Source organism: Heloderma suspectum, chromosome 13 (genome assembly GCF_057233095.1).
Source record: "Heloderma suspectum isolate Gila_16-S chromosome 13, 16-S_ref, whole genome shotgun sequence".
NCBI lineage: Eukaryota > Metazoa > Chordata > Lepidosauria > Squamata > Helodermatidae > Heloderma > Heloderma suspectum.
Genome location: NC_139470.1, coordinates 3,873,943 through 4,155,062, shown reverse-complemented (window position 1 = coordinate 4,155,062; position 281,120 = coordinate 3,873,943). Strand labels below are relative to the sequence as shown.

Genomic DNA, 281,120 nt, shown 5'->3' with positions numbered 1-281,120 from the left:
ACAGGTGCCTTTCCTTCCAAGGAGGCTGTGGCAGCAGCTAGTGATTTCTCCTGGATTTCCTCATCAGACATTTCAGTGGCTAAGCAGAAACAGGAATTTATATCATTATAGCAACTACCCACAAGCCAGAGCAAAACAAATGAAGCCAAACAAGACCTGAAACCTGAACAATGACATCGATTAAAGAGGCACCAGGCTATTAATTCATGAAGATTCTTAATGTTTTCCTTCCTCCACTTCACTCCACATGTTCATCATTTGAGCTACAACACACCTATGACCTAGTTTAGCTGTTGTCACAAGCAATTAAAAAATCAGATACAAATCAAGACAGGAAACATAGTATTACACACACACACCCCATAGCCAGCATAACACAAGTGTCTGGCTTTTCCTGTTAGAATAGAATAGATTTTTTTTAAATAAATCCATCCCTCACCTCGATCATCCGAAGTCAGTAGTTTCTCTTCCATTACAATTAGGGTGCGATCCTATCCATGTTTAGACAGAAAAACATCCTACAACTTTCAGCATTTTCCAGCCAGCATGGCTGGCTAAGGAATGCTGGAAGTTGTAAGACTTTTCCTGTGTAACATGTGTAAGACTGAACCTTAAGCTGCGTATTATGGAAGAGCATTATTTGATGGGGCCTCTCTATGACACTTCCCCCTCATTCTCTGTTTCTGGTGCTTCCCCCACCCCATTTGTCATTACAAAGTTATTAACGCTTGGTCACGCACATCAGTGCACACACAGTGTATGGAAGTCAGGAGTCCGCTTTGTCCCTCCCTTTCTCATATTCTTCTACATGTCACAGATGAAAATAGTGACAACCTCTGTATTTCTAAGCACCTGCTCTAGAGAGAATCATTGACCTAAGTGCACCTCTACACCTTCAAAGTACTATTGCACATTCTGGAAGGGCTCTGCCTTATGTGGTATTCATGTGCTATACAATACCCCTCCTTACACCATCTTCTGAAGGAAGGCTTGTTAGTAAGCCAACTGTAACACCTTCCTTTGCTATAAAGAGGATCTAAGAACACTTGCTTGGGCGCAGAGACCTGTTTACTTTAGACTATGCAACTCTAATGCACTACGTACACCGAGAGCACTGCAATAGTAACTGCAATATCAATGTTTAATCTCACGACGGGTACATTTCTATTTATTATGGAATAGCTACAGCACCTCAAGAACATTCAGCAACGTTTAGTACCAAAATAGGAAGTAAAAAGGGATGAGTACAGAAAGGAAATAGAAAAAAAGCTAGCAACTCAAAAAGCAAAACAGGAATGTACAAAGTAGACATTAACTCTCAGACTGCTACTCCACCTATATGTACCATCTCTCCATGACCTCAAACAGAGGGACATCTTCCTCACCTGCTACACAAGGTCTCGTAACTAACCAATATTATTTGGGTGTACTGTTTGCCTTTAAAAAAAAGTATATTGCTTTGAGCTTTTTCTTTATTATAGAACACCCCAGGAGACTTACGGCTGAAAGGTTTTAAATTATTTATTACACACATTGTTACTAAGCGTGTTTCCAGGAAAGGGTTTTTATGACGCTATCACCCTATCTCACTCAAGGAATTTTACAGGGGGTCCAGATGACGGTCTCTCACTCATAACCCTCCCGTGTTTTCCAAGGCTTCTTCCAACTCTTCTCTTACTGATAAGAACCCATTAATGAGAAAAAGCTGGAATAACTGCACAGTGCCTTCTAACGTGTAGCACTAGAAGCTCTCAGTCTGAAAGCGCCCTAAGAGCACAGTCTAAACATGCATAGGATTGCACCCTAAGCCTCCTGAAAACATACTTGTTCACCCAGCTTTTTCTGGCTTGTAATTAATTGCAATTAATCACATGCAGCTCCACCTTACTGCTCCTTCTATTGCTTTGTATTGCTCTTGTAGCCGAAATTGCTTTTAATAGTGTATTTAAATACAATGTTAAATATTTATATGTAAACCACTTAGAGATTTTGTTATATTAGGCCGTATATAAATATAAATAAATAATAATAAATAAATGCACATAACCAAAATAGCCACACGTTCTCCCTAAACAGGGCAGCATACGGTTAAAGGAAAAGCACAAAGCAGTCAGGCAGCCTCCCCCAACCTGGTGCCTTCCAGATATTTTGTACTACAACTTCCAGCAATCCTGACCATTTGCCCTGCTGGCTAGTGCTGGTTGAAGTCCAAAACATCTGGAGGGCACCAGATTGGGTCGGTCTGCAGTAAGGCGTAAGCCTCACAACACAGGAGCCCACCCGGCCACGTCACATGCACAGACCTTCTTGAACGTTTAATCAGCTTTCCCCACAAGTTCGTGCCCTCCAGATGCGTTGGAATGCGGCTCCCATCATCCACAGCCAGGACCGGCCGGTGGCCATACCTGGCTGGGGATAATGGGAGCTGTAGTCCAGCATACTATCGGCAGTAAGGAAATGAACCGTGAGTCATGAGCGAGGGGCGGGAGCCAGAAAGCAGGGGCAAGAGGAGGCGCCAGCCCCCTCCTCGCTTTCCCCCCACCGCCCCCTCCCCAATTCCCAGCCGCCCCCTCCCCAATTCCCAGCCGCCCCCCAATCCTCCCTCCCCTCGTTCCTCCCTCACCGGCCGCGCTGTACGGGAAGCCGCCGGGCACGGGCGAAGTCTCGGCCAGCTCCAAGCGAAGGACCACCAGCGACACACTCATAGGGCCCGCCCTGATGGGGCTCCCGGGCCTGCGGGGCCCTAGCTGGGGTGGGGGAAACGGGGGGAGGACAAACGGAGTCGCGAACGCGCCGAGCCCGGCGCCGCAGCTCAGCTCGACGCCGACGCCGTTGCCTCGGTATTATGAGCCACTTCCGCCTCCTCGCCCTCTGACCGTTGACCTCTGGCGACGCGCGCGGGCGGCGGCGGCGGCGGCGGCGGGAGGGTCACGCGCAGGCGCCGTGCGTGCGGCGCGAGAGAGGGGCGTGGGAATTGCCCGGTCACGTGGCGGAGGGGGCGGGCGCTCCGCTCCAGTTTCTCTCCGCGCCGTGTTCTCGCGAGAGTTGTCGCGCGGGCGAGAGAGAAACGGGCAGAGGACAGAGACGGAGGTGTTCGACGCAGCCGCGCCCGCGGTCAAAGGTCACCAGAGCGTCTTTCTGAGGAGGGTGAGGGGATGATGATGATGATGATGATGATGATGATGATGATGATTGGGGGCGTCACTACTTGAGCTGTGGCCTGGCTGAGAAAGCGGGGTGTCACCCTGCTTGAGAGTGTATGGGGGGGGCGCAGCCTTCCCCAACCTGGTGCCCTCAGATGTGGTGGACTACAATTCCCATCAGCTTGGGGTTGTGGTGGGAAGATCGATGGAACTGCCGGCCCAGTGTGTGGCTGCTGTGCAAAAGGCAGGCGCCGTGCTAGGCGTAATAAAGGAAGGAATCGTAAATAAAAGTGCCAAGATCGTCCTGCCTGCATGCAAATCTATGGTGCGACCTCACTTGGAAGACTGCGTGTGGTTCTGGTCACCGCACCTAAAAAACGGTCGTGTAGAGCTGGATAAAATGCAGAAAAGGGCAACTAAAGTGATCAAGGGGCTGGAGCATCTCCCGTAGGAGGGAAGGTTACAACAGCTGGGCTTATTTAGCCTGGAAAAAAGGACGGTCGGGGAGACGTGATAGGGGTGTGCGAAATTAAGTGTTGGTGTGGAGAATGTGGATAGGGAGACATTTTCCTCTTTCTCATAATACTAGAATGTGAAGAGGCCCTCCCATGAAGCTGATTGGTGGGAGATTCAGGACGGATGAAAGCAAGGACTTCTTCACACAGTGCAGAGTTAAACTATGGAGTTCACTTCCACGAGACGTCCTGATGGCTTTAAAGGCGAATTGGACGAATTCATGGAGGAGTAATCGATCAATGACTACTTGTCCTGATGGCTATATACCACCTCCAGTATCAGAGGCAGTATGTCTCTGTACACCAGTTGCTGGGGAACATGGGCAGAAGGGTGCTGCGGCACTCCTGTCCTGCTTGTGGGTTTCCCGTGGGCAGCTGGTTGCCGCCATGTGAACAGAATGCTGGGCTAGGCGGACCATTGGTCTGATCCCTCTATCCAGTTTCTCCACACTGTGTATAATTTTGATTAACACTTCAGTCTCAGGAAGACCTTCTAATGAACTCCAATGTTTGCCCTCTACTTTGCAACATTTTGTTTGATGCTGCTTTTGTGTGTGTGGTTTTTTTGGATTATTATTTATTTTCTGATGGACCAGCACGGCTATCTGCAGTTTATCCCCCTTTCCCCTGCCCCAGCAGTAAGTGTGCTTAGGCCTGCAGCCATAAATTAACTGCAGCCCGCATCCTCCCCAGAAGGGGAAAGTGAGTTCAGTGCAAGGGCTCCTGAAGAAATATAGGGCAGTGCCTCTCACCACTGAATAACCAGAATCAAGACCCCACATATCTTGAATTAGGAGTAGGGACTTCCAGGCAGGCTTATGCCCCCAATGCCAGTTTCATTCTGGAAATTAAAATCTACTCTGCATCTTCTGAGGCAATGGGTTTGAGGAGTGAAACGTTGGCAGAACAACAAAAGAAAGAAATAGGGCGTCTCCTCACCACCAAATAGCCTCTATATGCATTTTGGATATAGAGCAGAAAATGTAGGGATTCGCCAGAACAAAAAGAGGAAGAATTTTAAAATGAAGAAATAATCCACACACAAAGTGATTGGGGATTACATAGTAGACAAAATAAAAAGCTGATAATCATATGCTTCTGGGTGTTCACTATATTATTATTTGTTACATTACTATACCACCCAATAGCCAAAGCTGTCTGGGTGGTGTACAAAAGATTAAAACCTTAAAATGCAATAGAAAAACCATTACCATACAAAGCAATTTAAAACACTCAACAATAAAAATCCTGGAACTGGTTGAAACCTCATCAAATGCCTGACCATAGGGGAAAGTCTTAATCTGACACCAAAAGGATGACAATGTTGACGCAGGTGGACTGGGGGGGGGGGTCTGCAGTCAGTGGGCCACCACCTAGAAGGCCTCTCCTTTCTTTCCATCCACCAAGCCTCTGTCAGAGGAGGCACATAGAGGAGGGCCTTAGATGATGATCGTAGTGTACGGGTAGGTTCATGCCAGGAGAGGCACTCCATCAGGTATTTCAGTCCTAAGGCATGTAAGGCTTTATAGGTAAAAAAATCCAGCACCTTGAATTGGGCTTGGAAACATACAGGCAGCCGGTGCATATGGTGTGTTCAATTTTAAGCAATACTACATTGTAGTGTTAAGGAAATATCCAAGGCAGGTTAGGTTGAACAGTCAGAAATTTATTAAAGCACATCACGGCCATGGGAGAGACAGATGAAACTGTGTCTCCCTCCAAAAAAAGAAAACAGGATGCATTTATACAGATGGAAAGTTGGAGAACAAAGAAAACACACTACGCATGCTCAGAAACCAATTAGTACTCAGCCACAGTCTTAGCACAGCGGCCTTCTTATCTTTAGGGATGAGTTACTTTGGTGGATAGGAATTCCTGCTTATGAGCAAGTTACACTACCTTCTCATGGTCAGACACACACACACGTGCGCACTCTCAATCCCATCAGGCACCTCGCCTGAACCAAACTACTTACAAGGCCTAGTCGGGTCTACCTTCACCTTCTTCTCCTGATGGGTTTAGTACAGCTGACCATTAGCGGAGGACAGGTAACTGGGTCAAATGAACTAGTGGTCTGTTGCAATAAGCCTCTTACATGCTTTATAGATCACCCACATGGAGTCAGTAAATCAGATGTGCTCAGGAATGTGATACATGCAGAAGTAACAATCAGAAAGGAAGCCAGCTTAAACCTCTTGCAGTACAGGAGAGATTATCCCAGGATCTGAAAATGCTTTGAGCAAGGGTCCTCAAAGGTCATCTTGTCCAGCCCCGCACCGATACAAGAAGGCTACAACTACTGCGCCCCTGACTGGGGAATAGCCGGTCTCTGCTTAAAAGCCTTGAACAAAGGAGAGTCCAGCATCTTGGGAGGCTGTCTGTGCCAGTGTAAGTGTGCTCCACTGTTCTACTTTGCATAGATCTCTAAAGCATTTCCTTTCCTCTTTTGCATACAGTTTTACAAAATGTGTGCTGGGAGGTTTCTCCAAGCCTTTTGTAACCACCCTGCCGGGAGATCACGAATCCTACAAGGGTTCTGGCACAGATCTCCATATTTGGGAACATGGAGGACTTCTGCCTCCTGTCCTTATAGAGCAGTGATCTTCGATATGAGTGGAGTTCTGCTTCCTTCTCCATACAAACTGGCGGCAGGTGAGTGTTTATACCACAGGTATTCCCCCCCCCCCCCCCCAGTCCTGAATGTGGCTTGTGATTGTTTCATTTCGTTTATTACATTTCTATACCGCCCAATAGCCAAAGCTCTCTGGGTGGTTTATAAAGAACAAAAACCTTAAAAATACAGTATTATGCATACAGTAGTATGCATAGTATAAAAACACATTTGCTACGAAGATGCAAGCAAAGCAGATGCACATGTTGTTGATCGGGTTGCCTCAAAACGGAATGTGCTGGAATTCCCTTTGTGGAATGCAGTTTCTTTGGCTGTTTTGTGGCTCATTTAATCGTTTCCATGTAGTCCGACGAGATGTGTGAATTGGGTTGCTTTGGATGCCTCAGAGGCAGTTGCTTCTGCCATACTGAGCACTATGGCCGCAGTGCAAGGGCAAGGTAGATAATTTAAAAAAACATCTGCCCAGAAGGGGATTCGTCTGAGGCTTTGTGGCTCACTGCATCATTCCCATTTAGTCCTATGCAACACATGAAGTTGGTTGGTTGGCTTGGATGCTTTAGACCAGGGATTGGGGAACCTCTGGCCAACAGGCCAGTTTGGCCCACCAGGCTGGCCAATCTAGCCCATGGGTTCGGCCCACTCTGCCTGAAGCCACACCCTGCCTGAACAGTAGCAGGGATTCCCTGTAGCGCACCATTTGTCCTCTCAATAGGGAGCAGTGCACAGGGGAATCCCTGTCACCTCTGACCAGCGATATCACCAGGGATTCCTCTCTCATCTAGCTTCACCCACCTCGCCCCCCCCCCCCCCCAGTGGCGAAGCTGCCCTGGCCGGGGTCTGAAGGATATCAGGGGACCCACTTCCGGCACTTGGCCCACAGAGAGCTGGGTGGGGGAGTCATCTGGCCCTCATCTCAGTCCCCTACCCCTGCGTCAGACCCTGGCCTTCCAGCCAGCTTGTGTGATTTCAAGTGAGTTCTGGCTGGGAAAGGGGTTAGTGAAATGTTGCTGTTGCAGTGCTTCTATTTCGCAAAGCGTTGCTGCTGAACATTCTGAACGCATCCTGCTGGGGTTTTCTACAGCAGTTGTTTTTATTAAATGGCTGTGTGGTTCCAGCTTTTACACCCTCCCTCGATGCTACGCCCAGCAGGATTGCTGGCAAATATTTTACTGGTCAGAGCAGACAAAACATGTTCTGTCAAGGAGCAAGCAAGGAGGTCTGAAAAGCCATTGAGCTCCAGATCTTGGATGGGTCTGTCCCTGACACTTCAGTTCCCTCCTGGTTCTGCCTTGACCCATCAGATCCATTCCCTTTCAACCTGCCACAGCATGCCTGGTCTGTCCAGCCTGGGTGAGCAGCCCTTTGGAAATCAAAAGCTGGCAACTCCACCAGCTGGACAGTCATTTCTGAACGTTCCGGAACTGCTGTCAGCGCTGCACTTCTTAACGATGCCATGTGTTGACACCAACGGACAGGAGACACTTCTGTGTCCCAGAAGATCTTTCCTGCCCACTCCCCAAAGACCAGTTTTGGTTTCTCACAGATCGCCTTCCTTTCCTTAGACTGGGAGGTTCGGAATCGCGTCCTCCCCGGCACCATCAAACAGGCCTTGATATCGGGAGGGGAGAGCAGACCGTGGATGAGGTACATGAGAGGGGAGCTGAGGCCGGCAGAGTTCCTGCGTGAGTTTGGACAGCAGTGCTCTGAGATCGTAAGTCAGTTCCTCTGCTTGATTTCTCTTGGCTGAGCGAGGGCGCTCTCGGACAGAGGCCTTGCATTGCAGGGAAACAACCACGGGCAGCAGTGAAGAGACATCTCCTTCGTAGGCTGCATGATTATCCCAAGATCTGAAAAAGCCTAGGTTAGAAGGAGCCCGTTTTCGTCTCACCACAACCTTGTAAGGTAGGCCAGGCTGAGAGTGTGTGACCAGGTCAAACCCACCCAGAGGGCTTTAGGCTGAGGGGGGACTGAAACCTGGGACTTCCCGGTCCAAGTCCACCACTCTTTCTCCTAACTTGCTCTGGCTTTCTTCCATCTCTTCAGCCATTACAGCCTGGTCAGTTCTTCTCTTATGTGAGAAAATTATGCAATAACATATGACAAGGTATTCCTGGGTTGTGTAAGGGGTTCTGCATTACTGTCTCTGCTGAAAGGAGGTTCGTCCACCCTTCCTCTCTGCCTTTTTTGCCCCCCAGGCAAATTCCTCTGTCTCTGTGGACTCCTTCCTTTCCGAATTAGCCAGTGTCGGAATGTCAGAACAGCTCCCTGTTATGACCAAGGCGATAACATGTATTCGGGCTGAAGGCCTCAAGACTGCCGTTCTGAGTAACAATTTTTATTTACACAATGGAGAAAGCTTTCTGCCCCTGGACCGAAAGCAGTTTGATGTGGTAAGTTTGCCACGCGTGACAGAGATTACAGTGTTGTAGAAATGTTAGTTGATAAATTGTGTGAGTTCTAGTCAATTGAGTAATCATATTTGCCTAAATGTGCACATGAATAAAGAATAATTCTGAAGAAGAAAACATGCCTTCCCATGGTGCCTGCCACGCATAGTTTTTGTAAATGCTTTTACTAACAATAACCTGCATTTAAAAAAAAATCTGATGCTTGATTGAATGGGTGCATCTTGTTCAAAAACTTTAATCATTTACATCAGTTAGATCAACCTTCCCCAGCCTGGTGCCCTCCAGATGTGTTGGACTGAAACTCCCATCATTCCCAGCCAGCATGGCCCCATGTTGGCTGGGAATGATGGGAGTTGCAGTCCAAACACATCTGGAAGGCACCAGGTTGAGGAAGTCAGATTAAACTGTTGTTTGGCTTGTTTGTCAAGATATCAACCAGCCAATTTCTTGAAGGGATCTTTTGACTCAGAGTGTGGTGTTGACATAATTGAAGTGGGAGGGAGCTTAAGACAGCCTTCCCCAACCCAGTGCCCTTCAGATGTTTGGACTACAGCTTCTGTCGTCCCTCATCTGGAAGGCACTGGCTTGAGAAAGGCCGCCTGAACGAAATTGGAGCCAGCTCATGCTGTGCTATCCTTTGATTCAGAGGTAAGTCCAGGTGTGTTCACTGGGGCTTCCTCTGGGCGTGCACAGAATCGCAGCCGTGATCTTTGAGAATAGTGAAGCTGCAAACAGGTAAATGGGGTGGCGGGGAGAGCAAAACAGAACCCAGCCTTGCAGGGGCTTCGGAAGAGATCTTTGCCTCTGTTTCCCGGTGCATCAGCCATGCTGCCATGTGCCCTCCCGTCCTGCATTCTGAATCTCTCATGAATCAGAACTCGACAGCTTCGTCTGCGTACCTGTCTGCATTGGAGTGTTAGTTTTTGCCTTTGTGTTCTAGGTCATTGAGTCTTGCCGGGAAGGGGTGTGTAAGCCAGACCCTCGTATCTACAAAGCTTGCTTGGAACGCTTGGGGGTTCAAGCCAAGGAGTCCATCTTTCTGGATGACCTTGGGCAGAACCTGAAAGCTGCTGCCCAGCTTGGCATTAAAACAGTGAAGGTGAGAGGGCAGAAGGGGGGTGGAAGAGCCCCTGCAGCAGGTCCCAGGCTCGATCTCTGGCATCTCCCGGTAGGGCGAGGAAAGACTCCTGCCTGAGCCTCTGGAGAGCCATTGCAGCAATGGCTCTCCAGGGCCTCAGGCAGGATTCTTTCACTGTCTGTCGACAAGACCGGGCTAGATGGACCAAAGGTCTGAGATGTGGTGCTACAGGAGGTGTCGCGATGTTGCCAGCTAGCAGGGCGTTAAGACGGGCCTTCCTGGATCAGAGCAAAGGTCCTCTTGGCTGGTGTGCTCTCTTTCCAGCTTGCCTGTGAGGTTACGTTTTACATCGGCCAGTCTCAAATATCTGTCAGTGTCATTTTTTGAACTGATTTATTTGTTTGTTACATTTATATCCCGCCTTTCCTCCAAGGAGCCCAAGATAGCATACACAATCCTCCTCCTCTCCATTTTATCCCCACATCAACCCTGTGAGGTAGGTTAGGCTGAGAGTTAGTGACTGGCCCAAAGTCACCCAGGGAGCTGATTGCCAAGTGGGCCATAGAACCCAGAACTCTCCAGTCCAATACTCTAACTACTACACCACACTGGCTGTCTGACAGATAGCATTTAAGGACATAAGCCATGCCTGATTCCGTCTGGCCAGCAGTCCAGCTAGCCCAGTATTTTGTTTCCAGCTGTGGACAGCTAGATGTCTCTGGCCACTCAAAAGCGGGGCATGGAGGCAACAGCCTCCCCACGTCCTTTGTCCCTGGCATAGGGTGTTCAAAGGCAGACGGCCTCTGTCTGTAGAATTCCTACTTGGAGGACCTCCCCCGCTTCCTTTCCTCTCAGAACCCAGGGTGGCTTCTCTGACTGTCTCCCACCCTCTCTCTCCCTCGTCTCAGGTCGATGACCCAGATGCCGCGATTCAAGAGCTAGAGACCCACCTGGGTTTCCCCCTGCGGTCGTTTGTGCCGTACACGTGTCCCGTGAGGCCAATGATGGACCTTCCCAGAGATCCTCTCCGGAAGTACCTTGGAAGCATCTTAGGGGACCAGGCCAAAGGTACCGGGGTCTTGTTTTTCCCCTTTGTGTGTTCCGGCATGGATGTCCTGTCCAGCTCGGAGAGAGGCGGATCTCAAGGCGCCGGCAAGTCCTCGGCTGCTCCTCTTTCGGCAGAGGAGGCGAGGTTGCACAGAGAGCCACGTGTCACAGCAGTTAGCTCAGGCTGCCTTCCCCAACCAGGTGCCCCCCAGATGTGTTGGACTGCAACTCCCATCACTCCCAGCCAGTAATAGCCCGCCTGCCCCAACCTGGGAGGGGAGCTAGTTGGGGAAGGTCAAGTGAGAGTGTCGGACTCGGACTGGGGAGACTTGGGTTCAGATCCCCAGTTGACCCTCAGGTTCAGGGGGTGGCGTTGGGCCAGTCACACTCACTCCCTCTCTCAGCCTAACCCACCTCACAAGGCTGTTGTGAGGATAAAATGGAGGGAGGGGCAGAGCCATGTACACCCTTGGAGCAAATCCAGTCCCGCTCACCACTCACTCGGCCTTCCAGGTCCGCTGGTGCTGCGGCAGTTCAGCCACGGTCAGTCCAATCCGACATACTTCCTTGGCCTCGGGGATCGTAACCTGGTTCTGAGGAAGAAGCCGCCAGGCAAGCTGCTGCCCTCTGCCCATGCTGTGGAAAGGGAGTACAGGTGAGAAGTTCGATAGCAGCCTCCATCCTCGTTGAAAATAGTGGTCAGTTGACACATTTGATTGGACCTCTGTAGGTTGGGCTAGGAGCATGCAAGCTTTGGGGCTTCACAGCATTCTCTTAATGGGGCAGAAAAAAGTTCTGAGTCACTGGAAAACGTGTGTAGTCCTGCACTAATCCTAAACTGGCTGAATAAAAAGTGTCCAATGTGGGGATGATTTTCTCCATGTGCCTTGCTGTTTAGGGTCTCTGAACAGTCATTTTTTATCACTTTGGTGAGTTCTCTTTAAGTAGGTGCTATAATCAGCTATTTTTTTAAAAAAGGAACAATGCTAACTCTTCTACAATAGTACATTCCTTTTTATGTGTCTGATAGAGCTTGTTCTGTTCCATTTATTGGTTTTGTAAAATGTTAGCACTCTTAACAAATCTGTCCAGTCTTATTTCTGTCCTCCTTTGCCTTGGCAGGGTGTTGAAGGCCCTTGCTGAGGCTGGTGTTCCAGTTCCTAAAGTCCTGGTCTTATGTGAAGATTCAAGGTGTGTGTCTCTGTGTCTGTGTCTGAGTTTTAAGAGCAGAGTAAATGGGGCGGGGCACATTTGGCGTTGGAAAATCCATTCAGCCGAAAACGTTGGGGCCTCGCACTCACACCCTTGTGTCGCCCCAGCATCCTTGGCACCCCGTTCTACCTAATGGAGCACTGCTCCGGCCGGATCTTCAAGGACCCCTCTCTTCCGGGACTGGAGCCCAGCCAGCGGAGGGAGATTTACACTGCCATGAATAGAGTCCTCTGCCAGATCCACAGCGTGGACATCAAAGCGGCTGGCCTGGAGGATTATGGGAAGCACGGTACGTAAACTGTCAGAGTGACGGTGGCGCTGCCTCGCTCTCGAGCACTCGGTTTGCAGAACTCCTGTTTGCCTGGGTTATTTCTAATGCTGGTCTTTCAGAGCATTGTCTGCTGGTTGAAGCAAGCTCTGGAAGAATGTGTGGGACTCCATAGGAGCCGCCACCACCAAGACTGGAATTTGACTCCGAATTTGAGGCCCTATCACTCCAATGGGGCTGTCCTTGACTGTACTGCTTCCAGGCTGCATAGGTGGAGAACTGGACCCATCCACCTGTGTGTGTGTGTGTGTGTGTGTGTGTATCATATGTATATGCATGTGTTAGGGTTGGGCTTGTGGCCCTCCAGATGTTTTGGCCTACAACTCCCATCATCCCTCACCACTGGCTGTGCTGACTAGGGCTGGTGGGAGTTATAGGCCAAAACATCTGGAGAGCTCAACCCTGATAGATTCCCTACAGCAGCATTATCCAACCTGGCCCTGCGAGGTGTGTTGGACTACATCTTCCATCACTCCTGCCAGCTGTGGTGGGGTATAGTCCAACATATGTGGAGGGGACCAGGCTGGGAAAAGACACCGAACGGACACAAAACCAACTTATGAGGAAGAGGGCTAGGGTTTTTCCTCCTGATCTGCTGGTTTTCTACATGTGGGATGGGGCTGGCTCTGTAGAGCAGGGTTCCATCATGTGATTTCCTCTCCCCCTCCCCACGGCAGCCTGAGATGGTACAGTCCAGGCACAGTTTTGCCTCCTCATTTGCTGTGTGCTTGAGTTGAGCCTGAGTGATGCTGTTTTTCCTCTCGGGAACGTCTTGCCTGCTCGGATACAGGCTGAGTCCCTTGGGTGGATTCTGCCTCTGCTTCTGAAGAACTGTCCGACTGCTGGGCCACAGCAAAGGGCCGGCTGCTCCCATGTGCTGTGGCCACAGTGGCCAGCTGAATGCCTCCAAGGAGCCCACAAGCAGGACAGGAAGGCAGTAGCCCCTCTCTGCTGCTTGTCTCCAGGAACAGTGGTACACTGCCTCCGAGGACAAAGGCTCCATAGAGCCCTCGTGGCCAATGTCTTTTGAGTGGCCACAGGCCCCCCCCCCCTCCAGCCCCCACGGCTGAGGTTATCAGAGGGAGAGGAAGCAGCTCCTCCTCCATGGTTCTTGGGCCCAGCTCCACGACCTGCTGAACTTCGTAACCAAGAATCTAGTGCCTGAGTTTGCTGCTGCTTCTTTTCTCCTCCTCCCTCGCAGTCCCTTTTCCTTTTGTGTCGTGTCTTTTAGAGAGCAGGTCTGTGGGCAGGGACTCTCTTATTATTGATCTCCGTAGGCCCTTTTCAGCTTGAAGAGTGGGGTAAAAAATGCTGTAAGTAAATGAATGAATGTTGCAGGTAACTACATTCAGCGGCAAGTCCAGACTTGGAGCAAACAGTACCGGGCCACGGAGACTCACACGATCCCAGCCATGGAGAGGCTCATTGAATGGCTCCCTTCCCACCTGCCAGCCAGCGAGCGCCTCTCTGTCGTGCACGGAGACTTCAGGTATCAGTTGACTGACAAGCCCCCCCCCGCCCCCCCCCCCCCCCACACTTGACAAAGTCTTCAGGAGCCCCTTAAAAAGAGAGCGGAGAAAGAGATAGTCCATGCCCTTAAGAACAGATTTCGTTTATTTAAAGCATTTTTATCCCACTCGTTAGCCAAGCAGGCTCCAAGAGCAGCTTGTGAATTCAGACGAATGACAATCCTACCCTCAGGCTTACAGTCTGAAAGACATGACACACGAGGAAAAAGGGATGGGGAGGGAAAAGGAAAAAAGCAAGCTCAGGCGCCAGTTCTTAAAGCTACTGTTCTTGTCCCGACTGGCTGGGATGGAAACAGAGCAGGTGCCCTGATGGAATAGCTCCTGGCTAGGTGGCAGCTGGGGAGAGCCAAAGGCAGCCGGGGTTTCAGCAGGAGGGGTGGAGGGGCTCTGCTTCTCTCTCTCTCTGCAGCCCAATGGAAACTTAGGACCATTTCTAGTTCTGTACTGTTCATTGCTGGAATGCAGAATACATCTCAAGTCTGTCGTGAAGGGCAAACATGCATTTCAGCAGCAAACATGTATGTGCTCAGCACAATATTTATTTATTGAAGCATTTTTACGCTACTCAGCTAACAGGGCTCCCAGAGTGGCTTACATAGAATACACAGTGATCAGGAACGGATTTAGGCTGGGGGCTCCAATGTGGTGCCCACGGACCCCCCCCCCCTTTTGGCGTTCACCAGGCTCCCTCCCGCTCCAGATTTTTGTTTTGCTTCTGAAGGGTTTTTTTATTAATTATTTTTAACTGGGGGGCTGGCCTGCTGCAAAGCAAAGTGCTGCCCTCCAGCACCATCTTTATTTGGGTCCAAAAGAGTTATTGTTCACTGCTCTGGAATCTGGATATGGAGTGGTATATAAAAGCTGTAAATAAATGAATAAGAGTGAAGCCCCCCCATGGCAGGCATTTTGTGAAAGCACCCATGAGGTACACTCTGAACCCCAAGCATGCCATCGGGCCAGAGGTTCTGTGAGATGGGGACAGGGGAGTCTCAGACAGAATTCTCCACAGCTTCTCCAAACTACTCTTCCTGTAATTCTTTAGAACAGGGTTGGGGAACACGTGGCTCTCCAGATGTGGTTGAACTACAACTCCTGTCATCCCAGACCATTGGTGAGCCTGGCTGGGGCAGATGGGAGTTGGAGTCCAGCATCATCTGGAGAGGGTCACACCTTCCGCACCCTCCCTTTCAGGGGAGCTGCTTTCAAACAGTTCTGAGTGCCCAGGGCAGACGGCTCTCCCCTTGCAAGCCAACACCTGCCCGGGATTTCTCGGCAGCTCTTGCCTCTCCCTTTGTAGGCTGGACAACCTGATCTTCCACCCAGAGAAGTCCGAGGTGGTCTCTGTCCTCGATTGGGAACTCTCCACCTTAGGCGATCCTCTTTCCGACGTGGCCTATAACTGCCTCGGGTATTATCTGCCTTCTCAGTTTCATATCTTGAAAGGTACACGGTGTATTGAGCGTGGGGGAAAACAGCCATGTGCTGATGTTAAACAGAACTGGAGAGGTTGCTTGGGAAAGGTCATCCCCCGCCCCCCCTCAGAACAGCTGGGGCATTTATCAGATCAGCTGGCAGCTTGCTGGAGGCAGCCTCTCCCCACCCAGAGCCGGCCTGATGGGGAGGCAGGGACGTCTCTCTGGGACGCTTCTGCTCCTGGGCAAATCCTGTCGCATTCTGAGAGCTGTGGGTTGGTCTGGAAACTCCCTGCGTGGGGGAGCTCCATCCCCCGTGTCCCGCACGCCAGGGCTGTACAGCAGGAAGGGGTTCTTCCTCCCGTTTCCCCAGTCCTGGCCGCAGCAGTGCCCCGGGTGAAGGGGCTGATCCATCAGGCACCTGAGGAGGCTGTGGTAGCAGGAGGCTGCGAGTGGCAAGGCAGAACCTCCCGGCACCTGGGCCAGAGCTCTGCAGGAGCTGCTTGGCGGGGGAGTTGCTCTGGGAAGCGGCTGCCGCCCCAGCAGGGGACTAGCAGCGCCTGAGGGCTCATGGAGGCTGCTCAGCTCAGGTCCCACTGCAGCTCCTCCTTCCTCTGGGTGCTGGCGGCGACCTCTCTGGCCTTCCGCTCCAGCATGGCTGGGGTAGATGGGAGAGCACTGTCCTTTGGCCCAGGAGACGCACCAGGGCTTCCCCAGGGCCCTTCCTGGAGCAGGGTGACCAGTGTCTTGCTGGGCTCCGAGCCCTTTCCAGGGCGCCGCTGAGCCCCCAGGGCCAGGGCAATCCCCACTGCACCTCTTCCCCTATGTTCCATGCATCAGCCAAGCAGAGAGCAAGGGCAGCCGGGAAGAGAGAGCAGGGTCCCAGCCCAGCACCCAGGAGGGCTCTTTCTCCAGGGCAGACTTTCCAAGGTGGACGCAATGGACTTCCGCTCCCATCAGCCCCAGCACGGCCCTCTGGAGGCTGCCAGGTGGCTGGCCTCAAGCCGTCCCTGGTCTGGGCCCTGCTTCCTGCGGCTGACGCTGTGTCCGCTTGCAGGCTTGAGCGACCGCGACCTGACCCAGCTCTCCATCCCCACGGCGGAGGCCTATGTCCAGATGTACTGCTGCCAGCGGGGCCTGCCTCCCATCGAGCACTGGGACTTCTACATGGCCTTCTCCTTCTTCCGAGTGGCCGCCATCTTGCAGGGGGTGTACAGGCGCTCGCTGACAGGTGAGTCGGTGGGATCTCCCAGGCCCAGATCTTCTGGGCGCAGGGGCGGCGGTGGCTCCAGGGGACCAGGAGCCTGTAGGCCAGGGGTCTCCGACCTTTTTGCACCCGCCAGCACCTTTGGGAACATGCGCACCGGCCGTGGGCACCACCACAAAATGCCTAATCAGCGGACTGCCGCGTTGGCATCTCCCTGGCCATGCTGGCTGGGGATTGTGGGAGTTGCCATCCAGCACTTCTGGAGGGCCCCGGGCTGGGAAGGGAGGCTGCATGGCAGCATCTTCAGGCCCAAAAGAGTTTCTGCTCTAGCCCCAGACCCCCTGTTCCAGGCTGCTCCCTGCCAGAAGCGGGAGCTGCAGGTGGCTGCGTAACGAGGCCAGGCTGCTGAGTGCCATCCCACCCTCCTGCGCAGGCCAGGCCAGCTCGGCCAGCGCCGAGAGCAGCGGGAAGCAGGCGGAGTCCATTGCGGAGCTGGCCTGGGGCTTTGCCACCAAAGAAGGCTTCCGCATCTTCAAGGGGCTCCCGGCCGCCCCTCTGCCTGGCAGGGCCTTCAGCACGTGGGCTGCTCCGAGGCAGCTCCCAGGGAGGAGCTATTCCGTGCAGGCCCCTGCTTCCCCGCCCCACCTGATCGTTTCTCCGGACGGCCTGCCGAGCCGCGTCCAGGAGCTGCGCCGCAAGCTGAAGCGATTCCTGGAGGCCCACGTCTATCCCGCCGAGCAGGGCCTGCGGGAGCACCAGGCTTCTCCGAGCAGGTGGACCCCCCACCCCCTCCTCGAAGAGCTTAAGGCAAGTGCGGCGAGTGCAGCCAAGCCTCGAAGCTGGTGGCATGGGGAGGGAGCGCCCTCGAACAACACAGCGCTTAGCCGGGGAACGTGAGCAAACGCAGCAGGCCCCTGCCCCAAAGAGCTTACGGTCATGGGTTTCAATGGCAGTAAGGCACAAAGGGAGGAGCAGAAGGGGAGGGAAGCAATGCGGGCTGAACATGAGCAAGGGCAGTGGCTGTCAGGCAGGCCTGGTTTCAGCTGGGGGTGAGGGCTAGGAGGACTTTGAAGGGGCGGCAGGGAGAGGAGGCACCAGGTAAATCTCCTGCAAGGGAAGATGGTCCTCGTCACAGAAGGGAGCCGTATCTCCCTGGTGCTGGAATGACATCACGGCAGGTGCTAGGCCAGCCTCTCTGGAGAAGGCATTCCGTAGACTGGGTGCCACGACCGAGAAGGCCCTCCCTCTCTGCTCTTGGAGAGACTTTATACAGTACACAATAAATACCGGGTTCCACCATCTGGTGATGGATTTGCATCTTATCTGCCTATTTTGCAGAATCCATTCCGTTCAAATAGCTGTAGGGAGTGCCTTGAAATTTCACCCCCTGACCCCAGGGCCGGCCCAACCACTAGGCAGGGTGAAGCAGTCGCCTCAGGCAGCGGATGCTGGAAGACAACAGCAAGGTGTTCAAGGAGAGAGCTGTGTGCCTTACAGCCTGCTCTGCGCCCCTTCTGTTAGCCTGCTGCCTTCAGGTTTAGCGGAGGACATTGTCCCATCATGAGTGTTGAAGACAGGTTCATCTGCCTGTCCAGACAGCTTTTGTACATGGAATGGGAGGGGCGCCATCTTGTCCTTCACCTCAGGCAGCAAAACATCTTGGGCTGGCCCTGCCCTGCCCTGCCCACTGTATGGACACTGCCCCCTCCCCCTCACTTATTTTTCCTGGCTTTTGATATATATTTCATGCACCAAAAGCTATGTGATATCTGATTTCCCTTTTGCAGTCATAAGGGATAGGAACTTGTTTTTTTTTAATCAAAGAATGCACCAGGCTCATGATATGCCCTTGTGTCCTAGAAAGCCTTGTGCCTTCTAAAAAAGATGGATTTTTGTGTACTGTCAGCAGAACTGCCTTCTGGGCCTCAAGTGGAAATATTTTAGTGGTTCTTTAAAGGCCTTCTTGGAAAAATAAACAAGGCAAAACCAAATCTTCCCCATACTCTGCTTGGTTCTTGGATCCACTTGCGTTCTTAGGGTGTGGGAGAGGAGACTGTGGCCCATGGATTTCTGCCCTCACACCCCCACCTCTTCTCCACCTTCAGGACAAGGCCAAGTTTGAGGGGCTCTGGAACCTCTTCTTGCCCCTGGAGAGCGACCCAGACATGAAATACGGGGCGGGCCTGACCAACGTGGAGTACGCCCACCTGTGTGAGCTGATGGGGACTTCTCTCTATGCACCTGAGGTACCCGCTGCAAAGCCCTGACCGGGCAGGCTGGGCTCCGGAGCTGGTTCGGGAGCTCCTGGTGGCCCTTACCTCCTCTGGGGGAGTGGGGCAGAATGCTTCATCACCCCACAGCTTCGGGGCCACAGGCCAGAACGAAGTGCTCCCTTTGTTTGGGAGTTCAGAGAAGGCCTCTGGCCTGCCTGCCTCGGTCTCCACTGCCCCCCATCCTCCCCCTCCTCTCCTCCCGCCCCATCCTCCCCTCTTGCTCCCTTTGTGTCCCCTGGGGAGCCCTGCCTTCCACTCCTGCCCAGCCACTCAGGCCTGGGACCCTCCCTCCATCTGCCCGGAAGACAGCCCCGGCCCACACTGCTGGAAGCCCGGCAGCCAGCCGTGAGCCAGCGTGAGCCTCCTGTGCTTCCCGCGGGTCCTTCCCCCCTCCACGTTCCGCCCCCCCCCCCCCCCGGCTGCTCCTGACCAGTCCCAGGAGGGCCTGCTGCACACTTCCTGGGAAGGTGCGTGGCTCAGTGGCCGAGCCCCCTACTCTGCATGCAGGAGGTCCCAGGTTCCCCAGCAGCATCTCCAGTTGAAACGCTCTTAGGTAGCTGCTGGCAGGGGAAAGGCCTCTTTCTTTCAGAGACCTGCTGCCACCAGTCAGAGCAGGCAGCAGACAGTCCTGGGCTGGAGGGACGAGAGAGTCCGACCTCAGTATAAACAGGCTTCCCATGTTCCTCTGAGGATGAGGCTGTGTTGGTCTCCTGTCTCGCAGCCGAGCAAGACAGCGGCTCTTCTCCTCAGCGGATTCCGGAACAGCCCCCCCCCCCCCCCGAAAGCTGCCTCACTCCCTCCTCTCTTGCGAGCCTGCTCTTCCACGCTTCGGCTCCTCCAGGTATTCAACTGCTCTGCCCCGGACACTGGCAACATGGAGGTGCTGGTGCGCTACGGCACAGCGGCGCAGAAGGCGCGCTGGCTGCAGCCACTGCTGGACGGCAAGATCCGCTCCTGCTTCGCGATGACGGAGCCGCAGGTCAGTGGCCTCTTGGCGTCTGAGCGGGTGCCTCGGCGGAAGCCTCGTGTTCCTGGCCAGCCCAGACGTGGCTTGTGTTCCAGTCCAGTGCAGGATCATCCCCGAGTCTTGCTCCCTCTCCAGTCCTCAGGTGGGCTCCCTACCTGGGCCTTTCTGAGCTCTGTTTTTAAAGCTCCACACGTATCTCAATCTGTGTCTACACCCACTCTTCGCAGTACTATCATAAACAGTCACAAAACGGCCCCAGTGGAGGCGGCAGAAGTGTTTTGGTGGTACGGTGGGCACCAGCCCACCAGCCCTGTCCGCATCCAGTGTCCGCTTGACATTTGCAGAATCACGCTTTCCCCTTCTGAGCATGGACCCGGCGATGACGCGGTGTATTCATCTCGAACAGGGCTGAGGGCGCTTCCAACCTGGCCCCTCTGCTCTGGAGCCCTGCGTCTGTCGTGACTCTAAAACGGAGTGTATTTTCCTCAGGTTGCTTCCTCTGATGCCACCAACATTGAGGCTTCCATCACCAAGGAGAAAGATGCCTACGTCCTGAATGGGCGCAAATGGTGGATTTCAGGTGTGTTCATAGCATCTCTCTGTGCAAGGGCTCGCCTTCCTGTGGGCGGAATGCGAAGGGGCAAGGTGGATAAATGCCAGACTGGTCCCTTAAAGCAGGAGGGGGAAGAGTTTGGGTTTGTAAGATCTGCTTTGTTTTGCACTAGAACCCCAAGGACCACTATTCAGAGCCAGTGCAAAACAGGGTGGGGTCTAAAACGGAAATAAATCCAAAGGTGCATTCAGAACTGGCTGCATGACCAGTCTGATGAAACACAGCGCTTGATGTCATCCCCTGTGGCCCAAGTAGGACACGGTTTCCTTCACCGCTAAGCGTCTGCCATGCCACCTCCTAACAACGCAGCGGCAGAAGCGGCGAGGAATGACCAGGGGCGGGGGCTTCAGCAGCCATGGTGGCTGGGAGTCCCAGATCCCAAATCGGCCGCCCCACCTCCCAAGCTCTCTTCCCGGCAGGCGCCCTGGATCCTCGCTGCCAGCTCTGCGTCTTCATGGGCAAGACCGACCCCGCAGCCCACCGGCACAAGCAGCAGTCGATGGTGCTGGTCGCTATGGACACTCCCGGGATCACAGTCGTCAGGCCCCTCAGCGTGTACGGCCTGGACGATGCTCCAGGTGAGGCAAAGGCAGTGCGCGTGCTTGGGATACTCTCTAAAGGGCTCCAAGGGTGGTGGCAGAAGGACCTCTCTGAGGTTAGGGTGGCCTAAAAATGGGGAGCTGCCACTGCAAAGACCATTTCCCCAGTGGCCCAGCATCTGGGGGGCTGGGAAAAGACCTCTTCAGCCAGGGGTGTCAAACCTCTTTCAGGCCAAGGGCCAAATCCCATTTCGGAGAAGCCCTCGGGCCATGTTCCAGTGGTGGGCGGGGCCGAAGGCAGGGGCCTGGCCAAAAATACAAAAATGCCAGCACATTTCAGCTCCGAGGTCTTCCTGCCAGTCACTATGCCACAGGAGAGGCAGTTCAACCTTTGAGAATGGGGGGAAACTGCAAAAGCCAGGAAACCACTGAACAGTTCGTGGTTGCCACTGGGGCCAGGGGAAGGGGGCATGGCCCTCTGGGGACCCAGGAAGGCTGGATTCGTCCTCTGGGCCTGAGCTCCACTGCCCCGTCTTGTGTGACGCTCCATGTCTTGCGTAGCTCTTATTCGTTGCAATGCGACGTGTCCATACTGAGCCTTAACGGGGCTCCCAATCAACCCTTAAAGCCCTTAAATGTGCTCCCAATCTAAGTCCATACTGAGCAGTCCATGCTGAGCAATGTGTCCATACTGAGCCTTAAGGGGGCCCCCAATCAACCCAAAGGCCCCTGAGCAAAGCCTCTTGGTCACCTCGTGTTCTGCGAGGGCTTGAGGAGAAGTAGTCTGGGGACAAGACCTGCCAGTCAGCAGTGGCAGGAGCTGGGTTTCTTCCACAGGGGTGGGAGAGGGACCGCAGCTTAGTGGCAGAGCCCCGCTTTGCAAGCTGAAGGGCCCAGGTTCCTTCCTTGGCGTCTCCAGTTCAGAGGATCAGGGAACGGAACGGGAAGGCCCTCTCTGTGCCTGAGATCCTCTAGAGCTGCTGCCAGGTCCTGGAAGAGGTTCTGTAGATCGGACGATCCTGGGGCTCGAGGGGCCAGTGCGGCCTGACCTGGCTCAAGGCTACTTCCTCCATTCCTGGGTGACTTGGGTCCCTCCCTTTTCAGCTGGCCACGGGGAGATGGCCTTTGAGAACGTCCGCGTGCCCCCCGAGAACCTGCTGCTGGGCCCTGGCCGAGGCTTTGAAATTGCCCAGGGGAGGCTGGGCCCAGGGAGGATACACCACTGTATGCGGCTGATCGGCTTTGCAGAAAGGGCACTGGCTCTCATGAAGGAGCGGGTGAGCGACGGCATGCGGGGCAGGGGTTCTTGCGGATCGGCTCCTCTGCCTTTTGGAGTCCCTGGCATGTCAGCCTGTCCCTGCGTGCCCTTATCCTGCATAAGCCTGTTTCGGGCTCCCTTTTCCCACTGAGTAAAAGGAAGTTAGGAAAGACCTTTGGGGCACAACCCTACACATGTTTCGACAGAAAAAAGTCCTACAGCTCCCAGCATGCTGTAGGACTTTTTTCTGTCGAAACGTGTAGGGTTGTGCCTTGAGATTGTTTCTTTCCTTTCAGAGGAGAAAGAACTGGAGATGCGCCCTCAGTCCAAATATCTAGGTGGCCTGCTTGTGATCCGTGAAGGTGCCTTTCTCCGAAGCCAGGGGCAGGGGCCCCAGATACCTTTCTTGGTGCCCGCCGAGGTGGCCCACCCCGTCCACTTGAAAAAAAATTCTGACTTCCGTACCGGCAGCTGGGATCGCTCTGAAGCGAGAGCCTCTGCCTCGTATTCGGCCTGGGGGCAGGGGACTGTTCCTCTGCCATGCTCCCCTTAGCAGCCTTTCTGTGGTGGCACACAAGACCGTCCCTCAAATCGCCCCGTGCACCCACGGCTCAGAAAGCTCGCTGGAGCCCTGCATAGCACGACCACGAGAAAACAGCGCTCGGCTTCAAAGGGGCTCCATTTCGTTTTGCAGGACACAGTCAAGAATGGGGTGGGAGGCAAAATGTATGGGGAGTGCAGCGGTGGGGTGTGTGGGTTTCTTTGGGGGGGGGTTGCATGAAGCACACACTGCACACGTGAACCCCCTCCACACAGTGATCCTGGGGTCTTCCCCCCACCTCCAGTTAGGGGTTTCACTAAGAAGGAGAGGAGGCAGGTTATACCAAGTCAGACACTTGTCCTATCAAGCCCAGCACTGCTCTGGCCACAGAGATCTTTAACTAGGCATGCTGGAGGACGGATAGTGAGACCCTCCTTTGAACATGGCCTCAAGGGGGATCCCAATGGGGTCAGGCCGCTGCTGGCGACACGGCTGGTTCAGAGCCAAACCTTCAGCCAGGTGTGCTTGTCGGCAGGTGACGTCCCGTGTAGCCTTTGGAAAGCCGCTAGCAGAACAGGGCACTATCAGGGCTGACATCGCTGAGTCCCGCCTAGAGATCGAGCAGGCCCGGCTCCTCGTCCTCAACGCAGCCCACCTCATGGACACTGTGGGGAATAAGGTACGTGCTTGGAGAGTCCCAGGGACCGTTGGAGCCTGCGAACCCCCAGCCGCGGAGAAAGGAAAGTGGCTGGTCTCCCGTCATCTGGGCCACCACCCCTCCCCTTCATCACTCACACTGGAGAATTCGGGTTTTCTGCCTTGAACGCAGGAGCCTTAGTGTGGCCAGGTTGCTCAGGAAGGGCGTGGGGAGTCAAAGCTGGATGTTCAGAGACAACGCAGACCTCATGCGAACATCAGAAGAGCCGTGCTGGGTCAGACCAAGGGTCCACGTAGTCCAGCATTCTGTTCACACAGTGGCCAACCAGATCCCTGTGGGAAACCCACAAGTAGGGCATGAGTGCCATGGCACCCTCCCACCCATGTTCCCCAGCAACTGGTGTACACAGGGACACTGCCTCTGATACTGGGGGTAGTGAGAGAGAGATGGTCTGGAATGCCTGTTAGGCTTCAGGGTGATACGGTGGGCTCTACTGAGGAGATGGGCCGTGGTACAGTGGCAGGGCTGTTGCTTTGCTTGCAAAGGTCCCAGGTTTGATCCCCGGCATCTCCAGGCAGGGCTGGAAAAACTCCTGCCTGAAACCCTGGGGAGCCACTGCTGCTAGTCAGTGTCAGCAGTGCTGGGCTAGAGGGACCCGGGGTCGGACTCAGTCTAAGGCCATTTCTGACATCCCTGTCTTTGCAATATTTTAAGCCTGAATGTGCCACAGTGGTCTTTTTCTTCAACTGCCACCTTGCCCTCCTTTTCGTGTGGCATTCGTGACTCCCTCGTTGCCAGATCATGCTGTGGGAAGAAGGCAGGAGTGGATTCGGCCTCCTGTGCCCCATCAAGCAGAGCCCAGTGTGAGAGGCAACCCCTCGAGGCTTCGGTCTCCTTTTCGACTGTCCCTTTGGTGTTTTCACACCACCGCCTTTTCCCAGTTGGCTCTACTACTGTCCCTTTACAAGAAATGGCATAAAAACCACTTGTGTGCAGGGAGGGGGGATAAGGGCAGGCCAGGGGCTCTCTCCTTCACGTGTGTAGGAAAGCCCCTGGCAAGGAGCGCCCCCCCCCCCGCCCACCTGCCAGCCCGCCCTTTTGTTTTGTCTTCCCCCAACACACATCCAGGAAGCAGCTCTTGAGATCGCCATGATCAAAGTGGTGGCACCAAGGATGGCATTGAGGGTCGTCGACCGGGCAATCCAGGTGGGTGTTTCGTAGCTTAGCTCGCAGGTCCTTGTCTCCTTCCTCCATTTCCAACGGTCTGGCTTGTCACCCTCCCCTCCCAGCTTGTGGCTTAGCCCCTCCCTTGGGGATCTGATCCACTCCGCCATTTATTTGCTACATCGATATCCTGCCTTTTCCTCAAAGAGACCCCAAAGCGACATTGTGCGTGGTCCTCCTCCTCCTCTCCATTTTTATCACAACAATCCTGTGAGGTCGGTTAGGCCGAGAGTCAGCGAGTGGCCCAAAGTCACTCAGTGAGCTTCATGGCCAGGTGGGGACTAGAACCTGGGTCTCCCGAGTCCCAGTCTAACAGCCTAACCGCTGCACCACACTGGCTCTGCGTGTTCCAGTATGGCGGATCGTGTGCCTTTAACATATTGCTGTTCTGAAGCTCGGCTCCTTCGCTGTTCCCTGACTCTTCTGCAGGCCTTTGGCGCGGCGGGACTTGGCAGCGACCAGCCGCTGGCTCAGGCCTTTGCTTGGGCGCGGGCCCTCCGCCTAGCTGACGGCCCCGACGAAGTCCACAAGGCTGCCATTGCGAAAATGGAACTGAAGCGCTAGCGGTGCTGTGGTGGGAAGCAGCTCAATGTCCCGACAGCAGGTGTGGGGGAAAGGGCGGGCAGGCGGCAGCTCTGGGGACTGCGAGGCGGGGGGGGGGCGAAGTGGAGGTGTTTGTAAGCTCAGCATTTGAGCTGATTTTTCTGGGCTGCCATGACTAATACTGAGCACAGCTGGTTATGGATGGAAAAAACCCCACAGTGTGCAGGCTGGGCAAGTGGCTAGTGCGGGCCGCGGCCATTGGGTAGAAATCCAGACGAGATTCCTAGCTGTGCTCAGCTCCTTCCAGAGCACCCGCAGATCAGTGACTCCTCGACTTTGCTGGTTTGCGGAATCTCTGCTCCTCAAAGTAGAGATGAAAAGGCACATCAGGCCTTGGATCTGCCTTGAGCAATCCTGATGGTAGGTAGTGAAATGGGGAAAAGACAAGGTCACCCCCGACCCCACCCAGCTGTATTTGTGTGTTTGCTGTACTGTGGGGGAGATTGGCACTTTGGTACTCTTACTGTAATTCACTGAGGGATTAAACAGAAGTGTGGAAATCATGAACAAAATACTGATTCTGAAGGGTCATATGGAGTTGTTGCATAAAAAGCAGAGTAAACACATTGTGATTCTTTCTTTCTGTGGAATGCAGTTGTGAAACCTCAAACAAGTGTTGTGTGTCCAGAATCTGAAAGCCGGGGCAGGGCTGTGTGTGGGGTGCTGGGTTTTTTAGTCTCTTTGCCTGTTCTCTCCTGGGCTGCTGATCATGGGAACAAAAATGACACATGGGTTCCAAACCAAACAGAACTACAGTCAAAAGAACATAAGAAGAGTCCTGCTGGATCAGACCAAGGGTCCATCCTGTCCAGCATTCTGTTCACACAAAGGCGAACCAGCTGTCTGTGGGAAACCACAAGCAGGACACGAGTGCAACAGCAGCCTCCCTCCCATGTTCCCCAGCAACTGGTGTACATAGGTATCCTGCCTGTGATATTGGGGGTAGCATATAGCCATCAGGACTAGTAGCCATTGATAGCCTTCTCCTCCATGCAATTTGCCTAATTCCCTTTTAAAGCCATCCAAACTGGTGGCCATCACCACGTCTTTTGGTAGTGAGTTCCATAGTTAACTCTGCACTGTGTGAAGAAGTCCTCCCTTTGATCGGTCCTGAATCTCCCACCCATCAGCTTCATGGGAGGATCCCGTTGGGTTCTACTATGATGAGAGATGGATCAACAGTAGTGAAATTAAAAGCACATTTAACGTCAGCTCAGGTTACCCGCAAAACTTTTTTTTCCTTTAAAGCTTTCCTCAATAAAATGAAATTGTTTTTGCTTGCTGAAGGAGGGAGTTCAAGGATGGAACCAGAAGTACTTTTGTGAGGCTTCATTAATCAGAAACATGTCGACAGATCAAAACAATGCGAGAGAGAAGGCGGGATGTGGGTTCTAGGATGGTGTTTGCTGCCATACAGAGGTGCATCATCTGAAAAAACAGAGGGTCTACAGGTGTTTCCTTAGGAACTCTCAGATTTTTGCCTTGCATGCACATAAATCCACTCAAATTCATGTGACGAATCCACAAAGATTTCTTTTAACAGGGAGCAGCTCTACTTGCTCGGTGGTAGCAGGGGCCCACAGTTGAGAAAGTCCTGCTTCGGTTGTTAGCACCCAACCAGGAGAAGGGGGGGCACAATTACTAAAGAAGTGACCGCGTTACCAGTTGTGTTTTCGACCTCTCTTGACATCCACATACCGAGAGAAGACAAGAGGTACAAGCCTGGCCCCTTATGCAGTCAGTGCATCCTGACTTCTGTCTGGGCCCTGAAATTGTAGATGTGGGACAGGACTAATACGGTGCCACGCCCCTTCACAGCACACAGGAACAACAGCTCTCCTTCCCCACTGCCTCACCAGTTTTTCTCCCCCCCCCCTGCGCCACCCAACCTGTAGAAGTGTCCTGTGTGCCTCAAAGGTTTGCACCTGTTTTTTTTTTAAATGGTGACAGGCCCAAATCAAGACAGTGTCAAAAATGCACATAAGAAAGCTGGCGCTGCCTGGTGTGCACAGCAGAGGGCCAGCCACTCTGTGCCACCCAAGAGGCTTCTTGGTACAGATGCTGTGCCAGCTTCAAAGTTCCCAGGCTGGCACAGATGGCAAGCAAAAAGGTGGCCTGGAGACAATGGTGCTGTGATGTAATTTTTGATGCTGGACTTGAGGGCACTTTAGATGGCAATGGAGACATGTAAAGCCAGCCCTGCTGCTTGTGAGGCCGCCCCCGCCCTTCTGCTGAGGCGGGGCCTAGGCACCTGCCCTGGCACCCTGTGACAGCACGACTGCCAGGAGATGCTTGCCTCGCCCGTTTTGTCTGCTGACATTTCCGCCTGGTACGCGCAGGTATTGGCCCAGAAAGTGGCAACTGTGCCCGGCAAATGTTGATGAAGGGGTGCAAAGCCCCTCTATTAACCTCTACTCAGAACTGGTTAGGCCTCATCTGGAGGACTGTGTCCAGTTCTGGGCGCCATGCTTTAAGAAGGATGCAGACAAGCTGGAGAGGGTTCAGAGGACTGGAAACAAAGCCCTGTGAAGAGAGACTGAAAGAACTGGGCACGTTTAGCCTTGAGAAGAGAAGACTGAGGGGAGATAGGATAGCGCTCTTCCAGTACTTGAAAGGCTGTCACAGAGAGGAAGGCCAGGATCTCTTCTCCATCATCCCAGAGTGCAGGACACGGAAGAATGGGCTCAAGTGACAGGAAGCCAGATTCCAGCTGAACATCAGGAAAAACTTCCTGACTGCTAGAGCAACACGACAATGGAACCAATGACCTGGGGAGGTGGTGGGCTCTCCCACACTGGAGGCATTCAGGATGAGGCTGGACAGCCACCTGTCAGAGATGCTCTGACTTAGATTCCTGCAGTGAGCAGGGGGGTGGACTCGATGGTCTTATAGGCCCCTTCCAACCCTATTATGAAAGGCTTGGCCCATGGGGCCCCAACTCTGAATCTGTTTCCCCTGGCCCCCAATCTATCGCCCAGAGCCCTGAGTGTTCATTGGCGCTAATGGAAGATTGTTTCTCTTAGCTCAGTTGCTGTACAGGGAGCAATTTTCAAGGGGAAATTATAGCTGTGGAAGGAAGGGTTAATAATCTTTCCCCATATGCTGGAAGGCCCCCCCCCCCAATATTCCCCCTGCATGGCAATGAGGGATATTTAAAAAATCTTCCATTGGTGCCAATGGGAGTTTTTTCTGATCTTAACTTGCATGCTGAAAGCGCGTGTGCGTGTGGGGGGGGGGGGGTGTCCAGGGTTTTCCCAGTTGAGCAGAGAAAACCCTCCCCTCCCCCTCGTGCTGCCTGCTGCATGATAATTAAGCTTGGGGGGCGGGGGGGGGAAGACCTTCAGCTGGTGCCAATGGAAGCTTTTCTTTTACGCTTGACTGCAGAGGATGGAGGCAATTTTCCTACAAGAGGCAAAAAGAGAGATTGCAAATTAAGGGTGTAAGCCTATGCATGTTTAGACTGTAGGAGCTGCGCCCTGATGGTAACTGAAGAGATGGTTACTGATTTGGGATGATCGGGGAGAGGTGCATATTAATTAAAAGATTATGTTCTTTGAAATGATTTGGATGAGAAATTAATCGGCTGACTTTGTCTTCTGTGAAATTTAAATAAAACTTAGCAACTATTTCTAAATTTGCGTACATCGATATAAATTTGCATATGCAACTTTTACGCAGATTTGTGTTCTACGGACCTGGCCCCAGATGCTTTCAGTGCGTAGCAACGCCCCTGCTTCGACGGGCGCAGACTCCGAACACGGGATGGCGTGCACGTGTGAGCGAGCCGTCACGGATGCTTTCCCATCACCGAAGGCCTTTTTCAGTTGGGTCGAGAAATCCAGCGCTGTCCATTGCATTGCCCGAAGCTCTGCTTCGGGGCCGCCCCGCCGGGTGTGAACGCGCGTTCTGCCCGCGCGTAACGTGTGGATCTGGCCGAAATCGTCACGTCAGGCGGATTAGCTCAGTGGCCGCGCCTTTCCCCTCTGGATCGTGCTGCGACTGGCTGTCTGGAGGGAGAGGGCTGGGCCAGGGTCACACCCACAGCCGAGCATAAGAAGCAAAGGAGGGGGCGGGCGCAGCCGTTTGCAGGCGCAGACACAGCTCGGGTCGCCCCCGTTCGGAACGCGCAGGCCGGGCGCTATGTTGCGAGCGGCGCTGCGAGCCTCCTGCCGGCTTCACGCTCGGCCGGCCCCGATCCGCCTCCCTCTCCTCGCTTGCAGACCGTTGTCCGCCGCCGCCGCCTTGCCTGCGCCCAACCCGCAGCCGGAGATCACCTTCAACAAGGTAAGGGGGCTTTCGGGGGCGATAGGCCGAAGCCGGGCCCACCTTTGCTGCGGGAAGGAGCTACGCCTTCCCGCTGGGAAAACTTCTTCTCTGAAGACGACCGCACCCCTCGAGCATGTGCAGAGAGTGCAGTCTCCTCCTGGGCCGCCTCGTCCCTGAGGATCTGCAAGCGACCCCCTCCTCCGCCCCCAAATCGAGAAACTGGAAGAGTTTGGGGGGGGTTTTAAGCCAGAAAGAATGGGCGCGGTGGGTGGGGGCATAACTGATGCTTTCCGCGGGATTTTCAGCTCAGTCTTCAGCTCCGTGCGCAGACGGGAGTACCCCTGAGCAGGGGCAGAGTATGTTTCCCTCCGTGCCAAATAACTACGGAGACTCGACGTCTCATGAATTGGGGGAGGGGTTTTCTAGCAGTGCCCAGGTTATGGTGGGAATGGGGGGGGGGATAAAGTCCATGAGTCCTGACCCCCGCTCCCAGTTTTAGCCCAATCGGGCTCCCACCCCACTCTGTAGCCTTCTCTAAACAGTGGGTAATGGGGGTGGAGACTCTCTGTCTTCCCTGCCCCCTTCCTGAAATTCAAGCACCAAGTTCTAACCAGACCCAAAATGTTTTTCTATATCTCCTCCAGTCTGTCTGTTTCTAAATCCCTTCCCATATCAAGAAACCTAAGCTCTAAGTGCTGACTATGGGAAAAAATAAAATTAGCAGCAGCAAAGAGAGAAGAAAGAGCTGGACTGCCGCTGGCTGGCTGTTGATGCATCTGTCTGTCTGGCACAGACATGCACACAAATAAATCCCTGAGGAATATCAAGTATCAAGGGAGCTGAACCTTTAAGCATGTGCAGAGTTCCTGGGAAACTAGTCCAGAACATGCACATTTTAATAATGTCACACATGCCTCTGGAATTAGGGTTTTTTTAAGTCGCAGAGTCTGAATGTTAAAGAACAACAAGAGAGTTCCTGTACAGTGCCAGCCACACCCTCCTCCATTATACTCCATTCCATTAACTCCCCCAGTTTCCTGTTTCCCCCCAACAGTGGGCCAGCATTCCATACCCGCCAAGCATGCTCAGTCTTCCTTGGGCTGTTTTTTGCTTATTTGTTTGTTTCCCTCCTAAAGATGTCTTATACTTCTGCAAACCGGGCAGTTCTCCCAAGCCGGCTGATATCTCCCCCTTGAACCCAGATGGTGCAGTTTTGGCTACAGGAGGATCACGCTCACTCCTGAACTTTGGAAAGAGAGGGAAAGTCTTAACTTAGGAATTGAACTGGGGGAGAAGGGATGTTGCCGAGGGGGGAGAGGGGCTTGGCCATTTGCCTGGGCAGTCACTCTCCTCTTTTCTCCGCATTTTCCTGAGCTTGCAGCTTTCAATTTGTAGGCTCCTCCTTCCTCCCACTGCCCAGCCCTCCGTCTTGACACTTGCCTGAGGTTGCACCTAGCCTGGTTTGGGAGAGGATCCACATATCCTCATTGCTCTTGCCTGAGGGCTGGGCAGTGGGAGGAAGGAGGAGCCTACAAATTGAAAGCTGCAAGCTCAGGAAAATGTGGAGAAAAGAGGAGAGCGACCGCCTCCTCGGTCTGTAAATAACCATGCCTTATAGGTGGTTCTTGTAGGAATGCTCTTAGTTTTTTCTGTATGGAATCAGTGGCCCTCCGGATGTTGTTGATCTGCATTTCCCATCACCTTTGATCATTGACCATGCTGCCTGGGGTTGATGGGAGTTGCAACTTCTGGAGGACCTCCAGTTCCCCACCCCTGGTCTAGGGTAAATTTTTCTCAGCCTTGCAGGCAGGTACTGTATTGGCCCCACAGTTAGCACAGCTCCTTGTAAAACTGATGCCTGCGGTCATCAAACTACGCAACCCTTTTGGTATGTGAAGTATTTCCCTAAACCTCCAACAAGTCTTAATTATGTACAAATAATTCAGTCTCTCTCTTTTTTGTAATTGAGGTTTTTAAAAATTGAGATTGAGGTACCAGCAGGAGGTTGAGGGTGCGGTCTTAACTTCTTTGATCTAAAAAAATATATAAGTGATCATCTTTAGCTGTTCTATCTCCTGCCCTACGTCTCTAGCACAGCAAGACCCAGAAATCTAGTCAAGACTATCCTGTATAACAACTTTGCCCTGCGTTTGGAATGCTGGGCCACTGGGGGAGATGTGCGTGCTCTGATCCTTCTCCAACTTAGGGCTGACTTAAAAATCTAGCAAGAGCAAACATGTTCCTTTGTTTGAAGATGATAATAAATGCGGCTGTGTGGGAAGGTGCTTGCTAGCTTGGCGGTTACCGGTCCCTTCTTTTAGGACCTCTGGAGAGGTCCTCCTGAATATCTATCTCTGTCTGCTGTGCTCTTTCTGGGTGTACAGCAACTGCACCTACACTGCATCTCCAGGCGTTTCCAGACAGTGCAAGCTTCCATTGCCCAGTTCCAATCAAGGTCCCAACCTGCTTGGGACATTGAGGTGGCTTAACTAATGCCAGTGGATAATCTCTGTTAGAAGTTGCCCTTCCCATGTCGATTTTATTGGGCCTCCCTTGGTGGTGTTTGAGACCATTGAGGAAAGAAAAAAAAGACGAAGGGAACAGGGCCAGCATCGAGGGTTGGCATGCTTGGGCACCTGCCAAGGGCCCACACCCCAGCAGGGCCCCACTGACAAGCGCCCCCTGGACTTGCTCCTCCTCTTCCCCACTGCAGCCTGCTTGTTCGCCTGCCTCTCGCTCTGGCCCAGGCAACAGTGGTGGTGAGACGGTGGAGCCGGAGTGCCGCCTTGCTCACTGTCTCTCTGCCTGTCAAGCAAACAAGCAAGTAGCCACGAGAGACGATGAGCAGCAAGAGCAGCTGGTGACAATGGCAGAGCTAAGGAAGACCCGCTGAGGGAGGGCACCCACTGTGGGTGTCTTGCCCAAGGGCCCTCAACAACCCGGAGCCAGCACTGCGAGGGAGAAGCGTGAGGGAGGCTTGCAACGTTTTGAATAGTGTGGAGACAGTGTGTCAAGTATTCTCATACCCGAACTCTGGCACAAATAACATTGATTGGCATCCATTCCAAATGGACAACATCCCCTTTTAAAACCTGCGGCCTTCCTCACCCCACCCTGTGGCTGCCAGTTTTATAAACTAAGGTGTGAAAATGTCATTTTATTTCATTTATCACATGTCTGTACTGCCCAATAGCCAAAGCTCTCTGCGTGGTTTACAAAGATTAAAAATCTTAAAAATGCAATATTGTAACAGAATATAAAAACAATTTACATACAGCATATAATACACATGCGTGCATGTGTGTGCGCGCGCACACACACACACACTTGTTAACAATCAACAATAGGAAATCCCACGACCTGTTAAAAATCCTATCATATGCTGTCAAATGTCCATTCCTTCTTTCTGTCTAGGAGTATTTATACGTAACAATGAGCCAAAACTTCTGGCTCAATAAAACCTGATGTGAACAAGTTGTATGCTGGTAATGCAGCCCGTTTGCTCCCCTCTTTGCACAAGTGGGTAAACAAACCAGGACACTTGACATCCGAACCTGGGATTTTGGTTTATTGTGTCCAGCCAAGTCAGGATTTGTAAACCAGCAACAAGCCCTGGTTTAAAGCCAGTTTACAATCCTGGCTTGTCTGGGCATGTTGAACCATAATCCCAGACTCCGACATCGTGCACAGCGGTCTTTTCCTGGTTTGTGTAGCTGCTTGTGGATGTGGAGAAGGAAACAGGCTGCAGCCAGCAGCTCAATCGCCTTGTGTTTTTTTAAAGCCAGACTGTTTGGCTTATCGTTGTGTGCAGAAGCATGGAGAAAGCAGATAGGGAGAAAAACGTCAAATGCATGGAGGACAAGGCTGTTCATGGCTACTAGTCACGCTGGCTATACATTGTCTCCAATATCAGAGTCTGTATGCCAGTTGCTGGGGAACATGGGCGGGAGGGTGCTGTTGCACTCCTGTCTTGTTTGTGGGCTTCCCACTGGGGCCCCTGGCTGGCCACTGTGTGAACAGAATGCTGGACTAGGGAGGCCTGGTGTGATCCACCAGGGCTCTCCGTATGTTCTTGTGTTTCCACTCTTTCCGCATCATACATAGACATTCCTACACCTCTATCATGCCTCCTCTTTAGTGGCCTTATTTTTTTTCTAAGCTAAAAAGCCCCAAAATACTTTCTCCTCTTTGTAGTGAGAAGAATCTCCTCCAACTGAACATGTGGTTAGTTTCACAAAGTGGAGCGTTGTGTAACGCTTGGCAAATTTCCCTGACCTCTCTGTTACAGCCCCAGAATGTAAATCTGGCCTTTGAACTCTTCTGCAGTTGGGAGGCGGGGGGTGGGTCGTAACTGCTCTACATAACTTCTCCTCTTCTGTATGGCTCGCTCTTAAAAAGCCTTTTTAAACCAAAAAGGGAAACACTCTGCCGACATTTTCCCCTCCCCTCTTGGACTGCGGTAGTTCAGTCATTATTGGTTTATTGTTGGTAGCTATGTGCCAGCACAGCTATGGTCAGAAAAAAAAACTAAACTGTTAATGATATACTCATAAATGCTTCCTGGAGAAATGCCGTATCTTGGCTGCTCTTTAACAGCTGCTGTCCAAACGAACAGAGAAAATGCAAGATCTGGGCCAAGTTCCATTGTAACTGCTACAGGAGCTAGGCTCCAGGGGATGGGGTGGTTTGGCATTTGCTGTTGCCCCTAGGCTGCAGTTATCTGGTCCCTGTGGGCACTTTTTTCCAGAGCAACAGGAAGTTTAGGTGCAGCAAGAATCCTTGCTGTAGATCAGCTTTCCCCAACCTGGTGCCATCCAGATGTGCTGGACTACAAGTCCCATTACCCCATGATAAGAGTTGCAGTCCAACACATCCAGATGGCACCAGGTTGGAGAAGGCTGCTGTAGATAACCAGTGTGGTGTAGTGGCGAGAGTGCTGGACTGGGAGTCGGGAGATCCGGGTTCTAGTCTCCACTCGGCCGTTGAAGCTCACTGGGTGACTTTGGGCCAGTCACAGGCTCTCAGCCCAACCTACTTCACAGGGTTGTTGTTGTGAGGATAAAATGAAGGAGGGGGATTATGTACGCCGCCTTGGGCTCCTTATAGAGGAAAAAGGGTGGGATGTAAATGTAAGAAATAAATAGATGGATAACTAGATTTTTAAATTAACATTCTGCCCTGCCCTCCGCGTATTTTTAAAATGTTGGCACTGTCAGGCAGGCTCGGAGGTTTTGGTTTTTGTTGAATTGGGGAGTGTACTGGAAGAAGAGAGTGTCCTATTTCCTATCGTCTAGTAAAAGCAGCTTCTATTGTTATCCATGTTTTGCTGTGTGAAAACAGTGGGCCAAGAATGTCTGCCTTTCCAGTAGGTGCATTTGCCAACACTTTTCCAGAACAGGCTTCATGTTACTTTTTCAAGCGCTTCTCATACTCCATCTTTGTGTTGTTTTTAAATACATGGGCCAATAATGTGAAGTGCACATATCTTACAAAACTGACATATATAAATAACACGTCTCAGAAAACGGACCAAAAGAGTTTCGTTTATTTCATTCAAGGAACAACGATTCTGCTAAATCTGGTGTTTTTCCCCTCTGTTGTGCTTCATCCAATAGTGTGTTTCTAAACATCAAGCGCATGGATATGTTCTCCGAAGGCCTCCTGCTAAGTCATAAATTGCGAAGTCATTCATTGTGCAAAGCAGGTGCTGAGACTCTGAGCTGTGGGGCCCCATTCAGGAAACACAGTCTTGCTGGTTGGGACCAGAAGTCTCACAGCTTCCCATCATGTCGCCTCTAGTGAGATGGTTTGGGGAAGTCCTCAAGCAAGACATAATAGCCCCAGCCCTCACCTGTTCTGTCTTCTTGGTATCTGAAATTAAGAGGTATACAGCTCCTGAATGTCAGTAAGGTATTCACCATCCATCTTTGTTCTGAAATGGCCGATCGAAACACGGTTTGGCTTGGGGGGTTCCTGAATGGTTACAAGTTGTGTTCTGATTTGTAGATCTTCATCAACAATGAATGGCATGATGCGGTCAGCAAGAAAACATTCCCGACCGTCAACCCATCCACAGGGGAAGTCATCTGCCAGGTTGCCGAGGGAGACAAGGTACCATGTTGTGGGGAGCGGGGCGGAATGCAAGTCCCAGTTCCTCTGTACGGTGGAGGATGTAGGCCAAAGGGTCAACAAAACTATCTGAAGGTTTCAATTGGCGAGTAGTGCCTAGTGCAGCCTTCTCCAACCTGGCGCCCTCCAGATGTGCCAGACTGCAACTCCCATCATTCCAAGGCAACATGGCCAATAGGACTTGCAATCCAACAAATCTGGGGGGCACCAGGTTGGGGAAGGCTAGCCGGTTGGTTGTAAGCAAGCCGATTCTCTAACCTTAGCTTTGCATCTTTGATGCAGTTGTGGTAACATCAACAGGTTTGTTGTAAGGTTGATGGAAAGAATGCATGAGTCTGTTGGCACCATTTTAAAGGCTACGATTTATTGTGGCAAGGACATCCCTGGATCAGCACTGAAAAAGCCCAACAGGTTTAGGATGGATTACCCTGAATGTCTTCAAGGTGCCATGAGCCTTCGTTGGTTTGGTTGCAACAAATTAGCATGGCTTCTGGAAACTGAAATAACATGTGTGAATCATTTTGAACCCTTGCAAAGAGCGTTGTAGAAATACTGAGAGAGTAATGATCTAAGTTGGAGTGTGTTTGTGTGTATAAATAATAGGAAAAGCAACCAAACAGCACTGCAATCAGGCAAAACCTGGATCCCAGAAGGATGCAGCCAGCTAAGATAAGAATCAGCATTTTTAGTAAAGCAATTGGTAAAGCAGGAATAAATATATATGCTTTAATTTTTATCAAACATTTTAGCCTAAAGGCAGAAGCCAAAACATTCGATAGAAATCAAAGAATATATATTTAGCCCTGTTTTGCCAATTGCTTTACTAATATGAGAGAATGAGAATGTGTGTCATTATCCAAATTTCCCAGCCATGTCTTACTTTGATGGTTGAAGTCAATCACACAGAGGTGTAAAAAGGGAGATCTGCTTTTGGAAGAACAACTCAAACTTCTTAAAATTAAAAAGAAATTCTTCCCCAAAGGAGAAAGAAGCCTGTGTGTGTGTAATCTTTCTCTCAGTATGTTCAAAAATTGTAAGTATCTGTTTCATTGCATTAGAAAAGAAACATGCAATGAAATACTTGTATAAAAGTCTTGCAAACTGCATGCCCTCCTCGCACCCGTTTCCCATTTTGCCTTTTTTTTTGCTTAACATCTAGCCTGAAGAAGAGTTCTGGAAAGCTTGCCCACAACTTTGTGGCCTTTTTGGTTGGCCCTAATAAAAGTATGATTAGCCTATGTTGATGTTTGGGTTCTATCTGTATGCATGTCACTATACTTTAAGCGGTCTTGTGTCTTTTGGAATGGACTGAATCTAAAAAGCTAGCTAGCTTCTGCAGATCTTTTTCCTTCCCCACTAAACCATTCCACCAAAAATAACTTGCTGGTGACATAGAAATTTCCACCTGATCCCTTTGGTGGTCCGCAGCAGAGATTGTAAAGCAGACATTTGCCAGGGCGCTGCTGTTGGCAGACAGCCATGGTCAAAGTAAACATTTCCCTGGTTTATCAAAGCCCCAGCCTTTATATGGCCGTGGTTCGGTGGCCAGATACGGCCAATCCCTTCAATTTCATAACAGCTTCGCCTTTCAGAGATAACAAGGAGTCGGCAGCAGTTGAACTCACAAACAAAAATGATGCAGCAAAAATCACAAGGAATATGAGGAGCAATTCACTGCACCCAAGGAGGTCTGAGGAATGGAGCAGTGTCGGGCCAGGAAAAGCTAGTGAGCAATGATTGAAAATAGGAACCCTAGAAAATGCAGTCTCCCGTTCATAATAGGCTCATTCCAAAGTGCTAATAGTCTGTTTTTCAACACACACAAAGCAAAAGGCACAAGGGAGGTGAACACAAGTTGCTCCTCTCTGCCAAACAGCCATCATGTAAAATTCCAGTGTGTCTAGCAGTGGCAGGACTTGCCCATGGCTTGCACTGCAAATGGAGATGAGAGGGTCGTTAACCAAGTATGGCTAATGTGGAGTCCAGCTGTTTTTTTCTTGCCCTTGTTCCTTGCGTTTGAATAATAGCCTGCTGTAAATCTGCAGGTATGTTTGTTCCCCAGCTTTCATTCTCTGTTGCTGTGCCTCAGTTGTTTGGGCTCACTTTCCCCAACCTGGTGCCCTTCAGTGCGGTTCAGGGAACACAAAACCATTTAAAACGCCACAACGTTTTCCATCCAAGGAGGCAGCCAAATGCACACCGAGCTTTCACCTGCGTATCCCCAAACATGTCCCAGTGGCTCCGTGAGAGCTGTTAAAAGACAGGGAACGTATCTGCTGGCTGGCCATGAGTCACCGGTTGTGGCTGGGTCTGCTTCTTCAATGGCTACAGCTAGGTCTTCCTCCTTATGAGTAGGCCCTTGCTCCCAAGTAGACCCGTCCTCCTAAGTAAAGTCTGGGCAAGAGGAACTACTGGCAGCCAGGTGGGTACTCCAATAACGGCTCTGAAGGACCCACCTGGCCCATCACTGCTGGTGCTGTGGTGGGCTATGGGGGTGAGGAAGAGTCAGGAACCATGGCAGGACTGGGATAAGGTTAAAAGGGTTCTTTGGGACCTCCCTGCAGTGGGACTGCTCAGGTTGCCCTGTGTCTTCTGGGGAGTGATGTTTGCGGAAGAATCCCAAACCACCTCCTCAGAAGTCTTCCCTGGACTTTGGTTGCCTGGGGGCTCGACATAATCACAGGAACATTTGAAATCTGGTTTACACAAGGTCAGGCTATTTGTCCATGAGGCCCAGCCTTGTGTAGTAATTGGCAGAGGCTTTCCAGGGTCTCACTCCTGTGCTTCATTGTTCCTGCTGCTGCTTTTACTGGTTGCTGGCCAAACGGGGACCTCTGCTCATCTGGTCCCATCTGGGTTCCTTTCCAGGCAGATGTAGACAAAGCTGTGAAGGCAGCCAAGGATGCGTTCAAGTTTGGATCTCCTTGGAGACGGATGGATGCCTCCCACCGGGGCAAGCTGTTGAACCGTCTCGCTGACCTGATGGAGAGAGACCGAACGTATCTGGCGGTACGTGTGGAACATTTGTGGGCGATCTGCTTTCCTATCTCCATTAGAAATCTCTAGCACATGCTTGGCTCTTCAGCTTAAGGCCGTTACTTCAAAACTGCATCTAGCAGCTAAGTCTTTGGTTCATGTTTACTCTAGAGTGGGTGCAGGGCCCCCAGTCTGGATCTTAAAAGCCCCCCATGCTAGAGTCTTAATCTGCATCAGGGGCCCAAAGAGACAGGCAGGATGGGAAGTGTTTGCGTTTGCTAACTCGCGTTTTTTTCACAGGCTCTGGAAACGCTGGACAACGGCAAGCCATACTCAATCTCCTATCTGGTGGATTTAGACATGGCTGTCAAGCACCTCCGGTGAGGATGTGTGATCATGTAGCCCTGACCATTCCCAGGCAGGGGAGGACAAGACTGTTGCGAGTGTGGGGTTTTCCTCCAGCATGTGCTCTGTGCATGCGTGATCCAGTAGGTCCAGGGACTGTGCATGCGTGGTCCAGTAGGGCTTGTGCAGGAGATGTTCCTGGCATAGTGTTTAGTGTTGTTCACTAAATGTTCAGACATTTATATCTGTCTTTGGATGGGTCTTGTTCCTGTGGAATCGTTTGGAGATTAGCAGAGCTGACGCCTAGTGCAGTAATGAATACCTGTGAATCTGACCCACCTTCTGCCCCCTTTCAGTGGCCCCCCTCCCACGCGGAGTAGGGAACTCTGAAAGGGGCTTCTATTCAAATTTGCCTGAATGTGCATAGAGCCCTCTGTGCAATTGGAACTCGTAACGCAGAGTCCCCAGCTGCACAGAGAGTTGTATTTCCATTCAAGTGAACGTGAGTAGAACCACCTTCCTCCTTTCAGACCTCTCAGGGTCAGGGACACGGGCAGGGCTGGAGATGTGGGGGGAGGAGATTAGTGTCCACAGCCCTGTACCCCTTGCATGTGTTTAGAGACCCTGCTCAGGCATAACACCTGAACAGGGCTTTGGTTGCAAGTTTTAGACCTACTGGCTTGCTCCACCTCACTGTGCAAATGATAATTATAAATAATTTGCCTTATATTAAATGTTCTCACATCAATTGGTACTGAACCATCTGGTTACATGTGCCGAATTGGTTACTGAAACTTCATTGGCTGGAATTGGAACCGAAACAGAACACAAGTTGCAGCTGATCCTCCACTGGAACTGAATTAAAATGTAATGGCTTGGTTATCTGTTTAGAATACTGTTGCAATATTTCAGCCTTCCCCATCCTACTGCCCACCAGATGTCTTGGACTGCAACTTCCAGCATCCCCAGCTAGCTACGAGTTGTAGTACAACACATCTGGAGACTGGAATATATTACTGCAGTACATTCTTGCGAGAGAATATTAATTAGCAATCTTTATATTAGCCTGTAAGAATTTCTGTAGAAACTGCTTCTCTCCACCCCCCAAATATTGGTAACAGTTAAATTGTTCTCTGCCAGGTACTATGCAGGCTGGGCTGACAAGTTCCATGGGAAAACCATTCCCCTAGATGGAGACTTTTTCACCTATACAAGGCACGAGCCCGTCGGCGTCTGCGGACAGATCATTCCGGTGGGTAAAGCTGTTGTGGCAGATCTCAGATCCTGCATTTCCATGCTCATGGTTGTCCAGGGGTGGGTGGAGACGTGAACGGCGTTATTGCACTGAAAAGGATTTGCCCCCAAGGGCAGAAAAGAGGGGCTTTGTGATTAGTGGTGTAGTCTGTCCTACACAATGCCCTTGCTGCAGAGGGTGCCTCAGGATTGAGGAGGAGTTATTGGCACATTTTTCTAGAGCTGCCTCCCCCAACTTGGCGCCCTCCACAGTTGTATTGGACTACAACTCCCATCACAATAACTATGAGGATTATGGGAGTTGTAGTCCAACACATCTGGAGGGTGCCAGGTTCAGAAGGCTGTTCCACATCTCCATTGGTCTAGCATTCTTTAGCAGGGGGGAATGCTTTTTGCATTCTGTTGGTTGGGATCTTTCCATCAATGACCTGGTTCACAGGACACAACAGCCCATGGGTTAAACAGCCCAGGGGCTATCTTGCACGAGCCGGAGTGGACAAGCTGCCTCCCATGCACCCACCACTTCTGCTTCTTATCAGCAACCCAAGAGCGGCTCCTCTGTAGGTTGCTGAGCATGTCACCCAAACCCAGGGTGCTGGGCTGTTTAGTGGCTATGGTTAACCATGGTTAACTGCTGGGTAGTTTAGATCCAGGTTCAGACAACGTGCTAAGCAACCTACGAAGGAGCCACTCACGGGTTGCTGATTAAACGTGGGAATGGTGGGTGTGATGCAGGCACTGCATCCGCGCTCTCACACATGTGCGTGACAGTCCATGGGCTGTTTAGTCTGTGGGCTGTCATGTCATGCGAACCAGCCCACTGTGTGCTGTTCTGTGTCTGTGGAATGATTTGTTCTACCCGAGGTCATGATCCTGCACATGCTTATTTCTTTGGTGGGGGTGGGGAGGGAAGGGTGGCCCATCCCTGCAAGAAATGAACACAGTACCTTACATTGCCCTTACACGTAAGGAGTCAGCCCCATCGAATGTAGTGGAACTTCAGCTGTCCGAGTATCTAAAAGTCTGACCCTGGTGTACAGTAGATAAAAGTTGAGAGATTCTACTGTGTTCGCTTAATCCTGCCTCCTTTTCTCTGTTGTAGTGGAATTTCCCGTTGCTGATGCAGGCGTGGAAGCTTGGGCCGGCACTGGCCACAGGGAATGTGGTGGTGATGAAACTAGCTGAGCAAACCCCCCTGACCGGTTTGTACGTAGCCAATCTGATCAAAGAGGTGAGAGATCCATTGGTTTCTGCATGCTGTCTCTCTGCTTCAGAGCATGCCTACGCTCCAGTCAGATTCTTATCATTGCTGTGGTTGCCCCTCTATGCATGCATGCAGAAGACACAGGAGTTTCATAGTTCTGTGCGCTTTCTGAGCACCCTGGCAGACTTAGAATTCACACAATTCCTGTGAGGGAAGCCACAGCCAAGACCATGTAGGACAGCCTTCCCCAACCTAGTGCCCTCCAGATGTGTTGGATGCCAAGTCTCATCACCTCCAGCCAGCAGAGTGATGAGAGTTGTAGTCCAACACATCTGGAGGTCACCAGGTTGGGGAAGGCTGCGTTCGGATTTCAGTGTGGATTTCAGGCATTCCTTTTTATGACAAGTGCCCCTTTATATCTATTCATGGCCCAACAATTGAATTTTGGGGAGGGGGAGTCCTTCTCTCCCCCGCTTCTCTGCCAGAATCTCCCTACATACCCTCAGACAGAGCCTTCACAGTGGAGGATGGTGGCTCCAATTTTGGTGGGGCTGTGGCTCCATTCTGGGTTTCAGTCGGAACCAGCCAGAACTCTAAAGGAGCTATCTTTGGTGCACCTACTTGGGGGATAGGGTTCAGCACCCTGGCGAGCTCTTTTAGACTTCTGGCTGGTTCTAACTGAAACCCGGAATGGAGTTGCAGCCCCACCAGAAGTGGAGCCACCAGCCTGCACTCAGCCTTCGAGAGGGACATGGGTTGTCTCTTTGCTCATCTCCAGCATTGTTATCTGCTCTTCACACTTGCGGATGGTGGAGGGCAGAATTGAAATTGTTACTCCTCCACCTCCTCCACCTCTTCTGTGGGGCCAGCCTGCCTGTAAACACTGCTGTCTGCCCTGGCATTTTTTTGGTGCCAGGTGAAGACCTTCTTATGTTCCCAGGCATTTTAGACTTTCAGTTTGTATTCTTTTCAAACTGTTACTGTATTTTAAATCTTTGCATTGGTGCTAGCTAGGTTGCATTTTCGTTTTTATTGTTATTTTATATTAAATTTTAAACCTCTATATTTTATCTTAACGTGTTATATTTTATGGATTTAATTGCAGAGAGCTTGAGCTATTGGGTGGTATAGAAATATCATAAATTGTTGTTGTTCAGTCGTTCAGTTGTGTCCAACTCTTCGTGACCCCATGGACCATAGCACGCCAGGCCTTCCTGTCCTGCGCTCTCTCCCGGAGCGTGCTCAAATACATAAATACATAAACAAATGCTATGATGTAATTTTCCCTTCTGATTAAACTTACAGGCTGGGTTCCCGCCAGGCGTAGTGAACGTCATTCCTGGCTTTGGCCACACTGCAGGGGCTGCAATATCCTCCCACATGGATGTGGATAAAGTTGCATTCACTGGTTCCACAGAGGTGAGGGGTTGGGATATCTCTGTCCTCTTCTCCTTCTCTCTGTGCCTTCAGGAAAAAGTGCAGAACAGCTTGAAACTGTTGTTCACTTTTCCTATAACTTTTAATTTATTTATTCAAGCCTACCTAACTTTTAGCCTAACACAGCATTCCCCAGCTGGACTCCCTCCAGATGTGTTGAACTACAACTCCCATGATCCCCAGCTAGCATGAGAGGTTGGGGAAGGCCGACCAGACAGACAGCTCCTAGCACTACCAATCAAAAGGCATTCCATAGTTATTCCATCTTTCCCTCCTTAAGGAATTTTTTGTGGTAAGGGGAAAAAAAGATCAAAGAAGACATAAGAAAACATGGGATGGTTACAAATGGAAAACAGTGTCTGGACCCTCCATAAAATGATTGTGTTTGAGGCAGAGCAACTGCACAATAAAAGCTTCGTGTGGAAGCATCCTGAAATCAATAGGCTGTGTTCCTTTTAAAACTCTTTTCATTGTCAGAATTAAATGGAAACTGATTTCATGAATAGGGCCACAAAAGATGGTCAGACTTATACAGTGAAAACGCAGGACTCTTGACTAATAACCATATAGCAACCTTCCTTTACAGGGCACTTTAAAATAAATATTTATATCTTGCCTGTTGATCAGATGCTCTCTAAGGCAACTTACAAATAGTTAAAAAGATACATGGATAAAATGCGCTGGTCTTGGACCGAAATAAAAATATTCATTCATACATGGATAAAATAAAAAGCTATGCAGGCAAACTAGAATTGGCAGAACAGCAACTGTGTAATAAGTGGCACAATTTATATTTCATTTAAAAGCTTCAGCAAACATAACAGGACTTACCCGGCGCCTAAAAGAAACTAAAGTGGTTGCCAGGCAAATGTGTTTGGGAAGTTGGGGGCCATGACTGAAAAGTCCCTGATACCCCCCCCCCCCAATTTCTGAAGCAGGGCCTCAGCTGACTGTCTTAGCACTTGAGCAGCAACATATGAGGGAAAAGCACTTTACAGAGGAACATAACCCCAGAAAATCCCTAGCCCTTACCCCAGAGGACCAAGGAGAGTATAGAGGGAAGGGTAGGGAGCAATGTGCAGAAATGCAATTAAGACATCCTTAGGCTTAGGCTCATATTTAGAATCTGAATGTTAAGTCCAGTATATCTTTTGAGAGCCTGCCGGCCTTGTGGTTATTCCAGCAAATTCTGTGCCCTCTAAAGCCAGGCAGTTAACAAGATTATTTCCCAACTAAGTCTCTACCAATTAGAACAAAACCCGCAGACTTTTATGCTTTGTAAAGGCTCCATTTTCCAGTGATAAATGGTTGGAGAGTAGGAGTGAGAAATAGCTGCTTATATTGGATGGTGAGTTACGTAAGTGCTGTTGTCTGTCAGAGTACCGCGTGCTCTCTGATTCCTTTTTCATTTTATCCTACCTCTGAGTTACCTTCACAACTGAGGGTGCATTGCACCTTGCTTATGGCTGCCAAGTGGCTTATTTTCAGTGCACCTTTTAGGGCGTCGTCCTTTTTCTTTTCTTTTTTTTAAACCAGGGATTTGGTGCCGCCAGCCTCAAACCAAACTATATCCATATTGGCCTGTAATTTTTTTTTTATTGTGAGCTGCTCTGAAAGTCCTTGGACTGAAGAGTGGGGTATCGAATGTTTGTGATGAACAACTGGGAGAGAGTTCCACAGTTTGGGTGCCATCACAAAGACGGCCTTCTCTCTCCAGTCGTCACCTGCCCAACCTCAGAAAGTGGGGGCACATATGGAGAAGAGGTTCTGGCGAAGATCACAACTGACAGCCTGGTTCATGTAGGTGCTTCTTTTAGATAGCTCTGCCCCTTGCTGACCATCTTTCATTTACTTGGAACTTCGCTCACTTCTTCCAGATCTGGATGAAATCCTGCAAGCTTGACTTTCCCTTGAATCCTAGATTCATAGAGTTGGAAGGGGCCATCTAGGCCACCAAGTCCAACCTCCTACTCAGTGCAGGAATCCAATTTAAAGCACCCCTGACAGGTGGCTGTCCAGTCTCTGCTTGAATACCTCCAGCAACGGAGAGCCCACCACCTCCCAAGGCACTTGGTTCCATTGTCTGGCTGCTCTGACCATTAGAAAGTTTCTCCGGATGTTCAGCCAAAGTCTGCCTTCCTGTAACATATTTTCGTGTCTTACAGTCTTGGATGAGAAGAACAGGTTGCGGCCCTCTTCTATGTGAGAGGTACTTGAAAAGTGTTACATATCCCCGCTCAGTCTTCTCTTCTCAAGGCTAAGCATACTGAGTTCCTTCAATCTTTCCTCATAGGACTGAGCTTCTAGTCCCCTGATCATCTTTGTTGCCCTTCTCTGACTTTGTTCTGATTTCTCTGAATCCTTCTTAAGGTGTGGTGTCCAGAATTGGACACAGTATTTGAGGCGAGGTCTGACCAACACAGAGTAGCATACTCTTGTAGAGTAGCGTACCCTTGGCAGATAGCACTCCTGCCTTGAATACTTTTCATGTTGTTGTTGTTCAGTCGTTCAGTCGTGTCCGACTCTTCGTGACCCCATGGACCATAGCACGCCAGGCATTCCTGTCCTGCGCTCTCTCCCGGAGCGTGCTCAAGTTCATATTCATTGCATCCGTGATGCTATCTAGCCATCTCATCCTCTGCCGTCCCCTTCTCCTTTTGCCTTCAGTCTTTCCCAGCATCAGGGTCTTTTCCAGGGAGTTTTCTCTTCGCATTAGGTGGCCAAAATATTGGAGCTTCAGCTTCATTATCTGTCCTTCCAATGAGCACTCAGGGTTGATTTCCTTTAGGATGGACTGATTTGACCTCCTTGCAGTCCAGGGGACTCGTAAGAGTCTTCTCCAGCACCACAGTTCGAAAGCATCAATTCTTCGGCACTCAGCCTTCCTTATAGTCCAGCTCTCACAGCCATACATTACTAATACTTTTCATACCCAGAGCCATAAGCTCAAAATGTCATACGATAAAAAAGATTAATAAGGCTACTGGTCTCAGAGCTATTTTCAGTATATTTTAGTGGCTGTCAAGACCAAGAAGCCTCAAGGAGAGACAATTGTTGCTCAAAGAAGTGCCTGGAAGGCCTATAAGATTACGTTCATCCTTCTGAAATCAAGGTGTGTTTTTTTTAAGGTTATTTGTTATAAGAGCTGAATGCATAAGGCAAGCTGAAAGTTCAGTCACTATGGAGATGGTGGATTTGGGTAATCCTTCTGCAAAACAACACTGTGAATAGTCTTATTCTAAATGACATGGCTTACCTGTGTGTAATGTGCAAAGACGCGGAAGGAGATCTATCTTGTGGCTTATGCAACTCAACTAATCGTAGTGATCTAATTTCATTGCCCTTCTAGGACCATTTTTAGTGCTACGGCCATGCCGCTTTCTAAATGCTTACAACTAAAATAGCATGCTCACTTAGGCCACAGTCCCAAATAGGCATACTTAAGCTTCGCAGAAATTAATGGGACATGTATGAAAGTAAATCTGTTTAGGAGGTGACCGTTGGGTCAGCCTGCTAGCATTAGTTGTGTTGGGTTCTTTCTTTTTAAAATGGCCGTTACTGAAAAGAGGATGTCTGTGTCAGAAGATCTTGAGGGAGGACTTAAAAGATTACTGACCTCCCAGGTTTTTCCTTTTTTTTTTTTTTGCTGCCATTGGGAAGAACAGAGCCAGGAGCCAAATCTGGCTGGTGCCTGGAGAAAGGGGCCAGGCTGTCTGTGTCAGAGACTTATGACACCTGCCAGAAAGTTCTTGCATTAGCCATTGGTTCTTCTAGATTCCATTGACCTTTTTCAACTAATGCCCCACCTAAAATGAATCTCCAGCTTTGTTAATATAAGGAACATCATGTTTATTTCTGTTCTCTCCATCCCTGCCTCTTACACCACCTAGTGTGATGAAGAGTTCTGAAGAACTCGAAAACTTGCACAGTCCTTTGTGGCATTTTGGTTGATCCTAATAAAAGTATTGTCCAACTGTGGATTTTGAATCCCCCACCCTGGCCCGGATTTTGGATTTTTTACACACTATAAAATTTTATGAACAAATGATATATTTAAGCATAGTAGCATGGCAAGTTTAGTAACTGAGTGACCAATAGGACAAATAATACATGCAAAGCAGAATGAACACATACAGAGCAAATTATACCTTTCCTTTGTCCATTATGGCTCTTGAGACAAATGGCCAGTTCTCTCATCCCAGTAGCAAAGAAATGAAGATGGATCAGGTCTCCTTAGTACACCCTTCTCCAACCAGGTGCCCTCCAGATATGTTAGACTGCAATTCCCAGTAGCCCCACCCAGCATGAAGGCTGCCTTAGTAGCAGTGGACAAGCCTTAGGTGCTCTCAACTGTGCCTGATTTTAATTCCTTGGTATTGGTCCAACAAGTTGCCCACCGTTGCACTTTGGCCTTTTCTCTCTGGGCTTTCCACTTCCCTGGCTCTCCTGATCTGGCTGCTTTCCAGGCAGGCTCATGATAAGAAAACTCCTCCATTTGCTTCCATCTACCTGTGTTCAAGGGTGAACACAGGTGAACCTGTGGCAGGGTTCACAAAGATTAGGGCAAACAATTAAACAAGGTTTGCAATTCTAACTGTGTTCCTATGTGACTTCTTGACTGACTTCCTCTATCTTATCTTTGCATTGTGCCCAGCTTAGCAGTTACATTAACCTAATCAATTAGAATAGTCCTCCTTATTCCTGCAATTCATACAGGAAGAGATCCCCATAAGTTTTTTTTTTACCAGTTTAACCCACAAATCAGTAAGCCTTCCCTTGCTTCATTTATCTTGCCTTGTGTTGGCATGTAGGCATGGAAACTTTCCATCCCTTTGTTCCTCTGAGTGGCATTGGCCTTCCTGATGGTTTAGGACAGCCTTCCAGATATGTCCAGCTAGAGCTCCCATCATCCCCAGCCAGTGGGAGTTGGAATCCAACACATCTGGAAGGCACTAGGTTGGGGAAGGCTGCTGTACGGGCTTGCCTTGAGCCCAGAACTTGGGCCTCGGGTTACAGGCTTCAACAATGGTCTTGACTCTAACCAGCCACTAGACCCTCCATCTTAGAAATAAGAGTGCGATGCCCTGGTGTCCTGCTTTCTCCATGTACTCGACATTTGGGGAGCACTTTTGAAGTGTATAGGATGTATTTCACCCCACTACTGTAATTGTCCTGAAAGCATTCGTAACGATGGTTTTGTTACTGGTGGCTGTCATGATTCCAGGTAGATCATGTAAAGTTCAGATTAACTGATAAGGCTGGAATCTGAATCTCTGCAGCAGGGGTGGGCAACTTGTGTCTAACAGCTGCGTTTGGACTGCAACTTCCATTATCCCTTACCATTCGCTATGCTGGCTAAGGATGATGGGAATTGCTGGCTAGGGATGTTGTTGCAGTCCAACAACGTCTGGAGGGCTACAAGTTGCTGTGGAGTCACTCAAACTAAAGCACATTGAACCCCTAAGCGGGGCACTGATGAAAAGATATGAAGAGTTTTGAAGGACATCAGAAAATCTTTTTACTTGCATTATTTGTTGTAAGCTGCTCTGAGCCTCTGAGAAGCGGAGTATAAATCTAAATTTTGTTCAGACTGTTGGCTTCTATCCTGGAATGGATGCCAAAAAAATTAATAATTCAGTCCTCTTCCACTTTTTGCCACCATTTGGCCATGTGGTAGGCCTGGAACATCTGATGTGCTGTGCCCAGCAAGCCAACATATCCATTTGTATGATACCTTGATTTTGATGCTGCTCAACAGGGCTGGCTCATCATTGGGCAGCTGCCAGGACCATCGACCCCTGCTCTGGGCCCCCCTTTTTATTTTTCCTCCAGCCCAGCATTCTGAGTAGCCCCTGGGTTTCTGTGTCTAGCCACCATTTTAACTTTCCACAGTGCCTCAAACATAGCTTCGTTGTGGGAAATTGTAATGGGGGCTAGATCCAGCCACCTGTTGCTCCTGAGTGTGCTGCTGCCACCACCAAGACCTGCCCATTTGAGCAGGGGGCCACCAGGGCCTCCTCAGATCTAGAGTCAGCCCTGCTGCTCAGTACAGACCCCTTAAGGATAGCTTGTTTTTCTAGCCAATAAACATATTTGTCTCTTGACTTTATAGGTTGGGCATCTGATCCAGAAGGCTGCAGCAGAGAGTAATCTGAAGAGAGTGACACTGGAGCTGGGTGGAAAGAGCCCAAACATCATCATGTCTGATGCTGAGAGTAAGACTCTCACTTCTTGATAGCAACGGGAACTGGGGTGGTGGGTTTGCACCTGGAGAGTCAGCTTCATCAGATGCATGAAACGTTATCCTTGACAGAGGTGTGTGTGGGTGTGCATACACATTTGCGTGCGCGCACACAGGTGTAGAGAAAATTGTGAACGGGGTGGTTGGATGGCAATAAAATGCAAAAGGTCTGAGGGCATCTCTACACCTACAATTTATTGCACGGTCATGATTGGCCATTGGCCACTCACGGAATTTTGTGGGTCCATTACACAACGTCGTAATCCTCCAGTGATTTTCCCATCATTTCCCCTTGCCTATCCTGTGTTATCCCCAAACGGAATGCAGTATTTTTTCAGCCTGCACAACAGAAGTGCCATGGCCTGCCCGGGTACTTCTCCCATAGCGCACCCACCCGCGCGCTTTGTTTGGGGTTGTTGGTGGCGCGGTCATGATGGCGATGGCAGTGATGTCGGGGTAGTGGGTGTGTCAGTATACTGACCTGCCGGCTTGCTGCCATGCCGGCTTGCTGCCATGCCGTGACTAAATGCAATACACCGACTTTTGCTCCTGACTTTAGCTGCTTACTCCACAACACAGAATGGCCAGTATGCCAGCATTCCAGCAGTTCTCTGGGAAACCGGTGCCTGTGGGAGCAGGGTTCAGGCAGTTTGGTGAAGATTGTTTTCCACCCTGTCGTGCCCTGGCCATGGGCTTCAACCTCTTAATTTAGAGGTGCCAAGATAGTGATAAATCAGACCCAGGTTGATTTACAAGGAGTACTTTATTGAGTAACTTACAGCACACAAGTGTACTCAGTGGTTGGATCAGACAGCTGTTCTGAACCCAGAGCCATGGGGTACAATGGGTTTTTACCATACATGTTAGCAATGATGCAGCATGACAGCAGCAAGCGCCCCCTAATGTTCATTCCTAGCATAGACTAGCAGGGCTTGGTTCTCAGCACAGCCACCTGCAACTTTAAGACAAACAAACTTTGCTTCCCAGGCACAACTTGATTCCCTCATTAGTATGGAATGTGCTAGGTTGCACTATCTGCCCTTTGACCCATCTTCACATGATCAGAGGCTTACTAACAAGGGAATTGCACCAATAATGAACTTAAGCAAGCATTATGGATCTCTAGGCCCCTCTAACACTACTGGTGACTTGATTATGCTTCTTGGGCCAATACACCCCCTTATCACATGTCAATCACAACCAAATCACCAGTAATCTGCAAGAGGAGGGAAAGGGGCAGGAACCAGGGAGGAAATTTCACAACGCCCCCAGTGCACGTAATGGCTTTTCGAGGAAAAGTAGCCACCCCGTGAAAAAGTAAGGAATGGAATATGAGATAAAAATAACTGTGTAAATGAGCCTGATCTAATCCCGCTACGAGACTGGATGGAGAAATCCCCGGTTTTAATGCAGATTTCTACCCCCATGTGATGAAGAACCCCTAGGACAATTCAATTAGGTTAAATGTGTGCAAAATAATTAACTGTGACTATTCACAACAGTAGTGATTGGTGATAACAGCTCTCTTAGGGTGCAACCCTATGCATGTTTAGACAGAAAAAAGTCCTACAACTCACAGCATGCCCCAGCCAGCCATGCTGGGATTCGTAGGACATTTTTCTGTCTAAACATGCATAGGGTTGCACCCTTAGTGTGGCTGTGTAAACTAATGCCAAAGATCAGCAATGAAAGAACCCTCTAAAGGAGGCTGTAGCACCTCTGTGCTTGGAAGTTGCCAAGAAAATTATATCCGTCCGTCCTTCCTTCCTTGGGAATGCTTAGGTATCAAATATGAAGCAAACGACTGAATGAGACAATCCATTGTGTCCTGTCCAACTCTTGCTGCTGAAATGTAGAGGGAATGTTTTCAGATCATAGGAACATAAGAAGCTGCCTTATAGTGAGTCAGATCCTTTCCCAGTATTGCTGGCACTGACTGGCAGCAATGGCTCCCCAGGGTTTCAGGCAGGATTCTGTCCTAGCCCTACCTGGAGATGCTGGGGAACGAATCTGGGACCTTCTACATGCAAAGCAGGTGCTCTGTCCCTGAGTTACAGACCATCCCAATCAATCTGCTTAGGTTCTATAGATGTTGTCAGTTCCAAAAGGACAAGGTCACTTTAAACTGCATCCAGTCCAGACAAAAAGGACTCATCACATTGGTGCTGCTGGTCCAGGAGTAAAGAGAGTAAGTGGTTTTCACAGGGAGCGGAAGCAGAACTTTAGTGGTAATTCTTCATACCACTTTTAGTGCTGGTAAAGAAAATGTGCTTTTCAACTTGCGTGATGGGTGGCTTCCTTCTCTCTTCTAGTGGACTGGGCTGTCGAGCAAGCTCATTTTGCATTATTCTTCAACCAAGGACAGTGCTGCTGTGCTGGATCTCGGACATATGTCCAAGAAGATATATATCATGAGTTTGTGGAGAAGAGCGTGGAGAAAGCCAAATCCAGAGTGGTTGGAAACCCATTTGACTTCAAAACAGAACAGGGACCTCAGGTGAGGGCAAAAAAGATTCCAATTTGTGAGCCATTCTTTTAGACAGGAAAGAATTCTGCTTAGTCTTTGCAGGTAATCCCAAAAAGCTTTCGATTGTATAAATCTTAAAGAGTCATTAACTTAAAATTTAACCTTACTTAGAATCCCAGTCAATGAGAATGGAATGCTGGCTTTGCAGATGTGTTCAAAAAATGACGGAAGCCCCTGGGCCAGACAGTGTATCTCAAGTAAAAGTGATGTCAAGTTGATAAAATTGTATTATTTATTTCTTTAATAAAATATTTAAGCTTGTAGGTCCCACATCCCAAAGGCAGTTGACTTAAAATCTTGACCGGGATCTTCAGCTCAATGTCAATAAAGGGTAAATGTCTCAATCATTGTTAATTCTGTATGGAGAATAACTGTTCACAAGGGGATTGTGCTGGAAATGGCTTTTTCTTTCTTCTGAGAAGGATCAGACTGAACCTGCCACCATTTTGTTTGTCCTTTAGGTAGACGAGACTCAATACAAGAAGATCCTTGGATACATTAGTACTGGGAAAAAGGAAGGGGCAAAATTGCTCTGTGGTGGCAACCCTGCTGCAGATAAAGGCTACTTTATCCAGCCAACCATCTTTGGAGAAGTGCAGGATAACATGACCATTGCTAAAGAGGAGGTCAGGGGGACAATACTTGTCTGTCTCCAACTTCTCTCATTCTGCTTGATGCCTCTATCCCCCCCCCCCTTTCCTGTCCATGTTACAGAACTGTCAATTCCAGAGTTGCCCAAGCTGCAAAAATGGGATCTGGCATTCCTCTTCTCTGCATATATACTCTTAAATTTTATTTTAAATGTATTCTTATGTGATTTTGGGTGCAAGCATTGCAGAGAAAGCAGCTAATAATTTTTTTAAACTGAAAATATGCCCGTTTCATATTCATTCATTTTATTTGTTTATTTTATTTCTATACCGCCCAATAGCCAAAACTCTCTGGGCGGTTCACAATACGATAAAACATAATATCAAACCTTTAATATACAAATATTGAAAACAGTTTAAAACAATTTAAAAACAATTAACAAAGTGACATATGCCTGTTCCTCTCTCCCAGATATTTGGGCCAGTCATGCAGATCCTAAAGTTCAAAACCATTGAGGAGGTCATCCACAGAGCAAATGACACCAAATATGGATTGGCAGCAGCAGTCTTCACAAAAGATATTGACAAAGCAAACTACATTTCCCAGGGTTTGCGTGCTGGAACTGTCTGGTAAGTTGCTAAACAAAGGAGTGCAATCGACCAATCCTTGGAGAAGAGCCTTAGCTCAGTGGTAGAGCATAAAGCATGTTCAGTCCCTGGCATCTCCTGGAGAACTGTCAGTTAGTGTAGACCAGATGTGCGGACCCAGAGGCTGAATTTGGCCTGCCTGGAGTCCCAATCCAGACCTCCACAGTTCCCTAGATGGCCAGGCCTCTTTCCCCCAACTACCGATTGGTGGTTTCCTAGCTTTTGTGCAGCTTTTTCCCCCATTCTAAAAGGTTGGAATGTCTCTCTTAAGGCATAATCTTACTTAGCAGCAAGAGCTTTAAGCTAAAAGACATGGGGGGGCGGGGGGGGCCCGCCCACCTCTGAAATGTGGCCTCTGAGAGCTTGTCCAAAATGAAATTTGGCCCTCGGGCCGAAAGAGTTTCAACACCCTGATGGTGAATGTGATGGACGAATGGTCTGACTCTGTATAAGGCAGCTTCCTGTGTTCCGTCCTCTTTAAGAGAGCAATCCTATTGGGATAGGTGGCCGTCTCTGAACTCAAAGGTGGCCACCTATCCAATGCACAGTGGGAGGAGCGTGGAGGGGATGCTCCTCCATGCTCCAGCCATCCTGCATTTGCGGCTAGATGGCCAATTTCGGCTGCCCAGCTGTGGGACGTTGGAGTGCGGGGCGGGGAGGCCGCATGACACACAGGAAGGGTCGTACTGGCACTCCCTGCCCTGGGAATGCCCCATTTTTGCCCCACTCCATGCTGCTTATGAGCGCGGAGCCCAGGGACAATCCGCACTGCCTACAAGGCGGCAGGGGAGAAGGAGGGGAGGCAGTCCTCCAGGAACTGACCAGTCCTATGACTGTATAGCCACTGTCTAGCAGCCATAGGACTGTGCCCTAAGGGACTTTAGACACTCTTATGCATTGCTGTGGGTGCGATGCTCTTCAAAATTTAGCTTTCTGAGAGGTTCAATATTCTCTTATGGAAACAATTTGCTAATGTTCATGGTTGGCAAGAACATTCAGATGAGAAAGAATCTCCATGGACATGAAGGCTGTTCTTGATCAGCCAGTTATTTTCTCTCCTCTCTCTCCTTCACTATCCAGTTCTTCTCTTTTCTTGAGAAGAGTCTGAAAGGATAAAGTCTGCCATTCAAACCAGTGGCATTTCTCTCTCTTATCTCAAAAGTGAAATGTTGGAAAGCTTGCATCAGTTCGGGCCCCAACATGAATTCAGGATTTTCTATATCCAAACCCCTCTAACAAACAAATATCTATTATCAAATTTCATGATATTCCTTGCACCTGGCTCAAAATCTTAAACTTGGTAGTGGGTGGACAAGGAAGAAGATTGTTTATATAAACAGTCAAAAAACAAGACGAGAAATAAAACAGGAAAGGACCAAAGTATTTGTAACCCCCATTGTCTGTTACAGGATAAACTGTTACAATGTGTTTGGCAGTCAGACTCCATTTGGTGGGTACAAATCATCTGGACAAGGCCGTGAGGGGGGAGAATATGGTCTGACTCCATACATGGAAGTGAAAACAGTGAGTATCTGTGATCCTAATTTATTTCTTGTTTTTAATTCTCCCGTTCTACATTTTGTCAGTATTTATGCCCCACTCTCTGAAACACGAAGCTCTTGTTTTGCATATTCCAATAGAGGATGGTGAACTTGTCTCGGTCATGGGAAGGTTGATGGTATGCTGGCTGGGGAAGGTGGGAATTGTAGTCCAACATATCTGGAGGGCACCAGATTGGGGAAGGCTACCTTAGAACGTGACAAGATAATCATAATGTTACTATCCTTGATCTGCTAAACACTGGCTTGACAGACATAACGGCAAAACATGGCTTGCACTAACTGTGGTTAGACACCAAACTAGGGTTTGCGCCGTTTCCTCTTTTCCTGGTCTTCTCTAAAAATCTCCAGATGCTCTCTGAAACAGCAGCCTCCAAGGGGGGAACAAAGTCTCTAACCATAGTTCGCCATTTCAAGAGTAACACCGCAGCACCAGTTTGCCCAAACTATGTTGTAAACCAGCTTCATAACACAGCTTCAGATCCTGGTTTGGCAGCCACACAAACCAAACTTCTGGTGGGTGCTGTCGTCCAAAGCATCTGTTGGGCTTCAGGCTGCCTCCCCCTGATTTAGTGTGTAGAACAGGTGAATTGATTAGAAATCCTAGTGCTCCGGTGGAATAATTGCACGTAGTCTGAAATATTGCAGAGAACATCCTGCTCACTGCCTTCCCTGCATAACACCCCTGCGGAACCTTTTATCCTTGCCCAGCTCCAGATTTTTGAGGGCCCTTGGGCAAGACACCTTCCATGGGCCTCCTCCCTCAGTGAGTACCTTCTCACTGCCATTGTCACCAACTGCTGTTGCTCCTTATCTTCTTTCTCATCATTGTTACCAGTTGCTCACTTGGCAGGCAGAGAGCCAGACAGCAAGGGGACCATGGCATCTGCTGCTGCTGCTCCTCCTCACCTACCACTCTTGTCTGGGCCAGAGTGAGAAGCAGGTGAAGAAGCAGGTTGCAGTGGTGAAGAGGAGGATCAATTCCAGGGGGCTGTTGTCAGTGGGGGCCCCCTGGAGTGGGGGCCCTCAGCAGATGCCCAACCATGCCTATCCTTGACACCCACCTTGGCTGTATGAACCTGATTTGCCTTAACAATACTAACCTGGGACTGGTTGAGATAAAAAAGAATGTAACAAAAACTAATAAACCATCTTCTTTCTAGGTAACCATCAAAGTCCCACAGAAGAATTCTTAAGGGACATGTGCCACCTTTGTGTTTCTGAAACCATCCATTTAAGGTGTCTGAAGTTCGATAGCAGAATTTACCAGGATTTAAGTACAGAAACGTCCTTCATAAAGACCTCCACAAACAACCTAAGAAGCACATGGAACATGTTTAAGAAAAATTTTAACGTACCTGCTTACATTTTACTTAGCCTTCTTTCTACTCCAGACACTTCTGTATATTAGTGTTATATACTTGAGGATCTGAATAACTTCTCCAATATCCATTTGAGCCCTCTGAAAAACCTATTACTCTATGGTATCAATTTGTGGTCATTTGTAGTGTAAGTGTGGAGTGGGGTGGGGGGGACACACAGAAGCAAGGGGAATGTAGTGTCTTAAGTACTGAGGTTTTCTCTTTCTCTCCATCTGTAATCTGTCCCTTCTTTTGTATAAGAGAGAATTCTAAAATGGGCTTATTTTGACTGTCAAATACTGTAAAGAGAGCACCTTCTGTGACTTTAAAAAAAATCTTACCAAATACATAAAGCAAATTTCATAGTCGACATAAATTTGTTTAATTTTTCATTTTTTGTTACCTCACTACCCGTCATTCCTTTTGCAGTGATTAATAGGTGCTAGTTATTCTAATGTTAAGTGGTTGGACGCAGCATTTCTAAACACCTTTTTGGTGCAAATGGGGGAAGGTGCAATACAAGTGCCAAAATGCCGAAAAGCCATGACAAACTCATTAGTGCCTGTGGAAAAAGCAAGATAGATAGATGAGCGTGTTACAGTTTTCTACTAGACTTCAAAATATGGAATGCAGTTTCAATACCTTCCCATCTGCTTTACTTTATACTTATTTTGAGGATTTTGTTTAAGTTGCTGAAAAGTGCTCTGTGAAATGAAACAATGGTTTGTGCCCTCAGCTGCCTCCTTCTTGAGGATTTCATTGATTTTTTTTTTACTTTATCTGAGTGCTTTGGCAGTAAGGAAAGCATGTTTGTTGGAGAACACAGTGACTACCACTTGCTTCTTACAGAATGCAGCAGTGGTGTTCCTTTGGCCCAGTTTGCACGTAACAAGAAGCCACCATGGGTGAATTCCCTTGTGGGGCTTTTTGATGTGGCGGCTGCTGCCATTTTGAATATTTGAGCTGCAGCAGGGGAGCGTCATAGCTTGTCATTACGTGTGAACCCGGCGAGGTGGGTTGCTGGGGTGATCGACAAGCCATCCAGAATGGTGAATTTATACATAAATAAAATAAACATATAGTCCTGCCCTATTGTGGCTCCCCAGCCTCCAAACATATTTTTCATTTAGGCATTGAGTCTAGTAGCGACTGATAGACTCTTCTTCCATGAATTTGTTTAACCCCCTTTTAAAGCCATCCACATGGTCGACCATGACCATAGTTTGGTGGTATCTTCTGTAGTGTGGCTTTTTGCCTGTATGCTAATAGCAAATTAATTTTCTGCATGTGGATCCGTATGTAGTCAAAACAGCACTATCCATATACAAAAGGGTGATAATGAGCAGGCTTGGGGATACCCTAAGGTTTGTAAAAGGGGGGGGATTTTCCCCTTAAAGGAGTGGGGCAAAACACCCCACTGAGGTCTGAACAAGTTCAGTGGGCACAATGTTAAATGTGTGTTGGGTGAGGGGAAATGGAAAGCCAGTCTGGATGGGGGTAGCAGTGGGGGAAGAAGAGAAAGGAATGGAGTATCATGGAAAAGGGCTTAGCTGGCTGCAACACTGAACAGGAGCTCTTCACACTAAATACTTCGTTGTAGTACAAATATCAGGTTAAAGGACAGACACTGAAGCTGAAGCTCCAATATTTTGGCCACCTAATGCGAAGAGAAAACTCCCTGGAAAAGACCCTGATGCTGGGAGAGACTGAAGGCAAAAGGAGAAGGGGACGGCAGAGGATGAGATGGCTAGACAGCATCACCGATGCAATGAATGTGGACTTGAGCACGCTCCGGGAGAGAGCGCAGGACAGGAAGGCCTGGCGTGCTGTGGTCCACGGGGTCACGAAGAGTCGGACACGACTGAACAACAACAAATATGTACAGGGAAAAACTTTGGCTTCACCAAAGCCAAATAATTTCAGATACTTTCACAATATAGAGAAACTTGGTATACTCCCATGTTTGACACCACCTGATAAGTAGGCAAGTCTTAAAAATGAGAGACTTAACATTTCTCCCTCAAACGTTGGCACAGGAATTCTGCCTCACGCAGTAATGGGCATGATGGAAGCCAAAAATTCAGCAAGGTGGAATAGAAGGCAATGGGCTTCCAGTTCCAACCCTGGCACTGATTCAGAGGAATGGGGTGGATTTCCAGTAATAGCCAGGAAAGCAAGTGGGGGGGGGGGGTTCTGTGTGGAATAGTTTCCCACACAGTTTAGAAATAGAATGCGTGTTTCTCCCCCACAATTACGTACATACTTCGGCGTCTGCTCTTGAGGGGAAAGTATTTTTCATTTATAGTCAAGAAAAACGTTTATGACGAAGGCAGAAAAGCCCAGCAGCCAGAAACGTGTGAGGGAAAAGTCCAGGGGTAGTAACTGCTTACAGAGGGAAGTGATAGTCATGCTTTGTGTGGATTCGTTTATAAATTTGTTATTGACGCTATTAGATCCTGCTTTTCCACTATAATGGCTTTCATACTAGATGGGGGGGGTGCTGAATGCTTCAGATATATGTTATTTGAAATGTATTTAAATGCGCGCGCCACCCTCCGGTTACTGCCCCACTCAAAATGGCGGCCTGCCCCGCCTCCTATTTCTTCCCTTCGCCCGCCTCCGGGCGCTTGCCAAGCCCGAAATATCGCGAGACTCTACCGTGCGAATACGCACTTTCCGGGAGGGAGAAGACCAAAAGAAGGAAGAAAGCGTCGCGAAGGGGGCGTGGCCGAGAAGGGGGAGGAGGAGTCATGCCAGGAAAGCTCTGCCCTTCGCGGGGATGCAAACGCCACCCCCTATCTCCCCTCAGTTAACCCCGTTTGAACGTGATGCGATGCCATCAGGACGCGACGCAGAGCGAGAAAAGTCCCTGTACGCTAAAGAAAGACCTTGTCGACGCCTATGAAGAAATGGGGGGGGGGGCCTCTGACTCACGGCGTCGCGCTTCATTCTTTATACTGTCCCTTTCGTTCGCCTGATTTTACCCTCCCTCTGTTATGACTTTCCTACGTGGAAGAGGCCGTGGGAGAATGCGCTTCGCGTGGGTCCGGGCGTAAAGGCCGAGGCGGGGGTAGAGGGCCTAAGGCCGATCGGTTCCGGCTGCCGCTCCTCAGCGAGACAGGCGGCAGCTGCCCCCGGCAGAGAGGGGGGCGGCGAAGCTGTGGCAATGGCTGGCGGCTCCCTAGCGCGGAGTCGAGCCCCGGTGGCTGAGGCGGCGCCCGGGCGGCGAAGCTGAGGCGGCGCCGGCGTTTCCTGTGGCGCGGCCTTCCCTGTTTCGGCTCAGCCGACCCCCCAAGCGGTGAGGAGAGGCCTTCCTCGCTTCCCCGCCGTCCTCCTTCCCTTCCCGTCCCTTCGCTGGCTGCTGGGCGGGGATGAGGCGGCAGCCCGGCGGAGGCGGTGGTGGCGGAGGCGGCGGCGGAGGCGGCGGTGACAACGACACCGACGACGGCGACTTGGAGGGGCGGCCCCCTGCCTAGCCCGCTCCCCACACCCGCGCCGCCCTCCTCCCCGCCGGGCCTGAAGCGGCGGAGGATGTCGGAGGAGCCTGACGCGGACAAGATGATCAAGGTAGCGGGGCCTGCAGAACACGCGCGATGGAGGCGCTCGGGGCGCAGAGCTTCTGAGCATGTGCAGAGTCCCGCCGCCGTAGAACGCGCCGCGAGGCAGCCACGCTCCCTAACCCAGGCCCCGACCTCTGAAAAATAATAATACATATCTCTATTAAGGGTATGAGGATTAACTCAAAAGATGTAGCCCTCCTCAGCCTGGTGGTCTCCAAGTGGTTTGGACTATAATTATTATTACACTTATATCCCCCTTTTTTCCACCTGCAAGGAACCCAAGGCAGAGTACATGGTCCTCTCAATTTTATCTTCACAACAGCCCTGTGAGGTAGGCTAGGCTTCAGTGACTGGCGCTTAGTTACCCAGTGAGTTTCATGGCCTGAGTGAGGACTTGAATCCAGGTCGCCCCAGTCCAACACTATAACCCAACCTTACCCAACCTACTACCCTCCAGATGTTTTGGACTTCAACTCCTATCACCCCCCCACCCCCAGCATGGCTAATGGTCAGGAATGCTGGGAGTTGTCCGGAACATCTGGAGGACATCATGTTGGGGGAGGCTGCGCTAACCACTACCCACACAACCCTCATCCCCAGCCAGCATGGCCAGTGGAAAGGGATGACTGGATTTGTAGATGTCTGGAGGGCATTGCGTTGGGGGGAGGCCAGTGTAGGTAGCTGCTTTATGTAGAGTCAGGCTAGCTCAGCCCTGTCTCAGAGATGTTAGGTCTATTTGTAGCTAAAGGCCATCACAGGTTGTCACAAAAACCCCCACAAATGCCGCCAGCTTGTGTTGCTGCCCTTCTCTCTCTCCCCACCACCTCCCTCTTTCCCAACCAATCCCTTGGCATTATTTTGCCATAGGGGTGTTAAAGCTTAATTTGCGATCAGGTTGGCAAACCATAGAATCATAGAATAGTAGGGTTAGAAGGGGCCTACAAGACCATCGAGTCCAACCCCCTGCTCAATGCAGGAATCCAAGTCAGAGCATCCCTGACAGATGGCTGTCCAGCCTCGTCTTGAATGCCTCCAGTGTGGGAGAGCCCACTACCTCCCTAGGGAATTGGTTCCACTGTCGTATTGCTCTAACAGTCAGGAAGTTTTTCCTGATGTTCAGCCGGAATCTGGCTTCCTGTAACTTGAGCCCATAATTCCGTGTCCTGCACTCTGGGATGATCAAGAAGAGATCCTGGCCTTCTTCTCTGTGACAACCTTTCAAGTACTTGAAGAGTGCTATCATATCTCCCCTCAGTCGTCTCTTCTCAAGGCTAAACATGCCCAGTTCTTTTAGTCTCTCCTCATAGGGCTTTGTTTCCAGCCCCCTGATCATCTTTGTTGCCCTCCTCTGAACCCTCTCCAGTTTGTCTGCATCCTTCTTCAAGTGTGGTGCCCAGAACTGGACACAGTACTCCAGATGAGGCCTAACCAGTGCTGAGTAGAGGGGAACTAGTACTTCCCGGGATTTGGAAGCGATGCTTCTATGAATGCAGCCCAAAAGAGCATTTGCCTTTTTTGCAGCCACATCACATTGTTGGCTCATCTTCAGCTTGTGATCGACAACAATTCCAAGATCCTTCTCGCTTGTAGTGTTGTTGAGCCACGTATCCCCCATCTTGTAACTGTGCATTTGGTTTCTTTTTCCTAGGTGCAGAACTTGGCATTTGTCCCTATTAAATGTCATTCTGTTGTTTTCTGCCCAGCACTCCAGTCTATCAAGATCACTTTGAATTTTGTTTTTGTCTTCCAAAGTATTAGCTATCCCACCCAATTTTGTGTCATCTGCAAATTTGATCAGCATTCCCTGCACCTCCTCCTCCAAGTCATTAATAAAAATGTTGAAGAGCACTGGGCCCAGGACTGAGCCCTGCGGTACCCCACTCGTTACCTCTCCCCAGTTTGAGAAGGTCCCATTGATAAGCAGTCTTTGAGTCCAATTCTGTAGCCAACTGTGGATCCACCGGATCGTTGTTTCATCTAGCCCACTTTGAGCTAGTTTGCTCATCAGGATATCATGAGGCACTTTGTCGAAAGCTTTGCTGAAGTTGAGGTATATGATGTCTACAGCATTCCCACAGTCTACAAGGGAGGTTACTTGATCAAAAAATGAGATCAGAGTTTTCTGGCAGGACTTGTTTTTGACAAATCCATATTGGCTTCGAGTAATCACGGCATTGTTTTCAAGGTGCTTCCAGATGGATTGCTTTATGATCTGCTCCAGAATTTTCCCAAGGATTGATGTCAGACTGACTGGTCTGTAGTTCCCAGGTTCCTCCTTTTTACCCTTTTTGAAGATAGGGATAACATTAGCCCTTCTCCAGTCATCTGGCACTTCCCCCGTCCTCCATGATTTCTCAAAGAGAATAGACAGGCTAAACGAGATCCAGCATAAAAACCAAACCAAACGAATTGGTATTGTAGCATTAGTGTCGTTCAGGGTCCGGTCCCCTGAGCTCGTAGTGGGGCTTACTTTTGATTCAACGTGCTTCGGAACCGGCTGTAAGACTTCTATTATTCAGCTGCGATCTTATGCTCTGTGTTCAAGCAAGTCATGTCCCAAAAACTTGGTGGACAAATTACCAAGTAGAAATGTTTAGTAGTATCATGATGCCATTGTGGTGTCCATGGTGGTTTAAGGCAGCCTTCCTCAACCTCATGCTCTCCAGATGTTGTAGACTTCAACTTCCATCAGCTCCAGCAGGCACGACCAGTGATTAAAACATCTGGAGGGCAACAAGTTGGTGAAGGCTGGTTTAGGGAGTAATATAACAAAGTTTTATAATTGGGCTCCTTTATTTGTGTTGTAAGTGGTCATGCTAGTGGTTATTTTTATTATTTATTTATTTGTTTGTTTATTTATTACATTTCTCTATTGTCCAATAGGCAAAGCTCTCTGAGTGGTTCACAAAAACAGTAGCACTAAACACACTTTTGTGGAAGTAAGCCTCATTGATGACAGTGGGACTTGCTTCTGAGTAAACATGTATAGGATTGCACTATTAAGATTGCACTATTAAGCAATGTATTCATTACTTTTTTATGAATGTCATATAATGGCTTGGAGATGGTGCTGCAAACCAAGGAAAGCCTGATTCAGATCTCATCTCGGAAGTTTAACCATGCTACTGCCCCTCAGATTAGTCCCCAATCCCCAGTGTCTGAGAAAGAACAGCTGTGTATATATTGATGGGAGAGTGACATGGACACACAGTGGTTTGTTTAAGGCCTGTTACTTGAGTTCATGGCAAGATTTGTGGATATTCTGCTTACATAACTTTTATAATATTATACAAAACATCTTCACTATCCACTTTAGACGCTGGAGGGAGCAATCCTGTGGGGATAGGCAGCCGCCTCCGAATTGGGAGGTGACTGCCTATCCAATGCAGGGCAGGCAGAGCGTGGAGGGGATCTCCACGCTCCGGCCACCCTGCATTAGCAGCTAGACAGCCCATTTCAGCTGTCTAGCTGCAGCGCTTCAGAGCAGCCCCCCCCATCAGCCAGCACATAGGAAGCGTCATAATGATGCTTCCGCCATCCCCACCCCTCCCCGCCACCGGAAACGCCCCCTGTCCTCCCACTCCGTGCTGCGCTTATGAGCATGGAACCCGGGATGAACCGCGCCTCTTATGAGGCAGTGGGAGTGGGGAGGCAGTTTTCTGGCAACTGAAGTGCAGGCTCTGAGGTCAGTTCCTGAAAACAGAAAAATCCTATGGCCATCTAGCCGCTGTCCAGTGGCCATAGGATTGCGCCCTGAGGTGGACTCTTGCTTTTGAAAGCTCAAATTAATTACTCTTCAGGACCCCACAAGGGTTTTGTTGCTTTCTTGCTTATTTAGACACTAATGCAAAACAGAGACCTAAGAGATGGGATTTGTGGCTGGCACCCTATAGGACCCTTTGCCTGCAGACTACAGCGAGGATGCAGTATTTCCATTTTTCTTTCCTCTTTTAAAAACATACAGGAAACTTCTATTTTAGAAGAATACCACATTAACTGGACTCAGAAGCTGGGAGCTGGAATCAGCGGCCCAGTAAGGTAAGAAGATTCCCTTTATTGTCTTGTGATTAAAATTTCATGATAACCATGAAATCATGAATGCTTTAAATATGTCATCACATTTTTGCCCTCTCCTCCCTTTTTCCTTTATGTAAAAAAAAAGTGATTCCGTAACGTATCTTAAATACCTTTATTTATTATACTTCTGCCCCACTTCTTTATGGAGGTTCTAGTGATAGTCTCCTACCTCAGGTTTGTACCTTCTTAGCTTCAGTAGTGTATCAGGTGCTCCTAGATATTCTTAGGGCTCCATCTGATACTTTTTCCTACTGCTTTAAATGCCATTTGCTTGAACAGCTTTCAGAAGTATAATCTCAGCAAAATGTAACTTTCATACATAGTGGTGTACTCCTTTGGTGCGCGTGTGTAGGAAAAAACAAACTACTAGCCCACAGAAAGATACTATCCCACCTAACTGACTACATTAATTGTTAATAGCACATTGATGTCTTGAAAGAAAGAGAAACAGCTCTCTCCCACCTTATGAGAGCTTCCCTGTCCAATCACATGGAGAATATTCTTACTTGCCATAAGCGACCAGATGGATATCATTTACAAGCTTGCTTTAATTTTGGCCATAGTCATGAGGGCCTTTCACTCACAGAATCAGGAGCCTCATTACCCAGTGGTGGTAGTGGACTCTATCACTGCTTGAGGGTGGAGCAAGTGCTGATGGTTCCTGAGGTTAACATCTGGAGAAGGCTGGAATATAGTTCAAGGAAGGACCAGTCCTCTCTTGCTGGCTGTGGCCACCAACAGTTTGTTTAGGAGTCACAGATGGCCTGGCCAAGGAGGGATTTCTATGCAACTTCTAGCTGATCAGGACCTGGGATTTCTTACAAAATGTTAGAGAAAGGCGGATTGGCTTCAGTTCTTGACTTGGCCTTTGCGTCTAGGTAAAGGCTCCTGCTTTATGTTCAGCCTCGAAAGAAGTGAAATAGTGAAAGCATCTGAACCAGTGCAGACTATATTTCTGTTGGCTCTGAGCAACCAGAGCAACCCTATGCACATCTGGGATTTGGAGCAGGTTTGTGGAATTGAGGGCCAAGGCTTTCAGGTAGATGTTAAGCCTTGTTTAAGAGATGTTTCCCAGTGTGCTGTGTGCAAACATTAACATGGAAAGGAATGCAGGAGTAGATTGGGAAAGAGTTCTGAATTTCATTGTCAAGTGATGAGTGCACTCACGATTCATCAGTTTCCTTACACTAACCAAATGATTCTGCTGCTGTCTGGACAGAGTCTGCATGAAAAAATCATCTCAAGAACGGTTTGCACTGAAAATCCTTCTTGATCGCCCAAAAGCTAGAAATGAGGTATGGTACGTTGCTCTTGGAAAATGTTCTATGAATCTGTATCTTTTTCCTGTAGCTCTTCCCCCCCCCCCCATTTTCCTGACACAATGTGTGATGGTAGGAAGCACTAATTAATGCAGCCCATTAAAGATATTACAGTAGTGCTGTTCACCTAATACGACAGCCCACTATGGGTTATTTAGCCCACATGTGGGGCATGTGGGGTACATGTGGCTGTGATCTTGAATTTGCAACCCCCATTCAAGGGTTGTCTTGTCATGCAGACCCCAGTGAGCATGGGTTTTATGGTTATGCCAGGGTTGTTTAACCCTTGCATAATGCACACTTGGTGGGTTAGCGCAACATGACAACCCCCGAGTGTGGGTTGTACATGCAACCTGGCAGCCCATGGGCACCGCTGCTCGGGTTAAATAAGCCACAATGAGCTGTGGCGTGTCATCTGAACCAGGTCAGTGTGTGTTACTGTACTGTTGAGAGCCAGAGTGTTGCAAACAGGTTGTTGTTTGCTTGATTATGTATATCTCGCTTTTCTGTATCAAATAAGCCCAAAGCAGCTAACAATTTTAAATCAATAAAACACAATGCACCAAATACAAAAACACCAGCACTACAAACTACAAAGGAAGCAATGGCAAAAAAGGTTGAATGAAATATTGGTGCTGCAGTTAGCTATCGGGCAGAATCTACCAAGTTAAGCCCAGTCAGCAGAAAGCTGTCTGAAAAAGCCAGCTCTTGGCCAGGTTCCTCAAAGCATGTCAGGGCCTGGTGGATCTCTTTGGGGAGGGTATTCCACATGACTGGGGCCACTGCCGAGAAGGCCCTGCTCCTAGTGGATGCCTGCTGGGCTTCATTTGGCAGCGGGACCCAAACCAGGGCCCGAAATTATGTGCAGCTGCACATGGAAGAAGTTCTTTAGTGCTTTAAAAGTAAAAACCAGGACTTTAAATTGAGTCCAGAAAGAAAGAGGCAGCCTGGTTTCTGTTTTTATTTATTGAGGATACTGATATAACACATAGTGGTTTGAATAAAGATGTTTATGTTCTCAGCAAGGCCAGGTTTCTACATCTCAATCTACCCTAGAACAAAGGAACAGACCTTCCCTCACTCTCTGCCTGGGTTCTCCTCAGGTTCTGTCTTGATGGCAGTTAGACTCCTCACAAGAGTGACCTTGATGGAGTTGTCCTTTCCCCTCACAGATGTTTTGTCAGTCATGGTTCTGGCTGTCTTGGCCTCAGTCTTGGGGCAAAGAGCAGAGCTCCCCAGATCAGATCAGATCAGGGACTGGAATAGTTAATGACGGTTGGGGCTTGCTCGTGCCACACCGTTCTGCCCACATGCTGTTATGTGTTCTTGGACTGTGGATGAGATTTGGGGGTACTCTTGGCTTTTGGATGATCCCACCCAGGGCTGCTCTTGCTGGGTTACTCCATGCCTTTCCTGGATTCTCATTGTACACTTTTTTCTGTCTCTGCATTGTGGAGAACAGCTCCTCAGCTTTGCTCTGCTGACCTTGAAAGCAGCATAGCTGGAACTGGTTTGACTTCTCTGGCTTCCATGAGCCCACTGACCTCCCAGCAATCTTTGTTTTCCTCCATCTGCTTTGCTTATTTCTAGAGCTCATGTTGCTACTTTGTCTCTTGCCTGATTCCACCCTAGACTCCGAGGTTGAATTTTGCCTAAAATCTAGTTTTAAAATACCAGGACTCAATCTAGAACATGCCAGGTGCAGCTGGTTCCTACACATGTTAAAACCAGGGGCAAAAGTTTCCAGGACAGGTTGCAGGATCAGTTACACAGAAATTATGCTAATGTTTTTATTTATTTATTTATTTATTTATTTTATTTATTTCTATACCGCCCAATAGCCGAAGCTCTCTGGGCGGTTCACAAAAACTAAACTTTTTCGGGTTGGCCTTAGTTCTGCCCAGCTAGTAAAGCCCAGCTAACTACCTGAGTAGGTATGTAAAAATGCTTCCAAGTTATGTGTTCTTGGGTGGCAGGGGTGGGGGAGAGGCAAACACTTGGAGGCCCAGTTGGTGAGACTGATAACCAAGGGTGTATGGTGACACTTGTTCCCATTTCCATCAGGTCCGGCTTCACATGATGTGTGCAACACATCCCAATATCGTCCAGATTGTTGAAGTCTACGCTAACAGTGTGCAGTTCCCTCATGAGTCCAGTCCAAGGTAAGACGGCGCAAGGTGGTTCAGTTTCCATGACATCCTTTCCAGATTGAGGCCAAGACAGCATGGAATTCTGCTTTGAATTTCAAGTCGCCTTTTCTCCATCGCAAAGGACAACTGCCATGCCTCTGTTGTTTCCCCCCTCCCCCACTCATTGTAGCATGCTTTCCTTTCCACTGTGAAGAGTGTGGTGTTTGGAGCGTGCTGAAATGTTTCTTTCTTCTGGCTGGTGTGACGTCTTAGCTAACTGGCTCCCAATTGTCATTTTGTGGGTATTGAGACACACCCATCATCGAAAAAGACCTTTTTTGAGAGGACTGATAGGTTTTTGCATAAAAAAACAACAACAAACCCCGGCCCTATCATGAGGTACAGTGAAACACCTTGGGCAACATGTCTTGAGTACTGTTAAGGCTGGCAAAGTGAGAATCAGGTCTGGCCACAGGGCACGATCCACTGGGAGGTTCTCCTGGTCAAGCCTCACTGAAACAAATGGGCGTGGTGTTGACTTGATCCATTAGATGTGGGCACTTTCTGTGAGCTTGAACACACATTGCGTGACCAATTGCCTTACTCGTATGTTTTGCTGGAGGTAACAGCTCACCCACAAACATATTGACTTTGTTTTTTCTGGAAGCAAGTCAGTGTTGGTAGCTTATCTTGATACACTTGGAACTCAGTGACACATAAGTTGAGGTCTGGGAAAATGGATCCCCTGTAACTCCTGAATCTTAAATTGCTAATGTGGAGTGATTCCCCCCCAGCCCTTTAATATTGACCTGGGCAGTAGAGCTGTTACGAAACAATTGCCCAGGTACTTTTAGTTTGAAGGATGGGGATAAGTTTTTTATGAAGATTTTGATATAAATCTTTTTTTGCACGTGTAACAAACTGGAATGCTTTTAAAACAGGGCCCGGCTCCTAATTGTAATGGAGATGATGGAAGGGGGCGAACTGTTTCACAGAATCAGCCAACATCGGCACTTTACTGAGAAGCAAGCAAGCCAAGTAACAAAGCAGGCAAGTTTAACTCCCTCCCCCCACCCCCACCCTGTCCTTGTATAAGCAAAACCCATGGGAAGAAGACTTCACAAAGTACCTGACCATTTTCTTGGGATGGGAGGGCAAGAGGCAAGTTTCAAAAACAAAACAAAAACACTCTGATGTGATCAGAAGATTGCCTGCTTTGTTATAATCTAAGAATTTGTTTGTGGACTTCTGATGGCTGAGGAACAGTCTTATTTTTCTTTTTTAAAGTTAAAACTAGAGGGGCACTTGAGGCTGGGCAGACTCACCCGCTCTCAGCAAAAGCTGATGGGAGGGAGGAAAGGCCCACGCTCTGACTCACGTAGGGATGCAGCAGGTAGGTTTTCTGAATGTCTAGGAGCCTGAATTTATTTTCTTGTAACACACAGCTTGGGGAGCTTCTGGTCTGTGCAAATGAGTTGAATGCAAGAAGGAAAAACTGCTAAGTTTTGTTTGAGAACGAATGAAATTCTTATTGGTGGTGGGCCCACCACTGAGCGGTAGATTCACACAGTTGTGAGTCTGCCGCCACCCCCAAGACCTTTGAAGAAGAGACATGTGGGGACTGCTTTCAGCACAGGGCTTTTCTGCCTAGAGACAGAACCTTGGTCAAGATCAGCCTTCCACAACCTGGTGCCTTCCAGATGGGATGGACTATGGCACCCATCATCCACAGTGGTATGGACCATAGCCATACTGCTGAGGATGATGAGAGCTGAAGTCCAACCCATCTGGAGGACACCAGGTTGGGAAGGCAGGTCTAGATTCTATAGGGTCAATTAAGACTCTCCTAACTCTTGACTCTTTACAGAGATTCATATAGGATCAATAAACACTGCTCTTGTGTGTAGGCCGATGCCACAGGGCAGATGATAAAGCAAGTCTCAAAACCCCAAGCACCTTTGTGAGATGTGAGAGCTTCGGCTCTTGGGCAGTATAGAAATGTAATAAATAAATAAATGTGATTAGTATTTACACAGTGGAAGCAAAAGCTGCGTAAACCTGTTCGTTTCATTGTGTAAAGCGTTCAGAGAGGTAGAGCGACTGCCGGGTTGTCACGTTCTCAGTTAGCATGCCACCTTCAGGCCAAGAAGTATTTCAACACAAAGCTGAATAAAACAGGGTTTCCCCTGGGCTTTTCAGCGGGAGCAAACATGTTGTATTTTCTGTCTTCGTGTTGGTTGGTTGCTTGTTCCTATCTCTCTTGTCCTGATTTGTGTTTCCCGTGTGTTTTAGGCATATGAGGCAGCCAATGGGCCTCTCTCCATTTTGTGCGTGCAGGTTTACAGTGGTTGCCTTGTATCTTGTTGTAATAAAGTGTTAATTGTAAACCTGCCTTCCTTTTGTTCTTTCTGTGTGTTCTCTGCCACGGCTTTCCATCACAGCGTATTTGCAGTGCTTTGTTCTGATTGAACGTCATAGGAGGAGGATTTCTTCAGGAAGAGCTCTTTCCAAAAAAGGAACTTGTGAATAAATTTTTAATCCTAGACTTTGGTTTTCAATAATCCTGCACGAACAAAGTGGTAAAACATTTCCATTACAATCCTCCTTCCTGTTGCTTGCAAAGTAGACTTGCTGAAGGGTCCCACTGAAGTCAGTGGTAGCTACTTGAGAGCAACCATTTTAAGTGTTTGTGTAATGTTTATATTATCATCGAATTCCATCCAGGGTGACTACTACTTTCTTAAAACTCTTTATTTCTAAATGATGTTTCTTCAGAAATACATGCAGTTTAAATATACATGGCCACTTGAGAAAAGTAACTCCTTGGGCACAATCCAGCCAAAGTTAAGCACTCATAAGTCTCATTGATTTCATGGGAGAAGATTTTAAACACTCTCCCATGAAGATAAATGAAAGTTAAAGAAGCTACATTTCGGCTGGATTGTGCCATGTGTATACTGGCCTGGCTAAAAGTGTGTGGTTTAATCCAATGCTTGTTATGAGCGGACAGGGAAGGATATGTCCTGAAAATTCTGCACAATTTTTTTTCAAGTTTCTAGTCCTCATGGTTGCTGTGATATTTGTTTGAAAATAAGTTCAAAAAACATTTAAAAGAGAAGCTTTGAATTAATTGTTGAATTCTTCTATTCTAAAGTCCATATAGCGGCAGTTTCAGGGCTCATTTCATGCATTTGCCTGTGACAACATCAGTTTTGAAAAAAGGATACCATGAATAATAAGTGCAACATGTCCACCAGCCTTCCTGTTACATTGTAGAAAATATTAGTACAATCTTGTATTACATGGAGCTAACTGCATTTTAGCCTGACTTCCTGTGCTAAACAATTTGGCCACCAATTTCAGGGGTGTATGGTTTTGTTTTTTATTTCAAGATGTTCTTTTAACAAAATAAAAATAAAAACTTTGCTAGCACTGAACTTCTGTAGCCATGATCTTTGTTTGCACTTCCTTAATTTTACTCTGGTTTTACATGGTCTTAAACCTTTATTTTATTTATTTATTTATTATTAAATTTATTAATCGCCCATCTGGCTGGTCACCCAGCCACTCTGGGCGATGTACAACATACAATAAAAACAGTTTAAAACAGTTTCCTTTTGTAGGGATTTAAGATCATGATTCAAGCAGTACCATAGTGTGTTTCGGGTTTACTCTGGGAACCGCGTAGTCAGCAGTGTCTGAAGTTGCCAATTTTTAATTCTTAGCGGAGCCTTCTCCAACCTGGTCCCTGCCAGATGTTTGGACTTCAGCTCCCAAGATCCCTAGCCAGCATGGCCAATGGGCAGGGATGCTGGGAGTTATAGTACAAAACATCTGGAGGGCACCAGGTTGGGGAAGGCTGCCTTAGAAAGTAGCAAGAAGGAAGAAAATCTGCTGCAACCTGCCTGCATAGTTTAAATCTTGCACATAATAACTTCAGCACTGAGCAGAAGGTAATCGCCTAAGTATGTCAAAGGAGGTGCACTGTTGTGATGCAATGTCTGTCCTGAAAATCTAGCCTTTTAGTTGGATTAACACTTTGGTCTTGAATATGAAAAACAATTGGCAGTCAATTGGGGTATGGTATGTCTTCCTTGTAATTTTTTTTAACTTTCTTGGGTTGAGACAAGACGGTTCCAAACACAACGTTCACATCCTGTTGCGAGGCAACCTTTTGAGGGGTTCCCTCCTCTTCCGCACCTCCACTCTACAGGACATCTGAGAGGTGCCTGCTCAGGATCACTGAGGAGATTAGCAAATGCCTAACATGCTTCATCCAGTTAAAACTCCCAGAGTGGTGAAAGCCAGGATTGGACACTTTCCCCAGGCCCAGAAGCAGCAGGCGTCTTAACCCAGATTCTGTATAGCTTATGCTGATTTCCTACCTGCCTTTCCCCAACAGAACCAGCTTGTCTCAAGCTGTGAACAACTAAGTTGTAGAAACCGAAGGCAACAAGTGTTTGCTGTGTAGCAACTGCTTGCCTCAAGCTGGGAATGATGGTTTGCTTTATAGAAGCAGTTTAGGCAGCTGTTTGCTTTGTATAAGCACTGTCTGCATGTCCCCCTTTCCCCCACTGGGAACAAGCCACCCTCTTCTCCATTTAGTCAGCATTGTGTGCTGCCTTGTTCCAGGTAACGCTTTTGAGCAAATGCTCCGTCTGCTATTAGTAATGTGCTTTTTTAAAAAGAAAAATCTATTTAAAGAATGCCGAGTAGGTTGCTCCCTCTGCACACGCACACACTTCCAGTATGTGCTAATTGCACACATCATGTGGCAGATGTGAGGGAGGAGCAAAGTCGGGCTGGCTCCACCCCCTTGCATGCCCTCCCCCTTCCGAGGGGGTGGGGCTTCAGGGAGGTGCCTCAACCCTGGCCACGTGAGTAGACTAAATCTAGCCCGTGGGCTGGAGGTTCACCATTCCTGTTCTGATGGGTAAGGTGGGGTACTAATCAGATAAAGATTTGTGATCTCGGAATCAGAGTTTGGTGGCTGATCCAAAGTAAAGGGCTGTGGTCATGTGTTTGAGTTCCAGATCTCCAGCTACTCTTTGGAGTCTTTAGCCCATTTAAGGCAAATGCTCTGTGGTGCTGATGAGGGCATCAACTGTCTCCCTTTTGGGGGTGGAGGGAAGCTGCAAATGCTGCCATGTCAGTGAGAGCCTTTCCATGACTATTTTCTGACTTCTTCTGCCCTCTTTTCAGATAGCTTTGGCTTTGCAACACTGTCATTCTTTAAACATTGCACATCGAGACCTCAAGCCTGAGAACCTTCTTTTCAAGGATAATTCTTTGGTAAGATGGAGGATTTGCTATTCTAGGTTTTGCTAATTCTGTCATGCTGCTGGTTGATTCAAATCAGTTTGTGAAATTCAGCTTCTCCGCTGCCATTGCTTTGTCCTGGGCTCTGGGCTCGAAAACCCGCTTGGCTTCTCCCCACCAGCCAATAGCATACAGCCCCTTCTGTCCCTAGCTCTGTGTGAATGTTTTCCTATTTCCTTGGCCTTTCTCTCCTGCTGCCTCTTTCCATTCTTCCCTCAGATTCCTTATTTTCAGCTTACTAGCTGTTCTGTCCTCTTTGTTTCATCCTATTGAACTCACTGTCTCTTAGTTTCCCTATGTCTTGGCACCTCTTCCCACTTAACATCCAGCCGTCAGTGTAATTCCTTCCCCCCTTCACAGAAATCTTTCCCTTTATTCACAGAAGTTGCGCTAGTTTGTCAGTGTTCTGTTGCTGACAATCTTACCCTGAGCAATAGCAATGTTCTTGAAAGGGGCGAGGGGTGAACATGGGAAAGAGCTGATCTCTTGTATCTCCCTTGCTGCTTGCTTTAGGATGCCCCAGTGAAGCTCTGTGACTTTGGATTTGCCAAGGTGGACCAGGGTGACCTGATGACACCGCAGTTCACTCCTTACTACGTAGCACCTCAGGTAAGGGATCTTTGCTACCAATTCCAGATGTTCCCTCCCAACAGTCTGGCCTGAACATCCCTTCCAGAGGTTCTGAGATCCTTGTGTGTTAGTGGCTCAGGAGTGTGCACAGAAAACACAGTGGGGAATGGGGTGTTGCTGTCTGCTGGGTAGTTCTCCTGCTCAGACCATGCTGAAATGAATGGCACTAGGGCAACAGTGCATGTTTGTGTGGGATAATATCCCAGTGCTATTCTGCCCTGTGTTGGGCATTTCCATATGTAAGCCTTTACAAATGGAGCAAGGCGACTGCATAGGAGAATCTCTTGCTGGTCAGCTAGTTTTGTGCATTCTACAAGGCTGTCCACATGCACAAACATAGGCATTAATATTGGACACAGATTTTGGGAGTCTGAGCTTCCATCTTGCACTTAAAAAAAAAAAGCTAGGTTTCTAGCCCCTATGATGGTAAAAGTGTGAAAGTATGTTAGCAGGGCTTAGTGAAGTCCTGGAAGGCAACATTTATATTATTCAGAGACTTCAGCTTTTCTTTGCTTTGTTACAGTCAGAGTATCAACAGCCCTGTTTGTTCTAATGTTATGTGCCTCTTCAAGAGCAAAATTCCAATAGCTGTTGATTAACAATCTCACAAGCTTGTTTTGTTGTTGTTCTTTGTGCAAGTAGTAAGCAGTCACTGGTGTGACCAGTTAGCTTTGCCATCTGTCCTTGCAAAAGCTGAAGTCTGGTTCCGTCCATCTTGCTCGCCTGTGCCTTTCAATGTCTCTCTTTCCTCATGGATCAAGAAGGAATTACACCTTTATATCTCAAGGTCCCATGTTTCCCCTCCACCCCCACAGGTACTAGAGGCACAAAGAAGACATCAGAAAGAGAAATCGGGTATCATCCCTACCTCACCAACGCCCTACACCTATAACAAGGTACCCTTCTCAGCCCAAGTGGTCTTCCATTTGCCCAGGTTTTTGTGGAGAATTCAGTGCCCGGCACAGAATCTGACAACTGGCATAGAATTCTCTCAAGCATTCCTTTTTATTGTGTGTGTTTTTAAGGCATGTTTCTAGTCCCTCGGGATTGTGGAAATGACTGAAAAGATGCAGGCAATATCTGCAAAGACTGTAGTTGTCAAGGGCTCCTTGGCAGCCTTTTTCAGTCTAATCCAGTAGCCAAGTCCAGACACAGACAAAGGGATTCTTTTCAAAGCTTTATTCCTCTTTTACAACTTAACAACTCTACTGTTAGCAACTAGATATGAGCAGCAGAGTACCTATGGCCTAAGTTGGAACAGTTGGTCTCCTTTTGAAGGAGAATCACTGGCAGACCCTGAACTTATGGGCTAGGGAGAGTCCCTCCCCTTTTCCCTTGGATCCTCTGGGCGCAACCGTTGTTTGCACGCCAACCAGGCACTACGCCTCCTTTCTGCGCCCTCCATTTGGCGCCGCTCCCTGCGTCGGCGTTGCGCGTCCAGCGAGTCTGCTTCTTGCGCTCTCTCACTCCTGGGACTGCTATCTAAGCTAGGAATGCTGGTGGGAGGAATCCCTGCCAGCTGTTGGCCCTGGGAAGGATGAGCGCGCTCCTCTCCCAGGAGCGGCTGCTCTTCCTCAGAATTAGAACTACTCTGGGATTCTATGGGCTCAGTGTCCACCCTGACAGTAATGTACTACATGACTAATTGTCCTTCTGTCGTACCCTCCAGTCAGTTTCCCAGATGATGTACAGCCCAACACCGTGACTTATATTTCTCCTCCAACCATCACAATGTTTTTTGCATGCTTAAAAAAACCTCCCTTGTGTCTGGGAACAGCCATGGCTCAGTTCAGCTGCTTTGCATGCACAAAGTCCCAGGTTCGATCCCCGGCATCTTTACCAACACACACACACACGCTTGTACTTGCTGGTTTGCATAGTTTAAGTGCTCAATTTGATTTCCCTCAAGGCAGAGTTTGCCTTTTCCTTCAGTGCAAAATTTTTACATGGCTGCCTCTGGACATGCACGTGTCCCCACCCCACCTTCGCCACCAAGTTGTGCTCCCATAAAAAGTTGAGATTCCTTTTTATCCCTCTCCTAGAGCTGTGACTTATGGTCTCTGGGTGTCATCATTTATGTGATGCTGTGTGGCTACCCACCTTTTTACTCGAAGCACCACAGTCGGACAATTCCCAAGGACATGCGGAAAAAAATCATGACGGGGAGCTTTGAATTTCCGGAGGAGGAATGGAGTCAGATCTCCGAAATGGCAAAGGACATTGTGCGCAAGTAAGTCCGGCAGGGTAGGGGATGGTTGTGTGCAGCTCTCCTTATTCCTCCTCTTTCTTACTCAAAGAACCCAGGTGCTTCCAGCGGGTGAGTGGGTGAGCAGGGCTCCCACCTGTCTGTAGTCCAGATCTGTTTAGTTCTGCCTGTAGTGGTTGCCAGAGCTCGTAGTTGCTACAAGCAGGGAGAGGCTTCTGTTCACAGAGTGGTTGTTTCCTAGGCGTGAGTCAGCCTTCGGTCACCAGTATCCTTTCCACTCAAAAAGCCTGAGCTGTCCATTTCCACTGCCTTTTATTTTTCTGTCCCACCATTTCTCTGCATTTACCAGGATTTGGTATAAGAAGGTAATGTTGCTCCACTTATCCCAGGCACAAAGAAAAAGCCATTATTGTAGATGTAACCTTAGAATGGTGGCTTTTCAATCTTCCTATTTTTACAGGACCCCTTTCCCCCTCCATTTCTCTGCCACAGAATCCCTGCCTATTGCCCAGGAATTAAGAACGTGCTCTGGGGTGCACACTTAATTCAGCAAAAGTCAGTGTGGTGTAGCGGTTAGAGTCTTGGACTTGGAAGACCTAGGTTCTGTTCCCCACTTGGCCATGAAACCAACTGGGTGACTTTGGGCCAGTCACTGACTCTCAGCCTAACCTACCTCACAGGGTTGTTGTGAGGATGAAATGGAAAGGAGGAGGAGGATAGCATTAGCCACCTTGGCCTCCTTGGAGGATGGATGGATGGATGGATAATTCACGTGTGGTGTTGGCCAAGCTTCTTGTATCTCATTTTCATCCCACATAATCGGAGTGTGTTCTAGAACATTCTCAGTGTTTTCCTGTGCCTGCATGTTGTGAAGGACAATAGTGACAGACTGACCTTTTCAGGGAATATCGTTCACTGTTACTGATCTTCTCTTCCAAGGACCCACACATTTCCCCAGGACACAGTTTGAAAGGCACAGCCTTAGGAAGAAGGGTGTTTCTTCTTCTTCTGCCTTCATAATAGCAACCCTGAGTTGGGGCACTTAGCAGCCCGTGAGAAAGCTGTGCTCTGACCATTGATCAGATGCAAAGAAGAATTAGAAGTTATCTGGAATTTGTATCGGCGCTGAGATAGGGGAGGGAGCACGCAGCATTTTCGTGACCGGAGGAAGCAGAACGTAACGGCACTATGCTAGGGAGGGTAGACTATTGAATGGGCACGAGCTCAGTGTGCTGATCTGCCCATCTGACAGCCTCGCTGGCAAATGTGGCATGGGCTCCCAGCTCCCAGAGTGGGAGGCGGCGTGTGCAAGGGAAGAGGCCACTTCTCCATCCATCTGCCCGAACAAACGGAGCACTGGAGCTGCTCTGCAGACCTGGGGTCCAGCTATGGCAAAGAGAATCCTGCTGCATTCAGCCACCCAAAGCAAGCCCCATCCAGCTTGAGCACCAAAACCCCCTCCGTGTGTAGGTACAATCACTTTGCCGATCCAGGGTCCAACCTTTCTCCCCTTGGTGTCATGAGAAGAAGAGGGACTGGCCATCAGCATGCCCTCCAGCAGTGGGGCTCATGTCCATCCCATGGGATTGGGTGCCCATTGGCTTCAGTCAGAATTTACTTATTCCAATTTTAAGCCTGCCCGATCCCCCACAATGCAGCCAGTATAGTCCAGCTTAAAGGTCAGTAGAAACCAGTCTGGTGTCTCAGCGATGGTTGTGGTCTCCACTCCACCAGCTTAACTTCCACTACCAAGGGGCACCTGTTAAAGGCGCTTAGACTTCAGTAAACCTCCAGGAAAAGTTGTTCCATGGTCTGAGGTCCTGCTATGCAGCAGGGTGAAGAAAGAAGGCTGCTTCACATGTTGGAATTTAGGGGGATGAAGCGAAGGCAGGCACTAATGTCTGGGGCCGTGAGACATCTTAGTTAACGTGTTGGCTCTAGCAAGGGGAGCTGTTTGGTGTTCTGGCAGCAAAGTACCTTGGGCCAGCACCGACTGTGGGGATGCTGCCTCTCCGGAGCTGCCTGGCCTTGTGTCTGTACATGCCGAGCTCACCGTCTGCTCTGAGAGAAAGGGAGAGATGGCGGTGGCAGCGGGTGGCAACCTTGAGCTGCTCAGGACCATGTCAGTCAAAACAAGCCCTTGGAAGAACGGGAAGGTGTGAGGGTGCATCTTTGAGGAAACGGATGGGCTTGTGACTGAACTATGTGTTTTTTTATCTCTTAGGTTGCTGAAGGTAAAGCCGGAGGAAAGACTGACAGTAGAAGGCGTTCTGGACCACCCTTGGCTGACCTCCACGGAGGCACTCGATAACATTTTGCCCTCTGCCCAATTGATGATGGACAAGGTTCTTCCTGTTTTTGTTTGTTGAATGTTTTCTTAAAAAGGGGAGGGGGCTATAGGAACATAGAGAGCTGCCTCTATGTCAAGTCAGGCCGTTTGTCCTTCCAACCTGGCATTGCTCATTCTGACTAGCAGCGTCTCTCTAGGCTCTTGGGCAATAAAAGTTCTTTCCTGTCAGCCGCTACCTGATCCTTATAACTGGAGATACCAGAGGCTGAACCTGGGAACCTTCTGCATGTCAGCCATGTAGTAGGGTTTTAATGCAATCTGCTATCCTGAGATAACAGTCCTTATTTCCCTCCAGTTGCTGATCTATATGCCTGTTCAGAAACTGAAGCGAACTGACAGACGGTATTCCAGAGGGTGGCCATGTTAGCTTATTGCGGCAAAAACAACAGAGTCTTACATCACTTTAAAGACATACCATCTTTTTCTGGCATAAGCTTATGTCAGAATAAACGTGCTCGTTGTTCAGGTGCCACAAGTCTTTGTTGCCTTTGAAAGAGGAATGAAGTTCTTGATGATAAATCAGAGGCTCTCTGCGTATCTTGGGGCTGGCTGGTCAGCTGCAGGCTTGCTATCTTTAGACAGTCAGGAGTCACCCAGGAAGCTGCTCTTCTGCCTGCCGGACTCCTGTGACCTTCCACCAACTTAATGAGGAGGGAACTTGCAGCAGCAGCAGCATATTGGGCCTCACCTGAACCTGGCAGTCAGCTGATTGGCACTAGGGCAGGGAGCATTGGCATGTCGCAGAGCTCCACCCCTCTTTCCTGATTGGCTCCCTGGTGGGAATCCCAGTTCAAAAGCTGAGCAGTGGGTGTCAGTCCTGAGTCATCAACTTCTGGAATTGCTTTTTGTGACCTTAGTTGGATAGTTTGCTTAAAATTAGTCCACAGCCCGTTCACAAAAACACCCATAGAAAGTGTATGCTCATAGGAACAGCAATTGCATACCTAACGTTAAATGTCCAGAATCAAAGGTCAGCATTTACAAGTGTTTCTGGTCTAATTTTAAGACTGTATTTGAAAACATTGCAGTCTTATTAACATTCTCCAAGCCTGTTAAAAGTAACAATATGTGTGACCTTAGTTGTGGAAATGGGTCCTGAAAGCAGGAATACTTGAAATTCTGCAACACAAACTAGAAAGATATATTTTATTACGATCATAGATCAGCACATTACATGTATAGTACTTACACACAACATACATAATTATACAGAAACTCAAAAAGACTAATATGACCCCAGAGTGAAAATTTTATTTCACCAGAGCTTGGTGAAATCGTACTCTTTTACTAAAAGTTTGTGGCAAGCACTAGCAGCTGCACAAAATCTGGCCACCCTATCTGTAATCTAAGGATCCTGATCAGAAAGAAGAACAGAAAGGAAAAATTCATTGGATCTGCCTGGCAGTTTTTGTAAAATAGGTATAATAAAAAACCAGCAATTTTTCGATAATAAGAACAGTGTAATAAAACATGCCTGATGGTTTCCACTTCCCCTCCATCACAGGTGTGTATGTTCATGGTACAGACCCTTCCAGTATCTTCCCCCTAAAAACATAGATAGTAAAACATTAAATTGATCTAATGTGTAAAGGCTTTTCTGAATTTGAGGATTGTTAAATTGTTCAGATAATGTGTAGGCACAAGTATCTCACTCTCAGAGAAGTGATCTTTTGTGACAGAATTTAAATAGTTCTGTATCCCATATTCGTTGTTTAATAGTTATTTTAGCTTTAAAATATCCAAGGGCGATTAAATTGCCAGTTGGGAACCCGTAAGTCAGTAATTCCTTTGTCAACAACCTTCCCCGTGTTGACTGAAAAGCATCTGTTAAGGTCAATGGGGCCAGTCCTGTAGTGAAAAAGATGAGTTTGAGCCAGAAGTTTATCAGATCCATGCATGGGCCTCCATAGAAATTAGGCCCACCTCCAGGCCAAAGACTGCATTAGAAACACAACGCAGGACTGCAAAGATCGCTGTGAGGAATTTGGTTTGAAGGACTTCAAAAGGCCCATAATTATCATAAGTACACAACTGAGACCCATATATTATTCGAGGTACAACCTTGGCTACAAATACCTGAATAGCTGAGGGAATATAGTGTCCTCCTTTAGTATGAAAAAGTTTAAGCAGAGCCGAGACGCTCCTGTGTATTTGCCATGGCATTTTTTATTTGCACTTCCGAGGAACTGGAAGAGTGAAAAACTAGTCCGAAGTACCTATAGCTTGTTACCTGTTTATAGGATTTCCATTAATCTGCTATCAACGTTTAACCCTCATTCTAGTAAAGACCATAATTTTAGTCTTGTTGTAATTGATAGTTGGGAGTTCATTGCTACAGTAAGTGGCAAGGGCTCCTAGTAATCATCTCAAGCCAATATTCATCTGAGATAATAGCACTGCATCATCAGCGTAAAGAATTGACAGAGATCTAGTGTCCAGTTTAAGGGGATGGAAACTGGTATCGGCTAAACACAAGCTAAATTCTCCAAAGCATGTTGCTGAGTGAGGACAAATCTGAAGTATTTCAGTAAGGCACACTAACATAATGAGACATGATCTGTTGGTTAGCTTGCAGAATTTGCTACTGTTGAGGGGAAGAAACAGGTGCCTCCACCCCTTTTGCTATGTCAAGCTTTAGAGCAACGTTTATAGCAGAGGTGGTCAACTTTGGGGCATCCACTGCTGTGCACACTCCTGCCAGGGGCAAAAAAAAAGAAGTTAGCCTCTATGGAGCCTTAGAAAGGACATATTTAGCTTGGAAAAAAGCTACATTTGTCTTTTTTAGGGCTTTGTAGCGGTTTGCATGGCACTCGGTCTCTAGGGAAAGAGAATTACCGAGCTGAGGGACAACCATCAAGGTGACTTCTTTGAATGCCCTGGAGGCCATGACTAGGTGTGTGAATGCCAGCTTGAGGGGGGGATTCCCATCTGCCTTAAAGCCTGTGCTGGAGCAGAGGGGCAAAGGATGCCCTCTGGCATCTTGTGGGCCCAAACTATTGAGGGCTTTGCAGTCAGACCCTGGGGCACTGGTGCAAGGTGCTCCTGTCGATCCATCCCCGTTGGAAGTTGGGCTCTGACATTTTCCTGACGCTTCCAAGCTGTTGTTGGTTAATGGTCGCCACTGCTTTGACTGATCCCGCTTCTAGGAGGTTTGAAAGGGTGCGTCCAAGCACCATCTGGACCCGTGATGGAGGAGCCCCCTTGCGGCAAGTTCCCATCAAGCAGATCTGGGCTGAGAGAGAGAAGTTTCCTGCCAGAGACTTTTAGAAATCCGCCCCCCTTTCACACCTTCATCTAATATTGAGAAGCAGCTGAGAGATGAACTTCAGTCGATCCTGCTTGGGGTTCTGTCTCCCTTGACGTGGCCCACATCTCTGCGTGGCGTTCAAGAAGCACGTGTTGTATTCAAGCATAGCCCTGCTCCGGCAGCTGCTTTCTATTAGTTCTTCTGTGCGTTGACTGAAAACCTGGAGTGTAACTTCTTCTCTCTTCTCCCCTCCCCTGGTCCTGCCAGGCAATGGTGGCTGGAATACAGCAGGCGCATGCTGAGCAGCTGGCAAACATGAGGATCCAGGATCTCAAAGTCAGCCTCAAGCCCCTGCACTCTGTCAACAACCCAATCCTGCGCAAAAGGAAGCTGCTGGGGTAAACATCCACGTGCTGCTTTCAAAGAAACACAGCCTAGCCTGCAGCGGATATTGGGGGCCTTTCTGCCTGGTGCAGGGCGTGTAAGCAAAAGCATGCAGAAGGGCTGGTGGTGTGAAGGGAAAGCTGAGGGCAGCCCTAAATCTTGCTGGGGAAAATGGCCTTGCGAAGGAGCTGGGGGCTTGTCCAAAAGCTCACCTGCTTTCCTCAGGCCACGGCACTGAAGTTCTTAAGCAGGGATGTTGAAGCGCAGGCCTGTGGGACAAATCCAGACACCCTGTGGCTCCAGCCCAGCCCTCTTGGTTTCTCCAGAGGGCAGCACCCTCTTCCCCCACCCCTTTTCCATGTCCATTGATCATTTCTTGGTTTCCCAGCTTCTGTGCTGTTGTTTCAACTTTTTAGAATGGGGAAAAGACTCTTCTAAGAAATAATTACGTTGTTGTTGTTGTTGTTCAGTCGTTCAGTCGTGTCCAACTCTTTGTGACCCCATGGACCATAGCACGCCAGGCCTTCCTGTCCTTTGCTCTCTCCCGGAGTGTGCTCAAGTCCATATTCATTGCATCGGTGATGCTATCTAGCCATCTCATCCTCTGCCGTCCCCTTCTCCTTTTGCCTTCAGTCTTTCCCAGCATCAGGGTCTTTTCCAGAGAGTTTTCTCTTCGCATTAGGTGGCCAAAATATTTGAGCTTCAGCTTCAGTATCTGTCCTTCCAATGAGCACTCAGGGTTGATTTCCTTGAGGATGGACTGATTTGACCTCCTTGCAGTCCAGGGGACTCGTAAGAGTCTTCTCCAGCACCACAGTTCGAAAGCATCAATTCTTCGGCGCTCAGCCTTCCTTATAGTCCAGCTCTCACAGCCATACATTACTACTGGGAAAACCATAGCTTTGATTAGACGGACCTTTGTCGGCAAGGTGATGTCTCTGCTTCTTACTATGCTGTCTAGGTTGGCCATAGCTTTCCTCCCCAGGAGCAAGCGTCTTTTAATTTCATGGCTACAGTCACCGTCTGCGGTGATCTTGGAGCCCAAGAAAGTAAAATCTGTCACTGCTTCCATTTCTTCCCCTTCTATATGCCAGGAAGTGATGGGGCCAGATGCCATGATCTTCGTTTTTTTAATGTTGAGTTTCAAACCAGCTTTTGCACTCTCCTCTTTCACCCTCAACAAGAGGCTCTTTAGATCCTCTTCGCTTTCTGCCATTAGGGTGGTATCGTCTGCATATCGGAGGTTGTTGATAATTCTCCCAGCAATCTTAATTCTGACCTGTGATTCATCCAACCCGGCATTTCTCATGATGTACTCTGCATATAAGTTAAATAAGCAGGGTGACAATATGCAGCCTTGTCGTACTCCTTTCCCAATTTTGAACCAATCGGTTGTTCCATGTCTGGTTCTGACTGTTGCTTCTTGACCCTCGTACAGGTTTCTCAGGAGACAGGTAAGGTGGTCTGGTACTCCCATCACTTTAAGAATTTGCCACAGTTTGTTGTGATCCACACAATCAAAGGCTTTAGCGTAGTCAATGAAGCAGAAATAGACGTTTTTCTGGAATTCTCTTGCTTTCTCCATGATGCAGCGAATGTTGGCGATTTGATCTCTAGTTCCTCTGCCTCTTCGAAACCCAGCTTGTACTTCCGGTAGTTCTCGATTCGCATACTGCTGAAGCCTAGCTTGTAGGATTTTGAGCATCACCTTGCTGGCATGTGAAATGAGTGCAATTGTGCGGTAGTTTGAACACTCTTTGGCGTTGCCCTTCTTTGGAATTGGAATGTAAACTGTCTTGTGGCCATTGTTGAGTGTTCCAAATTTGTTGGCATATTGAGTGCAGCACTTTCACAGCATCATCTTTTAGGATTTTAAATAGCTCAGCTGGAATACTGTAATCTCCACTAGCTTTGTTGTTACTAATGCTTCCTAAGGCCCACTTGACTTCACTCTCGAGGATGTCCAGCTCAAGTTCAGTGACCGCACTATCATGGCTATCAGGGACATTCAGATCTTTCCTGTATAGTTCTTCTGTGTATTCTTGCCACCTCTTCTTAATCTCTTCTGCATCTGTTAGGTCCCTGCCTTCTTTGTCCTTTATCATGCCCATCTTTGCACAAAATGTTCCCTTGAGATCTCCAGTTTTCTTGAAGAGATCTCTAGTCTTTCCCATTCTGTTGTTTTCCTCGATTTCTTTGCATTGTTCATTTAAGAAGGCCTTCTTGTCTCTCCTTGCTATTCTCTGGAACTCTGCATTCAGTTGGATATATCTTCCCCTTTCTCCCTTGCTTTTCGCTTCCCTTCTTTCCTCAGCTACTTGTAAAGCCTCATCAGACAGCCACTTTGTTTTCTTGCATTTCTTTTTCTTTGGGATGGATTTAGTTGCTGCCTCCTGAACAATGTTACGGACCTCCGTCCATAGTTCCTCAGGCACTCTGTCTATCAGGTCTAATCCCTGAAATCTATTCCTCACCTCCACTGTATATTCATAAGGGATATGATTTAGGTCATATCTGAATGGTTTAGCGGTTTTCCCTACGTTCTTCAGTTTCAGCCGAAATTTTGCAAGAAGCAGCTCATGATCTGAGCCACAGTCAGCTCCAGGTCTTGTTTTGACTGACTGTATAGAGCTTCTCCATCTTTGGCTGCAAAGGACATAATCAGTCTGATTTCGATATTGACCATCTGGTGATGTCCATGTGTAGAGTCGTCTCTTGTGCTGTTGGAAAAGAGTGTTTGCTATGATCAGCGTGTTCTCTTGGCAAAACTCTATTAGCTTTTGTCCTGCTTCATTTTGTACACCAAGGCCATGCCTGCCTGTTATCCCGGTGATTTCTTGACTTCCTACTTTAGCATTCCAATCCGCTATGATGAAGAGGACCTCTTTTTTTGGTGTTAGTTCTAGAAGGTGTTGTAGGTCTTCATAGAACCGATCAACCTCAGCTTCTTCGGCCTCAGTGGTTGGGGCATAGACTTGAATTACTGTGATGTTGAATGGTTTGCCTTGGATTCGTACTGAGATCATTCTATCATTTTTAAGATTGTACCCCAGTACTGCTTTTCCCACCCTTTTGTTGACTATGAGTGCTACTCCATTTCTTCTAAGGGATTCTTGCCCACAATAGTAGATATGATGATCACCTGAATTAAATTCGCCCATGCCTGTCGATTTTAGTTCGCTGATTCCCAAGATGTCGATGTTCAATCTTGCCATCTCATGTTTGACCACCTCCAGCTTACCTTGATTCATTGACCTTACATTCCAGGTTCCTAAACAATATTGTTCTTTACAGCATCGGACATTCTTTTCACCACCAGACACATCCACAGCTGAGTGTCCTTTCGGCTTTGGCCCAGCCGCTTCACTCTTTCTGGCGCTACTTGGAAATTCCCTCTGCTCTTCCCCAGTAGCATATTGGACACCTTCCGACCTGAGGGGCTCATCTTCCGGCATCATATCTTTTAGCCTTGTGAAACTTTCCATGGGGTTTTCTTGGCAAGAATCCTGGAGTGGGTTGCCATTTCCTTCTCCAGTGGACCACATTTTGTCAGAACTCTCTGCCATGACCTGTCCATCTTGGGTGGCCCTGCACGGCATAGCTTATGGCTTCACTGACTTACGCAAGCCCCTTCGCCACAACAAGGCAGTGATCCATGAAGGGGTGTTGTTATTATTACTTATATATTTGTTACATTTATATCACTTTGAACTTTAAGCTAAAATATGGTGGTATATTTTGCCCCATCCCTTTCGCCTTCAACCACGTGTACCACTGGACAGCAGCCCCCAAGAACTTCTCCAAAACTGAGCCTCCTGGCTGAAAGAAGCTTAGCACCCATGTTCTAAAGACTGGGGCTAGGGTAGTTGGCAGCGCTGGGCTTTTGGGAAACATCCCCTCTCACTGGAAAACCTGCAGTGTCTGGGGGTCACTCCCTCCTCAAGAAAAGAGTTGCTCCAGGTCTCCTCTTTCGGGGCAGTGGCTAGATCAGCCCAGTCATTGTCAGCGAAACAGTGAAGGGGATAGCCACAAAGGATAGGGGATAGTGTGATTTAAAAAATTATTTACTGCCCAATTCATCCTGATCCACAGGTCCCTTTGTATGCAGTAGTGGGATGCATGCTGTTGTATGGGAGAATCTCCACATACACCCCAAATACATAGCTGGCAGGGGCTGGAATGGGGTGGGGATCCCAGGAAGGTAGAAGAAACTCAGAGGGGGGCAAAGTTCAAAGGTTGAGAAAACCCACATTGAAGGATCTCAGCTGTGCTTTGTTTCCTGACCTCAGGCCTAAGCTTTTGTTGCTTGCAGATTTTTCTCATCCCTCTCAGGTGTTGCTGCTGGCAGCAGGAGAAGCAGCAGCAGGATGGCGGTGCCCTCTGACATTAGTGGGAGGGGAGCACCTTAGCCTGGATCTTACAAGTTGGTGGCGCTCATATTTCCTCATCATCACCTTGTTACAGAACGAAGCCAAAGGACAGTGTGTATATCCACGATCCCGAGAACAGCAGCGAGGACTCCAACGTCGCTCTGGAAAAGCTCCGTGACGTGATTGCCCAGTGCATCCTGCCACAGGCTGGTAAAGGTCACACGTTCTAAGACAAGTCATGTTTGGGGGGGGGGGGGGGCTTGAATGCCACGAGGCAGCAGCACTGGCCTGCTGTGCTTTTTTTAGTCCTTTCTCCAACACCCAGATTGTATTTTTTTAAGAATTCAAATGATTTAGAAGTTGAAACTCCATTTCTCACCCCCACCCCCTAGCTAAAGCCTGAGACGCCACCCATTTGCCCTTGTTTGATGTCAAATATTTATATGCCACCCTTCATCCAGCTAAATTTCAGGCCAGTTTGCAACAGCATAAAAATTTGACATTGTAATATCTTGCACTATAGCCAGAGTATCAGCATAAAGCAGCAGCAAAATTTTAAATGCCTGAACAAATAAAAATGTCTTTGCATGACACCTGAATAACTCTGTAGGCGCCAGGGAGGGCATTCTATAACTACAGGGCCACACCTGAAAAAGCCCTGTCCCTTGTTGATTTTACTTTTACATTGCCCTAGTTGGCAATGGAGCTTTCATTATTGACTGATCACACGCCCGTTTGGCATGTGTGTATGTTATAAGAACAGCTGTCCCCTGACCTCGACAAAGGCTGGGCGCCCTTCAGAATGCCCTCACCGGCCAGATAAGGATCCCTTTGTTGCCCTCTATGGGCCACTTAACTGCTACTATTCTCCATACTCTCTCAAGATACTGCTTCAGGGATGGGAAGAGGAAGAGGAAAATAATCATAAAAAATAACTTATCCTGCTTTTCTGTCTTTAATTCTCCTCCATAAATGATTTTGACTGTATCGCTCTGCTGTGGGCTTCCAACAGACCCCTGTAAAGCTCTAGCTAGAAAAAAAGATAATGGGCTTGTGTGTGCTCCTCCTGCCCCCCCCCCCCCGCCCCATACAGAATTCCCTCCTCACTTTTATTTTCAGACCAGACCACCAAGCAGCAGTACATCTGGGCTGCGGGGGTGGGGGGGTGTCAGCCATCCTCTCCTCTATGCGGTGTGGCATAGCCTATGAGGAACACTCATATGTCTTTTTCTCTGTTTTGAAACAGGCGAGAACGAGGATGAGAAGCTGAACGAAGTGATGCAGGAAGCGTGGAAGTATAACAGGGAGTGTAAATTATTACGAGACACCCTTCAGACCTTTAGCTGGAACGGTAAGTGCCGCACACCTGCTCAGCGTAAAAACTGCATGTAGAGGCATTAAAAGTAGTTGAGCATTTCCCGGCTTCCAGTTCCCCATCTGGGAGGGATGGAAAAATCTGTCAGTAAAGCTTTCACCCGCGTTCGAAGTTTTTAAATCTGAAGTTCTTTCCGTCCCATATATGTGAAGAAATGTGCAAATTTTGGAAAACTCTTATAAAAAAAAGAAACAAAAGTCTCGCCCACCTGCACCGGCCAAGTTCAATAGGCACAGCTATTCCCAGCATGGAGAGGACCATATTGTGGCTGCTTGCCATGCAGCTGTTAAAGATCAGGAGCCCATCAGAAAAAAGTGGCAACCCTAATTCAGCACTAACATGGTTAAATACACAGGGATACAAACTCAGGCTTGTAAAAGCTGAGCATTCAAGGCCCTGGGCCTGCATGAGCAAATCTGTCGTTTTCTGTTTCTCCCACATTGGAATTGTTTTTAAATCTCAAGTTCTTTCCCATTTATGAAGAAATGTGTGGATTTTGGTCAGTTCTTATGAAAAAAACAAAACGAAATGAAATTCTCACCCATTGCTAAACAGTGGGAGGGCTGGCCCCAAATGCTTTATTGCTCCCTGGTGTGATCACATGACCCAGTGTGCCACGGATGCTGGAATTGGGGGCAGTGGGGGGAAGACCTCCATGTGTGCCTCGGACAAGGAGCAAGAGAGGAAGGTGCAAGCCCTTCTTCGGCAGCGACAGAAGGAAGAGGTCTGTTATTCTCCTCTCAACAACTGAGCAAAATGCAGCTATTCCAGCGGACAGAATATTGGGCCAGCTCCCAGAGACCTGGGTTCAAATTCTCACAGAGCCACAAGGTTCATTTTGATATAACTTTGATATATCTCCCTAACCTCCCTCCCAGGCTTGCTGTGAAAATAAAATGGGATAACTCATGTATGCATTCCTGAGTTCCTTGGGGGTTGGTCAGGATGTGAACATGATAAACGAAGAACCCTAGGAAGCCTTGTCTCTGTCCAGCTGCAGTGACAGGACATTCATCCTTATATTAAACTATTTGCATAAATGCCCAGTCGTATCAATGAATGTATTTATTTAAGAGATGTCTTAGCTGCTTTTCATTATAATATAATCCCAAAGCAGGGTACATGCAATAAAACACAGCACAATAATGCAACATGGACAAAAATATAATCAAACCAGGGAGAAGAGTAACAGATAAATAACAGTTTATACAATGCTGCAAAAGAAAAGACAGGAAAACGTAATCAAAAGCCTGAATAAACAAATAGGTCTTTAGCTGGTGCCAAAAGCTTGTAAGACTCAGTGCCACCAAGTATATGAGCGGGTAGGGAGTTGCACAATCAGGGCGCCTGGACCGAGAAGGCCCCCTCTCGGGCTGCTGCATGTCAAAGTCCAAGCAAAGACAACACCGCCGAGAAGGCAAATGAATGCATTTGAAAGAGTGCTCTTCCACCTGCCCCCCACCCCCATTTTCCTTTTTATATTTTCTGGAGCTAACAAAGTTCACCTTTTATATTTTAGGCAGAGGATTCACGGATAAAGTGGATCGGTTAAAACTGGCAGAAATAGTGAAACAAGTCATCGAAGAGCAGACTAACTCCCATGAATCACAATAGCTGGAGCTACTTATTCTTGACAAAAACAATTTTTTTAACCCTTTGAGAAGTTATCCTTTAAACTGTAAAAAGTATTTTTATGTAAATTAATAAATCATAATTATTTCATTAAATTTCCACACAGCTTGAAAAATGCTGTATAGATGTAGATAACAAGAATCATTGGTACTGTAATATTTTTTTTAACTCAGTATATATATATATATATATGTGTATATATATGTATATATATATATATATATATATATATGAATGAGAGAATGAAAATAAATTATGTACCGTTTAAGTCATGACTGTTAAACGGGGCAAATTATTACTGTGTTCTCTTCAATAACCAGAAATTGTAGTCTCCCTCCAGATGCCTGTTTCAAACAGCTAACAGCCTATATCAATTAGCGGTGTTCTATTTCCATACTTTGCATTCAGCTCGATAAATTATTTGACGTGAGACTGAGGGACGTGAAGAGCATGATTGTCCCTCATAACTTTCTTCCAAGGCAGCCACTTCAATGGCAGAATAGCCAGTTGTGCTGGGTTAACCAAGGAACTTCTTGTAATTGCTAAGGAAACACATTCCCATCTCTTGGAGATCTCAGTTTCAAGTGGTTCTCCTTTCCTTTCACTTCCCCTGTGAAGCTAAAAAGGACACAAAGTTGTCCTCTAATCTGGAAATGGTGGCTTTTTTCCGTTTTCCTCCTCCTCCTCCTTCTTCTTCTTCTTCTTCTTTTTACAATTTCGGTTAACAAAGATCTGTACATATTTCTAGTTTTCTATCTTACAACATGTTTGCTTTTTAAGACTGGGCTGATGATGGTTTTATAGAATTATTTTGGTACAATCACCTGTGCCGTTTAGCAACTGAGGTGCCGGTTCAGGTCTGCTAAGATTTGTTGACTTTTTTCATAGCTCACTACTTCTGGGATCGTTTACACTTGGTTTCCTGAGCCATATCACCTCATCCCACATCATTGCTATCTTCCATTTTTGTTCTTTTGCTTCTTCCTGGCTCATCAGTCAGTATCTGTCTCTGCAGTAAACCTTGTAAGCTAGAACTCGGAACCCTTCCCTGTGTAGCAGAGATGGTGTCTGTTTGCATCACTGCCTCTTTCTTGGTCCTTTCCAGCAGCTCTCAATGAGTAGTATGTGACACATGCTTTTGGTTTAGCTCTTCAGTATTGATCAGGAAGCATGGAAAGCTATTCTGGCAGGATGGGAGGGAAGGAACATTGAGATGTGGGGGCTTATTGTATCAACTGTCTATCCTCCATCATGTGGGTTGCAACATCTGTCCACAGCTAATTCAAGGCAACCCAAGACATAATTACAGACCACACGTCTTGCCTGCAGTGCATGGGCATGAAGAGTGCATGCCAAGAAACTGTCAAAGAAGCCCTTCTCTGGACCTGCCCTCAAGCTTACATTACCCCTGCCAAGAAAGATGGAGTTTTCTGTCCCACAGCAGGAAGTTTTAAAATCACTGTTGCTAAGGAGAGATGGAAGCTTCCACTCAGAAGTAAACAGCGGAAGCCGAAAGATGTTCTTGTACGCTTTTGAAAAGTCCTCTTAAGTGAGGTGAATTTTACCACCAGCTTGTTAATAATTGCCCGGTGAGATTTCCTTCCACACAAGACCTCCAGACAAACCAGAAGCTAATGATTCTTTTGCCATTCTCCTTCCGATCCACTATACACCAGGAGTGGCATTCCCTATTTCTTTGTGATAATTGGCATCTGTCATCTTCAAAGGGTTTTATGAACCTTTCCTTTGAAATGATTGTTCCTTGATTTCGCTGCCAGTGTTGGGGACAGGGCATTTCAATGATCAGCTTGTGCTGGTGTGATGAAAATCGACAACAGAGTTTGCATTGTCCCTTTAGTAGAAGTGCTGCGAGCGCGCACACGCAAAGAAGGCAGTGGTGAAAGAAAGGCCTATGCCTAACTTACAGTCCCTTCCCATTTTTAGGTGGAAGTGGCTGGTCCCTGGCAACAGCAGCTCCCAGAATGCCATGCTCTTGCCACTCAGTTGGCATCTGGGCAGATGGGGCACCTGGAATATTAAGGAAAAATAGATTAGGTGTATGACAATGTGAGGCTGAAGATGGAATGCTGTTATGTCCCTTTACTACAAAGAGTTAGCTTTATTTCCTTAACTCTTTTAAGTGGTGTGGTGTTAAATAAAAAATTATTTTCACACCTCACGTTGTTTGCCTCCCTGCCATATTTTAAAGTAGGCTAAATGTCTGAGATCTTTTGACCACGTATTTAATATGTGTTCTGTATTCCACTGATCGTACAAGACAAGAAGATGCTGGATAAAAGTCTTGGAATTGGTAAGTCCATGGAGAGTGGAACTCTTCCTCTCGAAAAACACCAACGGCCCCATCAGTACCTCCGTCTTCCAACAGTGAAGCAAGCGCGACTTTTCTGCATGTGCCAGTCCTGCTATTTGCTTCAGACGAATGCCCTCGCAGTTTTCCTGTCTCTGTGGAAGTGAACTGGAGGAGTTCTCACAAGCAGAAGAGCTCCATACATGCATGGGGCTTCTCTGCATCAGCAGCTGCTTTCTGAGTTAGATGGGAATAAGGCAGGAAGCAAAATGGAACAAAGTCATGCCAACTGAGCTGGCTGTGCTGGCTGAAGATGAAGCTGTAGCCCAACGCATATGGAGTGTGCCAGGTTGGGGAAGGCTGCTGTAGAGGAAGACATGTAGAAAACGGGAAACTTTCCTTTGGAGCGGGGGGAAATCTTTTATGATTCATAGCACGTCCTGCTCAACCAGTGATCACCCTGAAAATGCATGTGGGTTTTATTTTTGTTTCAATGCAACGTTTTCCGCATTTATTTGCCCCATTGCAAATTTTCCCACAGCATACCTTCGGAAGAAAACTATGGAGTCTATTTATGATTGGCCATATCCTTGAAACTGGCTTAGTCTGAAACATTTGTTGTTTGAAAATACAGGAACTTGTCCAGGAGAAGGAATTTGTTCTGAGACTGAATGGCAGTGTGCATGTACATTTTTGGCATCGCTGTCTCCCACATTAACCTTTTATGCCCAATCATCTCCACCTCACCCCCATGCTTCCCCCCCTTACTTTCAGTGTGCCCTTTTGCTATCTCACAGTTTTGTTTTCTTTTTGAATCAGTATTATATAAATGTAAATATTATGCATTGGTGTACATAAATAATTTTATTAAAATTTCTCAAAAGTTTCTGTCTTGGTTTTTAAAAAAATATGTTTTCAACATTTCAGGTTTTGCATCTTAGCAGAGGGTATGATGTAATGTGGAATTGTGTGGGCACTTTTCTCACCAGATACTCCACTCTCTTTCATTCTCTGTTCTGTTAGAGTGAAATTCCAAGGGCAGTTTGATCTCTTTTTGCCAAGCACCACCACTTTGTGGTGAATGGCTATTTTTTAAGAGTATGGGGTGGAGTATATCCCAGCCCCCTTCCTGTGGCACATGGTTTTCTACCTTCCTGTGCCAGTTTTCCCAACCCTTCTTTGCTCATACCTTACTGCAAGAGTGCCCTCCAGATGTTCTGGACTACAAGTCCCATAACCCCAAACCATTGGGGCTTCTGGGAGTTGTCCAAAACATCTGGAGGGTGCAGGTTGCCTCTCCCTGCTTTAATATAATTGCAGAATCAATGTGCCCCCATAGGATGCCCCTATATATGATAGGTAAGGCAAACCATTTTCCAGAACTTCCCTTCCATAAGGTCCTGAAATGGCAAAGAGGAGGAGTCTGTTAATGCTACAGACAAAAAGAGGGGAAAAGAATGGAGAGAGATACTTCCTCCAAAGGAGACTTGGCAGGTAGCAACAAGGGGAGGGCTTTCTCGGTGACAGCTGCCCAGTTATGGAATTAACTCCCCAGTGAGGCCTGCCTGGCGCCAACACTGTTATCTTTTTGGCGCCAGGTTAAAATCTTCACTCCCAGGCAGCAGCATGTGATAGGTTTTAATTAGGTCATGGGATATTGCGTGGATATATGTGTGTTTCCTCTGTTTATATGTTTGTAGCTAAACTGTTCTTGTATTACCCATAATGCTGTATTTTTAAGATTTTTAATCTTTGTAAGCCGGCGAGAGAGCTTTGGCGATTGGGAGTTATAGAAATGTAATACATGAAATGGTATGCAGAAAGAGATACAATAATGGCAAATGCACACACTGTACAAATGTCCCCCAGTGGCCCCTCACCCATGGTGTTTTCCTTCCACGCTGGACGGCTTGCATGGCGTCTTACGGGTGATTTCTCCTCAGCGGTTTTGATTAGGTGTTATGCCCTGACTGGAGGAGTCCTGAGAGGAGGAGCTGGAGGCCCCAGAAGCCCAGGGTACCCCAGGCCAGGGGCTGCCAACAGACCCACAGGAACCTGAACCCTCGGGGGAAATGGCTGTTGGGCCTTCCCTGTCAGGAGAGAGGGACTCTGCCTCTGAGGCAGCGGCTGAGCCACCCCCTGGGCCCTGGGAGTGCGTCGCCTCAAGCGGCAGGCTAGCAGGGCTCCTGTGCAGAGGAGGGCTCGCCTCCAGAAGAGGTCTCCTCAGGAGAAAGGGACTCCTCAGGAGTAGGCTCTGGAAAGGGAGCTCTGCTGCAGCTGAGCTCTGGGAGGGTCTAGCTGGCTTTGGGCTTAAAAGCCTTCACTGGAAACCCAGCCAGTGTTGGAACAACTTGGTCCTCCCAGCCTCTGCTGCGTCCCCTGCCTCCTGAATCGTGCCCTGTCTCTGATGCTCTGCTTCCTGACCTTCTGGACTGCTCAACGACCCTGCTTCTGGGCTGTGTAACGCACCTGACTGCTTTATTGTGTTTGACCTCTTGCTGGTTATCTTGACTACTCCCGCTGCTGCCTGATCCTTGTTGCCTGCCTGACTGCCAGTGTTCTGTCCTCTGCCTGGATTTTGACCACTCCTGCCTTAGCTTAAAACTCCTTGGACTGAAACCTGTGTGCTTGACCATTTGCTTGCCAGCTTGATGACTCTGTTGCTTCGCTCCCTGTATGGGCTTGCAGACAGCCAAGACTTGCTCTAGAGCAGGACATTAGGCAGGTCTTGCTGACTCTCCTCTGGCCTCTTTGTGCCACATTTTAGTTTACCTCAAGAGAGCCATCTGACTCTCCCTGTTCAGGAAAAGGCCTCGCCCACCTGCTGCTCCCTCGGGCCTCTCCATAGCATCTTGGGGGTCTGCAGCGGCTTTTTTCTGGCCTCAGCTGTGACCAATATTCCCTTGATGAAGTGAAGTTTTGTTAGTGTGCAGAGGCAATTCCCTCTAAAAAGGGGGAAATTGCTCTGGAATTGATGTATGAGGGTCAACCCCATTTTGTCAGTTCAACAGCAGCTATTTCCATTTCAGCATTTATACAGTAGCTCCATAAAACGTATAAAAAATAATTGTGTGTGCATGAATGTGTATATGTGTGTATTTTTATGTTCTGGAGCTGCTGTATGGAAAGGCTGGCGCAGAAAACGCCACTGTCTTTATGGTGGCCAAAGTAACACAGACTAAATACGATCCCTGGGGAAGGAAACGGCAACCCACCCCAGTATTCTTGCCATGAAAACTAAATGGATCAGTACAACCAGAGATATGTCGGTATACCATCGGAAGATGGGACTCCCAGGTCGGAAGATGGTCAAAATGCTACTGGGGAGGAACAGAGGATAAGTTCAACTAGCCCCAGATGTGATGACGCAGCTAGCTCAAAGCCGAAAGGACGGCTAGCAGCCGATGGTGCTGGTGGTTAACGATGAACCTGATGTTCTAAAGATCAACACACCATAGGAACCTGTAATGTAAGATCTATGAGCCAGGGCAAATAGGATGTGGTTGTTGGGGAGATGTCAAGATTAAATATAGACATTTTGGGTGTCAGTGAACTGAAGTGGACTGGAATGGGCCACTTCACATCAAATGACCACCAGATCTACTACTGTGGACAAGAGGACCACAGAAGAAATGGAGTAGCCTTCATAATTAATAATAAAGTGGCTAAAGCAGTGCTTGGATACAATCCAAAAAATGACAGAATGATCTCAATTCGAATTCAGGGTAAGCCATTTAGCATCACAGTGATCCAAATATACGCCCCAACCACAGATGCTGAAGAAGCAGAAGCAGATAAGTTCTATGAGGATCTGCAGCACCTACTGGATACTACGCCAAAAAAAGATGTTACTTTCATTCCAGGAGACTGGAATGCTAAGTTGGGTAGTCAAACGACACCTGGAATTACAGGCAAGCATGGTCTGGGCGAACAAAATGAAGCGGGACATAGGCTGATAGAATTTTGCCAAGGCAACTCACTGTGCATAACAAACACTCTCTTCCAACAACCTAAGAGACGACTTTATACATGGACTTCACTAGACGGTCGACACCGAAATCAGATTGACTACATCCTTTGTAGCCAAAGGTGGCGGACATCTATGCAGTCGGTAAAAACAAGACCTGGAGCTGATTGTAGTTCAGATCACAAACTTCTTATTGCACAATTTAGAATCAGACTAAAGAGAATAGGGAAGACCCACAGATCAGTTAGATATGAGCTCACTAATATTCCTCATGGATTTGCAGTGGAGGTGAAGAATAGATTTAAGGGACTAGATTTAGTAGATGGGGTCCTGGAAGAACTATGGACAGAAGTTCGCAACATTATTCAGGAGGCGGCAACCAAAAACGTCCCAAAGAAAAAGAAAACCAAGAAGGCAAGAGGGCTGTCTGCTGAGACACTGGAAGCAGCCCAAGAAAGAAGGAAAGCAAAAGGCAACAGTGATAGGGGGAGATATGCCCAATTAAATGCAAAATTCCAGAGGTTAGCCAGAAGAGATAAGGAAGTATTGTTAAACAAGCAATGCGCGGAAGCGGAAGAAGATAATAGAATAGGAAGGACAAGAGACCTCTTCCAGAAAATTAGAAACATCGGAGGTAAATTCCAGGCAAAAATGGGTATGATCAAAAACAAAGATAGCAAGGACCTAACAGAAGCAGAAGAGATCAAGAAAAGGTGGCAAGAATATACGGAAGACCCGTATAGGAAGGATAATAATATCGGGGATAGATTTGACGGTGTGGTCAGTGAGCTAGAGCCAGACATCCTGAAGAGTGAGGTTGAATGGGCCTTAAGAAGCATTGCTAATAACAAGGCAGCAGGAGATGACGGTATCCCAGCTGAACTGTTTAAAATCTTGCAAGATGATGCTGTCAAGGTGATGCATGCCATAAGCCAGCAAATTTGGAAAACGCAAGAATGGCCAACAGATTGGGAAAAAATCTACTTATATCCCCATACCAAAAAGGAAGCACCAAAGAATGTTCAAACTATCGAACTGTGGCACTTCTTTCACATGCCAGTAAGGTAATGCTCAAGATCTTGCAAGGTAGACTCCAGCAATTCATGGAACGAGAATTGCCAGATGTACAAGCTGGGTTTCGAAAAGGCAGAGGAACTCGAGACCAAATTGCCAATATCCGCTGGATAATGGAGAAAGCCAGGGAGTTTCAGAAAAACATCTATTTCTGTTTTATTGACTATTTTAAAGCCTTTGACTGTGTGGATCATCACAAATGGTGGCAAGTTCTTGGTGGTATGGGGATACCAAGTCATCTTGTCTGCCTCCTGAGGAATCTGTGTAACGACCAAGTAGCAATGGTAAGAACAGACCATGGAACAACGGACTGGTTTAAGATTGGGAAAGGAGTACGGCAGGGTTGTACACTCTCACCCTACCTATTCAACCTGTATACAGAACACATCATGCGACGTGCTGGGCTTGATGAAGCCAAGGCTGGAGTTAAAATCGCTGGGAGAAACATTAACAATCTCAGATATGCAGATGATACCACTTTGATGGCTGAAAGCGAGGAGGAGCTGAGGAACCTCATGACGAAGGTGAAAGAAGAAAGTGCAAAAGCTGGGCTGCATTTAAACCTAAAAAAAACCAAGGTTATGGCAACCAGCTTGATTGATAACTGCAAATAGAGGGAGAAAACGTGGAGGCAGTGACAGACTCTGTCTTTCTAGGCGCAAAGATTACTGCAGACGCTGGCTGCAGCCAGGAAATCAGAAGACGTTTACTTCTTGGGAGGACAGCAATGACAAATCTTGATAAAATAGTGAAGAGCAGAGACATCACACTGGCAACAAAGGTCCGCATAGTTAAAGCAATGGTATTCCCAGTAGTATCCTATGGCTGTGAGAGCTGGACCATAAGGAAGGCTGAGCGAAGGAAGATGGATGCTTTTGAACTGTGGTGCTGGAGGAAAATTCTGAGAGTGCCTTGGACTGCAGGAAGATCAAACCTGTCCATCCTCCAGGAAATAAAGCCAGACTGCTCACTTGAGGGAATGATATTAAAGGCAAAACTGAAGTACTTTGGCCACATCATGAGAAGACAGGAGACCCTGGAGAAGATGCTGATGCTAGGGAAAGCGGAAGGCAAAAGGAAGAGGGGCCGACCAAGGGCAAGGTGGATGGATGATATTCTGGAGGTGACGGACTCGACCTTGGGGGAGCTGGGAGTGGCGACAGCTGACAGGAAGCTCTGGCGTGGGCTGGTCCATGGAGTCACGAAGAGACGGAAGCAACTGAACGAATAAACAACAACAAAGTAACACAATCTCTCACCTCAGGATAACAGACATTTTCTACAAGCAGAGTGTGCTTAGTTTGTGGCGAAGGTTGCATTTCGGGTCACCTCGGCTTTTGCAGGAAACAGGATATATATTTTTAATTTGAATATTAATCTTACTAAATATCTGGAAAAATATGCAAGTAGATCCTTCCAAGATGTGGACACACTCATCTATCTGTGTCCAATTGCCATGAAGCAGCTCTGAGCACCACAGGGTTCTCTGTAAAACTGTGCAAGAGACACAGTGACAACAGCTTGGTAGAATGCGTGTTATACTGTAATGTAGAATGTTCACGTTTAGAGTCACAGAAGGAAAGAGCATGTCTAGTGTTCCATTTCCCAGGAGGAATTTCAACCAGACCTGATGCTTCTTCCCGCAACACCACCCAAATTTTACAAACCCTCGGGTTCCCACCTCAACCCCTGGTTTACAAGGACTTGGTGTTTCTGTAGCATTGAGCTACCATCACGGCTGGCGTTTCCTGCCACTCTGGATTTTCTTTATTACTTGATACTCCCTCTAGAAAGAACATTCACTGATGAAACATCCAGGCGTGAAGGAAACAATCTATTTCAGAGGGAAGATATAGGAGTAGCCCCCAATGTCTCGTTTGCTTTGTTTTAAGGCAGTTTTAAAATTGGCAAAGCCAGTCTGCCTAGCATATCTGCCCCAAACCAACAGTCCAACAGAGAAATGACATGGCAGAAGGCGGTGGAGTCTTTGAGTGCAGCCTGTTTTTCAAGCTGGGTGTTTCCATGATGTTACTGGGCTCTTTCCTTCCCACCATAGGCAAAATGTCACACATCCCTTCAGGTTATGCTTCCTTTGAGACAGTCATTCCAAGGCAGCTGTCCGTGAGGGCAGGCAAAGCTACCAGACACCAAATCTCTTATGTCATCAAGGCAGAAGGCAAAGACTATATTGTCCACTTAAAACAGAAAGACATCCTGGTTAAAAGGTTCCCAGTCTTCACATACCACAACGGCAAGCTAGAGGGAGACTCCCACGAGATCCAAGGTGACTGCTACTATCGAGGTTATGTAGAAGGTGCCACGGTGTCCTTTGTGAGCCTCAGAGCTTGCTCGGGTCTCAGTGGTCTTCTCCAAATTGAGAACTTGACATACAACATTGATCCCATGGAAGACTCTTCTACATTTCAGCACCTTATTTACCGTACAGAGGAGGAAGAGTCCAATTCACGGACATGTTGGCTCAGCAGCAAAGGGATGCACCGTTCAGTGCCTGACCTGGTGCGAGAACAAATTTCAGGTAAGGAGGACCTTTATCACCCATGGAGGCAGGCTAAGTACATGGAGCTTTTCGTGCAGGTGGATGTGCGCCTGTTTCGCTTCTATTCTGCAGATGTGCATGCCACCATCCGCAATGTTGTACATCTCAATGAAATGGTGGATGACATGTTTGTTACTCTTGGTCTCCGTAGCCTTCTAGTTGGGGTTGAGATCTGGACAGAAAAGAACCTGGTTCCAATTACAGACTACGTGCAGGAGAGCGTGGAGGAATTTAACGTATGGCGAGTTGCAAACATTCTCCCTCGGTTGCCGCATGACGCGTCTTTACTCTTGGCCCGCCATCACAAAGGAGGATCCATTGTGAAATACTCATACTTTGGAACTGTCTGTAATGTGAACTCAGGAGCAGCCTTTGTATCAGTTGGGAATTTAACTTTCCAGTTATTCGCCCTTGGCGTTGCACATGAATTAGGGCATGTTATTGGCATTCCAGACGACCCGTCACCGGCATGTTTCTGTGCACCCAAGCTCAGGTGCATTATGGATCCCAAGGGCCCCTCTGGGGACAAACCTCTCTTTAGCAACTGCTCCACGAATAGTTATTTCGATGTCATCCATTCAGGGAAAGGGTTATGCTTGAACACTATCCCTGATATTAGCAAACTATTTACCCTGAGCTCTTGTGGGAATGGTATTGTGGAAGGTGAAGAGGAATGCGATTGTGGGGAGAAACAGTTGTGTAAGGAGAACAAGTGTTGCCGTGATGATTGCACGATGGCACCTGGGGCAGTATGTACTAATGAGGCGTGCTGCATAGACTGCCAATTTGCTCCTAAAGGAACGCCCTGCAGAAAAGCTTCCGACGAATGCGACTTACCCGAATATTGCAATGGGACAATGGCAGAATGCTTACCCAATGTCCTTGTTCAAGATGGAACTCTGTGCAGTGACAATGGCTACTGCATCTTAGGGACCTGCTCAACCCACACATTGCAGTGCCAAAAACTCTTTGGCGAGCAATCTGCAGGCGCTCCGTTTGCTTGCTTTGAACAGGTCAACACAATAGGGGATCGGTTTGGCAACTGCGCTGGTGAGGGAGGACATGGGGTTCCCAGAAACTTTTTGAAATGTGCCCATGAGCATGCCTTATGTGGGCGGGTGCAGTGCATCAACGTTCACACCCTCCCCAACATGGAAGATCACATGACAATAATCCAGACACCCGTTGGCAAAACACTGTGCTGGGGATTGGATTTCCACTCCAGAACTGCTCTCACTGACATTGGAGTCGTGGAAGAAGGGTCCAAGTGTGGCAAAGGCAAGGTCTGCATGAACAACAAATGTGCACGCGTGGAAGCGTGGGTAGCTTCCAACACTACGTGCGATCCTTTGACTACCTGTGGCGGGAATGGAGTCTGCAACTCCAAGCAGCATTGCCACTGCCGCTACGGGTGGGCCCCGCCCATATGTCGGTTCCCTGGCTATGGCGGAAGTATCGACAGCGGGCCTCTTCCACGTGCCCAAGCCTATGGCCTGTCAACTTTAATTGTTGGAATCACAGTCGCTGTGTTCTTTGGCATTGTTGCAGGGTGCCTTGTAATTCTGGTGGTAAGAAAACTGGTGTTGGTCGCAGTTCATCACATGCCCAAGCCTCAAGTAGAGACAGCCAGCCCTGCCTAAGTCATGGAAGGTGATGTCCAAGGAGGTGGTGGAGAATTACTGTGTGTGTGTGTGTGTGGGGGGGGGGGTTCTTGCTCATTGGTAACTCTGGAACATTGGCCCTGAGGCTGAATGCTATGACTCAGAGAGAGCCTTCCCTTCTGTTTCAGCTCCTTTCATATTTTAAATTTTATATTTAAAAAATAAACTGTTGTTGAGCGTGTGTGTGTGTTTAAAAAGATAGGGAAAAGTACTTTCCACCAAGCTGCCCAGAGCTGTTTCCCAGACCTGCTCTTTGAGATCCTTGCTAACTAGAAGTGATGGTGGTTGAACCAGGGAATTTCTGCCTGCAAAGCAAGCCCTCTGGTAGTGTGTGATGGCTCTTCCCAACTGGCAGCCCCGTGCCGGCTCCAGGTTTTTGTGGGCCCTTGGCAAGGCCCCCTCCCTCGGTGAGTCCGCCTTCTCACCACCATCACCACCAGCTGGTCTTGTTCCTCCTCCTCTTTCTCACCACTGCTACCATTTGCTTTCCTGGCAGGCAGGGAGCCCAGGAGCAAATAGACCATGGCATCAGCGAGACCAGGGGGCTCTTGTCAGTGGGTCCTTGGCAGATGCCCAACCATGCCTGCCCTTTACGCCAGCCCCGTGGCAACCTCCATATCTGCCTGGGGCACTGCTGGAGAAGTCGTTCAGTGCTGTGGGAATGGTCCAGCTCCTCTTGTCATTTCTATTTGTGTCCAGAGTTTTGTTTCATTTTGTTCAGGATGCTTCTATGATAACCACTTCCAGAGGGGTAACCCTCTTGGTCTCCTGCAGCAAAACCAGTGAGGAGTCTTGTGGAGTATTAAATGACAGAGAGATCTACAGTGCATCCCTCTGCAGGTCTACCCAGAAGTAAGCCCCACTGACTTTCTCCCTGGGAGTTGGTTCGATCGGCCTCAATGGGGATTACTTCTGGGAAAGACACACAGACGGTTGCGCTATTATTGCGGAGTCAGCTTTCATGAACTAGAACAAAGGTGAGTAACGTACAGCCCTCTGGACATTGCTGGACTGCGAGCTGTAACCAGCAAGGCATGATGGGAGTTGCAGGGCAACAGCATCTGGGAAGCCACCAGTTGCCCACGCGTGGACTACAGTTGTTGTTCAGTCGTTCAGTCGTGTCCGACTCTTCGTGACCCCATGGGCCATGGCACGCCAGGCCTTCCTGTCCTGCGCGCTCTCCCAGAGTGTGCTCAGGTTCATATTCATTGCCTCGGTGATGCTATCTAGCCATCTCATCCTCTGCCGTCCCCTTCTCCTTTTGCCATGGACTACAGTACGCTTCAGCAAATGAATTAAGTAAGTGGATGCTGTGCTTATCGTGCATAAGACAGAGGGGAATGAGAAGAGAAGCAGGACCATTGAGCCAGCCAGCCCTGCTGAGAGACCACCCCCATGAAGGCTCCTTCTCCCTCACCCTGTCATCACGAGCAGCCATGCCAGCTGGCTGTACGGAGGGAGATGAAAGAGGGAGCAGGGCCATTCCGTCAGCCCTACTGAAACGCTCCTTAATTTTTCCTCTCCCCTTCCCATCCCTTTCTCCTTTTGTGCAGTGTCTTTTTAGACTGTATGCCTTGCAGGAAGGGACTGTCCTGTTTTACTGATTGCATGTAAATGGCTCCAGAGAGTGGAGGCTGGTGGCTCCAATTTTGGTGGGGCTGTGCATCCATTCTGGGTTTCATTCAGAACCAGCCAGAATTCTAAAGGAGCTATACAAGCTTTGGAGATAGGGTTCAGCACCTTGGATAGCTCCTTTAGAGTTCTGGCTGGTTCTGACTGACACCCAGAACGGATTCATAGCCCAACCAAAATCTCCAGCCTCCTCTGGCTCCAGAAGCCATGTTTGTCTGAACAGTGGGATAAAACAAGCTTTAAATAAGTAATAAATATGCTCCAGATGGAGGGCTACTAGCAGTAATTCAGGACAGACAACAGGAAGGACTTCTTCACACAGCGCGGAGTTGGAATTTGCTACCACAAGATGTAGTGATGGCCACCAAACTGGATGGCTTTGAAAGAGGCAAATTCATGAAGGAAAAAGCTATCAATGGCTACTAGTTGCAGTGATGGCCACCAGTTTGGATGGCTTTAAAAGGGGGTTAGACAAATTCCTGGAGGAGAAGGCCATCAATGGCTACTGGTCCTGATGGCTGTATGCCCCCTCTAGTATCAGAGGCAGTATGCCTAGGTACACCAGTCACTGGGGAACATGGGCAGGAGGGTCCTATTGCACTCACATCCTGCTTGTGGGTTTCTCATGGGCAAAATATTTTCTTGTTTTGATTACCCTGTGGTATGTATTTATACAATGGTCTTGCTCTGTCTCTCTCTTTGTGTTACCTGCCTTTGGCATTATGTGTGATAAAGGCAGCACATAAATTTGACAAATGAATGAATGATGGGAGCAACTTTCTCCAACCTGGTGCCCTCCAGATGTCTTGGATTACAGGCTGGAGTTGATGGGAGTTGTAGTCCAATTGGTCGGGAGTGCACCAGGCTGGGGACAGCTGAACTGCTCCTAGATAAGAGCTAGAAGAAACTTGCACCTCACCCAGCCAAGTATCTGGAATACATGTCACATTGCCCTGTTCATCCAGGAGTTCAACTGTCAGCTGACCTTGGTCCAGGCCAAGCAGATGAAACATCCACCCTCCGCCCCATTCCATTCTGTTCCATCAGTCTGTGGAATGTTCACATTCAAAGAGGCAGGAAAAACTGCTACCCTTTTGGATTTCCCACTATAGAATAAATTATAGGGGAGACTTTTTGAAGCAGGGGAGGGGTGATTTTGCCACTTTCCTCTTTGCCACCACCTCCATGACTCCATACATACTCTACAAGATTAAATTACAATACTGCAGGGTCAGCAGTGAGTAGAGAGGAGCAGAACTCTTGGGAAGTTTCCCCTTTCCCTGAAACTCTCCCCTCTTTGTTGTGGTATTTGGTATTGCCCAGTTAGCTATTAAAAGAACCCTTGCCAACACAAAATGGTGGTGACTGAGCCAGGAAGTTGATGAGTCCTTCGGAAGCATAGATTTATGTAAGTCCAGAGGACATGGTTAGGTTTGCTCAAGCCCCATTTCCAGTCCTGATGAATATCGGAGACATGACTTTCTGAAACTCTTTCAGTGCTGAAGAATGTTGATGAACATCAAGTAGGAAATGGCAAGGATGGACAAAGTCAGTTGGTTTCTTGGGTGTCGATGAGTTTAAAGAAGCCCCCGGAGACCAAATTAAGGGCTCTGCTTTTCCATTGAATGTCTCCATAAATCTGTGCTCCAGGTAGTTCAAGAACAGCAACTCTTGTCCAAAAAGAAGTGGGATCCAACATTGACATGAATTATGGTGAATGGTGGCTGGAACCTCAGAAACTGGCTTGTTCTTAAATTAGTTGCTTGTGTTATGTTGCTGGAGTTCATCCTTCCCACCATATACTCTACTCCCCCAGCATACAGCTCCTATGAAGTGATTATACCAAGGCGGTTGGCAGCACAGGCAGGAAAGGCCAAGAAAGATGAACTCTCCTATATAATCAAGGCAGCTGGAAAGGACTACATCATTCGACTAAAACCCAAGAAGAGCTTTCTGGTTAAGAACTTCCCAGTTTTCAAATATGATTCTGGGGGGAAACAGGTCAAAAGCCATCCCTACATCCCCATCAAATGCTACCATGAAGGATATGTGGAAGGCATGGTTGATTCCCTTGTCACTCTTAGCACCTGCTCAGGCCTCAGGGGCTTCCTGAAAATCAGAGATAAAAGTTACGGCATTGAGCCTTTGCAGGATTCGTCTACATTCCAGCACCTTCTTTACCTAACCAAAGAATTAGGACTCAATTCCTCACTATGCAGACCAGGAACTGAGAAGGCAATGCTCCAAAGAGAAGAACGGAGGACAAGGCAGGATAGTTTCGCAAAGATCTATCCCCACCACATGAGGCATCCAAAGTATGTTGAACTGTTTATTGTAGTGGACAATGGCATGTTTCTCTCTGAAGCTGGCAATGATACTAGAGTGACATATATCGTTTGGGATGCAATTAACATCGTGAACACGTACTTCCGTTTTCTCAACACGCACCTCATCCTGACTGGACTAGAGATATGGAACAAAGGCAACCGTATCAACACCTCCAATATTATCATGTCTGTTCTTGAGAATTTCAATTCCTGGAGACTAACGCATCTTGTCAACATGACAAAACATGACACTGCCCACTTGTTTATTCGTCAGGACTTCGGCAAAGCCCTCGGGAAGTCCTACAGGAGTACAATCTGCAACCCAAGGCTTTCTGCGGGGGTAGAGGCCTACACAGAAAAGCAGCTCATCCCATTTACCAAGGCTGTTTCTCATGAGCTGGGTCATCAAATGGGACTAGATGAAGACGGCCCGAACTGTTTTTGTGGCAGGTTCAAAAACTGTATCATGCATTCGCATCATGCCGCCTTCAGCCTGTTCAGTAACTGCAGTGTTCAGACGTTCCTAGAACTGTCCTACAGCAGGAAGTTGGCCTGTCTGACCAATATGCCTAAAAATGCTGTCATTGACAGGCGCTGTGGCAATGGAGTGCTAGATACTGGGGAACAATGCGACTGTGGAGGAGAACAGAAATGTAAACAGGACCGTTGTTGCAATGCTGACTGCACCTTGAAGCCACACACAGCGTGCTCCTCTGGGCTGTGCTGTAGAAAATGTAAGTTCCTTCCGGGCGGACACCTCTGCCGAGCGGGGACAAATGAGTGTGACCTTCCTGAGTACTGCAACGGGCAGTCTGCGTGGTGTCCCAGTGATGTCTATGAGCAGGATGGGACACCCTGCAGCATGCACAAAGGCTACTGTTTCGGGAAGCAGTGTCAGACCCATGACATGCTGTGTGCCAGAATCTTTGGCAGAGAGGGCAAAGCAGCTCCACAGAGTTGCTTCCATGCCCTGAACACCATGGGGAATGATTTTGGCAACTGTGGGAGCGACTCCGAAGGAAAAAAGTTTGTGAAATGTGAGTATAAAGATGCCATGTGTGGGAGAGTGCATTGCACGAGCATTGAAGGTATAACCCCAACCTTGATGGATGTAAGGGTCATTGGGACACGGATCGGGGATGACACATGCTTGAGCATACCGCACAACAACGCAATGGATCACTATGACTTTGGAGCAGTGCCCGATGGCACCTGGTGCGGCCACAATAAGCTCTGCATGAACCAGACATGCATCTCAACATACTTTTTGAAGTCATTGTGTGACCCAGACAAGAAATGTCATAGCAGGGGCACCTGCAACAGTCATCACAACTGCCACTGTAATCATGGCTGGGCCCCTCCACTCTGCAATTATTGGGGCGCAGGGGGGAGCATCGATGGAGGGCATCCTTTGATGTCCTGGAGTTCAGCCCTGGCAAAACAGACTCTGGGGACAGTGATTCCTCTAGCGCTGGTGGCTATCGCAGTGGTCACTGTAATCGTGCCGAGGCTGGGGAAGCTGAAGTCACTGTCCGGAAAACTGTGGAGCCGCTGGGGCAGGCCCAACGCGGGAAAGGACGTTGGCAGCGAGAGCGCAGGCTGCTCTGAAAACAGGGATTGTGAAGGGCAGCAGTGACCAGCTGGGCTTCTCGGAGCCATTTCAAGCCCTCCTTGGGCCTCCTGCTGATGTCAGTGGGGCGGTGAATCCACTCTGGGTTTCTGTCGGAACCAGTCAAAACTCTAAAGGAGCTCTCCAAGGTGCAGAGCAAGGGTCTGACTCTGTGAGGCACCTGGGATAGCTCCTTCAGAGTTTTGACTGGTTCTGGGTGAAACCCGGAGTGGATTCACTGCCCCACTGACATTGGTGCCACCAGCCTCTCCTGCATCTGACCTAGACAATTTCACTTCAAGGTATCGATGTCCAAAGACATTTAATCCCTTGCATATAGTCCTTGCACTGCAAATGTCGTAATACTGTCTTTGTGGAAATAAAACTTTAAATGTTCCCCAATTGCAAAGGGGGTGGGTGGGGGAGAGAAAGAAATAGAACAAAAAGAAAAATTAAGGATGTACTGAAATAGTTTCATCTCGTGGAGACCACAGGCCATGCCAGCTAAATAGTTTTTCCTATAAAATACCTCAGAACTGCAAAGGTCCATGGGTGGGAAGTTCTCTTGCATGAGTCCCAACGACAAGAATCAATGCTGTTACAGAGATAGTGCAGAAGTGTATTTCTCCCCTAAATTCATCAGTCTCTGATGTGAGCAAGGGCCTGTTACTGAGAGATTCCAGTTCCAACCTGTAAAGGGCAGCAAAGCTCTCCCATGGCTGGTTGTCTCCCCTAATTCCCCCACCTCCCATGCTGAATAATTTTGTCTGTTTTTTTAAAGGTGCAACCCTATGTATGTTTAGACAGAAAAAAGTCCTACAACACCTAGCTGGGAGTTGTAGGACTTTTTTCTGTCTAAACATGCATAGGGTTGCACCCTAAGTTGTTGTTTTTTAATTGCCCTTGCTCCTAAGCATTTTTACAGCAGCCCAGCGCACAAAAATTAGGTCACCCAAGCCTTTTCCTCACGAGTTTGTCTCCAAATTAGGCCAGCCGATCTTTTTCCTCACGACTTTGTCTCCACCCTGTGGAAAGCATAGCACATCAAACACCTGCCTGAAAAAAGCATAGCAGCATAGTTGATGATGATGATGATGATGATTTATCCATTTCATTTCTATACCTCCCAATAGCCAAAGCTCTAGGGCCGGCCCTACCATTAAGCAGAGTGAGGAAGTCACTTCAGGCTGCAGATGCTGAGAGGTGGCAGCAAGCATGGGAAGAGAGAGCTGTTCGCCATGCGGCCTGCTCTGTGCGCCAGATGTAAGCTTGCTGCCTTCAGGCCCCGCTGTCAGTGTTGAAGACAGACTCATTGGCCAGTCCGTCCATGCCTTTGTGCATGGAATTGGAGGGTGCACCATCTTCAACTCAGGCAGCAAAATATCTTGGGTGCAGCCAGTTTAAAAAGAAAATTGGCAACTCTGTGCTTCACCCTGAATGGATTTGGCTGCATTCTCTTTGCCTAAATCACAGATCCTCCTGGGATACAAGGGTTTGTTTACCAAGACCTCTGCTGAGGTTTGGAAGCAGCAGAGGAGTGCTAGAGAATTCCTTTGGAAGTTTAGAAAAAGGTCTATGGTGACTTTCCTCCTGGGATGAAGACTGCTTTTATTTCAGAGAAGCAGCAGCCATGGAACCCCCATGTTCAGAGGCAGAATACCTCTGGATGCCTACCTCTTGCTGGGGAGCAACGGCAGGACAAAGACCTGCTGCCTTTGTGCTCGCTGGCAGGCTTCCCAGACACCTCTCGCTAGCCGCTGGAGGAAACAGGCGGACTTTCGGCGTTACCCAACAGAGCCCTTCTTAAGTTCTTATTAGCCATGATCGTTAGGAGCAGAACTTCCATCTAGAAACACAAGAAAGAGCCTTGTGGCACCTTGAAGGGAGCCAGGGCACCTTTTTATCAGCAGGGATGCTGATGTCACTTGCTGCCAGCCTCAGAATTCCTTGTTCCCTCTGAGTTTAGCTGCAATATTCACAGTAGCCACTGGGGTGGAAATTAATTTTCAGAGCCTTTCTATATTGTTCCCTGTGGTAATGCGAAGTATTTGGGGGGTGGCTGGGCTGGAATGGGCAATTAGAACTCATTTGCTTTACAAAATCCGCCATATCTACTTTTGGTTTCATTGCAGAATTGAGATCCAAGCACTAGACGGAGAGTGTTTCCTTTCCTGCTTTTCCACTACATAATCTCTAGATGCTGCTGTGCTATAGCAGAATAATGCAAATACACAACAGGAAATAGTGGGTTTTTCCTACTTTCTTTAAATAATACCACATTTTCCTTGCTCTAAAAAAACTCACCAAAAGTGCTGTTTAAAAACAGAAGCAAAACTGGAGGATTTATGGGTTCTTTAGACATCATCTAAAGAGCCCATAAACGACCATGAATAGGGAATGACAAGTGCACACTAAATACCCCATGTAGAAAAACTCCTAGTCTTTTAAGGTGCCACAAGACTCTCTGTTGTTTTTTCTGCAATAGGCGCACATGGAAATTGTTCCATCTGGAACAATTGTTCCATCTGGAATTTTCATCTGGAAATTGTTCCATCTACAGAGGTGGCCCATCGGGGGAGAAACAGAGGAGGGCAATGACCTTGATGCCCTATTGGTGGTCTTCCTGGCAGCAGCATCTGCTCACTTCTGTGGAAAGTAGAAAGCTCGACTACATGGAACTTTGGTCTCCAGAAAGACTCTTCTTACGTTCTTATGAGACATATAGTATGTGGGATGTGATTGCCACAGGTTTGAGCAGAGACTGGAGGGTCCCGTTTGGGCAAGATCAGAGCTACATGAGCTCAGACAGTGGCAGGCAGACTATACTGGAGGAGGGAACTCAGCACAAGCAACCTGCTCCAGAGAGCTTGAAGACGAGTCGGTCAGGGCCAGCGTCAAAGGTAGGCACGGTTGGGCACACTCCAGGAGGGGCCCACTGACAAGCGTTCCCTGGAGTTGCTGCTTCTCTCTTCCCCGTGGCAACCTGCTTCTTCACCTGCCTCTTGCTCTGGCCCAGACAGCAGTGGTGGTGAGGAAAAGGAGCCATCAATGCCACTGCCTACCTGCTCACTGGCTCTCTGCTTGTCACGCAAGCAAGTAGTAGCAAGAAGGACCCAGGTTCAGTCTCTGGAATCTCCAGAGGAAGAGGTGGCTGCAGTTTAGAGGAAAATAACCCCTCTCAGCAGGGCTGACATCAAGGGTGAGCATGGTCGGGCACCTGGCAAGAGCCCACACCTCAGCAGGGGCCGGCTGACAAGAGCCCCCGGGAGCTGCTCCTCCTCCTCTCCCCATTGCAACCTTCCGCTTCTCCTGCCCCTCGCTCTGGCCCAGACAATGGTGGTGGGAGGGAGGAGGAGCAGGAGATGCCACGGCCACCTTGCTCCCTGGCTGGCTCCGTGCCTGTCAAGCCAGTAGTGGCATGGAGGAGAAAGAGGGGAGAGCCAGCGCAGCGGGGGGCAGCGGTGGTGAGACAGCGGACTCCCTGAGGGAGGGGCCCGGGGAAGGTGTCATGCCCAAAGGATCCCCCAAGCCTGGAGCCAGTGCTGGAGCTGGGCAAGGGGAGGAAAAAGTTCCGCAGGGGTGTTATGCAGGGAAGGCAGTGAGCAGGATGTTCTCTGTGATGTTTCAGACCACATGCAATTATTCCACTGGGGTACCACCATTTCTAGTCAACTCGCTTCTTCTGCGCGGTATATCAGAGGTGGCCACCCTGGTGCCCAACAGATGCTTTGGACAACAGCATGGCCAATGGTCTGGGATGATGGGCCTTGCAGTCCCAAATGTCTAAGCCAGCCTCCCCCAACCTGGTGCCATGCTAGCTGGGGGTGCTGGGAGTTGTAGTCCAAGTCCTTTAGAGGACATCTGGTTCGGGAAAGTTGGTCTAGTAGAGACTCATAAACAAGGCCAGCCATGCTGTAATCTATGGATCACTCAGCTGGATTGAGTAAAAGAACATGTTACTGAATAATAAAGTGCCCCCATTATTTTATACACACACACACACACACACACACACACACACACACATATATATTCTTATAAAAACTGCAGATGGCCCCGTTTCTATTACAGTGTGTGTATGGGGGGGGGGGAATATTTCATATTTGATTGATGTGTGCTATGGCATAAACAAACTCTATCTCAGAACAATAAAGCACACCGCAAGGCTCAGATCAACCTCTTTTACCCTAACCATGTGACAGCTCTGTTCTAAACCTATTAACAGCTGCCCAAACCTGCATGGGAGGGGCACAGAACCAGTTTCAGCTGGAGGGCCGAATCCCATTTCAGAGAAGCTCTCAGGGGCTGCATTCCAGTGGTGGGCGGGTCCAATGGCAAAAGGGGGAGGAGCCGAAGACATAAGGGGTGGAGCCAAAATACCAGCATATTAGAGCTTAAAGCTCTGGCTGCCAGTAACTATGCCTTTGGAGAGGCATTCCAACCTTTTAGAATGGGGGGAAAAACTACATAAGAACATCAGAAGAGCCCTGCTGGACCAGACCAGGGTCCATCTAGCCCAGCAATCTGTTCACACAGTGGCCAACCAGCTGTCGACAGGAAACCCACAAGCAGGGCACGAGTGCAACAGCACCCTCCCACCCATGTTCCCCAGCAACTGCTGTACATAGTCTCACTGCCTCTGGCACTGGAGACAGCACATAGCCATCAGGACTAGTAGCTATTGATAGCCTTCTCCAGGAATTTGTCCAATCCCTTTTAAAGCCATCCGAATTGGTGGCCGTCACTACAACTTGTGGTAGCGATTTCCATAGTTTAACTCTGCGCTGTGTGAAGAAGTCCTGCCTTTTGTCTATCTTGAACCTCCCACCAGTCTCGTTCATGGGACGGCCCCGTTGGGTTCTAGTGTTATGGGAGAGGAGAAAAATGTCTCCCTGTCCACTTTCTGATGCTGCTGCATTCATGCAGTCTCTCCTCCAAGAGAAAGGGCTCCGTCCTGAAATCCCCGAAGGACTCGCCTCCTGCCCACTGAAATCACCAGGCTCCTTGCTTGCCAGAGCAAGGGCCACTATTGGGTGCCTTGCCTCCCCTAGGCAAGGCTTCCTTCATCTTTACCCAAGACCAGGAGCTGCAACGCACACTTGTTCCTGTCTGCAGGAAAGGGCTTCGCCCAGGGAAAGGTATAGTTCTCCTGGAGGTTCTCAGGACAAATTGTCGCCTCCACCTGCTCTTTCCTCTCTCTCTCTCTCTCTCTCTGCTTCAGGTCTCAGGAAGACCCCTTTCCCCAGTCTCAAAAGCTACCTCTAGGCCTGGAGCACAGCTTTACCAAGGATGCAGCTGATATCCCCATGCAGATGAAAGCTGGAGCATGCCCAACTGGCATGCTCACAATTCTATTTGCTCAGCTTACTCCCCAAAATCAGCTTGTGCATTTGAACCGCTAAACCTCAGCAAATATGCCATTGTGGCATAATCCATTATTCAACAGTGTCTGAGTGTGGATCTCTTTGGGTGGGCATCGCCTTCTTAGCCATCTATTTGCCAACATCTAAAGGTTCCTATAAGAGGGCATGTGGGTCCAGTTGGAACGTGTGCGGGTTCGTATGCAGGTCTAACAAGAACACATCCCGTAACAAGCCCTGACCCCTGGCCCTGCATCCAAGCGGTGGGTGCCTGGATGTTTGCCCGCTCCCTTGGCATTACTGTCAAAGAAGCTGAAGGCCGCACTTCTGCTTTTTGTTTTACTGTCTAATGGGAAACAACAAAGGTCGTCAGCCAGCACTGAGGTAGGAGGGTCATCCCAGCGCCAGCTTTAGCACACTGGAGGAGTCCCACGTGGTCTCAGCAATGCTGTGTCTGATGGCTCACAGTTCCCGGAAACGGTCGCCACGCAGAGAACATTATGGAATTAAAAGAGGGTTTCCCCCGCTTCCTGCATTTTTAAAACTGAATAAATAATGAAAGCCCTGGACACTGGTGGCTCCGATGTCAGTGCGGCCATGAATCCGCTCCAGGTTTCAGTCAGAACCAGTCAGCACCCTAAAGGAGCTGTCCAAGGTGTGTAGCACCCCAAGCAGATTCACTAACCCACTGACATTGGAGCCACCAGCCTCCACTGAATGAATGTCAGTTAAGCACAGACACAGAGGAAGTTCGTCTTCATCATGCTCCAGTTGCAAGGCTTCAGTTTTCTTGTCTGGCCAATTGGGGGGGGGGCAGTTGTCCCCCATCCCCTTTGGGCATCTGCCAATGGCCCACGTTGACTGCCACGTGTCCAGATGGTGCCACTCACGCCTACACCTGAACGGGATCAAATGGGCCCTTCATAGAATTCTTGAGTGGGTAGGGGCCCGAGAGCTCATTTAGTCCAGCCCCTCTGCTCAGTGCCGGGCCATGCCCGGCGTAGCCCCTTGCATGAGTCTAAGTGGCCTGCTTGGGCCTCCAAACATTCCCTTGCTCATAACACCGGGGAGGTGGCAGTAGGGGCCCCTGCCTGGGCGCCGGCAGGGAGCGTGCTGGCATAGAATCGCTTCTGGGAGCGCAGGAGCGGTGTCTGTGTGTCGACGTCCCGGCAGGCCTTGCGTTTCATGCAGCGGAACACGTGCTGGGTCCAGCCGTAAACGGCACAGTTCAGGAAACCTTGGGATGACGCCGTCAGGGCCTAGCAGAAGAGGAAAATCACCCTGGGTCAGGAGGCGAGAGCTAGGCGGTGGCCTAAGACGGCCAGACTGGAGGGGGTGCATGCCACCAGGTCAGCAGCATAGGTGTGGTGTGGTGGTGAGAGTGCTGGACTGGGGTTCTGGAGGCATGGGTTCAAGTCCCTGCTTGGCCATGAAGCTCGCTGGGGGACTCTGGGCTGGTCACCAACTCCCAGCCTAACCTACCTTGCAGGGGTGTTGACAGGGTAAAAATGGAGAGGAGGAGGAGGAGGGCCATGTAAGCCGCTCTGGGTTCCTTGCAAGAGGGGAAAAGGTGGGATATAAATGTAGCAATTAATAAACAAAGGAAGAAACAAACCAGTGTTGGGCAGTGTGTGCTGTGTACTAGAGAATGATGCATTGATGTAACAAGGCAGAAAATGTGGCATCTTTCAAACTGCTCCTGAACACACACTTGCTTATCCAGGCTTTCCTTGGCCTGTAATTAACTTAATTAAATTAATCATGCTGCTCGATCTTATTGCTCCCTTTATTGGTTTTATTGTAACTGGAATTGTTTGTAATGTTATATTGTATTTTAAATGTGATTTTAGTATTTATATGTGAACCACTTAGGGATTTTATTCTATTTAGCTCTCTATAAGTATCATATAAATAAGACTGAAGCCCTGACCCATGCCTGAGCAAGGATAAGAGAGGTACTAAAATGAATGCTGCAGAAAGGCTGTTGGAATGTATTGGCTGTCTCCAAATGGCCATGGGGACACACTGAGAGCATCTCTACACCAACCTGAAATCCTGCATTTAAAACAGGGCTTTCTGCTTCCATTTAAATGCAGGATCACGACGAACTCCCTTTACGCGCGCTTCCTTCCCCCTGTTTTCTCTCCTCCTTTCCCCCCTTATCTGAGTCTTCCATATGTTTCATTAGACAGCCGCTAGATGGCGCTGTGGTGTAGCTCCTCTTATTGTGAGTTTTCCTCTTTCCACGGAGGGAACTCAAGCGGAGCTCAAGCGCTGTAATTTGATAGCTCATTATCTCTGATCTTTTTGAAAATGGAATAGAAGGCCATTTAGTGCAGGAGACACCCTGGAGGTTGACAACGTCATCTAAAGGACCCACAAACTTCCCTGGGTAACCAATCTCAGTAGCAGGGTAAAAGCTCCATGTGAAGAAGCCCTGACTTACCAAACAGCCATTGAAGGGTTTTGGGGGGGAGGGTGTGTGTGCAAAGTTGTTTGTGTTTTGTCTGCTACTTGGGGGCAGTGTAGTTATTAGATTTCTCTCCTGCCCTTCCTCCAAAGCTCCTGGCGCAGCGTCCACCTTCCTGCCTCCCGATTATATCCTCATAACAACCCTGTGAGGTAGGTTAGGCTGAGAGCGAGTGGCCAAAGGTCACCTAGCTAGAGTTGTGGCTGAGTGGGGAGTCGTTTGGGGTTATGTCCACGACACCAACACCCTGGCCCAATCCTGATCAAAAACCTAAGATCGCCCCAAAGCTCAAATGCATGGAACAAGCAGAGATCTCTAGTCTCGGGGGGTGGGGTGGTGTCAGCATGCCAAGGGGGGTGCGGAGATGCTTACCTCTAAAACATAAAGTGCCATGTAACTTGTAGTGTTTTCCAAATGCGTCAGCTTGACTATTCCAAGGATAAAGGCTGTGAAAAAAAGAGCGGATGTCACATTCCTTCGTCCTCCCCCTTCGCAATCAACACACTCCAGGAAACAAGGCTTCAACCTAACTCTACTTTATTAGTTAAGGACTTGCTTCTTTACAAATGAAGATTCTAGGAGACTCTCAGACTGCACAGAACCAGCTAATCCACACAGCTACGATTGTCAATAGAGGAGACAACATGGAAGTTAGAGAAGTTGCCAGCAGTCTGGGCATGAATTTCATGGCCAGACTTGCTTCGCAGGGATGCCCCTCCCTTAGGGTGGCGCCCTCCTACGTTGGCTTCTACCAGTGGCCAACCTGGCAGAGCATCTGAGCTCTGCCCCTAACCTTTCCCGCTTCGCTCTGCGACAGATGCTAGCATCTCTCAAGTCATGCTCCTTTTCCTCCTCCTCCGAAACTTGAGTTCTCGTGGGGCAGGAGTGGGGGAGCCGTTCAGACTGGGCCATCGGTGCGTCAGGGTCTTGGGAAGACAGTCTCGCTGTACCTGGGCTCGCCTGGGAGGGGGCCTCCCTCTGCTCTGGCTGTTCCTGTTCTGATTCCAAATCTGAGCTGCCAGACATCTCCACATGCTCAGATTCATTCCTGACAGTGGAGGAGATGGGCAACCAAATGAAACAATAAAATGTTATTCTAGCCCAGCGGTGCAGACCCTTTTTCATCCGGAGGGTTGCATTCCATTTCAGAGGTGCCGTCGGGGGCCGTTTTCCAGTGGTGGGAGTGGCTGAAGGCAAAAGGGGCAGAGCCAGTCTACCCACATATTGTAGCTTACAGTTCTTCCTGCCAGTCATTAAACCCCAGGGGAGGCATTTTAACCTTTCAGAATGGGGGGAAAATGCACCAAACCCAGGAAGCCACAAAATGAACAGTGGTCGGGGAAAGTTGGTGGGGCCTGGGAAAGGAGGAGTGGCCAGTTCTGGAGGGCCAGAATAGGATTTGGCCCCTGAGTCTGAGGTTCCGCACCCTTGCTATACACTCTTACCTGGTAGTAAGTCCCATTGAATTCAGTGGGGCTTACTCCAGAGTAGACACATACAGGATCGCACTATCAAGAGCAGCCCCATTCCCTGGTTTCCCATACCTGGGCCCCAGCAGCAGAAAAACACCACGGGGTACAGAATCACTCCTCGTTCGACCATCTTAATCATTGCCCACTGCTGATCGCCCACGTAGCCGGTCGAGTTCACAAACCTCTTGTACAAGGGTCTGGCGCGGATAAGTAAGGCCTACAGAATTGAAGGGTTGAGGGGGAAAAACTCAGCAACACAAAAACCAGCTGTCAAAAACTTTATTATTCGGGCTGTAGTGGCGTCAGGCCAGGAAGGGTTGTACCGTGCCCATCGCTTTCTCTCTCCCTCTCTCCCTAACTTACATCACAGGGGTGCTGTGAGGGTCAAAAAGGATTACACACACACACACACACACACACCCTGTACATTGCCCTGATCTTCTTGGAGGAAGGAGGTGTTGTTAGTCAACTGAACATGGAGTCTTTTCTGACACCAAAGTCTGCTGCATCTTTGTCACTTAAGGTTAACTTTTGCATAGCTCAAGATCAACCCTGGGGCACCATTTCAGATTTCGATAGCTGGTCTCGGAGGAAAACAGATATGGGCTGCAACAGTGAGGTAGGTAACGGGATGGGGGGCTGGAAATGAACATCAAAGTTCAAAGGCTCACCCTTGAATGAGCTCCAGATTTCCTTGACCGTGAGCAAAGAATTCACTAGGTTTACTTTTTTGTATGTTATAAACAGCTGTCCCTAACCTGGTGCCCTCCAGAGGTTTGGGGCTACAACTCTGGTCAGCCCCAGCCAACATGGCCAATGGTCAAGGATGATAGGAGATGTAGTCCTTCTGCACATTCCACCACCAAGAGAGGGTGGGTTGGTGGGCACATGAGGCAGGGACTTCTCTGTGGCAGCACCCCACTGGTGGAAGTCTTTCAGAGGAAGCAAGGCCAGCATTCCTTTATTCAGTTTTAGGCAGGCTGTTAAAATGTTTTTGTTTTATTCTGAATTCTGAACAACGTTCGCCCAGTCTCAAATCTGCCATTTTGGGGCAAGGCGATTGAGCGGGTGGTGGCGATGCAGTTGAGGGCACACTTGGAAGAAGCCGATTATCTAGATCCATTTCAGTCGGGCTTCAGGCCTGGGCATGGGACAGAAACGGCCTTGGTCGCCTTGGTGGATGATATGAGGAGGGCTCTGGATAGGGGCGAATGCTCCTTCCTTGTTCTCCTCGGCCTCTCAGTGGCTTTTGATACCATTGACCACAGTATCCTCCTGGACTGTCTGGAGGGGTTGGGCATTGGAGACACTGTATTGCGGTGATGCCGGTCCTTCCTCTCCGGCAGGTACCAGAGGGTAGCGCTGGGAGAGGAGGTGTCGGACCCCTGGCTGCTCACTTGTGGGGTGCCACAGGGTTTCAGCCTCTCCCCGATGCTATTTAACATCTATGTGAAGCTGCTGGGGGCTATCATCAGGAGGTTTGGGGTGCGGTGTCATCAGTATGTGGATGACACGCAGCGCTACCTCTCGTTCAAATCTTCACCAAGGTTGGCCGTAGAATCCCTGTCCAAATGTCTGGAGACGGTGAGTGGCTGGATGGGGAGGAATAAGCTGAAGCTGAACCCTGACAAGACCGAGGTACTTTTGGTGGGAGACAAGAGGAGGCTGGGGGATGTTGACCTGGTGTTGAATGGGGTACGGCTACCCTTGAAAGACCAGGTCCGCAGCTTGGGGGTCATCTTAGACTCCCAGCTGTCCATGGAGGCTCAGGTGTCAATTCCATCTGATACGGCAGCTGCTCCCCTACCTTCCCAACCATCTGCTCCCATTGGTAGTACATGCCCTGGTCTCCTCTCGTTTAGACTACTGTAATGCGCTCTACGTGGGGTTACCCTTGAAGACAGTTCGGAAGCTGCAGCTGGTACAGAACACGGCGGCTTGCCTGATTACAGGCAGCCGCCGGTGAGATCACATCACTCCAGTGCTGAAGGAGTTGCACTGGTTACCAGTCATTTTCCAGTCCAAATTCAAGGTGTTGGTTTTGACCTTTAAAACCCTATGCGGTTCCGGCCCAGCCTATCTTAAGGAGCGCCTCCAGCAACACCAGACAGGCCACTTTAGAAGATCAGCCTTGGATGGCCTTCTCTCTGTCCCATCAGCCAGGACAGCTAGGCTGGTGAGGACGAGGGAGAGGGCCTTCTCTGTGGTGGCCCCACTCTGTGGAACTCCCTCCCTAGGGAACTCCGCCATGCCCCCTCTTTAATGAGCTTCTGCCGCGCATTAAAAACATGGTTGTTCAGGCAGACATTTGGGGTGGGTTATGGTATTTTTTATGATGTTTTTAATGTAGAATTTTATTGTTTTAACTGTTTTGTTGTTGTACATCACCCAGAGTGGCTGGGTGACCAGCCAGATGGGCGATTAACAAATTCAATAAATAAATAAAAATAAATAAATTGTTCCATGTGGCTTTTTAGTCTTTTAAAAGCTCCACACTCTGTTTTTAAGATTCTCTCCTGCTCTTAATTCTGCTGTTGGTGATGTTTTAAAGTTTTAGATTTGTTTTTAAAATTTTCAAATTGTTTTAAAGTTTTAAAACATTTTAAAAGTTTTTACATTGCTTTAAGTTTTAATTGTAATTTACCTCGGAGGTCTTATTTAGGCTGAAAGCTCACCCCAAAATATATGTATGTATGTATGTATGTATGCATGCATGTATGCATAAATAAAAAAAGGTCCAAAACATCTGGAGGGGAGATTATAATAGCCTATTTTATAACAGGGTCTACCACTGAGCTGGGAGGCCATTCCCCTCCTTCTGGACTCCCTTGAGCTACTGAGCTCTCCCCTCTAACCCAATTCCAGACCTGGGCACATGCTGACACCTGGAGAGGAGCGCCCGCATCTCTTACCAGGATCGTTAGGAAGCTGGCCATAAATGAGGCGAGGAAGACTCCAAGGCCGTACAGGTAGATCGCAGAGCAGGGCGGCTGCCGGGGCCCAGGCACGAGCGTGACTTCGGTGTGCATCAGAAGGCACCTGGGGGCAGAAAAGGGGGGAAGGGGCGAGGCGAGGCGGAGGCCGACGTTGGTTTCCAATAAGGCACAAATAGGCAGTGGAGGCGGGCAGCTCCGATGTCAATGGGGTGGTGAATCCGCTCCGGGTTTCAGTCAGAACCAGTCAGAACTCTAAAGGGGCTCCCAAGGCGCTTTGCCCCTTCATCATGCTTCGGCCCTTGGACAGCTCCTTTAGAGTTCTGACTGAAACCCGGAGTGGATTCACTGCCCCACTGACATCGGAGCCGCCAGCCTGTCAGGAACGAATCTGAGCGCGTGGAGGTGTCTGGCAGCTCAGATTCGGAATCAGAACGGGAACAGCCAGAGCAGAGGGAGGCCCCCTCCCCGGCGAGCCCAGGTACGGCGAGACTGTCTTCCCAAGGCCCTGACGCACCGATGGCCCAGCCTGAACGGCTCCCCCACTCCTGCCCCACGAGAACTCAAGTTTCGGAGGAGGAAGGCGAGAGGCGTGACTTGGGGGAGACCAGGGTCCCTCGCAGAGCGAAGCGGGAAAAGTGAGGGGCGGGGCTCTGCCGCTCCCCCAGCCTGGCCACTCGTGGAAGCCAGCGCAGGAGGGCGCCGCCCTGGGGGAGGGCATCCGGGCAAAGCAAGTCTGGCCACGAAGTTCTTGCCCGGACTGCTGGCAACTTCTCTATCTTCCTCTTTGTCTGCTCTATTGATATCGGTAGATGTGTGGATCAGCTGGTTCGGTGCAGTCTGAGAGTTTCCTAGAATCTGCATTTGTAGAGAACCTGGTCATTAACTAATAAAGTAGCGTTAGCCTGTAGCTTTGCTTCCCCAGAGTGTGTGGATTGCGAAGGGAGAGGACCAAGGAAGGTGACACAACCTCCACTGCAAATAGGGACTCACAGGGGTGGGGCAGGCCAAAATGCTTCTGTGGAGGCTCACGGAGGCAGGGCCGGTCGCATGTTAGGCAAGAGGAGAGGAGGCAGCCTTTGGGGTGCCATTAAAGCAGAGGCCGGCAACCTTTTCTTATCTTGAGGTGTGCATTCCCTTGTGGATAGTCCGTTGGGGCTGCATATTTTTTCATTTTATTACATTTCTATACCACCCAGTAGCCAAAGCTCTCTGGGCAATTCACAAAACAAAGTTTGAAACCATAAAATACAACAACATCGTAAAAATCATATAATTTTAAATTCAAAATTGAATAAAATCAAAGAAAAAAACACACAAGATAAATGCCAGCAGCAATGCAAAGCTCTAAAGATGCACTAATGCAATTTTTTAAAACTGAAGGCTGAAAAAGCTTGGGAAAGTCTTTAAAATTCTCCACCTGGCACTGAAAAGACCTTAATGTAGGCACCCAGCAAGTCTCTCTGGGCGGGGAATTCCACAGTCGAGGTACTACCACTGAAAAGGCACTCCCATTAGTAGCCACCCACCTCTACTCCTTCAGTGGGTGCACCCAGAGGTGGGCCCCTGAAGATGCTCTTAGGGTCTGGGCAGGTATATATGACAGTGGGCGGGTTGCCCCTTTTCTTTTTCTGCCGCTCCCTTTTCTCTCTCTCCCTCTCCCTTCCTGCCCACTGGACTCCCATGGAAAGGACAGATGACTCTTGCCAGAGGTCTGAACTGATCGCATGCTGAGGGCTTTTGAAGTGAGCCTGAGTGCCACATTAAGTTAGGCTGGGGGCTCCAGGTTGCCCTCTCCTGCCTTAAAGGCACCCCAAATGTTTAATTGGGGGGGCACAGATTGCTTCCGAGAGTACAGTGTTGGTTCACCAACACACACACACACACACAGAGCACTGCTGCAATGGGACCAACTTACCCATGTTTCATGGTGAAGTTCCGGTAACATTCGTAGTGGTTACCCAGCCCCAGGACGGGAACCACTAAAAAGAGAGGGACTAAGCTGGAAGAAGAAGAAGAAGAAGAAGAAGAAGAAGAAGAAGAAGAAGAAGAAGAAGAAGAAGAAGAAGAAGAAGAAGAAGAAATGGACAGTGTCTCAGTTAAGAGAGCCATCCTCATTCTGAACTTGTTTTAGCGAAGACAAAAAAAACAGGATTGTCAGGGTTGGAGACAGAACAGCGAACAAACATCTGAAGCTGATTTCTATGGAGTCTGAACTTTGGTCCATCTCAGATGGGCTCTGCTGGATGAGACCAAAGGAGAGGGGGGAGGCATGCTCTTGCACCTATCCTGTTGATTTCAAGTGGGGTTACGCAGGAGCAATTCCCAGCAACGGTTTGTGCCTCACTTAATAATTTTAAGATTAAGAGAGCCAGTGTGGTGTAGTGGCAAGAGTGACGGACTGGGAGCTGGGAGATCCGGGTTCTAGTCCCCACTCGGCCATGGAAGCTCACTGGGTGACTTTGGGCCAGTCACAGACTCTCAGCCCAACCCACCTCACAGGGTTGTTGTTGTGAGGATGAAATGGAGAGGAGGAGGATAATGTAAGCCGCCTTGGGTTCCTTGCAAGAGGAAAAAAGGCGGGGTATAAATGCAATAATAAATAAATAAATAAATTTTACACAAGAACCATTTACAAAAACAACAACACTGTTTTTGCTTCTTAAAAGCACGCTGTTTTTTTCGGAATAAAGGTAGTTTTATTCAAGGTGCCAAACTTACCTAGAGAGAATGATTGCTGTTCGGCCAACGTGATTTCCATAACTTAACATCTACAAAGCGGGGAAAAACACATACAAGGGGTTTAGTTCCACAAATATTATATTATATTTTTTATCTCTACCCACTATTTTGACATACAAAAAAATCAAAACATATTAATACAGATAGGTGTGCATGTAAAATATTATCACACACATCTCAGCCACTAAAATGTTATTATTTTGTTCATTTTTCAATGCAAGTATTCGTGCCAGTAGCATCTCAAGACTCATGTGTGGCAAAAGCTGAAATGTGCTTCATTAAACCCAGTTCAATATTAGTGCCAGTCAGAATCCATAGGGAAAAAGGGCCACGATCATATATTACAGTTCTGCTATTGTGCTCTCAGTGCTACTTCTGAGAAAATTGGTCTCTAATAACAAACGCAGTTTGACTCCTAATTTTTTTTGACATGTTTCTGTTGCTAAATTGCTACAGATATTTATCTGAAGCAGAAAGTCATGGTTTTCAGGACTCGTCAAAATCCAGTTTGTGTTGTAAAGAAAGCCAGATGTTGAGTTCAGCATAAGAATGTGTTAGAAAAGAATTGGAATTAGGGGTCCAGCAATGCACTCTGCAGAACAAACAAACAGCATGATCTATATGTAAGGCTGCAAAAGAAAAGAAAAGAAAAGGTAAAAATACTGTGCCAGGAAAACTGAATTCTGCAGCTGGCATATGCTGTGAAAATTAAGCAAATCTGGATATATGTGTTTGTTTGGCGTGACACTCCCCCTGCCCCCCACAACTTCTGCTGGTCATGAGAAGAGATGCCTTGATCACTGGAAATTCCACATTTTTGAGATCTCCCCAGCCATTGCTGGTGTTCTGTAACACCTTTCTTCAGGGCCTTAAGGGCTAGAAGGGTTTTTAAGGAAGGCTGGAAATGATCAGATGGTTAACTGGGCTTTCTGCATTTGCCTGGTGAAGCCACGCTGCTCTGAATGGGAGGCTGTTTCTCCAAGCTACCCATTGTAAATGTTCCCTTCAGAACTGTGAGGGCATCTTGGAACAAAGCATCACACTAACAATTAACAGAAGAAAGAGAGATTCCAGTCAGGGTAGCCACTTTGCTTCATTCTCCGGCAGCTAGCATGCCCCAGATGGCTCAGAATGCCAATGTTTCTGCTTGACAATAGAGGGTCGGCACCACACACGGAAAGTTTAGGGTTCTTCTACTGCATGGACCTACAGCTGTCCCTTTCCAGAGAGGTGCCCTTCCAGGCGGAGGACACTTGCACAAACAACTGGAAGGCATTGTGCTGCTCTTCTGTCTTTCCTGCCTGAATGGATTTTTTTTTTCTGGTAAGAAAAAAAGACAGACGAAGTGGTGGGAGAACATGGGAGAGCTACAAATGGAAGACGACAACATCTGGATTCTGCAAATGAGGCAGAGTGATTGCACAATAAAAGCCTTGTCTGGAAGCACACCCTGCCTTTACAGATCAGGCAAACCCATCTTCCCGAGTAAGGGCTTATTGCCCATTAGGAGCCATTAGGTGCAGTGGCAAGACTGCTGGACTGGGAGTCGGGAGATCCGGGTTCTAGTCCCCACTCAGCCATGGAAGCTCACTGGGTGACTTTGGGCCTGTCACAAACTCTCAGCCCAACATACCTCACAGGGTTGTTGTTGTGAGGATAAAATGGAGAGGAGGAGGATAATGTAAGCCGCCTTGAGTTCCTTGCAAGAGGAAAAAAGGCGGGATATAAATGCGATAGATAGATAGATAGATAGATATAATATTTTTGGTAAAGCGTTTTGTTGATTAATCAGTTACAACAGCTGTGCCCAGCCTGGTGCTCTCCGGATGTTTCAGGCTACAACTCCCAGCTTTCCTGACCAATAGTCATGCTGACTGGTGTTGATGGAACTTGCAGTCCAACACATCTGGAGGGCATCAGGTTGGGGGAGGCAGAGAGAGAGAAGGAGCCTGCCAGGAAGAGGCACAGACAGAAAAGGGGGTGGCACAGAGACACAGAGACTGGGTTCGCACAACACGCTAACCCACACTCAGTGGTTGAATGTGGATTGTTGTTGAACTGTGGGTTGTTTGTTGAACTATAGGTCAGCGTGTTGTCTGATCCCAAGACATTTTCCACTGGGTGGCTTGTTAACCATGCAGTGTGGCTTATTTTTCTTGAATAAGCCACTTGAGAACCCATGGTTTGTTGTTGGGTTGTTCAAGGTGGTTAACAAGCCACACCGCATGGTTAACAAGCCACCCTGTGGAAAATGTTCCGGGTTCAGTTAACACATTAACCCACAGTTCAACAAACAACCCACCATTCAACAACAACCCACACTTAATCACTGAGTGTGGGTTAGCATGTGACAGAGCATATACAGCAGCACAGCACAAGAACATGTAAACCAGCAGACAATTTAAAAACCATAAAATCAAAACAGACTCAGCTGACATTTTAAAATGCCTGGGGAAATTAAAAAGGTCTTCACTAGATGCAGAGAAGGCATAAAAACAGGCACCAGGGCAGCATTCCAGAGATGGGGTCCCACAACCCAAAAGGCCTTGTTTCCACTCGCTACCCACCTAACCTCAAGAAGGTGAGGGCATTTTGAGAAGGAGCTCCGATGCTAAATGTGCTACCTGGGCAGGTATATGAAGAAGAAGGTCCCTTCAATTGTGCTTGGAAATGGATGGGCAGCCAGTGAAGTTATTTAAAAGTGGTCATGTTTCCTAAAGCTGGTCCCAGTTGACGGTCTAGCAGCCATATTCTAAACTAGCGGATGTTTCCAAGACGTCTTCAAGGGCAGCCTCACCATATCAAGCATTAGAGTAATCTAATCTAGAAGTTACCAGAGCATGGGTAAGGGCAGCCAGGCAGCTTATATTTGTAGCTTCGTAAGCTGCAAACAGACAATAGCTTTTTCAGAGCTTTGAAGGCAGCTTCAAAGAGGGATCGCTGCTCACGTTGCATCTACACATCCAACTTTCTCCTCTGTCCTAACAGGTCCAGCGGGTTTTGTGTGTTGATTCAAAAACCTTCAACACCCATTTGATCAAGGTGACAGTCAGACCAAAGAAAAATGTGTGAACACTACAGGAAGAGAACTCTCCCTCTCTCAAACCATTTTTAAATCTCTTAAAAATAACGGACTGTCTCCAGACTTTGGTAGAATCCATTTGCTTTCTGGGAGGTTCCAGGCGAGTTTTTTTATTTGTGCTATCGCCTTGCCTTGTCCGTGGAATTTTATGTGGCGTAGGGGGTCCAAATGTTGCTGTCTTCCACTCATAGCCCCCCGTGTTCCTAGGACAGTCATAGAATAGTAGGGTTGGAAGGGGCTTATAAGACCATAAAGTGTTTTCCCACTCCTTCTTCCATCTTTTTTCTTACTGCAGAAACCCCCTTTCTGGAAACACCCAGAGAGTCTAGGGATGGCGGGCCAAGAGCCCATGGTGCCTCTTGCCTGTAGGGCGTGGTGAAACGCACTCCACTCTGACAGCTGCCTCTGCCAGGAATAGCCGTACAAAGGGGCCCTTGTGCTCCGGGGAGGGTGGGGTCGGACGGCAGCTGGTGTTGAGCTCAGTCAGGTGTGAAGGGAGGGCTGGCTGATCCCTGTGCATGTGGCATATTTATTTAGCTTGTCCTCCAGGTTTGTGTGTTCTCAGAACTGCATCCTTGTCCCTCGATGCCCAAGTGCTGACGCTTGCTCCTCTCAAGTGTCCTTCAGAGGCAGATGACGACAACAGAAGAGTCTTGCGTCCATCTCTGCCCATGCCAACCCACCTCTCTAGGCTTTCTGATTTTGTAAATAGTAACCATTCCATTGTGGACTGTCCCAGCCAACGTCCTCCAAACTTCCTATGGGAGTGGAGCAATACAAACCACATTCCCATTAAGGAACTGATTGACAAGTAAGAGGCGAATGGATCTCAGGCATGCACCCTCTGACACATCACTGACACTCTTTTGTCCTTGTCACAGCCTATGAGGAAGCACAGCCAGTCTTGTGCTGCTTTCAAAGTAACGAGGGTGCTTGAACTTTGGGTTAAAGACAATGCAGCAAAAAGACGTCTTTGTCCGATGTGCGACCTATCTTCTGTTCAGAATGAACCCTTCGCCCCAGTTGCAGGGTGTGAAATGGCAGGCTGTGTACAAGATGGCACCTTCAGGGTCATGCCGATGTGTTGACATGCACGTGTCGAAGCCCCACAAGGTCACACATCCAACCCCCACCCCGGCAAGCATTTCAGGTCTGCAGGGGGATTGATCACCAATCTAGAGAGCCAAGGCTGAGGCAGGAAGTTATAAATGTCCCACAAAGCCCTATTGGCTCCCCAAATCACCTGATCTGTCTGACCTGAAAGGCTGCAGTACCCCTTCCTGCCATTTATCATGGTGGCACTGTGGAGCAGCAGGGATTTAGCTGGGTATTTTCTCCATCCATTGTGCAGAAAACAAGGTACCTGATACCAGATTTCCTATTTGGAAACAACTAGTACCTTACATTCAGCAAAGGAGACCTTTACCTTGTCGTGGTGCTGGAGCTTGAGCACCTCAATAACGTCATGAGCTAAACCGTGAAGGGACACCCAAGACGGGAAGGTCATGGCAGAGAGGTCAGACTAAATATGATCCCTGGGGAAGGAAACGGCAACTCACCCCAGTATTCCTGCCATGAAAACTAAATGGATCAGTACAACCAGAGATATGTCGGTATACCATCGGAAGATGGGACTCCCAGGTCGGAAGATGGTCAAAATGCTACTGGGGAGGAACAGAGGATAAGTTCAACTAGCCCCAGATGTGATGTCGCAGCTAGCTCAAAGCCGAAAGGACGGCTAGCAGCCGATGGTGCTGGTGGTGAACGACGAATCTGATGTTCTAAAGATCAACACACCGTAGGAACCTGGAATGTAAGATCTATGAGCCAGGGCAAATTGGATGTGGTTATTGGGGAGATGTCAAGATTAAATATAGACATTTTGGGTGTCAGTGAACTGAAGTGGACTGGAATGAGCCACTTCACATCAAATGACCACCAGATCTACTACTGTGGACAAGAGGACCACAGAAGAAATGGAGTAGCCTTCATAATTAATAATAAAGTGGCTAAAGCAGTGCTTGGATACAATCCAAAAAAATGACAGAATGATCTCAATTCGAATTCAGGGTAAGCCATTTAGCATCACAGTGATCCAAATATACGCCCCAACCACAGATGCTGAAGAAGCAGAAGTAGATCAGTTCTATGAGGATCTGCAGCACCTACTGGATACTACGCCAAAAAAAGATGTTACTTTCATTACAGGAGACTGGAATGCTAAGGTGGGTAGTCAAACGACACCTGGAATTACAGGCAAGCATGGTCTGGGCGAACAATATGAAGCAGGACATAGGCTGATAGAATTTTGCCAAGACAACTCACTGTGCATAACAAACACTCTCTTCCAACAACCTAAGAGACGACTTTATACATGGACTTCACCAGACGGTCGACACCGAAATCAGATTGACTACATCCTTTGTAGCCAAAGGTGGCGGACATCTATGCAGTCGGTAAAAACAAGACCTGGAACTGATTGTAGTTCAGATCACAAACTTCTTATTGCACAATTTAGAATCAGACTAAAGAGAATAGGGAAGACCCACAGATCAGTTAGATATGAGCTCACTAATATTCCTCATGGATATGCAGTGGAGGTGAAGAATAGATTTAAGGGACTAGATTTAGTAGATGGGGTCCAGGAAAAACTATGGACAGAAGTTCGCAACATTATTCAGGAGGCGGCAACCAAAAACGTCCCAAAGAAAAAGAAAACCAAGAAGGCAAGATGGCTGTCTGCTGAGACACTGGAAGCAGCCCAAGAAAGAAGGAAAGCAAAAGGCAACAGTGATAGGGGGAGATATGCCCAATTAAATGCAAAATTCCAGAGGTTAGCCAGAAGAGATAAGGAAGTATTGTTAAACAAGCAATGCGCGGAAGCGGAAGAAGATAATAGAATAGGAAGGACAAGAGACCTCTTCCAGAAAATTAGAAACATCGGAGGTAAATTCCAGGCAAAAATGGGTATGATCAAAAACAAAGATGGCAAGGACCTAACAGAAGCAGAAGAGATCAAGAAAAGGTGGCAAGAATATACGGAAGACCCGTATAGGAAGGATAATAATATCGGGGATAGATTTGACGGTGTGGTCAGTGAGCTAGAGCCAGACATCCTGAAGAGTGAGGTTGAATGGGCCTTAAGAAGCATTGCTAATAACAAGGCAGCAGGAGATGACGGTATCCCAGCTGAACTGTTTAAAATCCTGCAAGATGATGCTGTCAAGGTGATGCATGCCATAAGCCAGCAAATTTGGAAAACGCAAGAATGGCCAACAGATTGGGAAAAAATCTACTTATATCCCCATACCAAAAAAGGGAAGCACCAAAGAATGTTCAAACTATCGAACCGTGGCACTTCTTTCACATGCCAGTAAGGTAATGCTCAAGATCTTGCAAGGTAGACTCCAGCAATTCATGGAACGAGAATTGCCAGATGTACAAGCTGGGTTTCGAAAAGGCAGAGGAACTCGAGACCAAATTGCCAATATCCGCTGGATAATGGAGAAAGCCAGGGAGTTTCAGAAAAACACCTACTTCTGTTTTATTGACTATTCTAAAGCCTCTGACTGTGTGGATCATCACAAATGGTGGCAAGTTCTTGGTGGTATGGGGATACCAAGTCATCTTGTCTGCCTCCTGAGGAATCTGTATAACGACCAAGTAGCAACGGTAAGAACAGACCATGGAACAATTGACTGGTTTAAGATTGGGAAAGGAGTACGGCAGGGTTGTATACTCTCACCCTACCTATTCAGCCTGTACGCAGAACACATCATGCGACGTGCTGGGCTTGATGAAGCCAAGGCTGGAGTTAAAATCGCTGGAAGAAACATTAACAATCTCAGATATGCAGATGATACCACGTTGATGGCTGAAAGCGAGGAGGAGCTGAGGAACCTCATGACGAAGGTGAAAGAAGAAAGTGCAAAAGCTGGGCTGCAGTTAAACCTAAAAAAACCCCAAGATTATGGCAACCAGCTTGATTGATAACTGGCAAATAGAAGGAGAAAACGTGGAGGCAGTGACAGACTTTGTTTTTCTAGGCGCAAAGATTACTGCAGACGCTGGCTGCAGCCAGGAAATCAGAAGACGTTTACTTCTTGGGAGGACAGCAATGACAAATCTTGATAAAATAGTGAAGAGCAGAGACATCACACTGGCAACAAAGGTCCGCATAGTTAAAGCAATGGTATTCCCCGTAGTAACCTATGGCTGTGAGAGCTGGACCCTAAGAAGGCTGAGCGAAGGAAGATGGATGCTTTTGAACTGTGGTGCTGGAGGAAAATTCTGAGAGTGCCTTGGACTGCAAGAAGATCAAACCAGTCCATCCCCCAGGAAATAAAGCCAGACTGCTCACTTGAGGGAATGATATTAAAGGCAAAACTGAAGTACTTTGGCCACATCATGAGAAGACAGGATACCCCGAAGAAGATGCTGATGCTAGGGAAAGCGGAAGGCAAAAGGAAGAGGGGCCGACCAAGGGCAAGGTGGATGGATGGTATTCTGGAGGTGACGGGCTCAGCCTTGGGGGAGCTGGGGGTGGCGACAGCTGACAGGAAGCTCTGGCGTGGGCTGGTCCATGAAGTCACGAAGAGTCGGAAGCGACTGACCAAATAAACAACAACAAGTACCTTACAGCATATGCACTAGAAATAATGCTCCCCCTTCCCAAAGAAAACCCCTAAAAAAATTTTGCTAAGGAAACGAAGGGCTGAAGAAAAATGGCTGTAGCAACATAGAGTAAGAAAGTTTTTGTTTTTAAGTACAAAATTGTACAGGAGGAATGTATTGACTTAATCCGAACTGTGTCGGTGTTTCATTTAGTTGTTGTTTTTCCGTAAGTATTCAATTGAAATGTTATCGACTGGGTTATTGGAGCGTTGTTATCATTAGATACTTTCCCCATATGGTTTGTTTATATTATTGTGTTGGTTGTGGTATTCTGTGGTTAAGCCTCTTGTGGCTTCTTTCTGAAAAGGAAAGTGGGGTGCAAACTTTGAAATGAAATGACTGGTAAATAAGGGGCCATGCAGTGCACGGTCCATTATTTAACCCTGATGATGGCAGGAAGATGTCCTGCAGCCTGTCAGCCCAGACAAATCAGCTGATTGGCTTGAACCCTTGATAATACACTGTAGGCATTAGCCAAAGATCCTGGTAGGCATTAGCCAAAAGGGCAAACCACTTATCTGCTGTTAAATCATATTCATGGCAACTTCCTTTCCAGTTTGCAAGAAAGTGGCACAGCGGCATTCCCCAATCTGGTGCTTTCAAGATATTTGGGACTACTATTCCCATCCATTGGTCATGGATGATGGGAGTTGCAGTCCAAAACATCTGGAGGGCACCAGGTTGGAGTAAGCTTGGCTACAGACAGAGTATGGCAGATGGAGCAGAGCGTGCTGGGAGAAAGGGCATCGGATTAGAGAAGTCGCAAGCACACAAGATGGTCTCTCGCACCTGTGACATTTTGGAAGGGTCTCCATGCCAGGCACCCATGTCGGAAAAATCTTAAAGATGCATTTGATGTTGACTTAATTTGCATAACATTTTAGGGTGCAATATTTGTCTTTGTTTTAAACAGTGAACATACCCAGCCCTGCATAAAATATACAAGCTGTTGCCAAAGCAAGATTTACCTGGGATAGCCGGCTGCGTAAGTTCTGGTTGTATTTCACCTTCAGGTCTGTGTAAAGATGCCAGGTGTAATTGATGGTATACAGGAAAGAGGCAACATAGAAGATCTAGAAAAGCAAAAATGCAGATTGTTGTGCAGAGACAGGGATGCAGAACCTTGGCTCGTGGGCCAAATCCGGCCTTCTGGCAGTACCAACCCAGCCCTCTGGGGTTCCTCAGAAAGCCCCCTGCCTTTGGGCCCGCCCCCTTCCCCAAGCACCAATCATTGGTTGCTTTCCCAGCTTTTCTGCAGACTCTTCCCTATTTTGAAGGGTTGAAATGCCGCTCCTAAGACTTCGTTACTGGCGGGAAGAGCTGTAAGCTAAAACACGCTGGCATTTCTGTTTTGTTGTTTTTGGCCTCACCCCGTGTGCCTTTGGCCTTGCACACCCCTGGAATGCATCGCCCGAAAGCTTCGCTAAAATAGAATTCTGTTCTCAGGGTGAACAAGATTCTGCAACCCTGTGCAAGAACCCAATGGAGTCATCCCATGAAGCTGAGGAGTGGGACGTTCGGGACAGACAAAAGGAAGGACTTCTTCACACAGGGCATAGTTAAATATGGAATTCTCTTCCACAAGGTGTTGTGATGGCCACCAACTTGGAAGACTTGAAAAGGGGATTGGACAAATTCATGGAGGAGAAGGCTACCAATAGCTACTAGTCCTGATAGCTTTATGCTACCTCCAGTATCAGAGGGGCTATGAGTCTGTACACCAGTTGCTGGGGAACATGGGTGGGAGGATGCTGTTGCTCTCATGGCCTGCTTAGGGGTTTCCTGTGGGCAGCTGGTTGGCCACCGTGTGAACAGAATGCTGGAGGAGATGGAACCTTGGTCTGATCCAGCACAGCTCTTCTTATGTTCTTTAACAAATGAATGGTGTGGAGAGAGAAGGTAGAGATCTCAGGGTCACCCAATCAATGAAACAGACTGGCAGTAGATTAAGAACAGACCCAAAACAGTTGTGCAAACCATATATCTTACTGTTGGAACTTGTGGAAGTCCCCACCACATGATGTGGTGTGGGTCACTAGCTACGATGGCTTTTGAAAAAATATTAGAGAACTTAATGGAAGAGGAAAGGCCTGTTGGCCCATGATAGTGAAATGAAACCTTGCTCTAAAGAAGCATGGAATACATATAAGATGCTTGTGTGAACTTCTGACAGCATCTGGCCAACAACTGTTGCACTAGACAAGTCTCTTGGTCTGCTCTTGCTGGCCTCTTCTTATGTTTTTGTCTTTCCCTCGCTGCACCACCATCACATTCCACCTTTAATTACAACTGCTTTGCATCTCTCTCCCATTGTGCAGACCAAACGGAGTGGAATGTCGTTCAAGGCTTTCTAGGTCATTTGGATTTAATTGAGGTGACTGCAGGCAAACCGTACCAGGGCTGTGTTTCAATGGAACGTGGTAGAATCCCCCTTTGGATGGGACAGGACAGGAGGTCAACACAGGAATTATTTTCCTGCCTCTTTTAATGGGGGGGGAGGAGGAGGAAGAGGAGGCCATCTGAACAAGCAGAGAGAGGGGAGAAGACAACAGGTGCCGCAACTAATTTGGGGATGGAAACCTTTCCTACCTTGCATTTGCTAGCAAAATGATCAGCAAGCACGATTTTTGTTCGATTGCGTGAAGAACCAGAGAAAAGCCTGGATGCTGGATCAGACCAAAACCCCATTTCAGCCTTTACCAACCTGGTGCTCTCCAGACATTTTGGACTACAACTCCCAGAATTCCTGACCATTAGCTATGCTGGCTGGGGCTGATCAGAGTTGAAGTCCAAGACATCTGGAGGGCACCAGATTGGAGAAGGCCAGCATCCTTTCTGCCATAATGGCCAACCACACGCCCCTGGGAAGACTTGGGGCAAATTAAACACAGGTTCAAACTGAACTTGAGACTCATTTAGAGTAGAGATGCTGGAGAAATTCAAGACGGACTAAAATGAGCTTGGATTTCAAAGAATCTGACCTGCAGATTCCTCCGTGGAGTGACCCTCTCAGGCCGCACAGAGTCCATGGATTTTCGGATGATTTTTTTACGCATATAAATTTGTAGAAAATAAGTAAGTTTCTGCTGAGGAAATGTTGAATGGAATGGGGGACAATATGCTAAATGTTACTTACTGAGGTAAATTAAGTAAACACTTAACGTAAATATTTATGTAATTATTTGTGTATTTTCCTGCATGATGAAAAAAATATTTGCATCTGTCTTTGGGTGGACGCCGGAACAGAAGGCACCTGACAATCCGCAAAACACAGACGGAGCGGATTTCACACAGTCTGTACGTCCCTAATTCAGACACCCGTTGCAGACTGATGAGCGGGGCAGCCATGAGCGGGGCAGCCATGACTGATGAGCGGGGCAGCTCACCATGCCCAAAGGGTGTGTGTGGACCCCTTGCGTGCGCAACACAGAGAACACAAAAGAGTGCTGCGCCGCTGGGCAAACCCTCTGCCTATTTATCCAAAGTCTGGCATCTTAAGAAGCCCACCTGCAATTTCTGTTATACAGTCAAGATGCTCTGACTTCCTCTGGAAAGAGAAGCAGCTTTGGGAGGCGCCGAGCGTGCTCCTAAAGGCAAAGCCAAGCTAAGAGGGGTGGGGTGGGGAGAGAAAATGCCGCACATACCAGATGTGCTCCAACCCAGACTTTGCTCAAATGGAAAAAGTTAAATCACAAACAAGGGAAGAGGAGATTTCCTGGCATGACTGATGACACATGGGAGGTGGTTTGGACTTCAGCTGCCCGTTGTTTTTCTTTTTATATAAATATATCTGTCATACTTTAAATGTGCTCTTACACAGGTCTCCCAACCAGGGGACAGATCATGTCCACACCAGCTGAGTCTCAAATGCTTTGAGGCCCTCCTCTGGGTCTGTCTTTCAACTTGTGTCTATTTTTGTGTGGCTGAGCTGGACCCATGCTCATTTTATTAACTACCATCTCTGGCAGAACCAAAAATGCTTCTCTGTTTGGGACAGCGTTCCAGCCCTTCTTGCAAAAAATTGCCATCATTTTATGCACGGTCATGGCTCCCACTTCCAGTCACCTTGACTTGCCCTCAATAATGTCATCCTGGAACCAAGCCCAACTGGCTACGCTGCACTGCAGCGTCACCGCCTCCATGACACGGTCCCTGATTGGCAGAGGCCATGCATACAACTCATGCAGGAAACATTGGAAAGAAGCAGCGGTAAGGGGAAACAGTTGCACTGGGCAGGATTAAAATTTATTTATTTATTTATTTATTTATTTATTGCATTTATACCCCGCCTTTCTCCCTCTCCCAAGGAACTCAAGGCGGCTTACATTATCCTCCTCCTCACCGTTGTATCCTCGTTGTATCCTTGTATCCAGGATTAAAAGACAAACATTTATACAAACTTGCTATTTCCAGCTTGCAAAATCGAAACTGAAGAGCGCTCAACACAGGCCTTTCCTCCCTTTTTTCTTTTTTGATTTTAGTCATGGTGTAGCGGTTGGACTGGGCCTCAGGAGATCCGGGTGCTAGTTCGCACTCGGCCATGAACCTCACTGGGTGACTTTGGGCCAGCCACAGAATCTCAGCATAGCCTACCTCACAGGGTTGTTGTGAGGATAAAATGGAGAGGAGCTGCCTTGGGTTCCTTCCAAGAGGGAAAAAAGGCCGGACACAAATGTAATAAGAAAGAAAGTAAGAAAGAAAGAAGAGTAGAAGAGAGCCAAAGCAAATAAGAAGGCATGGTGGCAGGACAACTGTCACATGGCCAGGCCAAGACTGGGGGGGGGGGGAGAGAGAGAGAGAGAGAGAGAGAGATTCTTTCAGATGTGGAGCTGAGAGTCACTCTTGCCAAGACCGAAACCAGTGCTCACATGCTCTGGCCTAGGGCAGGCGCCTCCCAACTTGGAGCCCTTTAGACGTTTTGGACCACAATCCCCTGCATTCCTGACCATTGGGGCTGATGGGAGTTGAAGTCCAAAACATCTGGAGTGGGCACCAGGTCGGGGAAGGCTGCTCTAGGGAAACAAGCACGAGATGCTAATGGGTTGGGCTACATGCTCTTGGCAACCCACCCTTTTCAGAAGGCGGCTGCAGCATCTTGCAGGAGCTGTACAGCTTCCAAACAGTTATCCAGGGCAGTCCCACGTAAAGCACACAGCACAGCAACTGTGTGCAGGCCTGAGCACTCCCTCACATCGCTGCCTAATCAATGTCTTCCCTCCTGAGCAGCCTTCTCCAACATGGTGCTCTCCAGCACCAGATGTGTTGGACTACAACTCCCATCAACCCCAGCAAGTATGATCTGAGTTGAACCAGGTATAGGAGTGTGTGTGTGTGTGTGTGTGTGTGTGAGAGAGAGAGAGAGAGAGAGAGAGAGAAAAGTGATTCTATTTTTCCTATTTTTATTATCCTCTTTCTTCTTTTTTTATGATGCTGTTTTTTCTATCTTGTGTCTGCTATTTTACTAATGATGTTTTTTAGTGTTGTATTTAATTTTGCATATAGGAAAAGCATCCAAACAGTGCTTCAGTTAAGCAAACCCTGGATCCTAGAGGGATGCAGCCAATTGTAATAAGCATCAATATTTTTAGTAAAGCAGTTGGCACAACAGGGATGCATATGTATATTCCTTAACATGTAGCAAACATTTCAGCTTCCACCTTTGTCAGTGACAGTTTGCATGCGAGATGAAACATCCCCCCCCCCCCCCGGGTGACAGTTGAAGAATGTTAGTGCTGTGGATGGAATTCCTAGATTAGAAAAGAAGTCCAGGAACTGGTGCTACCCTCCAAATTTGAGCTATTTGGAGTCCATGTGTCCAGTCTATAAATCCAAATGTTTTCCCTTGTTACAAGGACTGCTGGATTAGAAAAACTCTCCAGTGAGTTTCTGGGGAAAGCAGCTATATTTTAATCAAATTGACAACTCTCCTGCATCCAACTCAGCAACCCAGAAGAATCTACAGTTTACTGATTTATTAAAAGGATTTATATACCGCATTTCATTTTTACAAAAGAATCCAAAAGCGGTTCACAAAATAAAATCATAACAAAATACAGTTCTAAAAATCTCAATGGGGAGATCATTTCACATGGTGAGGGCCACCACAGAGAAGGCCCTCGTCCGCACCACTAGCAGGTGAACATCAGCAAACCGTAATACAGTAAGCAAGGCCTCCCACACAGAATGTAAAGACCGGGGCGGCCTATAGAGGAGAAGGTGCTCTCTTAGATATCCTGGTCCTGAGCTATGTAGGGCCTTATAAACCAGCAATAACACCTGGGACATGGCTCGGCAGCTTAAACTGGCAGATAGCACAGGAGTTAATCTTTGCAAACTGGCTTAGCACCTTGAAACCGGCCCTGCCCTCTCTAGTTGCCCAAAGCGCCAAACCGTACGCCTCGTGACAGACGTGGCCTGGTACGGCCAGACACCGAGACGCGTTCCAGCCTCTCTCCAGAAGGAGCCCAGAGCAAACAGCAGAAACCTCGGTGCCTGGGTAGGCGTGTGTTACCCCTATCGGCTAGACGGTTTAGTCCCTTGTGGCGGAGTCCTCACTCAGAGGGACAGCTAAGGAAAAAAATAACAGAAAGAGACTGTTTTGTTTTGCTGGAAAGCCGAATGCTAGAGGATGGAGTTATGATTACAGGCTCTTATCACCTTGTATAAGGGTAATACCTTGAGCTACAATGTATAAGTTACTAACTGTGGAGTGTCCCGTGGTCTACAGTTAAGAAACGTACAAAAGGACTACTTAAGTATCCAGCATCTTGAGAAAACCAAGGACACTTTGGGACTGGCCAACTGCAAAGTTGCAAGAAAGAACCCCAGATTTTTGCCTGGACTCAGAGGGACTCGTTGCATTTATTTGTACTAAGAAATTGTTGCAAGTTTTGTGCAGTTTTAATTCTTACTAAAGATATGTGTGTTCAGTTACATCTTTGCAGGGTTTTTTTTTTTAAATTAAGCCCCACAGGACCCACACAAGGTGAGGTTATATGTGGTCCAGAAGAGCGAGGAAGCCTGGCCCGGGACCTTTTATTAAGTTCATCCAAGGAAGCCCCAATTCTGGTGCCATCTCTGCATGGAGCAAAGGCCACGGAGCGCTGGTCAATTTCTGGTGGCTCACTTCACACCTGTCAGTTGCTGCAATACTTGATTGTCGTGTTATTTATTTATTTTTTAAAATGGGACCTGGCCTTTCTCTTGCAGGAACACTCAGTACTGCCTAAAACTGTGTGGGGAGTCTCTGCACTGTTGCTAAGTTCTATTTTGGTTTGTACTTTCATGCTGTAGTTTTCAACTTTTACATTTTATATTATATTTTATGATGTATTTTAGGGTTTTAATTGTTGTGAACTGCCCGGAGTATTTTGGCTATTGGGCGGCATAGAAATTGATTGATTGATTGCATTTATACCCCGCCTTTTTTCCTCTTGCAAGGAACCCAAGGCGGCTTACATTATCCTCCTCCTCTCCATTTTATCCTCACAACAACAACCCTGTGAGGTGGGTTGGGCTGAGAGTGTGTGACTGGCCCAAAGTCACCCAGTGAGCTTCCATGGCCGAGTGGGGACTAGAACCCGGATCTCCCAGCTCCCAGTCCAACACTCTTGCCACTACACCATACTGGCTCTCAATGTAATAAATAAATACATAAAATATAATCAGACACAAAAAGCCTCCGGGGGCAACCACATCTTTCCTGATCAGCAAAATGCAAAAAGCAACGGAGCCAGGCCGGCCAGTCTAGGGAGTATTTTTCTGGACAATGGAGCAACTACTGAGAAGGCCGTGCCTCCATTGGCCACCGCTTGGACAACATGGACTTTAGTTCTTAAACGAGAGTGAGCATACCTGGGATTGATCAAGGCAGATTAATTGTGCTTCATTAATTAAGAGACCCGAGCCTGTATTTTGGCTTTGTATGTTGAAAAGACCTTGGCGGACCATGTGGATTCTATTTTAAAAATCAGGGTGGGGAGGAAGGCCACACAAGAATAAAGTTCCCACACCTCTTGCGTAAGAGCTCTTCGTGGGGGCTGAAAGGCGGTATTTAAATGTTCCTATAAATAAAGGAAATTTAAAAACCACAATCTGAAGGAGTCGTTGTTTGGAGACAAGAGAATAATGACTGAGACCCAGACCGCTGCCTTTCCTTGCCATGTTTGAAAAAGAAACTAAACGCTTATCTATTCAGCACAAGGCATTTAGTGATCTTCACCTTAGATAGTCCCTCTGGCCGAGTATCCTCATATAACCTATAAGTATTGCTCTCCTCAAACGCAGGGTGGGGGATGGAGTGAGAAGCAGGATGAAAGGTATTTGCATTGCAAACCGTAATGCCAGAATTAGAGCCATGCTCTTTTGTATGGGAGCTAACATATGACATTTTCCCCCAGCAGTGAAAGGGGCATTCAAAAGCAGCAGAGTTGAATAGCAAGGCCATGAAATAATATTTTATTCTATCTATCTATCTATCTATCTATCTATCTATCTATCTATCTATCCATCTATCCATCCATCCATCCATCTTGTGTGTGTGTGTGTGTGTGTGTGTATGTGTGTGTTTGTCTGTCTGTCTGTCTATGACTTCCACAGGGTGTACAATTCACTGCGTCTGCAAGCCAAGCTGTGGGCTGTTAACTGAATGCTGGGAACTTTTTTGCACATTTTTTGTGTGTGGGGGGGAAGGTTCTGCAATTTGCAGAAATTCTGAGCACAAATTCTGAGCAATTTGTGCAAATTATGACCAAATTTGCACAAATTACATCTGAATTTGTACAAATTATGGCTGAATTTACACATTGTGGCCGAATTTGCAGAAATTATAGCCAGATTTGCAGAAATTATGCGAATTCAGCTGTGATTTGCATAATTTGCCAAACTTGGCCATAGTTTTCTCACAGTCCACTGTAGTTTATGCAAATTGCTCAGAGAAATGTGCAGAACTCCCCCCGCCCTAAATTTGCAAACTTCTTGGAAAACCCGCAAACTGGCCCAATCCCTGCAGATCAAGTCAGGCAGCACAACAGGAACTGAAATGAAGTCTGGGATGGGGGGCAAGCCTAGGAAAACCTGTTGAACTCCAGCCCTCAAACAGATTTCCCCAACATCCCAGCTTTCATGATTCCATCATTCCCTGAGGCATCTTACAGTAAAACGCAACAGACACTCCCTTTTTAAAGGCCAAGACATCAAACCCAGCCGCTGATTCAAGCAACCCATTTTTGATCTTTGATGGTGATTCTGCCCCCAGCCAGTGGGCCTCCAGACAAATGTCTCGCATGCCCCACTCGAGTCATACTACTGACACAGCCCCACTCCCCTTCTGGGCTTGCAGCAAGAACCACAGATAAAACTGCCTCCCACGATGGCACCCGGCCAAAGCACAACCGCTGCATCACCTGTCCTGCGGCCTGCAGGTTGTAGCAGGCGGCCTCCTGGCTTGCCGGCTTGGCGGTCTCCTGGCTGTAGAGAAGGGCCCCGGTGAGCCAGCAAACCCCCAAGAAGAGATCTGCAAGGCTCAGATAGAAAAGAGGCCGTCCCTGTGGAAGAAGCAAAGCAGCCGGTTACATGTCGACTGCTTGGGTGCCTATAACACAGGAACCGGGACAGCTGCCTTACACCGAATCAGACACCTGCTTCATCAAGCCCAGTGCTGTCGACACTGGCTGGCAGCAGAGGCAACCCAGGGCTTCAGGCAGATTTCCCAGCCCTGTCTGGGGCCTTCTGTATGCAAAGCCTGAGTTCTACCATTGAGCCGTGGCCCCTCCCTGCAATCTTCAGTTGGTGCAAACGGCCTTTTCCTAGATCATCTAAAACCAATATTGCACCAATTGTGATGGCTCCTAATTTGTTTCTGTGCCCAGTCCAAGTTGCTGGATTTGCTCTTTACAGCCCTAGAGGACTTCGACTGGGGCCTGGAGAGCAGAACATGTATCCCCAGTCTCGTTCCTGTTGTCCTGGTTATCGACTTGTCACTGGGCTCAGCATTCAAAGTACGCGCGTGGAGCCTGGTCTCTGGTCTCTGTCCCATCGTCTCTTGCGGTTAGAGAGACAGACATAAGAGATGGGCCATTTGGGTGGCGGTATGAAAACCGCGCAGGGCCCTCCCTGTAAAGATCTGCTGGAGCCCTGCCAGGGAACAAAAGTGGCAACCCTATTTAAAATGAGACTAACAAATATATTACAGCAGGAGCTTTCCTGAAATGGAGCCTACTCCCTCAGATGGAAATTCATGCAACGCTTCTCCTGCTCCAATATTTGGCAGATAAACGGGGACACGCTTGCAAACACTCCAATGCTCCTATCAAGGGTTCCTGCCAGAAGGCTCACACACCCTGCCGCCTGCTCCTGTACGTATTCCCAGGGGCTCTACTCCATCCGCCTCACATTGTGTTCAGTTTTACTCTGCAATATCCTGTTGCAAGCTGCTTTAAAAGCCAAGCCAGGGTTTGTCCTTTAGGTCAAAGATAATGCTAGCAAATCAGAATTGTCCGAAAACAACAAAGTGTCTTGTGTCACCATAAAGATCAACAAACTTATTATGGCATAAGGTTTGGTTGACACTGTGGACAATATCCAGGAAAGCTAATGCCAGAATAAAGGTGTTATTCTTTAAGGTGCCACAAGATGCTTGGTTGTTTTTGCTGCCACAGCTGAGTGCAAGAACGGCCCCTCTGAGAATTGCCATAGTCTGTTAGCAAGAGATCACAGTGCCGCAGCTAGGTAACTTTAGACCATGGACTTAACAATCGTACTGTAGCGCGGGGATGGGGACGGGACGGAGGGCTATAAACAAACTTGAATTACTTCAGTTGCAGGCACACAATTCACGTTTCTCTTCTCTCCCCCTACAACTATTAATCCATGCTTTACAACTGCTTCTACATTCCTGGCATGTTAGAACAAGAACAGAGCTGTTTGCCAACCGTGACTGAAAAAAAAATACTTGGAGCATGTGCAGTTTTCCTGCATCACTGACCTTCATGATCACGTGTGTGTGTTGACATGTGTGTGTGTTAGGCACAGGATGTGTACAGACACACATATACACACCACCCTGAGAAATTTAACTTCAAGAGACCCTGGGGAGTGAGTGGAACCCTAAGAGACCCATTTGTGAAAGGCACCCCATAGCTGTTTTTTTTCTCCAGAGGTTACTGGAGGTTGGGGAGAGGAGACATCATTTGGCTTAATTAATTAATTACATTTCTATACCACCCATTAAGCTCTTTGGGTGGCTCACAAGACAAAGCTTTAAACCATAAAATACAATAACACAGTAAAACACAATATGAAAACATAAGTTTAAAACAGAATAAAACCAAAGCAGCAGCGGTGTAACGATCTAAGAACATACTAGCACAGTTTTTAAAACTGAAGGGCTAAAAAGCCTGGGAAAATAAAAAGGTCTTCACCTGGGACCCAAATGACCCCAGTGTAGGCACTAGGTGAGCCTCTCTGGGAGTCATTCTACAACCAGGTGCCACCACCAGAAAGGCTCTCTCCTCAGTAGCCACCCACCTCTCCTCTTCGGCAGGGACACCTGGAGAAAAGCCTTCAAGGATGATTTTAGGGTCCAGGCAGGTATATATGGGATGAGACAATCCTTCAGGTAACCTGGCCCCAAACCATTTAGGGCTTTTTCAGTTAATACCAGCACTTTGAATTTGGTCCAGAAATGGACTGGCAGCCAGGGCAGATCATAAAGCACTGGCGTAATATGAGCTCACTGGCCAGTCCCCGTTAACTATCTTGCTGCCCTATTTTGGACCAGCTGAAGGTTCTGGACCGTGTGAGTTAGGCGACAGGGCTTTGGGATTTCATTAAGGGACATCCTAGCTCCTCGCTCCCCCACCCAAGCTCTTGATAATAGGAGTGGTGTCTAGCAAGAGTGAACAAAGGACAACTGGATTATATGACATCACACAACGTAATGAACACAGGTTCATTGTGGTGTGAAAGTTAGCCAGTGGAGGAGCTGGGCTCTTGCAAGGGGCTCTGCTTCAGGCTTTGCAGCTCAGCTCTTGAACAGAACTGGGCAGCAGGAACATTGCGAAAGCAACCAGTAACTTCAGCTGAACGCGATGATGATTCAGCCTCCAGCCTCTAGAGTTAAATATTTGTTTTAGCAACAAGGAGGGGACGTACTTGAAAATTTTAAACATTCTTTGTGGAGATCGCTGCCCCTCCCATCTGACCATGTTTCATAAAGTGCCATTTAGCTGACTCCAAGGGGGAAAAGGCAATAAAAGAAATTCCCTTACCTCAGGGGATCTGACTGCATTCTGGAACACGGCATAGCCAATCATTGAGCTGGACCCTATTATGCTATGGAAACAAAGAGTTGATTGGTTGAGTTGAGGGTTGCCAACTTTATTTCTGGTAGGGCTGCTATGCTTTGAACAACTGGGTGGCAAGCAGAATGCTATAGGTGAAAGATTTCCCAACATTGCGCCTGCATATTGGGAAAAGCTTCTCTGTAAGAGTCTTTATTTATTTGCTTGTTTATTTATTTACAGAGGGCAGTATCCACCACTAATGGAAATTACGTCGTGCTAGCGGAAGGGATCACTAGCACAGTGCCAATTGCGTTAGCGTATGTGATGGGATTTCTGGGGAACAAGAAAAAACCCTTTGTGCAAACAGTAAAACTGAGAGGCAACAAACTATAAGACAAACATGAGGCAATATAACCAACTAAAAATGCCTGGGCAAATACGCACGTCTTGATCTGTCTCCGAAAAGACTGTAATGTTGGTGCCAGTCAGACTTCCTTAAGGAGAATGTTCCAAAGATGTTTTCTGCCACAACAGAAAAGGCCCTGTCCTTCATGCAACAGACTTCTTCTAGTGCAGTACTTGGAATAAGGCCGCACGGCATTTGAAGATCTTAATGCAATTTCCGCTTGCCACCCCAGCTGCCCAAAGGCACAGGAGCACCATAACAAAAACATTGGCACCCACTGCTGAGAGCTTGCTTTTGCATTTCTTTTTTCAGCCTGATCCGCTCTGCTCCCAGTTTCCAGCGTTCTGGCTGATTAATGCAAAGACACAGTAATGGCTAACATGCACAAGGATTGCTAATATTTTTACAAGACCCTGCTCCTGTGCTTTCAACAGCAGCCAGATCTGAGAACAAGAGCAGGTAATAATGCTCACCCCCATCCTGAAAAAAAGCCGCAGATTTTCTGCAGATCAAGAAGCTGTTAACAGCACAGGAGCTCCCAAGAGCTGTTTGTCCCGCCTGGTTGGCAATCTTAACACACACTTGGCACTTTAAACAAAATCACTGAATAAACTTAAACATATTAGAGTACTGGTTCTGAGGGCTTTGTTCTTCTATACTGAGCTCAGTGCTTCCCCATTGTCTTCATCGCAACGCAAAACGTCTGGCTGCAGCTCTGTCACAACCACTTTGATTCTAAAGGACACAGATGCAGGGTGAGTTCAAACAGCTCTCCAGATTGCTCTGCGGGGTGGCTGGGTTGTGAATGGCCTGCGTGATCATGATGGTGTAGAAATTCCAGATGGTGCATGGAGGTCTTTGCAGGCTCCTAAAGCAGGATGGGCAACTTGTGACCCTCCAGATGTTTTGGCCTATAACTCCCATGGTCCCTCACAATGGCCTATGCTGGCTTGGGCTGATAGGACTTGTAATACAAAAAATCTGGGGGGCCACAAGTTTGCCATCGCTGACCTAAAGGGATCTTTGGATAATGGCAGAGAAGGTTCACATTTGTCCAAACTCCTGACCGACTGCATCCTCATTGCTTTTTAAATATCTATATCCACCCATCCATCCATCCATGCATCTATCTATCTATAATTTTTTTAAAAATTGCATTTTTACATTTAAAAAAAATTCTCTTCCACCTCTCTGACAGTCAAGGTGACCAGCAACGGGAATTACAATGTAAAAATAAATAAATTAAAGCCAGCAAAACAAAATCTTAAGCAGATCAGAGCTATCTGTGGTAAACCATATTCGCCAGCCCCGAAATGAGACTCTCCTGACAGGCCCTCCACCCCAAAACACTAGCGAGGACCCTGCCTGGTGCATCTCTTCTGGAAGGCTCTCTCTCAGCCCACTGCGATTTCAGAAGGAAGGGAGTTTGCAGTACCTTAAAGCAGCCGTGACAGCTTGAATCCAGTGGACGACAGCAAAAAACTGGAGTGGGGGGGGGGGAGATCAAAATTAGATGTATTCCTGAAGTTTCACACATAGACCTCACAGTGCATAAAGTGCATACATGTTATGCCCTGTGCTCCTTGTGAGGAAGGGCAGGATATAAAGCAATTGAATAAAGCAATCAAATAAATAATTGAATAAATGTGCGGCACCTAACGGGGGTTGAACGTATATAGCGGGACACAGGAAGGTGCCTTCTACTGACCCGCTGGTTCATCTACTCCGTATTGCCTACTCTGACTGGCAGTGGCACTCCAAGGTCCCAGGCAGAAGTTCCTTTCCATCACCTGCTACCTGGTCCTTTTTACTGGAGTTGCCGGGGCTCGAGCCTGGGGACTTCTGCATGCAAAGCCGATGCTCTGTTCCTGAGCTATGGCCCCTCCCCAAGGGTGTAGCTGCCAGCACTCATCCTGCAACAGACCAAGAACGGGGCACCTGTTTGTTGTGAGCAACAGCTTCAACCAACCCCACAACCCAGCCAGGATACCTTCAAGTCTCCCCATGGGATTTGAACTCAGGTCTCAGCATCACATGACACCGGTGTGCAGGGTTGAAAGCCCTGCTCAGCCACGAAGCCTACTTTGGGGCTTTGGACCAGTCACGCACTCTCTCACCAACACAGCAGGATGAAGTAGATTCACCCACTGCATGCTGCCGCCACTGTGAGTACCACAGAGGAAGGAAGGGTTCCACATGGGTTCCAAATGGCTGGGGCATGCTGGGCGTGGTAGGGCTCTTCTCTCTCTAAATATGCATAGGGTTAGGGACATCGGAACCTGCCTTATACGGAGTCAGACCATTGGCCCATTTAGCCCACCACTGTCGACACTGGCCGGCAGCAGCGGCTCTCCAGGGTTTCAGGCAGGATTCTTTCCCAGCCCTACCTGGAGAAGCCGGGGATCGAGCCTGGGACCTGCTGCCTGCACAGCCGGGGCGCTGCCACATTGAGCCACGGCCCCTAAAACGTTTTTACTCGGTCGACAGCCCACACCAACTGACTGCACTCTTCCATGCATAATTTGAGACACCTCTCTCATGCTCCCTACCGTGTGTCTACATGCATGGTGCACGCACACACAATATCGTGGGCCAGCTTTGCTCACGTGAGATCGTACAGAGTGGAGAGGGAATGGCAGAAGTGCGGGCGAAGGTAGAGAGGCAAAAGCAAGACCTGTAGGCGAGAAGGGCCAGAAGCTGCTGCTGCTGCAGGGAGCAACATGTCGCCTGTATGAGGTCTGAAGGAGCAGAGTGAATGTGGGGATTTTTTCTTGGGCTACATTTTTCCAGCTGCTGCACTCCAGAGACCATTCAGAAAGGGACCTGCCCAGCTCCCTGCGTTGCCCTTTGAGGGGTGCTTCTGGATGAGGCTTTTATTGTGCAATTGCCCTGGCTCACTCAGACTGTTACGGGGGTCCAGACAACTTCCCCTTCCCCTTGCACCCCTTCCCAATGCTTCTGACACACACACACACAAATGAGCTCAAGAGGAAAAGACGGAACAGCTGCACCAGGTCTCTTGGTTAATAGATGAAAAGAACAGATATTATGGGTTGACCGGGGGAGAAAAAGAGGGTGAGAAGAAAGAAAGAAAGAAAGAAAGAAAGAAAGAAAGAAAGAAAGGAAGAAAACAGATGTTATGGGTTGACAGTGGGAGGCAAAAGAAGGGGAAAGAAAGGGAAAGAAATCATGGGTTGTCAGGGGGAGAAAAAGAGGGTGGAATGAACAGATATTATGGGTTGACATGGGGAGACAAAAGAAGAGAGAAAGAGAAGAAAGGAAGAAAGGAAGAAAGGAAGAAAGAAAGAAAGAGAGGGAGGGAGGGAGGGAAAGAACAGTTATAGGTTGACAGGGGGAGATAAAAGGAAGGGGAAAGAAAAGAAAAAAGAAAAGATATTATGGTTGGTTGGGGGGAGAAAAAGGGGATGGAGAAAAGGAAAGAGGGGGGGAAGAGAAGAGAAGAGAGCGAGACGGATCCCAAGAGTCAGCTGCCAGGTGCGCGCCTCCCTGGCTGATAGCAGCTCCCCTCCTTCACTCACCTGGGTCCAGTCGACGTCTTGGGCCAGGAGCCCCTGAGCCACAGCGCCCGGTGCCAAGAGAGCCATGCTGGCGGGCCGGAGCTGCAGCTGCGGCAGCGGGACCAGGCGGGCAGGCGCGGGCAGCCAGCCAGGCGGCCGGCTCTCCTCCTCGCCCCGCCTTCGTTGGTCCCGCCCCAGCCACCAGCCGCGGATAGCGGGAGGCGCAGCGGGAGCCGGTTATCCAGCAGCCAAACGCCCCGGGGACGGGGGACGGGGGGACAGAGAGAGGGAGACAGAAGAGAAAAGAAGAAAGGGGAAGGGAAAAAAGGCGGTCCTGCTTTAAAAAAATCTCCTAAAAAGGAGAAGAAGGAGAGGACTGCAAATTAAAAGATGGTCAGAAAGGGAATGGGGACGAAAAGGGAAAGATGAAAGAGGATTTAAACGAGAAGAGCAACGTGGGAAGCCCAAGGAAAAGAAGAGAAATTCTCTCTCTCTCTCTCTCTCTCTCTCACACACACACACACACACGTCTTTTTTGCAGAACCCCTAGAAGAACACGACGAGCACCCCACTAGACGCCATTTATTTATTTATTTATTAATTAATTATTAAATTTATTAATCGCCCATCTGGCTGGTCACCCAGCCACTGTTTCCATTCCTCTTACTTCTACTAGATTCGCACCAGGTTGTGCCTAGACTACAGCAATACTTCCCCCAGCTGGCGGATCAAGGAAGTAATGCAGTGCACTCCAGGGCTGTTCAGTTAACGTTACTGCATCAGGATGGATTACCACGGCCACCACAGCTTTTTGCACTCTAGCGTGGCAGAGAGAGCCGAAGCTGCCAAAACACGCCATGCCAGAGGAGGGCAAAAGTAGAAATTTTGCGAAAAAGAGCTTGCATTTCTCCTGGGTCCCTTGGTTGCCATTCTGTGGGGTTTGGTAATGTACATGGTCTAGAAAGAGGGACATTAGTATTTATCGAATGTTTTGGGATTTGTGCAAAGATTGCAAATAATAATAATATAATGATCTTGGTGGATTGGGGCCCTCATGGCTCTGTAAAGTTCCTTCCAGCAGTTGAGTAAAGCAACAGCACAACCTGCTGGCAGGTGGATAGAAATTGCAGCACAATGCACTCCGGGGCACTGGACTATTGTCCAGTTGGCTCTAATGCACTTTGAACGAAGCTACAGAGGTGATCAAGTGACGCATTCAAAGGACTGTAAAGAAGAAGCAAGAGAAGAAGAAAAATGTAAGGGTTTTGTGAAGCAGAGCTGGGTTCCTCGGTGTACATCTGTACTGCAAAGAGTGATGGGGCAGTCAATTTATACAAGCCCCCGAATCCTCCAAATACAGCCCCAAATTACCCACCATGCTTACAATTTAAGGGCAGCCTCATCTTAAAAAAAGAAAAAGAAAGATGAGTTTGCATCATCCATTTCAAGGCATGTTCATTTTGACAGGTCGTAAATTCAAATGTATGACACTGATGTTACACAGCTATTGGGCCAGTGAACATGCTCTTCATAAAAACTTGGTTAATTGTTTGTAAAAAATAACCTTGGCCTCATTTTGTGCTGACTATGAAAATACATAGGAGACCAAATGGCACATAACTAGTGTTTCGGTAGACTTATTCCTGGCTGTCAGGGACGTTTAATTATTACAAACCTTGGCCTAAAGTCCCCAGGGGATGAGATAGTGGTTTACAAAATGAACTATGCATGGAGGAGACTGAATAGGGAAGATGGTTTTCTCCCTTTCTCAAAATCCTAGAACTCTGGGTACCCCAAGGAAATTGACTGTTAGAGAAAAGAAAATACTTAACCAAACAGACAAAATGGGAAATTCATGGATGGAACTCACCATTACAAGTTGGGGGTTGTAGATTTTTAAAATTCTGGTTAAAATTAAGCAGCTGGTTCTCTCTGCTTTGATTCTGTGCAACAGCTGAGGTAGCTTAAACCTATTTAAAGTAATATTATGATTATAATAAAAAGGTGATTCTGTGTGGAATGGGAGACAAGCTTGTTCTTTGCCCCCTTGAGCTTTTTGGTGTAAATAGCTCAAGACCTCTTGTATAAATTGGTTTTCTTCTCTTTCTCATTGTGGGTTGCTCTTAAATAGAATTGCTTTTGGATGAGGAGAGGGGGAATTCTTTCTTTCCCCATTTTCTTTCCAAAATTTTGTTGATGTATGAAACCAAAATGTGTAGCTTTTGCTAACTGAATTTGCAAGAGTATAAAAAACAAATGTGGTGATGTAGACTGGGCCAGGATGGCTGTAGAAAGGGAATTTTATTTTACTTTAAAAGTTTTAGTAAAGGTATACCATGCATCTTGTCCATGAGAACATCTCCAAGGCTAGTGAGACGAATTCACGCTGCATAGATCTGTCAGGGGCTAGGATGCACAGCACCTTCTTATAGGCCTCTGTTTGGCTGCTGGGAGACGCTACATGAGTTGGACCCTTTACCCTTGTCCAGCAAAGCTCTTAAGCTCCAAGAACAACCTCCCCCAACCTGGGGCTTTCCAGATGTGTTACAATGCAGCTCCCATTATCCCCAGCCAGCAAAGCATTACCCACAGTGTGCTTATCTGGATGAACACATCTGGAGGCTATCAGGTTGGGGAAACTCTCCTAGAGCAGGGGAGTGGAACCTCTTTCAGCCCAAGGGCCAAATCGAAGTTTGGAGAAGCTCTCCGGGGCTGCATTCCAGTGGTGGGTGGGACTGAAGGTACAAGAAGCAGGGCCCCAAATTCCCCAAATACCAGCATGTTTTAGCTTGAAGTGCTTCCTGACAGTAACCGAGCCTTAGGAGGGGCATTTCAGCCTTTAACTGACTGACGGATTGACAGCATTTGTGTAACGCTCCATATCTAAAACACATTTTGGAGCGCTGAACATAAGAAGTAAAAAAGTTAAGAGATAAAAAGAATTAAAACACCATTATTAAAATTCTTTCAAAAACAATGCCAGTAAAAAAACGTGACTGGTTAGTTAAGGAATGCTTCCTGGAAAAGAGCTGTTTTCCGGAGGTGCTGAAAGCAGCACAGTGCTGGTGCCTGCCTGGCCTCCAGGCATAGGGAGTTCCAAGGAAAGGGGGCCACCACACTGAAGGCTTTTCTCTGGGTGGACTCCAGTCGGGCCACAGGTCCATGCGGAACTAGCAGAAGCATGCCCTCTGATGCCCTCAGTGGCCGGGCAGGTTGATAGCAGAGAAGGCGCTCTTTCACATGTCCTGGCCCCAAGTTGTTTAAGGCTTTGTACACTAGTACCAAAACTTTAAACCTGGCCCGGTACCAAATAGGCAGCCAGTGCAGTTCCCTCAGCAGAGGAGTTCCTTGCTGAAAAGGGGCAGCGCCTGACAAGAGCTGAGCTGCTGGCTCCAGCTTCTGGAGCAGCCTCAAGGGCAGCCCCACACAGAGCGCATAGCAGTAACCCAGTCCTGAGGTTATTCAAGGTTTAGGGGGAAAACTGCACAAAGGGGAAAGGAGGTGGAGCCCAGGGAAGGAGACCTGAGGTTGCCCACGCCTGCCCTAGAGCGCTGGGGTAGGGTGGAGAAATGTGCTCTAACGTGGCATCGAATAGCCGTCAGAATTAACACACGCGCACACCGGTGCAAAAAGGTGAGTTGTGAGCACTTCAGTCCTCTACAGCAGGGGCAGAAAACATCTCTTTGGAACTGGTTCAAAGAAAGGCTGCAATTACAGGGCTACTGTTAGGCAAGCGTATCTGCCCAAGACGGTGTTTGTTTCTGTAAAACATGCAGAGACACTACACACAGAGGGAAATGAGAAGCCTGACAGCTGGGGGCCATGGGTGCTCCTGCCACCTGCGTTTACGCTCGAGAAGACAACAGTTTGCACCCATTAAGATGCCTCTTCTGGAAATGAATCAGCACCTCTCTCTTAGAGGGGAAAATGACCCAGGGAGGGGGCAGCCCTGGGCGGCGGGTTGGGAGTTGGTTCACTCTCTGTTTTGTCTTGGAAACAAGTTTTTTACACTGTCAATCAGAGCGGTTGCTTTTTATGTCTTTATTTTGCTTTTGGCTAAAGCTCAAGAGATTTAATTCTTCTAGCTTCTTTGAACTGAGAAAGGGAAGAATGAGACAGAAGACTCCTTTGTCCAGTCTGAGGTAGCACACAGCCAATGCTGCCATTAAAAAGATAACATGCCTGGTGCTTCCCCCTCCATTCCTCTGCGGGCTGTGTCTGTTGAGGACCCCCCCCCCCAATCTTGGAACACGCCTCTTATTTTAAAAACCACAGAGACAAAGATGATGAAATAATGCTACATAATAACAACGAAAAGTGTGTCTGAAGAGCAGCTTTTGTGAATTGCTGGGCAACTGCTATCAACACTCTTAGAAAAGAAGGGCGGGGGATTGTTTCCAGGTAGCTGGTCTCCTGCACAGGTTCGAGCCCCAGGACTTAAAATAGGGATGCAGAACCTCTTTCAGCCAGAGGGCCGAATTTCCATTCAGAGAAGATTTCAGGGGCCTCATTCCAATGGTGGGCGGAGCCAAAGCCAAAACACGACAGGCTCAAAATACCAAAAATGCCAGCATATTTTAGCTTAAAGCCCTTGCTGCCGGTAACAAAGATTTCGGAGAGGCATTCCAACCTTGAAGCGTGGGGAAAAAACTGCACAAAACTCAGGAAACCAGCAAATAACCATTGGTTGGGGAAGGGGCAGGGGAAGAGGCCATTCAGGAAATCTTGGAAGGTCAGATCAGGACGCCAGGTTGGATTAGGACCAGAGCCTGATGTTCTGTGTCCCTGACTTGGAGCGCAATCCTACGCATGTTTAGACAGAGAAAAGTCCTACAACTCCCAGCATGCTGGCTGGGGAATGCTGGGAATTGTATGACTTTTGTTTGTCTAAACATGCATAGGATTGCGCCCTTAAAGAAATTAAATCTCTCCCTCTCACAACAGCACCCAGCAAACAATCGAAATGTTGCAGAAACTTTTCAAGCTAATGGTGCTACAGCATTCCCACCACAGCTGAAATGCCGTATTTGCTTAGTAATACTTCAGGGTGCACTGAGGGGAAATTCAGCCCCCTGGGAGGTGGTGTTTAGCCCCTCCTGTACCCCACCAATACTCACCCAAACACATCCCAGTCCAGGCTAATGTTTCTCCCTCATCCACCCCTACTGCCAGGTTCCAAGACCCAAACAAGCCAAATTGTGGAGGGGGGAATTGGTAGGAACTGGAAAGCCCCTCTTCTCATCCTGTTCTCCTTGGCAATTGCAATGGCAGACACATGTTGGGGTGGGGGTGGGGGGAAGCATAGAAATGTATTGGGCAGAGATACTGAAGCTGTTGGCCACCTAATGCGAAGAGAAAACTCTCTGGAAAAGACTCTGATGCTGGGAAAGACCGAAGGCAAAAGGAGAAGGGGACGGCAGAGGATGAGATGGCTAGATAGCATCACCGATGCAATGAATATGGACTTGAGCACGCTCCGGGAGAGAGCGCAGGACAGGGAGGCCTGGCGTGCTATGGTCCATGGGTCACGAAGAGTCGGACACGACTGAACGACTGAACAACAACAACAAGGAATCTGGGTTTTAACTTAAAAAAAAACAAGTTTCTAGACCTTAAGGTGATGAAGATGGAAGTGGAAGCTTGTGGGCAAAGCAGATATTATGTGAGAGTTTTGTTGATGGGGAAAAAGCACAGGGAGTTCCTTTCTTAAAAGCAACTCTGTGAGTCTGGGTGACAGAATATTGAATCAGGGTGATGGGAGGGGGATCGAACACTTTGGTGGGAGGGGGATCTAACCCTCTGCCCCTATGCCTTGCCCCCAATCCAAAAATTGCCCCCCTGCATGACTGCTTTTTAAGAAATAAAGACAATGTGGCCAATTCAAACTGCAGAATTTGCATGTAACGTGTAGTTTGGTGCTAGAAAGTTGATAAAAAGAGAGGAAGACTGATCAGTTTTCAAGTGCTGATTTCCACAGCGAGTATCAGTTCCCAGCTACCAAGTCTGAGACTTCAGATTTCAATAGCTCAGTGAGGACCTATTGGCAATTTTATTAACAAAGCGGTAAAAAAGAAGAACAGGGCCAGCCTTACTTGTGTGTCTTTTTCCAGTAACCTTTATTAGCAAATTCAGTACCTCCATAAATTTCCCCCGAATTCCACAAATACTGGTCAGTAAGAGATAACTGGCGCATTTGCCTCATCCTCTCGAATGCGTGTTTGGCTTTAACCAAAGCTGTGCTCCCCCAAAAACACACACATGCAAAAACGACCCCACCATAGCCCCTCGCCCACAGTTGCGTGGATTGTCGAGCTCCTCAGCACAGACCTCACAACAGGATGGCCATCTTGTCCCTCTGCCTGCCAAGGGCTCTGAGCACGTTCTGAGGGCAGCCATTTTGAGCTGTGACACACAAAGCTGAATGCAGTGATGGCCCGCCAACGGCTGAAGGAATTTGTTTTTGTTGCCTGGGTCTGCCTAAGGGAGTGGGTGGGATTCTCGGCCAGCTAGAAGACCACAGTGCATGAGTCACGGGTCAGGACAGATCCAGCAAGTCACACGTTGCTCAGGTCGAAGCTTGAGAATTCGAACAATGGCAACCGGGTGCCCAGGGTCCAAAGGGCGGCCATCTTGACCGTCCCATCACTTAAGAAGAGGCTGCACAGCCAAATCCAGAGGACGGCCATCTTGAGCACACCCCGGATAAGGGCAGCACCTGTGAGTCAAAACCTTGAAAAAAACATTTAGGAAATGGGAACAAGAAATGTTGCCTTTTTAAAATAAAGGATTCACTGATCTTCCATTGCAGCGTTATTAGGACAGACTGGCGTTTCCAGTGGGTAATGGCAGTGTTTCCCCCCAAAAAGGGATGCCTTCATGAGAGTATTTAAGAAAAAGAACAGAATAAAGGCTCTCTAGGAGGAGGAAGGCCACAGTCACTTTAAAATACAGTGGGGTGTTTTTGCTTGCTTTAAAGGAGCACCAGATTGGGACTTGACCCACTTCGATTTCACAGCTTATGCGCCGTTTTCTCCCACTTGGCGTCAGAGTTCTTCTTTCTCGTCCTTTGTCTTCTTTTGGAAGGAAGTGAGGATATTTAAGCGCTTCTGGAGTTCTTCCTTCTTCCCGTCGCTCATCTTGTTCTCCTCAATGAGCTTGCTGATCCGGGAGACTTCGCTGGAGGCGAACTGGTCTCCCTGGGTGAGGATTTTGGCCATGACCTTGATGTACTGCTCAGCTGATTTCCGCTCCGTTTCCTTGGCTTTCGCCAGGCGCCCTCGGCCCTCTTCCAGAAGCGCCTTGCGCTCCGGCTCTTCAGCGGTGCTCACAAATCTGCTTGCCAAGGTGTCAAATTCCTTCAGGCATCCTGGCATCCCCATATAGATCCCTTTGCTTTTCAGCCAGCGCTGGAGAGCGCTTGCTTTGACTTTCCCGCTATAAGGCAAAGGGTTCTCCAGGTCGCCATCTTGGAACAAGTAAAAAACGGGGAACGCCTCTTTATCCAGTTTGTATTTCTCCCCCAGCTCTTTGTTCTGCTTGTCACCATAATCTGTTAAAACAGAAGCCCAGTCATAAAATAATATTACGGTTCATCAGCAAACAAATCCACTAAAGAGGGCTTTTCAACAGCCACTCGCCTAATCGTCTGGGGCGGGTAAAAATGGCTTCTAGGTAACCAGGATAAGGGAAACCTTATAAACATAGTCCAGTCACCTGATCAAAGAAATCTCAGTCAATTAATGGTATGGGTTTTAGTTGACTGATTAATCAATTAATTTTGCTTACAATGACAAATATAAAATATAAAATTTATTGTTCTGAAAAACAAGAACATACAGTCTGGAACAGGCTGAGCCAATGGATTTAAATGGGGCTTTACTCCAAAGGAGATCTGCAGAACCTGACAGCTTGCTCAGAAGAACTTGGGGTGGATTAACTGCCCCTTTTCCTTGCTGAGCTGACCCCTTCAAGAAGCAAAAGTGAGGACCAGTAATGGTGCAGGCATGCAAGGGAACTCAGAGGCAATAAGCCTGCATTTAGCTCTTTTAGAGAGCAATCCTATGCCTGTCTAGACAGATGAAAGTCCTACAACTCCCAGCATTCCCCACCCAGCTATTTCTTCTGTCTAAACATGCACAGGATTGCACCCTTATCCTATCTCTTTGTCCTTATCTGGGATGGAGAAAATGCCAGTTACCAGTTTAGACAGGGGATTTCCGCTTCTAAAACTGCACCAGATTTATCAGGGGCAGTTTTACAAAAATCATTTCGAAAGTCTACCAGTTGCAGCCGCATGTAAAACTTGGCCTTTCTTTGAGGCCACAAACAAGTGATACAACTATGTATGGACAGATGCGCTAGGAGAAAAAAAACCCTCATGCCGTTAACATTTTAGGACATTTGCAAGCCTTCATCAAAGCTTTGGTTGATTTGTTGGTGATAGCAATTTCACTTAGTGGGATGTCCAAGCTGAGAGCATGCTTCTTTGTCGAGAGCCAGTATGGTATAGTGGTTAGAGCAGCTTTCTCCAACCTGGTGCCTTCCAGATGGTTTCAATTACGACTCCCAGCATTCCTGCTCATTGACCAAACTGGCTGGGGTGGCTGGAAGTTGAAGTCAAAAACATGAGGGCATGAAGTTGGGGAAGGCCAGATTAAAATCTCAGACCAGGATCCAGAAGATCTGGGTTAAAAACCCCACTCAGGCACGTGCCAATCACTCTCTCAGCCTCATCTACCTACCTCACAGGGGTGCTGTAGGGATACAATCGGAGGTGGGAACCACCACCTTTAGAACCTTGGTGGAGAGGGGAGGTAAAATGTCATCAATAATAAAAATAATTTGTGTGGGCTATTTTGGGTCTGGTGTGCTAGTGTAAGAGGAAATGAGAAAAAAAAAAGACAGCCCTTTCCTTCTAATCATGAACAGTAGCTTTTGTTGATTAAACTCATACACTTTCTTCTGTATGTCAAAAGGGAACCTACATTAAAGTTTTGGCAGTGTATAAACTAAATAGGTTGAACAAACTGATTCAAAGGCAGGTGACTAAAGCTTTAGTAAAGCTAAAATTTATTTACTTGGTTGACAGTCTTTGATTGATTAACTTCTACTTTCTTACACTTCCTTCTGTATCTCAAAAAGGAATCCACACTGAGTGTTTGGCAATATATACGTTCAACAGATTGAAGAAGTTGATTCAAAGGTAGATGATTAATCAACTAAGGGCACAGTTCTATGCATGTTTAGACAGAAAAAAGTCCTACAATTCCCAGCATGCTGGGAGTTGTAAGACTTTTTTCTGTCTAAATGTGCATAGGATTGCACCCTAAAATGTTTTTACTCAGTCAATAGCCCACATCAACTGGAAACTCCCGCTAAGATTGGACAGACAAGCCATGCTCTACATAATTCTGTGCCAAAGAAGATATGAAGCTTAGAATTCCTTATCTGGAAGATCATAGCCTTCATAAAAAAAAAAAAACTAAATAAACCAAGTTTCTAGACTTCATGTCTACAAATATAGTCTTAGCAGTCTGGTGGTGATCATCCTCTAGACACCTGTGCAGTAAGCCCACTGTAACAACTCACCTGAGATTCCCACCTCAGCCACCAACAAATCATGGCTGGATTCTGAGCTTTCAGCCACGTTTTTGAACTCATCCTGCTTCTCCCCGTAAGGATACTGGGTATCAAATTTCACCAGGACAAATTTGTGCTTCGGGATCACCTAAGAGAAGAGCACAACGAAAGCTTCAACAGGCCATCTTATTTTAACGTGTCCTGCCTGGAACAAGCCCCATCTATTGCATGCAGAAAAACTAAAGCCTTCCAATTATTGAATATTTAAGTCAGGGTTCTCAATGGTTACTCAGCCATTAAGAGACAAGAAATTTGCACGTGCTTAAAAAAAGGCACTCTATTGCTCCTTCCCACATGCCGATGCAGAGCTCTGACTCCAGCTAAGCTGCTAGACATCAAGAATAATTCAGTACGGTATCTCCACACCTAAAAGCATCTTCAACAGACAGGGCTGTGTATATTCTGTAACTGCACCGCCTCCACTCTCCAAAACCCATACTAGGCGCAGAGTATAACAGTCTGAAAATCTTACTTTAAATATAAATACAAGTTTCCAATCCTTAAGGCTGAAAAGGATTAATGGATCTATCTGTAGTAGCATATAAATATCAAGGTCTGGGAGAGCTGTTGGAATAGTGATGGCAGGAGATCACACCAGGAAAGACGTTTCACCAAAGGGCTAATTTGTTCTTAAGAATTTTAAGGGTGCAATCCTATGCATGTTTAGACAGAAAAAAGTCCTACACCCCCCAGCATTTCCCATGCCGATTGGGGAATGCTGGCAGTTGTAGAGCTTTTTTCTCTCTAAACATGCATAGGATTTCACCCTTCAAGATGTAATAGCAGGGCTAACTCAGGGTGCAGAGCTAAGTAATACGCCTGGATACACGCAGAGAACACTGCCTCACTTGGGATTTCCTGCATCATCTGATTATCTCTTTGGCACGTGTACAGCAGCATGAATGGTGGTGGAAGGTGAAAAGGGCTCGATTTAAATTTTCTGTATCTCAGCCAGCCTTCTCCCAACCAGTTAATCTTTGCTTGAAAAAGTCTACAGAGAACATGACGCTGTAACGTCTTATAGGTTGGCTGTTCTGTTCCAGTGAGATGTTTCTGCTGATGGCTCGACAACCATTTATCGAAACCTGCTGCTTCCCGGTTAACCTCAATGCATGCCTCCTTGTCCCTCTTTTGGGAAAGATTACTACCTGTTTGACCAAAAGCATCAACCAAAAGCATCAACTTAGCGAAGGGGTTCACACGGCCCACTTTTGCTGGGCGTGCCAAGCTTGCAGCACCGCAGAGAAGCTGCGCTTGCCATCGACGGCTGCGCATAGGGCTAAGAACCCTTCCAATGTACAGATGGAGCACATGAGATTCAGCCCAGGGAAGGGCCGCTGAAGCTGCCTTATAGTCAGACCCTTGGTCCAGCTAGCCAAGCAACGATCCCCCCGACTGGCAGCGGCTCTGCAAAATCTCAGGCAGGGAGCAGTCTGCCCAAACCATGCTTCCCGAGATCTGAATTTGGGACTTTCTAGCGACAGCACAGGTGATCCACCCGAGCTATGGTCTTTCCGTTTCACATATAAGAGCGTAAGAAGAGCCCTGATGCAGGATCAGACCCAGGGCCCACCTAGTCCAGCATTCTGTTCACACAGTGGCCAACCAGCTGTCGACCAGGAACCCACAAGCAGGACATGAGCACAACACCACCCTCCCGCCCATGTCCCCCAGCAACTGGTATACACAGGCTCACTCCCTCTGGGTCTGGAGGTAGCACATAGCCATCAAGACTAGTAGCCATGGATAGCCTTCTCCTCCTCCAGGAATTTGCCCAACCCCCTTTTAAAGCCATCCAAATTGGTGGCCATCGCTACGTCCTGTGGTAGCAAATGCCACGGCTCAACTCTGCGCGGTGTGAAGAAGCCCTCCCTTTTGTCTGTCCTTAGTCTCCCACCCATCAGGTTCATGGGAGGACCCCACTGCGTTCTAGGATTATGAGAGAGGGAGAAAAACGTCTCCCTCTCCACATCCTCCACACCAGGCACAATTCTGTAGACCTCCATCCTGTCTCCTCCGACCCTCTTTTTTCCCAAGATAAACAATCCCGGCTGTTGTAAGATGCTCAGCATCTTCTTTAAATCAGGCATTTCCAAGGCACAGTCTTCATATAAACCTTCACAACAGGTCTCCTGAGCTGGTTGTGACTAACCCCTTTTGACAGATGGGTAACCGAGGCGATTTCCCCCTAAAGACTACGGTTGCCTCACTGCACCGCAATCTACCCTACTTGTCAGAGAAAGCTGCCGCAGGACACACAACTGCAGGAGACAAAGCCAAAGAGACTCCATCAAGGTGGGGCGTGCCTGGCGCTGAATGGGCTGACAGCTCCCATGCTTTGGGGCGCAGCCTCTGCAGTTCCCACGCCTCCGACGCCAGCAGCCCAATTCTTTAATGGCTGCAATCATAAAATGCTCTGATCCTTCAAAATGTGCTGTATAAAAGTGCGACGTATTGTTAATATTATGTATCATTCCTAGACACAAGGTGTGGCGATGTCAGCGAGCTTTGAAGGTTTTTAAAAATGAGATTGGTGGAATTCAGGCCAGAGGTCTACCACCGTCTATTAGTCGTGAGAGCAAAATAGATCCTCCTTCTCCAGAGGAAGTATACCCCTTTCATGCTGGAAAGAAAAAACAGGGAAGGGCTAGTTGCTGTGCCCATGCCCCACTGGTGGGCTTCCTACAGCCATGGGGTGGCCAGTGGGGGCTGGTGGCTCCGGTGTCAGTGGGGCGGTGAATCCATTCCAGGTTTCCGTTAGAACCAGTTATAACCCTAAAGGAGCTTCTTATGTTCTTATTGTTCAAAGGAGATGCTAGGGCCCAAATCTGCCCGGATGCCATTTGCCACCCCCCGCCCTATTCCAAGACTTGATCCTCCTGCCACGCGCTTGCTTCCAAGAGGAAAACACTCTGCTTATGCTCAGAGGAACTTGCATATTTTAAAATCAAGATTGTTCTGAGGAGGGAGCCCTGGCTTTGGAAAAAGGTACTGGGGCAGATGCCCAGCACAAATCCTGCCCTCTGCCCTCCCTCGAGTCAGGAAGAAGTGACTTTCACACCACCCTTGGAGGCCACTTGGACTGCCGTGATTGGCGCCTGCGTGAAGCCACCTCCCCCGGCAACTTTCCTCTCCCCTATTGGGTTTTGCAACGCAGGGAGGTGGGTGGAGAGAAATGGGTCGCAGTCGCCCATGGAAGGAAAGGGAGCGACAGAGAGAAAAAGGAGGAAAAATGACAGCCCCCCCCCCCGCCACGGCTCCTTGCAAGACTGTGCCCAAGGGATGAAGATGCACAGGTGGCCCCCCAGTGCCTCCCTCCCCGCCCCCCAGACATTTCCCCGCGAAATGCAAGGAGACGTATGTCTACACAAAGAAGAGAGGAGGCACCACAGCGGCCCTCCTTCGCAATGCAGTCGGTCTTGCCCTCCAGATGCCCGGGTTTGCGTCGGACAGTTGACCAAATGTCCAGCAAGACCAAGCTGGAAACGAGAGAAGCAGGTGAATATATCCAACGGCAGGAAAAGCAGCCAGGTCGTGGGCCGGGTCCCGACTGGGTCACACGAGACCATTGGCCATGCTGGCTGGGAATGATGGGAGTTGTAGTCCACCACACCCGGAGGGCGCCGGGCTGGGGAGACCGCTCACCCTCCTTGGACCCTTCTCCCGCCCCTCCCTCCTTCTCGCCAGCTTCCTGCCCGCCCCCTCCCCAAGAACCGCGGCGCAGTCGAGGCCAGGCCCCAAATAAGGGCAGGGGGCGTGTTGCCGGCGCCGGTCAGACGCACTCTCCCGCGGGTCGCTCAGTACAAAAGGGGCTGCGCGGTGCGGGCGCTCGGGAGAGATGCGCGCTCGCAACCGCCCTTAAGGTCCGGAAGGGCCGCTCCGCGCATGCAAAGCGCTGATGCAAAAAACCAGGCGCGCGAAAAGCGGACCACCGAACCGGGCGATCAGCTCCGGGTTTCGGTGCAAATCCCCCAAGAATAAAATGAGACCACCCCTCCCATCTCTCCGCCTGGAGCAGCCCCCCGCAAGCTGCCCTTCAGATGTTTGGGGACTACAGCCCCCATCTCCCCTGGCCATTGGGCATGCTGGCTGGGGCTGCTGGGGCGTGCAGTCCAAAGCTGATCTGGAATACGCCCAACCCGGGGGATGTGCCAGGGCCCACCGGGGGCGTGTGCGTGTTGGGGGGGGAGCAGGGAGGATGCCCCCCCGCCGCGCGCAAGCCTGCCCCCCGCGCCTGTACCTTGTAGAAAGTGACGGTGTCCAGCGGGAGGGCGCCCTTGGTGTGCAGAGCGCCGCCGCTCTCCAGGGACGCCCCGAGGAGCAGCGCGGCGGCGAGGCAGAGGCTCCGCACAGCCATGGCGAGGCGCGTCATGTGCGAGGCGCGGGGGCAGCGCGGCGGAGGCGGAGGATTCCACAGCCAGCCAGCGAGCGAGCGAGCGAGGGACGGACGGACGGACGGAGGGAGGGGCCGTGGCCACGTGGCCCGCGGCGCCGCCACTGCGCCGGCCCCGCCGCCCCCGCCCGGAGGGTGCTTCCAGGGGCCGCCTGGCGAGCTCCCCAAATTGCTCCTGAATTTGGGGATGCCGGGGAGCAGGGCCCGCTTGGGCCAGGGCTCAGCCCCCGACTCCGTTCTTCTATTTAAAAAAAAATAAAAAAATCTTATTATCCCCCCCCCCCCCGCCTCCCTCTTTGGAACAGGCTAAGCTACACTTCTTCTGCCAACCTAGCAGTTCGAAAGCAAGAAATTGCAAGTAGATAAATAGGCACCGCCTCGGCGGGAAAGGTAACAGCGTTCCGTGCACCTCGGTGTTCAGTCATGCCGGCCACATGACCACGGAAGCGTCTTCGGACAGCGCTGGCTCTCCGGCTTAGAAACGGGGATGAGCACCGCACCCTAGAGTCGGACACGACTGGCTGGGGACACCTTTACCTTTAAGCTACACTTGGCGAAAAAAGGAGAAGTTTCCGTGCGCGTGTGCAGCGTGCCGCGCCTTCCTTCCGCGCTGAATGAACGCGCCGAGTATTTATTTTGTGTTACATTTAAGTCTGGCCTTTTTTCCCCTCCCAGGAGGCCAAAGTGGCGTCCGTGATCCTCCTTTTCCTCTTGTTTTTACCCTCACAACAACCCCGTGAGGTAGGTTAGGCCAAGAGTCAGCGACTGGCCCAAAGTCATTCGGGGAGCTTCACGGCCGAGGGGGGGACTTGAACCCAGCTCTCTCTAGGCCCAGTCCAAAGAGCCCAACGTACAACCAAGGCAAAGGGGCGAAAGCATCCAGACCAAGGGAAGGCCGAGGGAGCACTTCTTGTTTCAGCAGGAGAAAGAGAAGAGTGGTTCTCTGACCTCTAGGAGCTTACAAGCTGAAGTCCGACAGAGAGGAGAGGCAAAGGAAGGGCTGTAGTGTCAGATGGGTCAAAGGGGTCCCCACCACCTCCTTGCTGACCTGCCATGCCCCTTGACCTCTGCCTTTGGTCTCCGTCCACACAGCCAGTGTCCTTCCAGTGTTCGCTGACTCAAGAGAAGAGGGTAAGAAATGCAGCCGGGGGGCCAGGGTTCGGCAGCCATGGCTTCCCTTGCTGGGATGTGAACTTTGGCAAGTGCCCAACTATGCTGACCCCTGGGGGCCTGCAAAGCTAGGAGGGGATGGATATGAGCCAGTGGCTGTGCATAACACGCAAGCCTCATGCGCGGCAGGCAGGTTGCCTCTGCATACCGCTGAAGCAGCCTTAGGCTCAGCCAGTACTGTCCACACTGACTGGCAGCAGCGGCTCTCCAGGGTTTCAGGCTGGAGCTTTTCTCACTCTGCCTGGAGATGCCAGGGATCAAACCTGGGACCTTCTGCGCATGAGGTCTACCTCTGAGCTACTGTCTTTCCCCTAAAAATAAACTAGGATTCCAGTCCTCACGGTTGTGAATAAAGGGCTGATGTAAACAGAAACATACCTAGACTTGTGGTCCATGTATTGCTTTCTCCAGGTTCTCAGGCAGAGAAGGGTCTTTTCCAGCCCTACTTGGAGATGACATGATCAAACCTGGGACCTTTTGCATGCGAAGCAGGTGCTCTGGTTTAATTTCAAGCTAGGGTTCAGAACTTCAGAACCTGGGGGGGGGGGTTGGAGGGGAGGATACTGGGTTCCATACCTGTCATACCATCAAGAATTCATCTGGGATTTTTTGTATGCCTGCAATACTGTTGGAAAGGGAAGTGCCACTGAGCATGCAGAGAGAGCCTTTTGCAAATGAACCAGCAGCCCTCTTCACGCATCCTGGATTAAGGCCATACTTCCCAGGTAGGAACGCTTGTTCTTACCCCACCCCCTGCATGGGAGGCAACAGAACGAGAAGAGCTGGGTTTAAATCCCAGCTCAGCTATCCTCCCACTGGATGGCTTTGGGCAAGTCACACTTGGGGATACTGTGTACAGTTCTGATCACCACACCTAAAAAAGGATATTGCAGAGTTGGAAAAAGTGCAGAAAAAAAGCAATCAAAATGATCAAGAGACTGGCGCAAGGAAAGGTTACAACATCTGGGACTGTTTTGCTTGGAAAAAAAGTGAGCGAGGGGAGACGTGATGAGAGGTGTACAAAATTAAGCATGGTGTGGAGAAAATGGAGATCTTTTTCTCACTCTCCCATAGTATTAGAAGCTGGTGTCGTCCCATGAAGCTGAATGGTGGGAGATTCAGGACAGATAAAAGGACTTCTTCACACAGCGCGGAGTTAAAAGTATGGACTTCGCTACCGCAAGGTGTAGTGATGGCTGCCAACTAAAGGCACAATCCTACGCGTGTTTAGACAGAAAAAAGTCCTACAACTCCCAGCACTGGTGGCTGGGGAATGCTGGGAGGTGTAGGACTTTTTTTCTGTCTAAACTCGCATAGGATTGTGCCCTTGGCTGGCTTTAAAAGGGGATAAGGCCATCAATGGCTTTTAGTCCTGGTGGCTATATGTTACCTCCAGAATTGGAGACAGCATGCCTATGTATAACAGTTGCTGGGGAAAATGGGTGGGAGGGTACTGTTGCACTCATGTCCTACTTGTGTAATGCCAGCTCATCTCTCATCACACAGGGAAAGGGAAAAGAGCAAAAAGCACGATCCCATCCTCCCTAATCCTTGTTTTTAACAAGCCTGTGTATTTTATTTGTTCCAGTGGCATGGAAAATATAAACTTCCATTTGCCTTGTCGGGAAACTCCACTGGGAACTTGCTTTTTAGGAGTCCTGGGTCAAGGGATTTTCACTTGCTTTACCTATGCATCCCATCGTCTTGCAGTTCAAAACAAATATTCAGGAGCAAGACTAGGGAAAAGTTCAATCTCTTTGGGCAGTTCACACATCCCTGTTCTCTTCCAATTACAGAAGGTCTGGATGTTAACTTTTTCAGTCTGAAGACTCAAAGGAACTGCCTTATAGGGCCATCAGGCCAAACCCTTTGATTACCAAATCTACAGAAACTCACAATGAATTCTGAGATTTCACTAGACATTCTTGCACTCTTAAGCCTACTTAGCGACCATAAGGGCTAGCATCCCTTAAAAAAAAAAAGAAGCCTGTGCTGAATTGTCTAGCACATTCTACAGTTGCACAGAATTGCAGCTTGAGTGCAGAGCCTTGGCTATAGGCCATTATGAAGAGCTCTGTGTAGCTTTATGTGTGCTGCCTTATCTTACCAGCATACCAGGTCAAAGAGAGCCTCTGACGTATTTTGGATTCAAGCTTCCTCTTTCCTTTGTACCACCATACTAAAATTTGTAGCTAAGCATTTAAAACAAGCTATTGGGGTGGAGGTGTGTGGCGGGGGGGGGGCAGGGGGATGACTTTCAGACAGTTGTGAACATTTGCCAAACTGAAAGAGGGGAAAAAAGAGGCAGCAAAATGTGGTTTATAAAGAAACTGACTTTTTTTTAATATAAATTATAAACCCATCCAGTTTAAAGCAGATCGCTAGCAGTTTTGTCACTTAAATCCTGTCAGCAGCTGAAGCATTTTACAGATCTTCGAGTCATAAATTAGAGAAAGCAAATCAACGAAAAGACGTTCCGAAGTGACTTGCAGATAACAGAAACCCCCTTTAAAGGATAAAATAAGAGTCAACCCCCCACCCCATGATTCAGCATAACAATTGCAAAATATAAATGCAAATTTTAAACAGTTAAAAATTACTAAAAAGATATAAACCCCTCACCCTCCATCAAAATGGGCAACACTGCTGGGCCATGTAGTTTTCTTTTCGGAGAGGAAGGTTCTCAGATTAACACCCTTCAGCTTGATCCGCAAGAAAATGAATTTAATGAAAAACTTGCCAGACATAGCTGCTAGAAGATCTTGGCTCATGATCCAGCACTACACAAAAGCAATTTAATTTATGTTGGTCTGTAAACAGTAGTTTTTGTAGGTCTCTCTTATATGTGTATGTCTGTTAACCCACCGCAACAGACAGGATAAAACAGCAGCACTAAATTCTTTTGCAAATTCAGCTGGGGCATGTGTTGTGGAAGAAAACCTCTGGTCTGAGAAGAGCCCATTCTCATCTTGGGAAAATAGCATCCTTTCCTTGATTTGGTACTGAGAGCTTTGCAAATGTTATAAGAACCTGAAGGTATATGATACCCATTTTACAGAGGGGAACTTGATTACTCAGCATTCCAGGAATTCATTTTGGATTTTTTAAAGGGACAAAAAAAAAGGTTGGATTTCAACACACATTCCTTTCAGAGGGGAGCAGCTTGCTGAAAGCGACTCAAGAATCCATAAGGCATGAACAACAAACAGGAGTCAAACAGGAGTCGTTCAAAGCACAATGGCTGTTACATTCCAGTGGAGCCCACAAAAGATACCTCCACTGGCAACCACACCAGTCTCACAGATATGTCCATCATTTTGTTTTGTGCAGAGAAAAAACACTATTTTGGCTCCTAATTTGAGATATCTCTCACAGCAAGAGCAGGCATTTTGGATCAAGGTGTCTATTTGAGTCTGATTCTTGCTTCAGCTGTGTTTTAAAAAAGCCTCTCCCCCACCAAAAGGTACTCCTTACAGGGAGCACAGAAGGAATTCATTCTGTAGATTTTCTTACTACAAAATCCTAATTTCAGTATTCCCCCACTATCAAAATGTAATTTTAGTAATTATTTTAACGTGGGTGTTTTTGTTCTTGCATCCTATCTGCTGTTCACTGCTCTGAAATCTTTGGATGTGGAGCTGTATAAAAATAACATTAAAAAAAATTAAAATAAACTGTGTCCCTAAATCACACATGCAGCTGGAGCAGAACACTTGCAAAGAACACCTCCAGATGTTTTAAACCAAAATTGATTTCCATTTCAATTCTGAGGCACATCTCTCTAGGGATCAAGAGGACAGACATGCTGGCTGTGTGCAACGGTGAAGAACCAGACTGAACTGCCCCAAGCAGGGATGCTGCGGAGTTGAAGGCGCTACACAACAGCACATCCAATCAACTAAATATAAAACACGTGGATCTTCCGCTTGGGCATTGTAAGGTTCCTACAGATCCCTGCTGATAAAAAGGGAATGGCAGAAATTGACCCGTTGAGCTTGCCTAACTCTGGGTTAGTCACAAACAAGCTCACAGGGTGTGGATTCTACACAGGGATCTAGAACGGTTTAGAAATAACTGGAAAGATTCCACCACCTTGTTTCTAGCAAAACTGAAGTGACATTGCTAGGACTGCCAGCTCTCTCAAAAATTTAAAGCTGAAGCTTTGATGTGGTTTTCCTTTAACCCCACATTTTGCTGAAGTCTGGAGTCCCTGCTCCCCAAAATAACCTTTTTTGGGTTATGTTTTAGAAACAGCTGCATCTATTATTTCTCTCCCTTGTATAACTTAGTAGAAAACTAGTTCAACATCCTTTACTGAAAGCCACTGTTGCTAACTGACGCCTAGAGACCAAATTTCATCCAAGAGATCTCAATCCCTCTTCAAAGGTTTAGCACCTAGGAAATATTCAACAATCCATCAGGAATTTATACAGGTCCTCACCAAGAGCTGTTTCAGATGTGACTGGAGGGGCTAGGGTAGGATGGAATGGAGACAATTAAGAGGATTTGAAATTGATTCAAGTTCCCTGTTCTCCACACTTAACGTCTCATCCAAAATTGATCTTATTCCTCAAAGATGCTCAGGATCTATTTTAGACTATATAACTATAAAGAGCAGGAAATACAACACATATCTTCCCACCACTAATCAGCTTGCTTGAAATGCAACCCTAAACGTGATGGGCAACACCCAGGAGAACAAACAACCTCACTTTGTCTGGACCAGTTACTCTTTCCACCAAGAGAGAGAGCCATGCTGCAATTCTGCTACCAATTGTCATTACGGTAGCTATGTGAATAAACGGTCATTTAAGGGGAAAAGCCACCTGTTTTGAGCTAGGCAGCTCTGCTGTGGTGGGTGTATGTGCTGAGTGTGTGTGTGTGTGTGGGGGGGGGGGGCTTGAGACGTTCCACAGCTGAGCACAGGCCTCTCTGACTTCTGCTTTTCTACGGCAAGAAACTCGCACACAAAACTATAAATGCTGCATTGTGTGATGGAAAAAAAAATACAAACTCCTTTGAAGTATGCTTTATACTGGATTCCTATTGCTGCTTCTAAAGACCTCAAGCCCCCAAACAGTTTCTGGAGAACTCCCCCCTCCCCCCCAATGGGAAGTGAAACAGGTTAGGGTTTTTTTTGTTTGTTTCTGTTACAATATGCTTATGAACACGTATAAAAAGTGGTCGAACCCTGACGGAGGAGGGTCCCTGCTTCTGGTTTTTATGTACAATAATTTAATCAGCTTGAATATATCTTTTTTAATACATAAAAAAACTATTTTACGATCAAAGTCCTTCATGCATTTATGAGGAAGTTCCAGATTTTAATGTCAAAGGGGTGTCAGATGTTGCTTCTCATCTGGCATCAGCGCTTCACTCTCTGCCTTCTGCGCCTAGGACGAGTTTCCTCAAACCTTTAGATTTTTGATGGTATCGAGTCTCTTTTTCAGCAATTCTCCAATTTCCTGAATCGCATGCTGGTAACTGTTCTGGACTTTCCCTAACGCAGTCTTTGTAAACTTCTTTTCTTCCTGGAGGAAAAAAAGATGACATACAGATAACATAATCAATAGGTAATGTAAATCACACTGAACACAAATTGACCCTTGAATTACCCTTATCAACGTCTCCAAATATTGAAACATATACACTGTAGAATTAAACCCACTGACCTCTGAATATCCAGGCAGCGATGTGGGTGAAGTAAGCAGACTTGCTTTAACCAGCCCCGCTGGGCATGCATGGGCTCCTGAACAACCTACATCCTGCTTTGCCATAGACCCCTGTATAACTTCCCGGGTCAGATCAATCCTTAGTCCAGGCATCTTGGCTTCCCATCAAGTGGTTGTTGTATTTAGGACTTGGCAGGTGGGAATGGTTGGGTGGGGAATTTGTCTTGTGCCCTTTCTTTGCTCATCAGTCCAGCTGTTCTCATGCAGAGCAGCACATGTGGCATCCTGGAACTGACCATGTTTTGAAAACTAACCCAGGTTTTCTCTCAACCCTACTTGCTGGATACTCTGGGCCTCAGTTAGGCACTGAACATCTTGAGCACTGGACTTTGTGATTTCTACAAGCTGTAAAAACCTCAAACTGTTTTGACTTAATGGGAGTAGGAAAACCCCAAGGGATTCCAAGCCAACGCATGTCTAGGAAGCAGGAAATAAAAGGTTCAGAGAAGAGAGTTCCCATTTGCTTTCAGAATGCCCCCGCACCCAGAACACAGTGCTAGAAGACAGAACTACGAAGAGAATTGTGTTGAATGAGTAAGCAAAAAGGTATTTTTTCTGCTGACACACATGTGGAAGACAAAAGGCTTTTCTGGAATAAGGAAGAAAACGGCTTAAAGGGGGCAGAGCGAGGTGGGGGGCAAACAGTTGAAAATTGGGCCAGGCAGAATAATTTTGGATAGCCATCTGCCTGTTGTCAGAGGCTGGAAAATTCACAGAACATTTTCCTACCAGGTGCAAGTTTGTCCATGCATTCTGTGCTGTGTGCAAAGAGGTGGGGTTGAAAACAGCCAACTCCGCTGCTATCAGAAAACAGGAACTGAAAGAGCGAGATAAATTCTGCAGGGCCTATCTACTACTGTATTTTGCTTCAAAGCTTCTAAACAGTAGAGGGAGTCAGATGCTTTCCTTACCTTCTCACTTAAGCAATCACCACCTAACCCATGCTCTCTTCCTGCCATCCCAAATCTGAACTCCCGTGTGTTTCGAATCTTTCCTTCTCTCCAGCCCATCTTTTGTGCGGCGGGTGTGTCTTTGCATTCCACACAATGGGCACTTACACCAAGCATTCCTATTCCCCCACCATAGGGATGGGAGAACCAGTGAATCAATTCTTTGAGAATTACTTCGAAGCTTGTTTTGGCTCACTCCTGTTTTAGTTTTTGACCTGTTTTTTGTCTCATTCAAACAGAAAGTGTGTGCATGTTGAACAGGAAAACTAAACATTTCTGTGAGGATTTTTCAAAAGTGCGCGCTTTTCCTCAATTAACGAAAGTGTGGAAAATCCTTTAATTTTTTTCCTCAGATGCAATCTCAAATCTTGGAATTTGCAAACATTTCTTGAAAAAAGCGCTCCTGCTCAGGGTTGGGACTGCGAATTGGACATGTTTGCATAAGTTGCAAACAGAAACAAAACTGTAGTGCATCCCAGCCTCACCACAGGTTGTTTTTTTTTTTTGCTTCATTTGGTGCCCCCACATGGATGCTGACTGCAATTTCAGGGCTTTGCTCTGTAGCATAACGTACATCTCTGTCTCTCCCCCTCCTCACATAGAATCCAGTTCCCAAACATTCCGTCACAAGTAACAGAAGCTGGGATACGAACAGGCTCAGCAATTCACAGCTTGGGGTGCCCAGGTGCAAGGAACACAGCTAGTCCCAATGGTCTCTGAATGCATTGCCTCTCCTTCTCCTATATAAGAGAATGACTGCCATGCATTCCTATGGGGTAAAAGGGCGGCACCTAGAATGCTGCTAAGCGAGGACAAAAATCTTCCATCCCACCACACGCATTGTTGACACCGTAAAGATGGGCATCTTCGTCATTCAACTCTGAAGCAGCATTTTATTACCTGTGACAGTAAATTGTCTTCTATGGAGAGATCTTCAAGTTTAAGTGCAGTTAGAGTAATTTCTAGCCCTTTGATATGGTCTATCACATTGGAAGTGAGCGTCTGGAGCCCGGAAATGTAATCTTGAAAGCTGGTGAACACGGGGGGCTACAAAAAGAGAGAAGGGCAGGTGGGGGAGAATGAAATATGTTCCATGCATGCTCTTGGACAATACAGCAGCTACTCATTTTATTTCATCTTGAATCACTTTAAATTATTTTTTAAAATTTGAATTCAACTTCTTTGCATTAACTGAGTAATCTACACTACTGGAAAGGAAAAATATATTTGCCCATAAGAAAACGTGCAATCAAAATCAACATATGAAGAATCTAAAATAACTGAGATCAACCAAATACATCTGGTATTCTCTTCATCAGGCAAATGTATCAAACCTTTTCATTCAGGGATGGACAGATCGATCTATTTCTAGCCCATGTCAGTTTTGCATGTGTTCACACATAAGTCCGTTCCTACCTGTTGCAGCATCAAGCTGAGATTTTAAAAACCACACACAAGAAAATGCACATTTTTGAATGTCTTTTCACAAAACATGCATTTTTGTACACGTATTTTTGTATACTTTTTATTCTAAAAGACACATTATGTATACAATTTGGTAAATTTTGCAAACCAGAACCATATTGCAAAGTTTGGAGAAGTGTGAAAACAGAAGGATAACTGCGTTCCCCTCTGCACAGTAGCACTGGATGTACAAATTAGGTCATCTTGCTTAATACTGCACATCGCACGAAATCCTCAAGCATTCCTAGTGTGCACCTGATAGGAGCAATTATTTTATTTCATCTGCCGTGTGGCATTTTCCACAGATGCATCTGTGCAATGGCTTTTTTTTTAGCAATTTTAAATTGTTTTTAAATTGTGTATGTTAAAGATTTGATATTAGGTCTTTATTACCTTGTATTTGTGTGCTGCAATTTCTGTGAACTGCCCAGAGAGCTCGGGCTACTGAGCAGTATAGAAATGGAATAAATGAATGAAAATGAATGAATGCTGCTCTTTGGAGGTGGTGCATTTTTCTGGGCATCCACATCCAGTGGCACTAATTTAGTGGCTCCCTTGTGCTGAAGACTGCCATAAAAAGGAACTGTACTAGAAATAATGCTAACATATCCAAACACGAAGACTCCATTTAGCTCTCATGGCTTGTGACTATTGACAGAGTCCTATTCTCTATGAATTCATCTGGGAGGGAATTCTGTAAAACTGCATGTTGTATACCATTGCAATAATGCTCTCTTTTTTCTTCTTCTTCTTTTTCTGGAAGCTTGATTTGCAGGGCCGGAGGACGCTGTCCGAGTAACCGCACACCCACAGGACGATGGAGATGGTCTGGAAGGAAGAGGGGAGGGGGAGCATGCACTTTAGGAACACAGCTGGATTCTGCAACTGGTGAGGGAGCAGGATTAGCTTTCCAAGTGCTCAGAGGAGGCCTCAGACTCACCTCCACAAAGAAGACTAGATTCTCTAAAATATTTGGATGGGTTTTGAAGCTGCCCTCCTTGACTTCCAACAAATCACCTTTGCATTTATTGAACTGATCTTCAAGAAAAGACAGAGAAGGGAAAAAAGGTGAGACTTGTGAAAATGTCAGTTTTAGGCAAGGCAAGGCATTGCTTATTTGCAGCTGCTGCTTCCACTGGAGATGTCTGGGATGGAACCTGGGACCTGAACAGGTAGGTGCGTGCAAAGCTTGTGCGGTGTCACTGAGCTAAGCTCCGCTCCCACTGAATATAGGAAGCGGCCTCGTACCAGGCGACGATCACTGGTCTCCTAGCCCAGTATTGTCTGCTCCCAACTTGTTGAACCTCTTTCAACCCGAGGGCCAAGTTCAGCTTTGGGGAAGCCCTGGGAGGCCACATTCCAGTGCTGGGTGGAGCCAAAGGCAAGGGGGGCAAGACCAAAACACCAGCATATTTTAGCGGAAACTTCTTAATGCCATTCACTAAGCCTCAGGAGAGCCATGTCAACCTTTTAGAAGAGGGAAAATACCAAACCATCAGCAGTCGGGGGAAAGAAGGCATGGCCACCCGGGGAACCACAGAAACCTGGACTGGGAGCTTGGGCAGGCCTGAGATTCAACACCCCTGGGCTACTCTGGCAGGCAGTGTCTCTTCGGGGTTTCCGAGGCAGAGGTCTTTCCTTCTTTAAAATATTTTTATCCTGCCTTTAAGGAGAAAACCCTCTCAAGGTGGCTTACACAGTAAAATACAATGCAACAATAGACATCAACAATGAATAAAAGTCAGCAATAATAATAAAACATACAGTCCAGAGAATACTAACATCCAGTACCTAATAGCAGCTTAGAACCCTTAGTGGTCCAAATAAATTGACAACTTGAGAAAAAAGCCAAAGAAAATCAGTCTCCAGGGCTTTCCTAAAGGCTGCAATGATGGGGCCTGATGGGCCTCATCAGGTGGTCATTCATTCAAAAGGTGCGGGGCCACTGCATCACCTGCTACTGGAATCCTGATCCTGGGTGCGGAAGGCTTTATAGCAGTGCTCCTACGGCTTCGCTTCTATTTATGCTGTTTGAAATTTTATCAGGTTTATAAGGGCTTTGCTGATTGACAGATACATAAAAATAAACTGATTGTCAGGTCGGTGTGTATTTTCAAGTCACCCCTGTCCGCGCCCCCCACCTGCAATTTAACTGCATACACTGTAGAAGAACTCATACATGTAGACAAATCTAAGCTGCTTGCAGTCTTTGAGCGTTTCTGGCAGAAGAGACTGGCAGTTATGCGATTCTAGACTGATCCAGGAGAAAATGCGGTGTGCTGCATGAAATAGCCGCTTTCTTCTTCTTCTGGCTTTGTGTGGGGATATCCAGGAGGAACAAAAGATCTGCCAGGTGACATGCAGATATATGTAGCAGACCAATTAAAAGAATCATTTGGGATGAGCAAATGCCTTTCAGAGGATGAAAACATTTACTCTCATAATCATTACTTAACTCCAGCTTATAAAATAAAGCTTTCCTTGTAGTAGATGGAGTAGGAGAGCACCCCCAGGGCCTCTAAGGAGAAATGGGGGTGCAAAAGGCTGGAAAGCATCCAAAGGAGACCCCCAAAAGGAAAGAAACGTCTCAGGATACAAAAAAATTTTTTTTTGCAAAGCCCAACGCATTTCAGCCTCATATTTAATTTTAAAGGCCTTCTTCAAGAGGCTGTAATAGTATTAGAAATAAAAGACAACAATAAAAGAGGCCAAAACACGTTGGGCTTTCCAGAAATAAAAGCTTTGCATCCTGAGACATTTCTCTCCTTTTAGGGTTCTGTAAGGAGAAAGCCACTTGCCCAGGTGAGGAAAAGGGGGCGTCTGGACACTCGCAATGCAGAAAGAAGCCACCGTGGCTTCTTCCCCCGCACCTGCTGTGCGTGTGGCCACCATCTGCATAATTCCCTATGACACAGTGGGAGTGGCCAGTTGTCAGTTGCAGGGTGGGTATGAGGCCACAATGGCATGCCAGGTTTGGATGACGCACCAACCCACTCCATGCCACGGGGAATTATGCAAATGACAGTCATGCAGGGGGAGGAGCCACAATGGCTTCTTCCCCTTACGTGATTGTCCGAACCCCGTCAAAGTCACCTCCAGAGAACTAGGCAGAGGGTGCTCTATAAGCACTGAAACAGCAAAAGAGTCTTGTGGCACCTTAAAGACTACCAAATTTATTTTGGCATAAGCTTTCATTTCGTCAGATGCACGAAAAGTTATTGAGCATTTGGGGTATATATGCAGTGTGGTGGTGGGAGAATTGTAAACAGTGAGGTCAGAAGGAAATTCAATGCAGGAAGTACTGACAGTGACAATTACATTATTAAGAGCTAGTCCTTTGGGGCAGGACATGGCTCATGTGGTGAATGTACAGGAAATCAGCCAGCCAATTTCTATTGATTGACTGATTTGTAGGCTAGGAAGTTTGTGGAGATATTTGCAAAGCTGACTTACCTGTTAGTTGTTCTAGTAATGATTTCAAGCTATTCCCTATTCTCTCTTGAATTGCTGTCGAATCTTCTGAAAATAGAGAAGAGTTATCAAATTTCTTATCCAAATGCTTAATGGCGACATTAAGAAAATTAAAAATCAAGTAACTGTTTTAGAAAAAGTACACAGAACACAAAAACAAGCAACAGCTAGAGTGAAAAGCATATTATCACAAGCAAGAAATGGAGACTTAGATGAAGCACAGAAGGATATTGTCATGATGATGCAAACAGCAGATGAACAGCTGATGTACAGTGATGGTGTATAAAAATTATTCAAAGTGGCAGGCCTGGCACGAGTACCTGGCAAGGCTGGGCAAATACCAGGGCCCAGGAGCTCCAGAGGACCCACTGGGGCTAGCGCTAGGACTGAAAAGATCACGGGGCTGGGGGCAGCCGGCATCTCCTTTCCTCCACATGTCTCTGGATCCCTCCCCCTCAGTGTAGTGATGCTTTGTCGGGGGCAGGACCCAGAACACAAGGGGGAAAGAAGAGGTCTCCTTTCAGCACAACTCTTTTGAAGGGAAAAGAAGGGTGTTCTGGGCCAGGTGGGATCCCACCTCAGCTGGTGCCCTGCCCCATGAAGAGCCTGGGGCTGGAATGCCAGGTGACTCCACAGCAGTCTCCCTCCCTGCAGGCTGCGGCTTGCTCCTGCTTGCCTGACCACCGGGGAAATTCATGGGAACAGGGGCTGCATCATCTGGAAGACCCTGGGAGGGGGGAAATGGCCTAGATCGCTTAGGTGCCTTGAGGATCCCACCAGAGGATCATAGAATCATAGAATAGTAGGGTTGGAAGGGGCCTACAAGGCCATCGAGTCCAACCCCCTGCTCAATGCAGGAATCCAAGTCAGAGCATCCCTGACAAATGGCTGTCCAGCCTCGTCTTGAAGGCCTCCAGTGTGGGAGAGCCCACCACCTCCCCAGGTCATTGGTTCCATTGTCGTATTGCTCTTACACTCAGGAAGTTTTTCCTGATGTTCAGCCGGAATCTGGCTTCCTGTAACTTGAGCCCATGATTCCGTGTCCTGCACTCTGGGATGATCAAGAAGAGATCCTGGCCTTCTTCTCTGTGACAACCTTTCAAGTACTTGAAGAGTGCTATCATATCTCCCCTCAGTCTTCTCTTCTCAAGGCTAAACATGCCCAGTTCTTTCAGTCTCTCTTCATAGGGCTTTGTTTCCAGTCCCCTGAGCATCTTTGTTGCCCTCCTCTGAACCCTCTCCAGTTTGTCTGCATCCTTCTTAAAGTGTGGTGCCCAGAACTGGACACAGTATTCCAGATGAGGCCTAACCAGTGCTGAGTAGAGGGGAACTAGTACTTCCCGGGCTTTGGAAGCGATGCTTCTATGAATGCAGCCCAAAAGAGCATTTGCCTTTTTTGCAGCCACATCACATGGTTGGCTCATATTCAGCTTGTGATCGACAACAATTCCAAGATCCTTCTCGCTCATAGTGTGGTTGAGCCATGTATCCCCCATCTTGTAACTGTGCATTTGGTTTCTTTTTCCTAGGTGCAGAACTTGGCATTTGTCCCTGTTAAATGCCATTCTGTTGTTTTCTGCCCAGCGCTCCAGTCTATCCAGATCACTTTGAATTTTGTTTCTGTCTTCCAAAGTATTAGCTATCCCTCCCAATTTTGTGTCATCTGCAAATTTGATCAGCATTCCCTGCACCTCCTCCTCCAAGTCATTAATAAAAATGTTGAAGAGCACTGGGCCCAGAACTGAGCCCTGCGGTACCCCACTCGTTACCTCTCCCCAGCTTGAGAAGGTCCCATTGATAAGCACTCTTTGAGTCCGATTGTGTAGCCAACTGTGGATCCACCGGATCGTTGTTTCATCTAGCCCACTTCGAGCTAGTTTGCTCATCAGGAGATCATGGGGCACTTTGTCGAAAGCTTTGCTGAAGTCGAGGTATATGATGTCTACAGCATTCCCACGGTCTACAAGGGAGGTGACTTGATCAAAAAATGAGATCAGATTTGTCTGGCAGGATTTGTTTTTGACAAATCCATGTTGGCTTCGAGTAATCACGGCATTGTTGTCAAGGTGCTTCCAGATGGATTGCTTTATGATCTGCTCCAGAATTTTCCCAGGGATTGATGTCAGACTGACTGGTCTGTAGTTCCCAGGTTCCTCCTTTTTACCCTTTTTGAAGATAGGGACAACGTTAGCCCTCCTCCAGTCATCTGGCACTTCCCCCGTCCTCCATGATTTCTCAAAGAGAATAGACAGCGGTTCTGAGAGTTCTTCTGCCAGTTCCTTTATGACTCTAGGATGCAGTTCATCTGGCCCTGGAGATTTGAACTCATTCAAAGTAATGAGGTGTTCCTTGACCATATGCCTGTCGATCTCAAGCTGCAATCCTGCCCTTTCAGCCTGTACTTCGCCTTTGTCAGGGGGGTCATAGACCCTCTTTTGGGAGAAGACTGAGCCAAAGTAGGAATTGAGCACTTCTGCCTTTTCTTTGTCATCTGTTATCATTTTGCCATCCTTATTTAATAGCTGAACCACCATTTCTTATCTCTGCCTTTTACTATGCACGTAGCTGAAGAAAGCCTTTTTGTTGTTTTTAACATCCCTTGCTAACCTCAGCTCATTCTCAGCTTTAGCCTTCCTGACGCCATCCCTGCAATTCTGTGCTACCTGCCTGTACTCTTCCTTTGTTACTTGGCCTTCTTTCCACTTCCTATATATATCCTTTTTTGTTTTCAGGTCATCCCTAAGCTTTTTGTGAAGCCACATTGGCTTCTTCTGTTGTCTTCCACCTTTTCTTCTTGTTGGAATTGCTTGTGATTGTGCCTTGCCCAGGCCCCCCTGAAACCTGGGGGCAGGCTGGCAATGTGGTAACAGGCGCAGAAGTCACACTTCGCAGACCACAAGGTGTCCTGCATGGCAGTATTTCTTTTTTTGTTTCTAAAAAAGGACCGACCTTTTGAGAGTCACAAAGACAAGCCAGAAAACGCCAAGAAAATGGCCAAAATGCTCACAGACGGATGGCAAGTTCGAGATCATTTGATTTTTCAAATCGTGAGGAGATGTAAGTGAAGGCAGCTTCCCACAACCTGGCGCCCTCTGGGGGATGCTGGGAGTTGTAATCCAACAGATCTGGAGGGTCCCAGGTTGGGAAGGATCATTCATTCATTCATTCATTCATTTATTGCATTTATATCCCGCCTTTTTTCTTCTTGCAAGGAACCCAAGGCGGCGTACATTATCCTCCTCCTCCTCTCCATTTTATCCTCACAACAACAACCCTGTGAGGTGGGTTGAGCTGAGAGTCTGTGACTGGCCCAAAGTCACCCAGTGAGCTTCCATGGCCGAGTGGGGACTAGAACCCAGAACTCCCGGCTCCCAGTCCAGCACTCTCGCCACTACACCACGCTGGCTCTCCTGAACATTCTGTGACATCACAGCAGCCCATAAGAGGCCTAGATCTTCAAACCGATCTGGAAACCCAGCCATACCTCCCAGTCACCCACCCGCACACACACCTCATCCCCAGCCCAAATGGGCTTCTGGCCTCAGGAACGACGAGGGCTTACCTAAGCCGTTGGTATCTAGATCATAAATTTCGCTAACGAGATAAAACAAGCTGGTTTGGCACTGGCAGCTCCCACTGCTGAAGAAGCCGGCCATGCGCGATGGAGGGGGGCCAAGGACCGGATACTACGGAAGAGGCAGAATGGGTGGGATGAAATATTCCATCTCCCTCATAAGAGAGAAAAACAGCGTTGTTTCTGGTCTAACCTATGGGCTGGATGCAGACTTACGTGGGGTCCACTGCACTGACAGAAGCAGGCTTCCCCTCCCCTTCTCAGGGCAGCCCCCCCCCCGCCCTCTGAAAATGCTACGCGAGAGTCAGGAGACCCTGCGGAATGGGGCGAGCTGTGCTGTGTTGCGGGGAGGAAGAAAATCCAACACCGGAGCCTTTCCTCTTGCGGAAGTCAGATCCTGGATCCAGCCCTAAGTATGTACTTCTAAGATTTCTGAGTTGCCCTAGTGCTAAAAGCTCTCAGGGTGACGTACAATAAAAACATGCATAAAATCCAAAATCCATGTAGATCGAATCAAAAGCGACACAATAAAACCATCCATTAAAAGCAGTAGAGGCTAAAACAGTCATCACAAGAAGATCTGAAACTATTGTGGAGACAACTCAAAAACACAACATAGCAACAGCTCTTGTTTAGCTCTCCAATTAGAGCACCAAGCTGAATGTTAGGAGAATCTTATCTCTGTATCTGCTGGCACAGTCACGAGCTCCGTAAGAAATTTGGGAATGGCTTCATGTAAGTGTACCTGAATCTTCTGCTCAAGGAACCGCTTCCCAGAATGCACTGCTGCATCCAGCTCCCGCAAGAGAGCCCGCACTGTGTCAATCTTGGAGGAAACACCATTCTCGGTGGTTTTCTCTGAGTTCTTTGGTTGAGCATTGTGGCCAAGAGTCGGCAGGCCGCTTATCAACCGCAATGTCAAAGATCGAATCTGCAGCCAGATGGTTTCTTCCTCCAAGGAGAGTTTTCTGTGTTCTTCAGAAATACCCCTGTGAAAGAGAGAGATCAACCATGAATTCAGACTTGAAAGCACAAATCCAAGCTGCCCCGAAAACTGACGTGGGCACTGTGAAGTCCAACATGATGGCAGTTGCTGTGGTATGTTGTCTTCCACACACATGTGAACACAAGGCCGGTGCTGCATTTTCCTCACCCATTGCTAGGATTGGGGCCAGCAAACAGCAAGGAGAAGAACAGTCCGGAAAAGCCACCAGTCCCTTGCACCATCATGACAAAGCACACCTGTGCAAGAGGAAAATGTGCCTGTAGAGTCCTGCCCCCCCACTATATGCTTATGCTGCTGTTTACAGGACTTCCTTATGTTCACACGAAACTATCAGGATCCACTATTGCTCCAGATCCTGCAACAATTCCGTTATGCCATTTTAATATGGAAGACATCCCCGCAGTTAGAAGGGAAATGACATCACTATTTCTTTAAGCAGCCAAATCCCAAACAAAGCCTGTAAATCAGGGGCAGGGATAGCAACATTTGGGAAATCCTGAGAATGGATAAGATTTCCACCAGGGGAAAAAAGGAGGATGTCAAATCCTAGATACTCAGACAACTGTACTAAGAAATGTTGGCCTGTAATAGCAACCAGGGAGCAAAACCCAAGGGCCAAATATTGAAACATAATGCCAACCTGGGGTTTTCTAAAACCCGGAGTTTCTATGAGCCAGCCAGCCAGCCAGCCGCTCGCATGTGGATGAACTGCTTCCCCTTGGCTGCTCCTGCCACTGGGAGCAGCTGAACAAGTCAGGGATGCTCCAAACCCTGGCATGATTAATGTCATATCAGCACCAGGAACTCCGGCTTGTCTCTCCCCTGACAAGCCAGAGTTGTAGCCCAGGGTTACTGCCAGTAGCTAAGCCTCAGGAGAGGCTTTTCAACCTTTTAGAATGGGGAAGGAACTGCACAAAAGCCAACGAACCACCCAGTGACGGAGGCCTGGATGTGGTCTCCGAGCCTGAGTTTCTGCATCCTTTAAATGGTCTACCTCCCCAAAGGCAGCCTATGGAAAACCTCCATCGTGGCAGTGGCCATTCGTCCTTGCCTGTCTTTTGGGTCCCAATTAAATAAGACAGTGAGGTCTCGGTTATCTCGCAGGTCGTTCCAGGGAATGTCATCCTCTTCTGGACTTAGGCTCATGGACTTTATACTCTCTTCCAAACTCGTTGATCTAGTTCATGGGGTGAAAGACAGAAGTCAGATGCTGCACAGGATTCTGGCCAGACTTGGTTAGAACCCAGACAATGCAAACGGCACATGCTTGAGCTGACTGACCACGCTCAGAGCTAGTGCTGTATTCAATGCCAGCTTTCTCCAACCCAGGGGCCTCCAGATGTGCTGGATTACAACTCCCACCATGCACAGCCAGCACAGGCTGTGAATGATGGGAGTTACAGTCAAAAATGTTTGGAGGGCACCAGAATGGGGAAGGCTGCTCCATGCAGAAAACAACCCGAAGCGTGCCCGGAAAAGTTGCCACATGTGGTCCGAGAGGCGGAAACGGGCAAGCTTTAAATGCCTCTTGAAGACCTATCTGTTTATTTACTTATTATTTCTTACATTTCTACAATAACAACTATCTTAGGCTTTCCCTGACTTGTAAATGACTCGTGACATTGATCTGTTCAGCTGCTGTTCTCTTTGGAACATTTTTAATGTAATTATTGTTTATATTATTTTTACAGTGATTTTTATATTGCATTATATGTATTTTTTTTATGTAAAACACTTCAAGATTTTAGGATATCGTGGTATAGAAGTAGTCAAAATAACTCCTGCAACCTGAGTAATATATGTCAACAAATAGATTTCCAGAGTGACAAATTCCACACCCACTGCTTCAACTAGAGGTCTCTGGAGTACTCCTGGGAAGTGTCCCTCAATACTTTGAGGTTGCTTTAATCAGCAGCACCTCTATCCAACATCTTTCTCTCTCTTTTACCAGCCTCCAGCCTGCCACAACTTCTGACATAAGGACTCACATATTTGCTTCAAGTAAGAGGTCCAGCAACATCCGTTCTGTGCGGACTTGTGCAAAATGAAGTGAAGAGTTTAGTCTGTTCCTGAAAGCAATGAATTCTGGTATCTTCTCAAACGCACCATATTTATAGGCTTGAATAATGTATTCTGAGGTCTAGGAAGAAAACACGTGACAACAGCCTCTGTTAGTGAAGCATGAAGTTACAGAGTTCTGCACACACATTCCATCTGTGACAATCCAGGAAGGACATTCACTGAGGGAACCCAATTCTCATGGGCCCTGTGCTTACGTTGTATGGAATTCATGCTTGGGATTTCAGCAAACAAACTTCTGTGAGCTTGGTTTCACACTGACACTGATGAGCTTGCTTTCTCAAGTGACTTCGGGGAGAAATGCTGAGTGCTACCCTCACTGAGCCAAACCAACCCCACAGGGCTGTTGGGAGGACAAAGTGAGAAGCGCAGCTGCCCTGAACAACTTGAAAGGGGGCAGGGGGAGGGAGAGATTCAAAACGTATTTGAAGGAGGCTGCACCCTCCTTATGCTGGACACTAAAGCCACATGCTGAAAGGAACAGAGTTCCCACTCCCATGACTGAATGGGAAGATATACAGAAACAGCTGCACTAGAAACAAGTTGTGACAAAGGCTGTCTAAACCAAATGGAAGTTGAGTTATTATTATGATTAACTATATTTTTATTCCACCCTTCCTCCCAAGAATCAGAGGGCAGGCACATGCCCCCTCCCCTTTTATCCTCACAACAACCCTGTGAGATAGGTTAGCCAGACAGTGTGACTGGCCCAAGCAGAGAGTTTTATAACTGAGCAGGGATTTGAACCTGGGTGTCATTACTATTTCTATAGTGACTATATCAGTGTTTATCCTACTTTGGATGACCAGGGCACTTCATTTTTTTGAAAAAACACACACAACACCCTTCACTCTTATACCTGGAAGAGTATAACTGCCCACCCTTGAGAGGAGCCCTCGCTTTTATTGGCATGAGTCACTGTTCTGGGCATGCCTCCTCTGCTCACGAAGGGATGCAAGAGGCACACTCATCGGAAGCAACAGTGCAGAGATGCAGCTGGATTACGGTCTGCAGGAGGTGGTCAAAGAGGAGGAGGCAAGGCTGGAGCAGTGAATCCTGCAGAGAGACACTGGGCAACCTCCTGTGGGGGTGGCTACTTTGGGCTCACAGGAGCAGCACGCCAGCAGACAGTTTAGGTATTACGGTCAATACAAGCTGACACATGCCCTGTGGCCAGGATTAAAAAAGTCTAAGTCGACAAGACACAGAGGGGAAGGGCCGTGGAGGGAAGGGGTTGCTTGCGCAGGGGAAGCTCCCAAGGGAATTGTGTGCATCTGCTCTCTGAGAAGGGGAAACTGGGATAGGGGCTTGGAGTCTCCTTTGCCACTTACATCTTTCTGGTTGGAGTGGAAAAACCTGAGTGCAAAGTTGCAGGACTGTGACGCGGCGGCATAGTGACCAAAGGCGGCGGCGTAGCGCGTCAGCAAGTAACTGCAACACAAGACAAAACAGAACACACTGACGACCACGAGAGGGCTGCTCCCCCATCACCACCGGCTACACTGAACTGCTAGACTTCCAAGAGTTATTTCTTTCTTTCCTTCCTTTCAGTATTGCCCTAAGATTAGAAAGTGCAAACCACTTTTTTAAATGTAAGAGTCAAGGAACAGCAACGGACAGGAAGTGATCTGGATTGGATTTGCCCAGCGCAACTTCCACGTCTTCTCCATCCTGTTCCCAAAGGGATTCTCCTGCTAAATTAGTTGTTTATGGAGGCATGAAGCAAACATGAACTGTATAAGAGATTAAAATTATACAAGTAAACTGCCCCAGTTGAGAATTCTACAGGGGAAATTCACTCGAATGAAAATCCCACTCGAGATCTATCTTTTATAGCGAAGGGCAACCCCTGTCCTTGCATAGTCTTTTTTCCTGTAAAATAATCCCCAGTCTCATGGACAAGGTTGTGTGAACTTACAACACTCACACATGAGAAGCAGAGAAAGCCATCATCTAAGAAGCCAAACCCCAAAGCCACTTGAAAGACTCGATACTTGTGTAATCCACCTTGGTGAAGTTAGCAGGCGCCTTAACTAACGTTTGAGGCTACGGTGGGAAAAGGTGAACCGTTTTATTGTATTTATTTAAAATATTTCTTGGCTGCCTTTCAGGGCGGAGGCTAACCATGTGCTAACGAATGTACTCTCCAGAAGGAAGGGGAGGCTCTTGGACTGTGGACTGAGCCAGTGGGTTGTTCCACGGATGTGCTACCCACCCGATGGTGTCATGCTGAATGTGCTTTGCGTCGAGGCTGGAGTACAGCTCCACCACTGGCTCAAACGCCCCGAGCATACAGTAGATTCGGATGAGAAGCAATTTGAACTGAGCATTGGAGGGACTGTGAGTCAGCCCTTCTTCTAGCAGAGTCAAGCACTGCCAGGCAGCCGGCTCTTCACCTGGGGAGAGAACATCACACTCGAGCCTTGAACTAGATAGACGGGCTGGGTGAGCCAGCCAAACAGGTGCCTCTCCTCTTCGCTGGCATCCAAGCACCAAGGTCATGTCACACCTTGAACTGGGGAGGTTGGGGTGGGGAGATGATGTGGCTACTTCTCACACCAGCCTTGCCTGTAGTCAGGTTGACCAGCCCTCTCACACTACCTCCCTGGTTCAAACATGACCACAACAATAGGAGAAATGACCACATGCACGGTGGCAACCGTGATCACAGGTAATGCAAGAAGGGGCCCTGCGTGCCTTGATCATAAACCCTCCATGTTCTGTACAGAGGTCTCCAATACACACTTCTAAGGCACAGAGATGGTGTATGTAATGAATCCAGACTAGAAAAGGAGAAGACATCTATGGATTAGAGGCAATCTTGTAGCACAGGCCTGGTTTAGATATTACTTCCCATTTTAAGCTAACCACAGTTCCCTTAACTCAGTTGCTGCTTGTGATTTGTTCGCCAGCTTGAGTTTAATCAAGCCACAGTTTCCAGAGTTCAGATATACTGGGGAACTGTGGCTTGTTTAAATGTAGAACCAAAAGCTTTTCATCTCTCCTCTGGCATGTGAAAGAAGAGGAAAAGGGATTGGGCAGCCCTTGGCTTGTTCTCATAGAGAGAAAACATGCTTCCCTATCTGTCTGTATGGGGCCATAAGTTGGACAAGATAAATTTCAGTTCAGGCGCCTAGTTCAGAGAGCTGCAAATACACTCATGGGCTAGGGTGGTAAGAGCAGCCCTCCCTGGCCAGATCAAAGGCCTCGCTACTCCAGTATCCTGCTTCATACAGTGGCTAACTAGAGGCTTCTGGGAAGCCTCACAAACAGGGCGCGAGGGCCGTTAACCCTCCCCCACTGTAGTTCGCCTGCAACAGGTACTGAGAGGCATCCTGCCTCTGATACTGGAGATAGCGTACACCCATCAGGACTAGTAGCTACTGATAGCCTTCTCCTCCATGAATTTGTCTAACCCCTTTTAAAGCCATCCAAGTTGGTGGCCATCTTGTTGTAGCAAATTCCATTGTTTAACTATATGCTGTGTGAAGAAGTTTTTCCTTTTATCCGTCCTCGATCTGCAGTCATTCAGCTTCATTAGTTCCAGTATTATGAGAGAGGGAGAAAAAATTCTCTCTACTTTTTCCACACCATGCATAATTCTATAAACCTCTGTCATGACCTTACTCACGTTTTAAAAAATTAAACCAAAATTGGCCTCAAATGTTGCAACCTTTCCTCACAGGGGAGTTGCTCCAACCCCCTGATCGTTTTGGTCACCCCTTTCTGATCTCTATTCACACGCAAGCAGTGGGGCTTGTAAGGACATACCTGCCTCTAGCCAGATGTCAAGGAGCACGTGAACAGCAAGCAGGCAGTAGTAGTCCGAAAACTGCAACTCTGTTTTCAAACAGGATTTTCCTGCGGAGAAACAATGCCACGCAAAATAACTCGAAAGCTTGAGCTTCCAACTTCTAAACATGAGCTGGCTTGAGAAAGATATGGCCTCGCATGCAGCCAATCTCTTGCATGTTCACTCAGAAGTCAGTGCCACTGAATTAAATGGGCCCACATGCATAGTATCCACCCTAAGTTTTTTCATCCTGGGGATCACAACACAGCAGCTAACATGGATCTTGAGACCAGGTTACCTAGTGGATCTCCTTTCCAAATACAGGCCTGAGGGATCATTATCATCGGAGGAGGCCTTGCTGGCTATACTGTGACCTGCCAATTGTAATCTTGCGGCAACCTGGAAACGGGGCTTCTCTTCTGCGGCACCCACCTTATGGAAATTCCCTCCCCGCCTGGTACCCAGCAGCTGCCAACTGTGGCATCGTTTAGGCACCAATTAAAGACCCATCTCTCGACCCAATCCTTTCTCGATTGATTGTGCTGCCCAATTTGTCTGTTAATTATGGTGTTTTGAGTACTTGGTTTTAATGTTTCATAATGTTTTTATAAATACTTTATATGTTTTTTTAATAAATGATTTAAATAAATGTTTTTGTGATTTTAATTTCTTTGTAAACCTCTTAGAGATATTTTTAAAATAGGGAAAGTGGTCTGTCTGTCTGTCTGTCTGTCTGTCTATCTATTAAGAGTGCAATCCTATCCATGTTTAGATGGAAAAATGTCCTACAACTCCCAGCATTCCCCAGCCAGCATGGCCAGCTGGGGAATGCTGGGAGTTGCAGGACTGTTTTCCCCATCTAAACATGGATAGGACTGTACCTTAAAATCAATCAATAAACATCACCTCAGATTTAATTAGTATAACAGTTGATCCTTATCAACTCATGACGCTTCCTTGCCTGGACTAACTTGTTCAGTTTCTTGTTTGTGAGTCAAAGCAAAATCCATCAGAACCCAAGAAAAACAGAGAACCTTTTGACACCGTAAAGCCCAACACATTTATTATGGCGTAAGTTTTCGTAGGCTACAGTCTACTTCATCAGATACATTAAGTGTTATCCTGAGTTATATATATATATTTGGGGGGCAGGGAGGATTGTGAGCTCAGAGGGAAATGAAACACAGGAAGTACTGAGAGTGATAATTTATAAAACCCTGTATTCTGATTCAAGCCCTCTGAAGTTCTTTTGTTCAAGAACAGCCGCTTAAGGTCAGTGACAGAGTGTCCTGCGAGGCTGATATGCTTTCCCACGAGGTCTGAATATTGTCCTTTCTAATGTCAGATTTGTGTTCCTTTATTCTTTTAAGTTGAGACTGGCCTGTTTGTTCTACATAGAATGTAGCAGGGCATTGCTGGAAGATGAAGTGGACCACAGTCCATGAAAGCTTAGCTTATAATAAATGTATCAGTCTTTAAAGTGGCATGAGACTTTTTGTTGGTTTTGCTGCAACAGACGAACATGGCTACCCTTCTGGAAATCTTTACAAGTAAGGTAACATTTACTGATGGCGTCTGATGTAGTTCCATCTCTGAAGCTAGGCACAATAATGTAAGAAGAGCCCTACCGGATCAGACCAAAGGTCTCTGTCGTCCACATTCTGTTCACACAGGGGCCAGCCAGATACCACAATGGGGAGCCCACAAGCATGACCCGAGTGGAACAGCACCCCTCACCCTTTAGACATTGCTCTGAGCTCCTCAAGCAAAAGATGGAGTACAAGAACAGGGAACTGAAGTGAAAGCAAGAGCCATGGCATGTAGGCAGGCAAAGAACCATTTGGGCTTTCTATGCATATCATTGCAGTCTGGTGTTTGGGCTCTCCTCACCAAAATCCAGTCCCTGCCGATACCGCAACATCAAGTCCTGGACTGCAGACAGCTTTTGGGGCTTCTCCATCGTGTGGTAGAGGCCGAGCAATCTTGTCAACTGCACGACACACAGGTGTTGCTGCAGAGATTTGATGTTAGCAGGCAGGGCGGGTTTACCGTCCGTTGGTGTAGACAGGGGGATGACCCCCAACAACTGGTTGATGAACTGCAGGAAAAAGAATGGAAAGGTGAGATTTGCACCAGGGAGGAATTGCATAAAGCAAATATGAATGGAGGTGTGTGTGTTTTAACAGCCCTGGAAGAGATGTAGGAGGCTGAAGCTGAGAGGAAGATTCAAAACGTATAAGTAGACTGTGTTTGTATGCACGTCCAGATGCTAGCACTGAAAGCACCTAAATTCTCCAAATGGAAACTGTAATATTTTATTTTTCCTTAACTTGGCACGGATGAGAGAAGGAAGCTTGGGCTCACAGTGTGAGTTTGTAGGGGTAGGAAATCTGGAAAGGACCCGAGGGCTGAATCCTCAAGTTCTCACGGATCTCTCAACAAACTAATGCCTACAGGAGCTTGGGAACAATTGTTCTCAATGCATACACACGCACAATCACTTGGACAGTATCCCATGTACAGGAACAATATCTGGGGAAAGCTGGCATCGTGAGGGAAGAACACAGCATCCCTTACCTCTGGGATGCAATGAGAACTAGAACCTTTTTTAAAAACGAAGGTGAGATGGAGCTAGGCACAGGTGGGATATAGGGGTGGGGGCAAGAGATGGGACATATGGGTGGGGGAAAGAGATTGTAGAGTCCCTCTCCCCCACCCCACTGCTAGAAATCCTACTCAACCTCCTGTAAAATGCCACCATGCTTTCAAAATTCTCCTGGCAACCATAAGAGCTGGAAATACACTTTTTAAAAAGCTCAGCGCTTTGAGGTATTGAATTTGGCACCAGATATCAGATTTCACTTTAAAGTGGCCAACCTCACAGGTAACCTTCTACTTATTCTGCAAAATTCCTGCCTTGGAAAGCCAGCACTGGATGTGTGTGTGTGTGTGTGTGTGTGTATACATATATTCAAGGAGTTACAATTATGCTTTTCCTTACGCTGAGGCCTATAATTGAAGAGCCACAAGCAGCTTGAAGGCTCCAGGTTAGAGATTTCAGAAAAACAAGAACACACTTTCCACCTGTTATCCTGGGCAGCCAGTGCCAAACCTACCTGGCAAGAAGGACTATGGGCCTGAGTCTATGTAAGGGAGCAACATCTATCCTAATATTTGCTTAGGGAAGGACATGAAAGTAACAATTGTTTTAATGCAGGGATGTTTACAAACGGCTTAGAAATAACATCTTCTGGATTATGCTCAATTGTCCTGTGACCTTTGGTGAGAGCAGAATGGGAGCCAGCAAAAGGAGGGAAATATTCAAACAAAAAAGCCCTAACGTCAACAGCACCAGCATCATCTTTCTCAGCAATTTTGTTTACCACCCTTGACAGACTGGGAATTTTGCATTTAACCCTCTAGCCAAAGGGGCTTAGGAGAACAATGGGCTGAGCACCGGGATTCCCAGCTGCTGAAATCGAGTAAAGCTACTCCTGACAGTACAAAAACGGTCTCTTCAAATGGATATTTAAAATGGGACAGGACCCCTGCCACACTGTCATGCGCAGGAGGCTGGGTGAGAATAGGAAAGCAAAACTGCAACAGATAAAAACTAGGTAAAATTGTACTTTTGCTAGACTAACGTAAGGTTGGTGAGAGAGAATGCAGGCTGTCAAGTTTCACAGAACACTTTGTTAGACAGGAGAGTCCCGTGATTTGCAAAAGCTTGCACACTTCCAAGTTGATCCAAAAATGAGTTTTACCTTCTTTGATCTTTCAGCCATTGGAACAAATAGAGCAATCACACCAGAAAGAAGGAAGGAAGGAATCAGCAGTCACCTGAAGGAATCAAATAGTCACGGAACTCACCTTTGTATACTGGCTTGAGGGGAGGAGGTCTACAAACACCTTGAGATCAGTAAAGCAGCAGGGTTTATCCCCAAATCGTTTGAAATACTGGAACATCAGTTCTTCTGGATCGCCTAACAAATGAAAGATAAGCAATTGAAGATGTGTTTTCAGGTGCTTTTTTTGCTGTAAAAAGGGTAAGTGAAGAAAACTGACATTATCTACACCTTAGCTTACATGACTGAACCGGAATAACTCCCTGGTGCACTTAAAAGGATAATTCAGGAGTATCATAATGAATGATAAAGCTGGGTTGTAAACAAAGATGGGTCCATAGGCAGACGCATGACATAATCAAACATACAACAGAGACTGTGATATACTGGGGATATTATGATTTCAGTTACTTCCCACAGTAATTACACCTCAAGTTACATTTCACAGGTAGACAAAGGGCTTATCTCTCTTTAGCAAAAGTACATAGTAATGTCTGGCACCACAGTAGATGGTGGAGAATGGCCAGGTCTTGGGAGTTCATTCCTGCATTTACTTCTAGTTTATTTCAATTTATTCACTGCCACGACTTTATCATTCAATGGAGACCTAGTATTGGGGGGGGGGACGGGGACCCATGGCCCTTCAAATGGTGTTGAACTGCAGCTTCTTTATCCCTGAGCACTGGCTATGCACCCTGGGGCTGATGGGAGTTGGAGTGAAATTTTGCTTCACTCATAGCAAGGGGGCAAATTTCAGAGCCACAGCTGATCGCCACGCTCATTGATATGGAATTAAAAACCGGCTCCTGATCCTGCACAAGTTCATGAGGCTCCACCGCGCTAGTCAAGACATGCAAATATTTACCACCCACAAGCTGCCTCCTCGCACCAAGGACTAAAACAGAAGACGAACAATCCTCTCCCCAAAGCACGGGTGGACATCTGCAAGTATTGTGCAGAGCTTACATCAGCTGCTGCGATCCCAGGATGGAGCTCGCCTCTCCACTCTGGCACCCTCTCCCGCGAGGCTCAATTTGGCATCCTATTGGGAGCCCTTACCCAATTTGCGTTCTCCGCTGCAGCCTCTGTGCCGCAAGCGCCTGATCAGCTCCAGCTGGGCAAGGTAGGGTCCCCGGAGTGGGCGGGTGCTGTTGGATTCTTGCATTATCCTCTGCTCGATGAAAGACACGGCCTGCTCTGCGCTGTGATGCACTTCACCTTCCAGGGAGCTGCGTGCGAGGAGGAGCAATGAGGTCCAGCACCACCAGTCTGCCCTTCTAGGCAGCTGCAATCCAGAGCCAGCTCTCCGGATTGCTATCCGCTAATTCAGCCTTCCCCAGCTTGGTGCCTGCCAGATGTGTTGGACTACAACTCCCAGCGTGTGCTGACCAGCATGCTGAGAGTTGTAGCCCAACATATCTGGAGGGCAGTAGGCTGGGGAAGGCTGCTCTGACCTATCATGGCTCAAATAATAATAATAATAATAATAATAATAATAATAATAATAATTTACATTTCCATACCCCACATAGCTGGAGCTCTCTGGGCGGTTTACAAAGGTTAAAACATTAGAAGTACAATATGCAAAATTTAAAATATAAAAAACACAGAGACAGTATACATAAAGACAACATATATATCTAAAACAAACTTTGAGCAATCAGCCAAACCATAAAACAAATCTAGGATCAATTAAAACTCATCACACGCTGCCAAATGCCTGGGGAAAGAGAAAAGTCTTGACCTGGTGCTGAAAAGATAGCAATGCTTGCGCTAGGCAGACCTCATCGGGGAGATCATTCCACAACTGGGGGGGCCTCCAATGAGAAGGCCCTTTCCCCTGATAGAAGAACTGAACTGCCCACTGTTTGTTACATATACATTACATACGTAATGTGCCAGTGTGGTGTAGTGGTTAGAGTGTTGGCCTGGGGGAGACCCGGGTTCTAGTCCCCACTTGGCCATGAAGCTTACTGGGTGACTTTGGGCCAGACACTGGCTCTCAGACTTACCCACTTCACAGGGCTGTTGTAAGGATAAAATGGAGAGGATTGTGTACTCCCCCACCCGCCGCTGCCAATCCCTCCTATTCATGAGCTAAGAGGTAGCTGAAGTAGCCAGATGAGGCAAGTAAAAAGGGGGAGACTCTGCAAAGCCTAGGCTGCTGCTGCTGCATATGCCAGCATTTCAAGAGTCCTTGGCCAACTTCCTGGCAGGCATGGAAGGACGCATCCGTGAAGTGTGCTACAGGAAGGGTTTAAAAGTTCTGCCTAGACCTTGGCCCATAGGGAGCCCATGGATGGAGCCAATATCATTGGCCTTTCAGGGTTTGCTTGAAACTGGAAGATGGCTCTGGTTAAAAAATATTGGTAGTCCAGGGGGAAAGATAAGGTGGTGTCTAAGATTTCTCTTGTCATGTTGGACAAGGATATGCACTGCTAAGGTCTCTCCCCTACCCTGGTGGTTCCCCACCCTCTAGAGTGGTAGAGAGGAGTGGAAATGCCTGCATTTTTAAGTGTGGAGCTTCACATGAGGAGACTGTCCTGGGCACCTGTTTGGTTCTCTCTGTGCATCCTCTCAAGGTGGTCCAGATGTGGACATTAGCCAATGCCATGTTTGGGAACAAGGCACTGAAAAGTGTACTGTAGAAGTGAGTCCAGGTTTCTCCACGCTCTTCCCAGTTTCTCTTTTTGACTTGTGCAGGCTCCCCATCAGAAGACTTGAACCCCCAGTCGCTCCCCTGTACAAAGTTCTCAATTAAAGAAATGGAAACTTTCAAAGGCAGTAAGTCACTCACTGCTGTCCTTCAGCTGGAGGGGTCCAGGCCATGTCGATCAGTTGAAAGATGGAATCAAAGTAGATCATATAGAACTGCCAATCATCTGGGCTAAAACAGAAGAGAGGCAAGAAGAAGAACTGAGCACAGCTTAAAACAACTTCGCTCTTTCTCTCTCTTGTTAGTGTTAAGGAGGGTAACATTTCTGTATTTGTTGAAAAAGTGCACTGATACTCACTAGGGTACCCTTCCCCAACACGGTGCTGTCCAGATTTCTGGACTACAATTCCCAGCATTCCTAAGCATTGGCCATGCTGGATGGGGGTGATGGGAGTTGAAGCCCCAAATGTCTGGAGGGCAGCAGGTTGAGGAAGACAGCAGCAGGGTATGCTAGTGAGACAGAACAGCCTTGTGTTTTGCCTATTTTAAGAGAGGGATGGGCAAGCCCTTTCCACCTGATGGCTGAACTTAATTTTGAACTTAATTTCAGAGACACTCTCAAGGCAAAAGGGGGCAGGGCCAAAACCACCCAAAACACCAGCATATTTTAGCTTAAAGCTCCTAGTGGCGATAACGAAGCTTTAGGAGAGGCATTTCAACCTTTTAGAATGGGAGGAGGGAGAACGGCACAAAAGCTGAAAAACCATCAAAGAATCAGCAGACGGTCAACAATTGGGGGGAGGGGTGTGGCCATCTGAGGAACTCTGGAGGTTCCCCACCCCTGCTTTAAGTAAAGCTAATTTATGGCAAGTGACCCCCACCCCCAAATGTGCAGTAGGAAATCTTTTGCCTTAAGTGAACATGGTGAGCTTGAAAAGGGAGGATTCTTTACAGAATATTTGGGAGAGAAAGAGAGAGGGAGTAGATTTTAAGAACCTGTAACGAGAAAGAAAAATAATCAATATAGCAGTTGTTCCTACAATGGGAACAATCCAGAGAAGCCGGTGCTTAGGTATTTTATAATAGTGTGTAATAGGGGAGGGGAACAGTCTTCTGAGTCATCAGTAAGAATTCAAGTGATGTAATGCAGCACCCTGACGTTTATGCCTTGAGAACAAATCTCAGCGCTCCTCCAACACCATCCCATCATAATGCAGTGAGATGGAAGTGAACAGTAAAGTACCTAATTCCAATTCATTTCAATGGGATACGCACACCAGGCCATAGCTATGAGAATGAAATACTTTTAATACAACTAAAATCAGATTTTTACTATACATTAAATAATAAGCAAACCAGCCATGTGCCTAACGGCTTGACCGTTATTCCCATCTCTCTTCTGTCACTGGCCAGAACTCTGAGAGGAGGGTGGAGGCTTACTTCTTACTAAGCAACTGGGCAGAATAATGGCTGCATGCTTTTCCTTACAACCTCATATGTGAAAGAGCTAGAGACCCTTTTTTTAAAAATGGAAGTTGAAAATTCAGAGAGGGAGCTATTCCCTTCAAAGATAAAGTCACTTTAATAAAGCTTCCTCAAGGGTTCCACTACTGTTTAAACAAACAGGAGCCCTCTTTTTACTGCTCTTTACTGTCGCATAACTTGTGCACAACTACTGTGATCATCCATCACCATCATTATCTCAGGCAGCTCTCAGGATTGCATTCTTCTAAAATGAATGACATGGACAAGGCAGAATCTGCTTTCAGCCAGTGGAAATAGGACAGGTCTTAAGGCAGGGGTAGGGAGGCAATCTTTTGGCCCGTGGGCACATCTGAAAATTTGTGAAACCATCCTGGGCACAACCATAAAATGGCTGCTGTGAGTGGGCATGGCTGGGAAATTAAGTAACCTGCCTGGAGGCATTCCTGGGAAATTAAGATGGCAGCAGCTAGAAGCTCCCACTTTGCTTTGGACGAACCACAGCTGGCAGTAAGAAATATAAAAATATTTTTAAATACAAATGGGAAGGAGTCGGGTGTCTCAGTGGACACAAAGGAAGGTGCGTGGAGGCACACTGCTGTCCGCCGGCACCAGATTGCCTACTCCTGTCTTAAGCAATCCCATTCAATAAGACAGACACCCCACCCACCCCTACGCTGCATGCACTGTGAAAGAAAAAGAAGAAAAATAACAGATCTAGACATAACGTAGGACAAGGAGAAAATATTCTGCTGGGATTGCCACACGACTTGCTTATTTGCCTTGGGAACACAATGGCATAATTGTTCGGTGCAAGATAAAAGGCTGCCCCCCTCCCTCCCCCAATGAGGAAAGAGCCGGGGCTTTTTGTTTCAGCTCTGTGTTGGGGACAAACAACCCGAACTCTCACTCACTTCTTCAGGAGAAGTTTCCTCGAGAGAGCACTGCATTCCGGCCACTTGCTCAGCTTCTTGTACATCTCCATACACTTGTTCTCTCTGCTCTGGAGCTCACTGGTTAACTTCTCTAAGTTGAACAAAGAGTCACAGATTCACATAATCAGCCCTGTTCCTTTTCAGCCACAGTCACAAAAGCAGCTCGTTCCACTCCTCCCACCCCCACAAATTAGGCCACAGACAGGATGGTGAAAAAACTTTGGTGGGCTTACTCGCAAGGCTGCCTTACTTGACCCACGTGCAAAAGGGGCAGGAGAGAAACTCAGGTATGCACGTGAAGCAATGTTACGAGTACAGGGTCTGCAAGCTGACACAGCACAAGTCAATCTGTTGGCAACCCTCTGTGGAACAGATTGCATCATTTTAACACTCACACAGGGGACCCAACTGCTCAGAGAGCCAGTGGTGAGTTCTACATTTAATGTAATAGGGAACTTTATTGAGCAGGGTCATACCTTGCTCCAAAGCCCCAAAGAGCGAGGAGGGGAGTGAAAATGGGCCAAAAGCAACTCCTCCTTCCTTAACTGACGTATGCCCATGACTGATACTCTTCATGATAACTATTTCTTTACTTATTTACCCAAAGACATCTATATCCTGCCTCTCAACTTCAGTTTCTTAAGCCAGGATTCCTGGCTAAACGTGACATCTGAACGTGGCCACTGAGTTAAAGCTTCCATTTCACTCTTGCCTTTGTGAATGGGTAAACAAACCGCAAAGGTTTGTTTTATGTCTGAACTTTGTTTTATGTCTGAACTTGAGATTATAGTTAAGCATGCTCAGACAAGCCAGGATCAGAAGATACCTTTAAACCAAGGTTTGTTGTTAGCTTACAAATCCTGGCTTGTTTACCTGCTCAAGTGAAAGGAGGAGCGAAATGGGAGTGAACAGGCTGCATGCATCAGCACATGGCTTGTCCATATCATGGTTTATTAAGCTGGGAAACCTGGCTTAAAGTGACACCTGAACATAGCCATTGTATTTACTGGAAGGTCACAGATTCAGTTTAAGGGATTATGATTGGAGACTTTAATATTTATATTACCTTCATGTATTTTAAACCAGGTTACTTTTAAGGAGCACATCATATAACTGATTTTTTAATTTTTAAGAAATGTTTTAAAAAAATCACCGATGTTTATCCACACTGGATGAAGGTCTACATACTCCAGCGTACTGTATCCCACAGTGTCCAACAGATGCCTCTGGGAAGCCTTCAAGAGGAGTATGAAGGAGACAGACATCTCCTGTTTCTACTCTGCCTCCCCCAAACTGGCATTCAGAGGCACAGTGCCTCTGAACAGAAAGGTTCCACTTTTAGCTATTTGCCTAATTTGAAAAAAAAAAGAAAAAAAAAAGGGATAACTTACCCCCTAATTTTCCTCTCACAACATCCAGAGCTTCCTGGTATTTCTCCAAGCGTTCTAGAATCATGTAGTAAAGTTCAACCTGTAGAAGGTGAGCAGAATGGGATACAAGTGAAATTAAGAGCCAGAGGGATGCACATGAAGGAGCAGGCTGCACAATTGTCTTCAGAAAGAGGAGATTCAAAGGCGGTTAAGAACGCTTTTGACACCTGCTGCCAGATATGGGGAAACATGGTAATGTATTTTCATTGCTGCTCTTCTATTCCTTGCTGAGCTATTAATATTCAATTGCTCTGTATTGCTAACTTTTGACATGCCTGGTCAGGTAAAGCTCTCCTCTGCCTCTCCGCCTTTTGAAACTCTAATCTTCCAGCTTCTTCAAGCTGCTTCTGATTGAAATGGCTCTTTGTTGCATGGGCCCTCTGGAAAATGATGGTCCAATAGTGCGAGGGCGGGGGGGAGATGGGGGGGGGGACTGGAACATGCAGGGCAAATCCTAGGAATTAAAAACCAAAAAGGAAGCAAACCAAAAGTTCTGCCTGATCATTTCCTACTTGTCCATTCTGGCCAAAAGAATAGCAGCTAAGTCTGCAATCCTATGTAGTCCCCAGGGAATAAGCCCCATTGAGCTCAGTGAGACTTACTTCTGAATAGACATAGGAATGTGCTGTAACCAAGACTCCAACCTGATCAAAAAGCACCTTTTTCTTGGGTTTGTAGGAAAAGATAGCAGGCTTCAGAATCAAAGGCCAACACATTTGATGCAATTATATGTCCTTTGGACCCTCTCTGCCACATATGCTCTTGGCCAGTACTCTTGGCCAGTACTTTTACTCCATTAAGGAAACCCAGATTATCCTAGAAAGCTGAGCCAGGGGAGTAACCACAACAGGGGCATTCTCTCATATTTTTGGGAAGCATGGATGCGAGCCTGGGGCACACTCAAGCTTCTGCTTTGCCTCTCCTGGAGACTTCAGCCTCTCTTAGCTAAGTGCTTTCTCTAAACCAGACCTCAGCCGCAACTTTTCCATGACGCGCAGAAGGAGCTATTCAAGATCTAGCTGTAATTAAAAACAAGTGATGGCATAACTTGAATTCATTTCTTTATTATAATAAATCATGAGCTTAAACACATGGTTTGAAAAGAAAATCTTACTTCTGCTTCAGCTTCGATTTTATCTTCCTTCACCATTTTTTCTACCATCCTCTCCGCTAGGGGTAAAAACATGGTTTTGGAGAGTTTTTCATCCTGCGCAGATATAGACTGGAAGAGAGGAAGATCATATGAAGCTGCCTTATATGGAATTGGGCCATCTAGCACAGAAGGGCTTGGCGGCAACTTTTTCCTTTAATTTAAGGGTGTATATCCTCATGCCTGGGGTGCAAATATAGCTTCCTGGGGTCCCCTAGAGTGCCATACTCCTCACCCCAACCTGAAAGAGACTCCACACCCCTGCTTTAATTATAGTTGGGGTTTGAGCCTCTATGGGCAAAGCAAGTGCACCCCCCCCGGGCAAGCTGAGGGCCCAGCCAAAAGTTTTAAGACATTGCAAACACTCTGGCAAAGAAGTGATCCAGAGGAAAGATTATTTGACAGCTTTGCATTCTTACACTCACTATTCCAGAAGGTGAGCGTATGCTCCCCAACCCCAAGAAACCGGTGCTGGTGATGTTCCAGAACAGCACAATGCAAATGCAGTGAATTGGTAAGTCGGTTAAAACAAACTAGCAGCGCACAGGGCCAGCCAGCTGGCTTTCCTGGTGATAAAATGTCAGCCTTGTCAATTCAAACACAACACAAATCAGTTCTTCCAACAGCCTCTCAAAAGAATCAAGTTTTCTGCCAGACGCCCAGGTTTCCACAATCAGTTAATCCCAGGCAAGAGCATGGCTGGCTGGGGAACGCTGGGAGGCGTAGGGCTTTTTTCTGTCAAAACATGCATCGGATTACACCCTTAAGGGAGCAATTCTAAGCTGAAGCGAGGCAGAGAAGCAAACAGTGAGCTCCTGTCTCTGCCCATCTCATAGCGCAGCACACGGTAATGTATACAGAAATAATTATCTTTAGGGTGGAGGAGTGGCCTGTCTATGATGAATGAAGGGTATCTGGATAAGGCCACTGGAATTTCCTGTAGAGAGATAGAGGACATGCCCCACCAAGACGACAGTCTTCAAATCCCCACTGTGTAAGCAAGCTCTACAACAGCTTTCCCCAACCTGGTGCCCTCCTGATATATTTGATTGCAGGTCCCATAATTCCCAGCCAGCATGGCCAATGACCATCCTTGCTGGGAATAATGTGAGCTTCAGTTCAACACATCTGGAGGTTACTAGGTTGGGGAGGGCTGCCCTATGAGATTACATTCTGTACTGGCAACATACAGCCAGTCTGTCTGCAGAAGTGAGGACTTTTGCAACCTTAAAAAAAGGGGGCGGGGGAGTGATCATTTCAAAGGAAATGTCATCTCTCTTAACATGCTGCACCCACCTGCATAATTAAGCTCATCACAGACCAAAAATAGTACGGGTTTTTGGGGACGATCTTATAAAGTGCCATTCCAGCCTGAAAAATAAGAAGGTGTAAGTAAACATTCCCAAATGCTTCAATTTCATCATATTAATTCACAGCCCCTCAAAAGACCTGTAAGATGATATGGACATTCAGGCAAATGGGTGACTTGCAGGAAGAGCCACCGAATTTGAGCAAAGGGCTTCCTGCACCTGATCTTGTCTGATCTCAGAAGCTAAGCAGAGTCAGCCCTGGTTAGTACTTGGATGGGAGACCACCTGGGAATCAGGCTTCCTGCACTGAGCAGGGAGTTGGACTCGATGGTCTTGTAGGTAGGCTCCTTCCAACTCTACAATTTACTAATCTTTTGAAACGGCACACAGAGAGGAAAGAAAAGAGAAGTAGAGACACAACAGGCTTCACTTCTTTTTCTAATTTGAGAAGTGGGATAAGAATGCAGACAGGCGGAAAGCCTCTACGCCCTGCATCTCTGTTGGACATGACCCTTTTGCCTGGCACCCGTGGCTACCTAAATTGGCCACATTCGGTTGGAAACAGGAGGGACCAATAAAACTCCACTGGAAACTAGGAGACCTTGGTTGTGTATTCAACTCAAAAAGGAAGCTGGTCACAAGGTGGCTCAACAATCCCTTTGTATAGTGGAGGGAGACATTTTCAGATCCCACCAGCATCCAAGCAATTGTGGTCTGTGGACAAGACTACACTCCCTTTGCATCCTTGGGTACTACAACTCAGGGGCAGGCAGAAGGTAGGTTGAGGTGTGCAGAAGATCAGCAAGGCTTTTCGAATCCCAAAGTTTTAACATCAGGAAAGGCTTTTTGTTGCTCTAAATTAAGCTGCTCTGAAGATGGAAGCTTGGGGAAAAACCAAGACTGCGTTTTTGTGTAAAAGGACCGTGATCTCAAGTTTGGTCTAAAACTAGGCTGACCATACGTACCGTTTTAAACGGGACAGTACCATTTTTTTTCATATATCCTGACTGTCCCGTAGTTTTAACATAAAGTCAATTTTGTCCCGTTTTTAATTTTTTGTAAAAAACTGAACGCGTTTATCATAAGGCCCTATGCTAATCAAGGCGTGCAGTAAAACTACTAGTGTGACGAAAGAGGAAGTTCCCTTTACTTTATCCAGTCAGGGCCAGGCTTCTTGAGCTAGCGATGATCAGACACCACCCCCTTGCTTGTCTGCGGTGGCGGGGAATTCAAGAGGCAGTCGCTAAGCCCCATTCAGCGTGTGGGAGCCAGGAGGGTGAGTCTTACTGTTATTTCTACCATCATTCCACCCATAGAGATTCTTTCTGCCCTACATTCAGTTTGATTCAGACTTTTCAGACTCATATTTCGGTTCAACAGGCTGTTAGCTATTTTTTTTATTACAGTGGAACTCTGCGCTGTAATAAAAACCCCGTCTCGTTTTTGTCATCCCAATATCCCGTTTTTGTCTCAAGGAAATATGGTTAGCCTATCTAAAACCCACTTCCTGAGCTGAGCATATGCTCAGAGGCACCCTGTTCCTAAATTCTACATGCCTGTGTTTCCCTAGAGCCACTACTGCCCACCTGGCTCTGGCTGGGGGACACAATTCAAAAACAAAGTAGATCCCAGACACTTGACGTCTGCCCACACTGCAGGCCAAGTCCAAGAGGGCCTTTTTACCAACCCTGAGAAATGATTTATTCAATTAGATTGTCCACAACATGCCCACAAAGTTCTGAACATACAAAATATCTCTGAAAAGCTAAGAGCTGTTATCTATGCAAGCAGCAGGGGTCTTTTTGGAATTGGCAGCTTCTTTCCTCTTCGGAAGGCAACCTCGAATACAATCATGACTAGGATATCTATATGGCTGGTACGTTAATTCAGACTAATCATGGTGATCTTTGAATTAAGGTGCCTATATTAGGAGGGAAAATCATATATATTTTAAAGGGCCTCTTATTTTATCTCTAGGACAAACTCTAGTTTTGTCACTTTTTAAAAACAGCTGGGAAAAGATTCATCTCGGTTTGGCCACCCACAGACTAGTTTCTTTGCCTTTTGAGTTCTTGTACCACTATCTGAAATGTGAGATGCATTTTCTCAAACCTGTTAACCACAACAAGAAATTTGAATCAGAAGGTTTGTTTTTGTATGTATGTTTACAACAGCATTCCTTTTTGCAAACCAGCACTTCTCATACTCTGTTCTGAGGAACCCTTGGAATTTTGCGGGGGTTCCTCATAGAGAAAACAAGCCATGGCAGACACGTTTTTCAAAACAACAACCACCCAGCTTCCCCATTACTGATCATCCACTGAAATACAGAGGCTCAAAACAGAGATCACGGTGTTGGACACTTTACTGCGTACAAGTTTAAATTCAACTCATAGCTATATAGTAATAATTAATATCGATGTTTGTCACTACTCTGATACACTCAAACCAATGCAGAATGATATACCTTTGTAGACTTGCATTTTACATGTTTCCAGAGCTTAATACTGTAAAATGATTACATCTTTAACTGTGTGTATGCATGCCTGTGCGCGTGTACATACATATATATATATATATATATATATATACACACACACACACACACACACATAACATACATACATACATACATACATACATATATATATATGAAGAAGTAAAAATGGATGCTTTTAAAGTAGAGAAACCCATACGGTTAAGCATTTGCTAGACTAGTCCCTGTAATCAATTTCCTGTCACCATGAGTTCCTCACATTAACGTCACGAAACCAACACTGTACCTTTTAAGATTTTTTAAACGTTACAAGTAAAATGCCAGTGTAAAGAATGTACAACCATTTCAGTTCACAAATACCTTAAAAACCAGAGAGCAAGTTGTTCTTTTAAGGTTTTAAAACAGGTATTCTCTGTGTGATAATAAAAAACAACCACCACCGCCTTTAAAAGACTTTAACAAGAATGGATAATTAGCTGATTTGCATAACAGAATCACATCGAGATTTCTGGAATGATTTTGCGCCTTGTTGGCTGTTTGGTGGGTGGGGTGGAAGGCGGGTCCATTCCCAAGCTACATGGGCCTAATCCAGGCAATTACCTGCTGCATCTTCTTGTATTCCCCGACTCTTGCATACGCCATGAAGAGGTGGGAGTGGTACTCTTCACTGCTAGGGATCTTCTTCACAGCTGCCTCGTACAGCTTTGTGACCAGCTCCGCTGGATCAGACATTTAAGAAACAGGTATAAGTGTGAGTTAGGATCTGCAGCAGGGGTGGGCAACATGGTGCCCATGTGCTGCACTCGGACACCTTTCTTGGCACCTGCTGAGATGCCCTACCCCTCTTGGGTTTATTCTTTTTTAAGGTACCAGCAGCTGGGATTGCTTCAAAGCAAAGTGAGAGTCTCTAGATGCTCCCATCTTCTTTTCCCATGCACGCCTCTGGGCCACATGTGGGGCGCAGAGAAGGTGGCAGGCAGCTGCAGGCTAATGCCCTCATCTGCAGGGCACCCATTACGTGGGGGTGCCCAGGAGTTTTTCAAATGAAACGGGTGCATGAGCCCAAAAAGGCTCCTTGCCCCTCATTTAGAGCTTTCCCCCAAACCCAAGGAGTTACACAGAGCACAGGACTCAAACAGGCGACAAAGGCTTTTCCAAAGAAAAAATGGTTTTCGGAGTTGCTTGGGGAGCTGGGATTGTTCCAGCCTTCCATGTCTGGGATTGTGTCTGGGATTGTTCCAGCCTTCCATGTCTAGAATATTCTGCATGCATTTTATTTTTCTCAGAATCTGTGCTGAGCACCTTCCTCCTCTCCTAAAGGCCAGCACCACACCCCTTTGGGCAGCTGCTAGGGCCCACTATTAAGAACATAAGAGCTATGCTGGATCAGACCAAGGGTCCACCTAGTCCAGCATTCTGTTCATGCAGTGGCCAGCTAGATGCCCCAATGGGAAGTACACAAGCAGGACCTTTGTGCAACAGCACCCTCCTGCCCATGTTCCCCAGAAACAGCTGTACATAGACACACCGCTTCTGATACTGGAGGCAGCGTATAGCTATCAGGACTAGTAGCCACTGATAGCCTTCTCCTCCTCCTCCTCCAAGAATTTGCCTAATCCCCTTTTAAAGCCATCCAAATTAGTGGCTGTTGCTACATCCTGTGGTAGTTTAGTCCATAGTTTAGTTATGAGCTGTATGAATAAGTTAGTTCTTTTTATTTGTCCCGAATCTCCCATCAATCAACTTCATGGGATGATCCCATTGGGTTTTAATATTATGAGGGAGAAAATTGTCTGACCCCTGCCACTGCTCCCCGCTTTTAAGAAATACAGAAAATCCTGGTCTGGCACTCAAAGTAGCTGGGTCTGGTTGCATTTTAATTTCCCACAGCATCCTGCAGCTGGGGTAAGCAACCTAATGCCCTCCAGATGTTTTGGACTACATGTTCTGGAGTGCACTGGGTTGTCTCCCGCTGCCCTAGAACGAGGCTATGTCCGGGGCACAGCAGGAGTGTTAAAATGGCAGCTGGACTAGCTATCTGGCATTGTGGCCCACCACCAGTCAAGCCTGCCAGAGCCCATGGAAGGAGGAGGGGGCCCTTCAACTAGGACCTGGCCCTGCCTCTCCTCCTCTTAAATCCTGCAACCCAGTGTTAAATACTCTGCAATTCATTCATTCATGTATTATATTTCTATACCACCATACAGCTGAAGCTCTGTGGGCGGTTCACAAAAAATAAAAACCATTAATTGTATTGCAGCATAACATTATTTAACCTACCACCTCTCCAAGGGTCCCCACCCATAAAGTGTGGATTGGGTATTACACTACTGCCTTTGAATTGGGACCATTATAACTAAATCACTGGCAGTGCTTGCTTTAAACCCATTTTCCAGATGAACCCTCTTCGACAGACCCAAGGACAGTTAAAGTTGTGGCCCCTAATAGAAATATGGAGGAGGAAGGATCACCAGAACACTCACGCCGATGCATTTCCCGGTAGAGGATAGTCAGAGCCTGCAAAGAATTATCATCTGTGGGTTCAAGGGCTGCTACTTCCTGTGCCAAAATGAATGCTTCATCTTGCCTCCCAGTTCTCTGCAGGCCGATTGCTTTCAAAACCTGCAAGTGCATCAAAGACTCGGCTTTTATCAGGGATTTCTCAACAGCTATGGAAAGGAAGCATGGCAGAGAAAAAGAGCAGTTCTCCAGCAAATGAGGGCTGGGGTGGTTTGGTGAGCATACGCCACAGGGAATGGTTGAAGTTCAACAGCAGAGCCCGTGCTTCACGTGCAGAAGATCACAGGTTCAGTCCCCAGCAGCACTGCCTGAAACCCGAAGAGCTGTTGCAAATCAGTACAGACAATACCAAGTCAGGTGGACCAATGGTTTGGCCCCCAAAAGGCAACTCCATGTGTCCCCCACCCACCAACCACCAACGACCCAGAGTCCACACCTCAAAACCAAACCATGAGTTCTCTTCACGGGTTGTTCGTGGTGAAAATAACTATGGTTTGTTAGTGCAGCTGGGTTAATACAACCCACGGCTCAACAACAACCCACGCTCAACTTGTTGCGCTGTGTGAACTTGTGTCAACAATACTGGGTTAGGTGGAACCCTGCTCCAACTCAGTGGCCTGGTTCACACATAATGCTAATCCATGGTTTATGTAACTCATGGTTTGTTGTCCTACCCAGGGGTTGTCTGGCAGATGATTGAAAAAGTATGGTTTGTTTTCTCTCCTCCTTTGCCCATTCACTCCCTGTATCCCAAATGCATTTGTGCCGTTGTAGTACTAGTACGTAGCGCAGCTGGGTTTTTTTTACCACTCTCGTACACTGCCTCTGTAGCCTGGTGAAACAACCCATGAACAAACCACAGTTTGGAGTTTGCATGTAACGACAACCCATCGTTTAAACAATCAGAGTTCACAACCCAACAACAAACTATGGGTTCTCTTTCTGGGTTGTTTGTGGTTAACAAATCATGGTTTGTTAGTGCGGCCATGTTCAAACATCACAACAACTCAGAATTCAACAACCCAAACCATGGGTTACATTATGCGCAAACCAGGCCACTATAAGGCAGCTTCCTGTGTTACCTGGTTCCAATTGCTGCTCAGCCTGCCTTCCACATACATCCCTCAAAGAAAGCATGGCTTGACCTGCAGGTATAGCAGGTGCACTTGACTTGCTCCTCTCTCTCCAAAGTTTGAAATATTTTTTTTGCAACTGTTAACTAACTTTTTAGTTTGTTTGCATATAGAGTAAGCTCCTCTGTCTTTATTACCATCCTAATATGTTAATACTTTAAAATACTTGCTTATTATTTGGTAATATTTAACCATATCGTGACCCGGTCAACTAACTGACCCTAATTGCCTTATTAGGTTGAGCTACGTCAATGTTGATAGAAACAAAAAATGATTAACTTTTGTTTTTCTGCCATTTGGGCTCTTGACTAAGGCAGCAAAGTTGATCTCATTGTTGAGAATCTGGAGAACGGAAACGCTTAACAGTTAAGCTAATGACAGAGAAATAATCATTGGGGCGGGGGGTCTGAAACAAAAAATCACTCCCACCTCTTCACCTTCCCAGAAAGTAGAGGGTAAGAGTAGCAGAAAACACCTCTCTCCTCGAAAAGAGCAGCTGAGAGGACAAACCTTCCAAGAGATGCTCCAGCCCAGCCCCACCCCAAAGAGCTGAGGCTGTCCTTGCTAATTTAAGATAGTATTCAAGACAAACAATTTAGCAAGTTAAAATAAACAAACCCTCAGCTCACCTTCGCACAGTGAAGATCTTTGTGTTTTTTCAGCAGTTTGTCGGCCTGCTGGATTGCCATTTTATTATTGCCATTATCAAGGTAATCTAAAAAAAAAGAGGAGGGGGAAAAAATCCACACAGGTTACCACTGCAGACTGAAAATCTGGGCTATCTAATCCCCAGGCTTCTTAGGGAGTTGCATCCACATTTGGATTAGAGACCCAATGGGGGACAGCACAGTGTGGATGCTGCTGCTTCGGCCAAAGGATGCTTTGCTCATGCTGTACCTTCCCCAGTGAGGGAAGGTGCAGTGCGGACAAATCCCCAGGTGTGTGTGGCGCACGAACAGACTTGGGAAGTGTAGCCTGCATTCCTGTTGTTATCTCCTATCTGTGATCAGAGATAACAGCTGGGATTTCCCTGTGCCTCACTTGGCCAAATCCATTCGTGCGCCCTGGGATGAGGGAATCCAAGGAGGTTCTGCAGGCTGGATGAGGAACCTCCACAGGCTGGAGATTCCCTCTCCCTGAGTTAGGGGGAAACATAAAAAAACAGATGGGTAAAGAGGCCATGAAAGAGGTGAATAAGGCAATAAATACTCTGAAGGGAATAAACAGGGAATATTATTTATTGCACAAGACTAGAATTCTCTTGCACACCACTAGAAACTGGGCACCTTCCCAATCAAGTTGGCTGAGGATAGATTCTGGGCAGATATTTATTACATTCATATCCCACCTTTCCTCCAGTGAGCTCAAGGGAGCATGCATAGATCTCACCCTTTTATCCTCACAACAATCCTGTGAGAGGTGGGTTAGGCCGTGAGATAGGGACTGACCTACATTCAACCAATTAGCTTCATGGCCAAATAGGGGTTTGAACTTGGGGCTTCCAAGTCCTAATCCGATACTCTACCCCAGCGATCCTCAAACCTTTTGGGTCCTGTGGGCACATTTGGGAATTTGAGACCACGCTGTAGGCACCATCACAAAATGCCTAATCAGTGGATCACCATTTTGGTATCAAGGTGTTGTGTCTATGGAACTCAGGCTGTGTCTTATTCAACAAATACTTTTGTTTCGTATCTACTGGACACTGCAATGTTTCTTTAATAAGGGATTATCTAATTTGGCTAGTTACTGGTAGTGCAATACAGCTAATGCTTCATTTAAACTTATGTTTGGGAAACGTCCAGTAGTTGCTTCTTTTGGGGAGGAGGTTATTACACAGATAAATGTTGTACTGGAACAGTCTTTAATATTCACTGTTGTACACCCTCTTTGAAATTATTCACCTGCTTCATGGAAATTAACAAATGGTCAGCATAAATGGATTCTCTGCACCCTTTTGACAGCTAGAAGACTGAGATTACAACATCGGAAGGATAAACAGTCACCTCCTATAATGCAGTGATTGAACATCTTACAATATTTGAATGGGTGGCATACAGACGTCACCTTCAAATGGGTCCTTATTTGGTTATCTGGTCTGCTTTTGTTGAAACCCACGTATAATTGCTAGAAAGTTGTATGCATTTCATACAAATCCATTTACGTATATTAAAAAAGTTGAAAATAATTTTTTAAGGTTCAAAAAAAATAGTTGGGTGCCCACAGGCACCGCGTTGGCTCACTGCCTATGGTATTGGAGGTAGCACATAGCCATCAAGACTAGTAGCCGTTGATAGCCTTTTCCTCCAGGAATTTCTCTAACCCCCTTTTAAAGCCATCCAAACTGGTGGCCATCACAACATCCTGTGGTAGCAAATTCCATAGTTTGTGCTGTGTGAACAAGTCCTTCCTTTTATCTGTCCTGATAAAGGACAGTGTTGGACTGGATGGCCTTTAACCTGATCCAGCAAGGCAATTCTTATGAAAAGCATTAGACACGTTTGAGAGGATTCTACAGAGGGGCTCTTGCATGGCTACAGTTTACTGTTCATACAGCAGAAAGGAATTACCACCTTTATTTGGTTCATCATCACAACTACCTCGGGAGGCAGGCCGCTATTAGTGCCACCTTATGGATAGGGTGCTGGGATAGGGAGGGACATGCCCACGGTCACATAACAAGCCCAGGGCTGAGGAGCCCTCTCTATCCACTGCTTATATACAGAAGCCGAATGCAAAGATAGGCTTCATTATAATTCAGAAGCAAACATTTCAAGAGTGACCCAAAAAGTAACAAAACAAGATGGTAACATATAACTCTCAAGCAAGCAATCCATGGAGGTTTTGCCAGCAATTCAACGGAAGCAGGAACATGATCCAAATATCTGTTCCATTTTAAAGAGCAAGTAAAGTATCAAGCTAAGGCAATTCTTCTCTACAAATATACACGTGAATAGATGAAAATGAGAGGTGATGGGCAGTCAACAGGAGAAAGACCATTCTGGAGGGTCCACACAACGACTGCAGCAGCTACCAGCACCCCCTTGAGTCTTGCCAGAAATAACAGAGAAGCGTGGTGCTCTGTCTTCCCAGTACCATCTTGTGTTCTGGTTCTTATTCTTAGCTCCAGTCCCCACACAGAGTATGAACAATATTCAGAATCTTTTAAATGGGCCCATGGTAGATAGAGCTTACTTAAACTTGTTGCATCTGGCATCAGCTTACTGTTGTACCATGGAGACTCCCACCACCTAATGGGGCTGTGACAGATAATAAGGAAACTTTTTGGAGCAACTGAAAATGCTGCAAGCCATACAGAATGCAAAATTGAAATAGAAGATTATCCATCGAACAAGTTTCTCTAGAACCTAAAATGTTGCCAAGTTTTTCTATCACAGCATAATTATTTCAGCTACCAGCATGACAAACTATTAAGCGCAGAGGATTAAGCATCATATTAAGGGTGGAGGATTTGGGGAAGGAAGGTAATACAGCTTAATTAAGCTTCTGTACAACATTTAACAAATTGAGATAAAAGGCAACCACCAGCAGGACAGACTCCTTCAACTGTCATCACATAAGAAGCTGAATGTTGCTGACATGTGGTAAAAGGAAAACTTGTGCAAACACTACATTAGTTGCTGAGGTAAATACAATTGTCACCAGAGAAAACGTGTGGTTTCTGTACAATGTGCACATGTCCAATTCATAGTTGTAGGGCAACTTTCCCCAACCTGGTGCCCTCCAGTTCCTCACTGGGAATGATGGGAAGTTGTCATCCCGCATCTGGAAGGCACCAGGTTGGGGAAGGCAGATGTAGGACAGCAATGAGGGTGCTACATTGTACTAATCAAACAGCATTCACACTTCACTACATAATGTTTAATTACAAACTGACTATTGCAGGCAACGAAGATTTTGAAAACAGCATTTGGTTAAAGGTAGGTTTGTCAAAACAATGTTGTGCACATAACTCGTTTTTATGGGTATTTACACAAGCTACTTAGGAAGTTCAAGACACTAAAAACAGGCCATTAAAAAAAAAGATTAAATACTCCCAGTCTTTTCTGGCCCAGCTTTCAAATATATCACTTCATAAACACATTGTTCATCCCTCTAACACAAAAACACATCCCATACACAGAAACAACTGTACACACACTCAAAAGGGGTGGAGAAACGTAACTTCACATCAATGAAACAGACTGTATACATTGCTTTGCAAAAGAAAAAATCCTTGAGCATCAAAGGCAGCTCTTCAGATCTAACACTAAGCAGAATTAGGCTCTGGCCTAGGCTGTGCCAAGAGAACCGAGTACAGGCAGAACCTTGTGACAATGCAAGATACGCACACACAACCTTCCACTGACTTCATTTGAAGTGCAGAAAAGACCTGGAGATTTGTGTCTGTAGAACTGCACCTTAAACCACAAAGTTTCCACATCAGAAACAATACTAGTTCAGCCCAAAAGCACTTGTCTCCTGACAAGCATTTTATACTGGCAAGTTAAGAAATGCCTCTGCTTTAGGCTGAACTTCCTTCAGTGCTAAAGATTTAAAAACCTCATATACCATATACTACACCTTTTCCTGACTTTTCCAGCACTTGCAAAAATGTGCATCAAAGCACCCTGCTTTTCTAGGCAAAACACTTCCCAACAAAGGTAGAAAAAACAGCAAGCAACACAAAGCAGCTTCCTTAAACAGCAGGAAGGTGTGTAGACACTTAGCCGAACTTAGTCCATGGAGGGGGACAATGATGAAATTAATGTGGTCACTGCCTAACAAAATAGGAGATTCCCAACGTGCTTCTTCCTGCATTGCTGGGAGATGCAGTGATTTGAAAAGAGGAAAACTTAAAGGTATCACGGCATAGGAGGGAAACGATGAAGTAACAGTCCATTCAAAAGGAATATGGCATATACATATCCTGAAGCAAGGAAATAATACTTGGATCCAGTTTGGCACACAACATCAGCAAGAAAGAGGCTTACAGAATGCATATGAACAGAGTGGTTTAAATAGGTTGTGGAGCTATGCTGATAAGAGAGATTTGTTTTGGGGACTTGCAACCACACACATCAATCCTTCCACAGTTTGCAAAGAGGCACCCAACAGGGTCAGAGACTTGACTGCTGTTTTGTCTTGCTTCTTGCTGCTTATGTGAGCGCAATACCCCTGGAGTATGGAGAGTGAAGAAGCAATCCCCAAATGTTTTGCAAAAAGAAACAGTTATGGGAACCTTGCATTCCATTCATAGTCCCCTGCCTATCCTACTCCATCTCAAAGCTGCCAAGCATCCCCCTCCCCTCTGCATGGGTTCTAAAGAAAGAGGACACAAAACCACACTAAAGCCACACAAACAAAACTTTAGATGGTTAAGATTCCCTCAGGCATAATAAGGTACGCGCCTACTTGCATGGACTTCACATACTGCCTCCCATCCCCACTAGGAAATCTGCAGTTAAGAAAAATGGTTCATACTTTCTCCCTTCCCATCTCAACTCCTGGAATTCTGTAACAAGGATGCATATGGACTCAAATTCCCTAGACCCCAGCACTGCCTGTCATATTAAAAACAGATGTATGGAGCCCCAGGGACTACCTGCTAAAAATGGATTCCTAGGCCATACTCTGCAGCCCTCACTCCAGCCCCATGCATTTCACAATATTATAGGATTCACTCAGGACACAGAGACAGGAATTAAGCAATAAGGCTATAGGGTCCATCAGTTCCTCTCTACACACCAAAGAAAAGGTTTCATACTTTCCCCACCTGAAAACTTAAAAGGTGCTTTAGGCTAAGAACCCGAGGTTCCCACTCTCCAGGCAGACTAGTGCAAGAGGTCCTGCACCCCACTTATCCCCTACCCGACCTACCCAGAGAACCATCCCTAACCATTTTATAAGGGCTTGGGTCCCCCCACCTTCCAGTCCAGAATAGGGAATATGAAGGAAAGCTTCGGGGTCCATAACCCACCATCTTCTCCTGGGGAAGTGTATGGTTAAGATATAAGCAAGTTCATAAACCTTGCTGTCATGGAACCCAAGGATACAGCAGAAGTGGGGGCTGTCCCCCCCTCAGGCATTTCCTAGGGGCTTGCCCCACAAGGTGAGGCTAACGGAGGTAAAGTTGAGGGGGAAATGCCATAATGCTCCCGTTTGCTCCCCCCCCAACCCCCGGACTGTGTGTGGTAAACTTGCAGGTTGTTGATTCTCAACTATTCAGCCCTGCCAACCAAATGAAGGTGGATATGGGGTGTCTGCTTAGCCTCCCCCCAATATCACGATCAGGATGGAGACGGGGTGCGTCCTTAGCCTCCACACCCCCCAAGTTACAATAAATCAAAATAAGGGTGGATACGGGGCGCCTGCTTAGCTTCCACCCCTCAAATCACCATATGGATGGATATGGGGTGCTTGCTTAATCTCCCCACCATCACAATAGCATACGTGGCGGGGGCTGCTTTAGTCTTCATCCTCCCACCCCCCATCTCAGTAAGGGCAGATACGGGGTGACCTCTTACTGTGATGTGTGTGTGGGGGGGCTAATGCTGCTTATGGGTGCCTGATAATCCACCATGCTCACCCTGCCCGAAATTCACAAGGGTGGATATGGGGAGGGGGGCTGCTTAACCTCCTTCTCCCCCCACCCCCAATATCACAATCAAGATATATACGGGGCACCTGCTTGGCCTTCTTCCCCCCCTCTCCTCCCCCCAAATTAGGGCGCATGAGGTAACCCCCATCGTGCTCCCCCCACCTGAGCGGGGTAGGAGGTAGAAGAGGAGAAGGGGGGGAAGGCGGGAAGCGCCCAATGGAGAAGGGGGTCTCTGAGGGGTGAAGGGCAGCCAGCAATGGGGGGCGGCGGCGGCGGCGGCGGCGGCGGCGGCGGCGGGGGGGGGAAGGAAGGACGGACGAGGGCGCGCGCGCGCGCGCCGAGTTGGGGGAAGCGGCGCGCGCGCGCTGAGGGGGGCGCGGCGGAGAACGGCGGGGGGGGAGAAGGGCGGGGGGCGCCAAGAGGGCGACGGTACCGTAGATGGGCCGGAGGCGCCGGTCGTTGGGGTCTTGCACATGGCCCCGCGCCGCCATGATGAGAGCGCAGAACGCCGCGCGCAGCCGCCGCCACAGCCAGCCGGCCCTGCCGGGGAGGGCAGCGGGCGGGGAAAGGGGCCGGGCCAGGCGGGGCGGGGCCAGGCGGGGCGGGGCCAGGCGGGGCGGGGCGGGGCGCGGCCTACTGCCGGCCTCCCGCCCGGCCTGAGGGGGCGCCGCCGCCGGCGCGGCCTCCCCCGCTCGCAAGCCTCGGGGGCGCGCAGGGGAGGCCCGCGGCCCGCCCAGCCGCCCGCCTCGGCAGCGCCTCAGAGCGATCCCCGTGACCGTCATGGATGCTCTTCTGGCTGGTGTATCAGTAGTAGTCATCATCATCATCATCAACATCATTATAGATCTTCAGGCTGGTATATCAGTAGTAGTAATAACAACCATAGAGCTGCTTCTGGCTGGTGTGTCATGAGCAATAATGACCATAATCGTAGATCTTCTGGCTGATTTATCAGCAACAACGATAATAATCATCGTAGATGTTCTTCTGGCTGATATATCGATAATATTAGACATCATAGATGTTCTCGTTGATATATCAATAATAATAATAATAATGCTCATAAACAGATATTTTGGCTGATATATCAATAATAATAATAATAATAATAATAACAAGAGTTCTTCTGGCTGATATATCAGTAGTAGTAGTAATAGTAATAGTAACTATAGGTACAGAAGGCGGCGGCTCGCCTGATTAAAAGGCAGAGGCCGGCATGATCACATCACTCCAGGGCTGAAGGAGCTGCACTGGTTACCAGTTGTTTTCCGGGCCAAATTCAAGGTGTTGGTTTTGACCTTTAAAGCCCTATATGGTTCCCGCCCAGCCTATCTCAAGGAGCGCCTCCAGCAGCACCAGACAGGCCTTGGATGGCCTTCTCTCTGGTCCATCAGCCAGGTCAGCTAGGCTGGAGAGGACAAGGGAAAGGGCCTTCTCTGTGGTGGCCCCCACTCTGTGGAACTCCGTCCCTAGGGAACTCCACCATGCCCCCTCTTTAATGAGCTTCCACTGCGCATTAAGAACATGGTTGTTCAGGCAGGCTTTTGGGGTGGGATAGGATATATTTAGAAATACGATGTTTTAATGTAAAATTTTATTGTTTTAAAACTGTATTGATGTACATTGCCCAGAGTGGCCCGGTGACCGGCCAGATGGGTGATTAAGAAATTTAATAAATAAATTATAGATGTTCTTCTGCCTGATATACCAATAGTAATATTAATAATCATAGATGTTCTGGCTGATATATTAATAGTAATATTAAAAATAATAGATATTCTGGCTGATATATCATTAGTAATAATAATAGATGTTCTGGCCAATATATCATTAGTAATAATAATAGATATTCTTCTGGCTGATATAGCAATAATAATAGGTCCTCCTGTGGCATATATTTCAACAATAATAATATTAATAGATGTAGTGATGGCCACCAATTCATGCACAAATTCATGGAGGAGAAGGCTATCAATGACTACTAGTCCTGCTGGCCATGTGCTACCTCCAGTACCAAAGGCAGTATGCTTGTGTATACCAGTTGCTGGGGAACATGGTTGGGAGGGTGCTGTTGCGCTCCTGTCCTGCTTGTGGCTTTCTGGTTGACAGCTGGTTGGTCACTGTGTGAACAAAATGCTGGACTGGATGGACCCTGCATCTGATCCAGCATCAAGGCTCTTCTTATGTTCTAGAGCATCTTCCTGCTTGAGACGATAATCATAGTTGATAGTATTGTTATAATTTATTTATTTATTGCATTTATATCCCGCCTTTTTTCCTCTTGCAAAGGAACCCAAGGCGGCTTACATTATCCTCCTCCTCTCCATTTTATCCTCACAACAACAACCCTGTGAGAGTCTGTGACTGGCCCAAAGTCACCCAGTGAGCTTCCATGGCTGAGTGGGGACTAGAACCCGGATCTCCCGGCTCCCAATCCAACACTCTAGCCACTACACCACACTGGCTCTATAATACAACAATTACGATCTCAAGCCATTTGTTCTGTTAGTTCCCCTATCCTCACAACAGGTAGGTTAGGCTGAGAGTGAGTAGCTCGAAGTTACCCAGGGAGCTTTACAGCTGCATAGGGATTTGAGCCCAGGCTGAGGGCAGCAGTGGACTTCTCAGCTCCCCTACACACACTTGCTATGAGGGGATAATACAGTGTTGTTGCGATTATTATTATTGCCTTGAGCCACACATTCCTTAATTGACATGTCTATCAGATTTAATCATGTCTTTCCTCCAAAGATGTTCAAGCAGCATATGTGATCCCACCGTTTTTATCCTCTCAACAGTCTTTTGAGGTAGAGTTGACTGAGAGCTGTGATTGGCCCAGGGAACTTTGTGGCTAATCAGGGATTTGAAACTAGGCCTGACTAGGTTAACAATTTCTTAGCTCCCCATTCCCCCCCCCCCTGTAATAAGTGGTATAGTAGCCCATCCTTATACTGGGCTACTATACTACTAAGGGACTGTTCTCTGACAACCGCCTCCCCCCTTACACCTCTGAAACTGAGGCCTTGGTTTGCATTTTGCACAAAATGAAACTCAGGGTGCATTGTTAACACTGGTGGTTCACTGCTGCATGTGCTCCGATCCTACAACTGTGTGGTGCTTAATCAACAGTATTTTGGTGTTAAATTATTTCTGGAACTTCCAGCAGTAGTTTACTGCTGCTTTCCCTGGCTTGTTTGCTTCAAAGGGACAACCAAAATAGTTCAGAAGGAGAATTTCTGCACGGTTGGGCAGAAATAGTTTCATAGTTTGCTCTTTTCAAAAGCACTTCCCTGCAGTGCAGTGCCATGGAAGACGAGAGAGCTGTCTCTCTACTCAGGTTGTGGGCAAAGCAGAGTTATTTGTCTCCCAATGAAGCAGCAGTGAGAACAGGACCAAAAAGAAAAATTTCACTGCTGGAGTTAATGTGGGAATTTTGACATATTGAAAGGTGAGGTATAAATCTCCTAGAAAATAAAATAAAGGTGAGAGTAAATTATCTGGCCCCTTCATGGATCACTGCCTTGTTGTGGCGAAGGGGCTTGCGTAACTCAGTGAAGCCATAAGCTATGCCGTCCAGGGCCACCTAAGACGGACAGGTCATGGCAGAGAGTTTTGACAAAATGTGGTCCACTGGAGAAGGAAATGGCAACCCACTCCAGTATTCTTGCCAAGAAAACCCCATGGAACGTATCACAAGGCTAAAAGATATGACGCCGGAAGATGAGCCCCTCAGGTCGGAAGGTGTCCAATATACTACTGGGGAAGAGCAGAGGGTATTTTCAAGTAGCGCCAGAAAGAGTGAAGCGGCTGGGCCAAAGCTGAAAGGACACTCAGCTGTGGATGTGTCTGGTGGTAAAAAGAAAATCCGATGGCGTAAAGAACTATATTGTTTAGGAACCTGGAATGTAAGATCAATGAATCAAGGTAAGCTGGAGGTGGTCAAACATGAGATGGCAAGACTGAACATCGACATCTTGGGAATCAGCGAACTAAAATGGACAGGCATGGGCGAATTTAATTCAGGTGACCATCATATCTACTACTGTGGGCAAGAATCCCGTAGAAGAAATGGAGTAGCACTCATAGTCAACAAAAGGGTGGGAAAAGCAGTACTGGGCTACAATCTTAAAAACGATAGAATGATCTCAGTACGAATCCAAGGCAAACCATTCAACATCACAGTAATTCAAGTCTATGCCCCAACCACTGATGCCGAAGAAGCTGAGGTTGATCGGTTCTATGAAGACCTACAACACCTTCTAGAACTAACACCAAAAAAAGAGGTCCTCTTCATCATAGGGGATTGGAATGCTAAAGTAGGAAGTCAAGAAATCACCGGGATAACAGGCAAGCATGGCCTTGGTGTACAAAATGAAGCAGGACAAAGGCTAATAGAGTTTTGCCAAGAGAACACGCTGATCATAGCAAACACGCTTTTCCAACAGCACAAGAGGCGACTCTACACATGGACATCACCAGATGGTCAATATCGAAATCAGACTGATTATGTCCTTTGCAGCCAAAGATGGAGAAGCTCCATACAGTCAGTAAAAACAAGACCTGGAGCTGACTGTGGCTCAGATCATGAGCTGCTTCTTGCAAAATTTCGGCTTCAATTGAAGAACATAGGGAAAACCACTAAACCATTCAGGTATGACCTAAATCATATCCCTGATGAATATACAGTGGAGGTGAGGAATAGATTTCAGGGATTAGACCTGATAGACAGAGTGCCTGAGGAACTATGGACAGAGGTCCGTAACATTGCTCAGGAGGCAGCAACTCAATCCATCCCAAAGAAAAAGAAATGCAAGAAAGCCAAGTGGCTGTCTGATGAGGCTTTACAAGTAGCTGAGGAAAGAAGGGAAGCGAAAAGCAAGGGAGAAAGGGGAAGATATATCCAACTGAATGCAGAGTTCCAGAGAATAGCAAGGAGAGACAAAAAGGCCTTCTTAAATGAACAATGCAAAGAAATCGAGGGAAACAACAGAATGGGAAAGACTAGAGATCTCTTCAAGAAAATTGGAGATCTCAAGGGAACGTTTTGTGCAAAGACGGGCACAATAAAGGACAAAAAAGGCAGGGACCTAACAGAAGCAGATGAGATTAAGAAGAGGTGGAAAGAATACACAGAAGAACTACACAGGAAAGATCTTAATGTCCCTGATAGCCATGCTAGTGCGGTCACTGAACTTGAGCCGGACATCCTCGAGAGTGAAGTGAAGTGGGCCTTAGGAAGCATTAGTAACAACAAAGCTAGCGGAGATGACAGTATTCCAGCTGAGCTATTTAAGATCCTAAAAGATGATGCTGTGAAAGTGCTGCACTCAATATGCCAACAAATTTGGAACACTCAACAGTGGCCACAAGACTGGAAAAGGTCAGTTTACATTCCAGTTCCAAAGAAGGGCAATGCCAAAGAGTGTTCAAACTACCGTACAATTGCGCTTATTTCACATGCCAGCAAGGTTATGCTCAAAATCCTACAACCAGACATGCAACAACCGATTGGTTCAAAATTGGGAAAGGAGTACGACAAGGCTGCATATTGTCGCCCTGCTTATTTAACTTATACATCATGAGAAACGCCGGATGAATCACAAGTCGGAATTAAGATTGCCGGAAGAATTATCAACAACCTCAGATACGCAGATGATACCACCCTAATGGCAGAAAGCGAAGAGGATCTAAAGATCCTCTTGTTGAGGGTGAAAGAGGAGCGTTGAAAAGCTGGTTTGAAACTCAACATTAAAAAAACGAAGATCATAGCATCTGGCCCCATCATTTCCTGGCATATGGAAGGGGAAGAAAATGGAAGCAGTGACAGATGTTATTTTTTGGGCTTCAAGATCACTGCAGATGGTGACTGTAGCCATGAAATTAAAAGACGCTTTCTCCTTGGGAGGAAAGCTATGGCCAACCTAGACAGCATAGTAAGAAGCAGAGACATCACCTTGCTGACAAAGGTCCGTCTAATCAAAGCTATGGTTTTCCCAGTAGTAACGTATGGCTGTGAGAGCTGGACTATAAGGAAGGCTGAGTGCCGAAGAATTTATGCTTTCGAACTGTGGTGCTGGAGAAGACTCTTACGAGTCCCCTGGACTGCAAGGAGGTCAAATCAGTCCATCCTAAAGGAAATCAACCCTGAGTGCTCATTGGAAGAACAGATCCTGAAGCTGAAGCTCAAATATTTTGGCCACCTAATGCGAAGAGAAAACTCTCTGGAAAAGACCCTGATGCTGGGAAAGACTGAAGGCAAAAGGAGAAGGGGACGGCAGAGGATGAGATGGCTAGATAGCATCACTGATGCAATGAATATGGACTTGAGCACGCTCTGGGAGAGAGCGCAGGACAAGAAGGCCTGGTGTGCTATGGTCCATGGGGTCGCGAAGAGTCGGACACGACTGAACAACAACAACAACAACAAATTATCTGGGTTGAAGCAATAGGTGTGAAATTGCAACCGTGGGTATGACCATTTGGAAGATCCTCACCCTGGAATGCGGGGAAAGAGATGAAACACACTGGACCAGTTTGGACATCATGATAAAAGTGATGGGAATGAGCTCAGGCAGCCTTATGTTTCCATTCTCCTCCAGCTTGGCTGTGAGGAGATCGGAAGCTTTTGGTTCCATTTTTTGATTAACTGCAAAATTAGTGTTCCGTTTGAACCCTAAACTGGGCTTAATCTTAACTATGGTTTGTTGAAACAAGCCAGCTTCATAACTCATGGTTTGAAGTGGGCTTCTTTCAAACAAACCATGTATAGTTAAGATGAACCACACTTTGGACAAAATGGCAAGCTGTGGTTAATCAAAATCAGATGCCAAAGTTTCTGATCTTACAGCTGTGCCAGAGGAGGAGAGGGAGGAACACATGAACCAGCTCATTCTCTGCAGTGAATCAGAAAAGTGGAGAAAGCAACACAGAATACAGTTTAGCTGTGGTGTTCTGAAGCAAGGCTCCTCGAACCTTCATTTTCATTTCATTTCATTTCTATACTGCCCAATAGCCGAAGATCTGTGATTTACTACTTCAAAATAGTTTTAATATTAATTTTATTAAATTTTGATATACTAAAGCCTCTTATGATTTTTATATAGACCTTTCACATGTACAGAGTTCACTTCAGACAGGCTGCTGGAACATTACTGGCTCCAGATCCTGAAAGGCATCTGCCTTGTACCTTTCAAGCATAGCCAGGTAGGGAAAATTTCCAAATCACTTCCTTCAAGGTAGGTTGTCCAACTCCTTACTGGTCCTTTGCCTGAACTAACAGCAGCCTGGCATGCAGAAATAAAGCAGGGAACATTTTCCCCATCGCTTCCTCTTCATGCCAGAGAAAAGCCACCTCTGTTTTCTGTAAGCTTCATATCCACCCTTGCAGCAGTGAATTCCACAAGATTATATCTTGTCATAGAATCATAGAGCTAGAGAGGACTTTGTAGGCCATCTAGTCCAATTTCCTGCTTGATGCGGGACATGCAGAGCTGGAGCATCCTACCTCTGCTTGAAGACTTCCAGTGAAGAAGAGCCTAACCAGGGAATTGGTTTCGTTGCTGGAACTGCTTTTGCAGTTAAGAGGTTTTTTCTAATGTTCTGCAGAAATCTACCCCCTCACTGCTGTGTAACTTAGGCCTGTTAGATCTAGTCCTGCCCTCTGGGGCAACAGGAAACAAGTATTTTCCCTTTCTATGTGACAGCCCTTCAGGGCTTTGTAGAGTGCTATCATGTCCCCCTCCTTAGACTTCTCCAGGCTAAACATACCCTGTTCCTTCACATAGCACTTGCTTTCCATATCCATGACTGTCTTGTTGCCCTCCTCTAAACCTGTACCAATTTGTTGACATCTGGAGTGAGAGGAAATACCTGTACTTGTCCTGCTGATCAACTTCATTAGGAGTACCTGAGTTCCAACATTGGGAATTTCTTGCTATCTGCTCTTTCCACCCCTTTCACTTGGATAGAACGTCTGTCAAATCTGGTTGTCTAGCGAGCTGCAAGAATGGTGAAGCTTTCTTGAGAAAAGCAACACACAGGCAGCTGATGGTGGGCCTTTTTGGGGGGAAGCAGCTCATTATCTGGCCGTCTTTGGAGCTGGAGGAGAAGCTGGGCAGGAACGAGGTTTAGCTTGCTTGATTTTGGGAGCCACGGTTCAGGCTGTGTCACATGTTATATTTTTAATGTGTGTGCACAAAAATGTAACCTGTGTACCTGTTTGTGCATGACTCTTAGAATAATAAAGGAACTGGCAGAAGAACTCTCAGAACCACTGTCTATTATCTTTGAGGGGGGTGGGGAGAGAAACTAGCCTCAAGGTGACTAAAAAATAGAGATGGATGGGTAGGTGTGTTAATCTCAGTGTCACTGAGATAGTCAGATTTTTAAGGTCAGGCTCATCCCATCCGATTTCCACATTAAGGGTGCAGGGAGGTGGTGGGCTCTCCCACACTGGAGGCATTCAAGATGAGGCTGGACAGCCATCTGTTGGGGATGCTCTGACTTGGATTCCTTCAGTGAGCAGGGGGTTGGACTCGATGGCCTTGAAGGCCCCTTCCAACCCTACTATTCTATGATTTTATGATTCTGATTAGCCCCAGTTCTTCCTTGGGCCTTCCATTGCCTATATTGACTGCTGCTTCTTAACCATCCTTTTTTGCCTATCAAATATATAGCTTAGAAAAAAGGCAAGTAAGGGGAGACATGATAGAGGTGTACAAAGTTATGCCTGGTGTGGAGAAAGTGGATAGGGAGACATTTTTCTCCCTTTCTCATAATACTAGAACCCAGTGGGGTTATCCAATGAAGCTGATTGGTGGGCGATTCAGGACAGATAAAAGGCAGGACTTCTTCACACAGTGCATAGTAAAACTATGGAATTCACTTCTGCAAAATGTAGTGATGGCCACCAATTTGGATGGCTTTAAAAGGGGATTGGATAAATCCATGGAGGATAAGGCTATCCATGGCTACTAGTCCTAATGGCGATATGCTACTTCCTGTATCGGGCAGGGTTGCATTCATGTCCTGCTTGTGGGTTTCTCACAGGCAGCAGTTTGGCCATCATGTGAACAGAATGCTGGACTAGATGGACCCTTGGTCTAATCCAGCACGGCTGCTGTTATGTTCTTATGTTCTTAAAATGCACAGATAAGATGATGTGTTTTTTCCCCCTCTTTTTTAAAGTCTTCTCTGATGGAAACTGGCCCCAGAAATCCTGTGTTAAGGTTTCCAGGGAAAAGGGTGCTAACACGAGCTAATTTGACTTTTATTCTGCATTTTTCAGGATACATTTCACCAGAATTATAACAGCATAATCTCCACCTGCTCCCATAGCGCATCTCCAAAGCACTCCAAATTCTTCTGCAAATAATCAGCTTGCACAACAGACAGGTAAGATGTTCCTGTTTGACCCTGTAGTGCACTGAAATGGCAGGGGAGGTGGGCTGCCAGGCTCCTGTCTGTGGTTATAAAGGACACTGTTCCACATGGACTTCAGAATGGATGTGTCACTCTGGGTATTTGCATGATAAAAATATTTTAAGGGCTCAGTCGTATGGATGTTTAGACAGAAAAGAGTCCTATGACTCCCAGCATTCTTGTTTATATTATGCCATCAATGCCCATGTGCTTCAGAGAATACAAGAGGGCAGGTCTCTACCCCGAGGAGCATACAGTCTAAAAAATCTGGAAAATGTGTTTGAAAAGCAGTGTAGGAATAATTTAAATGACTTATGAAATTTGATATATGGCAGTCAACAGAGTAAGCGGAGGCGGGGTAAATGGGGAGAATATGTGATTATATTGTGTGAGTAATGTGGGTCAAACTGCATATTGTATTGGAATTCCATGATCGAAATGCCCACTGTAATTTTCTGTTTCAAGAAGCACCCATGGGTGTGCCCAATTTTGACTGGAGAGAGTCTCCCTATTCCTCCCTGTGACATAGCCCTAATCCAAATTCTGACCCCCAGAGTTGCTATTAGCTGCAGAGAGGGAAATATATGAGCACAAAAATTCTTTCTTCTGCTTAATGCAGCTCCAGGGGGTGAATTAAGTTAGGGAACCAACAGGAAGCTCTGGTGTGGACTGGTCTGTGAAGTCACGAAGAGTCGGAAGCGACTGAATGAATAAACAACAGCAATGGGGCAGAGGGTTAAACTCCCTCCCTCGTGCTGCACCCCTGGTTCAAATCAGGAGTCCTTACAGCTGCTTTTTCAAGAAGAAAATTCTACTGGGAGTTCCAGTCATGATATCCAGGGTACTTTGATTCAGGGTGTCTGGGATTTCCATGGATGAAGAAGAGGGCAAGGAGGGTGGGGCATTTAACCCTTCCCTGACCTTCCACTTCCCTTATTGGACCTGGAAAGTCCTAGTCTCAGTGGTTATTTTTAGAACAGGATAGAGACCAATTGAAACTGAAAGATTTATTTATTTATTGCATTTATATCCTGCCTTTTTCCTCTTGCAAGGAACCCAAGGCGGCTTACATTATCCTCCTCCTCTCCATTTTATCCTCACAATGACAACCCTGTGAGGTGGGTTGGGCTGAGAGTCTGTGACTGGCCCAGAGTCACCCAGTGAGCTTCCATGGCCAAGTGGGGACTAGAACCCGGCTCTCCTGGCTCCTAGTCCATCACTCTCACCACTACACTACACTGGCTCTCCATTTTAAGGTTGCTTAAAATGGCTGAGGCACTCATGCGTTGCTTTAAATAATGACAAGGAAATATATGGAGTGGTTCCCAGTATAGACTGAGAGCTCCAGATGGGCATATCAGGAAACTCTTACCCAAAAAGTAATGTGTGAAGCAGCCTTTCGATATGCTGACAGCTCATCTTTACCTCTCCCCACTCCCATGAAAGACATACAGGGGACAAAGCAAATCTAGACTGAAGGATAAAGCCACTATTTCACAAGAGAGAGGAAGACCCGGGAAGAGAGGAAAAGCATTGTTATTCTTGCTGCCTGGTAGCTCAGATAGAAAACGAAGCAACAGGGATGCATGCGATGCAAATTTGCCTGCAGCAGGGCATTGTGGTAACAAATCAGGGGTGCAGAGTGTGGGAGATTACAGGTGCACCTTGCTCTAGGATCCAATGTAGCAAGTCTGGAATATGGCTGGATTTCAGTTATGTCTGTTTTGGAGGTCTGGAAGGTGCTGATCCACAGTCACCGTGTGCTTGCTAGCTGGGCCGGCGAGGGGCAGGGGGGTGCGTGCGCCCTCTCAACTCATACTTACCTGGCAGGGGAGACACCATGATCACGAAGGTGGTTTTCCCAGGGTGAGGCTCATCCATTGCACTCCGGGTGTGCTGACCCCTGCGATTTCCCCAAATGCGGGAAACTCGACTGCATAATTTGTGGTAGTGGGGGACTGCGTTCGCGCTTTCCCCTGGTCATTCTGGTTTAAAGATAGAAGGGTCTTGTGCTTGTATTTTGCCATTTCAACTGTTTTCTGATCATCTCTATTATTGCCCTGAAGCTTAAACTCCTTGGGAAATCAACAGTAGAAATAGGGCTGCAAGAAAGCCAGTTGTAGTCCAAAGTGTTGTTGTTTTTAAAGGCTGATGGGGCAGCTAACCCAGCCAGTGCTCAAAAGGTGACACCCACAGAGTTGCTGTGGCTGGTGCAGCCAGCCAGTATAGTTCCAGAGGGAAGGACAGGCAGGGGCTGTGGAAGGAGCACATTCTCAGCAGGGCCTGAGCGGAAGGAAATGCTGAACTCCTCCCTGCTGCCGCGCAGCTCCAATGGAAAGCCCAGCTAAGCGCACGCAGAGGACTGCGTAGGAAGGAAGCAGTGAGACGCAGGACAGCATGCAAATGTATGCACACTGGAGCATTGTGGGAGCAAAAGTGGGGTGCAGATGGGGGCTTGCGGGGCACCCCGAGACACGAATCTGCCAAATTGGAGCAGGGCGGCGTTGCCGCTGTCCTGGCCTGGGCTTGCTGGAAGTGCTCGAGCAAGGTCACCGTGTGCTTGCTAGCAGGGCCGGCGAGGGGTAGGGAGGTACGTGCGCCCTCCCAACTCATACTTACCTGGCAGGGGAGACACCATGATCAAGAAGGTGGTTTTCCCAGGGTGAGGCTCATCCATTGCACTCCGGGTGTGCTGACCCCTGCGATTTCCCCAAATGCGGGAAACTCGACTGCATAATTTGTGGTAGTGGGGGACTGCGTTCGCGCTTTCCCCTGGTCATTCTGGTTTAAAGATAGAAGCATCTTTGTGCTCATACCTTCCTCAAAATCGGCATCGTATTGTGTGCATGGCAAAGTGATGTAGACATTAGACTGAGCGTTGCTTTAAATCTTTCAGCAATTAATTTTACCACTGTTTTTATACTTTAGAATTCATTCTTTTTGGTTGCTTTTTTAAGGCTCTGTTTTAGGGGGGAGTATGTAGACTCCCAAGCTGGGATCTAAACATCAACTCAGTATGTGGTCGCGATGAAAGGGATTCCATGCTAAGGATTACTAGCAAATGGTCTGAAAATAAAACAGCCAGTATTGTAATATGTTTTCATAAATCTACAGTGTGGCCACATTTGTAACACTGTGTATTCTGCTCTTCCCATCTCAAAAAGGTGCAGAATAGGGCAAGGGAAACGATCCAAATGTTGGAGCACCTTCCGTATGAGGAAAGGCTAAAACACGTGGGGTTTTTCCTTTTAGAAAAAAGGAGGACTAAAGGATAGAGTATAACGCATAAATCATGATAGAAATTTATAAAACAACCAATGGCAAGAAGGGAGTGGGCCGAGAGACATTTTTTCTCCCTCTCCAGAGATGCCACAGCCTTGGGTCACGTAATGAAATTGATTGACAAAAGAAAGTACTCACTTCACACATCACATAAGCGTAACTTAAGGTACTCGCTACCTCAAGATGGGGTAATGGCCCTTAGATGGTGTGGCGGAACTGCCCCATGGTTTTATTTGTGTAAACACAGCGGTAAGGGTTTATTGCTTCTCCATACATTGTAGGCTGCCTGGTGTGTGAGAATGTATGGACCTGTGTGAGTGGCTGAGTGCCTGGGGCCGTGTGATTGGTCAGGGAGAATGCTGAGGGGAGGGGGAGTTAGAGTTAAGGGAGGCAGTTTGAGGACAGAAGGGAGATGGGGAGGGGGGTTGATCTCTTAGATGAAACGTCTCCTGGGCATAGGGAGAGGTGGTTAGTGGTTTTAGGCCTTCCTTTAGCGTAGGTTAGGTTAAGAGAACTCTTTTAAAGTTCAGTCCATATAATAATCTAAATACATTATTTTGATTCTTTTACATCGAGTCTGTACTTAAGTCTCGATCACGCTACTTAACCTAGGTAGAAGCTTAAAAAAGGGCTCAACATACACACAGTTATACTCTAGGAAAAAGGGAGTATAAGAAAGGTGGTTAAAGGCAGAAACGTGAGGTGGGTGGGAGCAGCCTGCCTAGGTGGAAGCAAAGAGGAGCCCCCCCCCCCCCCGGTCTTGAGGGACTGTAGGCTGGGTGAAGAGAGGAGGGGTTTCATCACAGATTGCTTTAAAAATGAATCAGACAAATTCATGGCATATAGGTCTATCAGCACTATTAGCCATGACTGCTGAACAGAACCTCCATGTTCAGGGGCAGTATACCTCTGAATACCACATGCTGAGTGGCAACAGTAAGGGAAGGCATGCCTACGTGCCCTTCTTGTTGGCTTATCGCTAGCATCTGGCTGGCCACTGTGGTATGTTCTTTAAGGTCCTCCTGACACTAGCAAACACACACACATGAGAGCTTTCATGGCTCTCTCCCTATTTCATCCCTTTGTTCCTTTGCAAAGCTGCTTCTGAGCGTTGTGTGTGAGGTGGGGGGACTCTTCAGAGCAGCATTCAATGCAGCATGTGAGGCTGTAGCTGGAAAGGGGAACTTGTACAGTCTCAGAGTGTGCACAGGAGTGCTTCACACATATTGCTTGCGGGGCTCTTTCAAGAAGGACCTTTGCCACAAAGCCAGGAACAGAATCCAGTGAAGGTCAGATTATCTTTTCAGTGAGGTCTTAGGGGATCAAAGCCTCTGAAATGCCTTGTGAGAAGAATGATCTCAGTAACTGAGGTCCTGAATGATATCAGCACCCTGGTGCAATGGACATTTACTTGGAAGTAAGCCTTGTTGAAGTCCAGTGAGGTTTATTTCCACAAAAATAGGCTTGGTATTGGAGTTAAGGGTGAGAAAGCAAGGGTAAATAGAAGAAACTAAACTAGCGGGGAGCACAGAACAAGCCACAATTTTGAAGTTGGGCATGGAAAGACCAGGGTGGGTTTTAGTAAGTTTGTGGAGGAAGAAAGCTTTAATCTGTGGTTGTGGTGGTGGTGATGTGTGCATACATCTCTGCCTCAGGGATGACAATTTAAAAATTGTCAGCAGATGAGACAATAGGAGAATCGGGGAGGAATGAGTGATACAAGAGTAAGAAGGGACAAATGAACTGTTTGTGGTTCCTCACTTTCAAGGGTAGTTCTTTGAATGAAATATACACACACACACAAACACACACGCTCAAATATTTTTGCTACATTCAGCCCAACCTTCCCTAAAGAAGTTATTTCTATAGCGGCGGTTGCTTGGACAGTGACAGCGACTCCAGATGACGGAAGTGGACTTTTCCTGTTTGTTTCCTCTGCAAATAAAGAGTGCTGTACCTATAGTAAAACCTCCAGCAGAGATACAAATCAAGGAAAGCAAGTAAGAAAGCCAATTAAAGCACAAGGTGCTCTTTTTTTTAGAAAAAGGCTGATGGGGCAGGGAACCCAGCCAATGCTCAAAAGGTGACACCCACAGAGTTGCTGTGGCTTCCCAGGGGGAAGGACAGGTGGGGGCTGTGGAAGGAGCACATTCTCAGCAGGGCCTGAGCGGAAGGAAATGCTGAACTCCTCCCTGTTGCCTCGCAGCTCCAATGGAAAGCCCAGCTAAGCGCATGCAGAGCTCTGCATAGGAAGGAAGCAGTGAGACGCAGGACGGCATGCAAATGTATGCGCACCGGAGCATTGTGGGAGCAAAAGTGGGGTGCAGATGGGGGCTTGCGGGGCACCCCGAGAAACGAATCTGCCAAATTGGAGCAGGGCGGCGTTGCCGCTGTCCTGGCCTGGGCTTGCTGGAAGTGCTCGAGCAAGGTCACCGTGTGCTTGCTAGCAGGGCCGGCGAGGGGCAGGGAGGTGCGTGCGCTCTCCCAACTCATACTTACCTGGCAGGGGAGACACCATGATCACGAAGGTGGTTTTCCCAGGGTGAGGCTCATCCATTGCACTCCGGGTGTGCTGACCCCTGCGATTTCCCCAAATGCGGGAAACTCGACTGCATAATTTGTGGTAGTGGGGGACTGCGTTCGCGCTTTCCCCTGATGGTTCTGGTTTAAAGATAGAAGGGTCTTGTGCTCATATTTTGCCATTCCAACTGTTTTCTTATTGTCTCTTATTATTGCTCTAAATCTAATCTCCTTGGGACCTTTTGGAGCTTGGAGATGTTGATTGCTGCAGATCTCTGCTTTGCTCTAACTCTTAAATGCATGGTCCATGCAATTCTGTGGCCCCTAGACATTGTCTGAGGGGCCATAAGGGCATGATGGTTCCTCTCTCTGAGGGCACTCTGGCCTTAAGAGCTTAGCATCACATTTACTTTGGTCCTGAGTGGTCTTGAACAGATTGTCCTCCTCTCCCTCAGCCTAACCTTCCTTGCAGTATTCCTATGACGAAAATGAGATAAAACTGCACTGTATTACTTGCAGAGCAAAGTGATATAAAATTAGAGTACTGATGATTGCTTTAAATCCTTTGGTGACTAATTTAAACAGTTGTTGTTGTTCAGTCGTTCAGTCGTGTCCGACTCTTCGTGACCGCATGGACCATAGCACGCCAGGCCTTCCTGTCCTCCGCTCTCTCCCGGAGTGTGTTCAAGTTCATATTCATTGCATCGGTGATACTATCTAGCCATCTCATCCTCTGCTGTCCCCTTCTCCTTTTGCCTTCAATCCTTCCCAGCATCAGGGTCTTTTCCAGTGACTTTTCTCTTTGCATTAGATGGCCAAAATATTTGAGCTTCAGCTTCAGTATCTGTCATTCCAATGAGCACTCAGGGTTGATTTCCTTTAGGATGGACTGATTTGACCTCCTTGCAGTCCAGGGGACTCGTAAGAGTCTTCTCCAGCACCACAGTTCGAAGGCATCAATTCTTTGGTGCTCAGCCTTATAGTCCAGCTCTCACAACCATACGTTGCTACTGGGAAAACCACAGCTTTGATTAGACGGACCTTTGTCGGCAAGGTGATGTCTCTGCTTCTTACTATGCTGTCTAGGTTGGCCATAGCTTTCCTCCCAAGGAGCAAGCGTCTTTTAATTTCATGGCTACAGTCACCGTCTGCGGTGATCTTGGAGCCCAAGAAAATAACATCTGTCACTGCTTCCATTTCTTCCCCTTCTATATGCCAGGAAGTGATGGGGCCAGATGCCATGATCTTCGTTTTTTTAATGTTGAGTTTCAAACCAGCTTTTGCACTCTCCACTTTCACCCTCAACAAGAGGCTCTTGAGATCCTCTTTGCTTTCTGCCATTAGGGTGGTATCGTCTACGTATCTGAGGTTGTTGATAATTCTCCCGGCAATCTTAATTCCGACCTGTGATTCATCCAACCTGGCGTTTCTCATGATGTACTCTACATATAAGTTAAATAAGCAGGGCGACAAGATGCAGCCTTGTTGTACTCCTTTCCCAATTTTGAACCAATCGGTTGTTCCATGTCTGGTTCTTACTGTTGCTTCTTGACCCTCGTACAGGTTTCTCAGGAGACAGGTAAGGTGGTCTGGTACTCCCATTTCTTTAAGCATTTGCCACAGTTTGTTGTGATCCACACAATCAAAGGCTTTAGCATAGTCAATGAAGCAGAAATAGACGTTTTTCTGGAATTCTCTCACTTTCTCCATGATCCAGTGAATGTTGGCGATTTGATCTCTAGTTCCTCTGCCTCTTCGAAACCCAGCTTGTACTTCCGGTAGTTCTCGGTTCACATACTGCTGAAGCCTAGCTTGTAGGATTTTGAGCATCACCTTGCTGGCATGTGAAATGAGCGCAATTGTGCGGTAGTTTGAACACTCTTTGGCGTTGCCCTTCTTTGGAATTGGAATGTAAACTGACCTTTTCCAGTCCTGTGGCCACTGTTGAGTGTTCCAAATTTGTTGGCATATTGAGTGCAGCACTTTCACAGCATCATCTTTTAGGATCTTAAATAGCTCAGCTGGAATACTGTCATCTCCACTAGCTTTGTTGTTACTAATGCTTCCTAAGGCCCACTTCACTTCACTCTCGAGGATGTCCGGCTCAAGTTCAGTGACCGCACTAGCATGGCTATCAGGGACATTAAGATCTTTCCTGTGTAGTCCTTCTGTGTATTCTTTCCACCTCTTCTTAATCTCATCTGTTTCTGTTAGGTCCCTGCCTTCTTTGTCCTTTATCATGCCCGTCTTTGCACAAAACGTTCCCTTGAGATCTCCGATTTTCTTGAAAAGATCTCTAGTCTTTCCCATTCTGTTGTTTTCCTCGATTTCTTTGCATTGTTCATTTAAGAAGGCCTTCTTGTCTCTCCTTGCTATTCTCTGGAACTCTGCATTCAATTGGCTATATCTTCCCCTTTCTCCCTTGCTTTTCGCTTCCCTTCTTTCCTCAGCTACTTGTAAAGCCTCGTCAGACAGCCACTTGGCTTTCTTGCATTTCTTTTTCTTTGGGATGGATTGAGTTGCTGCCTCCTGAACAATGTTATGGACCTCCGTCCATAGTTCCTCAGGCACTCTGTCTATCAGGTCTAATCCCTGAAATCTATTCCTCACCTCCACTGTATATTCATCAGGGATATGATTTAGGTCATACCTGAATGGTTTAGTGGTTTTCCCTACATTCTTCAATTTAAGCCGAAATTTTGCTAGAAGCAGCTCATGATCTGAGCCACAGTCAGCTCCAGGTCTTGTTTTTACTGACTGTATGGAACTTCTCCATCTTTGGCTGCAAAGGACATAATCAGTCTGATTTCGATACTGACCATCTGGTGATGTCCATGTGTAGAGTTGCCTCTTGTGCTGTTGGAAAAGCGTGTTTGCTATGATCAGCGTGTTCTCTTGGCAAAACTCTATTAGCCTTTGTCCTGCTTCATTTTGTACACCAAGGCCATGCTTGCCTGTTATCCCGGTGATTTCTTGACTTCCTACTTTAGCATTCCAATCCCCTATGATGAAGAGGACCTCTTTTTTTGGTGTTAGTTCTAGAAGGTGTTGTAGGTCTTCATAGAACCGATCAACCTCAGCTTCTTCGGCATCAGTGGTTGGGGCATAGACTTGAATTACTGTGATGTTGAATGGTTTGCCTTGGATTCGTACTGAGATCATTCTATCGTTTTTAAGATTGTAGCCCAGTACTGCTTTTCCCACCCTTTTGTTGACTATGAGTGCTACTCCATTTCTTCTACGGGATTCTTGCCCACAGTAGTAGATATGATGGTCACCTGAATTAAATTCGCCCATGCCTGTCCATTTTAGTTCGCTGATTCCCACGATGTCAATGTTCAGTCTTGCCATCTCATGTTTGACCACCTCCAGCTTACCTTGATTCATTGATCTTACATTCCAGGTTCTTACACAATATTGTTCTTTACAGCATCGGACTTTCTTTTTACCACCAGACACATCCACAGCTAAGTGTCCTTTCGGCTTTGGCCTAGCCGCTTCATTCTTTCTGGCGCTACTTGGAAATTCCCTCTGCTCTTCCCCGGTAGTATATTGGACACCTTCCGAACTGAGGGGCTCATCTTCTGGCATCATATCTTTTAGCCTTGTGATACGTTCCATGGGGTTTTCTTGGCAAGAATACTGGAGTGGGTTGCCATTTCCTTCTCCAGTGGACATTTTGTGAGAACTCTCCACCATGACCTGTCCGTCTTGGGTGGCCCTGCATGGCATAGCTTATGGCTTCATTGAGTTATGCAAGCGCCTTTTGCCACAACAAGGCCGTGATCCATGAAGGGATATTTAAACAGTATCTTAATGCTTTTAGAACAGATCCCACTTTGTCATGGCTTTTTTAAAGGTTCTGTGATGGAGGGAGCATGTAGTCTTCTAGGATGGGATCTAAACATCAACTCTGTTGATCCATTGATCAAATGCCATGCTAGAGATTATTAAGAAAGGGATCGAAATGAGGACTACCAGGGACTGTAATGCCTCTGTACAAACCTACGTTGTGTCACATTCACAGTTCCGTGTTGAGTTCTCGGTGCCCCATTTCATAGAGCCTGAAAAGTTGCAGAAAAGGACAAAAACAAAAGGGAGCATCTTCCTTATGGGGAAAGGTGGACAGATATTTATTTTATTCAGGTCACCTAACAAAAGTTGACTCAGGACACACACAAGAAAGCACCGCGCACAATGAAGATGCCTCTAGTGCAGTTCACTTGCACAGAATGTATTGATGAACAATGCTTGGCTTAAATGAGTTGAAAAGGGGATTACTTAACAAATTCCGGGAAGGCAGATCTATCAGTGGTCAGTAGCCAGAACAGAGGTTGCCTGGTCTACAGTCGTATAGGAACATCTCCGTTTGTACCAACCTCCCAGACGAGACCATCTTCACAGGGGAGGTCCCATTTTCTGTGCCTCAGCCTACAGATTTCTGTTTGGCAGTGAGACGGAGACAGGCCTTCTCTGTGGTGGCAGCTGCCTTGTGGAATGATCTCTTTTTTGCGATACGTCAGGTCTCAATGCTGACATATTTTAGGCATTTATTGGAAATGTATCTTTTCACTTTGGCTTTCTCCCAGTTATGAGCTGTTTTGAACTCTCTCTAATTTGCATTATTGTGTTTTTATTGGATTGTTTTATGGTGTTGTAAACTGCTTTTTTGTGGATCACAACAAACTGTGGCAAATTCTTAAAGTGATGGGAGTACCAGACCACCTTACCTGTCTCCTGAGAAACCTGTACGAGGGTCAAGAAGCAACAGTAAGAACCAGACATGGAACAACCGATTGGTTCAAAATTGGGAAAGGAGTACGACAAGGCTGCATATTGTCACCCTGCTTATTTAACTTATATGCAGAGTACATCATGAGAAATGCCGGGTTGGATGAATCAGAGGTCGGAATTAAGATTGCTGGGAGAATTATCAACAACCTCCGATATGCAGACGATACCACCCTAATGGCAGAAAATGAAGAGGATCTAAAGAGCCTCTTGTTGAGGGTGAAAGTGGAGAGTGCAAAAGCTGGTTTGAAACTCAACATTAAAGAAACGAAGATCATGGCATCTGGCCCCATCACTTCCTGGCATATAGAAGGGGAAGAAATGGAAGCAGTGACAGATTTTACTTTCTTGGGCTCCAAGATCACCGCAGACGGTGACTGTAGCCATGAAATTAAAAGACGCTTGCTCCTTGGGAGGAAAGCTATGGCCAACCTAGACAGCATAGTAAGAAGCAGAGACATCACCTTGCCGACAAAAGTCCGTCTAATCAAAGCTATGGTTTTCCCAGTAGTAATGTATGGCTGTGAGAGCTGGACTATAAGGAAGGCTGAGCGCCGAAGAATTGATGCTTTCGAACTGTGGTGCTGGAGAAGACTCTTACGAGTCCCCTGGACTGCAAGGAGGTCAAATCAGTCCATCCTAAAGGAAATCAACCCTGAGTGCTCCTTGGAAGGACAGATAATGAAGCTGAAGCTCCAATATTTTGGCCACCTAATGCAAAGAGAAAACTCCCTGGAAAAGACCCTGATGCTGGGAAAGACTGAAGGCCAAAGGAGAAGGGGACGGCAGAGGATGAGATGGCTAGATAGCATCACGGATGCAATGAATATGAACTTGAGCACGCTCCGGGAGAGAGCGCAGGACAGGAAGGCCTGGCGTGCTATGGTCCATGGGGTCACGAAGAGTCGGACATGACTGAACGAGTGAACAACAACAACAAACTGCTTTGGGATTTGCGTAGATGAGAAGCAGTAAAGAAATATTTCTAATCAATAAACAAATTAGCCGTGTTCTGGTAACCTCCCTGTCATGCTCTTTCTCCAGCACGTGCTGTTGTTACTCTGAGCTGAAAACGCTTTTCTTTTGACAGGTGTTTAATATCTAAAGTTCTAATGTTATTAGCTTTTGTATTATATTTTAGATTGTTGCTTTTTATTTATAGTAATATTTTTAAGGTGTGGGTTTTTGTTTCTTGTGTTTTGTGTTGGGGTATATATTTTCTGTTTTGTATTTCTTATGTTGTAAAGCCACTCCAAATGCCCTATGGGCAGAAGAACGGGGCTATAAATAAATGACTTACTTCGTCCTGCAATGTGTGGTTCATGGGGCTGCCTTTGAAAACTTCAGTTAGTACGAAATGCAGTTGGGACCAGCTATATGGATCATATCTCGCCAATTTGTAAACAACTATGCTGGCTGCTGGTCCTTTTCTGGAAACAATTCAAAGTGCTGGCGATTACCGCTAAAGCCTTGAAAGGATGGGGAAACCGGTTACCTGAAGGACCGCTTCTGCCACCCGTGTTTGTCTGAACTTGCGCTCATCATCTGAAGCCTTCCTTTGTGCCTCTCTGCCATTTGAGGTATGGCAGGAGGTAACCAGGGAGATGGCCTTTTCAGTTGTGGTGACTACCCTGTTTGTGCAACACCCTGGCCCAGAGGCTCTCTGGCTCCAACTCTGATGTGATTCGGTGTCAGCTGAAAACCACTTTATTTGTCTGGGCATTTCAGCATCTAACTTACTGTGCCTTGATTTAATTATGGGGTCATGCACTCTGCTGTTCTTGTTGCTGGTTCCCACTGGTTTTATTTTTGTAGTGTTGTGTATATTCGTTGTTTTTATTATTTTACTGTATGTTTTCTTGAGATTTTTTAATGCAGGATGTCATAGAAATCACCAAAATAGACAGATAAATAGCAACTGGACATTTGAATACCCATGGTTAGGGTTGGGGAGCGAAGAGCGGGTGGGGTTGTCTTCTTGCCCTGCTTGTGAGCTTCCCAAAAGCAGATTGCTTTAGTAGATGGGCATTCAGCCCGATCCAGCAGGGCTGCCTGTTCTTAAAGACTCTCCTGAGCTTCTGTACATTGAGCGGAAAGGGGTGGGTGAGTTATGTCAAACGTCCGATCCGTCAGCCATTTCTATAGAGATCAGTGACAGGGTGCTAGAGCAGAGGCTGCAGATGACAGCAGTGGACTTCTCCTGTTTCCTTCCTCTGCAAATAACAGTGCTGTACCTGTAAAGTCTCCAGCAGAGATAGGGCTGCAAGAAAGCAAATCAAAGCCCAAAGTGTTCTGTTTTTTGAGAAAAAGCTGATGGGGCAGCGAACCGAGCCATTGCTCAAAAGGTGACACCCACAGAGTTGCTGTGGCTGGTGCAGCCAGTCTCGTTCCAGAGGGAAGGACAGGCAGGGGCTGTGGAAGGAGCACATTCTCAGCAGGGCCTGAGCGGAAGGAAGGAAATGCTGAACTCCTCCCCACTGCCTCGCAGCTCCAATGGAAAGCCCAGCTAAGCGCATGCAGAGCTCTGCATAGGAAGGAAGCAGTGAGATGCAGGCAGGCATGCAACTGTATGCGCACCGGAGCATTATGGGAGAAAAGGGGGCGCACAGATGGGGGCTTGCGAGGCACCCCGAGACACGAATCTGCCAAATTTGGGCAGGACGGTGTTGCCACTCTTCTGGCCTGGGCTTGCTGGAAGTGCTCAAGCAAGGTCACCGTGTGCTTGTTAGCAGGGCCGGCGAGGGGCAGGGAGGTGCGTGCGCCCTCCCAACTCATACTTACCTGGCAGGGGAGACACCATGATCAAGAAGGTGGTTTTCCCAGGGTGAGGCTCATCCATTGCACTCCGGGTGTGCTGACCCCTGCGATTTCCCCAAATGCGGGAAACTCGACTGCATAATTTGTGGTAGTGGGGGACTGCGTTCGCGCTTTCCCCTGGTCATTCTGGTTTAAAGATAGAAGCATCTTTGTGCTCATACCTTCCTCAAAATCGGCATCGTATTGTGTGCATGGCAAAGTGATGTAGACATTAGACTGAGCGTTGCTTTAAATCTTTCAGCAATTAATTTTACCACTGTTTTTATACTTTAGAATTCATTCTTTTTGGTTGCTTTTTTAAGGCTCTGTTTTAGGGGGGAGTATGTAGACTCCCAAGCTGGGATCTAAACATCAACTCAGTATGTGGTCGCGATGAAAGGGATTCCATGCTAAGGATTACTAGCAAATGGTCTGAAAATAAAACAGCCAGTATTGTAATATGTTTTCATAAATCTACAGTGTGGCCACATTTGTAACACTGTGTATTCTGCTCTTCCCATCTCAAAAAGGTGCAGAATAGGGCAAGGGAAACGATCCAAATGTTGGAGCACCTTCCGTATGAGGAAAGGCTAAAACACGTGGGGTTTTTCCTTTTAGAAAAAAGGAGGACTAAAGGATAGAGTATAACGCATAAATCATGATAGAAATTTATAAAACAACCAATGGCAAGAAGGGAGTGGGCCGAGAGACATTTTTTCTCCCTCTCCAGAGATGCCACAGCCTTGGGTCACGTAATGAAATTGATTGACAAAAGAAAGTACTCACTTCACACATCACATAAGCGTAACTTAAGGTACTCGCTACCTCAAGATGGGGTAATGGCCCTTAGATGGTGTGGCGGAACTGCCCCATGGTTTTATTTGTGTAAACACAGCGGTAAGGGTTTATTGCTTCTCCATACATTGTAGGCTGCCTGGTGTGTGAGAATGTATGGACCTGTGTGAGTGGCTGAGTGCCTGGGGCCGTGTGATTGGTCAGGGAGAATGCTGAGGGGAGGGGGAGTTAGAGTTAAGGGAGGCAGTTTGAGGACAGAAGGGAGATGGGGAGGGGGGTTGATCTCTTAGATGAAACGTCTCCTGGGCATAGGGAGAGGTGGTTAGTGGTTTTAGGCCTTCCTTTAGCGTAGGTTAGGTTAAGAGAACTCTTTTAAAGTTCAGTCCATATAATAATCTAAATACATTATTTTGATTCTTTTACATCGAGTCTGTACTTAAGTCTCGATCACGCTACTTAACCTAGGTAGAAGCTTAAAAAAGGGCTCAACATACACACAGTTATACTCTAGGAAAAAGGGAGTATAAGAAAGGTGGTTAAAGGCAGAAACGTGAGGTGGGTGGGAGCAGCCTGCCTAGGTGGAAGCAAAGAGGAGCCCCCCCCCCCCCCCCCGGTCTTGAGGGACTGTAGGCTGGGTGAAGAGAGGAGGGGTTTCATCACAGATTGCTTTAAAAATGAATCAGACAAATTCATGGCATATAGGTCTATCAGCACTATTAGCCATGACTGCTGAACAGAACCTCCATGTTCAGGGGCAGTATACCTCTGAATACCACATGCTGAGTGGCAACAGTAAGGGAAGGCATGCCTACGTGCCCTTCTTGTTGGCTTATCGCTAGCATCTGGCTGGCCACTGTGGTATGTTCTTTAAAGTCCTCCTGACACTAGCAAACACACACACATGAGAGCTTTCATGGCTCTCTCCCTATTTCATCCCTTTGTTCCTTTGCAAAGCTGCTTCTGAGCGTTGTGTGTGAGGTGGGGGGACTCTTCAGAGCAGCATTCAATGCAGCATGTGAGGCTGTAGCTGGAAAGGGGAACTTGTACAGTCTCAGAGTGTGCACAGGAGTGCTTCACACATATTGCTTGCGGGGCTCTTTCAAGAAGGACCTTTGCCACAAAGCCAGGAACAGAATCCAGTGAAGGTCAGATTATCTTTTCAGTGAGGTCTTAGGGGATCAAAGCCTCTGAAATGCCTTGTGAGAAGAATGATCTCAGTAACTGAGGTCCTGAATGATATCAGCACCCTGGTGCAATGGACATTTACTTGGAAGTAAGCCTTGTTGAAGTCCAGTGAGGTTTATTTCCACAAAAATAGGCTTGGTATTGGAGTTAAGGGTGAGAAAGCAAGGGTAAATAGAAGAAACTAAACTAGCGGGGAGCACAGAACAAGCCACAATTTTGAAGTTGGGCATGGAAAGACCAGGGTGGGTTTTAGTAAGTTTGTGGAGGAAGAAAGCTTTAATCTGTGGTTGTGGTGGTGGTGATGTGTGCATACATCTCTGCCTCAGGGATGACAATTTAAAAATTGTCAGCAGATGAGACAATAGGAGAATCGGGGAGGAATGAGTGATACAAGAGTAAGAAGGGACAAATGAACTGTTTGTGGTTCCTCACTTTCAAGGGTAGTTCTTTGAATGAAATATACACACACACACAAACACACACGCTCAAATATTTTTGCTACATTCAGCCCAACCTTCCCTAAAGAAGTTATTTCTATAGCGGCGGTTGCTTGGACAGTGACAGCGACTCCAGATGACGGAAGTGGACTTTTCCTGTTTGTTTCCTCTGCAAATAAAGAGTGCTGTACCTATAGTAAAACCTCCAGCAGAGATACAAATCAAGGAAAGCAAGTAAGAAAGCCAATTAAAGCACAAGGTGCTCTTTTTTTTAGAAAAAGGCTGATGGGGCAGGGAACCCAGCCAATGCTCAAAAGGTGACACCCACAGAGTTGCTGTGGCTTCCCAGGGGGAAGGACAGGTGGGGGCTGTGGAAGGAGCACATTCTCAGCAGGGCCTGAGCGGAAGGAAATGCTGAACTCCTCCCTGTTGCCTCGCAGCTCCAATGGAAAGCCCAGCTAAGCGCATGCAGAGCTCTGCATAGGAAGGAAGCAGTGAGACGCAGGACGGCATGCAAATGTATGCGCACCGGAGCATTGTGGGAGCAAAAGTGGGGTGCAGATGGGGGCTTGCGGGGCACCCCGAGAAACGAATCTGCCAAATTGGAGCAGGGCGGCGTTGCCGCTGTCCTGGCCTGGGCTTGCTGGAAGTGCTCGAGCAAGGTCACCGTGTGCTTGCTAGCAGGGCCGGCGAGGGGCAGGGAGGTGCGTGCGCTCTCCCAACTCATACTTACCTGGCAGGGGAGACACCATGATCACGAAGGTGGTTTTCCCAGGGTGAGGCTCATCCATTGCACTCCGGGTGTGCTGACCCCTGCGATTTCCCCAAATGCGGGAAACTCGACTGCATAATTTGTGGTAGTGGGGGACTGCGTTCGCGCTTTCCCCTGATGGTTCTGGTTTAAAGATAGAAGGGTCTTGTGCTCATATTTTGCCATTCCAACTGTTTTCTTATTGTCTCTTATTATTGCTCTAAATCTAATCTCCTTGGGACCTTTTGGAGCTTGGAGATGTTGATTGCTGCAGATCTCTGCTTTGCTCTAACTCTTAAATGCATGGTCCATGCAATTCTGTGGCCCCTAGACATTGTCTGAGGGGCCATAAGGGCATGATGGTTCCTCTCTCTGAGGGCACTCTGGCCTTAAGAGCTTAGCATCACATTTACTTTGGTCCTGAGTGGTCTTGAACAGATTGTCCTCCTCTCCCTCAGCCTAACCTTCCTTGCAGTATTCCTATGACGAAAATGAGATAAAACTGCACTGTATTACTTGCAGAGCAAAGTGATATAAAATTAGAGTACTGATGATTGCTTTAAATCCTTTGGTGACTAATTTAAACAGTTGTTGTTGTTCAGTCGTTCAGTCGTGTCCGACTCTTCGTGACCGCATGGACCATAGCACGCCAGGCCTTCCTGTCCTCCGCTCTCTCCCGGAGTGTGTTCAAGTTCATATTCATTGCATCGGTGATACTATCTAGCCATCTCATCCTCTGCTGTCCCCTTCTCCTTTTGCCTTCAATCCTTCCCAGCATCAGGGTCTTTTCCAGTGACTTTTCTCTTTGCATTAGATGGCCAAAATATTTGAGCTTCAGCTTCAGTATCTGTCATTCCAATGAGCACTCAGGGTTGATTTCCTTTAGGATGGACTGATTTGACCTCCTTGCAGTCCAGGGGACTCGTAAGAGTCTTCTCCAGCACCACAGTTCGAAGGCATCAATTCTTTGGTGCTCAGCCTTATAGTCCAGCTCTCACAACCATACGTTGCTACTGGGAAAACCACAGCTTTGATTAGACGGACCTTTGTCGGCAAGGTGATGTCTCTGCTTCTTACTATGCTGTCTAGGTTGGCCATAGCTTTCCTCCCAAGGAGCAAGCGTCTTTTAATTTCATGGCTACAGTCACCGTCTGCGGTGATCTTGGAGCCCAAGAAAATAACATCTGTCACTGCTTCCATTTCTTCCCCTTCTATATGCCAGGAAGTGATGGGGCCAGATGCCATGATCTTCGTTTTTTTAATGTTGAGTTTCAAACCAGCTTTTGCACTCTCCACTTTCACCCTCAACAAGAGGCTCTTGAGATCCTCTTTGCTTTCTGCCATTAGGGTGGTATCGTCTACGTATCTGAGGTTGTTGATAATTCTCCCGGCAATCTTAATTCCGACCTGTGATTCATCCAACCTGGCGTTTCTCATGATGTACTCTACATATAAGTTAAATAAGCAGGGCGACAAGATGCAGCCTTGTTGTACTCCTTTCCCAATTTTGAACCAATCGGTTGTTCCATGTCTGGTTCTTACTGTTGCTTCTTGACCCTCGTACAGGTTTCTCAGGAGACAGGTAAGGTGGTCTGGTACTCCCATTTCTTTAAGCATTTGCCACAGTTTGTTGTGATCCACACAATCAAAGGCTTTAGCATAGTCAATGAAGCAGAAATAGACGTTTTTCTGGAATTCTCTCACTTTCTCCATGATCCAGTGAATGTTGGCGATTTGATCTCTAGTTCCTCTGCCTCTTCGAAACCCAGCTTGTACTTCCGGTAGTTCTCGGTTCACATACTGCTGAAGCCTAGCTTGTAGGATTTTGAGCATCACCTTGCTGGCATGTGAAATGAGCGCAATTGTGCGGTAGTTTGAACACTCTTTGGCGTTGCCCTTCTTTGGAATTGGAATGTAAACTGACCTTTTCCAGTCCTGTGGCCACTGTTGAGTGTTCCAAATTTGTTGGCATATTGAGTGCAGCACTTTCACAGCATCATCTTTTAGGATCTTAAATAGCTCAGCTGGAATACTGTCATCTCCACTAGCTTTGTTGTTACTAATGCTTCCTAAGGCCCACTTCACTTCACTCTCGAGGATGTCCGGCTCAAGTTCAGTGACCGCACTAGCATGGCTATCAGGGACATTAAGATCTTTCCTGTGTAGTCCTTCTGTGTATTCTTTCCACCTCTTCTTAATCTCATCTGTTTCTGTTAGGTCCCTGCCTTCTTTGTCCTTTATCATGCCCGTCTTTGCACAAAACGTTCCCTTGAGATCTCCGATTTTCTTGAAAAGATCTCTAGTCTTTCCCATTCTGTTGTTTTCCTCGATTTCTTTGCATTGTTCATTTAAGAAGGCCTTCTTGTCTCTCCTTGCTATTCTCTGGAACTCTGCATTCAATTGGCTATATCTTCCCCTTTCTCCCTTGCTTTTCGCTTCCCTTCTTTCCTCAGCTACTTGTAAAGCCTCGTCAGACAGCCACTTGGCTTTCTTGCATTTCTTTTTCTTTGGGATGGATTGAGTTGCTGCCTCCTGAACAATGTTATGGACCTCCGTCCATAGTTCCTCAGGCACTCTGTCTATCAGGTCTAATCCCTGAAATCTATTCCTCACCTCCACTGTATATTCATCAGGGATATGATTTAGGTCATACCTGAATGGTTTAGTGGTTTTCCCTACATTCTTCAATTTAAGCCGAAATTTTGCTAGAAGCAGCTCATGATCTGAGCCACAGTCAGCTCCAGGTCTTGTTTTTACTGACTGTATGGAACTTCTCCATCTTTGGCTGCAAAGGACATAATCAGTCTGATTTCGATACTGACCATCTGGTGATGTCCATGTGTAGAGTTGCCTCTTGTGCTGTTGGAAAAGCGTGTTTGCTATGATCAGCGTGTTCTCTTGGCAAAACTCTATTAGCCTTTGTCCTGCTTCATTTTGTACACCAAGGCCATGCTTGCCTGTTATCCCGGTGATTTCTTGACTTCCTACTTTAGCATTCCAATCCCCTATGATGAAGAGGACCTCTTTTTTTGGTGTTAGTTCTAGAAGGTGTTGTAGGTCTTCATAGAACCGATCAACCTCAGCTTCTTCGGCATCAGTGGTTGGGGCATAGACTTGAATTACTGTGATGTTGAATGGTTTGCCTTGGATTCGTACTGAGATCATTCTATCGTTTTTAAGATTGTAGCCCAGTACTGCTTTTCCCACCCTTTTGTTGACTATGAGTGCTACTCCATTTCTTCTACGGGATTCTTGCCCACAGTAGTAGATATGATGGTCACCTGAATTAAATTCGCCCATGCCTGTCCATTTTAGTTCGCTGATTCCCACGATGTCAATGTTCAGTCTTGCCATCTCATGTTTGACCACCTCCAGCTTACCTTGATTCATTGATCTTACATTCCAGGTTCTTACACAATATTGTTCTTTACAGCATCGGACTTTCTTTTTACCACCAGACACATCCACAGCTAAGTGTCCTTTCGGCTTTGGCCTAGCCGCTTCATTCTTTCTGGCGCTACTTGGAAATTCCCTCTGCTCTTCCCCGGTAGTATATTGGACACCTTCCGAACTGAGGGGCTCATCTTCTGGCATCATATCTTTTAGCCTTGTGATACGTTCCATGGGGTTTTCTTGGCAAGAATACTGGAGTGGGTTGCCATTTCCTTCTCCAGTGGACATTTTGTGAGAACTCTCCACCATGACCTGTCCGTCTTGGGTGGCCCTGCATGGCATAGCTTATGGCTTCATTGAGTTATGCAAGCGCCTTTTGCCACAACAAGGCCGTGATCCATGAAGGGATATTTAAACAGTATCTTAATGCTTTTAGAACAGATCCCACTTTGTCATGGCTTTTTTAAAGGTTCTGTGATGGAGGGAGCATGTAGTCTTCTAGGATGGGATCTAAACATCAACTCTGTTGATCCATTGATCAAATGCCATGCTAGAGATTATTAAGAAAGGGATCGAAATGAGGACTACCAGGGACTGTAATGCCTCTGTACAAACCTACGTTGTGTCACATTCACAGTTCCGTGTTGAGTTCTCGGTGCCCCATTTCATAGAGCCTGAAAAGTTGCAGAAAAGGACAAAAACAAAAGGGAGCATCTTCCTTATGGGGAAAGGTGGACAGATATTTATTTTATTCAGGTCACCTAACAAAAGTTGACTCAGGACACACACAAGAAAGCACCGCGCACAATGAAGATGCCTCTAGTGCAGTTCACTTGCACAGAATGTATTGATGAACAATGCTTGGCTTAAATGAGTTGAAAAGGGGATTACTTAACAAATTCCGGGAAGGCAGATCTATCAGTGGTCAGTAGCCAGAACAGAGGTTGCCTGGTCTACAGTCGTATAGGAACATCTCCGTTTGTACCAACCTCCCAGACGAGACCATCTTCACATGGGAGGTCCCATTTTCTGTGCCTCAGCCTACAGATTTCTGTTTGGCAGTGAGACGGAGACAGGCCTTCTCTGTGGTGGCAGCTGCCTTGTGGAATGATCTCTTTTTTGCGATACGTCAGGTCTCAATGCTGACATATTTTAGGCATTTATTGGAAATGTATCTTTTCACTTTGGCTTTCTCCCAGTTATGAGCTGTTTTGAACTCTCTCTAATTTGCATTATTGTGTTTTTATTGGATTGTTTTATGGTGTTGTAAACTGCTTTTTTGTGGATCACAACAAACTGTGGCAAATTCTTAAAGTGATGGGAGTACCAGACCACCTTACCTGTCTCCTGAGAAACCTGTACGAGGGTCAAGAAGCAACAGTAAGAACCAGACATGGAACAACCGATTGGTTCAAAATTGGGAAAGGAGTACGACAAGGCTGCATATTGTCACCCTGCTTATTTAACTTATATGCAGAGTACATCATGAGAAATGCCGGGTTGGATGAATCAGAGGTCGGAATTAAGATTGCTGGGAGAATTATCAACAACCTCCGATATGCAGACGATACCACCCTAATGGCAGAAAATGAAGAGGATCTAAAGAGCCTCTTGTTGAGGGTGAAAGTGGAGAGTGCAAAAGCTGGTTTGAAACTCAACATTAAAGAAACGAAGATCATGGCATCTGGCCCCATCACTTCCTGGCATATAGAAGGGGAAGAAATGGAAGCAGTGACAGATTTTACTTTCTTGGGCTCCAAGATCACCGCAGACGGTGACTGTAGCCATGAAATTAAAAGACGCTTGCTCCTTGGGAGGAAAGCTATGGCCAACCTAGACAGCATAGTAAGAAGCAGAGACATCACCTTGCCGACAAAAGTCCGTCTAATCAAAGCTATGGTTTTCCCAGTAGTAATGTATGGCTGTGAGAGCTGGACTATAAGGAAGGCTGAGCGCCGAAGAATTGATGCTTTCGAACTGTGGTGCTGGAGAAGACTCTTACGAGTCCCCTGGACTGCAAGGAGGTCAAATCAGTCCATCCTAAAGGAAATCAACCCTGAGTGCTCCTTGGAAGGACAGATAATGAAGCTGAAGCTCCAATATTTTGGCCACCTAATGCAAAGAGAAAACTCCCTGGAAAAGACCCTGATGCTGGGAAAGACTGAAGGCCAAAGGAGAAGGGGACGGCAGAGGATGAGATGGCTAGATAGCATCACGGATGCAATGAATATGAACTTGAGCACGCTCCGGGAGAGAGCGCAGGACAGGAAGGCCTGGCGTGCTATGGTCCATGGGGTCACGAAGAGTCGGACATGACTGAACGAGTGAACAACAACAACAAACTGCTTTGGGATTTGCGTAGATGAGAAGCAGTAAAGAAATATTTCTAATCAATAAACAAATTAGCCGTGTTCTGGTAACCTCCCTGTCATGCTCTTTCTCCAGCACGTGCTGTTGTTACTCTGAGCTGAAAACGCTTTTCTTTTGACAGGTGTTTAATATCTAAAGTTCTAATGTTATTAGCTTTTGTATTATATTTTAGATTGTTGCTTTTTATTTATAGTAATATTTTTAAGGTGTGGGTTTTTGTTTCTTGTGTTTTGTGTTGGGGTATATATTTTCTGTTTTGTATTTCTTATGTTGTAAAGCCACTCCAAATGCCCTATGGGCAGAAGAACGGGGCTATAAATAAATGACTTACTTCGTCCTGCAATGTGTGGTTCATGGGGCTGCCTTTGAAAACTTCAGTTAGTACGAAATGCAGTTGGGACCAGCTATATGGATCATATCTCGCCAATTTGTAAACAACTATGCTGGCTGCTGGTCCTTTTCTGGAAACAATTCAAAGTGCTGGCGATTACCGCTAAAGCCTTGAAAGGATGGGGAAACCGGTTACCTGAAGGACCGCTTCTGCCACCCGTGTTTGTCTGAACTTGCGCTCATCATCTGAAGCCTTCCTTTGTGCCTCTCTGCCATTTGAGGTATGGCAGGAGGTAACCAGGGAGATGGCCTTTTCAGTTGTGGTGACTACCCTGTTTGTGCAACACCCTGGCCCAGAGGCTCTCTGGCTCCAACTCTGATGTGATTCGGTGTCAGCTGAAAACCACTTTATTTGTCTGGGCATTTCAGCATCTAACTTACTGTGCCTTGATTTAATTATGGGGTCATGCACTCTGCTGTTCTTGTTGCTGGTTCCCACTGGTTTTATTTTTGTAGTGTTGTGTATATTCGTTGTTTTTATTATTTTACTGTATGTTTTCTTGAGATTTTTTAATGCAGGATGTCATAGAAATCACCAAAATAGACAGATAAATAGCAACTGGACATTTGAATACCCATGGTTAGGGTTGGGGAGCGAAGAGCGGGTGGGGTTGTCTTCTTGCCCTGCTTGTGAGCTTCCCAAAAGCAGATTGCTTTAGTAGATGGGCATTCAGCCCGATCCAGCAGGGCTGCCTGTTCTTAAAGACTCTCCTGAGCTTCTGTACATTGAGCGGAAAGGGGTGGGTGAGTTATGTCAAACGTCCGATCCGTCAGCCATTTCTATAGAGATCAGTGACAGGGTGCTAGAGCAGAGGCTGCAGATGACAGCAGTGGACTTCTCCTGTTTCCTTCCTCTGCAAATAACAGTGCTGTACCTGTAAAGTCTCCAGCAGAGATAGGGCTGCAAGAAAGCAAATCAAAGCCCAAAGTGTTCTGTTTTTTGAGAAAAAGCTGATGGGGCAGCGAACCGAGCCATTGCTCAAAAGGTGACACCCACAGAGTTGCTGTGGCTGGTGCAGCCAGTCTCGTTCCAGAGGGAAGGACAGGCAGGGGCTGTGGAAGGAGCACATTCTCAGCAGGGCCTGAGCGGAAGGAAGGAAATGCTGAACTCCTCCCCACTGCCTCGCAGCTCCAATGGAAAGCCCAGCTAAGCGCATGCAGAGCTCTGCATAGGAAGGAAGCAGTGAGATGCAGGCAGGCATGCAACTGTATGCGCACCGGAGCATTATGGGAGAAAAGGGGGCGCACAGATGGGGGCTTGCGAGGCACCCCGAGACACGAATCTGCCAAATTTGGGCAGGACGGTGTTGCCACTCTTCTGGCCTGGGCTTGCTGGAAGTGCTCAAGCAAGGTCACCGTGTGCTTGTTAGCAGGGCCGGCGAGGGGCAGGGAGGTGCGTGCGCCCTCCCAACTCATACTTACCTGGCAGGGGAGACACCATGATCAAGAAGGTGGTTTTCCCAGGGTGAGGCTCATCCATTGCACTCCGGGTGTGCTGACCCCTGCGATTTCCCCAAATGCGGGAAACTCGACTGCATAATTTGTGGTAGTGGGGGACTGCGTTCGCGCTTTCCCCTGGTCATTCTGGTTTAAAGATAGAAGCATCTTTGTGCTCATACCTTCCTCAAAATCGGCATCGTATTGTGTGCATGGCAAAGTGATGTAGACATTAGACTGAGCGTTGCTTTAAATCTTTCAGCAATTAATTTTACCACTGTTTTTATACTTTAGAATTCATTCTTTTTGGTTGCTTTTTTAAGGCTCTGTTTTAGGGGGGAGTATGTAGACTCCCAAGCTGGGATCTAAACATCAACTCAGTATGTGGTCGCGATGAAAGGGATTCCATGCTAAGGATTACTAGCAAATGGTCTGAAAATAAAACAGCCAGTATTGTAATATGTTTTCATAAATCTACAGTGTGGCCACATTTGTAACACTGTGTATTCTGCTCTTCCCATCTCAAAAAGGTGCAGAATAGGGCAAGGGAAACGATCCAAATGTTGGAGCACCTTCCGTATGAGGAAAGGCTAAAACACGTGGGGTTTTTCCTTTTAGAAAAAAGGAGGACTAAAGGATAGAGTATAACGCATAAATCATGATAGAAATTTATAAAACAACCAATGGCAAGAAGGGAGTGGGCCGAGAGACATTTTTTCTCCCTCTCCAGAGATGCCACAGCCTTGGGTCACGTAATGAAATTGATTGACAAAAGAAAGTACTCACTTCACACATCACATAAGCGTAACTTAAGGTACTCGCTACCTCAAGATGGGGTAATGGCCCTTAGATGGTGTGGCGGAACTGCCCCATGGTTTTATTTGTGTAAACACAGCGGTAAGGGTTTATTGCTTCTCCATACATTGTAGGCTGCCTGGTGTGTGAGAATGTATGGACCTGTGTGAGTGGCTGAGTGCCTGGGGCCGTGTGATTGGTCAGGGAGAATGCTGAGGGGAGGGGGAGTTAGAGTTAAGGGAGGCAGTTTGAGGACAGAAGGGAGATGGGGAGGGGGGTTGATCTCTTAGATGAAACGTCTCCTGGGCATAGGGAGAGGTGGTTAGTGGTTTTAGGCCTTCCTTTAGCGTAGGTTAGGTTAAGAGAACTCTTTTAAAGTTCAGTCCATATAATAATCTAAATACATTATTTTGATTCTTTTACATCGAGTCTGTACTTAAGTCTCGATCACGCTACTTAACCTAGGTAGAAGCTTAAAAAAGGGCTCAACATACACACAGTTATACTCTAGGAAAAAGGGAGTATAAGAAAGGTGGTTAAAGGCAGAAACGTGAGGTGGGTGGGAGCAGCCTGCCTAGGTGGAAGCAAAGAGGAGCCCCCCCCCCCCCCCCGGTCTTGAGGGACTGTAGGCTGGGTGAAGAGAGGAGGGGTTTCATCACAGATTGCTTTAAAAATGAATCAGACAAATTCATGGCATATAGGTCTATCAGCACTATTAGCCATGACTGCTGAACAGAACCTCCATGTTCAGGGGCAGTATACCTCTGAATACCACATGCTGAGTGGCAACAGTAAGGGAAGGCATGCCTACGTGCCCTTCTTGTTGGCTTATCGCTAGCATCTGGCTGGCCACTGTGGTATGTTCTTTAAAGTCCTCCTGACACTAGCAAACACACACACATGAGAGCTTTCATGGCTCTCTCCCTATTTCATCCCTTTGTTCCTTTGCAAAGCTGCTTCTGAGCGTTGTGTGTGAGGTGGGGGGACTCTTCAGAGCAGCATTCAATGCAGCATGTGAGGCTGTAGCTGGAAAGGGGAACTTGTACAGTCTCAGAGTGTGCACAGGAGTGCTTCACACATATTGCTTGCGGGGCTCTTTCAAGAAGGACCTTTGCCACAAAGCCAGGAACAGAATCCAGTGAAGGTCAGATTATCTTTTCAGTGAGGTCTTAGGGGATCAAAGCCTCTGAAATGCCTTGTGAGAAGAATGATCTCAGTAACTGAGGTCCTGAATGATATCAGCACCCTGGTGCAATGGACATTTACTTGGAAGTAAGCCTTGTTGAAGTCCAGTGAGGTTTATTTCCACAAAAATAGGCTTGGTATTGGAGTTAAGGGTGAGAAAGCAAGGGTAAATAGAAGAAACTAAACTAGCGGGGAGCACAGAACAAGCCACAATTTTGAAGTTGGGCATGGAAAGACCAGGGTGGGTTTTAGTAAGTTTGTGGAGGAAGAAAGCTTTAATCTGTGGTTGTGGTGGTGGTGATGTGTGCATACATCTCTGCCTCAGGGATGACAATTTAAAAATTGTCAGCAGATGAGACAATAGGAGAATCGGGGAGGAATGAGTGATACAAGAGTAAGAAGGGACAAATGAACTGTTTGTGGTTCCTCACTTTCAAGGGTAGTTCTTTGAATGAAATATACACACACACACAAACACACACGCTCAAATATTTTTGCTACATTCAGCCCAACCTTCCCTAAAGAAGTTATTTCTATAGCGGCGGTTGCTTGGACAGTGACAGCGACTCCAGATGACGGAAGTGGACTTTTCCTGTTTGTTTCCTCTGCAAATAAAGAGTGCTGTACCTATAGTAAAACCTCCAGCAGAGATACAAATCAAGGAAAGCAAGTAAGAAAGCCAATTAAAGCACAAGGTGCTCTTTTTTTTAGAAAAAGGCTGATGGGGCAGGGAACCCAGCCAATGCTCAAAAGGTGACACCCACAGAGTTGCTGTGGCTTCCCAGGGGGAAGGACAGGTGGGGGCTGTGGAAGGAGCACATTCTCAGCAGGGCCTGAGCGGAAGGAAATGCTGAACTCCTCCCTGTTGCCTCGCAGCTCCAATGGAAAGCCCAGCTAAGCGCATGCAGAGCTCTGCATAGGAAGGAAGCAGTGAGACGCAGGACGGCATGCAAATGTATGCGCACCGGAGCATTGTGGGAGCAAAAGTGGGGTGCAGATGGGGGCTTGCGGGGCACCCCGAGAAACGAATCTGCCAAATTGGAGCAGGGCGGCGTTGCCGCTGTCCTGGCCTGGGCTTGCTGGAAGTGCTCGAGCAAGGTCACCGTGTGCTTGCTAGCAGGGCCGGCGAGGGGCAGGGAGGTGCGTGCGCTCTCCCAACTCATACTTACCTGGCAGGGGAGACACCATGATCACGAAGGTGGTTTTCCCAGGGTGAGGCTCATCCATTGCACTCCGGGTGTGCTGACCCCTGCGATTTCCCCAAATGCGGGAAACTCGACTGCATAATTTGTGGTAGTGGGGGACTGCGTTCGCGCTTTCCCCTGATGGTTCTGGTTTAAAGATAGAAGGGTCTTGTGCTCATATTTTGCCATTCCAACTGTTTTCTTATTGTCTCTTATTATTGCTCTAAATCTAATCTCCTTGGGACCTTTTGGAGCTTGGAGATGTTGATTGCTGCAGATCTCTGCTTTGCTCTAACTCTTAAATGCATGGTCCATGCAATTCTGTGGCCCCTAGACATTGTCTGAGGGGCCATAAGGGCATGATGGTTCCTCTCTCTGAGGGCACTCTGGCCTTAAGAGCTTAGCATCACATTTACTTTGGTCCTGAGTGGTCTTGAACAGATTGTCCTCCTCTCCCTCAGCCTAACCTTCCTTGCAGTATTCCTATGACGAAAATGAGATAAAACTGCACTGTATTACTTGCAGAGCAAAGTGATATAAAATTAGAGTACTGATGATTCAGGTATGACCTAAATCATATCCCTGATGAATATTCAGGTATGACCTAAATCATATCCCTGATGAATATACAGTGGAGGTGAGGAATAGATTTCAGGGATTAGACCTGATAGACAGAGTGCCTGAGGAACTATGGACGGAGGTCCGTAACATTGTTCAGGAGGCAGCAACGAAATCCGTCCCAAAGAAAAAGAAATGCAAGAAAGCCAAGTAGCTGTCTGATGAGGCTTTACAAGTAGCTGAGGAAAGAAAGGAAGCGAAAAGCAAGGGAGAAAGGGGAAGATATACCCAACTGAATGCAGAGTTCCAGAGAATAGCAAGGAGAGACAAGAAGGCCTTCTTAAATGAACAATGCAAAGAAATCGAGGAAAACAACAGAATGGGAAAGACTAGAGATCTCTTCAAGAAAATTGGAGATCTCAAGGGAACGTTTTGTGCAAAGACGGGCATGATAAAGGACAAAGAAGGCAGGGACCTAACAGAAGCAGATGAGATTAAGAAGAGGTGGCAAGAATACACAGAAGAACTATACAGGAAAGATTTGAATGTCCCTGATAGCCATGATAGTGCGGTCACTGAACTTGAGCCGGACATCCTAGAGAGTGAAGTCAAGTGGGCCTTAGGAAGCATTAGTAACAACAAAGCTAGCGGAGATGACAGTATTCCAGCCGATCTATTTAAAATCCTAAAAGATGATGCTGTTAAAGTGCTGCATTCAATATGCCAACAAATCTGGAACACTCAACAGTGGCCACAAGACTGGAAAAGGTCAGTTTACATTCCAATTCCAAAGAAGGGCAACGCCAAAGAGTGTTCAAACTACCGCACCATTGCGCTCATTTCACATGTCAGCAAGGTGATGCTCAAAATCCTACAAGCTAGGCTTCAGCAGTATGCGAACCGAGAACTACCGGAAGTACAAGCTGGGTTTAGAAGAGGCAGAGGAACTAGAGATCAAATCGCCAACATTCGCTGCATCATGGAGAAAGCAAGAGAATTCCAGAAAAACGTCTATTTCTGCTTCATTGACTACGCTAAAGCCTTTGATTGTGTGGATCACAACAAACTGTTGCAAATTCTTAAAGTGATGGGAGTACCATACCACCTTACCTGTCTCCTGAGAAACCTGTACGAGGGTCAAGAAGCAACAGTAAGAACCAGACATGGAACAACCGATTGGTTCAAAATTGGGAAAGGAGTACGACAAGGCTGCATATTGTCACCCTGCTTATTTAACTTATATGTAGAGTACATCATGAGAAACGCCGGGTTGGATGAATCAGAGATCGGAATTAAGATTGCCGGGAGAATTATCAACAACCTCCGATATGCAGACGATACCACCCTAATGGCAGAAAGCGAAGAGGATCTCAAGAGCCTCTTGTTGAGGGTGAAAGAGGAGAGTGCAAAAGCTGGTTTGAAACTCAACATTAAAAAAACGAAGATCATGGCATCTGGCCCCATCACTTCCTGGCATATAGAAGGGGAAGAAATGGAAGCAGTGACAGATTTTACTTTCTTGGGCTCCAAGATCACCGCAGACGGTGACTGTAGCCATGAAATTAAAAGATGCTTGCTCCTTGGGAGGAAAGCTATGGCCAACCTAGACAGCATAGTAAGAAGCAGAGACATCACCTTGCCGACAAAAGTCCGTCTAATCAAAGCTATGGTTTTCCCAGTAGTAATGTATGGCTGTGAGAGCTGGACTATAAGGAAGGCTGAGCGCCGAAGAATTGATGCTTTCGAACTGTGGTGCTGGAGAAGACTCTTACGAGTCCCCTGGACTGCAAGGAGGTCAAATCAGTCCATCCTAAAGGAAATCAACCCTGAGTGCTCATTGGAAGGACAGATAATGAAGCTGAAGCTCCAATATTTTGGCCACCTAATGCGAAGAGAAAACTCCCTGGAAAAGACCCTGATGCTGGGAAAGACTGAAGGCCAAAGGAGAAGGGGACGGCAGAGGATGAGATGGCTAAATAGCATCACGGATGCAATGAATATGAACTTGAGCACGCTCCGGGAGAGAGCGCAGGACAGGAAGGCCTGGCGTGCTATGGTCCATGGGGTCACGAAGAGTCGGACACGACTGAACAACAACAACAACTGATGATTGCTTTAAATCCTTTGGTGACTAATTTAAACAGTTGTTGTTGTTCAGTTGTTCAAGTCTTAAGATCTGAAAGACATTAAGATCTTTCCTGTGTAGTTCTTCTGTGTATTCTTTCCACCTCTTCTTAATCTCATCTGTTTTTGTTAGGTCCCTGCCTTCTTTGTCCTTTATTGTGCCCGTCTTTGCACAAAACGTTCCCTTGAGATCTCAGATTTTCTTGAAAAGATCTCTAGTCTTTCCCATTCTGTTGTTTTCCTCGATTTCTTTGCATTGTTCATTTAAGAAGGCCTTCTTGTCTCTCCTTGCTATTCTCTGGAACTCTGCATTCAATTGGCTATATCTTCCCCTTTCTCCCTTGCTTTTCGCTTCCCTTCTTTCCTCAGCTACTTGTAAAGCCTCGTCAGACAGCCACTTGGCTTTCTTGCATTTCTTTTTCTTTGGGATGGATTGAGTTGCTGCCTCCTGAACAATGTTACGGACCTCCGTCCATAGTTCCTCAGGCACTCTGTCTATCAGGTCTAATCCCTTAAATCTATTCCTCACCTCCACTGTATATTCATAAGGGATATGATTTAGGTCATACCTGAATGGTTTAGTGGTTTTCCCTACATTCTTCAATTTAAGCCGAAATTTTGCAAGAAGCAGCTCATGATCTGAGCCACAGTCAGCTCCAGGTCTTGTTTTTACTGACTGTATGGAGCTTCTCCATCTTTGGCTGCAAAGGACATAATCAGTCTGATTTCGATACTGACCATCTGGTGATGTCCATGTGTAGAGTCGCCTCTTGTGCCGTTGGAAAAGCGTGTTTGCTATGATCAGCGTGTTCTCTTGGCAAAACTCTATTAGCCTTTGTCCTGCTTCATTTTGTACACCAAGGCCATGCTTGCCTGTTATCCCGGTGATTTCTTGACTTCCTGCTTTAGCATTCCAATCCCCTATGATGAAGAGGACCTCTTTTTTTGGTGTTAGTTCTAGAAGGTGTTGTAGGTCTTCATAGAACCGATCAACCTCAGCTTCTTCGGCCTCAGTGTTTGGGGCATAGACTTGAATTACTGCGATGTTGAATGGTTTGCCTTGGATTCGTACTGAGATCATTCTATCGTTTTTAAGATTGTAGCCCAGTACTGCTTTTCCCACCCTTTTGTTGACTATGAGTGCTACTCCATTTCTTCTACAGGATTCTTGCCCAGAGTAGTAGATATGATGGTCACCTGAATTAAATTCGCCCATGCCTGTCGATTTTAGTTCGCTGATTCCCACAATGTCAATGTTCAGTCTTGCCATCTCATGTTTGACCACCTCCAGCTTACCTTGATTCATTGATCTTACATTCCAGGTTCTTACACAATATTGTTCTTTACAGCATTGGACTTTCTTTTTACCACTAGACACATCCACAGCTGAGTGTCCTTTCGGCTTTGGCCCAGCCGCTTCACTCTTTCTGGCGCTACTTGGAAATTCCCTCTGCTCTTCCCCGGTAGTATATTGGACACCTTCCGACCTGAGGGGCTCATCTTCTGGCATCATATCTTTTAGCCTTGTGATACGTTCCATGGGGTTTTCTTGGCAAGAATACTGGAGTGGGTTGCCATTTCCTTCTCCAGTGGACATTTTGTGAGAACTCTCCACCATGACCTGTCCGTCTTGGGTGGCCCTGCATGGCATAGCTTATGGCTTCATTGAGTTATGCATGCGCCTTTTGCCACAACAAGGCTGTGATCCATGAAGGGATATTTAAACAGTATCTTAATGCTTTTAGAACAGATCCCACTTTGTCATGGCTTTTTTAAAGGTTCTGTGATGGAGGGAGCATGTAGTCTTCTAGGATGGGATCTAAACATCAACTCTGTTGATCCATTGATCAAATGTCATGCTAGAGATTATTAAGAAAGGGATCGAAATGAGGACTACCAGGGACTGTAATGCCTCTGTACAAACCTACATTGTGTCACATTCACAGTTCCGTGTTGAATTCTCGGTGCCGCATTTCATAGAGCCTGAAAAGTTGCAGAAAAGGACAACGAAAACAAAAGGAAGCATCTTCCTTATGGGGAAAGGTGGACAGATATTTATTTTATTCAGGTCACCTAACAAAAGTTGACTCAGGACACACACAAGAAAGCACCGCGCACAGTGAAGATGCCTCTAGTGCAGTTCACTTGCACAGAATGTATTGATGGACAATGCTTGGCTTAAATGAGTTGAAAAGGGGATTACTTAACAAATTCCGGGAAGGCAGATCTATCAGTGGTCAGTAGCCAGAACAGAGGTTGCCTGGTCTACAGTCGTATAGGAACATCTCCGTTTGTACCAACCTCCCAGATGAGACCATCTTCACAGGGGAGGTCCCATTTTCTGTGCCTCAGCCTACAGATTTCTGTTTGGCAGTGAGACGGAGACAGGCCTTCTCTGTGGTGGCAGCTGCCTTGTGGAATGATCTCTTTTTTGCGATACGTCAGGTCTCAATGCTGACATATTTTAGGCATTTATTGGAAATGTATCTTTTCACTTTGGCTTTCTCCCAGTTATGAGCTGTTTTGAACTCTCTCTAATTTGCATTATTGTGTTTTTATTGGATTGTTTTATGGTGTTGTAAACTGCTTTGGGATTTGCGTAGATGAGAAGCAGTAAAGAAATATTTCTAATCAATAAACAAATTAGCCGTGTTCTGGTAACCTCCCTGTCATGCTCTTTCTCCAGCACGTGCTGTTGTTACTCTGAGCTGAAAACGCTTTTCTTTTGACAGGTGTTTAATATCTAAAGTTCTAATGTTATTAGCTTTTGTATTATATTTTAGATTGTTGCTTTTTATTTATAGTAATATTTTTAAGGTGTGGGTTTTTGTTTCTTGTGTTTTGTGTTGGGGTATATATTTTCTGTTTTGTATTTCTTATGTTGTAAAGCCACTCCAAATGCCCTATGGGCAGAAGAACGGGGCTATAAATAAATGACTTACTTCGTCCTGCAATGTGTGGTTCATGGGGCTGCCTTTGACAACTTCAGTTAGTACGAAATGCAGTTGGGACCAGCTATATGGATCATATCTCGCCAATTTGTAAACAACTATGCTGGCTGCTGGTCCTTTTCTGGAAACAATTCAAAGTGCTGGCGATTACCGCTAAAGCCTTAAAAGGATGGGGAAACCGGTTACCTGAAGGACCGCTTCTGCCACCCGTGTTTGTCTGAACTTGCGCTCATCATCTGAAGCCTTCCTTTGTGCCTCTCTGCCATTTGAGGTATGGCAGGAGGTAACCAGGGAGATGGCCTTTTCAGTTGTGGTGACTACCCTGTTTGTGCAACACCCTGGCCCAGAGGCTCTCTGGCTCCAACTCTGATGTGATTCGGTGTCAGCTGAAAACCACTTTATTTGTCTGGGCATTTCAGCATCTAACTTACTGTGCCTTGATTTAATTATGGGGTCATGCACTCTGCTGTTCTTGTTGCTGGTTCCCACTGGTTTTATTTTTGTAGTGTTGTGTATATTCGTTGTTTTTATTATTTTACTGTATGTTTTCTTGAGATTTTTTAATGCAGGATGTCATAGAAATCACCAAAATAGACAGATAAATAGCAACTGGACATTTGAATACCCATGGTTAGGGTTGGGGAGCGAAGAGCGGGTAGGGTTGTCTTCATGCCCTGCTTGTGAGCTTCCCAAAAGCAGATTGCTTTAGTAGATGGGCATTCAGCCCGATCCAGCAGGGCTGCCTGTTCTTAAAGACTCTCCTGAGCTTCTGTACATTGAGCGGAAAGGGGTGGATGAGTTATGTCAAACGTCCGATCCGTCAGCCATTTCTATAGAGATCAGTGACAGGGTGCTAGGGCAGAGGCTGCAGATGACAGCAGTGGACTTCTCCTGTTTCCTTCCTCTGCAAATAACAGTGCTGTACCTGTAAAGTCTCCAGCAGAGATAGGGCTGCAAGAAAGCAAATCAAAGCCCAAAGTGTTCTGTTTTTTGAGAAAAAGCTGATGGGGCAGCGAACCGAGCCATTGCTCAAAAGGTGACACCCACAGAGTTGCTGTGGCTGGTGCAGCCAGTCTCGTTCCAGAGGGAAGGACAGGCGGGGGCTGTGGAAGGAGCACATTCTCAGCAGGACCTGAGCGGAAGGAAGGAAATGCTGAACTCCTCCCTGCTGCCTCGCAGCTCCAATGGAAAGCCCAGCTAAGCGCACGCAGAGGACTGCATAGGAAGGAAGCAGTGAGATGCAGGCAGGCATGCAACTGTATGCGCACTGGAGCATTATGGGAGAAAGGGGGGGGCGCAGATGGGGGCTTGCGAGGCACCCCGAGACACGAATCTGCCAAATTTGGGCAGGACGGTGTTGCCACTCTTCTGGCCTGGGCTTGCTGGAAGTGCTCAAGCAAGGTCACCGTGTGCTTGTTAGCAGGGCCGGCGAGGGGCAGGGAGGTGCGTGTGCCCTCCCAACTCATACTTACCTGGCAGGGGAGACACCATGATCACGAAGGTGGTTTTCCCAGGGTGAGGCTCATCCATTGCACTCCGGGTGTGCTGACCCCTGCGATTTCCCCAAATGCGGGAAACTCGACTGCATAATTTGTGGTAGTGGGGGACTGCGTTCGCGCTTTCCCCTGATCATTCTGGTTTAAAGATAGAAGGGTCTTGTGCTTGTATTTTGCCATTTCAACTGTTTTCTGATCATCTCTATTATTGCCCTGAAGCTTAAACTCCTTGGGAAATCAACAGTAGAAATAGGGCTGCAAGAAAGCCAGTTGTAGTCCAAAGTGTTGTTGTTGTTTTTAAAGGCTGATGGGGCAGCGAACCCAGCCAGTGCTCAAAAGGTGACACCCACAGAGTTGCTGTGGCTGGTGCAGCCAGTCTCGTTCCAGAGGGAAGGACAGGCGGGGGCTGTGGAAGGAGCACATTCTAGACCCATTTCAGTCGGGCTTCAGGCCTGGGCATGGGACAGAAACAGCCTTGGTCGCCTTGGTGGATGATATGAGGAGGGCTCTGGATAGGGGTGAATGCTCCTTCCTTGTTCTCCTCGACCTCTCAGCGGCTTTTGATACCGTTGACCACGGTATCCTCCTGGACCGCCTGGAGGGGTTGGGCATTGGAAACACTGTATTGCGGTGGTTCCAGTCCTTCCTCTCTGGCAGGTACCAGAGGGTAGCACTGGGAGAGGAGGTTTCGGACCCGTGGCCACTTACTTGTGGGGTGCCACAGGGTTCCATCCTCTCCCCGATGCTATTTAACATCTATGTGAAGCCACTGGGGGCTATCATCAGGAGGTTTGGGGTGCAGTGTCATCAATATGCGGATGACACTCAGCTCTACCTCTCATTCAAATCTTCACCAAGGTTGGCCGTAGAATCCCTGTCCAAATGTCTGGAGACGGTGAGTGGCTGGATGGGGAGGAATAAGCTGAAGCTCAACCCTGACAAGACCGAGGTACTTTTGGTGGGAGACAAGAGGAGGCTGGGGGATGTTGACCTGGTGTTGAATGGGGTACAGCTACCCTTGAAAGACCAGGTCCGCAGCCTGGGGGTCATTTTGGACTCCCAGCTGTCCATGGAGGCTCAGGTGTCAGCTGTGAGCCGGACAGCGCTGTATCAACTCCATCTGATACGGCGGCTGCGCCCCTACCTTCCCGACCATCTGCTCCCATCGGTAGTACATGCCCTGGTCTCCTCTCGTTTAGACTACTGTAATGCGCTGTACGTGGGGTTACCCTTGAAGACGGTTCGGAAACTGCAGCTGGTACAGAACGCGGCGGCTTGCCTGATTAAAGGCAGCCGCCGGCGAGATCACATCACTCCAGTGCTGAAGGAGTTGCACTGGTTACCAGTTGTTTTCCGGGCCAAATTCAAGGTGTTGGTTTTGACCTTTAAAACCCTATATGGTTCCGGCCCAGCCTATCTTAAGGAGCGCCTCCAGCAACACCAGACAGGCCGCTTAACAAGATCAGCCTCGGATGGCCTTCTCTCTGTCCCATCAGCCAGGACAGCTAGACTGGTGGGGACGAGGGAGAGGGCCTTCTCTGTGGTGGCCCCCACTCTGTGGAACTCCCTCCCTAGGGAACTCCGTCATGCCCCCTCTTTAATGAGCTTCCGTCGTGCATTAAAAACATGGTTGTTCAGGCAGGCATTTGGGGTGGGTTAGGGCATTTTTTTTAAAAAAAATTTATGGTAAAATTTTATTGTTTTAAATTGTTTATGGTGGGTTGTACATCGCCCAGAGTGGCTGGGTGACCAGTCAGATGGGCGATTAATAAATGTAATAAATAAATAAATAATAAATAAACATTCTCAGCAGGGCCTGAGCGTAAGGAAATGCTGAACTCCTCCCTGCTGAACTCCTCCCTGCTGCCGCGCAGCTCCAATGGAAAGCCCAGCTAAGCGCACGCAGAGGTCTGCGTAGGAAGGAAGCAGTGAGATGCAGGACAGCATGCAAATGTATGCACACCGGAGCATTGTGGGAGCAAAAGTGGGGCGCAGATGGGGGCTTGCGGGGCACCCCGAGACACGAATCTGCCAAATTGGAGCAGGGCGGCGTTGCCGCTGTCCTGGCCTGGGCTTGCTGGAAGTGCTCGAGCAAGGTCACCGTGTGCTTGCTAGCAGGGCCGGCGAGGGGCAGGGAGGTACGTGCGCCCTCCCAACTCATACTTACCTGGCAGGGGAGACACCATGATCAAGAAGGTGGTTTTCCCAGGGTGAGGCTCATCCATTGCACTCCGGGTGTGCTGACCCCTGCGATTTCCCCAAATGCGGGAAACTCGACTGCATAATTTGTGGTAGTGGGGGACTGCGTTCGCGCTTTCCCCTGATCATTCTGGTGAAAAAGCAGATTAAGCCTTATTTGTTTGTGAGATATGTATTAGTCTCTTGATCCTTTTTAGAATTTTGGTAAACCCTTTCCCAAATTTCGTTATCTGAGTTCGTGTCCTGTTTGGATTGGATTGTGTTGGTGGGCACAAACTCATAAACAGTGTGATTTCATTCCCTTGTTCTTTGCTATCAGAGATATGGATCGAGAGTTGGTGCCCCTGTATTTTTGTGAAAAAAATTAATGTTGTTGTTGTTCAGTCGTTCAGTCGTGTCCGACTCTTCGTGACCGCATGGACCATAGCACGCCAGGCCTTCCTGTCCTCCGCTCTCTCCCAGAGTGTGTTCAAGTTCATATTCATTGCATCGGTGATACTATCTAGCCATCTCATCCTCTGCTGTCCCCTTCTCCTTTTGCCTTCAATCCTTCCCAGCATCAGGGTCTTTTCCAGTGACTTTTCTGTTTGCATTAGGTGGCCAAAATATTTGAGCTTCAGCTTCAGTATCTGTCATTCCAATGAGCACTCAGGGTTGATTTCCTTTAGGATGGACTGATTTGACCTCCTTGCAGTCCAGGGGACTGGTAAGAGTCTTCTCCAGCACCACAGTTCGAAGGCATCAATTCTTTGGTGCTCAGCCTTATAGTCCAGCTCTCACAACCATACGTTGCTACTGGGAAAACCATAGCTTTGATTATACGAATCTTTGTCGGCAAGGTGATGTCTCTGCTTTTCACTATGCTGTCTAGGTTTGCCATAGCTTTCCTCCCAAGGAGCAAGCGTCTTTTAATTTCATGGCTACAGTCACCGTCTGCGGTGATCTTGGAGCCCAAGAAAATAACATCTGTCACTGCTTCCATTTCTTCCCCTTCTATATGCCAGGAAGTGATGGGGCCAGATGCCATGATCTTCGTTTTTTTAATGTTGTGTTTCAAACCAGCTTTTGCACTCTCCACTTTCACCCTCAACAAGAGGCTCTTGAGATCCTCTTTGCTTTCTGCCATTAGGGTGGTATCGTCTACGTATTGGAGGTTGTTGATAATTCTCCCGGCAATCTTAATTCCGACCTGTGATTCATCCAACCCGGCGTTTCTCATGATGTACTCTACATATAAGTTAAATAAGCAGGGCGACAAGATGCAGCCTTGTTGTACTCCTTTCCCAATTTTGAACCAATCGGTTGTTCCATGTCTGGTTCTTACTGTTGCTTCTTGACCCTCGTACAGGTTTCTCAGGAGACAGGTAAGGTGGTCTGGTACTCCCATTTCTTTAAGCATTTGCCACAGTTTGTTGTGATCCACACAATCAAAGGCTTTAGCATAGTCAATGAAGCAGAAATAGACGTTTTTCTGGAATTCTCTCGCTTTCTCCATGATCCAGTGAATGTTGGCGATTTGATCTCTAGTTCCCCTGCCTCTTCGAAACCCAGCTTGTACTTCCGGTAGTTCTCGGTTCACATACTGCTGAAGCCTAGCTTGTAGGATTTTGAGCATCACCTTGCTGGCATGTGAAATGAGCGCAATTGTACGGTAGTTTGAACACTGTTTGGCATTGCCCTTCTTTGGAATTGGAATGTAAACTGACCTTTTCCAGTCTTGTGGCCACTGTTGAGTGTTCCAAATTTGTTGGCATATTGAGTGCAGCACTTTCACAGCATCATCTTTTAGGATCTTAAATAGCTCAGCTGGAATACTGTCATCTCCGCTAGCTTTGTTGTTACTAATGCTTCCTAAGGCCCACTTCACTTCACTCTCGAGGATGTCCGGCTCAAGTTCAGTGACCGCACTAGCATGGCAATCAGGGACATTAAGATCTTTCCTGTGTAGTTCTTCTGTGTATTCTTTCCACCTCTTCTTAATCTCATCTGTTTCTTTTAGGTCCCTGCCTTCTTTGTCCTTTATCATGCCCATCTTTGCACAAAACGTTCCCTTGAGATCTCCGATTTTCTTGAAGAGATCTCTAGTCTTTCCCATTCTGTTGTTTTCCTCGATTTCTTTGCATTGTTCATTTAAGAAGGCCTTCTTGTCTCTCCTTGCTATTCTCTGGAACTCTGCATTCAATTGGCTATATCTTCCCCTTTCTCCCTTGCTTTTCGCTTCCCTTCTTTCCTCAGCTACTTGTAAAGCCTCGTCAGACAGCCACTTGGCTTTCTTGCATTTCTTTTTCTTTGGGATGGATTGAGTTGCTGCCTCCTGAACAATGTTACGGACCTCCGTCCATAGTTCCTCAGGCACTCTGTCTATCAGGTCTAATCCCTGAAATCTATTCCTCACCTCCACTGTATATTCATCAGGGATATGATTTAGGTCATACCTGAATGGTTTAGTGGTTTTCCCTACATTCTTCAGTTTAAGCCGAAATTTTGCAAGAAGCAGCTCATGATCTGAGCCACAGTCAGCTCCAGGTCTTGTTTTTACTGACTGTATGGAACTTCTCCATCTTTGGCTGCAAAGGACATAATCAATCTGATTTCGATACTGACCATCTGGTGATGTCCATGTGTAGAGTCACCTCTTGTGCTGTTGGAAAAGTGTGTTTGCTATGATCAGCATGTTCTCTTGGCAAAACTCTATTAGCCTTTGTCCTGCTTCATTTTGTACACCAAGGCCATGCTTGCCTGTTATCCCGGTGATTTCTTGACTTGATGAAGAGGACCTCTTTTTTTGGTGTTAGTTCTAGAAGGTGTTGTAGGTCGTCATAGAACCGATCAACCTCAGCTTCTTCGGCCTCAGTGTTTGGGGCATAGACTTGAATTACTGCGATGTTGAATGGTTTGCCTTGGATTCGTACTGAGATCATTCTATCGTTTTTAAGATTGTAGCCCAGTACTGCTTTTCCCACCCTTTTGTTGACTATGAGTGCTACTCCATTTCTTCTACGGGATTCTTGCCCACAGTAGTAGATATGATGGTCACCTGAATTAAATTCGCCCATGCCTGTCGATTTTAGTTCGCTGATTCCCACGATGTCAATGTTCAGTCTTGCCATCTCATGTTTGACCACCTCCAGCTTACCTTGATTCATTGATCTTACATTCCAGGTTCTTACACAATATTGTTCTTTACAGCATCGGACTTTCTTTTTACCACCAGACACATCCACAGCTGAGTGTCCTTTCGGCTTTGGCCCAGCCGCTTCACTCTTTCTGGCGCTACTTGGAAATTCCCTCTGCTCTTCCCCGGTAGTATATTGGACACCTTCCGACCTGAGGGGCTCATCTTCTGGCATCATATCTTTTAGCCTTGTGATACGTTCCATGGGGTTTTCTTGGCAAGAATACTGGAGTGGGTTGCCATTTCCTTCTCCAGTGGACATTTTGTGAGAACTCTCCACCATGACCTGTCCGTCTTGGGTGGCCCTGCATGGCATAGCTTATGGCTTCATTGAGTTATGCAAGCGCCTTTTGCCACAACAAGGCCGTGATCCATGAAGGGATATTTAAACAGTATCTTAATGCTTTTAGAACAGATCCCACTTTGTCATGGCTTTTTTAAAGGTTCTGTGATGGAGGGAGCATGTAGTCTTCTAGGATGGGATCTAAACATCAACTCTGTTGATCCATTGATCAAATGCCATGCTAGAGATTATTAAGAAAGGGATCGAAATGAGGACTACCAGGGACTGTAATGCCTCTGTACAAACCTACGTTGTGTCACATTCACAGTTCCGTGTTGAGTTCTCGGTGCCCCATTTCATAGAGCCTGAAAAGTTGCAGAAAAGGACAACGAAAACAAAAGGAAGCATCTTCCTTATGGGGAAAGGTGGACAGATATTTATTTTATTCAGGTCACCTAACAAAAGTTGACTCAGGACACACACAAGAAAGCACCGCGCACAATGAAGATGCCTCTAGTGCAGTTCACTTGCACAGAATGTATTGATGGACAATGCTTGGCTTAAATGAGTTGAAAAGGGGATTACTTAACAAATTCCGGGAAGGCAGATCTATCAGTGGTCAGTAGCCAGAACAGAGGTTGCCTGGTCTACAGTCGTATAGGAACATCTCCGTTTGTACCATCCTCCCAGACGAGACCATCTTCACAGGGGAGGTCCCATTTTCTGTGCCTCAGCCTACAGATTTCTGTTTGGCAATGAGACGGAGACAGGCCTTCTCTGTGGTGGCAGCTGCCTTGTGGAATGATCTCTTTTTTGCGATACGTCAGGTCTCAATGCTGACATATTTTAGGCATTTATTGGAAATGTATCTTTTCACTTTGGCTTTCTCCCAGTTATGAGCTGTTTTGAACTCTCTCTAATTTGCATTATTGTGTTTTTATTGGATTGTTTTATGGTGTTGTAAACTGCTTTGGGATTTGCGTAGATGAGAAGCAGTAAAGAAATATTTCTAATCAATAAACAAATTAGCCGTATTCTGATAACCTCCCTGTCATGCTCTTTCTCCAGCACGTGCTGTTGTTACTCTGAGCTGAAAACGCTTTTCTTTTGACAGGTGTTTAATATCTAAAGTTCTAATGTTATTAGCTTTTGTGTTATATTTTAGATTGTTGCTTTTTATTTATAGTAATATTTTTAAGGTGTGGGTTTTTGTTTCTTGTGTTTTGTGTTGGGGTATATATTTTCTGTTTTGTATTTCTTATGTTGTAAAGCCACTCCAAATGCCCTATGGGCAGAAGAACGGGGCTATAAATAAATGACTTACTTCGTCCTGCAATGTGTGGTTCATGGGGCTGCCTTTGAAAACTTCAGTTAGTACGAAATGCAGTTGGGACCAGCTATATGGATCATATCTCACCAATTTGTAAACAACTATGCTGGCTGCTGGTCCTTTTCTGGAAACAATTCAAAGTGCTGGCGATTACCGCTAAAGCCTTGAAAGGATGGGGAAACCGGTTACCTGAAGGACCGCTTCTGCCACCCGTGTTTGTCTGAACTTGCGCTCATCATCTGAAGCCTTCCTTTGTGCCTCTCTGCCATTTGAGGTATGGCAGGAGGTAACCAGGGAGATGGCCTTTTCAGTTGTGGTGACTACCCTGTTTGTGCAACACCCTGGCCCAGAGGCTCTCTGGCTCCAACTCTGATGTGATTCGGTGTCAGCTGAAAACCACTTTATTTGTCTGGGCATTTCAGCATCTAACTTACTGTGCCTTGATTTAATTATGGGGTCATGCACTCTGCTGTTCTTGTTGCTGGTTCCCACTGGTTTTATTTTTGTAGTGTTGTGTATATTCGTTGTTTTTATTATTTTACTGTATGTTTTCTTGAGATTTTTTAATGCAGGATGTCATAGAAATCACCAAAATAGACAGATAAATAGCAACTGGACATTTGAATACCCATGGTTAGGGTTGGGGAGCGAAGAGCGGGTAGGGTTGTCTTCATGCCCTGCTTGTGAGCTTCCCAAAAGCAGATTGCTTTAGTAGATGGGCATTCAGCCCGATCCAGCAGGGCTGCCTGTTCTTAAAGACTCTCCTGAGCTTCTGTACATTGAGCGGAAAGGGGTGGATGAGTTATGTCAAACGTCCGATCCGTCAGCCATTTCTATAGAGATCAGTGACAGGGTGCTAGGGCAGAGGCTGCAGATGACAGCAGTGGACTTCTCCTGTTTCCTTCCTCTGCAAATAACAGTGCTGTACCTGTAAAGTCTCCAGCAGAGATAGGGCTGCAAGAAAGCAAATCAAAGCCCAAAGTGTTCTGTTTTTTGAGAAAAAGCTGATGGGGCAGCGAACCGAGCCATTGCTCAAAAGGTGACACCCACAGAGTTGCTGTGGCTGGTGCAGCCAGTCTCGTTCCAGAGGGAAGGACAGGCGGGGGCTGTGGAAGGAGCACATTCTTAGCAGGACCTGAGCGGAAGGAAGGAAATGCTGAACTCCTCCCTGCTGCCGTGCAGCTCCAATGGAAAGCCCAGCTAAGCGCACGCAGAGGACTGCGTAGGAAGGAAGCAGTGAGACGCAGGACAGCATGCAAATGTATGCACACTGGAGCATTGTGGGAGCAAAAGTGGGGTGCAGATGGGGGCTTGCGGGGCACCCCGAGACACGAATCTGCCAAATTGGAGCAGGGCGGCGTTGCCACTCTTCTGGCCTGGGCTTGCTGGAAGTGCTCAAGCAAGGTCACCGTGTGCTTGTTAGCAGGGCCGGCGAGGGGCAGGGAGGTGCGTGTGCCCTCCCAACTCATACTTACCTGGCAGGGGAGACACCATGATCACGAAGGTGGTTTTCCCAGGGTGAGGCTCATCCATTGCACTCCGGGTGTGCTGACCCCTGCGATTTCCCCAAATGCGGGAAACTCGACTGCATAATTTGTGGTAGTGGGGGACTGCGTTCGCGCTTTCCCCTGTTCATTCTGGTGAAAAAGCAGATTAAGCCTTATTTGTTTGTGAGATATGTATTAGTCTCTTGATCCTTTTTAGAATTTTGGTAAACCCTTTCCCAAATTTCATTATCTGAGTTCGTGTCCTGTTTGGATTGGATTGTGTTGGTGGGCACAAACTCATAAACAGTGTGATTTCATTCCCTTGTTCTTTGCTATCAGAGATATGGATCGAGAGTTGGTGCCCCTGTATTTTTGTGAAAAAAATTAATGTTGTTGTTGTTCAGTCGTGTCTGACTCTTCGTGACCCCATGGACCATAGCACGCCAGGCCTTCCTGTCCTCCGCTCTCTCCCGGAGTGTCACTGCCATTAAACAAAGGTGGGTGTTCCAAGAAACATTCCATGGGTCTTACGTTGGATGAGATGGATGAGCTGGCCAAGCCCCTCTGGCATTTTGTTAATCTTATTGTGCTGGAGAGCATTTTTTCAAAGTTAAAGTGAGCAACGAGCAGAGTGTGAAAGAGTTGATGTGAGCAGTAGCAGAGGGAGGGTGCGTTTCAGTCGATTCATGGGAGCCTTCTATGGAAGAAATGCAAATGAGAACATTTTTACTAATACCGTTATTTCTAGTAACAGCTTTTTATGCCAAGGTGGCAAATTATGGTGACAGTGACATACCAAGAAGGCCCACAGAACTGCTTCCAAGTAAACATGAGCTATGGAACTGTTGCTTAGCGCAGACGTAGCAACAGACGTGGTGTGTAAATGACCCTTAAATCACAGTGGTACAAAGAGTTATGAATCCAGAGCATCAGGCAATCCCAAACTGAGGTAAGGTGAAATTCTTTGAATATTTGATAGGCACTATATAAATGCTCATTTTCTCTTCCCACGAAAGGGGGGGGGGTAGGTAGGTACAGGAAACCCTCCACAAAGGAGGGACGTGAAGGGAGGATATTTTTCCCCCCCTACTGCCTAGCCATGGAAATGTTGAATCATGAATCATTTTGCAGCGTGACTCACATCCACATGCAGATTTGTGTACAGCAGAGCACTGTGGGGAAACATTTGGAACAGCAGGAAGAGGAACCCTATTCGAAGAGCTCAGTCAACTGCTTTAAGTGTAACAGGAATGGCACTGTACCTTTCTCTACACATCAGAGGATCCACGTGCCAATCTCTGTATCTTAAAGCTCAGCGTCAGCGAGGGGCAAGGAGGTGCGTGCGCCCTCCCAACTCATACTTACCTGGCAGGGGAGACACCATGATCACGAAGGTGGTTTTCCCAGGGTGAGGCTCATCCATTGCATTCCGGGTGTGCTGACCCTTGCGATTTCCTCAAATGCGGGAAACTCGACTGCATAATTTGTGGTAGTGGGGGACTGCGTTCGCGCTTTCCCCTGGTCATTCTGGTGGGAAAAAAGAAAAAAAGGTTCATTAATACTTTTATTTTGTTTCCTCCACCTATCTCCCAGCCTTTTCCCTGAAGAAATTGGAGCTTAATCTCCAGACTGCCATGGCAGGGAAGATGTTTGTATGTTCATCCCTGATGCTAAAGAACCCACCTATAAGACTCTTAGTCATGGTTGCCTGAATGCTGCTGTAGCATCTCAGACAGGAAAGCCCAGTCAAGTACACAGCGTGTTCCTTCTCTACTGGATTCGGCATACTGGAAAATATACCTTCATCCTCTAGCACCCCTAACATTGCAGCGTATTGGTATCTGGGAGATTATGGCAGTATGTGAACTGCAGGCTCAGAGCCAAAGATGTGGGAACCAGTAGTGAGGAAGGTGACACAAGACAGTCTTTCACCTGCGTGCATTTCTGCGGGTTGCGTTGCACCTCTGTAATGTGCTCAGAGAATCCTGTTGCACTAGAAGATGAAAAGGCCGGTGTGAAAAAATATGATAAACATATGAATAATTGGGTATGTACTGCCCTTCAGTGTATATTGCTCTTGAATAAGCTTGGGATTCACTAGTGGGTTGTGCGTTGATCTCAGGTGGATCACACTGATGGCACCAATCCCCTCTTGTTAATTGAACTCTAAGGAAAATGACTTGCCAAGGGGCCTCCGTGCCTCTAAGCACTGTGTAGCAAAGGTGAGTCCAGGAGGTTCTGCTTTTCAAATCCTAAAAGATGATGCTGTTAAAGTGCTGCATTCAATATGCCAACAAATCTGGAACACTCAACAGTGGCCACAAGACTGGAAAAGTTCAGTTTACATTCCAATTCCAAAGAAGGGCAACGCCAAAGAGTGTTCAAACTACCGCACAATTGCGCTCATTTCACATGCCAGCAAGGTGATGCTCAAAATCCTACAAGCTAGGCTTCAGCAGTATGCGAACCGAGAACTACCGGAAGTACAAGCTGGGTTTAGAAGAGGCAGAGGAACTAGAGATCAAATCGCCAACATTTGCTGCATCATGGAGAAAGCAAGAGAATTCCAGAAAAACGTCTATTTCTGCTTCATTGACTACGCTAAAGCCTTTGATTGTGTGGATCACAACAAACTCTGGCAAATTCTGAAAGAGATGGGAGTACCAGACCACCTTACCTGTCTCCTGAGAAACCTGTACGAGGGTCAAGAAGCAACAGTAAGAACCAGACATGGAACAACCGATTGGTTCAAAATTGGGAAAGGAGTATGACAAGGCTGCATATTGTCACCCTGCTTATTTAACTTATATGCAGAGTACATCATGAGAAATGCCGGGTTGGATGAATCAGAGGTCGGAATTAAGATTGCCGGGAGAATTATCAACAACCTCCGATATGCAGACGATACCACCCTAATGGCAGAAAGCGAAGAGGATCTCAAGAGCCTCTTGTTGAGGGTGAAAGAGGAGAGTTTAAAAGCTGGTTTGAAACTCAACATTAAAAAAACGAAGATCATGGCATCTGGCCCCATCACTTCCTGGCATATAGAAGGGGAAGAAATGGAAGCAGTGACAGATTTTACTTTCTTGGGCTCCAAGATCACCGCAGACGGTGACTGTAGCCATGAAATTAAAAGATGCTTGCTCCTTGGGAGGAAAGCTATGGCCAACCTAGACAGCATAGTAAGAAGCAGAGACATCACCTTGCCGACAAAGGTCCGTCTAATCAAAGCTATGGTTTTCCCAGTAGTAATGTATGGCTGTGAGAGCTGGACTATAAGGAAGGCTGAGCGCCGAAGAATTGATGCTTTCGAACTGTGGTGCTGGAGAAGACTCTTACGAGTCCCCTGGACTGCAAGGAGGTCAAATCAGTCCATCCTAAAGGAAATCAACCCTGAGTGCTCATTGGAAGGACAGATACTGAAGCTGAATCTCCAATATTTTGGCCACCTAATGCAAAGAGAAAACTCCCTGGAAAAGACCCTGATGCTGGGAAAGACTGAAGGCAAAAGGAGAAGGGGACGGCAGAGGATGAGATGGCTAGATAGCATCACGGATGCAATGAATATGAACTTGAGCACGCTCCGGGAGAGAGCGCAGGACAGGAAGGCCTGGCGTGCTGTGGTCCATGGGGTCACGAAGAGTCGGACACGACTGAACGACTGAACAACAACAACCATTTATACCTGCCAAAATTCCCTCTTCTACACATCTGTTAAACGTTACGGAGCCCTGCTGTCCTCTTGGTATCTGGTCATCTGACCTAGAAATAAAACGAGACAGATATGCAGAAATTAATTTAAACTGGGCCCTGTGTTGTAGATTGGGATTCAAGGGTCTGTTTAGAGGGCTGCTTTAATGGGACCTGAAAGCACTCTCCTGGTTCTATCTAATGGTATGGGGAAGGATGGCCCTGGGTAACCCAAAAGGACAGGGATGACAGACTCACATGGGGACAAGTTTGAGAGGGGTAGCTGCTGCAGCAAAAGTAAGGAAGCGTTGCGTGGCACCTTTTAAAGAAAAGACACCTGATTCTCTGCAGGGTGGGTAAGCTTTCTTTATGGCCCCCGTGACCAGATCCTTTCAGCTTTCCCAAATGAGGGGGGCAAGGATATGCCCATGCAGCTTGGGAAGTTTGTGCTGATTGGGACTTAAGACACATCTTGTTTGTTGTGGGCTGCCATGGTTAACTTTAATTTGCTTGAGCTGCACCTTTCCCCCACCCAGTGCCCTCCCGCACTGGCAGTCTGTATTCTGTATTTGCGTTGCTTCAGATTCCCCTTTGTCCCTTTATAAAAGGAATAGGAAGAGCTCTGAAGCTGGGTCAGATCAAGCTGGGCCCATCTAGTCTGGTGTCCAGTTTCCACAGTGGGCAGACAGATACTGTTCAAGCACAGCTTGAAGGGAACAGGCCTCTCCTGCTCTTGCTCCGCAGTGGTTGCTCTTCTCTGAACATATGGAGGTTCTGTTTAGTTATCTTGAACGGCTGTCCAAAAATATATCTGAACCAACTGAAATTAATTATTTGTATTCTCCCTCTTTGCAGGGGCTTTGCATAGCTGGCTGGGGCATGCTAGGAGTTGTAGGACTTCCTTCTAAGCATGCATAGGATTGTGCCCTAAATGTGTTAGTCTTTAAGGTGCCACAAGACCCTTCATTGTTTTTTTCACATTACTATTGCTGCTGAGTTACAAAAGAAATGGTGTATTTGGCCTGATTGCTTATTTGGTGCATTGTTTTTTATTTGGTGCTGTTGTACAGTGCTACATATAGGGAAGTGTTTTATAAATACATTTTAATAAGAAATCTACATGTGCATAAAAACCCCAAGCCCTGTATTGCCCCCGCTTCCGACTATGAGAAACCCCTTGAAACAGACAGTGCTGCACTACATCCAGAAGATGCCTAGGTAACGGTGAGTCTCTCGGAAAAGGGTAGGATAGGCAGAATGGTGACGTAACCTTTTCAACTTGCCTGCCAAAAGGGCCGGGCCTCTTGGAAAGAAGAGTGTAGGGCGGAAGCGGCGGGGGGGGGGGGCGTGAATTGCTGTAGGGCCATCAGAGGCGAGGGGGCAGGTGCCCGGCGAGGGCACCCGCGGCCTTCCCCTGCTTGGAGCAAGCAGAACTGACGGCGCGGGCGGGCCGCTCGCGGAGCCGAGCAAGGTCGGAGGGGCCGGGGGCGCCACCCAGCGGGGCAGAGTCAGCATTCGGCCACTGGCTCCGCTGAAGCCACCGCTGCCCGTCGCTCGTCTAACAGCGACGGCGAGGGGCGCGTGCCAGCGCCGCTGGAGCCAGAAGGGGGCGGCGGACAAAGGAGGGGCGGCGCTGGCAGAGCCGGAGTCCCGCGCGGCGGGCAGGGCGCCGGAGGGCGCGAGAGGCCCCGCGAGGCCGCAGCGCGCTCGGGGGCCGCGGCGGGGAGCCCGGGGCGGGGGGCGGCCACCTGGCTGGGGGAGCGCCGCGCCGGCCCCCGTGGCCTGGGCCGCGGGCGAGCCGGCTTCCCGGGCGGGCCCGCGGCGCGGCCCAGGCAAGGAGCCCGCCTCCCCCGCTTCTGCACACGGGGCGCTTTCATCGCGCCGCTCGGCCCGGAAGGCTGCGGGGCGCTCCCACGCAGCCGGGGGGCGGCGCTTGGAGACGGCTTGCCCCGGGGCGCGTGCGCGGGGAGGGGCGGCGGGCGCCCCACGGCTAAGCGGAGGGGGCGAGGGGCGCGGCTTGCCCTGACGCCTGTGGCGCCTCCCGTTCGCCGCAGCGGAGACCCCAGAGCGAGGGGGCGGGGAGGGGCCTTTGCGCCTGCCCCTTCTGGACCAATGAGAAGGCGCGTCGGGGGTGGGGGAAGAGACGCGTTTGACAGGCCGGCGACCAATGGGAGCTCGGCGCCGGCCAACGGCGAGGCGGCGCCGGCCAATCGCGTCGTGGGGGGGCGAGGCGGCGCTGAGGCGGCTGAGGGCCGGTTTCCCGATTTTTTCTCGCTGTGTGTGAGGCGGCGGCTGAGGCGAGGCGAGGCGGAAGCGGGGCGGGCAACAGCTAGGTAAGTCGGGGTCGGCGGGGGGAAGAAGCAGCCGAGCCGGTCTCCCCCGCCCCGAGCCGCCCTTTCCGCCTTTCCTCCCTCCCTCAGCGGCTGGAAACCGCGGCGCGTCCCGGGGGGGGGGCGCCACTGTCCCTCCCGCTCGATATAAGGGGCGGGCGCCCTGCTTGTGGGCTGAACGTGGAGCAGCCTTTTGTGGCGGGAGGGCAGGGGCTTGGACCCCCCCAACCATCACCCCGCCCATCCTCCAAGGAGCGCGGGCGACTCCCCTGGTTTCACTCCCGCCCTCGTTCACAGCAGCCCTGTGAGGTAGGTCAGGCCACGCCGCGGCGTGAGGCCGGCAGCCCTGTGAGCCGTTCGTCTTGCCTGTCAGCTTCACGGGGAGAGGGATTACACGGGCCTCAGGGCACCTAGGCTGCCGGAAGGCGGTGCCGGGGCGAGGGGATTGGGAGAGTGTGGCGAACGATCTGGGGCCGGGCCGGGCCGGGCCGGGCCGGTTGTTTGTGGGAAGGGTTCCGAGGAGGATGCCAGTGAGTAAGCAGGCTGGTGAAACCGAAAGGGAAAGTGACCTCTCTCTCTCTCTCTCTCCCCCTCCCCCCCACCCCTCCCCCTCGCTCCTAGAACAGCAGAGGAGCGATGGCTGCAGTGGCGGAAAAGGAATGTGAAACCCGGCTGTGCAGCAATTGGTAAGAACCGAAAGTCAGCCGCTGTTGCCCGGCGCATCTTGCTAGGAAGCTGCCTGCTGCTGAGTCAGCTGTTTGGTCCATCTCGCCCAGTACTGTCGACACTGACTAGCAGCAGCGGCTCTCCAGGGTTTCAGGCAGGAGTTTTTCCTAGCCCTACCTGGAGATGCCGGGGATCAAACCTTCTGCATGCCAAGCACTTGCTCTACCGCGGAGCTGCACAGCACTTGGGTTGGTTTGCATCATCGGGCATTTGAGTCTGTTATCTCTGTCTTCTGAAGGTAGACAAACTCTCGTAGACAAGAAATTCCATAAGGCTTCACCTGTGCCGCCTTCCACATCGTTTTAGGTCGCTTGTTCTTTATTTTGTTTTATTTTAAAATGTATTTTGTTTTTTGACCAGAGTCCCAAAAGTGACCCTCGACATTCTTAAAATGCATAATTTCCGTTATAACATATTATTTCAAAGTTTTAAAACAAGAAGCATGAGTAAACGCCAGGGGTGCTGCGGAAGAGAAGAACAGACTGAAAACCAGAATGTTAAAATAGTGACGTTTTAAAAGACTGGCTGTGGTGGAGCTGACTCAGGAGCAAGGCGTGTCATGGTGGTTTGCCACTGTCTCCCTCTTCTTCCTTTCTGTGGGGTTTGTCCACCAGACAGAATGTGCCTGCTATTTTGTGAAAGGGGATGAATCAAGAGCCCTTGCCCTGGATCTTCCCCAGGCTGACAAGTCATGTTCAACTCATGCCAGCCTTGGATTCATTCTCTGAATAGGTTAACATGTAGCATAGTGGCAGAAAAACAGCTGTGAATGACAAAGTCCTGGGTTAAAATCCCCCCTCTACCACGAACTTGCTATATAGCCATGACCTCAAAGCCCCCTCTGCCCCCCTTGTAAACTGTAAGGATGGGGGAAATATTGGCCTGCTGTTCAGGGTTTGTTATAGGGATTATTGAGATAATGTGCAGTGCTCTGAATATTTGAAACAACCTTATTCGAATGCTAAGTATTTCGTTATTAAAGGTTCAGAGTTTAAAGTGAGTTTGGGACGGCTATCTCAGGTTAACGATTGCGTGACAGGTCTGTAGTTAATATATCTGTTTTTCTATCAAGTAGTCAGAGTTTGGGGTTGTACTTTTCATAAGCTTTATTTGTTGAAGGGAGGCTTCTTGTGGGTAGTCAGGTTCCTGTAAATTCTGCAGAGGCCTCCATGCCACATGGAATTTGCCCTTGCTGATTGACTTTCCACTTTGGAAATGGCTACGGTTGACCAGAGTGCACTGTGACAGTGGACCGTGTGACTAATGGCTGTTGCTCCGGAGGTTCCTTGCTCTCTCTCAAGCCAAGGTTGCACCAAAGATCATCTTGGCTAATCCGCAGCATTTGAAAGGAGCACAACTTATTGTAGACAGACAGTTGCCTTTTGGTAGGCTGGTTCTGGTCCTTCCGCTTATTCTGTTTGGGGGAGTAACCTGGAAGTAACGGCACCCTGTGGGAGGCATGGGGGAAGGCTTTGGATCTGCTGTTCAGGGGCAGTCGCTTTGGAGGTGCTGCAAAATGTCCCACTGGGATTGCTTCTCTGCAAGGCAAAAATTCAAAATTCCTTGAATTTTGTATCATAGCGCTGGGTCTTCTGCTCAGTTTGTAGCCGCAGACTATACATGCTGATGTGCCTGCAGGGTGGATGGATTGTTTTTGACTGAGTTGCATGCAGGGACGACGTTACTGTGCTGAAGGAGGCAACATTTCTGTCAGTCCCGTTGAGTTCTGTGGGATGGAACCTCCAAGCCTGTGCAGTCAGGATTGCAGCTGGAGAGTGCTTCACAGAAGAGTAATAAAAACGTGGGACAGACTTTCCAAAAGGTTTAATCCTTTTCCACATGCCCCCCCTCCTCCCAGAAGTTTTGCTCCAACTCCAAGTCAGCGTTCCAGATTCCAGGCATTTGCTTCCATTGCTCCTTGTCCAAGTGCCATCTGTCTCTTACAGCAAAAAGGATATCCCTGCAGCAAACTTCACCATCCATGAGATCCACTGCCGTCGGAACATCGTGGTATGCCCTGTCTGCAAGGATCCTTTCCCGAAACTGGAGATGAGAAACCATCAAGAGCTGGAGCACACACAGGTGATAAGCGGCACCTCCTTCCCTCCCCAACACAACCAACACAGCCTCCCGCAGCCTGGTGTCCTCCGGATGTGTTGGACTGCAACGCCCACCATCCCCCAGCCAACACATCTTGAAGGCACCAGGCTGGGGAGGCCACTCTTGTATGTATTCTCCCTGTGTTGTCATTCATTCATGTCCGACTCTTCGTGACCCCATTGACCATAGCACTCCAGGCCTTCCTGTCCTGCGCTCTCTCCCGGAGTGTGCTCAAGTCCATATTCATTGCATCAGTGAGGCTATCTAGCCATCTCATCCTCTGCTGTCCCCTCCTCCTTTTGCCTTCAGTCTTTCCCAGCATCAGGGTCTTTTCCAGTGACTTTTCTCTTCGCATTAGGTGGCCAAAATATTTGAGCTTCAGCTTCAGTATCTGTCCTTCCAACGAGCACTCAGGGTTGATTTCCTTTAGGATGGACTGATTTGACCTCCTTGCAGTCCAGGGGACTCGTAAGAGTCTTCTCCAGCACCACAGTTCGAAAGCATCAATTCTTCGGCGCTCAGCCTTCCTTATAGTCCAGCTCTCACAGCCATACATTACTACTGGGAAAACCATAGCTTTGATTAGACGGACCTTTGTCGGCAAGGTGATGTCTCTGCTTCTTACTGTGCTGTCTAGGTGTGCCATAGCTTTCCTCCCCAGGAGCAAGCGCCTTTTAATTTCATGGCTACAGTCACCGTCTGCGGTGATCTTGGAGCCCAAGAAAGTAAAATCTGTCACTGCTTCCATTTCTTCCCCTTCCGTATGCCAGGAAGTGATGGGGCCAGATGCCATGATCTTAGTTTTTTTAATGTTGAGTTTCAAACCAGCTTTTAAACTCTCCTCTTTCACCCTCAACAAGAGGCTCTTGAGATCCTCTTCGCTTTCTGCCATTAGGGTGGTGTCGTCTGCGTATCGGAGGTTGTTGATAATTCTCCCGGCAATCTTAATTCCGACCTGTGATTCATCCAGCCCGGCGTGTCTCATGATGTAATTCTTCCTGTGAGGCAGGTTTAATTACAAATTCTATTCCGTTGTGCGTTCATGCGTGTGTGTCTTTAAATCTTAGGTTACCTGTAAATGCAGCATGAAGATGGACAGTGGTCTGTTACAGGAGCACATGGTTAGTATGCTTTCATGGGCTGGCTTTTATCTTGGGATACTGTGCGGGACAAGCACAGCTAACCAAGCCTTGGCTTCGGGCTGGTAAAATAGCCACTTGCATGGGTGCTCGTGGTGAGTTGCAGCGGCCTCCATCTAGGCGGAGAAGCGTTTTGTAAACGGCAAGAGAATCAATAGGGACATCGGAAGCTGCCTTGGACTGAGTCAGACCATTGGTCCATCCACGTCCGGTACTGGCGACGCTGAACGGCAGCGATGGCTCTCCAGAGTTACAGACAGGAGTTTTCCCAGCCCTACCTGGAGATGCTGGGGATCGAACCTGGGACCTTTTGCCTGCAAAGCATGCCTGCTTTTCCACCGAGCTACGGCCCTCCCTTTCTCTGGTCTTTAGACGACTCGTAGGAATATACTAGTTTCATCCCCGGGGGTGGTCAACAGAGGGCTCCTTCGGATATTCTGTATTTTAGCATGTAGTTGTGGACATGGTGAAACTGCTGAGGTGGCAGTGGCAGCAGGCACTGAAGACTGTGTGAATGTGCTGGCATGCTGCTGCCAAATGGGGTGAGATGGCAGGTGGCCATCTCTTTTGATTTGTTTGCAATGCATGGTGAGCTGGATTCACAAAAAGAGTGTTTGGCCCCTTTTTGAGTCTAATTCGATGACCTTCTTAAACCGGCGCAGGAATTCTCACTGAAAACGCAGCTTCTTGGCATGCTCCTATCTAGGAATGGGTATCCGGCAGCCCTTCCTTAAGTAGCACAAACAGCCTGGCTTCTCCAAACTCATTCCTGAAGGTGGCTTTTTCAGTCTTCTGGTAAAGGTGCCTCCTTTATTTCCTCCACATCCCGGACCAGGCCTGCAAGGCTGCTGTGCTGACGGGTGAATGTGTGTGTTTTGCTCTCTTCCTGCAGGCTTCGGAGTGCCCCTTGCGGCCCACGGCCTGCCGGCACTGTGAGATCGAGCTTGCCTTCAACAAGCTTCAAGACCACGAGGACTACTGCGGTGCTCGGACCGAGCGCTGCAGCAGGTGCAGCCGCAACGTGATGCTCAGAGACTTGAAGGAGCACCCAGAGGGCTGTGGGAAGCAGGCCGAGGATGCGAGAGTCAGCCAGGCCAAGCCCTGCTTGAATTCTGAGGCAGTTTTCCGCAATGTTCAGACGATCCGGAACATCCTTCATGCAGACGACTCTGTGGGATCCCTGTCAAGGATGAACAACTTCCCAGAAAGGAGGCTGTACAATTGTCTCTCAGGCGACCAGCTCCCCAAGGAGTTCAATAAGAGGCGCATCTCTGTGCCGCAGCCAGATCAGAATCGCAGTAAGGGCATAGTTAGAAAACCTGCAAACTTGACATTTTGTGTAGTTGTTCCTTGTGAGTCTTTAGAGTGCTTTATTTATTTCTGACATCTTTATGCTACTTGATAATGCACGTGTGGAGAAAAAGCCCAAGACAGCCTTCCCCAACCTGGTGCTCTCCAGATGTGTTGGACCAACTCCCCTGAGCCCCAGCGAGCACAGCCAGTGGTCAGGGATGCTGATAGCTGTAGTCCAAAACTCTGGAGGGCACCAGGTTGGGAAAGGCTGCTTTAAGAGCTCCTGTTTCTGCTGAAAGTCTCCTCCCTCCAGTATAGTGAAGCGGGCAAGGCACAGTTGTCTCTGAGCAACCAAAACTTATTCTTGTGGATTCAATCTGTCTAGCTCTGGCAGAGGGGGCATTATTCCCTTCCTGGGCTGGAGAGAATTTTGTGATGAAGAGAATGTACTGTGTTGTGTCTGCAACTGTTTTCAGTTGAACATCTGTGGAAGAGACCTGTGCTGTTTGCATGTAAGTGGCTTAGCTTCATAGTGATTCCATGTAGGTTAGGTAGAAATCTGTGTGGTATCTCTTATGGTATCTTACTGATTTTTCTCTCTCAAGCCTTATTCTCTCTAAAATTATTGGAGCTGACTGCTGATCAGGCCTTTATGGGAAACAATTCTCCCATATGTCAAACCACTTGGTTGATTTGGCTACCCCCTGGTTTAAGGGGAGGCAAAAGGAATGAGGGCTGAACCTGGCTCAGGGGCATCTGTGGGGTTATGGCTGGCAGTGGATTTTCCCCCAAATTACACTTGCAACTTCTGAGATCTCGTCCCGCTTGAGAGTAGAGGAAGATGGCAACAGAAACAGCGTGGCACACAGGCAGCTTCTTAGGGTTGGTGCATGCAGTCTTGAAGCCACGTTCTCTGGGTGGCTTGCTGTCAGAATTAAAGCAGTTAAGTAGAAACATCTAATATCTCTGTTAAGAAAAGCTAATCATTCTGTGCTGCTGCTCCCAGTAGCCCAGACCTTTCCCCAAGTGTAGGTTAGGGTTTCCTTCCTCTCTCTCCTGAGGTTGTCCTCTTTGGACATGTCAACTCTTGGCAGCTGGACCAAGTGGTCACGTTTATATTCCACCAACAGTTAATTAACGATGTCTGGAAGTTCCTGCAGGCGTCAGCTGCTGCTTCCCTGGGCGGTGGGGGAGGGCAGGGGGCAATGTAGGATACTGGCAGCGCTGGCTGTTGGGAGCTGTAGTGACTTCAGTCCTCCTGGGCAGAAACACGTCCTTTTCCAAAGGTGGCATCTTCTGTTGCTTTCTGTGCGTTAGCCAGTACTTGACTTGTCAGCATAGGAGTGAAGTGCTGAGGAACAGCAGGAGCTGAAACCACCCTGAAGAGACAGTGCAGCCACTGCAGGTGTGAAGAGTGCTGGTACTGGATGAGCAGCCTTGAATTCCTGGGGCAAGGTGAAGTCTGTTGCCTGACTCGTTAACACTCCCAGTGGCTGTACGTGGAGCAGCCTCACAGGCCACCAGTACATACCTCAAAGCTATGGTATCCCGCAGATCATGCGAGCTGGCTCTCTTCAGTGCTGTTGGATGTGTCAGAGGGTATAGCTTTCGTCCCTTTTTAGCCCTCCTTCCTTGAGATCCAGTTTGAGGAAAGTCTTTGCATAAGCTTTGAAAGGCACCTCCACATCTTTGGTTTGTGTCGCTGCTTGTTTTGCAAATGAGAGCTTTGTCTTCTCGGTGGCTGCCCCAAGGCTCTGGAACCCCCTTCCCAGGGGGGCGAGTGGGGTACCCTCCTTGGTATGTTTTCACAGGCAGGCAAAAACATTTTTGTTCCGGCAGGCTTTTGGGGATAGATAGTCTGGACCTGTGAGAATATGATGGATTAATACTATTGTTTATGTTGGTGTTGGCTTTAAGTTACTAAAATTTTATACAGTTGTAATATTATTGATGATTTAATTATATTTTTAACTTTTGTATATTTCTATTTATATGTTTTAACCGTACATGTTTTTAATGTTGTAAAGCCGCCTTGAGTCCCAGTATTGGGGGAAAACGTGGGATAACAGTAACAACAACAATAATAAATGAGAGGTCAGACAGGGATGACAGTCAAGATCAGAGCACCCCACCCCATTTGTTCCTAATGTTGGGTTATGTTTTGTCCCACAAAGCCCACCTGGAAAAGATGACAACCCCCCTGCCCTTTGGCGGAGAGCCGGACTGCAACTTGGATTACCTGTTGGCTCTTAGCTTGCAGCATGAAAATGGTTCTCATGAGCCCAGGGCGATAGAGGAGCAGAGGGACTTCTGGAAGAATATCTTCCCCATCAGGACTGGGCCAGCTGAGAACTTGATTGAGGCAAATGACTCCAATATCTTCTCTCAGGATTTGCTAATACCTGCTAACACTCCAGACAGGTCCAAAAGTAAGTAAATATTTTATGTTGGTTGTCTGGGAGCCCCTCTGGTCATTGGTTGGGTTGCTCTGATGTCATGGAATGTTCACAGGCATTCTAGTACTACTGCAGCAGCTATTAAAAAATGTTCAAAGATTTTGGTTTCGATGAGGGGTGTGTGTGCTTGGTTAGGCTGCTAGGGTTGGGGGGCTCACACAGGATCCAGGGACAAGCAGGGCTGTGTGCTGTTGGGAGGGGGTGGATAGGCAAGATTGGCCTGTCAATGTGGAGGTCTCGAGTCCAAGGAGCCAGGGACAAGGCTGAATTTCAAAATCACCTTGCACCGACTTGATCTTCACTACTGTGGAAGTTACATTGTAGGAAGACGCCTGATTTCTGCAGAGATAATACGAGGGGCCACCATGCTGCACTTCATCCCATGTGGCCTGAATATAGTTCATGCTACCTTCACAGTGTGGGGAGGAGCTGTGCTTTAGCAACTCCTCAGGCTGCAAGCATATCATGTGACAGGCCTTAAGTAATGGTGGGACGAAGGAAGAAGTAGCTAGAATCCACAGTACAAGGCTGCAGCAGAGGGAAAGACAGGAAGCAGAGACATTGGTTCTGCTGGGAGAACAGTGCCATCAGGTTCCTCTCCCCAGGGCATTTCCGTTGCAGCTGGTCTTCATAAGAACAACTGCTTAATTTTAAGGATTGGGGCCTGAACTTGCTTGTCCCCCCCCCCCCCCCCGTTGCTTTTTCCTTTTGTGTTGTCATAATTAGAAAAGGAATTGAAAATAAAATGGCCAATATCATACTGCCTGTATACAAATCTATGGTGTGACCACACTTAGAATACTGTGTACAGTTGTCACCGCACCTAAAAAAAGATATTATAGAGCTGGAAAAAGTGCAGAAAACAGCAACTAAAATGATCAAGGGGCTAGAGCATCTCCTCTATGAGGGAAGGTTACAACAGCTGGGACTGTTTAGCTTAGAAAAAAGGAGGGTCGGGAGGAATGATAGAGGTGTACAAAATTAAGTGTGGTGTGGAGAATGTGGATAGGGAGACATTTTTCTCTCATAATGCTAGAACGCAGTGGGGCCCTCCCACAAAGCTGAGGGGTGGGAGATTCAGGACAGATAAAAGGAAGGGCTTCTTCACACAGCACATTGTTAGTATGGAATTCACTACCTCAGGATGTAGTGATGGCCGCCAATTTGGATGGCTTTAAAAGGGGGTTAGATAAATACCTGGAGAAGGCTACCACTGGCTACTAGTTCTGATGGCTCTGTGCTACCTTCAGTACCAGAAGCAGTGCGCTTATATACACCAATTGCTAGGGAACATGGGCAGGAGGGTTCTCTTGCACTCCTGTCCTGCTTGTGGGTTCCTGGTCAACAGCTGGTTCGCCCTTGTGTGAACAGAATGCTGAGCTAGATGGACACTGGGTCTGATCCATCAGGACTCTTCTTATGTTCTTATGTCATTTAGATTGTAAGCCTAGCGGCAGAGACTGTCTTGTGTGTGGTGTTTGTATGCAAGCCGCCCTGGGAGCCTTCTCAGCTGAAAAGCAGGGTGAAATGCTTTAAATAAATATTTGCTGGAACAGGAGAGAGCCTGTGGAAACCTGCTGAGCTTCTGAATGCAGAGCTACATTCTAGAAAACTTGAGTGTCTAAAATGCACATATGGAAACACCCCACCCCACTCCAAAGAATTGTCTGAGGTTTTCTGGTCCCTGTGTGTGTGCGGGGTGTGTGTGCAGAGGGCCAGTTTGCTTCCATGGCCAGAACTGAGCTGTGTGGTCAGATCTGCTCTCCTAGACCTGTGTGGCTAGCTCTGGACAACTCAATGTCAGCCAGGCTGGCATTGAAATGGCAAGAATGATGTTCTGCCGCCCAGGCTATAAGGAGGGTGATGCAACTGTACAGCACCACACACATCAGTATGTGACTGGCAGGGCTGATAGGCATTCTGAAGAGCAGGAGGCTCGAGGGGCACTGCAATGAGGCATGTAATCTCGTCTCTCTTTGCCTTGCAGCCGAGATCCTGCTGCCTTGTGAATTCTGCGAGGAGCTGTACCCTGAGGGAGAGCTAATCCTTCATCAGGTTTTGTATCTTGCAGTGTGTCTTTCTAACGCCAATAGATGGGGAACCTGGCTGCTCTGTGGAATAGGGCCCAGGCCTTTTGTTATGCCTACGAAGTCCACTGTGCGGAAGGCAGGGCTGGGCAGTTTGGGCACGCATGTCCACTCTCACAACCAGCCCAAAATTGTAGCTGCCATTTAAGATAAAATAAGAGCAGGTTTCTGGCCCTTAGCAACAGAGACGAAAAGGCACCAGCAGTGTCAGTCAAAGACTTCTGGGCTCAACGGGGTGGGGTTCCACAGGTGCCTTCCCCGATTTTGCAGTGATGGCATGATTAGCATAACTGCCGTGTTGTGTGTAACTTGTGCTTTAAGGGTCTCACTTCCCAATCAGGAGAAAGCTGTGCATGCAGACACTAAACTGCCTCTCCCTGTGTCACTTTGGGATGCCTCCTCCCTAGTCTCTGAGGCTGGCTGGGAATGCTCTGCTCCAGAAGCAGAATGTGAGGGAGGAGGTCAGGTCTTCTAGCGCTCTGAGTGGAGCTGCCTTGGCAGCGGTGCTTCCCTAGCAAAGCTCTTTGCACAGCTTTCGTTGCCTCTACATTCTCCTCGGACTTGTTAACGCAAGTACCACGGTCAGGAGAACTGAGTAGTCCCCGATGGCTGTACTTCTACCATCAGATCTGCTACCAAAGAACTCAGGTGCTGAGCCACGATGGCTGTGTAGCCAAAATGGGCCTACTCAGAAACAAAAGAGAGGCACCGGCTTGGGGGAACCACAAGGTTTGCAGTAGCAGAAAAAATATTTCGGAGAAAAAAAGTAAGATGCACCCCCACCCCCAGATTGCTGGAATGGGGGTGAGGCGAAAGCCTTCCCCTGCAGGTGGGTGTAGGTGTGCAACCCCGGGGGCCCCGCCTTCGCCAGATGGGCCAAAAAGGTTGTGCACCCTGGTCTTAGGGGCTGGGGTTAATATGCTGCTATGTTTTTGTCAAGAGCTCTCATTTTTTTGTGTTCCCATGTCTGCTGCCTTGAGCTTGTGCAGATAAGACATTTTCCAAAATGGACTATGCTGGGTCCAAATGGCAAACTCTTCTGTTGTAATTTGAAACAAACATATTTATGACCTCAGCTTAAAACATAGATATTTGTTTGCTGGTGATCATGAAGCTCAGAGCAAGGGGGAGCTGGCCATGGACTGCTTCTGTTGATGGGAGTCGCTCCGGGCCTGGGGTAAGGATGGGTTCAGCATTGCCGGCTGTTTCTGCCATGCTTCCCAGTTGCTTGCAGGGAGCCGAGAAGGAGGGAAATAACGGCCGCTTTCTGCTCTCGTCCGCACAACAGACCGGCTGCAACCCGAGAAGTGCGTTGGCCTCCTTTAGCAAGAGAAGCTCCTTTGTCCCGCAGTCTGAGCGTCTCCGGGACCTGTGGGAGCAGCTGCAAAGCAGTCAGTCCACCAGCAGCAGCAGGGAGACGCTTCCTTTCCAGCCCGAGCTCCACAGTAGCCTCATGCTCCCATGCGAGTTCTGTGGCGTCCAGCTTGAAGAAGAGATCCTCTTCCACCATCAGGTATGGAGCATGGCAGAGTTCACCTGGAGCCTCGTGTGACGGCTGTGCAGTAGGTAAGCCCTCTGACATGGCATCTGTCCTGGGAAGGCCCCCAAATGCCTGGTGCCCTCTCTTGATGCAGGACCAGTGTGACTTGCGCCCAGCCACTGCCCCCTCTGCAGGAAGAACACTGCCGCAGCAAGGGATGCCAGCCGTGGATAACTCCGAGAGAGCAGAGTCGCCGGACCTGCCGCGGAGGCGCATTCGCCATCAAGGTGTGGCCGTTGGCCCTGGGCCGGCTGAGCTGATGCCCAAGCTGAAAGCTCTGCAGAGCAGCAGTCTGCTTTGCTGCCCAAAGTAGGGCAATTCCAGGGAGGGGGGACGATCCCTCGGCTTCCTGTGCCGAGGAGGGGGTGAGGGATGCACCTCCCTGGCAGAGACTGGCCACCAAGAGGGAGGGGAAACTGGGCCAGCGCCGGACTTAGGCCACCTGGGAGGGGGCAGCACTCCTTCCATCCACGGGGGCTGTGCTGCCTTTGTGTAGCTGTGCGCCTGGAGCCCACTGATGTGCAGCCTTTTGGGTCTTGCAGCTGGGACATGTTTCACACCCTCTTCATACTGAGCAGTCAGTCCAGTCCAGCTCACTTCTTGGTGGCAGGCACAGTCTGTAATTGGACTTCTCTGAAGATGGACTCTGTGTGTCTGCTCCGTGTCTGTGGCTCTGTCCACTGTGGTTCCTGATTTTCTCTCTTCTACTTCAGGGGAAATCTCACCTCAGTACCTTCAGGAGTTCAGCCAGCAGAAACCTCCCCAGCTGGTCCAAGGGAGCCACCCCGGGGGCAAACAGGTGGCTGCCAGACTCATTCAGCTGACCTCTCCCAACAACATCCGGGAGAACCATGTTGGCTCCTCCAGGGCGGGGAAGCCCAAGGAGCTGGGAGGTGGCCGTGGAAGAGCACCCACTGGGGGCCAAACTGACCCTGCAGCTGCCCCCCTGCCCCCCAGGCGCTCGTCCCTCAACTTCCCTCTCAGCTACGAGCCAAGCTTCGGAGTGGCTGTTCCGACTCGGCCCAGGTAGAGACTCCCTTGCCACCAGCCTGTGCTTTGCAGGTTCTCCTGGTTCCAGTTAGGAGCAGAACCAAATTCTCCCTCGGTGGAGGAATGCCTGCCTCTCCTGTGGGCTACTCTCTCGCTTGCTCCCAGAGACAGAGCTAGGCAAATCCGGAAGACGGGGGAGGGACACTTCCGTTCTGCCTGCCTGCACCACCCTAGTAGGGCTTGCCAGGAACTCTGCTCTGTCCTCCTTGTGGCATGATATCCCAGCCCCCTTTGCGTCTGCCTCTGAACACCGGGGTGGGTGGCGGCAGCAGTCCTTGAGGGCCTGGCTTAGTTGGTGCTACCTGGAGCAGGAGCTGCTGCTGCTGCGTTCTCTTCTTAAAAGAGGATACCGGTGGCCATCACCAAGGATTTGGAAGAATTTGGGGGAGTTTTTTGTTTCAATCTGTGCTTGGTGGATGTGCCAGTCGTTGAACTTCATTTGTTGCTGTCCACTAATCAGGGGAGCATTTGGTAAATGTATGTGATTTTGTCCTGCACTGAGAGGGCTATGCCCCAAAAGTCAGGTTAGAAATCATTTGAATAAACCAGTTGATCAAGCTGCTCAACATTGAAGTGAGGTCGGTTTCAGGTTGCAGTCGCAAATGTCAGCCTCTTTTTCTACTCTCCTACAGCCTGAGAAGTGAAGGAGGCAGGAGTCCTACTGGGCCGGCCCATTACAACACCACCAAGGTAAGAGCTGTGGATGACCCGGACTTTCTCTTCCTCAAGGCTCATGGCCCTTTGGGCATGCCAAAATTCTGCACCAAGAGAATCCATAAACTCTTTTTAAAAAACAAGAAATTATTAGGGCTGCCACCTGATTAAAGGAACCTTACTTGATTGATCTGTTTAGTTTAAATCAATTGGTATCTAAATAAGCATGTGATTAGGACAGTATTCTTTTTGAAGAAAAAAGCATTGTTTTTAGACGGTGCATTCTATGTTACAACAGATGCTTGCCATCTGCCATGTTTACGTTCTTAACAATGAAAAAGCAAATAAAGTGCTTTCTTAGTCTTTAAAAACTCTCTTCAATTGATTAAAGCTTTTGCAGTCCCATAAATGGGGCTGTTTTGCACGGCTTTCCTAAATTTTGCTTCTCCAAGTCATGAGAGAGAGTGTTGCAGCCTGGTGCCTCTCACCTCTAATTTTTGTGGCTTTGGAGGTCTCTCCAAGCATCGCATGCGCACACTTTCAGTCATACCTTTGAAACTATGAGTGCTGGTAACATGCTCTTAAAAATGCAAGCTGAGTTCTGTGCCAAATCTGGCAGTCTGTGCTTTTTGTGGGCTGCCCTGCAATCATGGCATGGCTGTGTATATGCCTTGGGGCACCCGGGGTAGCTTTATCAAGGCAAACCTTAGCCACAGTGCAGAGCTTCTGAACATGGGAAAAACCCATTGAGAGCAGCATCCTGAGTTGCATGTTGCTGCCTTGCCCGTCTGCTGGCCGGACCCTGCCTTCACTTCCTGCTGTTCTCTTTTACAGGCCAAACCCTGGCGAGCTGAATCTGACTATTCCGACGACGAGTAGGGTGGTTTCCGAGTCCCTCTGGGTTGCCTGTTCCTGCACATCTTCGAGCACGAGGACTTGTGCTGTGCTGCTTGTTTCAATGTGGCAGTGGTTTTTCCTGGAGGGGTGACGGGGATGCAGGCATACCACAGCTGCAGGCCAGAGACGTGGCAGTAAGAACCCCTTGGCTCCTGCTTTAGGACTGCTTTTCTGAATGTGCAGTGTGTTTCCGCTCTGGGGTAGGGGGAGAGGTCTGTGTGTGGGGATCAGTCCAACTGTTTATCTGTAGGACAGGTTCGGAGTCTTTTAGGTGTTCCGCTTAGGGGTGCTTGCGTTCCTGTGGAGAGACGTTGTCCACGCAATGCAGCAAGGTGTTCAAAGGTCTGCTGCTAGTCCAGCCAGCAGCCAGCGCCAGGATGTGTGCTGCTGGGGCTTGAGCTCAACTGCTTGGACTTTTGGCTTTTGCTGCTGGGAGTGATTCCTCTGCCTGCACTTGGCAATGTGTTGGCTTTCCCTGTCACGTCTGGGAAAAGCCTTATGTCATGGCTGTGCCTCTCTGTGTAAATAACATGATCTTTAATACCCGAAGTGCCCAGTTAAATGTCCTAAAAAACGGAGACAGGCGTCTGTTCTTTTTCTCTCTGCTGATTGTTCTGTACTGGAGACTGTCTGTTTTAAATTTCTTGTAATAAAACTTTGTATCTATCAGTCAGTCTTGTGTCTTGTTAATGGGAAGGTAGCTCTGTATTTCTCCCCCCGGCTTCTGTAGCTGCATTCCTGAGTGCTGGAGCCTGCCACCTATTGTCCCCATTAAAAAAAAACCCAGCAGAGCAGTAGTTCCTAAACTGGATGAGTCACTGATGTGTTGCTGCACTGGAAAGAATCGCTCATTCCCACTACAGAAGAGGTGGTCTCTCTTCCCAAGTCGTTCCACTCAGGAGGCACCCTTACAACAGGGGTTTCCCCCCAAGGGAAACTCAAAACTACCCTTGAGCGTAGGCCATTCTTACCCTTTTAGGTTCTATAAACCACAGGTAAGAACGCCTCCAGTTTAAAGTGTGGGTTTTTGTGTTAGAGAAAAGGGAAGGTTGCTGTAGTTTCTCAGTTGTTTTTTCCCCTGCCTTTAAGATGTCATGAACTCTCAGAGTGGGGACTTTATAGTACATGCCCAGCTTCTAACTAGAATTGCTTTTCAGGGCTGCAACTGCCATGCAGCAGGAGCCCTGCAGCACTGGGTTGAAGAGTTTTCCCGAAGGGAGGACAGACCCCCCCCCCTTCTGCGGCTGTGTTATGCAACGTTAAGGGCACAATCCTATGCATGTTTAGACAGAGGAAAAGGCCTACAATTCCCAGCATGCCCCAGCCAGCCAAGGGCTCAAGGTTGAGGCTGGCTGCGAGCCCCAATCCCGAAGATTTTAAAGCAAGGGCAGGGAAGGTTTCCGGAGCACAAGAAAGGCAAAAGTGTGTCCTCCTGTCCTTCTTGGAACCTTTACAATACAGGGAGGAGAGTTTAATCTTGTCGTGGGCATCCCTGCCTTCCCCCAAAACCTTAATGCACATCTCCAGGATACGATAACCTGCTGGGGCTCTTATGTGAGGCAGTCCCTACTCACCCATTTCCTTTCTAACCTCCAC

General features: G+C 47.6%; 10 protein-coding genes, 2 long non-coding RNA genes and 11 other non-coding genes across 46 annotated transcripts in view; 18 read left to right on the top strand and 5 right to left on the bottom strand.

The window, feature by feature from the left end:
• The window catches only part of BRAP (BRCA1 associated protein), a 23,049-nt gene extending 20,100 nt beyond the window's left edge, over window positions 1–2,949 (bottom strand). The window contains exons 1-2 of one of the 2 annotated variants that reach the window (XM_084820344.1): window positions 2,624–2,949; window positions 1–79 (exon numbers count right to left, since the gene is read on the bottom strand). The exon at window positions 1–79 is cut by the window's left edge and continues 83 nt beyond it. In XM_084820344.1, the coding sequence (XP_084676470.1) occupies window positions 1–79; window positions 2,624–2,705 (161 nt within the window). In that variant the 5' untranslated portion in view covers window positions 2,706–2,949. The remainder of the gene's footprint in view (window positions 80–2,623) is intronic. The other variant, XM_084820345.1, reaches the window with a different exon arrangement.
• A 109-nt stretch (window positions 2,950–3,058) lies between these two features.
• Window positions 3,059–28,950, top strand: ACAD10 (acyl-CoA dehydrogenase family member 10). Of its 12 annotated transcripts, none has more exons than XM_084820068.1 (22): window positions 3,059–3,147; window positions 6,115–6,310; window positions 7,853–8,001; window positions 8,486–8,680; window positions 9,639–9,797; window positions 10,685–10,844; window positions 11,337–11,478; window positions 11,946–12,014; window positions 12,143–12,324; window positions 13,702–13,852; window positions 15,190–15,335; window positions 16,362–16,535; window positions 16,945–17,312; window positions 18,611–18,757; window positions 19,626–19,763; window positions 20,241–20,331; window positions 20,784–20,942; window positions 22,008–22,180; window positions 23,238–23,381; window positions 24,489–24,566; window positions 25,014–25,188; window positions 28,866–28,950. In XM_084820068.1, the coding sequence occupies exons 2-21, from the start codon at window positions 6,124–6,126 to the stop codon at window positions 25,146–25,148; spliced, it is 3,147 nt and encodes a 1,048-aa protein (XP_084676194.1). In that variant the 5' UTR covers window positions 3,059–3,147; window positions 6,115–6,123; the 3' UTR covers window positions 25,149–25,188; window positions 28,866–28,950. The 12 variants fall into 12 exon arrangements, 10 of the variants coding, with proteins under 10 accessions (XP_084676194.1, XP_084676195.1, XP_084676190.1 ...); XM_084820069.1 differs by lacking the exon at window positions 28,866–28,950 and adding an exon at window positions 26,731–26,819; XM_084820064.1 differs by lacking the exon at window positions 28,866–28,950 and having other exon boundaries at window positions 16,945–17,318; window positions 18,617–18,757; window positions 25,014–26,471.
• Window positions 26,520–29,099, bottom strand: LOC146335950 (uncharacterized). Its single transcript, XR_014785771.1, has 2 exons — window positions 28,883–29,099; window positions 26,520–28,589 (listed from the first exon to the last, which is right to left on the bottom strand). It is a non-coding gene; the product is annotated as an uncharacterized LOC146335950 (long non-coding RNA).
• A 166-nt stretch (window positions 29,100–29,265) lies between these two features.
• On the top strand, window positions 29,266–56,100 carry ALDH2 (aldehyde dehydrogenase 2 family member). The gene is made up of 13 exons (XM_084820079.1): window positions 29,266–29,471; window positions 35,460–35,564; window positions 38,451–38,591; window positions 38,859–38,938; window positions 40,044–40,155; window positions 41,260–41,388; window positions 42,667–42,780; window positions 48,911–49,013; window positions 51,352–51,536; window positions 52,028–52,192; window positions 52,629–52,786; window positions 54,214–54,328; window positions 55,527–56,100. Exons 1-13 carry the CDS (start codon window positions 29,328–29,330, stop codon window positions 55,557–55,559), a joined length of 1,584 nt encoding a protein of 527 aa, XP_084676205.1. The 5' UTR covers window positions 29,266–29,327; the 3' UTR covers window positions 55,560–56,100.
• A 2,763-nt stretch (window positions 56,101–58,863) lies between these two features.
• On the top strand, window positions 58,864–88,601 carry MAPKAPK5 (MAPK activated protein kinase 5). 2 transcript variants are annotated; one of them, XM_084820081.1, is made up of 14 exons: window positions 58,864–59,291; window positions 63,249–63,322; window positions 64,581–64,656; window positions 66,745–66,842; window positions 67,751–67,859; window positions 72,012–72,101; window positions 72,642–72,737; window positions 73,574–73,654; window positions 74,801–74,988; window positions 77,189–77,309; window positions 80,829–80,959; window positions 85,410–85,525; window positions 86,562–86,666; window positions 88,210–88,601. In XM_084820081.1, the coding sequence occupies exons 1-14, from the start codon at window positions 59,256–59,258 to the stop codon at window positions 88,302–88,304; spliced, it is 1,416 nt and encodes a 471-aa protein (XP_084676207.1). In that variant the 5' UTR covers window positions 58,864–59,255; the 3' UTR covers window positions 88,305–88,601. The 2 variants fall into 2 exon arrangements, with proteins under 2 accessions (XP_084676207.1, XP_084676206.1); XM_084820080.1 differs by having other exon boundaries at window positions 85,410–85,531.
• Window positions 88,602–97,540: 8,939 nt separating this feature from the next.
• On the top strand, window positions 97,541–99,942 carry LOC146335947 (disintegrin and metalloproteinase domain-containing protein 9-like). Its single transcript, XM_084820078.1, has one exon. It carries the CDS (start codon window positions 97,637–97,639, stop codon window positions 99,866–99,868), a length of 2,232 nt encoding a protein of 743 aa, XP_084676204.1. The 5' UTR covers window positions 97,541–97,636; the 3' UTR covers window positions 99,869–99,942.
• A 3,193-nt stretch (window positions 99,943–103,135) lies between these two features.
• On the top strand, window positions 103,136–105,542 carry LOC146335946 (disintegrin and metalloproteinase domain-containing protein 21-like). The gene has a single exon (XM_084820077.1). The coding sequence runs from the start codon at window positions 103,232–103,234 to the stop codon at window positions 105,482–105,484; it is 2,253 nt and encodes a 750-aa protein (XP_084676203.1). The 5' UTR covers window positions 103,136–103,231; the 3' UTR covers window positions 105,485–105,542.
• Window positions 105,543–111,158: 5,616 nt separating this feature from the next.
• On the bottom strand, window positions 111,159–144,599 carry TMEM116 (transmembrane protein 116). Its single transcript, XM_084820181.1, has 11 exons — window positions 144,420–144,599; window positions 142,316–142,362; window positions 140,460–140,523; window positions 137,595–137,735; window positions 129,159–129,263; window positions 120,414–120,463; window positions 119,611–119,694; window positions 117,672–117,798; window positions 114,832–114,976; window positions 113,660–113,733; window positions 111,159–112,076 (listed from the first exon to the last, which is right to left on the bottom strand). The coding sequence occupies exons 1-11, from the start codon at window positions 144,483–144,485 to the stop codon at window positions 111,873–111,875; spliced, it is 1,107 nt and encodes a 368-aa protein (XP_084676307.1). The 5' UTR covers window positions 144,486–144,599; the 3' UTR covers window positions 111,159–111,872.
• A 5,818-nt stretch (window positions 144,600–150,417) lies between these two features.
• Window positions 150,418–158,413, bottom strand: ERP29 (endoplasmic reticulum protein 29). Its single transcript, XM_084820418.1, has 3 exons — window positions 158,278–158,413; window positions 153,987–154,125; window positions 150,418–151,947 (listed from the first exon to the last, which is right to left on the bottom strand). Exons 1-3 carry the CDS (start codon window positions 158,407–158,409, stop codon window positions 151,442–151,444), a joined length of 777 nt encoding a protein of 258 aa, XP_084676544.1. The 5' UTR covers window positions 158,410–158,413; the 3' UTR covers window positions 150,418–151,441.
• Window positions 157,205–181,699, top strand: LOC146335943 (uncharacterized). Its single transcript, XR_014785804.1, has 3 exons — window positions 157,205–157,535; window positions 168,510–168,814; window positions 177,749–181,699. It is a non-coding gene; the product is annotated as an uncharacterized LOC146335943 (long non-coding RNA).
• On the bottom strand, window positions 159,108–207,770 carry NAA25 (N-alpha-acetyltransferase 25, NatB auxiliary subunit). Of its 5 annotated transcripts, none has more exons than XM_084820407.1 (24): window positions 207,662–207,770; window positions 201,257–201,342; window positions 199,458–199,596; window positions 197,575–197,693; window positions 194,464–194,538; window positions 193,132–193,239; window positions 191,979–192,057; window positions 190,567–190,678; window positions 188,312–188,401; window positions 186,574–186,743; window positions 185,540–185,652; window positions 183,560–183,767; window positions 181,648–181,737; window positions 180,092–180,272; window positions 179,208–179,307; window positions 177,786–177,937; window positions 176,849–176,974; window positions 175,537–175,780; window positions 174,780–174,903; window positions 171,200–171,265; window positions 168,687–168,784; window positions 168,464–168,574; window positions 167,183–167,329; window positions 159,108–165,131 (listed from the first exon to the last, which is right to left on the bottom strand). In XM_084820407.1, exons 1-24 carry the CDS (start codon window positions 207,717–207,719, stop codon window positions 165,009–165,011), a joined length of 2,919 nt encoding a protein of 972 aa, XP_084676533.1. In that variant the 5' UTR covers window positions 207,720–207,770; the 3' UTR covers window positions 159,108–165,008. The 5 variants fall into 5 exon arrangements, 4 of the variants coding, with proteins under 4 accessions (XP_084676533.1, XP_084676534.1, XP_084676535.1 ...); XM_084820408.1 differs by having other exon boundaries at window positions 171,200–171,262; XR_014785803.1 differs by lacking the exons at window positions 159,108–165,131; window positions 167,183–167,329; window positions 168,464–168,574 and adding an exon at window positions 169,888–170,092 and having other exon boundaries at window positions 168,705–168,784.
• An 81-nt stretch (window positions 207,771–207,851) lies between these two features.
• TRAFD1 (TRAF-type zinc finger domain containing 1) lies at window positions 207,852–280,193 on the top strand. Of its 7 annotated transcripts, XM_084820415.1 has the most exons (14): window positions 207,856–208,080; window positions 214,332–214,431; window positions 216,515–216,621; window positions 266,209–266,268; window positions 268,255–268,390; window positions 269,476–269,529; window positions 270,440–270,845; window positions 273,015–273,269; window positions 275,284–275,351; window positions 276,672–276,896; window positions 277,018–277,150; window positions 277,637–277,949; window positions 278,606–278,663; window positions 279,462–280,193. In XM_084820415.1, exons 4-14 carry the CDS (start codon window positions 266,219–266,221, stop codon window positions 279,504–279,506), a joined length of 1,743 nt encoding a protein of 580 aa, XP_084676541.1. In that variant the 5' UTR covers window positions 207,856–208,080; window positions 214,332–214,431; window positions 216,515–216,621; window positions 266,209–266,218; the 3' UTR covers window positions 279,507–280,193. The 7 variants fall into 7 exon arrangements, with proteins under 7 accessions (XP_084676542.1, XP_084676541.1, XP_084676537.1 ...); XM_084820416.1 differs by lacking the exons at window positions 214,332–214,431; window positions 266,209–266,268 and having other exon boundaries at window positions 207,852–208,084; XM_084820411.1 differs by lacking the exons at window positions 207,856–208,080; window positions 214,332–214,431; window positions 216,515–216,621 and adding an exon at window positions 265,480–265,585.
• LOC146335941 (U1 spliceosomal RNA) lies at window positions 218,464–218,627 on the top strand. Its single transcript, XR_014785831.1, has one exon. It is a non-coding gene; the product is annotated as a U1 spliceosomal RNA (small nuclear RNA).
• Window positions 219,260–219,423, top strand: LOC146335940 (U1 spliceosomal RNA). The gene has a single exon (XR_014785842.1). It is a non-coding gene; the product is annotated as a U1 spliceosomal RNA (small nuclear RNA).
• On the top strand, window positions 222,422–222,585 carry LOC146335939 (U1 spliceosomal RNA). Its single transcript, XR_014785830.1, has one exon. It is a non-coding gene; the product is annotated as a U1 spliceosomal RNA (small nuclear RNA).
• On the top strand, window positions 230,015–230,178 carry LOC146335938 (U1 spliceosomal RNA). Its single transcript, XR_014785841.1, has one exon. It is a non-coding gene; the product is annotated as a U1 spliceosomal RNA (small nuclear RNA).
• LOC146335937 (U1 spliceosomal RNA) lies at window positions 233,180–233,343 on the top strand. The gene has a single exon (XR_014785829.1). It is a non-coding gene; the product is annotated as a U1 spliceosomal RNA (small nuclear RNA).
• On the top strand, window positions 240,773–240,936 carry LOC146335936 (U1 spliceosomal RNA). The gene has a single exon (XR_014785835.1). It is a non-coding gene; the product is annotated as a U1 spliceosomal RNA (small nuclear RNA).
• Window positions 243,937–244,100, top strand: LOC146335935 (U1 spliceosomal RNA). The gene has a single exon (XR_014785828.1). It is a non-coding gene; the product is annotated as a U1 spliceosomal RNA (small nuclear RNA).
• LOC146335934 (U1 spliceosomal RNA) lies at window positions 251,057–251,220 on the top strand. The gene has a single exon (XR_014785827.1). It is a non-coding gene; the product is annotated as a U1 spliceosomal RNA (small nuclear RNA).
• Window positions 253,248–253,411, top strand: LOC146335933 (U1 spliceosomal RNA). The gene has a single exon (XR_014785826.1). It is a non-coding gene; the product is annotated as a U1 spliceosomal RNA (small nuclear RNA).
• On the top strand, window positions 259,543–259,706 carry LOC146335932 (U1 spliceosomal RNA). The gene has a single exon (XR_014785843.1). It is a non-coding gene; the product is annotated as a U1 spliceosomal RNA (small nuclear RNA).
• LOC146335931 (U1 spliceosomal RNA) lies at window positions 260,920–261,083 on the top strand. Its single transcript, XR_014785832.1, has one exon. It is a non-coding gene; the product is annotated as a U1 spliceosomal RNA (small nuclear RNA).
• Window positions 280,194–281,120: the final 927 nt, after the last annotated feature.

Bases quoted from the DNA above. Each gene is read 5' to 3' on its own strand.
- ACAD10 (XM_084820068.1), top strand. From the start codon at position 6,124: ATGTGTGCTGGGAGGTTTCTCCAAGCCTTTTGTAACCACCCTGCCGGG. The intron at 8,681-9,638 runs GTAAGTTTGCCA...TTTGTGTTCTAG, and splicing joins ACCGAAAGCAGTTTGATGTG to GTCATTGAGTCTTGCCGGGA. The intron at 20,332-20,783 runs GTGTGTTCATAG...TCTTCCCGGCAG, and splicing joins GCGCAAATGGTGGATTTCAG to GCGCCCTGGATCCTCGCTGC.
- ALDH2 (XM_084820079.1), top strand. From the start codon at position 29,328: ATGTTGCGAGCGGCGCTGCGAGCCTCCTGCCGGCTTCACGCTCGGCCG. The intron at 35,565-38,450 runs GTACCATGTTGT...GTTCCTTTCCAG, and splicing joins AGGTTGCCGAGGGAGACAAG to GCAGATGTAGACAAAGCTGT. The intron at 52,787-54,213 runs GTAAGTTGCTAA...TGTCTGTTACAG, and splicing joins TTGCGTGCTGGAACTGTCTG to GATAAACTGTTACAATGTGT.
- MAPKAPK5 (XM_084820080.1), top strand. From the start codon at position 59,256: ATGTCGGAGGAGCCTGACGCGGACAAGATGATCAAG. The intron at 59,292-63,248 runs GTAGCGGGGCCT...AAAAACATACAG, and splicing joins ACGCGGACAAGATGATCAAG to GAAACTTCTATTTTAGAAGA. The intron at 67,860-72,011 runs GCAAGTTTAACT...CCCTCTTTTCAG, and splicing joins CAAGCCAAGTAACAAAGCAG to ATAGCTTTGGCTTTGCAACA.
- LOC146335947 (XM_084820078.1), top strand. From the start codon at position 97,637: ATGGCAGAAGGCGGTGGAGTCTTTGAGTGCAGCCTGTTTTTCAAGCTG.
- LOC146335946 (XM_084820077.1), top strand. From the start codon at position 103,232: ATGGTGAATGGTGGCTGGAACCTCAGAAACTGGCTTGTTCTTAAATTA.
- TMEM116 (XM_084820181.1), bottom strand. From the start codon at position 144,485: ATGGCTCTCTTGGCACCGGGCGCTGTGGCTCAGGGGCTCCTGGCCCAA. The intron at 142,363-144,419 runs GTGAGTGAAGGA...CCCCCACTCCAG, and splicing joins AAGACGTCGACTGGACCCAG to TTTTTTGCTGTCGTCCACTG. The intron at 114,977-117,671 runs GTAAGAGATGCG...TCAATTCTGTAG, and splicing joins CCAGCTTCCTAACGATCCTG to GCCTTACTTATCCGCGCCAG.
- ERP29 (XM_084820418.1), bottom strand. From the start codon at position 158,409: ATGACGCGCCTCGCCATGGCTGTGCGGAGCCTCTGCCTCGCCGCCGCG. The intron at 154,126-158,277 runs GTACAGGCGCGG...CTCTTCTCTTAG, and splicing joins ACACCGTCACTTTCTACAAG to GTGATCCCGAAGCACAAATT. The intron at 151,948-153,986 runs GTGAGTTGTTAC...CTGTTTTAACAG, and splicing joins GGCTGAGGTGGGAATCTCAG to ATTATGGTGACAAGCAGAAC.
- NAA25 (XM_084820407.1), bottom strand. From the start codon at position 207,719: ATGGCGGCGCGGGGCCATGTGCAAGACCCCAACGACCGGCGCCTCCGG. The intron at 181,738-183,559 runs GTGAGGAGAGCC...GTTTCTCCGCAG, and splicing joins TCGGCAGGGACTGGATTTTG to GAAAATCCTGTTTGAAAACA. The intron at 168,575-168,686 runs GTGAGTCTGAGG...TCTTCCTTCCAG, and splicing joins ATCTAGTCTTCTTTGTGGAG to ACCATCTCCATCGTCCTGTG.
- TRAFD1 (XM_084820412.1), top strand. From the start codon at position 266,432: ATGCCGGGGATCAAACCTTCTGCATGCCAAGCACTTGCTCTACCGCGG. The intron at 269,530-270,439 runs GTTAGTATGCTT...CTCTTCCTGCAG, and splicing joins GTCTGTTACAGGAGCACATG to GCTTCGGAGTGCCCCTTGCG. The intron at 277,950-278,605 runs GTAGAGACTCCC...ACTCTCCTACAG, and splicing joins GCTGTTCCGACTCGGCCCAG to CCTGAGAAGTGAAGGAGGCA.